Source organism: Heteronotia binoei, chromosome 1, assembly GCF_032191835.1.
Source record: "Heteronotia binoei isolate CCM8104 ecotype False Entrance Well chromosome 1, APGP_CSIRO_Hbin_v1, whole genome shotgun sequence".
NCBI lineage: Eukaryota > Metazoa > Chordata > Lepidosauria > Squamata > Gekkonidae > Heteronotia > Heteronotia binoei.
This window is the reverse complement of record NC_083223.1, coordinates 168,652,785-168,941,142: the sequence shown is the minus strand read 5'-3', so window position 1 is coordinate 168,941,142 and position 288,358 is coordinate 168,652,785. Positions and strand designations below refer to the sequence as shown.

Sequence of the window (288,358 nt, the reverse complement as noted above, 5' to 3'; positions counted from 1 at the left end):
ACAATGATGAGTCAAAGCAAAAGACCAAAGAAATAATTCAGTAGACGTTACGGTAAAGAAACCTAAAATGACAAAAGGGTCCAGATTTTTTAATTTCGAAGTAACAGTTCTATTGATCAGAGCAGTGGGGAGGAACAATCTAATACTACCTACACAGACATGCTCATGACTTCTATTGATGTAGCAAGCTCCCTTCTTATTTTGTTTCTGCTATCATCTGAGAGGTTGCATCCATCTTTAATAAAATAGTTTCAAGCTTTCAAAACCACCCTGATTACTAGTTTGCTGTCATAACCACTCTCCTGCAAGAAAAATGGCATTGACTGTGCTTGAGTTTTTTGTTTTTGTTTATATATAAATTGTTCTTCTGAAACATGAGTAGATAGCAATGGATGTACTGGATGCAGGAAACTGTATGCCCCATCTTAGGATTTATTTGTTGGCATTCTAGGATTACAATGTTAGATATATAAACAAGACAAACATGAATTCCCTCCTATAGTATCTATTTATACATGAATTCCCTCCTATAGTATCTATTTATACTCTCTGGATACTATAAAGCCATGTTTCTATTTTCCCCATTTTGATGGCTGTAAAATAGCTGATGCATCGCATCTGCCCTCTGTGACCTATCATTTACAATAGTCCTCCAAGCAGAACAGCTATCATCTGCAGTGTGCTCTGATCCCTGCTCTGCCTCTACTTTATCACAATCTTGAGCAGAGTAGAGACTTCAGCCAACTCTCTGTATGCATTTCAGACTCTCCCTGGTCACCAAGGTGCTTAAGCACATCTTTAAATCCCATTGGAGTCCAAGAGAGCTTTGCCATGTGTTTAAAGCTAAAAGTGCTTTGTTGACAAGGGATGCTCTGCTAAATGGGATCTGGAATCTGAATCAGAGGCAACCACTTGAGAACTGAAGTCCTGTACTTTGCAATAGCCTGGTTAGTTAAGCATCTCTTGACCAAACCCTGAGAGCCAGGTGCACTTGGAAAGAATAATCTGAAAAATTGACATTAGATGAGGAGTTGTTTGCCCTCACACCCAAAAATGAAGGCAGGAATCAAAGATACATGCGTTAAACTAGATTTTATTAAAAGGCCGAACTACAGCCATTTATTCACATTACTTAACCTGTATTTCTACCCAGCTGGTGCAGGTTAAATCTAAAAGCAGTCCCCTAAAGACTGTTTACAAAAGGGCAAGCCCATCCTTGTTCAAAATGTAGCACAGCTAATGCTACCGTGTTTTGCCTTTTATTGCCTACACAGACAAATGCTCTCCCTACACTGGCAGCAGCTAGAGCTCAAATGATGCAACTCAGCACTAAGGGAGTCCCTCTCCGTGATCAGCCAGTAAGGGGCTGGCTTAAGTGAGCTCCATTCCTAAGTGTTTGTGAGTGTCTGCCAAATTTTCCTACCTGGCATAGATTAACCAACATAGTTCAAGGACACCTCTTGCCAACATAGTTCAAGGACTGGTCATATTTAAATTATCATCAACCCAAAAGCAACAGAATGAAGCAGACAAAAATACCTGCTTATCCCCAAAGTGACCAGCAAATCGCAAACTGCAAATCTTAGGGCAAGAGGTGAAGTAACACAGAAACTCCTAAGTGTGAAATTGCATTTCATATTGGTTCATATTTGTTCTAAAGCCCACATGATTGGCCACACAAGGTGCAGCAGTATCTGCCTTGGTACTTTGGGCTCCATTTTGCAAAGGGGTGTGGTCAAACCATCACCTCCCTTCCATATTTTTACTCCAGCACCTCCAGCACCTCCATAGTCATCTAGGGCCACTCCAGAAAATAGAAAAGGGGGAGCAACCCCCCCCCCAACTCCTCACTTTCATACTCAGAGAAGATATATCAAAAGACCAAAGGGAAGAAGCGGCTTGATTCTGGTTGTGGGTTGTGGAGATCTCCTAGAAATTACAAACTATCTCCAGACAACAGCAATCAGTTCACCTGGATAAAATAGCTGCTTTGAAGGCTGGACTCTGACATTATATTAAGCTGAGGTCTCTCCCCTCCTCAGATCCTGTGCTCCTCAGGATCTACCCCCAAATATCCAGGAATTTCCCAATCCTGGGTTGGCAACCCTTGCCAAAACACTGCCCATTATTTGTGGTTGGAATCTGAAATAAATAGTTGGAATTGTTTGCAAGCTTTCTTGCAAAGGGTATGTGGAAACCTTGTTTTGTGTTTCAACAAATTTTGGCAATTATTTCCTCTGATGTAACCATAGTGACAACATAGGACAAATATTACAGAAGACTTAAATGGAGTCTTAAGACAATGTCTAACACCTCAAATAGAGCAAACTGATTTCCTTACTGGGCTGGCTGTAAATGGCAAATTTCTTGAGTCCCAACAGTTCTATAAGCAAATATTCAATAACTGTTTTTAAATTAATCAGGCTATCAACACAATTTCAGGTCACAGTTAGCTTTGCTCCCAAAAAATTGGCAAAGAAAATAAATTTCTTGAATGCTGAAACTAGAAAAAAAAAGCCAATCTAATTTGACTTCACTGTACAGGACACACACACACCTCAAATATAGGATATTTATTTGATGTTGGTCAGTACCAGCTTCACATTTTCAATGTTGCTTCAGGCATAAGTCACTATGCTGTATGTATGATGGCATGTGATGCTAATGACATCATATCCCTCAATTTTTGCTCTGTAGCAGGCTTGATTTTTATTATCAAGATGAGTTTCTTGAATAAGAGCTAAATCTATTGTATTGGCCAGTAAGATTAGTGACAAATATTGGACAGGAAACAATATTCTCATTGTCTTCACTCATTATGTCCATTACCTTCAACATAGCTTATACTTATCAACAAATCATTTCTACATCTACCTTTGCCTTAGCATGCTGAAATACTAGAAAAAGCTGTTACTCCCCCTGCAGGGTGCCTTCACAGTCCTCACTGAGACCTGAGTTGTTTGCACCTAAAGGGGAAATCCATCCAGTTTGATATTAAAACAGGGTCTTTTAATTAAATCAGGAATTCCTCTAGAGTAGCCAAGAGAACTGTTATAGAGGCTCTTTTTTTTTTTTTAACCTTCAGAGTTCTGCATACTCAGGGCTATAAGCAACAGCCCAAGTTTCCAGACAATAACCAAAGAACTCAGAATCTCCACACAATGCAAATTTCCTTAGTAATTCTATCAAAGGTCTATCAGGCCAACTCCTGGTTTGGAAGCCTCAATTGGTCTGCCACCCAGGTAATTCACTCATCCTACCTAGATCATCCTAGTGTCCCCTGTTGCCTCACCTGGACCCATTCACCTCTTCTTCCTTCTGACCATATTTGGACAGCCACTTACCCCAGTTACACATAATTCTCTGCTTACCAAAAATTCAAATCCACCAATAGGAAGCAGAATCTCTCACTTTTGGTCCAATACCATCACAAATCCTGTTTCTGCACTAAATTTGGCCAATAGCAGGGCTCAAGAATTTGAGTCCAGGTAAATCCAGGTGCATGCAAAAGGTATGTCATGCTCTCCATTTTTGTAGCTGGTTTGTAGCTGGTTTCCTTCCAGAACCTTCTCTCTACACCAAGAACATGAAAACCACCAAACCCTTCAAGACTAGCAGAATATGTTTTCTTCTCTCATATTCTTCTTTGTTTCTAAGATTTAACCCTTCATGCCTTTCTACATGTTCCTTAGCTCCCCCATTCTTGGCTAGTCAGCTCAACTGCCAGCCAGTCAGTCCCAACTGCATCCCTCATCTGGCTAGGAACTTCTTTCTTTTTAGTCCAAAATTTTCTCCCTGTTTCTCCCACTATACCTTCTGGTACCTTTCTGGGCAGCCCCATACTTATCTCTTCTCTGCAGAGCAGTTGACTCTTAACTAGCTACATAATTTGAATTAAAATTAATATGAATTTCATATTTATCTTAAAGTAATACAACCAAATACTAGGACTATACAAATGTGCATGGTGTTATTGTATTGCCACAAACAAATTGCTATGATATTATTGTAGTTGCTTTCCATCTTGATTTCCCCACTTCCCTGCATCTTAGATAGAACAATAAAGTTACTTGCTGGTTGCCCTCTCCCTTTTATCATTATCTTTTCAAGAATTTATAACAAAAAGAATTTAAAATTATTTTCAAGAAGTTATTACGCCAAACTGGGATCCATGTAAAGGATTCCTTGTTGCCACAAAATTCATGTTCAAGGTTTCTATGTGTAGGGGACACACATGACAGGCCTGACACAGGGACTGATTTGGGCAACACAAGTTTGTCTTCTCTGGTAGTATTTCCATCATTATGACAGGTGGGGAAGGGAGAGTGTACCAACTGGAAAGATCAAGGGGTTCGATGTGCTGCTTAACCCCATCTCAAATGATTTTCCTTATATGCCAAAAACTCATTCATTTTCTGGAGGAAAAGTCAAATTCTTTACTTGGTGAGTTTATTGGGGTTGGACAAACCACAGACCAGACCCAATACTAGGCTATTAGGACAGCCAAACCATTTTTCTCAGTGTCATCATATAAGCACTTTTCACCACATACCTGACAGTGGCAATCCCAGTCTCTGGGGAGAGAGTTACATTTTGCCCAACTCTCACTCATCTTCCTCACTGTACCCATTGGAGTCAAGTTGAGTGGCAGTGAGTGATGCAGCTGCACTCAAGCCTCTCTCTTACACTTGACAATAAAAGCCCAAGTTTGTTTGCTTTTATTTTCTTCTAAGCCACTCAATACTAGCGTTTTGCCTGCTCAAAGAGTTTTGCAGGACAATGATTAATGGACAAGGGGGAATCATCATAGTGCTTGTTGATTGATGATGACTTTTCTCCCATTTCACTGTCCTCATCTATTACATGAGACATTTGTAAAAAACAATATGAGGTTGACTTTCTTGGTTTCAAGATTTTAAAGTGCCTAGTGATTTTTTGTACTCTCAAAAAATCTATTATTTAATTTCCCCCATCACAGAGGTTAACAAATTATTCCCACCATACAAAAAACAAAATATGAAGCAAGATAAATGAAAGATGGTAAATAATTTCTTAGTGATTTTAAGTATCCTTGAGTTTCTTCTGTCCTCTTTCCTCCTCTTATCCCAAGAGGCACTATACTGAAAACAAACAGTATCATTTGACCATTTGTGTCTTTAGAGCCAGTGTGGTATACAAGGCCAGCGGTAGGGCCTCAGGCACCCCAGGCCAAGCACCTGGACCAGTTTAATCTATCTATCTATCTATCTTGTACATTTATACAAGATAGATAGATCTTTCCCGTGAAGGGCTCAGGGCGGATGCCAACAAGCTAAAACAATAAAACCAACAATAAAACATCAAAATAGTTAAATCAATTAAACCAATACATTAAGTCAATCATTAAGACAGCATGGATGGTATAAGCACTTGAGGCATAATTATCATGGGCAGTCTAAGTTGCTCCAAGATGTTAACAATATTGGCCCAAATGAAGTGGCAGTCATTTCTGGGAGGCCAGTTGGATGGTGTAGTAGGGTGAGGACGTCCACTTGCCTCAACCATAGACCTGGCAGAACAGCTCCATTCTACAGGCCCTCCAGAATGGTAACAAATCTGGAAGGACCCGAATCTCTGTAGGGAGCTGATTCCACCAGGTCGGGGCCAGGGCCGAAAAGGCCCTGGCCCTGGTTGAGGCAAGCCGGACATCCTTTGAGCCAGGGATGGTCAAAAAATGTTGGCCGGCCGATCACAATGGCCTTCGGGGCTCATATGGGAAGAGACAGTCCTGCAGGTATGCCGGTCCCAGGCCACACAAGGCTTTAAATGTCAACACTAAAACCTGGAAACGGACCCAGTACTCAATAGGTAGCCAGTGCAGACTGCGCAGCATCGGCTGACTGCTTGCCCATAAAGGCAATTGTCAGTCAGTCAATCAATTTATTGCATTAGCACATACTGCCATAGCATCAAACAACCAAATCCAACAACAAAACAGAGGTACAAGAAAAAAAAACAGAATACCTCATGCCTTAATACAATAAGATACATTAAAACCCAATTTTAAATATAATATATAAGATATAAAATTTAAGATATAAAATATAAAATATATATTTAAGATATAAAATTTAAAACATCAGAGAAAAGGGGAAAAAGCTACCCAAAATGAACAATTAACGAGGTACAGTCTTCATTTTCTTTTCCATAATACCAGTCATAAATCTTGCAACTTGGAGGGTAATGTGTCTATCAGACAGCAAGAAGACTAGCTTCTCCTGATTTGACATACCAAAAAAAGAAGACAAAATACGATCCAGAAACCTATTCCGTTCAATGATAAAATCAGGACAGTAAAACAGGGAATGGTAGAGGTCCTCAATGGATGTTAAGTCACAAGTGCAGACTCTTTCCTGAAAAGGAATCTGCCTAAATCTGCCTTCATTGGCCAGTAATGGCAGTAAATCAAAGCGAGCCCTCGTGAAGGCTTTCCGGTGCTTAAAATTCATCAAATTTACAAAATATGGAAGAGGTAACGGAGGCGACAAGGGCAGCTGGCTATAGATCACAGAAGTTTTCAGTTCACCTATAATTCCTCTGTCGGCTTGGAAAGATTGATCTATCAACCTTTGCTTAACCAAGGATTTAGCCATATCAAACCCAAGGGAGCCTAGGGAATCAACTGAAAACCCAAGCTTAGCCACTATTTCTAAAATAAAACTACGCCACGATCTATCCTTCATTTCCCCATATGCCGAAATTAGCAGTTCCGATGCCATATGGAAAATAATTTTCAGCCAGAAGTTAATAGCCCATTTATGGACTAAAATTCTAACATGAGGGAGGGATAGCTCCAGTCTAATCATTGGCGAAGGTGTAGAAGGAGGAACTGCTAGAAGCCTACGTGTAAATTTATTCTGGGAAACTTCTAGTGAGTGGAGATTTCCAGAGGCCCATACTGGAGCTCCGTAGAGCAGCTGTGGTAATAATTTCCTTTGGTAAATTTCGACAGTTGGGCGTATAAGACAACCACCTCTTCCTCTATAGAATCGCAGTAGTCCCACTAAAGCTTTTTCAATATTATGCTTAGCATGATCTATATGAGCAGCCCAAGAACATGACTGGTGGAAGATGACACCTAAGTATTTAAACAAGGGAACCTGTTCGATTGGTTTCTCATCCAACCACCAGTTATAGTATTTAGGTCTACGAGCAAATACCATAATCTTAGTTTTGTCATAATTTACATGCAATAGATTATCCTTGCAGTATTGACTAAAGCTTCTCAGCAGTCGTCTCAGACCAATTTGGGTATGAGAAATTAACAAAGTATCATCTGCTTATAATAGAATAGAAATAAATTTCTCACCAACTTTTACTGGGAAAAAATGGGGACCTGCAAGAAAATCAACTATATTGTTCAGGTATAGGTTAAAAAGAAGTGGGGCCAAAATACACCCTTGGCGAACCCCTTTGGTTGTTTTAACAATTGGGCTAGATAATTGGCCATATGGGCCAAGACGAATCTTCATACTCGTATCAGAATAGAGTCCTATTATTCTTGCAAGGAGCCTTGGGTCAATGTGCAATCTATTTAACTTTGCCCATAAATGGGGTCCCGAGATCGAATCAAACGCTGCTTTAAAATCAACAAATGCCACAAATAGTTTTTTAAAAGGGGGCGTTGTACATTTATTGGCGAGATGGTGGAGTAATAGGCAGTGATCAAGAGTAGAGTGCCCCTGTCTAAAACCTGCTTGGTGTGGTGCTAACAGATCCTTCTCAAAGACCCAGGATTCCAATTTAGATAGAAGATGTCTACCAGCAACATCTAGCAAGCTTATTGGCCTATAGTTTGCAAGGTTGGAACGGTCATCATAAAGGCAATTCAGTAAGCAACCGTGCTGCTGCATTCTGCACCAGCTGGAGTTTCCAGATCAGTTCCAAGGGCAAGCTTGCACAGAGCGACTTACAGTAGTCCAACCTGGAAGTGACTGTTTCATGGATCACTGTAGCAAAGTCCCTAGGAGCCAGATAGGGTGCTAGTTGTTTGGCCTGCCAAAGATGGTAGAAAGCAGATCATGCAACAGCTGGGACCTGGGCCTCCATAGAAAGGGTGGCATCCAGTATCACACCCGGACTCCTCACCTTCTGAGCTGGCACAAGAGGTATACCATCCAGGGTGGGGAGCTGGATGCCCAGTCTTGGCCCCCCGCAACTCATGAACAGAACCTCCATCTTAGTTGGATTAAGCTTCAGTTGGCTCAGTTGTAGCCAACCAGCCACTGCTTCCAATGCCCTGGTCAGATGGTCTGGGGCAGAGTCTGACTGGCCATCCATCATCAGATAGAGCTGGGTGTCATCTGCATACTGGTGACAACCCAGCCCAAAACCTCTGGCAATCTGGGCAAGGGGGCGAAACTATATGTTAAACTTCTTTGGTGAGAGAATAGAATTGGTGAGATCTGCTTGCCAATTGCCACCCTTTGTCCCCGACCATGGAGGAAGGAGGAAAACCACTGTAAGGCTGACCCCTGAACTCCAATGTCGGCAAGGTGGTGGGTCATTAGATCATAATCGACCATGTCAAACGCTGCTGAAAGATCTAGAAGCCCCAGCAGCGCTGACCCGCCTTGATCCAGATGCCTTCTAAGGTCATCTGTGAGGGCAACCAGAGCAGTCTCCGCCCCACATTTTTTCACAACAGTGGCATACCAAGCCTATTTGGCACCTGGGGCAGATAATTTTTTAACATCCCCCCTCCTCTCTCTCTGTCTCTTTTTTAGCTGTCAAGTCAGAGCTGATTTATGGTGACCCTGTAGGGTTTTCAAGGCAAGACACATCTGGAGGTGGTTTGCCATTGCTTGCCTCCCCATCTGCCCTGCTTAGCTTCTGAGATATGACAAGATCAGGCTATCCAGGACAAGGCTATCCAGCTGGGGTTATCCAGGTCAGGGCTAGGGTGAAAGTAATGTGACCAGCTTCCATGGCATGAGTCGGGGCTAGGCTGAGAGTAATGTGACCACCCAGCTTCCATGGTATGAGTTGGGATTCAGACTTGATATTTGTACATTGCTCATCTTGGAGCAAGTAGAAATTGCTCTGCTGGAATAGTCACATTTTAATTTTTCCAGAAGCTCTTTCTCATGTTTCTTCAGCCTTAATTTTTTTCAGGCAGGAAAGGTCACCATGTCTATAATTGGCTTCATCTTTATTCTAAATTGGAGATGTAGGAGGGCTCTATATATGTGTTTGCTGTTGTTGCTGCTGTCGTTATTGGATTACATCCCCTTTTTCCATTATCCAAATTCCTCTAGATTGCATGCTAAAGTTGCACCTACAGCTTTGCCTACAACCGAGAGCACAGATGTGACTGGTTATTGAAAGCTGCCAACATCTACTTGTGAATGCATGAGTCCCTGAGCAAGAGCATTTAGTAGATCCAACAGCTATTTAGGAAGATGGGAAGCTGAATATTTGGCTAGAGTGCATGGTACTGTGATAACTGTGCCTCTGTAGAATCTCCCAAAATAACTCACTCTGTCTTTGTGGGGGGGGGGGGGAGTTTGAATCCCATGGCACTTTTAAGACCAACAAAATTTTATTCAATGTATAAGCTTTCATGTGCAAGCCTACTTCAGATACAGTGAAACAGAATTTCCTCAATCATTACATATAGATAGAGAGAGGGTGGGGGAGTTAGTTGCCAGGAAGGGCTAGCATCTTTAATTGGCCATTCTGGGCAACTAACCCACTATCTGCACATAATGTTTGAGGAAATCTGTTTCAATGTATCTGAAGGAGTATGCATCTACACATACTAAGTCTCTCAGTTCTTCCTTATATCCAGAATTGAACTTTGTTATCTTGGAGGTGCCAATGGACTCAAACTTTGTTCTCACATCTGCTTAACTCTTGTATTTGTATGCTAATTTATTTCCATTCACGGATCTTACAGACTCACAGATCTGACTCTTAGAGAGTAAGTTTGGTGTAGTAGTTAAGAGCACAGACTAAATCTGGGATAATCAGGTTTGATTCCTCACTCCTCCACATGCACCTGCTAAGTGATCTTGGGTCAGTCACAAGCTCTCTCAAGAGCAGTTCTCAAAAGAGCTCTCAGCCCCACCTACCTCACAGGGTGTCTGCTGTGGAGAGGGGAAGAGAAAGGAGATTGTAGCCATTCTGAGACTCAGAGTGAATGGCGGGGTATAAATCCAACTCCTCTTCATCTTCTTCAAACCAACCACCTTAATCCAATCTCAGCTATAATTGTTCAGCTACTTATGCATCTTGACTTTAACTAGCCCTATGGGCTAGTATTTTTCAGCAATGCTAGGAGCTGCTCCAGGTATGTACAATATCTATATCTATAGTCTCATTGCTTGTGGGGGGGGGGGGGGTTGATCTACACAGGATTCAGGTTCAGCATTAGATATATGAGAGTTACAGTTACACTGGCTGATGAACTTGTTGCTAGATTCAGAAGCAACTTTCATTCATAGGGAACAGCCAATGTTGCTAAAATGAGAGTTCCAGCTGTTGACTGGGAGGAAACCAATAGTGGTTATTACCAGAGGCTAGTGAATGAGTAAGTATAATAACATTATCAATACTATCGAGCTGCCTCAATTTTCTTAGTGCCATGGAGAATGATTTGCTGTCAGCTGTCCATTTTTATGTCTCTCAGTGACACATTCTAGTGACAGATTAATTCAACAAAGCTTTCATATGATAGTGTTGTTACCCAAATGGCCTACCTGTATATGACCCCCTTGCAGGTTAAGAGCACACACATACACATCTTGGTAAAATCAAATTACAGACCATTGTGTGTGGATTCCAAGGTCCAGAATTTGGTAGTAGCATTTTTCTATGAAAATTGGGAAGTTCCTGGAAATAAAGCAGGTGGAAAATAGTATCAAAGTCTAAATCTTTATTAAGAAACATAGATTAAGAAAAACAGGAGGAAGTCAATCAGTTGCAAGCTCTCATGGGCACACACATAAACAATCTAATACTTCAGCACACAATGGAGGGGGGGGGGTGGAATGAAAACATACAAGCCTTGTTCTGATGCAGTGAGGGATTCCTGGGGATCCTGGGTGCAAGGAAAGTGAAGAAGGATGAAACAAGGCCAGGTGGGAGGCCAGCTCCAGATCCTGGGAGAAAAAAAGATAAGCTTAAGATAGGGGTGATTGCCAACTAGATCCTTCCATGCATGAAGGCTGTGTTATCATACCTAATCACTGAAACATTGCCTGCATTTTGGATGGCAAAGGGACTAATTAATTTAACTGCTATTCAGGCTGTTTTCCTTTTGTTATGCTGTTGTTGTTACTGTTGTTTACTATCAAGTCATAGCTGACTTAGGGTGATCCTGTAGGTTTTTCAAGGCAAGAGACATTCAGAAGTGGTTTGCCATTGCCTGCCTCCATTGGTGGTCTTCCATCCAAATATTAGTCAGGGCTGACCCTGCTTAGCTTCCGAGATCTGATGTGATCAGGCTAGTCTGGGCCATCCAGGTCAGGGATCTGTTATGTTAGGAATCTTTTAGGTGAAGTATTCAAGCTGATTCCCTATTGTCATGCTGGGGAAGATGCTTTTCTGGAGCCCCATCTGAATTTTACAGAAATATGGGGCTTCCCTTACAGCTAACTATATGGTCTGATAAAGTATGTAGATCCAGATTTCTGTTTCATTTTTGTGTGTGTGTGTGCTGGCAGTTATCTAGGTTTTTAAATATGAAAATATTTTTAAATCCAAGTTCATAAAATTTGCCATGTTAAATGAAAATGACTCAGTCCACATGTCCAGAAAAAATAAGTAGCACAGTCCTCATGTGCCTTATGCTCTCATTTTGTGGAAGACTGATGGCATGAAAAAAATAAAGGAGTCCTGTTGTGTCTTGCAATGCGGTCCAGAAGTTACTGCGTAGCGATGCTACAGAGGTGACCAGAGGAAGTCCACTGGTCGCTCGATTTAGCGTGCGAAACTACCCCGCCAATCAAGATCTGTGGCGGGAAGTTTGACTGGCCAGGATTGGACCTGGCTAGACGGAAGGTTGTTCCGGGGGTTTGTATATATAGCGGGACTCGGCCCGCATTTCTCTCTCTTCTGATGTACCCGCTAATAAAGTATGTTGCCTTCAACACGTCTCGTCTCCTAGTACATTACACTGGCAACGAGGATGGGATCTAGCTAGGTGACTCCCTAAGCGGGAAGTCGCTGACCTGGCTGGAGACGAGGAAGGCACGCAGCCGAGAGAGATGGAAGCGCCCGCCACCGCCATGGCGAACCCGAATGTAACGATGGGCCACCTTGCTGAGTTCGACCCCGCCAACCCCGAGAGGTAGGAGACCTACACGGAGCGGGTCGAATGCTACCTATGTGCAAACATGATTACCGACGACAGCCTCATGAGAGACTTACTCCTGAGCATTTGCGGGGAGGCCACCTTCGAGATCGCCAAAGGTCTCTCGGTCCCCGCGAAAATCACCGAGGAAACATACGGGGAGATCGTCAGACTCCTCACCAGGCATTTCTTGCCCCAGCCCTCAATCATCGCCCGCTGATTTCTCTTCCACAAGAGAGATCAAGGGGCAGGAGAAATGGCAGCCGTTTACCTGGCTGCTCTCCGCCAGATTGCTGGGAACTGCGGATTCGACAAATGGGAGGAAGCCCTGAGAGACCGATTCATCTGGGGCCTCCGAGATGAAAGGCTGCAGCAAAAGCTCTTCACGAAGGAGGAGCCCACCCTTCAACAAGCTTTCAATGAAGCAACCACGTTCGAGAGAACCACCAAAGTGTACAACAACCCACGAGGAGAAGCAGTCCACCAGGAAGAGATGGCGCTGGGCGACCCAGAGGATGAAGAGGCCAACCAGCTCCGCCGCCACCAAGGAATAGGGCCGAGAGCAACCACACGGCAATGAGCAACAGAGAGACTGGCCAACAGCAAGTGTGCCAGCTGTGGAGATCCCCACGAGAGACGGGACTGCCCCTATCGCAACATGGACTGCAGGAACTGCGGAAAGGTGGGTCACATTGCGCCGGCTTGCCGGGCCAAGGCCAATCGCAGATGCCAGACAGCTCACCATGACTCGACCAATGCCCATACGACAACATCAACTAGCCTGCAGGTAATGAACTTGCCCCTTACCGCCCCCGACAAGGTCAAACTGTCGGTCCTTATCAAGGGCGCTCCATGCCAAATGGAGTTGGACTCAGGCTCCTCCATCTCTATAATTTTGGAGGAGACCCTAAGAAAACTGGCCCCTGGCGCCAGCTCAATTTGAGACCGGCTGATATTATACTACGGGACTTCCAAAAAAACCCTATGCACATGTTGGGCTGGGCCACGGTACGGGTAGAGCATAGGAACTTCAGGGGGCCACTGGACATTCTCGTAGTAAAGCGCCAGCTCACCTTATTACTGGGGCTGGCCTGGTTTCGACCGCTAGCTATTCAAATAGTGGGGATGCAGCAGATGCAAACAAATAACTTCGAGAACGTGTGCAGGGAATTCCCCAAAGTGTTTGATGGGTCCCTGGGGAGTTACAAGGGGCCGCCCATCACCCTACCTCTCGATCCCCTCGTTAGACTGATTAGACTGAAGGCCAGACAAGTTCCGTTCGCGCTAAAACCTAAAATAGAAGCGGAGCTGGACTGACTCACAGCCCAGGGAGTGCTAGAACCAGTATCCTATGCTGCCTGGGAAACACCCATAGTCACGCCAGTGAAGCCGAATGGGGAGGTGTGAATATGCGCTGACTACAAGTGCACTATCAATAAAGCACTACAGGACAATCCATACCCCATTCCGGTGGTCAGCCACATCCTGGAGGCCCTAGCTGGCTCCAAGGTTTTTGGAAAACTAGACCTGGCCCAGGCGTACCAGCAACTCCCGGTAGATGCCAAGACAGCAGAGGCTCAAACTATTGTGACCCACAGGGAAGCTTTATGGGTGCGGCAGTTGCAATTTGGGGGTAGTGTAGCTCCGGGGATCTTCCAGAGCATAATGAACTCTCTTCTCAAAGGGATCCCCGGAGTGCAACCATTCTTTGATGACATTCTGATCGCTGCCCCGGACGCAGAGGAGTTCAGCAGCCGCCTGAGAGAGGTGCTCTGCCACTTCCAGACGGCGGGTCTGAAAGTAAAAAAAGGAAAAGTGTTCACTAGGGGTGCCGAGGGTGGAGTTCTTGAGCTTTGCGGTAGACACCATGGGAATCCACCCGACAGAGGACAAGACCAGGGCCATAGTCCATGCCCCGACCCCCACGTGCAAGGCGGAGCTACAAAGTTTCTCGGGATTATTAAATGTTTATCATTCGTTTTTGCCCCTCCACAGGCTGCTCGATAAACATGCCTCGTGGGTCTGGGGAAAGCAGCAGGCCGCCGCTTTTCAGACAGTCAAAGACCTCCTTGTTTCCAACGCAGTGCTTCACCATTTTGATGAAGCCCTACCACTGATTTTGGCTTATGATGGGGTGGGCGCAGTCCTGGGGCACCAACTCCCCAATGGGAGGGAGGTTCCAGTGGCCTATTATTCGAGAACCCTGACCCCCGCAGAGCGCAACTACACTCAGATCGACAAGGAGGCCTTGGCAATTGTGGCAGGCATGCATAAATTCAATGACTACCTGTATGGTAGGCATTTCACGATTGCCATGGACCACAAGCCGCTCCTGGGCCTCCTTGCTCCAGACCGCCAGACCCTGCAAATTTTATCACAGCGTGTCCTGAGGTGGAACCAGTTTCTAAACTCGTAAACTTACACCCTGGTTCACCGCCCGGGCAAAGCTATGGGGCACGCTGACGCCCTCAGCCACCTGCCGCTACCCTCGACGGACCCAGATCCTGCCCCTGCCCACCATGTGATGCTTATGGAGACTCTGCCCGAGTGGCCCCTCCATGCCGCTTAGGTGGCTCGGGCCATGGGGAGGGACCATATACTCGCATGTGTTTTGGACTGGATGGGAAGGGGGTGGCCCACAGGCAAACTGGACACAGAATTCAGGGCATTCGCATCGCACAGAGACGAGCTGTCCACACACAAGGGGTGCATACTCTGGGGTAGCAGGGTAGTGGTCCCCCCCCCCCCACTGCGGAAGCAAAAGTTAGAAGCTTTACACGAAAACACCCAGGGATAGCGTGGATGAAGGCCCGAGGCACGCAGTTACATATGGTGGCCAGGTATGGACGACAAGATAGAGGGGTGGGTGAGAAGGTGCCAACCCTGCCAAGAGTCCCGGCCCGATCCACCTAGTGCCCCCATACACCGCTGGGAGTCCAAGCGGAGGCCGTGGTCCCGGCTTCACTTAGATTTTGCGGGGCCATACCAGGACCAAATATTCTTCATCTTGGTCGATGCATACACCAAGTGGTTAGAGGTGATCCCCATAGCCTCCACCTTCACAGCAGCAGTGGTCCGAGCCCTGCGAAGGGTCTTTTGCACACACGGAATCCCCAATACCCTGGTCACGGACAATGGGACCACTTTCACCTCCCAGGAATTCCGGTAGTTCTTGAATAGATATCTCATTCAGCACATTTGGTCCGCCCCCTTCCATCTGGCCACCAACGGCCAAGCAGAGTGCATGGTGCGCACCACTGAAGAGGCCCTGGGTCGCATCGTACAGGGTGACTGGGACCACCGACTGGCAGCCTTCCTATTTGATAACAGGATCACCCCCAACCCCGTCACCGGGTCAAGCCCTGCCAAATTACTAATGGGGAGGAAATTGATCACGAGGTTAGACAGGCTATATCTCGACAGGGCTACCAACTTCCGCAGTTCCCCCGACTTCAGGGAAGCTGCGCGGGGATTCTTTCCAGGGGATCCGGTCTATGCAAAGAATTTCACAAGCGGCCCAGAGTGGGTTGCCGGCCGGGTGTTTCAGGTGACAGGATCCCACTCATACAAGATCTCGTCTGAGGGGTGTCAGATCCTAAGGAGGCATATTGACCAGCTGCGCCGCCACACCTTGCCAGAAGAACCAACAGCGATTGGGAAAGCGGCGAGCAGGGAAGAGGTAGCCGCAACACCCCCGGAAGCGGCTCTGAGGGTGCCAATCCTGCCGACCACGTGAGCGGAAGAGCAACACAGCGGAGGGTGCGACCCACCAAGAACAGAGTCAGACTGCTCTCTGCCAGTATCAAGTCCCTGAGAGGAAACCCCATCCCCGGCAGCCACTCCAACGCCCCAAATAACCCCAAGGAGGTCAAGCAGGGAGCGCAGGGCGCCAGCTTACTTGAAGGACTATGTGTCTTGAACTGGGGGGGGGGAGGAGTGTTGTGTCTTGCAATGCGGTCCAGAAGTTACTGCGTAGCGACGCTACAGAGGTGACCAGAGGAAGTCCACTGGTCGCTCGATGTAGCGCGCGAAACTACCCCGCCAATCAAGATCTGTGGCGGGAAGTTTGACTGGCCAGGATTGGACCTGGCCAGACGGAAGGTTGTTCCGGGGGTTTGTATATATAGCGGGACCTGGCCCGCATTTCTCTCTTCTGATGTACCTGCTAATAAAGTATGTTGCCTTCAACACGTCTCGTCTCCCAGTACATTACAAATCCAATATTGAAATTTCATTTCAAGTGGGATGTTGCCATGTTAGAAAGAAGGCTCCAATACAAACTTTCTCTTCAATATGTAAGCTTTTTTAGGGGACAGTTTCATGTGCAGATATTTCATATCTATAAAAACATTTTTATTCTGCCCTTTCTACAAGGAGCTCGAGACAATGTACACAATTCTCTCTATCCCATTTTAATCATCAGATCAAGGTTAGGCTGAAAGAGAGTGACTGACTCAACCATGGTCTGCCACATCCTTGTCTGGCACTCTGACCACTGTAGTAAACTGGATCTGATTGTGGTACTCTTCCTACTCATACATATTATGCGGTGGTATTGGCTCATGAGAGCGATATACAGTGATTATTTATTTTTTTGTAAATAAGGACCAATTCCCCACTAGGCTTCTCCTGGCTTCACAGTTCTTTTCCCCCTGATGCTTCCATCCAATTTTGCACAAGCTGTCCCGAAGCTGCAACTTGGCCAGCCTCTTTCCCACAGCAAGCAGAAACCGGTTTTTAGAGGATCTTGCTTTCCATGGGAAAGAGATAGGCCAAGTTGCTGCAGTGCGACAGCTTGTGCAAAATTGGACAGAAGCATCAGGAGGAAAAGAGCTCCAACAACGGAACAAGCCTAGTGGGGAATCGGTCAAGATGTCTGAATATCAAACCTACCTTGCTCACAATAACCGTTTGCACTGTTCCCTGCCCCAGTTGAACCCAACAATAACCAGAACCAAACTTGTTATTTTTTAATCTGTTAAAAACATTTTCACTATTTTGCATACTAATTCACTGCCCACTCCCTTTATGTAGAACTGCTAATCCATTCCATACTGTTGTCTGATGAAGTGTGATTTTAGCACACAAAAGTTCACATTTTGAATAAAACTTGTTGGTCTTAAAGGTGCCATTGGACTCCAGCTTTGCTCTATTGCTTCAGACCAACATGGCTGCCCACCTGGATCTATCTGTTTGCACTTCAGTTGAGCACCCTGTATAATTGCATTGGTGATTGGTGAAAATTTAAACAAATTGGTGATTCTAGTGGTTTTGCATCCATGCAGTGGGTTGCATGACAAAACAATGGGCTAAGCAACTGGAAAGCAATAAGCAACCAATAAAGTTGTTCCACACCTGAGAGTGTACCACCAGCAACATGTCCCCAACAGAAGATGGCATTCTGAAAAAATTGCAGTTTCTCTAAAGGCAGTCCCACACATAGTACATTGCAGTAGTCTAGGCATGAGGTTATAGTAGTACTGAGTTGGTATATTGGCTGAGTCATGATACGGATTGTCTTATCGGCATGATAACAATGTGAAAAGGCCTCCATGTGTCCTGGCAATGCAAAGTAGTTTACTTAGTTTCATCTCACACTCAAACACTAAATCTGGCCAAAAAAAGCCCAAATGTGGATGTTCAAACAAACAAAGCAAATTCATACCAAGTATGTAAGGAAACTACTAAACCCAAATTATGAAAAAGTATTAACTTTCAGCACAAGTTAGTCATTCTGTATTAGTTCATCCATCATTAAAGAATGTGACTTTGGGATTTGGAAAGGTGCAGAGGTTACCACAGGAAGAGGATTAGCAATGAAGACTTTGATTTAAATGGTATTTAACAAATATTTGCATTTTCATTCCCTTCTCTTGTACAGAGCAGCAACTCTACATATCTAGTTAATATACTTATTAAGGTACACAGGTGACTGCCAATTTTAGACAACAAAATAAGTTGATTGCCCCCAGTACCCTCAGTAAAATCAGCATGTTCCTGGATCAAAGTGATTGCATTGTTTTTATTCTGACAGACATTCCTAGTAAACTATAAGATTATGGTGGGGAGTCTCTGCTATTTCCATTTAGATGCCTGACCCAAAGCCAAGATATATACACAGTCTTTCAAAAGTATCTTCTTTTTCCTGAGAGAATACTCCAGTACTTTAGCATTATGCCAATACGGCCTATCCTATATACATATAAATTGCTAAGTGTGTTGGCACTTTCTGGCTCTCCCATTGGCCATGGGGTGAACTTCATAAACCATTGGCCCATCAACCGCAACTCAAGTTCTGTTGCATTCCATTGGTTGAGTCCACTCCTCTCTCACACCTGTCACCTACCAACTCTCTGTAGCATTCAGAAGAGAAAGCAGGCGGTGGGGAGATAGCGAAGAGACAGGGAATGAAGGTGACTAGGCAGCAAGGCCAGGAGCATTTCCTCAAAGGCCATGGTGGCCACCTCTTTCCTGTCACTCCCTCTCTCCCTCCTCCCTGCAGCCTTGCTTAAGGACAGACAAGGATTGGGCCATTGGGAAAGCTGCTAGGTAGTGGGAGTTACTAGGCAACCAAGTTTGATTCTGTCAGTAAAGGGAGAGGCTGCAGTTGAATATAATGCCATAGAGTCCACTCTCCAAAGCAGCTATTTTCTCCAGGGGAAGAGAGGTCTGTTGTCTGGAATTTAGTTGTGATACCAGGAGATCTTCAGGCTCCACCTGGAAGTTGGCTACCCTAGGCCTGGCTGCTTGCTACTGTTCAGTAGCAGCCCCCCTATAACAGCCATTGTGGCATAGGAGTTAACGCTTCAGAGCAGTGTCTGCCAGAACCAGGTTCTTACTGTGGAAGCTGACTGGGTGATTTCAGAGCAGTCACAGACTTTCAGCCTAACCTACCTCACAGGGTTGTTGTGCAGATCAAGAGAGGAAAATGATGTGAACTACTTTGGTCCTCGCTGCAGAGAAAGACTTGTTATCCTAGGTAGAGGCTGCAGGGAGGATGGAGGAGGTGGAAAGTTGAATTCAGATCAATTTCCATACAGAAAATGGCCACCTTGAAGCACATACTCTGTGGTATACCATAATACAACCATGCCAGGCCAAAAAAACAGATCACGCTACAAGCTCACACTGATGCTAAAAGCCACAATGCTGAATATTACAGGGAAAGACTGCAACAATGCACTGCAAACAAAATAAATGCTGAACTTCAGCATCTGTGTGACCATCATCATGCCCCCTGCACCCCAACCCCATAATTATTCTTCCTTAACTTCATTCTGGACCTGTACCAGAGCTTTGAGCCACCACAGACATGGAGACACACACACATGGGTGGGGGGGGGGGAGAGCTGGCATCCATTTCAGTTGCAGGGTGAGTAGGAAGACAGCAATGGTGGGGGGGGTGAGTGAATGCCAAGAGTGGATGAGTGGGTGGAAAGACAGCAAGGGTGGGGTGAGTGAATGTCACGGGTGGGGGAGTAGTGGAGTGTCAGGGATTCAGCAGTAGTTGAGAGGAAGAGGTGGTTTGGGGGTGGGTGATAGAGGAGGTGGGGTGGGAAGACATCAAGGGTGGGGGAGTGAATGCCTTGGCTTGGATGGGAAGACAGCTGGGGTGGGGGGCACTCACCCAGAACTTCTTTCTAGACTCCACTGTATTTTTCCCCACAATGAGCCTTATTCCATATAAACACACACACACACTCAACAAACATGGACAGAGAGAGATCAAATAGTAATAACACCATTTCTGAACTTTTCTAAGTAAAACCTTTACATTTGTTTTCATAGCTAAGACACCTTGTCAGTGGACAGATGTAGACTAATTTGCAACAAACGTACCCCCACTGGGGTCCATAGTCAACATAGTGTTCAAGGAACCATTATAGTTAATGACTTGCTTCTAATTGCACCTAATTTCTCAAGTAACATACTGAAAATAGATCCCAGAGCGACAAAGTATGTGTTTTGGTCATTCATACACTTCTTGGACACTCAAGAAAACTAATGGGCTGCTGTGAGTATAGAAGCACAATATGTGACATGACTATCAATTTTTTTCTTTTAAAAAGGAGAACAATATTAACCACCTCTGTTAAAATCGTGTCTGTGCCTACAATCAAACTTTAAAGTGTTTCCCTTCAAAGAAGAATTTAGTCTTAAAGAAGATAAAATTAAATTGACATTTAATGTTCCTTGATCGCATAAACCATGAGATGACCTGCAGGTGTGCTATGGGCAGGAGACATTCAGGGCTCATCCATCTGTTTGTGAACCTTGAATCTCAGCAAGGCAGGGAGGGCCTAGGTGAACATTGTGCACCTGTACACTGTCTCCCGTCCTTTCTACATGAGAGCTGGAGCTGAGGTCCACAGGGTAGACTGGCAAAATCAAGGCAAGACAATAGCTCTACAGATTGATAGGGACTTAAATAGTTCAGCCAGTAGGCATATATATTCAGGCCCTGCGTCTCTGGAAAAGACTGCTGAAAGTACTGCAGATCTCCAAACCACAGAGAACAGTTTACCTGAAGAAAACGACAGCATCAAAGGGCAGAGTCATTGGTATCACATCTCCACTAAGCTTCCTTTCCTTCCCAAACTCCACCATCCTCAGGCATTGCCTCCAACTCTCTAGGAATTTTTCAGGCTGGAGTTGGCAACCCTACTGCTGGAAATAAAAGTGTAAGAATTGATTATGTTGATGGGTGCTCTGGCTGGGCTGCTTCTTCGCTTCTTGGGACTTAACAAGGCAGCTGAGGTGCCACAACTGGTTCTAGGGTGGTTTGTTCAGAGTTTGAGTCTGGAGAGGAAGGCGGGACTATTTTCCAAGCTGAGAGAGATATCTCAGTTTCTTGAGGATTTTCATAGGCACTGGGGTCGATTCTGGATGTTCCCTAGAATTTCTGTTCGTACTGGCTCCAGGACAGTGTTATTAGAATGGGTTGCAGAACTAGTCATGCATGTCTTTGCAAGTTTCCCCGCAAAACACACTGAGAACATAAGAGAAGCCATGTTGGATCAGGCCTATGGCCCATCCAATCCAACACTCTGTGTCACACAGTGGCCAATATGTGCGTGTGTGTATACACACAAACACACACATATATAAACTGTGGCTAATAGCCACTGTTGGACCTTTGCTCCATATTTTTATCCAATCCCCTCTTAAAGCTGGCTATGCTTGTAGCTGCCACTACCTCCTGTGGCGGTGAATTCCACATGTTAATCACCCTTTGGGTGAAGAAGTACTTCCTTTTATTCATTTTAACCTGACTGATCAGCAATTTCATTGAATGCCCACGAGTTCTTGTATTGTGAGAAAGAGAGAAAACTACTTCTTTCTCTACTTTCTCCATCCCATGTATAATCTTGTAAACCTCTATCATGTCACCCCGCAGTCGACGTTTCTCCAAGCTAAAGAGCCCCAAGCGTTTTAACCTTTCTTCATAGAGAAAGTGTTCCAAACCTTTAATCATTCATGTTGCCCTTTTCTACACTTTTTTCCAATGCTATAATACCCTTTTTGAGGTGCGGTGACCAGAACTGTACACAGTATTCCAAATGAGCCCGCACCATCGATTTATACAGGGGGGCATTATGATACTGGCTGCTTTGTTTACAATTCCCTTCCTAATAATCCCCAGCATGGCGTTGGCCTTTTTTATTGCAATCACACACTGTCTTGACATTTTTTCAGTGGGTTATTTACCATGACCCGAAGATCTCTCTCTTGGTCAGTCTCTGCCAATTCACACCCTATCAATTTGTATTTGTAGCAGGGATTCTTGGCCCCGATGTGCATTACTTTGCACTTGGCCGCACTGAACCTCATCTGCCACGTTGACGCCCACTCACCCCACCTCAACAGAACCCTTTGGAGTGCCTCACAATCCTCTCTGATTCTCACCACCCTGAACAATTTAGTGTCATCTGCAAACTTGGCCACTTCACTGCTTACTCCTGACTCCAGATCATTAATGAACAAGTTAAAGAGCATGAGTTGTATCGAAACGCAACCTGATGCAACCTGCTGTTAAAGAGACGTGTTACTTGTATAAGGTTAGCCGTGTTCAGTTTTAAAGCCATCATTTTATCCGTTGGGTATGTCTCCTCTCCAAACTATGTCCACTTAGAACTGTTGTATCTCCACAATTCTCTAAATAACGGCTGTGTTGCAAAGCACACTTTCCCAAAACAATATGAAGCCTGTTACACCAGTGGCTGACCCCCCTTTTTCCCCCTTAGGAAACATCCGGCATTCCTTGGGTGGGCGGATCCCTAGCCTACCACCGGGGACTGTTGCATCACTCCCCCATAAGGAAACATACGGCATTCATTTTTGTGTGCGCGGGCATGTGTGGGAAAGGCAGCTGTCACTTTGGAATGCGGCTTGATGATGATAGGGCCCCCCCAATCTACTGCTCCCCAACTTCATTATCACCAGTCTTTAGATTCTCCCATTGAGTAGGAGGAACCAGTGACTTGGTGCTTGAGAATTTTATAGTCACAACAATCCTTTGAGATGGGGCTGAGAGTGGGATTAGGCCCAAGATATTTGAACCCAGGGCTCAACAGGGATTTAAGTGTTTTCATTGTTAGTTTTTGGTGGTTTTTAAGATGTTGTTTTATTATGGATGTTTTAATCTGTTAGCCACTTTTGTGGCCCTTATGAAGGCAAAAAGGTGGAGTATAAATTTGGTAAACTAAATAAATAATTCTAACACTTGAACCCCTGGCTTTTTGTTTAGCTTTTCTTTAAGTCCAGTTGATTTTTTAGGAAACATGCTTAACCCTCTCTTTTAAATCATAGGGTCCTGAAGTGTTTACATGGACCTGAATTGTGCCCAGTTTTCTTTTACCAAATGTCCCATTGAAAAATTACTTTAACTACAAATGAAATTATTCAGACAATAACTACCTTTCCACTTCTAAGAAAATACAGTGCAACATGATGGCATTACATTCTTCCCTCTTTTTAAAGGAACATTAAAATAAACTACTGTTTCCTGAAGGTAACTAGTCTAGAATAATTTAGTCTCATGAATCAGAAGAAAACTCACATGATAGCAAGGCTTGTGATATATTATCCATCAGATAAAATCCAGAAGACACCACATACAGCAGCTTGTAGATCATTCCTGCTGGGCTAAATGCCCTGATACACAAATTCATAAAAGCAGTTCAATTTTTTCAGTCCATGTCTGCTTGAAGGGAAATTGTGAAAGTGATTAGAGAGGAGGCATGCATCCACTCCCTGTATTTCTTCCTTGTGGGACTTTTTTTTTAATGAAAAATTCCCTATCTACCATATTCCCCTTTGCCTCTAGCTAAGTGGGGATGAAAACAGCTCTGATATGGTACCCAAAGGCAAAATGGATATTAAATTGTACAATCTTACTGCTAAGCTTTTGCCAGGAGCCTGTCCATCTTCCATGATCAATAAGTACTACCTCATGTGCTCTCTTTGCAAGGCTCAGACAGAATGTCAGATGATGAGATGCCATTCTTTTTCCTGAGGCTTAGTTCTACATTTCAAAAGCAGGCAAAGCAATCCTCCCCAGAGATTCCCTCATTATAAACAAATTGAATATTCCTGTCGCCACCATCTTAAAACTGCAGGGTTTTCTTTACTTTTTATAAGGAAAGGAGAACTGACATGATTTTGAAGAGTAATTTTCACTGGCAAATTTGCATGTATGCAATTTGCAAATAGAGTTTTACTTACTTCATTTCTACCCTTCTTTTCTCCTTAATTGGAAAGCAAAGCAGCTTACATAGTTCATTTCTCCATTTTATCCTAACAACTACCCTGTATTGTAACTTAGGCTGAGACTGTGCGGCTGCCACAAGTCCGCCCAGCTAGCTTCCATGAGGATTCAAAACTGGGTCGCCCAGATCCCATTCCAGCAGTAGGGTTGCCAAGTCCAATTCAAGAAATATCTGGGGACTTTGGGGGTGGAGCCAGGAGACTTTGGGGGTGGACCCAGGAGACATTAGGGGTGGAGCCAAGATCAAGGCTGTGACAAGCATAATTGAACTCCAAAGGGAGTTCTGGCCATCACATTGAAAGGGACGGCACACCTTTTAAATGCCTTCCTTCCATAGGAAATAATGAAGAATAAGGGCACCTTCTTTTGGGGCTCATAGAATTGGACTCCCTGGTCCAATCCTTTTGAAACTTGAGGGGTATTTTGGGGAGAGGCACTAGATGCTACACTGAAAATTTGGTGCCTCTACCCCAAAAAACAGCCCCCCCCAGAGCCCCAGATACCCGCGGATCAATCCTCCATTATTTTCTATGGGAATAAATCTCCCTAGGGAATAATAGAGCTCCCAGCAGACATTTCCCTCCCCTCCCCCCCGCTTTCTGATGACCCTGGGGATTGGCAACCCTAGTCTCAACAGAGGTAAAAAAAGAGGGGGATAAAACAGCTAAGGAAAGATTGGTGTACAACTTATTGGAGGACGGGTGGTATAAAAAATGTTTCCGTCCAACCCACCTCTCTCTGCACACCTCGCTCCCACGGTAGTTGCGTGCATATTCTATGGGAGAGAACTCTGCACAACACCCCCACCTCTTCAGAGGAAGGGCAGGATAAAGATCGGCCCTGTAAACAAGGGCAGGAGTTGTAGTCTTTTCCCGACCTGCTTCCTAGTTACTTTGTTTCGGGGCAACGCCCCCAGGCTCGGTGCAGTGCTTCTTCCAGCCGGTGGAGGCTACTGTGCCTGTTGAGACGGCAAAGCTTCCTCCTCCTGCTCTGCCTTCGCCTCTCTCCACACGTTCTTGGCTTGGCATTAGACAAGCGAGCTTCAAGATCCAGCCGCGAAGCACGCCTGAGAGGAGAAGCTGCAGCAGCGGTGGCTGAGTTGGGGCAGAGCTGGGCGGAGCTGCTGTGCTGCAGTGCACGAGAAGCCGGAACAGGACTTGCTTCCTTCTCGCTGGACAAGCCGAGCCCTCGGTGCCCAGAGGTGGTTGGGCAGATTCCAAGTGAGAGGGCAGCTTGGCTCCTGGAGAGGCCCGTAGGAAGGCAGCCTTCCTTCGCCCCGCCGCCCTGGTCAGACGCCCACCTGGCTGGGCCTGCCACTGGCCGGTGGGGGAGTGGGGAGAACACGGCCGGGCAAGCGGCTACAGGCAAGGACCCACCCACTGCTCTCTGTATGCGCAGCGCCTGCAAAAGCAAAGGGCCGCCACAGAAGAGGCCCACACGCGCGCTTCCCTCCCTCTGGGGACAGCCGGCGCTCCACCACCAGGGTGCAGAAGAGCCCCCAGCCAGCCGGGCTGAGGCGGGAAGAACATAAGAGAAGCCATGTTAGATCAGGCCAATGGCCCATCCAGTCCAACATTCTGTGTCACACAGCGGCCAAATATATATATATATATATATATATATATATACACACACACACACACACACATACACACTGTGGCTAATAGCCACTGATGGACCTCTGCTCCATATTTTTATCTAACCCCCTCTTGAAGGTGGCCATGCTTGTGGCCGCCACCACCTCCTGTGGCAGTGAATTCCACATGTTAATCACCCTTTGGGTGAAGAAGTACTTCCTTTTATCCGTCTTAACCTGTCTGCTCAGCAATTTCATCGAATGCCCACGAGTTCTCGTATTGTGAGAAAGGGAGAAAAGTACTTCTTTCTCTACTTTCTCCATCCCATGCATTATCTTGTAAACCTCTATCATGTCACCCCTCAGTCGACGTTTCTCCAAGCTAAAGAGCCCTAAGCGTTTCAACCTTTCTTCAATGAAGGTGTTCCAGCCCTTTAATCATTCTAGTTGCCCTTTTCTGAACTTTCTCCAATGCTATAATATCCTTTTTGAGGTGCGGCGACCAGAACTGCACACAGTACTCCAAATGAGACCGCACCATCGATTTATACAGGGGCATTTATACAGAAGGGAAGCTGCGTGGCCGCCACCCGAGAGAAAAGGACTCTGAGAAGGAGCGCTCAGCTCCAGCCCACCCCGCCGGCGCGGCGCGAGACCTCGGCAGCCAGAACCCAGCCAGTGGCCTGCTCGCGCTCGACTTGTCTCGGGCAGGTGGGAAGGGGGCTCTAAATCGGGGGTCCTCCGCCCAGGCGGGGGATTTGGGAACCCTATCCAGCAGTCTAACCACTACACCACACTGATAAAACAGAATTGCACTTACCTGTAACGTTCATTTAGTGATTTTTTGTGCAAGCACACACTGGAGACTGCACAAGGACAGGCAAGCCACAGAAACAAATGTTCTAATGCTTTCTAGCTCAGAGAGTGCTCGCCCTCCCAGTCGCAAGCCAGCATTTCCTGCCAAAACTGATGTGTGAAAGGGAGCACTTCTTCCCTCAGATCTTCCATTGTGACTGTTGAATTAACTTCAGTTTCTTTTCAGTTTCATTTCCTTTCTCTCAGTATGAGAAGAAAATTGTTTTCATTGCCATTTGGAGGTTTTGATCTTAAATTGGTCCTATTGTCACATGGCTTCTGCTGCCATTGGTATGCCACTTTTTGCTTCAGAATGGCACAAAAAGTATTCATAAAGCAGTGTGCTGGTTATGGTACAAAGATAGCATAGAATGACAATGAAGTCTGTCTCTTTATGTCTGTGGGAATTTCATAATGTAGCAACATACACTACCTATAAGTAGTTTATACCTAAGTATAAGGAGGGCTTTTTTATAGAAAAAGCCCAGCAGGAACTCATTTGCATATTAGGCCACAGACCCCTGACATCACCACTGTTTCACGCAGAGCAAGTCCTGAATATAAATTTATACCTAAGTATATACTTATAGATTTCAGGTTTTCACGGCTGGTAACATCATTAGGGTTTGTAGAATCTTTCGGGCTCAAGTGCCGTGTTCTACTGGAGAAAGTTTTTCTTCCAGACGTTTTGTTCTCAGCTGCAGAGACCATCCTCAGTGGCATTGCAGCCAGAGCAGGCGCTCTGACCTTCTTGGCTGCTGTGCATTGAGTGGGGCCAGGGCTGCTGGAGAGCTGGAGAGCTGCTATTTCTAGGCTGGAGGGGGTGTGGTGAAAGGGCAATTGGTTTGTGGATGTGCCCATTGTTTGGTGGGGCTTCCTGGAAGGGTAGTGATAAGGAAACTGGCTGTTGAATGTGACCATTGTTCTGTGTTAATTGCTGGGAGGGTTGGAAGGGGTGTGAAGATAAGGAAGATGGTTGTTGACTGTGCTGATTGTTCTGTGGAATATGCTGGTTGTTCTGTGACTTTCAGCAATTTATAGTCTGTAGTCCCTACAGACTACAAACTATAAATTGTCCCTACAGACTACAGGCAAATTATGTTGCATTTTTGTTTCCCAATCCAATGAAAGGTTGCCCTTCTTTTTTGTGGTGAATTAAGTCCATTTATATTCCAAGATATTAATTTGTAATCCATAATGGTTTTTATTCTTGATCTGTTCCCCCAAAGTCCTTATGCTCCCCCAAAAACTTTGTCATTTCCTGAGTATTTGTGATAGTAAATCTCCATCCTTTAAATTCAAAACTTAAACCCTCTGAGAGTTCCCATCTGTATTTCATTTCTTTTTCTCTCAACTATTCTGTCAGCTTTTTATAAAGTCTCCTGTCGTTGATGACTTTCCTTGGCAATTCTTTCATGATTCTTACTCTGCTGTCATCCACCTCCAGTGTGCTCTTAAATTGTTTCTTAAGAATCCTTCCCACCATATCCCTTGTCACAAATCTCACCACCACGTCTCTTGGTAGCTTATTTCTTTTGGCGTACTCCGAATTTACCCTGTAAATGTAGTCATAAAAATGGTCAGTTTCGTCTGGATCTTCTTCTAATTTTAATTATATATGTCCTTAAGTCAATCTCAGTAGATTCAGGCACCCCTCTTAACCGTATCTGGTTCTCCATTAGTTTACAGTCTAATAATAATGCTTTCTCCTGCGTTTTTTGAATAGTGGAATCCACTCTATCCATTCTTGTACCTTGGTCTTTCACCTTTTCCTCCACCTCTTGCACCTTCTGTAACACTGCTTGAGTATCTTTTCTGAGATCTTCGATGTCTTTTTTAATTTCTTCTGTGCTGCACTCAATATCTTTTTTTAATTCTTTTTTTATTTCTATTTTTGTTTCCCTAATTATCTTTGCCAATCTTGCTTCCATAGCATCCATTGCATCTTGCCATTTAGCCATTTTTTCTTCTTCAAGTGACCCAGCCATCGTTCGGATCTGCTTTGCTGCTGGTCTATGCTCTAACATCACTGTTTGCCTATTGCTTAAATAGGCTCAAAATTTGACCTCTCAGATTCAAATTTCAAGTACACAGTCCTATAGATTAGACCATGCCCTTTAATATAAGCCCAAAATCACCATTCTCTTATGCTCCTAGGTCAAGATATTAATTTTTTAAAAAAAAAATTCTTCAAAATGGCCGCCACGGTTTTTCTGTCCTTTTAAAAAGTTTTTTCCTTTTTTCTCCAAAACTGTACCAAAGTTAATTCTAAGCATATAATCCAATAGATTTTACCTTTTAATGACAATATCTCCCGGCTCCACTATTTTTCAATGTCCCGTTTTCTTTTAATTAGTTTTTAAATTTTTGTAATGGCCGCTGGTACTTCTCTATGATTTTAGTCCTAGAGAGGGCTGGGAAGCTTGTTATTTTTCCCTTCTCCTAATGGCTCCTTCCTTCCTTTACCTTCCTTCCTTTCTTGACACGAAGTCTCATTTTCAGTGGTTAAAAGGTCTTGCGTTATTTCGATGATGCCATTTCCTGTGTTATATTCACCAAGTCAGCAGTTCTTCTCGGAGGGGGTTGTCTATTCCCAACCACAGGTATTCCAAACAATATTTGTTTTTCCTCTTTTAATCTTATTTCTCCAATAACACCAGTTCCAATTTTAACCCCTCCTTTATCTTCCTTAATTTAAGATGGTATATCTGGATCCAGACCTTTGTTTTTATTTTAATTTAGTCTTATATTAGTCCTGGAGTGAAAGATATAGATCTTTTACCTTCAATTCCAATATCCTTCTGCGCACTGCTCTTTTAGGTATTAGATGTTGATCAGTCCCAAAGAAGCTTTGTACCTTGGTGGATTTAAGCCAACTTAATGACCTCAGAGATCCTCTGTAGACGATTGAATGCAGTCCTTCTTGGGAGACTCTTCAAAGCCAAAAAGGAACCCCACTGGAGTTCTTCGTCAGCCAAAGAAAATCCCCTCAGAACTTAATATGCATATCTTGGCCCTCTCCCTGCCTGGAAGAGGTAGGCAGCAGGTGTTAAGATCACCTTCTCTGCACAGAACAGAGGTTCTGATCTGCTTGGCTGAAGAGCAGCTCAATCCTCCATTACCAAAACCTGGAAGTCCCCCTAAGGTACATAGTCTCAGGGCTTCCTGCCTCAAGAGAAGGCTTTGTTGGCCTGTGAGACATTTTCCTCCAAGCACCAGTCAGATGTGTAGGAATGGATACAAAATAAACCACAAAGCAAAGCAAAATTCATCATGAATTTTGCCCTGATCATGATTCGGGAACTGAAGTTCATGAAAAATCTACTGTCATGAACTTCCATGATCTTTTAAAGCAGTTTGTGGTGGTTTGTGGATAGAGCAGAAGGGGTCGGGGGGGGGGGGGGAGCAAACTTTAAAGAAACTGCATAAGAAAGCCTGGAACAGTTGAGCAGCAGGGAGCAAGCTGCTCCTCTCTGCTCAAATATGTGGGGAGGGGGTTCTGCAAATGCCAATTAAAGGGGACTATGGTCCATTTCAACAGGGTTCACAGGGCCAGGAACCACAAACTAATTCAGTTCATAAACAAACCTCCCAGTTTAATTCAGTTCAAGAACACCATTGGTTCTAAGGAGTGGATTGGATTTGGAACCACATCCCCAAAAAGATTTTAAATGGCTTTAAAAGTACATCTCTCAAATTGGGAAATGAAAATGTAGGGAAAGACATGTGCTCATATCTTCAGGGTTGCTGTAAAACACAAAAAAGTTTCTACAATCTGTGTGGGACCCCAGGTTTATTAAGCAATGCATTCTGTTAGCACATAGAGCTGCTATTAATAACATGTAAGAGACGAAGCAGAACAAATAGTCCATGTAACATCATCTTGCCTTTGTAATGAATGCAGGATGATTTAAAAAAAACACTCTAAATGAATGGAGAATAACAATGCATTAAATAAAGCTCTTAATCTAAATTCAGTGCTGGGTGACTGCTTTGCTTAACAACATGCTTATTGCAAATTACGCTCTTTTCCTTATTCTAAGTTTATAGTTTACCAAAAAAAATGAGAAAGAAAATATTATTGTTCCGATACATTGGAAGGGCTCCAAAACTGGACAGAGTTTGTTTAGAAACAATCAAATTCATGAATGTACCTGAAATAATGCATGAAAAACATTCATTATTATTTCCTCAGTCTTGAGATAGGTCCACAGTAGCCTAATGTAGCACAATTACCATCATTTGTACAAACAGTTAACAGAGGAGTCAGATGAAATCATCATCAATCTGTTGTTTTCCTCTTCTTCCCCCGTCACAGTTCTGTTTGCTTGTTTTTCCCCCAAGAACTAATTTATTATTTTTGTCTTTGATTTTGTGTGATATAGAAGTACAGTCTCTGTGGTGAATAAATGGTCTTTGTTCTTCTATTTCTTGGTGCTTGTTGGAAAACATCTCCAGTTGTTGACCTCTCAACTGCTTGGTACAGTCACTTTTTTTGAAAGTGGCACTATTACACTGTTGAAAATTGGCATGATTTCTACCATGATGTAATATTCCTGATGCCATGACATAATAATACTAATCGGCTTAAACTAAATAAAATTATGATGGTATAACTCTGCCAACATCATTAAATGAAGAGAGATGTGGATTCATGATCATAATGGAACAAAACTCCTTGCGCAGGTGTGAAAATCCATGAGGTAAACAATTTCAAAAGCACAATATCCACTGATGTAACTAATGCTGCAATACAGAGAGTAATCTCAGTGCGGAACCAGCCCTCAGATTGGTAATCTTATTTTAGAAGAAGTACTAGAAGCATTCAGGGACTCTGGGCTGGACTTGGGGCAAGGTCAGTGCCAACATGAAATTGGCTGAAGTCCCTGCCCCATTCAGGGAATTTGTGGAGCAACTGAGAGAATGCAAACACTGAAAAAATATTGTCTAAAGCATGTCACCTTGTGACTCACTGGGTCTTGTACAAATGGCACAGAAGGACTTTCAAGATACATTCCAGAGAGAGGCAGTTCTGTTACTTTGTTCATAGCCCAAACAGAGTTCCTATGGCAAAACTTTCCATGAGTTAAAGCCCTTTTAAGGGGTTGCCAGCCTCCAGGTAGAGTCTGGAGATATCCTAGAATTATGACTGTTCAGAGATCAGTTTTCCTGAATAAAATCGATGCTTTGGCATTATAAAATCAGTTTTCCTGAATAAAATCGATGCTATGGCATTATATCCCACTGAGGTTCCTTGCCACAACCCACCCTCCCCAGGCTCCACCTCCCAAATCTTCAGGAATTTTGTGACCTGTAGTTGGCAACCCTACCTTTTTATCATATGAATTGTAAGCATTACCTCAATGATCAGAAGAATAAATTCACTAATACATTATAAACAGGAAAATGGTTTGGTGCAGCCCAGGTCTCTGGCTTTGGTCCTTCCTATCTGGGAGAACCAGGTCTGATTCCCCACTCCTCCACTTGCAACTGCTGGAATGGCCTTGGGTCAGCCATAGCTCTCACAGAAGTTGTCCTTGAAAGGGCAGCTGCTGTGAGAGCCCTCTCAGCCCCACCCACCTCACAGGGTGTCTGATGGCGGGGGGCGGTAAAGATTATTGTGACCGCTCTGAGATATGGAGTGGAGGGCAGAATATAAATCCAATATCTTCTTCATCTTCTTCGGTTTTGGGGTTTATTCTCAGGACAGTAGATTGAAAGGACTTCTTTTTAAGACTTGTATGCAAGTCTGCTCATTGTAACTGCTGCACATGTAAACTGGAGATGAGAGACAGTTCAACTGCATTCTGTATTAAGTTAACTTCCATATTATTTTTTTAATTGTGAATGGTAATGATTCTGACTTTGCACACTCTAAGTTTCCATATGCTACAATTCCCAATAACATGTGAAAAGGCTACTATTAGTACTTACAGTCATTGTGACATCACCAGGCCTTGCCCATAAGTCTCAGGGTTCAGGATACTGGGGACCTGTCAAACCTAAGTGTGTGTGGGGGGGTGAGAGTTATTATCATGAGAGTGCAAGAAGCTTAGCAAACCAAGACATGGAGACTACAATGCGGAGCACAAATGAAAAACAGTAAACCAGTCAAACAGTAAACAAACAAAGCAGCGTGGTGATGAACCACTTCCCAGATAGGTATGTGCAAAGGCTTCCTAGAGTGGCAATTCAAGAGTATTACCAACCCCCCGCAAATGAACACAGAATATAAATGCCCAGGTTATAAGCATTCTCAGAAGGCTTTATAGAATGCACTGTCCTAGCACCATCTTAGAGGCTCTGTTGTGTTTGAGGACCAAAGTGAGGACTATGATGTGTGTTCCTGCCTGGCTCATTGGAGCCATAAGGATTGAGCTTGGGGACTCCAGAACAATGGATAGCAGGATTCAAATATCTATTGTCCTGCTCCAATCAGGAGCCCCTGGCTGGTTTGAATGAACCAATGGCGTGCCAGCGCAGGAACCTTGGAGTGTATATAAGCTAGCCTGTTGGCCCAGTTAGGCAGTCTTATAGTGCAGCCCTATACTATGCTGTACTGAAATAAAGAGCTATGATCACTATCACCTCACCTCTTCATTGCATTGAACCCACTATATCATAGGCACCCTCCCACTGCAACCATTTGAGAAAGTCAGCCAAATGGATGTAAAAGGTAAAGATAAGGTAGTCCCCTGTGCAAGCACCAAGTCGTTACTGACCCATGGGGTGATGTCACATCATGATGTTTTCTTGGCAGACTTTTTATGGGGTGGCTTGCCATTGCCTTCCACAGTCATCTACACTTTACCCCCAGCAAGCTGGGTACTCATTTTACCAACCTCAAGAAGTACAAACCATCAAACAAACAGAGTAGAGCTTCCTGATAAATATTGTAGCTGGAACTATCTGGACTTTTAATTAGTTGCCAGTTTGGGACCATCTTGCTTAAAAGGCTCACCTCTGAGCCAGCAGCTGTGCAAATAGACTTTATTTGGACAAACATTTTGTACTTCAAAAGTCTTCTCTTCTAAATAAACGTTACACTGCAGAAGGGACTGGAGGGGCCTCTGTTGTTCTCTGATGTAAGTGGATGGAAATCACATTAAGTCAAATAGGATCGACACCATGGCTAAATTTGCCACACCGTCTACACCCATGTGAAATTAAATCACTGAAGTCTTTATTGTCTCTGCTTAGAGAAATCAGCCAGGACCCAGTAGAGCAGGTCTTTAGAGAACACTGAGAAATGGAAGCTATTAAAACACAAGTGCTAATCTCATTTTAGGTTACTTCCAGACAAAAGGTGCTTTCCTGTTATGGCAACACAGCTTTAACAGTACTGATCATCCCTGTTCCCAGTTTATGGAATGACTCAAGGCTATGCTTCCTATCAAAGACAGTCGGATGCAAAGCGAAATAGCTTTCTCCCCCCTTAAATTGAAACACATTCAAGGACAAGAGAGGGGGAGCCCCCAAAAAATACAAATTTGAGCAAAGAGAGAGGAATTGGCTCAACTATTGCTTCAAGAACATTCAAAATGTTGCAAGGAAAGTATATGTCACAAATTATGGTGATGTAACAGGCACTAACCAATAGTTACCTGCAACCCTAATTGGACCAGGGTAAGAAACTGCCATCTGGACGGCAGGCTTTACTACAGACTCTGAGTGATTCAATTGGGGCAATTGTTCTATAGCAGCATTGCTACTTGGGCAATGTCACCTGTTTCTAACATTACACTAGCACCATGGTATCCCAGGTTCTAATGCAGTGCTGGACTTGGATCTGAGCAAGATAGATTATTGTGCCAGCTCAGCCATGAAGCTGACAGAGGGGTAGGGAAGGGGCTGTGGCTCGATGGTAGAGTACATGCTTTGAACGCAGAAGAGTCCCAGGTTCATTTTCTGGTATTTCCAGTCAAAGAATTGCAGACACTGGGAAAGTGTGAGTCCCTGAAGAGCTGCTGCAGATCAAAATAGACAGTACTGAGCTTCATGAACCAATGGTCTGATGGTATAAGACAGTTTCAGATTTTCAACCTTGTCACATTTAAGGAATTTATTGAAGAGAATGTTTACTTAGCTTAGAATTCAGTTAATATTATCAAATGTTGTTGCTGGTATAAAATATTTCATATAATCTACATTTTGTATTTCTGGTAATGGCAGTATAGATGAATATTGCCACTACTTGTTTTGGTTTTAGACAGAGGTTTCTTTCACAGACCAAGACAGAGGTTTCTTTCACAGTTTCTGGAGGGACACAGGGCTTGGTATCTTATGCAACAGCTGGAATACTTGTTCACAAATAATACAGAAGTTATTATTGCATGTAACCAATTATATTTTAGCAGCTAATAATTCTCACCAGAACCTTCTATCTGGCAACACAATAGACTGCACATAGGACACCTGAGGTCAATGCTTATCTTCTATTACGGAGTATTGAGATAATGTTTTCACTACAGTTCCGTGTGTGAATCTGCAGTACTAGAAATGATAATGCAGTGTCACAAGATGCTGTTCTGCTGAGTCCCACCCTCCCCCCCCCCATTTTTCAGCAGTTGCCAGAACTAGCAATCTGAATCTGAACAGATGCAGAATATTAATATTGAACTTCTGTTTTTGCAGCAACATCCCCAGTTCTTCCTATAGAGTTTATTTTATTCCCATCCACTCTAAATCCATAAAGCATTCTGAAATGCTTGCTTTAATTAAAGGGAGGCCAGGTCTACTTCACAGATAAGACGATAGAGACCTGATCTACAACACACAGAAAAGGCTCCAGAACTGATCTTGGGTTTATATGGTGCTTGCAGTCTGTCTTCAACACTGCTTGTGGCCCTGGGCTGCTTCAGGCTTCCTATCCTTTAAAGGCTCTGCTGCTGGCATCAGAGAAGGCAGAGCCTACCTCAACAGTGGGGAAATCATTGGTGAGCCAGTTGGCAGACTCTTCAACTCCCACAAGGCTTGGTTGTCCTGCAGGAATTCAGAGTCAAGGTGATGAGCCCACCATAGGGCTGCCAATCCCCAGTTGGGAGTAGGGGATCCCCCAGTTTGGAGGCCCTCCCCCAGCTTCAGGGTCATCAGAAAGCAGGGGGAGGGGAGGGAAATGTCTGCTGGGAACTCTATTATTCCCTATGGAGACTTATTCACATAGGAAACAATGCGGAATTGCCCTGCGAGTATCTGGGGCCATGGGCGGGGGGGCTGTTGTTTGAGGTAGAGACACCAAATTTTCAGTATAGCATCCAGTTCCTCTCCCCCCAAATGCCCCCCAATTTTCAAAAAAGATTGGACTATGGGGTTCAATTCTATGAGCCCCAAAAGAAGGTGCCCCTATCCTTCATTATTTCCTATGGAAGGAAGGCATTTAAAAGGTGTGCCGTCCCTTTCAATGTGATGGCCAGAACTCCCTTTGGAGTTCAATTATGCTTGTCACACCCTTGCTCTGGCTCCACCCCCAAAGTCCCCAGATATTTCTTAAATTGGACTTGGCAACCCTAGCCCACAAGCAGGCCCAGCAGCCTGCCTGCCATTTTCCCACTGCAGGGCTGGCTCTGCTGCCTCCAATGCTAGTGGTCAGGACTTTATGGAGCAGGGAGGCCTGGGACACACACTCCAGGGCCTCTAGCTAAATGGAACATAGTCCTGGAACCATCAGAAGGGTTAAAGATCAGTCGCAGGTGCTAAGTAAGTCTTGGTGTGGCCAGTCTCTGGAGTATGGAGGCCTGGTATACCAATAAACAGTAGACCAGAGGTCAGGTCTTTCCATAGAAAACATTGGCCCTTTCAAAAATTTAAATAGCCTAGTTGTCAACTATCAGCCATAAAGTACAGGGCCCCTTTCTAACCTCCTTCCCACTCACCCCACCCCCCATTTTAGTTCCATATGGAGAAGCAGGAAAGGGCGTGAGTGTCCTCTCATTCAATATTAGTATTGTTCTGGTATTTCTGGAACAAATTTCTGATACAATAACAATACTCCCAATTAGGGTTGCCAAGTCCAATTCAAGAAATATCTGGGGACTTTGGGGGTGGAGCCAGGAGACTTTGGGGGTGGAGCCAGGAGACATTGGGGCGGAGCCAGGAACAAGAGTGTGACAAGCATAATTGAACTCCAAGAGAGTTCTGGCCATCACATTTAAAGGGACAGCACACCTTTTTAAATGTCTTCCTTCCATAGGAAATAATGAAGGATAAGGGCACCTTCTTTTGGGGCTCATAGAATTGGACCCCCTGGTCCAATCGTTTTGAAATTTGGGGGATACTTTGGGGAGAGGCACTAGATACTATATTGAAAATTTGGTGCCTCTACCTCAAAAAACAGCTCCCCCAGAGCCCCCGAAACCTCCAGATCAATTCCCCATTATACCCTATGAGAAGACGTTTCCCTCTCCACCCCCCTCCACCCCTCCACCCCCCTTTCTGGGAAATCTGATGCAGGAGACAGAACTCACTCACCTCCGGAGGTGCAAAGGCACATGGTCCTTTGGGGGCGTGGCTGGGCTCCCCTCCCTTCACCGGCCAGCTGACTGGGGGCGGGAAGCAGCCTGAGAAAACGGAAGAGCTCTGGCTGCTGCGATCGGGGCTGGGTGGGAAGGGCTGCCGTTCTCCCCCTCCCCCCCCGCTTTCCCTTTTATGGCCAGCGGGAGGAGGAGGCTCCAAATCGGGGGTCTCCAGGCCTAGCGGGGGATTTGGGACCCCTACTCCCAATATTTAACAATAACAATACACCTGCCTTCCTAATGCAGACTTCTTTTTAACCTGCATACCCCAAAAGCCGATCATAGGGGATGATTAACTTGAAACCACAGTCACCTGGGAAATCTGCAGGCAAACTAATTAACACAGTTCTAGGTTGTTTTTGGTAGGCAGGCAGGATTTCTAAGTTATTCCTCTTCCAAAGTTTTCCTTAGAGAGTTCTTTGGACAGCAGGTTGACAATCTTGCAAGAGTATACATGTTTAACAAATTTAAGAAGTGAATAAAAAATCATAAAAGGAGGCTTTTTAGACTGAAAGAGGATAATATGGGGAAGAAAGGAGAGACTGAAGGAGAATGAGAATCTGCTACTTGATTATGCTTGGAGCAAAACCATCCTAGTAAGCATAACAACTCACTGTTACCTATTTGTATCTTATCACATCCATGTCAGAATTGCTTAATTTATTATATACTTGAATGGCCATATTTGCATGTGCTGTGCACTATCAACTTTGCCTGTTAAACACAGGCTATAGTGTTTCCCCATACATCAGCACCACCAAGAACCAAGAGAATACACTAACACACACATACACATATTCCAACACAGTTTTATAAACCAGGACTAATAAATTATACAGCAAAACAAAGACAGCTTGAGTTTATTTTTGCTGGCTTTTAAGACTGAACAACAAACTTGATTTTGTTATTCATGTCGCAAGACAGCAAGAACAGTGCTATGAGAATACGAATGGGGAATAGAAGATGCTTGTTTTCAACATACAACTGTCAATGCAGAGAAGATCATGTACATGATCACAAAGAAAAACTGTGTTTCATTACACAAACGAAGATATAAAATCCAATGCTGCATTTCTGACACATGCATGCCTGAAATCGCCAGCCATTTTGGATGCCCTTGGGAAACAGGGTCAAGGCAAGTCCAGGGCCCCTGCACAAATGGTTCAGCTACAGGAGGCATATTTTTACCCTGCATATTGAATAGCAACCCCTTGCTTCTGCTCTGAACTGTAATTTTCAATTCAAACTGCCACTCTGAATATTCATTAGATTATATAATACGGAAAGCTCAGTAAGAACAAATATTTTGCTCTGCTCCTTTATGATTTCTATACTTTGTCACTAGTCATATAATTTCAGCCATCTGAAAAGGTCCAGATTCAAAGCAACATATGCTGAGATCCCTATAAAATATTGGGTGGATGAATGGATGCAGAGAGTCACGCATTCAGGGCTGTAAGCCAGGATGGGGCACTGGGAGTGGTGCCCCCTACAGAATCTGCAGCACCCCCACCCAATCTTCCCCAATCTTCTTTTTTAGTGACAGGGAAGATTGGGTAGGGAGTGCTGCACATTCTATAGAGAGCACTGCCCTCAGTGCCTCTCCCGCTGGCTACAGCCCTGCAGACATTGGCAAATCTTGGAAAGGATGCTACTTTTAAGCAGGTACACAGTATTTACACTGCAATCCTAGAGTTCAACCTTTCTAAGCTCAGTGCCTCTTCGTTTAACCTAGACCAACTAAAGAATTAATAAGTGCAGAAGGATATAACTGTTTGGGATTAGACTCTGCAATGCAAACTTTATCTTATCTGTTTCAGACATAGCAGCCCTTTTGACCTGAGAATATTAAAGAATAATAACTTTATGTAGCCCTTCAACACTGTGGGCTATGCTAAACATATGCAACTAGTAACCATTAGGAATGTTTCCCTGTCTTCTGCTTTCATATGGTTGAAGAAATTTTGTAGCAGAAAGTATATAGATACAGCCCCTCAAGTAGAAAAGATGTTGGCCTAGATGCAGAGGAGAACGGAACTAAACTGAACTACAAACCTTCAGTGAAAGGAGTTGTGACCAGGGAGAGGGACCACTAAAAGGATGTTGGCAGGTAAACCTGGACACTGAGCAATAGAAAAGTTTTAAGAGCAGAAGAGTTGAGGTCAAGACACCTTGGAATCTGTTGGGCCTTTATCAAAAATACACTGGATAAGGCAGCTGGGTAAAAGGAAATTAAGAAAAGAGTGAAATACATCCATCTCTCTCACACATACACACATACTAACACACACTCAAATACAAAGAAAGAGAAAACTGTAAGGAGTCATCATTGACTCCTGGAGAGAAAATCCTTTTGCCCCTACCTTACATACAGGGCCGGCTCAACCACTAGGCAAACTAGGTTGTTGCCTAGGGTGCCGAGAGGTGTGGGGTGCCAAATTGGGCTCCCCCCTCCCAGTACCCATGGCAAGCACCTAGTTTGCCTGCCTCCCCGCCGCCGCCCCCTCATTTCCTTTGCAATTCCCCCCATCCCGCTCCTGTCTGCTACTGCCACCTGCCCTTGGCAGCACTGCAAGGCAGCGCTGTGCTCTGTTGTCCTTGTCACCACTGCTGCCCCCTCCTTCTCCTCCTCAGAGTGGCTGCACCTGAGCCTTACCACCTTCGATGTGACTGGCAGGGCATCTACTCCTTTGAGGAGCCTAGGAGGAGACTTCGCTCCCCTTCACTTCCGATTCCTAGAAGGAGGGGGGAGAAGCCTCCTTTTGTGGGCTTTTCAAAGGAGTAGATGGCGCGCCACCAGCCACATTGAAGGCAGTAAGGCCCTGGCACAGAATGCTTTGATTGGGGGGGGGGGGCGGTGACGGAGCACAGCACTGCAAAGCAGCACTGCGAAGGGCAGGCGGTGGCATTCTCTCCCTCCCCGTTTCCATTCAGCGCCGTACTCCTTCCCCACCATCCCCTTGTCTTTGGGGGAAAGCTGACAGGAGATGAAATGTCTCTGGTTCCGGAGGACTCATCTCAAACTATGAGGAGCATATTGCAAAAAACATAAAGACCAACAATAAAAAATTCTTCAAATATATTAGAAGCAGGAAACCAGCCAGGGAGGCAGTGGGGCCTTTGGATGACCATGGGGTAAAAGGATTACTGAAGGAGGATAGGGAAATGGCTGAGAAGCTGAATGCATTTTTTTCCTCCATCTTCACTATGGAAGACGAGAAGTGTTCGCCCACTCCAGAACCACTAATTTTGGAAGGGGTGTTGAAAGACCTGAGTCAGATTGAGGTGACAAAAGAGGAGGTCCTACAACTGATAGACAAATTAAAAACTAATAAGTCACCAGGTCCGGATGGCATACATCCAAAAATTCTAAAAGAACTCAAAGTTGAACTTGTGGATCTTCTGACAAAAATCTGTAATCTTTCATTGATATCTGCCTCCATTCCTGAGGACTGGAAGGTAGCAAATGTCACCCCCATCTTTAAAAAGGGTCCAGGAAGAGATCTGGGAAATTACAGGCCAGTCAGTCTGACTTCAATACCGAGAAAGTTGGTAGAAACCATTATCAAGGACAGAATGAGTAGGCACATTGATGAACACGAGTTATTGAGGAAGACTCAGCATGGGTTCTGTAAGGGAAGATCTTGCCTCACTAACCCGTTACATTTCTTTGAGGGGGTGAACAAACATGTGGACAAAGGAGACCCAAACGATGTTGTTTACCTTGACTTCCAGAAAGCTTTTGATAAAGTTCCTCATCAAAGGCTCCTTAGTAAGCTCGAGAGTCATGGAGTAAAAGGACAGGTCCTATGTGGATCAAAAACTGGCTAATTAATAGGAAGCAGAGAGTGAGTATAAATGGGCAGTCTTCGCAGTGGAGGACAGTAAGCAGTGGGGTGCCACAGGGCTCGGTACTGGGTCCCATGCTCTTTAACTTGTTCATAAATGATTTGTAGTTGGGAGTGAGCAGTGAAGTGGCCAAATTTGCAGATGACACTAAATTGTTCAGGGTGGTGAGAACCAGAGAGGATTGTGTGGCACTCCAAAGGGATCTGTTGAGGCTGGGTGAGTTGGCGTCAATGTGGCAGATGAGGTTCAATGTGGCCAAGTGCAAAGTAATCACATTGGGGCCAAGAATCCCAGCTACAAATACAAGTTTATGTGGTATGAACTGGCAGACACTGACCAAGAGAGAGATCTTGGGGTTGTGGTAGATAACTCACTGAAAATGTCAAGACAGTGTGCGATTGCAATAAAAAAGGCCAACGCCATGCTGGGAATTATTAGGAAGGGAATTGAGAACAAATCAGCCAGTATCATAATGCCCCTGTATAAATCGATGGTGCGGTCTCATTTGGAATACTGTGTGCAATTCTGGTCACCGCACCTCAAAAAGGATATTATAGCATTGGAAAAAGTCCAGAAAAGGGCAACTAGAATGATTAAAGGGCTGGAGCACTTTCCCTATGAAGAAAGGTTGAAACGCTTGGGGCTCTTTAGCTTGGAGAAACGTTGCCTGCGGGGTGACATGATCGAGGTTTACAAGATAATGCATGGGATGGAGAAAGTAGAGAAAGAAGTCCTTTTTTCCTTTTCTCACAATACAAGAACTCGTGGGCATTCGATGAAACTGCTGTGCAGTCAGGTTAAAACGGATAAAAGGAAGTACTTCTTCACCCTAAGGGTGATTAACATGTGGATTTCACTGCCACAGGAGGTGTTGACGGCTACAAGCATAGACAGCTTCAAGAGGGGGTTAGATAAAAATATGGAGCAGAGGTCCATCAGTGGCTATTAGCCACAGTGTGTATATGTGTGTGTGTGTGTATATATAATTTTTTTTGGCCACTGTGTGACACAGAATGTTGGACTGGATGGGCCATTGGCCTGATCCAACATGGCTTCTCTTATGTTCTTATGTCTTTCACTCCTTCTTTGCATTTGCTCCCTCCCCATTTCTGCCCAGCTTCATGCTTCCTTCCCCACCTTCCCCTCATTTTCCCTCCCTCCTTGCATTCTCTCCCTCCCCCACCTTTGACTGTGTGGTTATTGTGGGGGAGGCGCCAGAAGATACCTTTGCCTAGGGCACCAGACAGTATAGAGCTGACCCTGCTTACATAGTTAAAGGAACACAACCTTTAGATGGAAAAGACATAATCAGGTTGTAGACAGTAAGAAAAGTGAAATAAGTTCCAGTGACATCAGTAGGATTTACTTCTTATGACAGTGATTTCCCCGTGTTAATTTTGATTGAGGCTGCTCCTCTCTGCTCAGATGTTTTTGTGGCTTTTGCAGGGAATAGGAGCAGGGGTTTAAAGGGGGTCCCTCATGAACTCCAAATACTTTAAAAGTTCATGGAAGTTTGTGGTGGTAGTCCCAAACTATGAATGATTGGGTTCATTCCCATCCCTACACAGACCCCTAAGGGAATGGGGAAGACCTCTCCAGTAGTCCAGATTCTCTCACCTTAACCCTTTACTTAACTGGAAAGTTAAGCAAGTGTGCTCTTGCTGCAAGTGAAGGAAAGAGTTAAAGCGAGATATTATATACTCCCAGAGAGGTTTCTAGTTTTTACTGAAGTCCTGAGATTTACAGGCATTGTGCCAGAGGTTGCTTCCTTGCTCTTTCATGAGAGCAAAATAAGGCAAGAAGACTGCTTAGTTTCTCAGTCCCCAAACCTACCCAAGCCTGGGAGATTTTATACCCCTGGTCCCCCTCCCCACCTTTCTGCAGCCTAGCACCAGCCACTACTCCAGTCAAATCCACAGCTTCTTGTGGCTTCAGTTCATTAAAAATAAAAGTGTCATGAGACTCCTCATGCATCTCATTTAATGCAACCATTCTTCATTTGAAACGCAAGATTATTGTATTGATTAGGTACTGGAGATTTCAGAAGTGGATTAATGACTTCTGACAAATAGCTGCTATCCTGCTTTTTCTCCTAAAGAGAAATGTTGGGTGTTCTTTTTAAAGTTTTGTATTTTAAAATTCTTTTTTATCAGCCACTTGGAGATCAGGGCTGCCAAATTCCCTGATGCATACAAATAAGGCTCTTGTTCCTAAAATCTGCACATTTGTCTTAAATTGAAGAGATTATTCCAGTGTGCTGTTTTTCCTTTACAAATGAAATGTTAGGTCAGGATGAAAAATGCACACAGAATTCAAGAAAGATCAGCAAGTGGGATCTTAGACTTCCACTAGCTGCTGCTTTGGGATTTTTTTCCTTCCACCTCCATGTGGCTTCTTCATTCTGTTTATCTGATACTCCTCAGTGACTCTTGAGTTTACATGCTTCCATGCACATTGTGATAAACGTGCTCCCTCCTTGCTGCTGTCTCATAACTGGGATGAAAATCTGCCATTTGATATAAATCTTCCAGTGAAACACAAGCAGCCCCTGTAGAGAGATAACCTTTGCTTTTATTTGCATCTGCCTAGTTTGACTTATGACAGAATTATGCCCCCAAAATAACATTTTAATAAGTGTTTACATGCTACCACTCCCCAAAGACTAGGCTGATAAAATTCTTCCTCAGAACTAATTATGCTTCAAGACAAGGTTGTTCTCTGTGGGTAGCACATCAAAGCTGAAACCGTACTGCAGAAGTGGACCTTTAGGCAAAGGCAGGGCTCCTCCATGTGGGCAGCACTGCAGATTTGTGCAGGTGGAAAAGTAGTTAAGATAGTCTGCACTTCAGAACTTGAAGTCTGGCCTATTTTAAAGTATTTGCAACTTTAAAAGCATTGTCTTAGGATCAAATCACACATGATTCAGAATTTCTTATTCCTTTTCTCCACCTTTTAATGCACTCAAAACAGCCCTGCCTGAGTAGAAGAAGGATAGATGGAGACAGGCTGCCTCTCTCTTTTCCCTCCAGTTTTTTTTCCTGGGAAAAAAATCTCCCTCCCCAAGCTTCTTTTTCACTAGTGAGGGGCAAGAGAAGTGATGAGAATACAGCAGAGTGTTCCATAAACAGGCAATTCAAGTCAAAGTCATAAACCTGATCTGTATATTTCAAGATCTTGTACTTTATGGACAATGTGCCAGCCACTGCTGTGTACAGAATCCAAGTTTTGACATGAATTGGCAAGTGTTTGCAATGGCATGTCACAAACTGAATTTCTTTCATTCATTCATTGCAGCACATGCTGGCTTGAACAGGGAAAACCACATGCAGGATTTTTTTTCAGACACTTGACTTCTTTTTTGCATGGATCAGACTTTACCCTCAAGGAAGAAAGGAATAAACTCTGGTTAGTCTGCCAGATATAAGGGGAAAAAAAGAAGATAGTGGATTTATACCCCATCCTACACTCTGAATCTCAGAGTCTCAAAGTGTCTTACAATCTCCTTTACCTTTCCACCCACCCCCAACAGACACCCTGTGAGGTAGGTGGGGCTGAGAGAACTCTCACAGCAGCTGCCCTTTCAAGGACAGCTCTGGGATAGCTATGGCTGACCCAAGGCCATTCCAGCAGCTGCAAGTGGAGAAGTGAGGAATCAAACCCGGTTCTCCCAGATAAGAGTCCGCACACTTAACCACTGCACCAAACTAGCTCTTGAATGCAGAAGCCAAGGTAGGTATGCTTATATATAGTCTTCAAATATATGATATAGATATCATATCATTCCCAACCACAATTCAAAGTGCTGTTTCTTGCCTATAAAGCCCTAAATGGTTTGGTGCCTGGGTACTTCAATAATAGTTCAATAATAACACAGCTGGGAGGCTGAGAGGTCTCTGGAAGGTCTCTGTGTTTCTGACTGAATCGATGTGGACCAAAAATTGTCAAACTGAGCCGAGACTGTTGAATCAAGCCCAACATTATAATTGGGGTGACTTCCTGCTCCTCTTTTTTTGGTCACTCTTCCAAAAGGATTCGAAGTCTATTGGTTTGTCTTGGAAGGGGGCTAACATCACAACTTTAAACAACAAAGAAGAGAAGATGAGATCGGTTGGGGAGATTCTTGCTGTGAACTGTTTTTATGACTTGTATGTTCCTGGGACTATTATGACCACCTTTAATTTAATTATTAAATTTCATCAGAACGCAGCACTTTAGACTTAGCACTTAACACCTAGTGCTTGATAACTAGTACCCATAACTATCTACCTCAGACTTGCTACTATAGCCATGTAGGAACAACTTTACTGCTGCTAAGCTATGTAAGATGTTAGTTTTATCTATGCTAATGAAATGTATTTTTCTTGTAACCATTAATGTAAGTTATTGTTAGTTCTACAGATTGTGATTATTTATTGATTGTGTTAGAATTTATCACTATTGATTGATTAAATTGGAATTTTTAGTGGTTAGTTAATTGATAAGATAGATTATAATTAGGGAAATTTGGCTGTGGAATTTGACTAATTAATTAATTATTGTATATATTAATGGGATCAAATTAGAATTTTTAAGTATAGATTGTAAAGTGGTTTTTACTAGCTAGTGCATTGAATTTGTTGGGAGAGTGAGGAGGGTAGACTGTGATTGTCAGGGGTTGGTGGGGAATGGGTACAGGAGGGAAGTGGGCAGAGATATAGAAGGCCCATGTTTTGGCCCACCAGTAAATGCTAGCAGGGTCATTGCCTGGCCCGATAGCACTACACTGGGGAGACCAAGTTAGGGTCAGGGATATCGGTCATTGAGGGACAAGGAAGGTATGGTGGTAGGCATAGAGTGCGAAGACAAGGAAAGGGCCAGAGATATGGAAATGCTTGGACCCTTTCTCACCTATGTCCCATCCCAAGGCATGTTGGTTGTGGGGCTAGGAAGACCCCATCTCTGACACTGGTGTTGATTAATGCCAGGTCCATCAACAATAAGATCACTACTCTGTGAGATTTTCTCGTGGAGCAGCAGGTGGACGTGGCATGTATGATGGAGACCTGGGTGCAGGAAGGCGACATTGTTGCCTTGAACCAGCTTACCCCGCCTGGGTTCTCTGTCCTCCACCAGTCTCAGACAAATGGGCGGTGGGGGGGAGTTGCTGTGTTTATCCAGGATTCTTTTTCTTTCAGGGCACTTCCTGCCCCAAACATCGCTGGCATTGAGTGTGTCAGCCTAGTATGGGAAGCCGAGGAGAGTTTGGTAATCTGGGTGGAGTACCGACTGTATACTGCACCACCAGAAAGCCTGCCTGCCCTGCTGGATGCTGTGTCCACCTGGGCATTGGACTTCCCCAGGCTATTTTGGGGGGTTTCAACGTTCATGTTGATGACACAGCATCTCAGCAGGCACAGGACCTGGTGTCATCCATTTGTATCAGCTCCCATGCATCAGGCTGGTCACACGCTGGATTTGATCTTTGGGGCAGGTATATTACCAGATCTGGTGATGGTGGAGCCAGTTCCATGGTCAGATCATTATGCCCTGAAAGCCTGGTTAGACCTGAAACTTCCCTCCTGTTTAGGCGGTGAGCGGATTTATGCTCGCCCGTGGAGCCAAATGGACCCAGAGCGGTTTCAGGAGGCTCTGCGGGATCTGATGCCTGATCTGCCGAAGATAACAAAAGGCAGACCTGGCAACCATCGTGATCTGAGCCTCCATGGAAAAGGAGGCATCCAAGGTGACTCCCAAGCTCTTCACCTGTTGGGCTGGCACCAATGTGGCACCATCCAAAGCTAGGAGCTGGGTGCCCATACCCATCCCACCCCAACTCAGATACAGGACCTCCATCTTAGCTAGGTTCAGCTTCAGTCGGCTCTGTTGTAACGAACCAGCCACAGCTCCCAATGCCTCGAACAACTGGTCTGGGGCGGCGACAGGCCGGCCACTGATCAACAGATAGAGCTGGGTGTCATCAGCATACTGGTGGCAACCCAGCCCAAAACCTCGGGCAATCTGGGCAAGGGGGCGCATATAGATGTTAAATAATATTGGCGAGAGAATGGCTCCCTGTGGCACTCCACATATAAGTGGATGCCACAAGGAAGTCTGCTCACCAGGCACCACCCTTCATCCCCATCCCCGGAGAGAGGAGGAAAACCATTATAAGGTCACCCCCCCAAACTCCAGCGATGGTGAGGCAGTAGGTCATAAAGTCTAATCTACCATGTCAAATGCTGCTGACAGATCAAGAAGTATCAGCAGTGCTGCCCTGCCTTGACCCAGGTGCCATCTTAGGTCATCTGTGAGAGCGACTAGGACAGTCCATCCCATGGCCCAGGCGAAAGCCGGACTGGAATGGATCCAAGGCAGATGTCTCATCCAGGAAAACCTGTAACTGCTCCACCACTGCTTTCTCAATTACTTTACCCAGAAACGGTAAATTCGAAACTGGGTGATAGTTGGACAAGTCCTCAGGGTCTAATGATGGTTTTTTCAAAAGCAGACGAACCACTACCTCCTTCAATTTCTCTGGGAAGGTCCCTATTGAAAGGGACAAGTTGACAATATCACCCAGAGAGTCCCTGATACCATCCCAGCAGGCTTTCATCCAGGGGGCAAGTGGTAGGCTTCACTGCAGCCAGGATCCTGTCCACATCCTGCAGCAAGAGCCCGCTGAAGCAGTCCAATATAGGACCAGAAAATGGCCAAGGGCTTCCAGCTCACATACTGTATCAATCGTGGCGGGTAGGTCCTGGCAGAGAGTCAGGATTTTATCTACAAAATATGTCGCAAAAGCCTCAGAGCCAATATCCAATTCTCTACCATTTTGATTACCCAATGGCAAAACTGTTAACGACCAAATTACTCTAAATAGTTGGGCTGGGCGTGACTTTGCAGACTCTATGGAGGTCACACAGAACTCTTTCTTAGCGGACTTCATAGCCCCTTCATAGACCTTCATAAACATTCTATAAGAGGTTCTTGACTCTTTGTCATGAGCACGTTGCCGCCTTCATCCATTCTAGCCACTGCTTCACTCTGAGTGAATGCCAGCACATGATCTTATGCACCTGAATCAATTAAATCCAGGTTGGTAGATGCTCCTTCTCCCTGTGTATAGTTGCAAGTCTATGAAGGGGCTATAGTTGAAGGAGGTGCACAGTGACTCTTCATCACAGCACCTACAAACAAAAATGGTCCCCAGCCCTGGGTGAAAGTTATAAAGCACAAAATATTCCAATATTTTGTGCAAGGCATTTATCTATTTACTTCATTATACCCCGCCAGTGGAGCCCCAAAGCAGCCTATATAATCTCCTATTATCCTCCATTGAATCCTCACAACAGCCCTGTGGGTCAGTTAGCCTAATGGGCCTTAGGTCTAGGGTTGCCAAGTCCAATTAAAGAAAAATCTGGGGACTTTGGGGGCGGAGCCAGGAGACTTTGGGGGTGGGGCCAGGAGACATTGGGGGTGGAGCCAGGAACAAGGATGTGACAAGCATAATTGAACTCCAAGGGAGTTCTGGCCATCACATTTAAAGGGACAGCTCACCTTTTTAAATGCCTTTCTTCCATAGGAAATAATTAAGGATGGGGCACTGTCTTTTGGGGCTCATATAATTGGACCCTCTGGTCCAATCGTTTTGAAACTTGGGGGGTATTTTGGGGAGAGGCACTAGATGCTATACTAAAAATCTGGTGCCTCTACCTCAAAAAATTGCCCCCCCAGAGCCCCCAATACCCACGGATCAATTCCCTATTATTCCCTATGGGAATTGTTCTCCATAGGGAATAATAGAGTGCCTAGTAGACATTTCCCTCCCCCCCCCACGCTTTCTAAAGGGGGGGAAGGGCCTCCATACCAGGGAATCTCCCCTCCCTCTCTCACACACACAAATACTTACCGGGTCTTCTTCCCTCTGCCTGCTGTGAAAACTAAAGCAAAGAAAGGGAGGGGCCGTTCTCCGAAGCGAAGCCCTTCCTGTTTCCTCCTTCCTGCCCAGCGTTAAAGGAGCAGGCATTTTACAAACTGCTCAGGAGCTAACAGCATGAAGCCTACAGGTATGTTCTCCCCCCCTCCACCCCCCCACCCCCCGCTTCCCAATTTTTGGAGAGCGGGAGATGAAGCTGGGAACCCAGAAGTCTCCCGCCAGAGCGGGAGGTTTGGGAAGCCTACTCAGGTCACTGAGCAACCTTCTGTGGCAAAGTGGGGATTCGAACCTGTCTCCCAGATCCCAGTCTGACATTCTAATCTTATCATTCATGATTTAATACAACCATTCTCTGAGAAGAAAAAGATTATACAGTATAACTAATTCAAAACCCATCCTCCTTCTCATTGCTAGAAAGAGCGAGCATGGTGGCACTCAGCACCATTGTTGTTTGCTGGGATAACAGCCAGCCCCTCTGCCCCCCTGCCCCAGCACTGCAAGTTGATCTTTGAAAAGTTAAGCACTAGCAGTGTTTAACCTGCAGCCATCAGACACTATCAACACTCAGTACTCACCTTTCCAAGCTGCTCTCCTCTTTCCCTCCTGGCAGCAGTGGTAGAATTTTCCCATCAGCTTCTCATGAGACCCTAGTTGTAAAACTCTAAACCCAATGTCACTTCCCACATTTGTCTATTAAAATTAATCCACATTATGATCAATGTTCCCTCTAAACTGCAGGGTCTTGTAAGCAAAAATTCTACTTTGTGAGCTACTGGCATTAAAGTTGTGAGCTACTGCATAAATTAGTGTGCTCTGGGGTCATTTTTCATGAGCTAAGACAAAAATGTGTGAGCTGGAGGCTAAAAATCTGTGAGCTAGCTCACACTAACTCAGCTTAGAGGCACTGATTATGATAATTGCATGAAGTTACCAAGTGCAAGGGTACAAAGTAACTTAAATATTTCTCCAGAGCTGCCACGAAGCTTGCTGGGTGACAGGGCCCCCTTCTGAGCCCCACTCAGACTTGGGAACAGACTCCTTAGAGGATAAACAGGCAAACTAGGGTCCATCCTGGAGGAAGATCTTGGTGCTCATGTAATAAACTATCGCATTAGTGTAAGCAAAGACGAGGAAAGCACCATGCATATGAAACATTAAGGTCCTCTGTTATCTGAATGAGTTTGTGGAGTTCCCCTGTTACTCACAGTGATCTCTTTTTCTCTGAAAACTGTTAGGCACTCCAGTTCTCTGTAGTCATCTCAAGGGAGAAGGCACATCTACCAGCCTGGATTTAGTTGATTCAGGTGGGTAAAATAATGTGCAAGGATTTCTCTGCCATCACCTTGCAAAAGCAGGATTTCCACAGTCATATCAATTCCTACTCCTCACCTCCACCATTCCCTATGCAAGCACTAATCAGTAATCTATTTTCTTTTTACATTGAGTGCAAGCTGAGATTTCCCTGACAGGAAAGGAAACCTATCAAGATTTTTAAACAAATAGAAAAAGCATGGTAAGGTTTAACTTTACCCATGGTAGTTGTCTCCCTTTCATGAATGTTAGCTTTTTCCTTTTTGGGGGGTGGGGGGGGGAAATAATTAGGGATACATGCACCAGTGTGAGGCATCCATCTCTCCTAAATGCAGTCCCTTCATAGCAAGGATCCTCTCCCCATAAGTAATTAATTACATGTGAACTAGATATTGCAGTAATGCCCTTCCCTCTGGACTGGCAGTGTTATTGTAGACAAGATCAAATGAGCATTCTTTGAGCATTTTCATCTGTGAGAGATCCATAATTGTGAGAGATCCATAATTGGATTGCTTAGGATGTTGTAGTGGTTAGAATGTCACTCTAGGATCTGGGAGACCCAGGTTCAAGTCCCTATTCTGCCACGAAAGCTTGCTGGGTGACAGGGCCCCCTTCTGAGCCTCACTCAGACTTGGGTACAGACTCCTTAGAGGATAAACAGGCAAACTAGGGTCCATCCTGGAGGAAGATCTTGGGGCTCAGGTAACACTGTCACCACGTTGTACCCAGAACCTGAGGTTGCCATCCTCCAGAGGGGCCTGGTGTTCTCCCAGAATTAATACTGATTTCCAAACTACAGAGACCAATTTCCAAAGGGAAAATGGAAGCTGCAGAAGGCCTTTATGACATTATATTGAGTTCCATCCTGTCCCCAAACTCCACTATCCCCAAGCTGTACCTTCAAATCTCCAGGAATTTCCCATCCTGAAGTTGGCAACCCGAGCAGAACCTGTGGTCTCTGAGGTCTTGGGTAAGGAGCTGTTCCTAAAGCTTCAGCTCCAGAAGAAGCTGCCAACTCCCCTAAGGCAATCACCCGTCTTCTCTCTACAGCTGTGTATCAGTCTTCCAGGTTCTCCTCCCACAAGGAAGAGCAATGGAGACAGTGGGCCTATGAAGAGGGCTCATGGTATTGCATTCTGCTACTGAGCCTGATCCCTGCTCTGGCATATATAGCTCCTTGCTGGATCAAGTCTCAACTCAACCCTAGCTGGATAAAGCCCAAGAAGAGATGAGGCTTCTTTCCTTTTTAGGCAACTCATATGGCTTTTCTGGTTAAACCAGTCTATGGAGGGAGGGGATTTGACCATGTCTGTGTCCTCATTCCCAAACCCCTACAGATCTAGTAAGTTCTAGATCATGTCCTAGACCTTAGTGCTACCCTGAATGGAAGATCCTGGTTTCTAGCTTCTGTATGGATCCTGCTCAGACTCAGCTGCTAAGATACAAGACTAGGTGACCTTGACCCAGTCACTCACTTAGCTCACAGGGTTCTTGTAAGGGTTAAATGGAGAAGGGGAGAACATTGTAAGTCACTTTGGATCTTCGTGTGGCTATAAATTAAGTTTTTTAAGCATCTATGGTGTCCATGCATTCCATTTCCTTGGAAAATCAGCTCCCCATACTGCTATTTGCCATGACAGGGAAAAAAATTGGAAAATGTAGGTACTTGCCTCTTTTCCCACTGTAGCTAACTGAAGATTTGTGGAAGACAGATGTGAGGAACAGGTGCCAATGAACAAGGGTCATAGCTCCAATCCAAGTGAAAAGAGCTGTGGCTTCTTTTTGATGTAAAAGATAGTGCTGAGTGATCAAATGATGCATCTCCCATGCAAATTATTCTGCTGTCCTTTTTGATGTTAATATCTCAGGATAGCAACAAAAACAAACAGGAGTCTTTTGTGATACCTTAAAAACTAGTGAGTTCTTACTCCAACATGAGCTTTCATGGCCTGGACTTTTCTTGGACTACAGCTACCTCTGATGAATTAGACTCTAGCCCATGAAAGTTTACATTAGAGTCCAAATGTGTTAGTCTATAAACTGCAACAAGGCTCCTGATTATCTTATGGCAGTCAATGTGGAACAGAAAGATGAGGCAAAAGTATTTGCAATGTGAATAAGTATTTATACCATCAAAGGAGTTATCTTAACATTAATGAATGACAGAGCCAAGAGCTGCCTTAAGTCTCATAAGTGAAAACACCCCTTGAAACACCCTCTGCTAGATATGCCTAAATATCCAGAAATAGATATACTTATCGGAGACACCTAGTATTGTAGATATTACCAGATATATATATAGATATAAATACCTGATATGTTATCACTGTGGTGCCTGAGATGGCATCACAACAGCATTCCTTCAAGTGCAGACAGATAGCAACTGTTATTATGTTGTTAAATAACACTGCCAAAATCCTCCAGCTCCCTTGGCTAAGAGTCTTCAACTGATCCCTCTATTTATTTGTCATATATTTCATTCCTTTGGAAAGTGTATATGCCACCTCTTCAGAGACCTACTCGATCTGTCTTAGGGACTCTGTGGAAGAGCCTCTGTTCTGCCTGCATAGGGCACCAGATTCATTTCCCAGTTAAAAGGACCTGATGTGAAAGACTCCAGCCTGAGCCCTGAAGAGCTGCTGCCAGTCTGAATAGGCAATACTGACCTTAATGGACCAATGGTCTGATTAAATATAAGGTGGTTTCATGTGTGTTCAAGATAAAAATCATAAAAATATGAAATCATTAAACTGAACAAATCGCTAAAAATCAAACTAATAATACCCCAGAGTAGAAAACATTTAGTACCATGTAATATTCATTGTCTTTGGCTCCCTCCCTTTCCACGTCCTTTTGCCCCATGGATGAGGAGGGCGAAAAGGCAAAATGTCTTTTCAGGGTCATGCACATTAGACTTTTCTTCTCATCTTTGCTTCTCCCTGCATCATAATTTCTCTATACATCATAGCACTTGGTTGGGTCCTCCAACCAAGTCTATAACTGCAATTTGCCTCCTAGCAGAAATGACCTACTGTATGTTATTTCTCAATAATATCACAGCCGGAAAAGCACCCTACTTCACCAGTCAAATACATTTAATTTTTTTAAAATGTAATTTAAAATAAAATTGGGACAGAGTAAAATTCTTGTGGAACATTGCCATCTAATGGTAATTCATACTTATTACATGCTAAATTTTAAATTCCAAAGTAAAACCTTTGCAGCTCAGTCACACAATCAGGTTTTGTTTTTCATTTTTAATACATGTGCTGTATTCTTTCATGTACATTTTTTTCAAGTGGGGACACAAATTAAGAGCAAAAGTTAAAAATCTTTGCCTCAGAAAACAATGTGAACTTCCCACTGATTTTAATGGCAGTACAGATCAATGCTGAGTACTTGTCACAAACAGGGTTGCTACTTTGAAGGAGAGAGAGAAAGCTCTTGATCTTCTGCTTACTGTACGCCACAGAGTTCTGCATGAGGCATGGTTGCCTCCACTCTGGTGCTCCAGCAGCCCATTTCTGTGTCCGTCGCTCATACAGCAAGGCTTCCTTCAGTAGATGGAGAAGATTATCAGATGGCTCAGATGTGCTGGGGCATATTGCCATGCTGCCTCCATTTTGTCTTTGTTACACACACTCCCCATCTTGGTACTGCAGCAACCTGCCTGCCTCCATAATTTTTCTCAGAGCAAATAAGTCTCAAACAGCCCCCAACTAATTTCCCTAGCAATTCAAAGGGAAAGGGCCCACTGATTAGCTGATTGGAGGGGCCTTTAAATGGCATGAGATGTCAGTGGCTGTTCCTGCTGCTCTTCCCACATGATTTGAATGGCAGGGGAGGGAGGGAGACAGCAGTGGGGGCAAGAGTGGCAGGGAGGGAAGGCAAGACAAGGTCTCAGGATGAGGGCAGGGAGACTGTAGGGTGGTTGGCAGCTAGTAATTTGGAGTGGCAGGGGCAGGGAGAGTTGCTGGGAGAGGGGTGAGAAGGGAAGGCTGTGGGGAAGCTGTGGGGAGGGGGGAGGCCATGGGGTGGCAAGCCAACAGCCCATGATGATCCTTCTTCCTCAAGGTCTTTCACATTACCAACTACCTGAGCCTTTTAACTGGAATTGCCAGAGACTGAACTGTGGACCCTTCAGCATAAAAAGCAGACGCTCTACCACTAAGCCTTGCTGACCCTTTCTCCAAATTAAAATCTTGCAGCATTACCTGTATTCATGCATTTTTACTTGTGTAAGATCATGAGATAATTTCACAGCCTTTTTTAAATGTATCTTATGTTGTTTTTTTTCTGCTCACACTTTTAGACTCTGGGGAAGAACAGAAGACACTATTATTGAAATCAAATTAGCTTATATGTTGATATGGAGCAGTTCAGATTGATATGGAACAGTTGAGATTTGGAACAAAGAACTGGAGGAAAAATGGAACCATCAAAACATTATTGCAGGTTTTGACACCTTACCTGGTTTTTCTGGCAATACAGGACCAAAATCAGAGCTGAACTAGGAACTTGGTCTTTATTCATCTTAAAGTTCTGAAAAGAACTTTAGAACAGAATGCATCTTCAGAACAGAATGCATCAACACTACTTGCAGTAAGTGAGTTATAAAAATGAGTTAGCTGGAAATACCCCTGAAAAAAATAGAATACTGGCAAAAAGACAAATATTAGGTTCTGAAATTTCCAATAAAAGCCTATATGCTTTTTCTAAACTCAGTATAAGGCAAAGAAAAACATGCTGAATGAAACTTTAAAATGGCCACTCCTACATGTTCTACAAATCAATTGATGTCATTGCTGCCTGAATTATTCTTAAGGTTAGATTGTTAAGATTAGACCTGCCTCTTCCTAGAAAAGAGGTCTAATTTTTTCATCCCCTTGGAGGACAATTCGTAGCAGAACTAATGTGAGACATGACTAACTATCATCTCTATATATTCAGATGAAAATCAATGTGTGTGCATCACTTCTTTCATGGATGTCTTTGTTCCTTTTAGGTCTCCATCTTCCTGCACATGATTCATAATAGAAGTGCAGCATAAATTCTACAGAACAGAAGCAAAGCAGCTCTTGAGATTCTTATGGGGGGAAATTATAGTGTATATGCTTTTTGATCAGTGATTGTTTTAAAAAGATTACACCTACCACCAGGAAAAGACACACACGCTGCCCGATTATTCTGAAGAAAGCACAGTGAAGGAGACAATCGTGCCTTTTCCTCTCTCTCCCTCCTCCCCCATACTGCAGGTATAATTAAACTTTAGAGAAAAATTAAGAGGACCTAAATTCTCAGTTGGCAATTATTCAGTCACATCTGGCAATCCGCAGAGAAAGAGGATCATTACTATTTGACTTTGAATATAGAATTTTTTTTTCTCCCAGCCAGGTATTCTCCCTCCATGCTGTTTCCATTGTAAATATTCTAAAGAAGCTTATTCATTGGTGTATTGCTGGAAAAGCTTGGCTGTATTGGCAAGGACTGTAAGCAAAATGCCTCATCCCAAACCTATTGAATACAGAAGAAAGGTCTTCAGTTAAGCACCAATGCAAGTCCATCATTTCTATCACAGGCAATTTTCTAAATAGTGTTTGTTTTCCTTCTTCTCTCAAAACACGAAGTATCCTCCGTAATATCTGGTTTTTCTTACCAATTTAACTTCATGTTTGGGATACAACACCTTGGTCATTTCAGTAGAACAATGTATTCAAAACACAGATGTCTTTTATCACCCTGTCTACCTTTTCATTTGTGAGCTAAATTGCTCTGCAAAGGACCAATTCTCATATTTCCTCATTGCACATGAAAGCTCACTCATTTACAAAAAAGGATATATATTATAATAAAAATACGACTCTACAAGGAGTATTTTGCTCCCAGTATGCATCCATAGCCAGCATCATCATCAGCTTTTCTTGACATATACTAAGCCTGTCAAATGGAATGAAGAGAGCTATGGCAGGCTTCCTTCCTGATGTCAGGTTCAGCTACAAGCCCAGCTGGAGCACTCACTTCTGCTGTCATTCACAGCTCCTGCAGATGGGTGATGGGGAAGTCTGTAGCCAGCTTTCGCGCCACAGCCAGGGAGGTGGGGAGCCCAGCCTGTGCATAGAATTATAGAGTTGGAAGGGACTTCCAGGGTCATCTAGTCCAACCCCCTGCACAATGCAGGAAACCCACAAATGCCTACCCCAAATTCACAGGATCTTCATCGCTGTCAGATGGCCTTCTAGGCTCTGTTTAAAAACCTCCAAGGAAGGAAAGCCCACCACCTCTGGAGGACGGAAGGCTGATGAAACCTTACCTCTAATGGTTGTTGTATAGACAAAGATATTCTGTGAGGCATAACCTTTTAAAGCTTTGCAAGACAATAAGTGGCACACATGAAAATTCCTTCTTCCTTTGCAGATATTAAAATAAGCCCTGCTCTCTTTTGCACCTGGTTATCCTGAAGACTGAAAAAGAAAATTGGCATACTTGATTTTTTTTAATTAAATTGATTTCAAGCTACAGTTTGAGGTTAAGTGCTTTGATCCTTGACAAAAACAGCTCCTGACAGAAATGTTTCCATCCACAAATTTTGACTTCTCATGTCCAATTGCTCCACCCCAAATGGTGCTCATGAGAGGGGGATGTGAAGAATATCAGGCTGAGCAAAGGGTGGGGGGAGGAAAGAAGGGTTAGCTTCTTTCTAGTTACTGGTAGACTTGGTACTAGATTAACTTTGCTTAGGTTTGGCCACTAAACTCACTCCAATTTGTATAAAAACAAATAAAACTTTATTTACAAAAGCAAAAAAAAAAAAGTAAGGGGAAAAGGTGTACAGTTCAGCAAGGAATATAGACAAAACAAAAAGCCAAGCTGGCTTAACCACTCATTACTGTTCCTATCAGGTGTATAGTTCTGATGTGTCAGCAGGCACTCCAGATGAACAGAGTCTCCAGCCACATAACCACAAGGTGGAAGTTGAAGATAGTAGTAGTTCTCTGTGCTTCTCTTCTCATGCAAGTTCTTCAACTTGCTAAGCATTCTACATGGGCATTTGTATGTTAGCTATGTGTCAGCCCTTTAACCATCTGACCAGTTAGAAAGCTGTTTGGCCAATTAGGAAGCTGTTACCAGAGTGGATCCCTAGATTACGAGCTGTCAAACACTTTTGATCAGGGGTGTCGAACTTATTTGTTATGAGGGCCAGATCTGACATAAATGAGACCTTGTTGGGCCAGGCCATGTGTGACATAAAATGTAATGCCAGGTAGGGGAGATACTTTATTAGGGACACACACAACAAAAAGAATTAAAGATTTTTTTAAAAAACTTAAAATAAAACGCTTAAAAGATTAGCACTCTTGCAATATTTTGTTTATTTAACAGTTTCTGATAACTGAGACCTCTTGCTCTGAATTATTACATCAAAATCTAGAGACAATGTTGTGCTTTAGCAATCTTGAGTATGGTGTTCAGGGGTTGTTCAGGTGTATCTCTGTAAGTTGCAAACCTACTTTTGATTTATTGTCATTCATTACAGAAATCTCATGGACAATGCTATGAGTCTGAGACTCAGGGGAAAACATGAACTGGCTGGGCATTGCAAGCTTTTGTACATAAATTGCTTCATGTGCTGGTCAGCTAATGGAGACAACAGAGGCTTTGTTCTGTAGCTCTTGTACAATTGTGCAAGTCTGGCAAAGCGATTGGTGATGCAGAAAGAAGCAAGAGAGAGAAAAGGAAGCAGGTGACAGTGAGTTGCTTGCGGGCCTGATAGAAGCCCTCCGAGGGCCTGATCCACCCCTTGGGCCACTCATTTGACACCCCTGCTTTAGATGAGAGTTCACAGCTGCTGTCAGTTAATTGTTTTGACCAGCCTAAGAAACAGTCCTGATAACATACTAAGATGGGAGTAATTACTTTTACAAATAAGAAGGTTAACAGGCAAAGCTCTGTTAAAGAAGACCAATTTTTTGACAGGGAACCCTAAAAGTTGCATGAAAGTTCCACAATGGAAAGGAACATTGGCAAAAATCCCTCCTTTCCTAAGCAGAAATGTTAAGCCAGATCCAACCCAATTTATTTATTGACATTCATCCATCGTCTTTCAAGGAATTCAAAGTATTTATTCAGGATTCCTAAGATCTCTCCCATACACGCAGTGAAAAGATTCAGATCATGGACCTAGGACTGGTGAAACCTAAACATGAATCTTGAATCAGAAAAGAGTGAAGATTTCCCTGGCAAAAGGAGGTACCGAGAAGTTGACAAAAAGCCTAATAACAGAATAAATAATAATGGGTTACATATGTTAAATTAATAAAACTTTAACGCCTTACAAATAATTAATAGTTTTTTAAATCCATTAAAAACCCTTTCTTTTTTGGTGTCTCTACAAAAAATACAGCAGCTTAATTGCATCACGTATGTGGCAAGGACAGCCAAAGGTCCACTTACCTGTACCTACTGTTATAAACTCCTGCCAAATAGAAAGGCTCTCACTGACATACTTTTTGACAAAAGAAATACAATCAGCTGTCAAAGCAAGTTCACCAGCAATATTAAGATGATGATATTGGATTTATATCCCACCCTCCACTCTGAAGAGTCTCAGAGCGGCTCACAATCTCCTTTACCTTCCTCCCCCTGTGAGGTGGGTGGGGCTGGAGAGGGCTCTTACAGCAGCTGCCCTTTCAAGGACAACCTCTGCCAGAGCTATGGCTGACCCAAGGCCATGCTAGCAGGTGCAAGTGGGGAATCAAACCCAGTTCTCCCAGATAAGAGTTCGCACACTTAACTACTACACCAAACTGGCTCTCTTAAGAGTTGATGAAAGGAGGAACCACAATGACCTAGATAGATTTAAAATATCAGGTCTCTGAAGGCATGAAAGATTTGTCTTTGGATGTGCTAACAGTGAGCCTAGAGGGTAATGTCCTCCTTTTGTTTATAAAGTATTTAACAAGACCCATCAGCATGTTCACAAAGGATATCTGGAATGTTTCGTAAGCAGTGAGCAATTGTGCACAGGTTATTTACACACACACTAGGAAGGAGGTTGCCCCTCAGTGAGAGAAGGGGTCTAACTGCTAACAACTGGGCTACCCATTCAGGGCTTGGGCCCAAAGCACTGTAATCAAAGGAATATATCTATGGTAAGATCCAGTATGTACCATAATTATATTAATCAGACTGCTATGGTTTTGGGAAACAGCCACATAGCATACTCACATAACAATTATGATATTGACTGATTGTCAGGAATAGGTCTCTGACAGGTATAGCTGGGGGTGGCACTACTATTTGTGTTGTTGGTTTTGCTTTTATGATTCCCTTTATTAATGAACAACCCACTATTATACAGATGTAATTGTATCCCTATGACCTACTAACCCCATGCCACAAATGTATTAATGTCTATTAACATTCATGGTTTTTCCTAAAAATTTAATGCTTTGTGTGTGTGATGGGATGTTCCAGGCTTGTAGAGGGAAAGAGTGCACAGGGAAACAATTCTAATCTGGGCAATGCTGATATGGACTGACTGAGTTGCGAAGAGCAGATGGAATGTGACCTTGATGAGGAAGAACATTGAGGCCTGAGAAAAGACTTCATATTAATTAATTCAGGTACATTTACATGCCCACATATTAATTCAGGTGTATTTACACACCTAAGGTGCTGCCCAGGGGGGCACCAATCTGGGCCCTCCCCTTCACCCTCACCTTCTTGGCGAGAGAAATAGGTGAGTACAGTGGCATGGCATGTGCGCCTCAGAGCACGCATGCCATCCAGCTGCCATCGCTCAGCCTGGCTGCTGTCACTTCTGGAAGGGACAGCAACTGGGTGGTGCATGTTCTCTGAAGTGCAGGCACCAGACTGCTGCTGTGGCACTCACCCTCACCCTCTCCAGGAGTGAGAGAGGGAGGGTGGCAGGGCAGGGCCTCGCCTTGGGCACCAGACACCCTGAGGCCAGCCCTAGATGGCAGTGGGGGAATTATTATAAGAAGGCCTGGCAGTGGGAGTTTTTAGTTAGACAGCCTCTTTATATCCCTTATTTCTCCCCTGCTCAGCAAGCAGAGAACAGAAGGGGGACACCATCACAATTAAAGACTGACCACTTTTCACATGCTCTTTGGCAATACTAATTTTCTCTGAGATATTTTCACTGGTACAGAACACAGAAGCCCTTGGGTGAAGAGTCATCTAATGTTGTTTTTCCAGGCTACCTTTTAAAACCCAGCTATAGTATTTCATTTGCAAGAGGATGTGTTCCATTCAGATGGAGAAATCATCTCCTATATAGCATAGGAAGTTCTTTATGAAGTTATGGATCTTTATGCAAGTGATTCTTGAGAAAGAGGAAGCTGAAATTGAAGGAGACATCCAGGGCTATCCGTTGAATCACAAGCCGGAAGCAAAGGCTTACTTTCTGCATTATAAAGAACTCTTTGTAATTCTTTGAAAAAGAAGATTGTTTTTAAAAAGAGCATTGTGGGGAATAAACTGTAACAAAAGCACCCAATTTCCTCCTCCTTCTGCACTGTGAACTTACTTATTGCCTTCTTATATTGTGAAAGCAACTTATAAAAAAACCAACACTTTTAGAAACTTCATTGAAAGTACAGGATGGTAGCATCCATTTTAAACAGCAGTGGGTACAAATGGTCAGAAACCAGAGAGTGTGGCTTGTGTCTCCAAAGCCTGTTCAAAAAAGAGTTTTCTTCAATCTGTCAGGGTATATTCTCACCTACCTGAATTTCACCAATCTGTGCTACTCAGCTTCATTGTGGATCCTGATAAATGTAAATAAGACTTTTTTAAAAAAATTATCTTCCTCTTCCTCAGGGCCGGTGCATGGGATTAGGCCAAGCAGGTGGCCGCCTTGGGCGCCACTTGGCCTAGGGTATCCATGAGGCACCCACTCTCCCCACCAGCCTCCCCGCGCCTGTCGCCACCCACCTCCTCCCAATGCCCACCGCCGCCCACCACCTCCCCTCGCCCCCCGCCGCCACTTCCCTGCACCTTCACCTCCTACCAGTGCCCGCCGCTGCCACTTCCCTGTGCCTGCCACCTCTTCCCAGTGCCCGCCGCTGCCACCCGCCACCTTCCCTCACCCCCCACTGCTACTTCCCTGTGCCTGCCGCCTCCTCCCAGTGCCCACTGCTGCCGCCTGCCACCTTCCCTCGCCCCCTGCCGCCCCCGCCTCTCCCTGCCCACCTCTCCACACCCAAAGACACTTCCTGCAGCCAGCAGTTGGCCTGCCCCTGCTTCAAAGGGAGCAAGTTGCTCCCTTTGAAGCAGGGGAGTGTTTGGGCCGCACACGCATCTCGCGGGGCAACAGGTGGGGGGGTGGGGACATGGGCCTACTCTTCCTCCAAGAACCTCAGAATGATGTGCATCATCTCTCCCCCCCAAACACACACACACACTTAACTTCACAACAACTCTATAAAGTAGACTAGGTGGGCTAAGACATGACAACTGGCCTAAAATGACCCTAGGTGCTTTAAGGCAGAGGGAGGACTTGGACATGGGCTGACATCCTAACCACTACAGCCAACTGGAATTTTTAAAAACTGCTTCTGTAGATCACTGTCACCAGCAACCACTCTTGAGACTCCAAACTTGTTGCTGTTTAGGAATAGAAATAATCCATGCATAAACAGATTTTTGACTTCAGGAACAGGAGTCTGCTTGTGGTCTTTATGCACACCCTCTCTTCTGCTCCAAATATCATCCTCTAAGGATTATAAAATGTTACAGTTCTCTGCAGAGTTTAAAATTTGTAAGCAATGTTTTTGAAAAAAATCTCACAAACTTTGAAATGTTTAGAATCCCGAAACACAATTTACTCTAGAGAAGCTGAGCATTGGCATATATGAGATGGCAATGCATGTAAAAGAAAATAATGTATATTTAACCTCCTGTTCATTTCCAGGTCAGATCACTGATAGTCTAAGCTGTATTCATGCAACTTTAATTATTCCTAGAAAGATTATTTTTGCCTTGAGTTCTGATACACATTCTCCTAGCCCCTCCAATTAATTCAGCAATTCCCATTGTTGGACAGCTCCACCAAGCTATCATTATACCAGTCCTGTTGAGGGGGGGTGGAATTGACCACCCCCACTAACCCCCATTTTTCAGGGAATACTAAACTGTGATATTTACATATTAGGGAGCAAATCATCACCATTAAAAATACAAATAGTGAAATAAAGTTAAAACCCACTGGTAGCATCCAAGATAATTCTAACAAAAGCAACCACATTTTACAAATCAGATGAAAAACTATAATAAACAGTAGAGACTCAAGCAGCAACAAGTGTATCTGAAGAGTGTCTTTAATTTGTATAAACTAAAGTGAGACACTGAGCCAGCTACTGTCTACAACAATGGTATAATCCCTCATCCAGTAGAAAACATGCCCTTAAACCAAGGAGTCCCTCACCCTACTCACAGTTGATGTGATCTTTTCATGATGCAACATGAACAGTGACTCCCTCCCTGCTGGCCAGGGGCCTCATTCTGGCTGAATGTGTACACAGTCATCTAGAGCTTTAAATATCAATCCTCAGTAACATCATAACATGTTTCCTATCTAGCACACAGTTCTATGCTGGCCTTCCTTTAAAGAACTCATTTCACCCTTTCAATAATCCTGTGAGGTAGGTTACTGTTAAAGAGAGAGCAACTGCCCAAGGATTACCAGGTACAGTTCATAGCTGACTGAGGACTGGAACCCAGATCTTCAGGTACATCATTCTATTACTGATCAGTACAATGATAGCAAGAGTTGCCCAGCCGGCCACTACTTTATTGGTCTGACCAATAAAATCATTTCCTAACTAGTAACCAGTCCAGGTCTTTGCTTTAAGTACTGCCACCTATGCACACCACCTCCCCTCACCCCCTGCCGCCTCCTCCCAATGCCCGCCACCGCCCACCATCTTCCCTCGCCTCCGCTGCCACTTCCCTGCACCTATGGCCTCCTCCCAGTGCCCGTCGCCACCCTCCACCTTCCCTTGTCCCCTGCCACCCCCACCTCTCCCTGCCCACCTCCCCACACCCAAAGACACTTCCTGCAGCTGGCCCACCCCTGCTTCAAAGTCAGAACAGAATAGTGCCATCAGCTTAATTTCATGTTCTCACACAGACCAATGAGAGACCTTGTCCCCCCCCCCCCAACACAGCTGGAGAGAGAGAGAGCCATGTGTGGCAGAGTGGGCAGCAGCAGGCCCACCTTCTCCTGAGATGGGGTGCTCGTGGGCTTATTGGAGGATGGAGGCAGCAGAGAGGATGGAGCACATGGTCTGGGAATGTGTGGCTGCCTAGTGCCTTCCCTCTGCCAGAGACCTTTTTCTGAGCCAGAGCTCTGGCCAAGCCAGCCAGAATTGCATTCCTATGTGTTCCTACTCAAAAAAAAGCCCTGCATGCTGTGGCATTCCAAGCTCTGCTATATTTTTAGTAGTCATTAATAGTCATTTAATAGCCCAAACCCCAACAAGCAAATATCTCATTTAGCCCTTTGAGGCTAGGACAAGTGGAGATAGAAAAGGACTTGATGGGTTCAAAAATGAACCCAGGATGCATTAGGGCAGAGGCAAGAGCCAAGGGTAAAGCTGGTGCATTGTGGGGGGGGGGGGGGGGTGTGAACTGGAAGGATCTGAAATTGTAAAGACCTGGACTGGTTACTAGTCAGGAAATGATTTCAATAAAATAGTGGCCGGCTGGGCAACTTTTGCTACCATTGTACTGATCAGTATAGAAGTACTGACCAAGTCTTGTATGAAGCAGTAAAGACTAACCTGTGCATTTAGTACTGTGCCCTACACTTTAACTATTTCTGTTTAGAAGTTTGTGGAAACTGCTCCATGCCAAAAGCCAAAATGTTTTTAATGTGATCCATACCAAAAAGCTTTTAAACTGAAGCAGTTCCTGTTGAGTAAAAATAATGGAGTACAACTTTAGACATGATAACACTGAAATATTGTAATATGTGCAGCCTCCCACATTGCCTAAAAAGTATTAGTTTTACTAATGTAAGAAAGCAATTGAACTGCTTCACAGCAATTATGTTAGTCATTCTGCAAATAGCCCCTGAGGTTAAACATCCCATCTAAGCACCTTGCTGACCCACTCAAATACTGGGTACCAGCTAGAATGCACTTTTCCATTTCTCAGGGGTACTTATTCTCCCTCTCTCAAACACAGATCCTTGGAGTATTAGCAGCCATAAATAATTACAAAGTAATTTAATTTCAGCACTCCAAGATAGACTGCCATGAGTCTATATAGGTGGGCCTGAAATAGGTGGGCCTGAAATAGAGGTCCAATTGAAAAATCCCAAAGTTCTTTAAATCACAAATGTATTGCAAGGCACTGGTGCTCTTGCCAAAGCACCGTCATTATAGAGAACACAACTGCAGATAATTGCTGCAGTAGTATAATAGATACAACTGTATTTCAAGTCCCCCTTTCATTATAAATCCATTTGGCTTCTGCTCTAATTGCCAGGCTACCATCAGAATTTATTTGATGTCATTTGTGCCTTGTACTTTTATGTTCCTTTTATTATAATTTAACATTAATTATATTTCCCATTAAGATACTGGAAAATGCTGCCATTTGAACCGTATGTGTTTTGAAAATGAGAAAATGGATTTTGGCGGCCTCACCTGCTTTGATTACATTTTGCTTTATTAGCAGCCTGTACCATGACTCTCTCTCTTTATGGGTTAATTATTGGTGCTCTGAGCTCATGGATACAACCTTCTTTCTCACAAAGACCATTTACAGTTAGCTTTCATTTCCATGAACACCATATTAGGGGTGTAGAAGCTTGTGGAAGTTTTTGGTCTTGTTCTGCCTTGTTCATCTCTTTCTGTATGTTGTTGTTGCCATTATAACTTGAGAAGAAATTTGTTTGCTGACCTGGAACGCAAATCTGTCAGACATTTCTATGTAATGAATTATGTATTTTAAATATTTTAACTTAATTAACTGGTTTTTATGTTTAATTTCTTTAATTGTTAAATTTTAAAGCTTTATCCTTTGTTAAATATGTGAAATGTTGTTAGCCGCCCTGAGCCGCCTAGGCGGGGAGGGCGGGATATAAATGTAAATATAAATATAAATAAATAAATAAAATTTCTGTGTGCAACTTTTTAAAAAGCTCCTTCACCAAATTGTCCCCATTTAACTTGTGACGCCTTTTATTTTTCCTGTCAGCATTTAGCCTTTAAGAAAGGACAGCCCATTAGGAAATGAATAGACACATATATGGCCCTGCACTGCCATTCCTGACTTAAAGTGGCGATCTCTGAACAGAAGCAATGAAAAAAGTTGCTTCCCCATCCAGTCTCAAGGCCACCCTGTTCCCATGTGCTGACACTGGTAGTCCCATGAATGGCTGGATCCAACCAGTGGCCAGCCCATTAACACTGCTATGGGCCAGCCTAATAATATCATCTAGAGGTGAGAGGATTCCTTTCCAACTAGATGTATAGTTATTTAAGCATGGTTAATTTAAACCACCATTGGCAGATATTTAGGAAATGAAGCAGCTTGATAAAATACTACCTCCAGCTCTTTCCAACAAAATATTTGACAATGACCATAAGTAATAAACTAAATCGATAGATCCTAATCTTTAACACTTTGCTTCCTGTTAAGGGATATCTAACTTACTGCCACTGGTTGCCCTACTTATGAATAATACTTTTAGTGGGCTGACCGTGTATTTTAATTGATAGATTGATTCGGGCTGCTATTCATAGGGCTATTCACCCCCTCATTATTAGGGATGGGCATGAACCAAACCACAAAACAAAATTCATCACAAATTTCACCCTGTTCATGGTTCATGAACCAAAGTTTGTGACAGGTCTACCGCCATGTACTTCCACAAACTTTTAAAATTTCTTGCGCAGTCCCTTTAAAATTTAAAGAGACTGCTCTAGAAAGCCCAAAAAACAACCTGCTCCCCACTGCTCAGCTTTTTTTTTTTGGCCTTTCCGCAAACCCCATTTAAAGGGATCACACAATGGAGTTTGCAGAGCCTCAAACCATGAACAGGTTTGGTTTGCAAATGAACGTCCCAGTTTGATTCAGTTCATGGTTCGGTTTGTGATTTGGCCACAAACCGACACAAACGGAATTTTTCTGGTTCATGCCCATCCCTTCGCATGATAGCAGGGCTAAACAAAATCTAGTAAAATAACCCCCAAGGAAATATCTGAGTTCTTTTAAAGAAACAGACCTTCATGTTTACCTTAAAGATCCAAATGAGGCCATTATCTTCCATTATCAAAGGTGACCATCTTCAGACCAGCCTCAGTGTCCCACTGTTCAGTCTTCAGGCTGAGCGACAGCAGCAAGGGCTGTATCTCAGCCCATGGCAGAGAAAGAGGCAGCAGCAGGGAGAGCTGGAGGAGCACTGCTTCTTCACCTCAGTCACCAGGGCATAGCTAGGGGGGCTGCCCAGATCATCTGAGATGCCTTCTTCCCTCAACAAGTGAGGCACTGGCTCTGTCCTAAGGTGCTTGCGGGGGGGAGCAACAAAGGGAAGGTTTCTAGTGTCCTGGCCCCACTGATGGATCTTCTGATGGCACCTGGTTTTTTGGCCACTGAGTGGCACAGAGTGTTGGACTGGATGGGCCATTGGCCTGATCCAATATGGCTTCTCTTATGATCTTATGAGAGGAGGGAGACCTGGCCTCATCCCCCATCAGGTCCCACCAAGCAAACGAAGGCCAGCTCCTGGAAAGTCCCCTGCTACTCCAGTGGCCTCCCATGTGGAGCCACAGCCTCATTGCTCACAGCCTTGCCAGCTTGGAAGGAGCAAGTATGCGACAACACATGACACTTAAATATTATTTCTAATGAATCAATGTGCATATGGAGCAATGGAATGTACAACACGTGGTTCTCATAGTTTTATTTCATAGGCCTTTGAAGCTCTTTCAGAAAAAAATACTTTGTACTATGTCTTGTGTACACAGAAAATATAATGGGGATAAAATCGCTGAGTAAAAGCAGATTATGAGGCATCATTGTAGAACTTTCACCTGAACTGTTACACATGTAAATATCTTTCATGGGATCCATGAAATTGATATTTGAACTGGGTACTTCTCATTTCATAGTTTACTCTCTTGCAGCCCAGCCGCAGGCCCTTAGTTGGCTTTACTTTCATGTTACCTGGTCTCAAAAGGGAGAGCTTTCTAAGAATTGAATCAGATCCTAGTTCACTGAGCCATTGCTTGAAACCCGTGGACCAGTCCTTTGCCTTGTTCTCTCTCTCCCCTACACGATCAGTCACTGCCCTATGCAAACCTTCTCTTCCTACCAACAAACTCTGTACAAAAATAAACTTCTGTATGATGTTCACACCCAGTACCCAGCCCTATTCATATCTTGCTTCCTGCTTTGATTATAATTCTCATTGCTCCTGTACTCTACTGCACTTTTGTCTTCCTTTCATATCATCTGCTACCTGATTTTTGTTTAAAAAAGAAAAACAGAGATAACAGGAATTGAATCTGGGACTTTCTGCATGCAATGCAGATTCTCTCCTCCTGAGCCATGGCCCCATGCCAAACCTTGCTTCATCTGTTTGTATTGTTTTCCTGGAACTTGGCTTGTCGCCCATCTTGTCCTGTCCCATCTCTCTTAGAGGGGAAGATCCACCCATGTTTCCTGTTTCCTTATTTCCCCCCCTTTCACAAAAGGCCTGATCCTGTTACAAGAGTAGCCATGCTCCTCCAGACTCAGGAGGAGGAGGGAGAAGCCCTTGATATCTAATACAGCATTTCTACAATAACACAATCACAGATTGTAAACATAGCACTTTAAAATATACACAATGAACAAAAATGTTTACATTGATTTTAAAGAAGAAACAAAAGACTGTGGATTGTCTTTCAGAAAGCTCTTGAAAATTCATCTTGATGTGCTAAATAAATTTCAGATTAATGCATCCATCTTGAGTACTGACAGCATACAAGAGTTCTTTCTATTCTGTCCAGAAAGCCTTAATGCTACTCACTGTGAAAATCCCATGCCATTGTTCCATTTTACTCTCCTGATTGAGCTCAGTTATCCTATCCACACAGGAAAAAATATTATATGAATGCAAAAGTTAAATCCTCCTTCATCATGTTGGTTTGCACAGCTTTAGAAGAAAAACAGATTGGATTTATACCCTGCTCTTCACTCAGCATCTCAGATTGGCTTAATTTCAGATTAATGCATCCATCTTGAGTACTGACCGCATACAAGAATTCTGTCTATTCTGTCCCCTTCCCACAGCAGGCAAGTAGCCTGTGAGGTAGGTGAGGCTAAGAAAGCTCTGAGAGAACTGCTCTTGAGAGGAACAGCTCTGAGAGAGTTATGACTGACCCAAGGTCATACCAGCAACTGCACGTGAAGGAGTGGGGACTCAAACCCAGTTCTACCAGATTAGAATCTGTGCTCTTAACAACTACACCAAACTGGCTCTTTATACTGTACAGCTGATGTATCTGACCAAAATTACAGATGAGACCTTCCCATATCATCAGGATTTGAACATTAGATCTCTATTTATTTTTGGATAAAACCTTGTTCTGTGATAACCTTGATATTTTATAAAAGCAAGGAAATGGTTCTCAAATGGTCAAGGATTGCAGGTTTCAGCTCAGAGGTCCTGCCTGTCCCATTAAAAGATTTAGGCAGGAAGACAGGAAGCAAGCAATACACTCCCTGCCCCGCCTCTCTACAGGTTATTTCTTCCACCTTTCCCCACTGCAATAACAACAACAAAAAATGGTTTCATCTCAAAACAGATGGAAGTACCGAATGGGTGGAAGAACAACAGAGGAAGCATGGCAGCTGCAGCCTTCCTTTCCACTTCTTAAAGAGATAAGCAAAATCTCCAGGTTAACACCTGGCTGTCCTACCCTGCCACCTTCTTTTGTTCCTTGGAGACACCATGGAGATCTTTCTAGTCTATCTGGAAAGAACAGGTGTTCTAAAAGTTAATAAATGTTAATAAATGTTAATAAATGCTGTATAAACATGTGAAGGATTGTGAAGGGTTAATGCCTCACAGAGAACCTTTAAGTGACAGGCTGCTAAAAGGAATTTCATTGGACAGCATCAATTGAGGAGAAAGAGCTGGGAACTGATTGCTGAAGATTAGCACTGGGAAAAGATTGCTGATTAGCACTGGGAAAACTGGCAAGGAGGGGATGTTTCTTAATGTGTGACTGTTGTAGTATCTTTTGTACATACTGGCCATGGGCTGTTAATAAATAAATCTATCTAAAGACCCCCTTTCAGGCCAGAAAAAGGGATAGATCTTCTAGTTAGAGAAGAGATTCCCTGCCCAGTTGAAAGAATGACAGCTCTAAAGCTGGTGTGCTCACAGCTGGTGTGCTCACAGAAGGAATGTTAGTGTATCCCTACCTTCTGAAATTTGAAGAGTCAGTTAAACTCAAGAAAGTATACTGGAGAGTTTAGGAAACACTGAAACAAAAGCCTCTCATCTCAAAGATTCTAAGACTCCATGAAAAGTTTAAAACTCTCAATTGCTGGAAACATATGAACTGTAGCTTGTGAAAATAGTGTTACCCCAGAGTTCTTATTGATTTACCACAGACATTTTACCCCTGATTTCACTTGACTTTTTCCCCTCTATGTTAAATAAAATATTTTATTTTTGAATGTTACAAAGTCTCTTTTGTGCCATTTCAGAAGCGTAAGAGGGTAATTTTGTCTCTTGCCCACAATAACATGACATGGTGAGACAACCAGAGATCTCAGGAAAGAAGAAAATAGATAAAGGGGCTGCTCAGTCAGAAAGGAAGAGGAAAACAGAGGGAAAATCCTGCATCTGAGGGAGGGAAGATGGTGAGGTCATTATATTCAGTGCTCTATTGGGTATCTTAAAAGGCCCTGCTTAAGAAAAATGCATCCTAGAAATCTGACACTAAACAGTACTGCAGTCTCTGAAAACTGCCACAGAAAAATGTGCTTGTTTTTTCTCGAGTGTATGAAAGGAATGGTAATTAAAATGAAACCGTTCACACTTTCAGGCTTTGCAGTATACATCATACTTCAGTTTTGCTTCCAGCTTTGTTCCTGCTAAACACTCCTTAAATTTTGCATCCATTTTCTGGTTTTGTGTTTCATTGAAAAGACTCTTCCAATCACCTACTACACCTAGAACAAAAACAAAATGGGGAGGGGCAGGGAAAGGGAAAATTTGACTGTGAAGATAGATTGCTAATCAATCAAAGCAATAGCTTAATCACTTTAAAGTAACTGGGCACAAAAAAAGATACAACTTGGTTGAACTGAGAGGTAAGGAAGAATCTGAACATAGCAAGAACAAAGTCTCTTCAATACCAGATCCTAGGTCTCGCTTGGATATTTATTGTGCTGTAATACCACCGAAGTGCAAGTGATAGAGAAAACCTGTCTTTGTGAGCATGTATACATGCATGTAAGCAAGTAGAGAGAGAAAATGTCAGGGCCTAATGGCTTGGTTCAGAGGTATCACCTCACCTAGACAAATGAAGCTGTCTTATATTGAATCAGACCATGGGTCTATAAAGGTTAGTCCTAAGACTGGCAGTGGCTCTCCTGAGTTTCAGATAGAGGTCTTTCACATCATCTATTACCTAGATGCCAAGGATTGAACCTGGGGGTTTCTACATGCAAAGCAGATGTTCTGCCACTGAGCCATGGCCCCTCACCAAAGTAGTTTGGTGCCTTATGGATGAGCCTTGAAGGAGATTCATGCTTACTCTCACAATCCCCTTCCCCCTTCATATACTACAAGAAAATCAGTAGCTCTCTGGTTTCAGCAAATATCAGGTAATCATTACAGCTATCCTTTGTCCCATAAACCAGGATTGTTGGTTTCCATTTTGCAATTTTGATGTGCAATTACAAGCCATCATTTACCTGTTCAGATTTAACAACAAACTACAGTTTGTCAAAAACCTAGGAAGTAACTAATCAGCTTGTGGTGGAGAAAGGGAAGGGGAGAAATGATTATATGTATGAGTCCATGGCTCCTTCCAAACTTGTCAACATAGCACTAAACTAAGGACTGACATTACAAATGTACGAAGCTGTAGCTTTACTTTCCATTGTATAACTTTGTAATTGTGGACCAGTTTACAATTTGGTTACCGACAAAAGCAGCTGTAGAAATTCTGAGGAGGGATATCCTCTATATTGTCTCATCTTTTTTTAAGCATTAAATTACGTACCACTGATGAAAACATAGAACAGTTAATGCGTTGCCTGTGAAATATATTCTGAAGGCTAAATGACAAATATCATGCAAACGCTGCTGCCCACCTGGATCTATCTACATAGCAAATAGACAAAACCCGACAAAAAGCATTTTTAATCTAGATAGGATATGCATAACCATTAGAAAATGGAAGACTGCTCATAATTTGATGCTACAAACCATATGGAGGTAAGACAAGAGTATCACTAACTGCCTTAAAAAAAAAGTGTACCTTTCCGGAAGAGAAGTGGACCAGCTGCGCCATGTGTCTCCTTTGATCTCTCCCTCACCACTTCGAAGGAAGCCCTATCTGCAATAGATTGACTTTGCTCCATGGTAGAAGCAAAACCGAAAAACTCAGCAATCTGTTTCACTCCATTAAACAAGTCCTGAAAGCAATATAGTGACACACTTATTTTATTTAGAACAATTTTATGCTGCCTTTCCACGCTATCAGGGTTCACAATCCAGAGAACACACAAAATATAAAAACATTTGAACAATGAAAAAATAGTTAAAGATATAAAATTCAGTTTAAAACACATGTCAAGGTAGTAAGCAGGGGCTGAATTCAGCAGGAGCTCACAGGAGCACAGCTCCTGAACCTCTAGCCAGGGTCTGCATGTAGTGGGGAGTTCTCTTCCCATTGCACACAGATCTCAAGGCATATGCAAATGAGATATGCTACTGAGCTCCTGCACTTTTTTCCTACAAAATGACCCCTAGTAGCAAGCATAGTTTATTTCCCATTGTAAACTAGACTAGTTGATTGTGTCCCAATACTGGATTCAAAGTAGAGTTGTGCTCAGTGCAGATTTGCCTTCTTTAGCCTAATCTTGTCAGTCACTGAAGACATATCTATTGCCAAACCCCCAGACCGGCCAGGGGATTCCCTGGTCTTCAGGGCTCCAATCCACTGGCCCCCAGCTGACCAGCAGGGGAAACACCACCCCCAAACAGGGATGTCACTCAGAAGTGATGTCATCACAATGATGCTCTGGGTTCTGAGCAAACTCTATGGTTTTGTAGCAAAGAAACCATAGAGTTTTCCCCAAAAACCTAGAGTATCATGTGCAATGTCAGTGACACGATGGCACCACTTCTGAGTGACATCATCACATCCTGCACACAAAGTAGAAGACTCCTGGACCAAGTCCAGAATCCCCACCACCAGCAGTAAGGTAGGATCTGGCAACTCTAATAGGTTCTAACAACATGATTTTGGAGTGCAGGTCCACCCTACAGACTGTCAATCACAGGTACCCTTACAAAGTCCCCACTGGGAATTCAATTCCCAAGTGTGCAAGCTCCATTTGGATTGGGGATGCAGTACTTTGAGAGAAGGGGCTTATGCCTTGCATCTGCACCATTTTCAAGACTGAAAGTAGCCCTGGGGGAGTGCTATTTACCTGGCTGAGGAAACCTTCATATACCCCATCAGGATACAGGGAGCTCTCAGTTGGGCAAATAGTGGCCCTATATCTGATTGGGAAAACAGCATAGTGGGGACTCTGAAGCCTATTCTCACTAAATAATCTGGCATGCCTAATCTGGCATACTTGGAACTGAGTTCCCAGCAGAGGGCTCACAGGTACATTCTGATAGTGTGGACACAAGTAGGCCCAGAAATACATACCGATTATATGGTATGTAATCTATACAACTGTACTGAAGATATGTGAAGAAGCAACATAGATTGAAAAACAGATGAATGAGGACTGAAGGAGTCAGAGAAGCATGTGATGTTCCACTGTTCCCCCTGACCCAAACACTCAGGATAGACCAACTTATTTGGTCTGCAAACTTATTTGGTTCTTGCCATTAATATGAATTTTGAGGGAGTCCTTGTAATGAAATGGCTGTCACAGTTGCAGTAAAACAAAATGAAGGTTATCAGATCTCTATAACTGAGCTCGTTATTCCTGCTTTTTTTTTAAAAAAAAAAATCTAGTTTGTCATACTAATCACAGATTTTTTCCCCCACTGTCACAGCACAGCCAAAAAGCATTTTCTATGATGGCATCCCACCTAAGTCACACGCCTCCCCACCATTTTTCCTGGCAGCTATTCTGTCAAGTTTTAGGAGCCAAACTAAATTATTTTACTTACTCCATATTTTAGGGAACAATTATTTTTATGGTTTTCGTTGGAGTTATTACTATTTTGCAGGCTGTTTTTACTGGCTATATCATGTTTTAATATTTTATTGCCATATGCTCTTCTATTGTTTCTCTGGAAGCCCTCTTGAAAATTATTTCAATGAAGTAATGAGAAAAATGTGTATATTCAATCAATCAAATTAGGTGAGCTCTGACTCAAGTTAAGCTCTGGGTCCTGGCCTACCTACTCCCTTTTACAAAATCCCTGTGAGTGCAGGTCAGCCTTTTTACCATTAGAAAGTAAGATGTCCTTTGGTAGTAACTATCAATAAGCCTACCTCTTTTAAGTCTTCATATGTCAGCAGCAGAACATTTTCATCATCTATGTGTTTGTTCCAGGTGACTGCATGGTCAAAATAAGATCCCCAGGCAACTGCAGATCAAAGACACTGTATCAAAATGACCTTACTGTTACTAGAAGGTGCCACAACCTTAACAGTAGGTTATTTCTAAGAATGTTTGTTGTGTAAAGAGCCCCGTGGCGCAGAGTGTTAAAGCTGCAGTACTGCAGTCCTAAACTCTGCTCATGACCTGAGTTCGATTCCCAGCGGAAGTTGGGTTTTCAGGTAGCCAGCTCAAGGTTGACTCAGCCTTCCATCCTTCTGGTAAAATGAGTACCCAGCTTGCTGGGGGGAAAGTGTAGATGACTGGGGAAGGCAATGGCAAACCACCCCTTAAAAAGTCTGCCATGAAAACGTTGTGAAAGCAATGTCACCCCAGAGTCAGAAACAACTGGTGCTTGCACAGGGGACCTCTCCGTTCCTTTGTTGTGTAGGCACTCTGTTCTTTCATAGCCTACAGGAGCCACAGACACTTAGAAAGAAAGTAAGCAGGTGATTATTCTCAAGGAAAATGGCTAAGTGCAATCCTAGGCAAGGTTACTCCAGTCTAAACCCATCATTTCAAAGGACTCAAACTGGAGTAACCCCGCCCAGGATTGCACTGTAAGAGTCTTGCTAGTTTTCTTCCACTCATGATGTGAGGTCATCTTTTGAAGAGAACATTCTGTACATTCATAGTTCAACTTGGTTGGAGACAGATAACAGATGTTTCAAAGTACTGAAGGTGGTACAATAAAGTCATCATTGCTCATGGTGTGTACTCTCATCCCTCTTTCTCTGGTACATTTTGCAGGGCTTTATATTGGTTTAAAAAATCTGTTTCACCAAATTTAACAATATAATGAAAGGAATATCAGACACAGCAATACCTCTTATATAGCATTTCAAATTAAACTTTTTGAGCTAGGTTTACTAATCAAGACACCATGGCTGAAGACAAACAGATGCCTTCCCTTCCAAATGCACCTCACCTCCATTGCAAGGAAAGTCATAGCTGCTACAGAGCTCAACTCTCTCAACTTTGCAGGAGCAAATCTCAGATCATATTGGTAATGTTATAATTCTGTTATCCTACAAAATTTTTCCTGAGTGTTTAAACTCCCAAATCCATACAGGAGTGATAAAGAGTACCTGTCCCATTCATAAATTCTGAAAAGAACTCCTCCCATGAGTTATAACTTGGAACGCTTGGAGCATTGTTGTGAAAATGGAAAAATGATGCAGCTGTATCTTTAGGATTTCGAAACATCACCAGCACCTGGAATGAGATAAACAGGACAACAATTTTTAACTTGTCTGATCATGAACAAGGCCACCATCTCACAGTCCACTACAGGTGTCTTATAGTATGTCAACCGCAGCTAGAAGTCATTGATTCTTGTGTCACAGAAGATGCAGGTTGAAATGATAGCCATGGTTAAGTCCATGAGACTCCTCAAAAAGCAAAATATTGAGCATTGGAAAATAGGAAGAGCAGATGAGCAGACATTTTACAACAGACTTAGGTATTATCTTGTGGCCACTAAGGCTCTCAGACACCCTGGCTACATTCTTTAGATATCTGTAAAGCATGCGGGTTCAATGACGAGTCGAAGTTGATACAAAGACTACGTTTATTGATAGACCAATACTTTGGTAACAGGTTCTTGAGAGTAATCCTGAGCATACATTGATACAACACTTTTAAGGCCTACTTCAAAGGGATTCCAAGGGATGGGGTTGCGAGGTAGCATTCACACATAAACTATCATAAATGTCTACATTCCCATACTGTTATCAGGACCGTGTCCTTGCTTTCCCCAGATTTCTCTTACTCCCTTACAGGAATGTATGGGAAGGTGCTGATTACTTGGTTTCAGTTCTCACTACTTCTAATTATAAGCCATAAAGCAAGACAGGGGAAGGGAAAGAATAATAAGCTAGCAAGATTGGATCCTCCATGATACTTCCCAGACCAGGTTAGGCAGGACCCTTAAACAATCAATTATCAATGGAATTTCACCATGCTTGACAATATCTATTAGAGATATTTTGTACACTGACCACAAGCATGGTGTAGCAGCCAGAGAGCTGATATTACAACACCAAAAACATAGAGCCATAGAATCTGTAAAGTACTGGGGTTGGCGCAGTAAGAGACCAGAGTCGGAGAGTGATTTCAGCAAGCTTTACTTCAGGAACACACACACAGACAGAACTCTATTCAAACTTCCGCTCTTTTATACAATTCTTGCCCCCTTCTGATTGGTCCTTAACTATCTACATGGATTGGCTATTTACAGGGCCCTAAGGGCCTATCAGGGTACAGTATGAGCCTAGATGTTGATTGGCTACTTATGTTTCAATCCTTCCCCTGATTGGGCACGCTTAGGCCTTCTCTGGAACCCTGGTGTGGAGTACAAGCTTTGGCTTGTTCAGCTTCCCTCCAAAAGTAACAGTTCCCTCCAAAAGTAACAGTTCTCCCATTTAAGCCTAGGACACAACACCCCTCCCCCCATAGTTCCAGCTATCAGGTGACATAGTCCTGGAGATATGCCGGAGGGCGGCGGTCTCGTGTCGAGAGTCGGAGTTCCGAGGGGACTGGGCGTTCCGACTCGGTTGGTGGTTCCGCGGCTGCAGAGCTGGAGACATCTGGGACGGCGGCCCCGGGAGACCTGGGTTCAGCTGCGCGGTCGGGGGTCTCCTCCTGCTGGGCAGAAGTGGGCTCCACGGAACCCTGTTCTGTGTCAGGCTCTCGGGGACTTACGTTGTCCGGATCTGGAGCCTCTGACCTTGGCTCCCCGGCAGGCAGGCGACCTCGGAGTTGGTCGATGTGTCGCCTCAGGAGATGTCCACCTTCCAAGGTCACTGCATAGGAGACCGGTCCGGTGACGTGGTCCACCTTTCCAGGGAGCCAGGCGGGGCCAGTGGTGGCATAGTTCCGTGCCCACACTGTCTCACCGGAGTAGAACCCTCTGGGGGCTTTAAGGTATTCCGGCGCCGGTCGCCTGTCTGGGGCTCGGTCAGGGTGCAGCTTGTCCAGCAGGGTGCAGATGCGGCGGCCCATGAGGAGTTCTGCTGGACTGCGACCTGTGGAGGCGGTAGGTGTGGTCCAGTAGGCCATTAGGAAACACGCCATGTCTTTTGGCCAGTCTGAGGGGCCCAGACGGTTCAAGGCCTCCTTTGCCGTGCGCACCATCCGCTCTGCCTGGCCGTTGGTGGCTGGATGAAACGGGGCAGAGCGAATGTGCCTGATGAGGTTCTTGGCCACGAAGTCCTGGAACACTGCGGACATGAATGCTGTGCCGTTGTCGGTGACGATGGTCTCCGGCAACCCGTGGGTTGCAAAGATGGCCCTCAGAGCCGTGATGGTCGCCTGCGATGATGGCGAGGGCACCTGGACCACCTCCAACCACTTGGAGTATGAATCCACTAGTATGAGTAGAGTCCACCCATGGAAGGGGCCAGCAAAGTCCATATGCAGTCTTGACCAGGGGGTTTTGGTGGATTCCCATGATTGCACTGGGCCACGTGGGGGGTCAGGCCTTGACACCTGGCATGTCGGGCACCTTTTAACCCAAGCCTCAATTTCTGCATCGAGGCCGGGCCACCAGACATAGCTCCGTGCGAGAGCCTTCATGCGGACTATGCCCGGGTGTGCCTCGTGCAGAGCTCTCAGCACTTGGTCTTGCAAGGGTTTGGGGATGACGACTCTGTTGCCCCATAGTAGGCAGCCTTTGTGGGTGGATAGTTCGTCTTTCCGGGCTGCAAACGGAGTAAATTCCGGCCCAGTCGAGCCCTTGGGCCACCCCCTCCCCACCCAGTCCAAGACACAGGAGAGGACTGGATCACGAGCGGAGCGGGCAGCAACGTCGCGGGCGAGCAATGGCCTGTCCGGAAGCATGTCCATCAGTAGGATCTGATGAGCCGGGGCTGGATTGGGATCCACGTCAGGCAAGGGCAAGCGGCTCAGGGCATCAGCATGGCCCATTGCCTTGCCCGGGCGATGCACTAGGGTGTAGGTGTAGCCGGCTAGAAAAATGGACCAACGGAGGACCCGTGGGGACAACACCTGAGGGGTCTGCCAGTCCGATGCAAAGAGGCCCAAGAGGGGTTTGTGGTCCGTATAGAGGGTAAAGGGCCGGCCGTAGATGTAATCATGAAATTTTTTGACACCGGCCACAACTGCCAACCCTTCTTTGTCGATTTGGGCGTAGTTCCGCTCCACTGACGAGAGGGTCTGCGAGTAGTACGCGATAGGGACTTCGGTCCCATCAGGGAGTCGGTGGCCCAGAACTGCCCCCACGCCATAAGGGGATGCGTCGCGTGCAAGGACCAAGGGCAGGGTCTCGTCGAAATGGGCAAGGACGGAGTTGGACATCAGGAGGCCCTTGATATCCTGGAAGGCTTTAGCGTGCTGGCGGCCCCATGCCCAGGGTCGGTTCTTGTCTAGAAGTCGGTGCAGGGGTTCGGCCACCGCTGCCTTGTGGGGGAGAAAAGCATGATAAAAGTTTAGGAGGCCGAGGAAGGCCTGGAGTTCTTGCTTGTTGGTGGGCGCTGGAGCATCTCTGATGGCACGCAGCTTGGCGTCAGAGGGGTGGACCCCCTGGGCATCGATGGAGAACCCCAGGAATTCCACCCGATCCACGCCCATGAGGCACTTCTCCCGTTTGACCTTGAGGCCGGCTGTTTCAAAACGTTGGAGGACTCCTCTAAGGCGGGCGGCGAATTCTTCAGGCGAGGCTGCCGCGATCAGCACATCATCGAAGAATGGAGTGACTCCGGGAAGTCCTTTTAAAAGAGAGTCCATGAGTTCCTGGAACAACCCCGGAGCCACACTCACGCCAAATTGCAACCGCTTTACTCTAAAGGCCCCCCGGTGGGTCACAATTGTTTGGGCGTTGGCCGTGGCCTCATCCACCGGCAGCTGTTGGTAAGCTTGGGCCAAGTCCAACTTGCCAAAAAATTTTGCGCCGGCTAGGGTGGCTAAAACGTGGCTGACGATGGGCACAGGGTATGCGTGGGCCTGAAGAGCCTTGTTGAGGGTGCACTTATAGTCTGCACAAATCTGCACCTCCCCACTGGGCTTGACTGGAGTCACGATGGGAGTTTTCCAGGTTGCGTGGGTGACAGGCTCTAGTATTCCCTGTGCAATCAGTTTATCCAGTTCCTCCTCAATTTTAGGCTTGAGCGCGAATGGAACTCGCCGCGCTTTAAGCCTAATAGGCCGCACTGTGGGGTCGAGGTGTAGTGTAACCGGGGGACCCGTGTAGCAGCCCAAGGTGCCATCGAAAACGGCCGGGAACTCTTCGCAAACCTTGTTAAAGTCCACTCCGACAGTCTTATTGACCCCCCTGATCTCTATTCCCAGGGGCTTGAACCAGTCGAGACCCAAAAGATTTGTAAGGTGGTTCTTGACCACTAGCACTTGTAGCTGGCCCTTGAACCCCTTGTATTGGACTGGGACCGGGCCCACTCCCAAGATAGGCACCTTATTCTTCTGGAAGTCCACTAAGGTAAACCCCAGGTCCCTGAGACGAGGCCTCAGCCTGGTGGGAATTTTAAAAAATGTCTCTGCTGCTATAATAGATGATGCTGACCCAGAGTCCACCTCCATTTGGCAGGGCACCCCCCCAATCCCTACATTGACCCGGATTTTGGAGGGCCTGACTGGCGAGGGTAGGTACTGTACCGGGTATGGGTGGGCGTGGAGAGCGTCGGTCTCGAAGTCTGGCTGGCCTTCAGAGTGCGCAGATCTTTGCGGGACGCGTGCTCAGGATTTGGATCTGCAGGCGCAGGCGATGTGGCCTTCCTTGTTGCAGAGTTGACAGGTGGCATTCCGGAATCGGCAGGTCTTCCGCTCGTGCTGGCCCCCGCAACTTGCACATGCAGGTAGTGTCTTGTGTCTCATGCCCTGTGGGACATGGGTGGTCTTCCTTCCTGCTGAACGATAGCCGGTTTGTAGAGCTTTGTCCTCGTCTGAGTCCTCTGTAGATGGTTCAGGGTTGATCTGGTGTGCCGCAGCCTGTCTTGTCAGCCGTGGCTCTGCTGATCTGCCCTTCTCCCAGCTGGTGGCCACATCGATTGCCTTTGTTAGGTCGCACTCGGAGAGGGACAGGAGTTTCTGTACTAGTTTTTCGTCCCTCAAGCCCCATACAAACTGGTCGAGAAGGGCTTCGTTGAGGTCTGCGAAACTGCATCGGCTTGCCACCCGGCGCAGGCTTGTCAAGAACGCCATCGTGGTTTCGCCTGCCTTCTGTGTCCTTTGTCGGAAGTCCCAGTGCCGGGTGAGCTTGGTTGGCTGGGGCTGGAAATACTTCTCCAGAGCGCTGATGATGTCGTCCACCGACGTCTCTGAGAGCTTCCTGGGTTGGAGAAGAGCCCTGGCTAAGTCCACGGTCTCCGTGCCACACGTACTGATAAGCAGAGCTCTCTGCATGGTAGTCTCTGTAATCTTCCGGAAGGTCAGGTATGACTGGAAGCCTTCGACCCACGAGTCCCACAGCTCGGGGTGATCGATGCTAAAGGGCTGTAGGAGGTTGGCTGGAGCCTCCATTCTTGGCAGCGTGTCTGGGCGGCTTGCGAGCTGGGGTGTGCGCAGAGCGGAGGTGCGGACCCAGATGGCTTGGATTTAGCCACCTTTCCGTGTTCCTGGTTCTGTTGCTGGTTCTTACTGGCATCCCATCCTCGTCGCCAGTGTAAAGTACTGGGGTTGGCACAGTAAGAGACCAGAGTCGGAGAGTGATTTCAGCAAGCTTTACTTCAGGAACACACACACAGACAGAACTCTATTCAAACTTCCCGCTCTTTTATACAATTCTTGCCCCCTTCTGATTGGTCCTTAACTATCTACATGGATTGGCTATTTACAGGGCCCTAAGGGCCTATCAGGGTACAGTATGAGCCTAGATGTTGATTGGCTACTTATGTTTCAATCCTTCCCCTGATTGGGCACGCTTAGGCCTTCTCTGGAACCCTGGTGTGGAGTACAAGCTTTGGCTTGTTCAGCTTCCCTCCAAAAGTAACAGTTCCCTCCAAAAGTAACAGTTCCCCCATTTAAGCCTAGGACACAACAGAATCATAGAATTGGAAGGGACCTCCAGGGTCATCTAATCCAACCCACTGCACAATGCAGGAAATTCACAAATACTTCTCCACCACCGCACACAGGACCCTTGCTCCATGCCCAGAAGATGGCAAAAACCTCCAGAATCCCTGGCCAAAATGGTCTGGATAAAAACTGCTTCCTGACCCCAAAGTGGCGATAAGCATTTCTCTGGACATGAAAGAAAGGGCCACAAGAACTAAGCATTGGTGCAACCATTCCTGTCCTCTTTCCCATAATCTGCCTAAGTTCACAGAATCAGATAGCCATCTAGTCTCTGCTTTAAAACTTCCAAAGAAGGAGAACCTACCACCTCCTGAGGAAGCCTGTTCCACTGAGGAACCACTCTAACTGTAAGTTCTTCCAAATGTTAAACCGAAAACTCTTCTGGTTTACTTTCAACTCATTGGTTCTGGTCCGACATTCTGGGGCAACAGAAAACAATTCCTCACCATCCTCTACATGATAGCCCTTCAAATACTTGAAGATGGTAATCAAATCACCTCTGAGTCATCTCCTCTCCAGGCTAAACATACCCAAATCCTTCAGCCTTTCCTCATAGGATTTGGTTCCAGACCCCTCATAATCTTTGTTGTCCTCCTCTGGACATGTTCCAGCCAGTGTTCCCTCTAATCTGAGTTAGTGTGAGCTGGCTAACAGTTTTTTAGCCTCTGACTCACACATTTTTGTCTTCATTCAAGAAGGTAGGCCCCAAAGCAAACTAATTTACGCAGTAGTCAAACTGCTCGCTCAGAACTTTAATGCCAGTAGCTCACAAAGTAGAATTTTTGCTCACAAGACTCCACAGCTTAGAGGAAATATCCAGTCTGTTTATACTCCTCTTTAATTGTGGTACCCAAAACTGAACACAATATTCTAGATGAGGCCTAACCAGAGCAGAGTAAACCAATACCATCGCTTTGTTTGATCTGGACACTATATTTCTGCTGATACAGCCCAAAATTACATTGGCTTTTTTAGTCACTGCATCACACTGCTGACTTATGTTCAGTCTACAGTCCACTAAGACTCCTAGATCCTTTTCGCACATACTACTGCCAAGACTAGTCTCCCCCACCATATAATTACGCATTGGATTTTTCCTACCTAAATGCGGAACTTTACATTTATCCCTGTTAAAATCCTTTAATTTGTTTTAGCCCAGTTTCAAGATCATCCTGTATCCTGTCTCTGTCTTCTACTGTATTTGCACCCCCTCCCAATCCTCCTGCAAATTTAATAGGCGTTTCCTCTATTCCTGCATCCAAATCATTTATAAAGACTTTCTGGAGAGCAAGATAATCTCTCAGCTTCACCTACTACTCAAAGTTGTTGTGGAGATAAACTGGAGAATAAAAGAACAATGCACATTGCCTTGAGCTCCTTGGAAGAATTACGGGATTTCAAAAAGAGACAGAAGGCTATGCATTGTGGCATGATGTGGTGGTCGAGAATCACTCTGCCACAGAAGCTTGCTGGGTGACTTTGCGCCAGTTACACACGCTAAACCTACATTACCTCATAGGGTTGTTGTGAGGATAAAACTAAGAAAGGGTCAATATTGTAAGCCACTTTGGGGAATAGAAATAAAATAAATAAGCATGCACCTGTATCCTGTGTGTCAAAAAAAGGAATCATTTTGTATTATAATACTTCTCAGAACCTGCCACAGGAAATTGCACTTTGCAGCACTTACTCCTATGAAGAAATTTATGTTTTCCCTCTTAATGTGATTAATCCAATTCACAGCTTAAAGTTCCCCGGCCACCTACCCATTTGAGTTGTGTTCCCATTAACAACCACTGCCAGAAACACAACAAGACACTCCCAAGGCTCCTGTGCACCATCCGTGACACACCCCCCCCCCAAAAAATGAGCAAAAGTAACTTGAATTTCTTGCAGTGCTTTCTGTCTCAGAGGGTTCAAAGAAGAAAATGAGATGTCTCATTTCAGCTATTTCCATACTCCAGACCAGATCACACCCACTTACCCCTGCCCTGATAAATTCTGTAAATGAACGTTTTCAGTCACTTACCTTGGCTTTATTTTTAAAGATGGACTTAGGAAGATGGTTGTAATTGAGGTGTGTGGCCACAATCCTTGGAGATGGAAACTGTTTCATCCTCTTTTAAAAAACAGAACAGTGATATAACTGTACATGCATAGAAAAAATTGTTTTGTGTTCACATACAGAATTCATGTAATAATCCAAAGGCATTGGAATAAATAAGATTCTCTAGAAAAAGCCTGGTGACCCACCAAGCTGAATGTGAGTATCGCAGCTTGCAGGTCCTTAATAACCACCCCGTATCTATAATCCAAGACAGACCACCAAGCCAGAGTGGTTTGTGAGCCTTCACCGGGGTTGGCCAAATACTTTGATTTAGTAGGTCACAAGTCAAGTGGTCTCTCCAGAAACGCCAGTGCTGCCAGTGCTGCTGTCCTTCATTCCATTAACTTCCTGTGTGCATAGGAAGCATCTGACCTGGAGGGGTGGGGGATTCTGCAACATACTGACCTGACACTTTTCAGGATCTCCACATTCAATGAAAGGCAGTTCTGCATTCTCATGCTTAGTTTGCAAAGTTGTGACAATCAGATCATTCACAATTTGAATCAGCCAATTAACACCTAGAACAAAAAAATGATAGGATTTAAATAGCATATGCTTCTTGGGGAAAATAAATTATACCTGGATATGTTGGAACAGAATGCTGCCAAGATACACCAAAGCCTTTCAGTTCAATAGAGTTGCCATCGTCTGTGCAGATAATTTGAGTATTTACTAGAATGTGGACAGGACTGATTAATGTGGATAGAAGTTTAAGTGCACAGATTCCTTCAGTTGTTGGTTGCTGAATTAGATGGTTCAGAGGACTGCTCCACAAATGTCATGCGGATATCTGCAGTGGGCAGCTTCAGATCTAAAGAACTGAGAAAACCTCAGTTCCCACAGAAACTCTATGTACATTTCACAACACTTAAGGAAGTGATGGATCAGATTGTTTATCTTATTAGTCAAGGTGAGCCACAGCAATGATGGCTATCAACACAACCTATTTTAAAACACTGCAAAAAATAGCTTAAATTACAAATAAATATTGCAACTTTCTCACCATATTAGTAGTGGAAGTGAGCAAAGAGGAGTTGGTATGGAGTACAACCATAAACTGTACAGATTATACAGGAAAGAAGTGTTATCACACACACACCAATTTTGTTCTGGAATGGTGGAAATGTTGTTGGGCTAAGAGATGCCAAGGCTAAATCCTTTATGAAAATTCAGGAACCCAGCTCCTTTATTGGAAATCATTAGAAGGTACCCTGGGCATGCTCAGGCATACTGTATAATTTCCTCTCCCCCCCGCCCCCCTTTAAAGAAGAGGGTTGCCGGGTCTGACTCAGGAAATATCTGAAGACTTTGGGGGTGGAGTCAGGAGCAAGGTTGTGACAAGCACAATTGAACTCTGAAGGGAGTTCTGGCCATCACATTTAAAGGGACCATGCTCCTTTAAAATCATTTTGTAGGGTTGCCAATCCCCATGTGGGGACAGAAGATCCCCTTGTTTGGAGCCCCCCCTTCAGGGTTATCAGAAAGTGGGAGGAGGGAAATATCTGCTGGGCACTCCATTATACCCTATGGAAACTGATTCCCATAGGGTATAATGGAGAATTGATCTGTGGTGATTGGGGGGAGGCTGTTTTTTTTTAGTTAGAGGCACCAAATTTTCAGCATAACATTTGGTGCCTCTCCTCAAAACACCCCCCAAGTTTCAAAAGGATTGGACTAGAGGGTCCAATTCTATGAGCCCCAGAAGAAGGTGCCCCTATCCTTCATTATTTCCAAATGAAGGGAAGGCATTTAAAAGGTGTGCGGTCCCTTTAAACATGATTGCAAGAACTGGTTTAATCATGCTTGTCACACCCTTGCTGCTGGCTCCACCACCAAAGTCCCAAGGTATTTCTTGAGTTGGCCCTGGCAACCCTATTTAAATACTTTCCCTTTGTTGGAAATAATAGAGGATGGGGGCACCTTCTTTGGGGGTTTATAAAATTATACCCCCTGGTCCAATCTTTTTTACACTTGGGGGATTTTTTTGAGGAGAGGCATCAGATGCTATGCTAAATTTTTGGTGCCTCTACCTCAAAAAACAGCCCCTCAGAGCCCCAGATACCTGCAGATTGAGTCTCCATTATACCCTATGGGGACTACACTCCATAGGATATAATGGAGTGCTCGATGGACATTTTCCCCCATCCTTTCTGATAACCTGGAAGCGGGGGAAGGCTCTCCAAACCAGGGAATCCCTTGCCCCCAACTCAGGATTGGCAACCCTAGATACTGAAGGGATGGAGCTACAGTATGAAAACCAAGTTCTTATTCGGTCACACTTAAACATGCTTTTGCTTGCCTGCATCTCAGAAATAAATCATGTTAGCTCTGAACCATTAATAGCAATTGATTGAAACTAGATTTCAAAATTATCAACAAATAGCAATATTTCAACTTCAATTTAAATATCTGGCACCTCTATAGGATTTTTTATGCATTTTACATTAGCAGGATCTCTTATCCTAGTATACATTTTTATGTTGATCTTTTATGATCAGGTGGTTACTTGTAATACTGAATAATCTATTGTCACTCCAAGAAAGGCAGTTTTAAAATTATTATTAATAGTATTGTTTGTATAGACAGATTCTAGTCACGAAGAGGCTGAAGATAAGAAATCAGCTGAAGACAAAGATAAGAGTACAAATGCAATAATATTGTTCTGTGCATAAGTCCAAACTGAATTTGAAAGTGTGTTAAAGCTACATCATGCATTTCTATTTATTTGTGCCAACTTGTTTTTTCCCCTGCCAGCTTCACTGTACAAACTTCCTTAACACACTTTTATTTAAACTGTCACATGGGACATTACTACCAAGTAGGGCTGCCAATCCCCAGGTGGGGGGCAGGGGATCCCCCGGTTTGGAGACCCTTCCCCCGCTTCAGGGTCGTCAGAAAGCGGGGGGAGGGGAGGGAAATGTCTGCTGGGAACTCTATTATTCCCTATGGAGATTTATTCCCATAGAAAATCATGGAGAATTGATCCACAAGTATCTGTGGCTCTGGGGGGGCTGTTTTTTGGGGTAAAGGCACCAAATTTTCAGAATAGCATCTAGTGCCTCTCCCCAAAATACCCACCAAGTTTCAAAAAGATTAGACCAGGGGGTCCAATTCTGTGAGCCCCAAAAGAAGGTGCCCCTATCCTTCATTATTTCCTATGGAAGGAATTGAAAAGGTGTGCCGTCCCTTTAAATGTGATGGCCAGAACTCCCTTTGGAGTTCAATTATGCTTGTCACAGCCTTGATCTTGGTTCCACCCCCAAAGTCTCCTGGCTCCACCCCCAAAGTCCCCAGATATATCTTGAATTGGACTTGGCAACCCTACTACCAAGACAGTTTTTCATTGACATACAACACTCCTCAGCCTATTGAGGATACACATTGATAGCATTTTTAAGCAATCATATAACATTTCATTCCCTATTAAAATGATTTACCAGGGATCACTGCTTGATCTTTTCAATACTTTCTCCACTGCTGGGTTAAATTAATGTTAACTAGTAACCATGACTGGAGAGGTGGTCTAGAACAGAGGGAAGCTTTCAGTTAAATCAGAAACAGTATGCCTATTAGTGTTATACCTTTTTAAGCCATTTAAACAGCTGTGATTGACAGTTTAACTACAATAATTTTTCAGCAATCCTATTTAACATCTTTACTTATTTAACTTGGCATTTTGCTATCTCTTTTTTCATCACATCATCGCTGTGGGATTCTAAGAAATAACTTAAGGTTGTATTCACCACATTTGGGATAAGACACCAGCACCAAATCATCTTTTCTGGCTTCAAAATTCTCCAGGGCTTGGAATGTTTCCGTGCTGCATACAGTAGTGGGATAGAAGGTCCCATTGTAGCAAAACAGAAGTTCCTTGAGGTTAAGACCTTTGGATTTTTCCAGGGCCTTTTCTATTTCTTCTGCAAAAGTTTTCTCAGTCATGCTTGCTTCTTCTGTTGTGAGATACTGCAGTTTTGTTAGGAAGCCTTTAAAAGGGCATTTTGAGAGGCGGAGTAATCAATCTTAGCACCAGGCTTTTGTATTTTATTCTTTTTACAACTGAGCCAGACAGATCAACTACCTTATCTCCTCCCTTTTCTTTCTCCTATAGGGAAAACTGAACCACTTCTCTAACCCTAAGAACTGAAAGGAGGATTTATGCTTTGCAAGCAATCCACACTAAAGCCAGATAATGTTGCCATGATGGTTTGAATAGTCAGATACAAAAAAAAGAAAAGAAATCGCTTGGTTGACATAGCGAACAAAATATTATATTCAGGGTTACATAACTTTAAAAGGTGGAAGTTTCTTACTGAGTGATCAATGACTTCATAACAGGCTTTGGTAGCTTAGCTAGTTATATGTTTAATGCACGTTTCCATATCAAGATTATCTTGTTTTACTGCAAACAAAGAAACACATTATCCATGTTTCAACAGGAAAGCCTTACATAACAGTTCAATTGTGAACAATGCAGAATAAGTCCTATCTGATTCGTCCTGCCAGCAACTTTGTGGGAAGCTATTATACTAATAACTACCAGGGGGGGGGGGTTGAGCAGGAATGCACAGGAACGCAGTTCCTGCTGGCTTGGTGCCAGGGGGTGTGGCCTAATATGCAAATGTTACTGATAGGCTTTTCCCACAAAAAAGCACTCTGTGAAACCATGGTGATATCAGGGGGTGTGGCCTAATATGCAAATGAGTTCCCGCTGGGCTTTTTCTATACAAAGAGGTCCTGGCTAAAACCATCCACTCTAAACTAGATTTTCCACCTATGGCTCCATCATTCTGTTTGTTCCACTGCTGTTTCCAGTGACCATTTACATGCTACGAGAAGATTACACGCACGTCCTCTTGTGTCTAGCATTAACTAGTAAAGTGGTACACGGCTTCAAATCGTGGAAGCTTTTTATATACGCTTTTCTCTTGAGATTTGCGTTTGTAGAGACGAAACTAACCCTGAAATGATCACTAGCCCTGGTATTACTTTTCTGGTATCTTTCAGTATCAGGCCTATTAAAGGCTCTGATGATGTTCGTCGCATCACGGTAAAAAGGTGTCAGCCCTTTAGGGTACATCGGCCCCTAAGTGTGTAACCAACACAGACATTTAGCTGACATCTTTACTGCACGCAAGAAGAAGCGAACGGGCAATTGCCCTCCGCGCCCCTAAACGGAGCTGCGCTTGCTCGAACAACTCGCCATGCGTTGCGCACGCGCCGCTCTCGTTCAACTTCCGCCGTGCAGTTCTGAAAATAAGGCGGAAAGAAGAATGTGGGGTTAAGGACTTGTGAGCGTGGCGGTGGGCATGTGATCCCTCAGCTGTAAGGGCCGCTTGGAGCAGGGGAGAGTGGCGAAGGTACGTGGCCGCAGCAGTTGCTGCACGTAAAGGACTAAGCGTCCCCTGACGCCTGAATGCAACAATAGGAACACAAGGCTATGAGTCTCGGCTTCTACGAAGCAGCGCAATGACGTTTCGCTTCTGGGCCGTTTTCGATAAAGCCGAGCCTATGGGGGCGAGGCTGACTGGAAATAAGCAACTAGAATATCAAGGGAGAAAGGAGTGTTGAGCTGTATATTTTTGGCTGGACAGAAGCTCGCTTGTTTGCTACGGAAAATGGGGTTAAGCTCCGCTTTGGAGAACAAGCAGTACCTAAACCGAAGTTATTTCCGTTAAGGAAATTGCAGTAAATGTCAGAATCCCTTGTGATTCAATGCATACTTGTCTAGTCCATGGATATGTGCAGCAAAATAGATACGGGTTCATTGCATACAATTTCCGTCATTTCCCATCAATTCTACTACCACATTATTCTGCAGTCAAGAATATACATGCGTGAATTGACCATATATAACTAGAACTGCCCGGACCTGCCTGGCTCAGGCTAGCTCGATCTAATCGGATCTCGGAAGCTAAACAGGGTGGACCCGGATTGGTACTGGAATGGACCACCCTAGAAGTCCAGGCTTCCTATGTAGAGACAACAATGGCAAATCGCCTCTGAACGTCTCTTGCCTTGAAAATCCCTGACTGTAAATCGGATTTGACTTGATGGCAGATTTACACCCACACAACCACAACTGGTGTAGCATCATCTAACACTTTGTATAATGGCCCTCCCCTCCCTAAAACCCACCATCTCCTGGATCCACCACCAAAGTCTCCAGATATTTCCCAACACAGATCTGGCAACCCTAATTGTGCTGGTGGTAATAAAGTGTCTTCACAGTTACTACTGTAAGGAAAGAATTAGGGCTTCTGAGTGAGTTAAGAAGTAGGGACACTTGGAGCCAAATAACTTTGCTAAGTCAACTGCATGGGAAGCAAGCTTCACTGTCTTCTTGACTCTCCCCCGCCCCAGTATTATCAGCACAACTTTAAAATATGCTGCACCATCCACACAGTCAAAAGACAATACATAGACAGCATTTATTTCCTAGTAATGAGTTCTCTGACAGCACAAAATGAAAGCAAAAAGTATCTTGTGGCACTGTGAAACCTCAACTAGTAAGCTGAATAAGCCTCAACTTTACTGATTTTTTGTTTTGCAGTTGATCCACAAGCACTGGTGGGCATGCTTCTTCCCCACATCTGGCTTTCCTCTGCATTTTCACAGCTGTAGAGTCAGTTTATTTTCTTCCACACATGCCTTCAACAATGAGAATTTTCAAGGGAGGGTGCTGTTGCCATTGGCAATGGTATCACAGTACACACACACACACACACATGTTTTCTTAAATGGCACTGCTAGTGTTTTAACAACAGGCTTAAGCAGGTTCTGTGAAAATCCAGCTTTCGTTTTTAAAGTCTCTATCCTGGAGATATAAGGAAAAAGGCATATCTCAATGAGGGAGGGGACTTTTTAAATGAAATCCAGAAATTCAGAGAACCTGGTAAACATATTGTTCCAATGCTCTAGTAATATACCAATGTCTTAGAACTGTTTCCCCCCCCCCCCTCATCTTCTGGGGGAAAGGGGATTAGTTTGACCATGACCAGTCATCAAGAAGTGGGCTAGCTGGAGATGGGTGGGAGGGGCAGGACAAATAAATCGAATGGAAGAATTACACACAAAGAAATAGCCAAATTAAAATCACCTTCTAGGAAAAAGATTTGGGTAAAAGTAGTCTCAAAAGAACTGTAAATATCCAGTAATGTGAAGTGAAATGAAGTGAAAACTAGAGGCGCAAAAATGCATGCAGAGATTGGTATAAACCCAAGCAGTGTGGGGCCAGAACTAATGAAGAAACCATATGTAGAAAAGCCCTGTTGAAGCATAAGTTTTTGTAGGCTTGAACCCTCTTCATTCATTTCCCTGTGGTTTATATTTCCAGTTAATACCAGAATGAAATAAACCCCCTTCCCATTTCCCCCTTAAAAGATCATCAAACGTATCAAGTCTTGGTTTTCAGGTACATTAAAAAACTGTAAACAGTAGGTTAAAATATGAAAAGTAATAGGTATTGTTTGTGACATTTCTGTGCAGAACTCAAAAAGATATACAAGATAAGCAGGGTGATGGTTCAGAGCTGTAACTGGTGATAAACAATGCTTCTGCCATCTGGATACTTGGCTTAAGCAATTCAATATCTGTAGTGGCTAAGGTGTCAATTTTTTATTAATGCATTCAAACTATTGGTAAGTTAACATAGGGATCTCCATTAGGTATGTAGACAGCAGAAGGGTATATACAGAACAGTGGTATATATTGCATTGCAGGGAAGAGCAGAATTAGCACAGTGAACAACAGATGTGGCTGTACTATAAATGCCTGAATACTTTTTTTGGTAGTAAATGAGTTGCCCATCTACTGGAAGCTGGCTGTGCAATGAATACTCTTCTGGCAAAAAAGATCATCAAAGGAGTTATAATCTTGGAAGTTTTTGGATTTGGTGGAGCCTATATGCTGTATTACAAAATGGATGGAAGTCAAGGTAATTTGATAATCATGAAAAATAGGTTTCTGTCAATATAAGGGGTGATTATTCAGCAAATTTTTCATCAAAAGAACTTTTGATGGTTTCCAATTTGTTTCTTAGAAGACAAGCAAATATAGCTCCTTTGGCAGGACATTATAAAGAAATCTTGGAATTTCAGTATATACATTTTACCCAAATCTTGTGACATTAGAAGTTTACTTAGTTATTTCTGTCTTTTATTGTTCACATGACAGCACGTTCATCCAGCACAAGAGCCTTCCTCCAATTCAGGAGTTTTTTTCTGCTGGTGAAACTCTTTTAGTAGATAAAATCTAATTTTGCTAGAAATGTGTATCCACTGGGCAGAGTAACAGGATACCACCTATAACTTCTGTATCTGTACAGAATGCTATCTCTATTTTTGTGGCTTTCCTTCTTTAATCAACAATACATATAGAAGGTAACCATCGTGTACAGATTCTTGAAAGGCTACTTTCTGATGTCACTCTGATGCTCCTGTCACAGAAATCTTTTGGACCCCTTCTAAACATAGGCAAAAGAACTATTGATTTTGAAATAACTTTTGACTACTGTCAACTTCTGGCTCTAGATTGGGATTAGATTAGGATATAAAGCCAAAAATAGATTAGAATTTAGCACTTTAGAATTTTGGGGATGGGTAGTGGGCACCACTATGAAATGGGTCCCATATACAGCAGACACAGAGTAGGTTCTTTGCTGTGCTGGGCCAATCTCAAGTTGTTGGGAAGTTCCAGGTCAAGCAGACTCCTTCAATGATGAATGGGTGCTTCTGCAGACAAAAAGGTGGCATCTGAGGAATAGCTTCTACTTCAGGGCATAAATGGTTTGTTGAAGCAAATGAACACAAGGAAACCCTTTGGTGGGTGCAGTGGCACCCATGGGCACCACATTGGGGATCACTGTCCTCTGGAATATGGGAGTTGTAGTGTAATACTATATTGGTAGTGCTAGTCATTAATTTTATATGGCACTTGGTTCCATTCTCACCTTAGTCAATGATTCTACCAAAAGAACATGTCGGGATGTTATAGGATATTCCTACACTTGCTGTTATTTGTTTTGGATTTGCAGCTATCACATTCAAGGCTTCTTTCATGTATCAGCTGGCTAAGATAAAGCTTTTTCATGGTCAACCTTGTATATTAAATAATGTTCACTGGGTGTTTTTTTTAAGAGGAAGCCATGTTGGATCAGGCCAATGGCCCATCCAGTCCAACACTCTGTGTCACACAGTGGCCAAAAAACCCAGGCACCATCAGTAGGTCCATCAGTTGGACCAAGACGCTAGAAGCCCTCCCACTGTGCCCCCCCAAGCATCAAGAATACAGAGCATCATTGCCCCAGAGTTCCAACAATATTCTGTGCCTAATAGCCACTGATGGATCTCTGCTCTATTTTCGATGTATCGGAGTAGGAAATTCTTAGAATACACTTTGAGGAACTAATATGGTAGTGCCATAGGGTATTAGTGGGACATTTGGCATAGTAAACAGTAAAAATGAGTAACTGCATCATGCCTTAACCTAGATTTCAAAAATTGAGCCAGACTATGACAAGTACTAATATGTCACCTGGCTAGCAAGTATCTAGCTACTGTATCTCCATCAACTACACACCTCCCCCCAGTTATGCCGTTTCCTGAGTTCATCCTTTCATGTACCCAAGGGCTTGGTTACCTTCTGGGAACACATGGCTAGCCAATCATAGCTTTGTAAATGAAATATTCCCTATATAACAGGTAAGCCTTGCTGTGGAGATATGAATAGCTACCAGAGAAAATGCTGCTTTCTTTTCAAATACAGAAAACTCTCCCCCACCACCCAGACAAATGTGACGCTCTATGGCTCCAACCTTTAAGACCACTCCCTGCAATAATTTTGCTTATTTCACAGCTTTGACTAGTGGGAAAGACTTATGAAGCCTGCTTTGTCTAGGCTGAATATTTGTACTATATTGACAAAGCTTGGTACAATACTTGTGCTATCTATGACTTCATCTCATATCACTGAATATATCAGCTCAGCTCACATATACAGGCAGTCCATACTGTGTGGACATATATGGGGAATACACAGGGCAGTGTACCTTATTTGTTGTTAGTGGAAACTATAATTTACTATTAGATCCATCCCCACAGCCTATGGTATGTACTTTCCCTGCAAACCAACCAGGATTCTAAAATGAGAACAAGAAACCAGTTTTGAATACTTGTTCAAAGGAAAGGCTAGTTCATTTAGCAGTTCAGACATAGTAGGTAAACTATAGGGTGCCATGAAAGTTTAAGTCGCTACTTAGCTGGCCTCATGTGAGCACAGGAGATATACAAATCCAAGGATCAACTAGGAAATGACAAACCACATTTGCAGGCACATCTGAACCAAGTCATTTGGAAACAGTCTAATACAATGAATGAGCGCCAGGGTAGTCAAGAGTGTTGGGCACAAGGGAGACCCTAGTTAAAATCTCTGCATGCCATTAAAGTCACAGAATGATCATAGAGCAAACAGTCTCTCTGAGCCTAACCTACCTCACAGGATTGTTCTGAAGTTAAAAAGGAAAGAGAACCCTTGTGCGCTGCCATAACTTCCACAAAGGAAGTGCAGAATAAAAATGCACTAAATAAATACATGAAATGAGCAGACTTATTTCAGATGCACTGTAGGTATTTATGTGTAATAACAAAATTTGAAATGTATGAAGTGGGTAATTGCTGTAACTAAAATCTGCTGCAGTTCACTGTTAGGCATTGTCTTCAGAAAGTTTCATTTTCTCAGATTTCAGGCAAAAAATGAAAAAGAGATACCCATCGATCCTGGAAGGTATGTTTGACCTTCTTATAGTTGTGTTCTCATTTTTTCCATCCATTTAACTTCAGATTAAAGTATAGTGGAGCTTTTCTCTCCTCAGAATTAGAATAAAAGCATAAGAAATTGTATGTTTGAAAAACTCATTTGCTTTATGTAAGATAACAGCAACCCATTATTTTTCACAGTTTATTACAAATGCAATGAATCGGCTGGTATTTATGGCCTAAGGGAAAGAGATGAAGAGACATGGCTAAGCAGTAAAAACTAGCTGTAAGTAGAAAGAATTTTTAAAGTGTTTTTCTTAAGAGGGCCAATTGCTATTTTCTGATCTTGTTGCTTCTGTGTTTGTTTTTCAGTGGTTTGTGCCGGAACGTCTTTTTCTGCCTGATGATACTTTTCACATCTTTATTGTGAATCCACCTATCATGCTCTGCTTCCCACTTGAGCTGTTTGAAACCTAGCGAAGAAAGATACAAATCACAGAAGTTAGCAAAATAGTATTGTCCTTTGAAAAAAAACTGACACTGAGATCTTGACCTGACCACTGTCTAAGCCAAGTGTTTCAAAAGGCATAAATAAAGCATGCATAACTAGTTTCTTGGTATCCTCCTCCTTCACTAAACAAAACCACATAATATGTTAAGTTATAAAGACTACGAAAGTTGGTTTGTGAATTATTTTGAATAATTTGAAATATTTTCATAACAGGCATTATCAAACTTTATCAAGAAGAGTAATACAGATCTCCTTACAGTATATGCTACAAAACTACTGTGCTTCTAAGGCCAGAATTTATGCAATCCATTCCAATTTGGCCACTGTGTGACACAAAGTGTTGGAATGGATGGGCCATTGGCCTGATCCAACATGGCTTCTCTTATGTTCTTATGTTAATTTTTTTTGTGCACATATTTCTTCTATTACTATGTTAGAATTGTGACCTTACTTCTGCTATTATAAAACAATTAAGTTACTACATGTTGGTCATAAGCCCCTTAGGAATGAGTCCCATTATATCAAGTGGAAAACTCAATCCTATCATCATATATATTCTATGATCTACAAAGTATCCTTTTCTAAAGTTTCCATGTCCAAGTTTAAGAGTTCCAAACACGATTTTATCAATACTGTATTAAAAAAACCCTGAACTCAGAATTCCTGTGACCTTACTAGTGTTTTGTATCTAATAAGATTTCTTGTAAAATACAGTGAGATCTGATCACTCCAGTTTTGGAGAGCAGATTGAAGGGAATGGAGAATAAGTCTGTATATTTTAAAGCAAACTGCAATGACCAAATACCTCAGTTGGAAATACTGTCAGCCAAGATATACAGGCAGGTGTCTGTGCTATTCCACAAATACCAGTGAAAAATATTTCTTGCATAATTTGGTTCATTTTGCAATATACCTTTCCTCCTCTACCCTATACTGGGGGAAGGCATATTTGTTGTTCACAAATACAGGTTTAAATAAAAGTTAAAATTTATTTATGTGGTAATTTGTCCACATTATGTTTTGTACACTTATAGTGAATAACTAAGACAACTTAATTAGCTAGTATTCTCTGATGCCAGCTTCCCAACATTCTACACTGTTTTATTTTGGAATTGATTGTTTATGTAATTTTTGGATATATGAGCAGGCTACAAGAAGAATCTGGGAACCTTCCCCTGGGAAAACATACTTGGATGGCTGATTTTGACACATTTCTCCATGGGAATGCTCTTCTAGAAGCACTTCAAAAGGTCAACAAGATGCTATCTCTGAGTGAGCTTTAATCTCTGTTCTGTTAGACAAAATACCTTCACTTTGTTTACAAAAAGGGGGGGAGCAGTATGTGAGTTGACAGAAAACCTGGTAATCAAATATCATGGATATCTGAGATTATTTCCCATTGTTTCTATCAAGATGTCACAATCACAAAAGTCCACTGAAAAGTCACTTACTTGCATTATCTTTGTTGGCCATTGCATTCATCCCAATACTGTCAAACTTGGACCCAATGTTTTCATCCAGCAAGTAGCCAAACTTCAAAGAAGCAAAAGTCAATTAGTATTTCAAATGCTACCACACAATATGCATTTTATTAGATAACAGAATTTAGTGAAACATACTTCTTCTGCTGCAGCAAGCATCCCAGTATCTTTGAGCTTTCTTTTTCTGTTTTCCTTTGGTCCTTTAGATAAAAATAGAAATCAACAGCATTGGCAATTAGCCCTACATAAAAAGCCAAATATGAAGGTGTTACAGACTGTCAAAGGTTAATGCCTGACCAGGAATCTTTGAGTGATAGACTGTTCAAACAGAATTCTATGGAGAAAGTGTTGGGAACTGACAGTTGAAGTCGCAGTTAAGTGCTGGCTGTGGACTGGAAAGGAGGCAAAAGGGGCGACAGGATCAGAGATGATCCCAAAAAGGGGCATTACTTCTCATTAAAAGAAGTAATGCCTGTCCAGTGAAAGAGGAGATAGCTCTTAAAAGAGGAGTGATCCCTGTTCTGTGAATATAGAACAATTCTGGTAACTTGGTTTATTCCTGCTTTCTAAACTTTAAGAGTCAGTGAAACTCAGAAACCTATGTTTGAGTGTTTAAGCCAGGGCTGTCAAACATGTGGCCTAAGACCAGATCAGGCCCCCAGAGGGCTCCTATCAGGCCTGCAAGCAACTCACTGTCATCTGCTGCCTCCTCTCTCTCTTGCTTTTTTCTGCATCACAGCTTACTTTGCCAGGCTTGCTCAATCGCTCAGAAGCTACAGAGCAAAACCTCTATTTTCTCCATTGGCTAACCAGCACATGAAGCAACTTATGTACAAAAGCTTGCCCAGCCATTTCATTGCCCCCCCCCCCCGGTCTTAAGCTCAAAGCAGTGACCATGAGATTTCTGTAATGAGCACCAATAAATCAAAAATTGGTTTGCAATTTAACATACACACCTGAACAACACCTAAACAGCCTACTCAAGATTGGTACAGCACAGGCATTGTCTCCAGATTCTGATGCAATAATTCGGAACAAGAGGTATCAGTTACCAGAAACTTAAATAAACAAAATATTGGAAGAGTGCTAACCTTGTAACCATTTTTTAAGTTAAAAAAAAAAACCTTTGTGTTTGCCTGTGTTCCTTATAAAGCTTACATATCCACTACCTGGCATTACATTTTATGATGCACATGGCCCAGCCCAACAAGGTCTCATCTATGCCAGATCTGGCCCTAGTAAAAAATTAGTTTGACACCCCTGGTTTAGGCAGAAACTAAAAAGAAAGCCTCTCTCCTCAAAGTTTAAAAGACCTTTTTGAATAGCAGGAACACTTACTTGTTGGCAACAAATTATCTGGAGTGTGATTATTTTTATTATTTTGTATTTTATCAGATTTATATCCCACCCTTCCCTGGTGGGCTCAGGGCGGCTAATAGCAGCAAATTAAACCACATAAAACAACAGATTACACAATAAAATCAAGCAAAGTTACCTCAGGTTTATCAGTTCACCTCATACATCCTACCCCTGATTCCACCTGACTTTTTCTCCTCTAAATAAAATACTTTGTTTTGAACTTTCAAAAGCTCCTTATGTGCCATTTCAGTTTAATATAAGGTGATTGTGTCTCAGTTCCCTGGGTGGGGCCAGCATCCATCCATCCAACTGGGTGGAACAGCCACAGAGAAACAAATAAGACAAAAATAGATATAGGGGCTGCTCACCAAGAAAGAAAAAAGAAGAAATAGCAATAAAAAGAAAAGAAATACCACTAAGAGTGGGAGGGAGAAGGCAGTAACAATGTGCAGTAACTGTGATTATGTCTCTACCAAACCACTAGATAGGGTTGCCAATCCCCAGGTGGGGGCAGGGGATCCCCCGATTTGGAGGCCCTCCCCCTGCTTCAGGGTCGTCAGAAAGCGGGGGGAGGGGAGAGAAATGTCTGCTGGGAACTCTTATTCCCTATGAAGATTTATTCCCATAGAAAATCATGGAGAATTGATCTGCAGGTATCTGGGGCTCCGGGGGGGCTGTTTTTTGGGGTAGAGGCACCAAATTTTCAGTATAGCATCTAGTGCCTCTCCCCAAAATACCCACCAAGTTTCAAAAAGATTGGACCAGGGGGTCCAATTCTATGAGCCCCAAAAGAAGGTGCCCCTATCCTTCATTATTTCCTATGGAAGGAAGGAATTGAAAAGGTGTGCCGTCCCTTTAAATATGATGGCCAGAACTCCCTTGGAGTTCAATTATGCTTGTCACAGCCTTGATCTTGGCTCCACCCCTAATGTCTCCTGGCTCCACCCCCAAAGTCCCCAGATATTTCTTGAATTGGACTTGGCAACCCTACCACTAGATTGTGATATTGCAGCCTCAAGGCCTTTACATTTCTTCTTCTGTGCAGAAGTCACAGTTGTTCTCCTTTGGAACAACACTCCTATGGGATTCTTAATTTAGTTGTAGTCATTCCTGTCTGCTTTTCCCTGCACTGGAAGTGACAATTTTCTTGCATTAGCAAAAATTGAATGGGAGGAGTAACAGTAATTGGTGTGTTTTCCGTGGGTAGGTAGCCTTCACTCAGAAGTCTATTCACTGCAAAGTCAATTCTATCTCAGGATGCCATTAAAATAATGCAAGTCCCTATCTCTAGCTGTCCTGGTTGCTACATACCTCTGTTCTCTCTGAAGTTATTTGTAATTTTGAAGAGGGAGAATATAGAATTGTAGTGATTTGAACTCTCATGATCTTCCTTGGCATTGCATTCCATGTACTTCCCAGGCTCAATATATAGCAGGTTTTTAAAATCTAAATGTTACCTTTCAGTGATCCAGCAAAATCCATCTTTTTTGTCCTTTTGACTTTGTTACTACTAATAGGCTTGACATGGTCTTCATTTTCATCTGTCATCACAAATAAAAATGATTCAAACTTTTATTCAGTATATGTGTAAAACTGAGCACTGATAACAAGAATGCTTGAATATTCCATTTGGAATATTTAACTGAACACTGAAATCTCACTTTTTAAATTCATTTTACCCCACCTTTCTCCCCAAAGAGGCTTATATCATTCTCTTCTCCATCCTATCCTCACTTGCAAGGTAGGTTATTTTCCATCACAGAGTGAGGATTCAAACCTGGGTCTCCCAGAATCTACTCTGATTTATTATTATTATTATTATTATTATTATTATTATTATTATTATTATTATTATTATTATTTAGGCAATTTATATTCCACCTTTTCCCAAAATAGGCCCAGGGTGGATCACAGATACTCTAACTACTAGGCTACATCGGGTCACAGTTCCTGCTTAGAGAGCACATGAACCATCCATTCCCTATCCCAGATGCTTCTGTGTGACTCCGTGGATAATGGAAGTACAATATAATGTCACGATTTTCTAAATTGTGTTTGCAGAACATAAGGATTTTATGACCCGCTCTGACTGCTGTCGGTAACAGCAGATTTTTTTCATTTAGAAGAAGCAACCTATTTCCTCTTAATAATTCCAAGAGAACACCAACTATATTTGAAAGCCATTAATACAAATGAAAAGCAGAGGCAGGAAGCAGATCTAGCATTTGTTTGACCTAGAAATATGTGAATTCTCAGGAGGGAAAGTTACTTGTGCCTTAAAAAATCATACATGCAAAAGGAGCACTGGTCTATATCCTGCCATTCCTATCATCCAAGTTTGAACCCTTCCCCCAGCCTGAACAGTCCTACTCCAAATTAAATGGCTCTTCTGCCAGAGGACAAAGGAGTACATGAAACTTTTGAGAAATTCATTGTAAAATAAACAGGAAAAATCAAATCAATAATTCATTAATATGATTTCTGAAAAGTATTTTTGGAAGGTAATCTATTTCTAATTCATCTGCATGTAATGAGAACAACAGCATCACTGAGCCTGTGCCAAATAAATGATTGCGTAATGCCTGGCAATTACAATTACCCAGTCAAAATCAAGGGCTAACAAATATGATCATGTTTTCTCCATCGGCAAAGCCTGATGACGGATTACAAGTTGTTTGCAAGTAACAGTACCTCTCCTTTAAGACTGTGACCTAGTTAAGAGGAAGGAATGAAGTGTTTTATTATGAGGTCAGTGATTTTCCCCTTCATGGATGCAGAAGCTCGACAGTCATATTCCCTTGAGAGCAAAGCTGAGCATCTTTAGTCTAGCACAGCAACTGCTCTCATCTGAACAGTTCTAGTCAAAGAGCATCATACTACAATACTTATCAGATGGAGCCCTAGGGAGCACCTTTGAAGTGTAGGACTGCAAATAACTGGCTCCCTATGGAATTTAAAATTTCAATAAGATGATCTATTCTAACAATTTATGGGATTTTTACCTAGATTGTTGTAATCATCGGACACATCCATGAAAGTCCCTCCTTCTTCATCAAGGTCTTCTCCAAGGTTTTCATCCATACTACCCAGAGACACTTCCTCATCATCAAGATCATCAAAACCATCCTCAGAATCTTCCCAGTCTGCCTCATCACTTTGGCTTTTCTTACCACTTCTTTTGACATTGCTAGAAATAAAAACACCAACAAGCTTTTATATGAAAGGCCACACATCTACCTCTCTCAAAGTGGTTGAATAAGAAAGTCAAGATTAACAATGATTTTGAATTTCTTGTAAGCAAGAATTTAATCTATAAAGCCACCAGAACAGGCCAAACTAATGCTAATACTGCAAGAAAGACAGTTTTGTTAAACACAAAGGCATTATTTTTCTACAAGCATACTTAAAACTCTTGTGATATTTTGTTTAAAATGGAAAGGTGGGGAAATAGTGGGATTTGGAAATGCAATTTTAAAAATAAAACATCAAGAAAAAATACAAGGATCACTGCAAAAACTAAATATATAAACCAAAACTATAAAATGTCCTGGGCTTAGGAAATAATGCAATGGCTGGGCATTGCAAGCTTCTCCCCCTGCCCCCAGGTCTACTCAGATTGGCAATGGCTCTTCAGTGTAATATCTCCCTTTGGCTGTGGATTCCCGGGGTAGAGAACTCACTAGGCAACAGTTCTAAGGTCCATTCAGCAGAGACATGCTGGCTCAAAGCATCAGCACTTTATTTTCAAGGTCACACAACTCCAGCAAAGAACAACTTCTAACTGGCCATATATACACTGAAAAGTGAAACTGAGCTCCACTTCATTAAAATACATTGCAGCACAGAAAAAGCTGCAAGAAAAACACGGAATGGATTTCCATTTCCCAGAGTAGTCTGTCTGGGAGCAGAGACCTTAATGTAAAGTATGAACATATGAAGCTGCCTTATACTGAATCAGACCCTTGGTCCATCAAAGTCAGTATTGTCTACTCAGACTGGCAGCAGCTGTCCAGGGTCCATTCTGCATTTTCTTTGCAGCTTTGCAAGCCCAGAATTGCTTCCTGCTTCAGCCTGCAAAGACAAGGAAGAAGAAGCTGGGAACTTTGGCAGCCTCAGAGCTTCAAACGGTGAGAACAGGAACAGGGTGGGGGAGAAAAGAGCTCCGTGGGCCTGATGTAAGCCCTGGGCAGGCCAGTTCTGGCTCATGGGCTGGACATTTAACACCCCTGGACTAAAAGGTTCACACAGACAAGTCTGTAGTAGCTGTGTGAATATTTAGGAGTGGCTCTTTGCCCTGATGTGGATGGTCCAAGCTAGTGTGATCTCATCAGAGGTCAGCCTTGGTTAATATTTGGATATTATTAATAATAATAAATTTTATTTATATCCCGCCCTCCCCGCCGAAGCAGGCTCAGGGCGGCTAACAACATATCCATATAATTATACAAAGGTTTAAAATCACATTAATCTTAAAAACATTCCAATTTAAAACAAATACAAATACATTTCAGGTGCTAAGTCTGTTCATAAAAATAATGGTGATAGAAGTCACCTAGCATCAGTTGCTCAGCCGGCAAAGGCCATCCTGAAAAGGGTGGTCTTGCAGGCCCTGCGGAACTGGTCAAAGCTCTGCAGGGCTCGCACTTCTTCCAGGAGCTGGTTCCATAGGTGTGGAGCTGTGATAGAGAAGGCCCGTGTGCGAGTATTTTGTAGTTTTGCCTCCTTTGGTCTGGGGATAGCCAGCTGGTTCTTCCCTGCTGACCTCAGTGCTCTCTGGGGTTCGTATGGGGAAAGACGGTCCCTCAGGTAGGCAGGTCCTCAGCCATATAGGGCTTTAAAGGTAATAACCAGCACTTTGTAACGAACCTGGTAAGTAACTGGCAACCAGTGCAGTCCGTGTAGCCCCGACTGTATGTGCTCCCACTTCAGGAGCCCCAATAACAGCCTAGCCGCCGCGTTCTGCACCAGCTGCAACCTCCGGGTTCGGCACAGAGGCAGCCCCATGTAGAGGCCATTACAGTAATCCAATCTTGAGGTGACTGTTGCATGGATCACTGTTGCTAGGTCCCGGCGTTCCAGGAAGGCAGCCAACTGCCTTGCCCACTTCAGATGAAAAAACGCCGACTTGGCAGTGGCTGCTATCTGGGCCTCCATTGATAATGAAGGCTCCAGTAGAACTCCCAAGCTCTTGACCCGGTGCGCCGCTTTTAGCGGCACACCGTCAAAAACTGGGAGAGGTATTTCTCTCCCTAGGGCGCCGCGGCCCACGCAAAGGACCTCTGTCTTCGTTGGGTTCAGCTTAGATCACCAAGGAAGTACAGGGTTGCTACACAAAGGTAGGCAATGGCAAACTACTTCTGAACATCTCTTGCCTTGAAAACTCAATGGAATTGTCACAGGTTGGCTGTGATGTGACAGCACTTTCCACCATCAACTACTCCTTGCTCACCATTAATCTCCCCATCTCGCTGTGGTCCCCACCAGTTCCTCCTCCTAATGTTAAAGAATTCCTGGCTCTCTGCATGAGGAACAAACACATCCTGCTACAGGGGCCACAGGTAAATGACAGATTGCAAGACTGGTTTATAAGGGTTTCCCTGGATAAATTAAGCGGCATCCTAGAAGATTTCCAGGCATCCCATAACAGGCAGTTCTTCCCATAATATAGATACACTATAGAAACTCAATCACATAAAGTACACTGTGCATATTTTGATGAATAACTTTCAATTAAGAAATTAAATCTTCTAAACCCTCATTATATAAGAACTCTCATACAGGCCAGAATTTCATTCAGTCTTCCTGTTTAATGTAACACAGTTCTCAGAGTGCATGAAATTTGAGGTAGTGGGAACAAGAACATACAATGAGCCTGTTAAATCACTGCACACGGTCATCTTTTCTTTATGGGCCAAGAAGGTGGAAGTGCTATGCCATCAGGCGGATTAGCAGACAAGCAGTTTGGAGGGGGGAAGCAATCAACTGAGATCACTTCTGAAAAAACAGTGATTGCCCATTGTTTCTAAGGATGAAACTAGATGTGCAAGTTTTTAAAGAGTTGGGACTGGGTTTCCCTATTCAGGTCACCTGCAGCCATGCAGAAGCTATGGGGAAATGGCTGTTCTTTAAAAAATAAAAAAAGAACAGCCCATTTGGGCTCAGAATGTCACTGTGGGGGAAGGAAGGGCTCCCTGCCTCCACCCCAAGTCATTTCCCTGCCCTGAAAAAGTCATGGAGGGGGTGTATTTTCTCGTTTTTGCTGTTCTACATGGGGCATTCTGTGCACAATGGTGCAAAAAAGGGCAGGAGGGAAACAGCTCCTCCCAGGACTGTATAAATGCAGAAAAATGGCTTCAGAGGGAGTTCTTCTTTCCCCCATAGTAGTGTTCTGGGCCCTAATGGGCTCTTTACAAAAATCCATTCCCTACAGCTGCTGTGTGGCTGTGGGCCACCCGAACAGCATCTGAAAAACCTGGTCCCAACTCCTCAAAAACCTGCACCTCTAGTTTCCTCATTGAACACACTGAGCTTCCTTCAAGATTAAAAATGTCAAGCTTCTATAGGTATAAAGAAGCTGTTTGTGTACAGTCCACTTGGCACCCTTTGAATGCAGTATCATTTAATCACACAAGTGTAACAACAAGGTGGATATTTCCATCATTTTAAAGCACACTGAAACAAAGTGAGAATTCTAATTCATGCTATGGATTATGGGAATGACACTTGGGAAGGGGTGATCAGATCAATTCACACAGAGTATAGGGTCTTAGATAAATAAATGCAATACATGCTATTGGCCACATCAAGAACTATCACATTATGGGAATGAGTACCGCATAGCATACTTTACATAAAAGCCTGCATACAAAGCTATATTCAGCATAATTTTACAGTTTATTGGATTTATATCCCACCCTCCCTGCCGAAGCAAGCTCAGGGCGGCTCACAACCAGTAAATTCATAACAATTGAACAATTCAAACAATTAAAGCAAATTAAACAGTTAAAAACAGTTAAGAACAATTAAAACAGTCTGGTGCTAATCGTATTTGATGTTTTCTTGCTTCAGATGGTGTTCAGTATATATTAGATGTATATTAGTCACACCATATCAGTCCTTCCATATTAATTAAAGTCCTGCCAGAATAGAGTTGTCCTACACGCCTTGCGAAACTGGGCGAGGTCCCGCAAGACCCTAACTTCTTCCGGCAGTTGATTCCACCAATAGGGGTCAGCGATCGAGAAGGCCCTTTCTCTGGTGGACTTTAATCTAGCCTCTTTCAGCCCAGGGATCTCTAATAGATTTTTCATCCCAGATCTAAGTACCCTCTGGGGAATGTGTGGGGAGAGACAGTCCCTAAGGTAAGCAAGTCCTCAGCCATATAGGGCTTTAAAAGTAATAACCAGCACCTTGTAGCGAATCCGGTATACTATTGGCAGCCAGTGCCGTTTCCGCAGCCCCAGCTGTATGTGCTCCCATTTGGGGAGCCTCAAAAACAGCCTGACTGCCGTGTTCTGCACTAACTGCAGTTTCTGGGTTCCAGACAGGGGCAATCCCATATAGAGGGCATTACAGTAGTCCAAACTCGAGGTAACCGTTGCATGGATCACCATTGCCAAGTCGCCGCGCTCAAGGAAGGGAACCAATTGCATCACCCGCCTGAGATGAAAAAAGGCAGATTTGGCAGTGGCTGCTATCTGGGCCTCCGTTGTCAAGGAAGGCTCCAGCAGCACCAAGATCCTGACCCTGGACACCATTGTCAGCGGAGCCCCATCAAAAGCTGGTAAAGGAATTTCCCTGCCCAGACCGCCGCAACCAAGGCAAAGGATCTCTTTCTTCATCAGATTCAACTTCAGTCGACTCAGCCTGAGCCATCCTGCCACAGCTTGCAACGCCAGGTCCAAATTTTCTGGGACACAGCCAGACCAGCCATCCATCAGTAGATAAGAGCTGGGTGTCATCAGCATATTGATAGCAACCCAGTCCATACCTCTGGGCAATCTGAGCAAGGGGGTGCATGTAGATGTTAAACAACATTGGGGAGAGCACCGCCCCCTGAGGCACACCACAATTAAGTGAGTGTCTCTGGGACAACTGTCTCCCAATCGCCACCCTTTGTCCCCGGCCATAAAGGAAACAGGAAAGTCATTGCAAGGCCAACCCCTGAATCCCTGTGTCGGCAAAATGGTGGGTCAGCAACTGATGGTCGACGATATCGAACGCTGCCGATAGATCTAACAACATCAGTACCGCCAAACTGCCTTGGTCCAGATGCTGCTGGAGGTCATCCACCAGGGCGACCAGTACGGTCTCCGCCCCAGGACCTGGGCAGAAACCGAACTGATGGGGATCTAGGATGGAAGCATCCTCCAGAAAACTCTGTAACTGTAGTGCCACTGCCCTCTCAATAATTTTACCCAAAAAGGGTAGGTTTGAGAACGGCCGGTAGTGTGCCAATTTGGCTGGGTCCAGTGTAGGTTTTTTCAAGAGAGGGTGGACCACTGCCTCTTTCAGAGGTGTTGGAAACAGCCCTTCAGAGAGGGCTCTATTTACAATATCCCGTGTATGATACTGTAGCTCCATCTGGCAAGCTTTAATTAGCCAGGATGGGCAGGGATCCAGATCACACGTCATTGGGCTTACAGTGGAGAGGATTCTGTCAACTTCCTCCAGGCTGAGTGTTGTAAAACAATCCAAAACCAGTCCGAAAGACAGGCATGGAGCCTCGAGTTTACACACTGTTCCAAATGTGGCAGGGAGGTCGTGGTGGAGCGAAGAGATCTTATCTGCAAAAAAAGTCGCAAAAGCTTCACAGCCAATAGCCAATTCCCTAAGATTTGGTCTGCCTTGTAACAGAGTCGTGAGTGACCGAATTGTACTAATCAATTGTGCTGGGCACGACGTTGCAGACGCAATCTTGGCCGCAAATTAACCTTTCTTTGCGGCTTTGACTGCCATCTCATAGGACCTCATAAACTCTGTATAAGATGTTCTAATCACTTCGTCTCAAATCCGCTGCCACTGCCTCTCTAGCCATCTGAGCCTGTGTTTCATCAGCCGCAATTCCGGGCTATACCACGGCGCTAGCTTAGAACGAGGCTGCAGACGGCACTGAAGTGCAATCTCGTCGATGGTGCTAGAGCGCCAGACATTCCAAGACTCAACCAGGTCATCTAGAGAATTGCCAGGGATCCACAGAGCCATCTGGAACCGTGCTGGATCCCTCAGGCTCCATGAGCGAGCTAAAATATGCTCGCCGCCTAAACAGGGTTGGGGTGGGACATCCATACAAGCCTTCAGGACACAGTGATCTGACCATGGCACTGCTTCCGCAGTAATATGGTCCACTAAAACCCCTGCCACAAAGATCAGATCCAGCACGTGTCCTGCCTGGTGAGTGGGCATTGTTACAAATTGGGAGACTCCCAGTGTCGCCATGGATGACACTAGGTCCGCCGCCTGATTGGAGGTCACATCATCAGCATGAACATTGAAGTCACCCAGGATTAAAAGCCTTAAGGTGTAGAAGCAAGTATTTACAATCCACAAGTTCTCTTTCCATACTACCCACCACCAAACAAAACTATAAAATAGTGGGAAGGAGAATTCACTGTATTATTGTGACTAGGCAAGGAGTAGAAACCCTTCTAATTAAGAAAAGAAAAGGAGAAATCAAGCAAGAGTTTGCTGTAGCCACATCAGATATGAGGGATGCACCTTTTAAAGAGGTATAGTCCGTTCCGAAAACCTTTCAGTCCTCAAACTGGGCAGTGGATAGAAAGATACCACAAGGATGTAGAGTTTTACACAAGTAATCAGATTACAAGGAAGTTAATTTAAAATGGCCAAATTTCCAAAAGGAAGGGACTAATATGTTTCCCTGAAACTGTGTTTTCTTAAAGAAGAGTTTTACAACACTGGGACACAATACATAACGAGCAATAAACAGAACATACAATAGTGCTTAATTTTGTACTCTACAGAAAGGTTTTAAAAAATGAAAACACCTTACCCAGCAAAATTAAGGTCTTCATTGCTAATTGTATCAAAATAACTATCTTGTTCAAATGAATCTGAAAGAGACAAGATGTAGGGAGAGGTTTGATTTCATAATATCAAAGCAAATTAAACACTGATTTGGTTAAAAAAACATCCCCTCAATTAATAATGTTGACTGGAGGATTCTGTGGAAATCTGGCAGTTATATTGGTTTCTGTTCTTTCCGTTTTAAATGGTTTTAATGTATTTATATTTTAGTGTACTTAACTTGAGCATTAGGAAGGGCAGATTTTAAATAAATAAAATCATGCCAAGTCACAGGCGGATTTAAAGATTTCATGACATTTTGCAAAGTGCAGTAAGCATTCAGTGAACTCCATCCAGATTTCCTCAGATACACCTCTGAATTGGGACCATTTTATAGAAAGTTATCTTGCCTTTCATCAACTGGCTCAACCTTAGAAGATCTGTCAAAGAACTGTAACCTGTCTTCCAGGGAAGTCAAAGTACACTACACACCCTTGACAGGGTTAAGGGTAAAGGTGCAATAGCCTTACCTAATGCTCTTTCAAACTCATCATCATCCACATCTTCCACACTTTCATCATCTCTCACAGGTTTCTTTTTTTCCTTCTCCATGTCCAGCTTTTTATAAAATCTAAGTATTAAAAATAAAATGCTATGAACATTCAAATAAATCAGAATGAACAAAATATGCCAACTGGTCAAAAACATAGTAGAGTTAATTTCTCTGGGTAAATTTTGTGAGACTTCTAAAATTCACTTCGGCCAACAGATTCCCTTTCTTATGACATCACAGTGCAAAAATAACCACCAGCTCACCCCAACCTAAATGTTTATTTGCTGATAAAGGGGTGAGGGCTGGCTCCAGCCAAATGTAAAAGCATTCACATGGTATTTGGAAGCGGTAAATCAAGGGCCCTCAGAACTTTTTGAGCCTGCAGGTGCCTTCCGCATTTTGACACAGGGTGGTGGGCACAATCAGAAAATAGCTGCCTCAAGATGCAGAGCCAACCACAAAATGTCAGGGAGTGAGGTTCTGTATAACTCTGTAGCTCTTCAACATTTCAAGCAGAAGCTCTGCTTTAACAGTTTTAAAAGGAACAAACAGCTTTAAAATATTTTCTTGTATATACACACAACTTACTGTCAGCCACTCAATCAAGATCCTTGTACTGCAGTGACAGCTGCTCCCAAAGTAACATTTTTTTAAAATCTACTCAGCCAATCAACTCTCCAGCAGCCTGTCAGAATCCCATCTGGGCAGAAGTTCCATCTGGCCACACCCACTTTCTACTTGGCAGGTGGCAAAAAAGGTGTTGAAACCAATGGCACTCATGGGCACCATAGGGAGGGAGGGGGCTGCAGTACATCTATTGATATAAATATCAACTGGGCTCTGAGAAGCAGCAGGATAGAGAACTGCTGGAGGGGTTTTTTTCTTTGCCTTTCCTTGACTTCTGAGATTTAGCTGAGGTTACTGTGTGGAAGGGCAGTGTTTGAGGGTGTGTGGGTGTGTGTAGCTTGTGGGAGAGTGGTTTCTGTAAGTGACAGAGCGGTTCCTCAGTGGAACACGCTTCCTTGAAAGGTGGTGGGCTCTCCTTCTTTGGAGGTTTTTATACAGAGGCTGGATGACAGCAATGCTGATTCTGTGAACTTAGAAAGATCATGAGAAGGCGTAAAGGAAGGGTTGCATCAGTACTTTGTTCTCATGGCCCTTTCTTACATACTCAGGGATATGCTGTTTGCAACTTTGGGGTCAGGCAGCAATTTTCCTCCAGGCCAGTTTGACCAGGGATCCTGGAGTTTGGGGGGGGGGGGGTTGCCATCCTCTGGTCTACCTAAGAATATGCTATGCTAAGGAGGAGAATGTCCCACAGCTTAGCCACATCTCCCATGTTTACTTTATGACATGCCAACTCTTCAGGGTAGCTATGATTCCACAATGCTTATCAGTACAGCATTTGCCAGAAAAACCCTATCATATTAGAAAGCTTGACCAAAGATGAGAAATCCAAATCAACATCTAAAAAAACTGATGCTGGTACATCTTGCTGCAGCTGCTGATACACCAGAGTACTGAATGGCAGCAGACATCAAGGAATAATACTATTTGTACTGACAGCAGAAGCAGACATGAAAAAGAAGGAACAAGGACCAGGAAACTAATTAAATGGATTATCAATATGGGTAGATCCTAAAGGCCCTCCATGGATACTAAAATCTCTCAATAGCATCTGGTAATCGGAACTATTTTTGCTGAATGTGATCATCCCAGCACAACCCCTCCTTTTAGTCATATAAGTCAATGTCAGGAACACTTCAGTGAATGCAAATCATAAAGATAATAAGCATCAAGCAGAAAGAAACCTATACATAAAGAACACGGTTGGTACACAGAAATACAATTAAAAGTTTTCCATTACCTGTGAAAAAAGACTTCATCTACTGGGATTTGGCTTTCATCTTGTGCAAGAAACTCCTTACTGTTTACTAGAAATAGAAGACATCATGAGTGTTTTACCAAATGAACATGCAATAAAAGTCATTCAAATGTTCTGTGCTCTGTTTTGTTATTTTGTTTTGAGCATATACATATCTCTTAGGTGTTTTCATTTTGTAAACTGCCTTATTGTTCAGAGGGAAAGCTGGGATTTTAAAAAATTAATATACACTAACAGTATATGTGATCCTACCAGATTCAACCAGTTAATCAGGGTCTCCAACTAAACTACTGAATCCAGATGGAAGTTTGCCCCCCCTTCTGGCTACTTGATGTGGCCAGAGAACAAGCACTTATTCTGGGACTTGAAAACAATGAAGGGACCTGCTGCCAAATAGGTGCACTTGGCTTCCTCCCCCCTTTTCTAGATTTGATGAAGAAGCTTAAAGATGGCTGTTCCTTTGAGATCATATCTAAAACTCATATATAATTTTCATTTTTGAATAAAATTCCTATGACTTTCTTAAGATTTAACATGTTTTTAAAATAGCTAGAACTTCCTCAATACTGAGAGAACTTATCATGTGCTGGAATATAACGCACTAACAAACTCATTTTCAGCCAAATTATATTATTTCCCAAGTAATTCAGAAACTATATATTCATGCCAAAACAAACATTTAGGGTACACTGATTGGCCACTTTTCAGTTTAAACTGTGCAAAGAAGCACAAGAAAAATTCTATTAGAGACAAAAGAAGTTAACAGTGCTGGTCAAGTCATGAGCGATGCTTCATGTTGTTTTTTTTGGATATCCATTTTCAGTAGCAGCAAACACTATTACAACAATGGTGAACCCCTCTCATGAGAGAAGACTGAAAGCATTGCATGAAAGTAATAGAAAACAACATTTCAAAGGACGCTTTCACATGGATCCTAAAGTGGGTTATCACATAATTCTCTTTTCCCTTTTACGCTCCTAACAACAACCCTGTCAGGCTGAGAGATGTGATGGCCTGTTTAACTGCCAGTGAGCTTCCTTGGCAGAATGTGGATTCAAATGAAAAAGGGGGTACACTAAGTACCAGAGGTCTGAGAATTAATTATAGAGTAATTGTAGAAAGGAATATTGAAGGTGCATATATGATTCAAGAATTACAAAAAGTGTGGGAAATGGTTGTAATTAATTTACAAAAATACCATAATAAACCCACATAACAATAAATAGAAACACAAAAAGTATTTTGCAATGATAAAAATTACAATTATGTATATAGAACTGCAATGCCGTATTCAAAAAAAGTTAGCAAACTGGAAAAACATACTGCAAAATGACATTTCTGTAGGGAACTTACAAGGTAAAAAAAGACAAACAACACAATAGGATGCTGTTTCAATGTATGAATCTTCATCCGTTATGATCAACCTTGTGCAAGTTAATTTAGAAAACAGAAATTCTGAAGCAGATTAATGGCATGCTACAATGTAACTTCAAAGAATGATTATTATGGCTTCAATCTTCATCAAGGTTGTGAAGGATGAGGGGGAGTGGCTTTGACCAATATCCGGTCAAGAGCCTTTGCCTAACGCTCGCCCAGCTGGCTCCAAAGTTATACTCTTTTTACCCCTTTAAACTATATTTTTTGAATCTTTGAGAGATGTCTCCTAAAGGGGTGAAAAAGTGTAAACAGAAGGGAAAAAGCGTTCAGCTTTTAACTGACTTCTTGGAATTGCCATCCACACAAGTTTAAAGAGATACGAGGAACCAGCTGGAGAATGTCCTCTCACATTGAATTTATTGATGCAGGCAATGTCTAAGTTAAGACAAGAAATACGAGAGGACATGACCTCTATGTTACAACCGTTGTGTCAGCATCTGGATGAACTAGAGGATTCTTATAAACAAGTTACCCAAACAGCACAAGCTTTAAAAAGAGCTCAAGAGTGTGAAGGAAGAATATCTGAAATAACAGCAGATGCATGGACAAGGGAACGGGTTTTAATAATGGACTTTCGTAACTGGGAGCTGTGTTTAAAGTTTAGAGGTTTTAAATCTGATGTGGAAGCTGAAATGGACTTATATGTATTTATGGCAAATTGGCTTGCCGAAGCAACTCACCTGGAGGCCGAAGTTCTCCCACTCATTCAAAAAGTATAATGTGTCGGCAAGGTATGTGAAGACAATTTGTCTTATACTAGAGATATTTTGGTGCAATTTAAGGACTATCTAATGAGGCAAAGAGTCTTTGAGGCCAGGGAGAGGGGAGGCTTGGACTATCAGGGGTTAAAGATTCAGGTCTTTCCGGATCTCCCTCCCGAATTTTTAAGAATCAGAAGAGACCTCAAGGATACAACTGCCAAACTGCGGGACTTAAAAATTAAATATAAATGGCTACAAAGGCAAATTATACGTCCAAAAAGGCTCCACTTCATATACAGCATATAATGCAGCCTCGGGTGAATTATTACTCTCCAAGTTAACTCCCTCCTCCCCTGCATCGAGAGTAAACAAGAGAAAGGAATGCTCTCCTCTCGTCTCTTTAAGGACAACTCGTGCTTGTATTGAGTAAGATCATGTAAACTTGGACGAAAGTATGGATTCTATCTAAAAAGAAACTGAAGCAAAAAGAAAATGGAAAAGTTGATGAAATTTATAATTTATATCTAAAGACTTTTCTTTCAGAATTTATGGTTGGGTGGGGTTAGCTGGCACGAGCAATTGGGTAATATCCCTCCACAGATAATTCAGTCCAGGTGGAAGGAGGGAAGTATCTCTTCTAGACCTTAACTCTTGAGATCTCCAGGGACTGAGATATTTTGTTAAAATTTAATCTTATTGATTTTTTTTTTGGGGGGGGGGGGTTGAGAGTAGAAGGAATAATGAAGTTATAGAAGAAAGAAATATTGAATGCTTGTGGTATTAAACTTTAAAAATGTGTTAGGGAAGATAGTATTGTTAAGCTTAATTATTCCTCTACTAAAAATAATAATAATAAAAAATATAAATAGACATACATATATGCATATTAAGAATTATGGAATGGTAACACATGAATTAATCTCCAGAGAGATAGATCAACTTTAGTTTATGTTAACTCAGATGAGATGTTATTAAGTTGTGTTGTTTTTGATTTGTTATTGTTGTACACTTTTCTGTTGGAATAGGTATAACTTATGAGTCTATAATAAAATTTGATTTATTAAAAAAAAAGTTGTGAAGGATCTTGCACAGGTAAATTTGGAAGCCAGAGACTCAAAAAAACAAATTTGTAGTGTGTAGTAGTATGTAGCTTCAAAAACAGTATAGGGCAGCTTTTGTAAGTGTTATCAAACTCAGTTATACCAGGTCCTGGTCCAACATCACTACAGCATACTGCCTGTCATTCTTAGAACCAATAGCCTGCTTCGGCGGGGAGGGCAGGATATAAATCCAATAAAATAAAATAAAATAAATAGTTCTAACCTCTTTGTATTGAAATGGCAGTTTTGCCTGAGCAACTTTAAACAACAATGAATAATCCATTATATAATCTAGTCTGGTAAGAAATTTTCTGGCTTAAATCATTTAGGCAGAAGAAACATAGTCACAGGATATCTTGGGAACATGGATTAGAAAGTTGAGAAGTTCTGACCACCCCAGAAATTGCCCTTGTATATATTTAATACATTAGCATGCTGTTGCTGTTAATCTAGCATCATGACTAAGGCTATTCCTTTTTAAAAAGTTAAGCCTTCCCAGCTCACCAGATTGACATCTCTTGCAAATTTAATGATTACAAAAGGGACCTCCTTTAGCAAAGTTTATTTCAATGCTACTTTATAGTCAAACAAAATAGGAGTCAATTGCACCTTTAAGACCAACTTAGTTTTATTCAGAACGTAAGCTTTCATGTGCCTTAAGCACACTTCATCAGACAAGGAATGATGAAGTGTGCTTAGGGCACATGAAAGCTTACGTTCTGAATAAAACTAAGTTGGTCTTAAAGGTGCAATTGATTCCTATTTTGTTCTACTAATTCAGACCAACACGGCTGCCTACTTGGATCTAGCTTTATAGTCAAATATTTAATAATAGTAATGGTCAGAATGTGAGAACTAGAAAAATTCTAACCTGTTTTCTAACAAAGGCTTGAGAATCATTTTATAACAGATGCAACCCCCTAGTTGTCTGCTCCAATGACAAATAGGCCAGAACATCTTAAGAAGAGAGATACAGAGCAAAGATCCTATCTATCCCCAGAATGTAATGCTTTGTGCCTTAAAAGGATAATTTCCCCCGTTTATTATGAATCAATTGTTACAATAAAAATGTTTTGGCACTGATCCAAATGTGTACAGCAAGAAGGGCTAGCTACTCAACAGATATCTGTTGCTGCAATCCTAAGAACCCCACTGGGGCTTACTTTCAAGTAAGCCTACTTAGGATTGCTCCCTGTATGGAAGTCCTTACATCTCAATGGGAAAACACTGTAAAAATTCTGATGGGGATTAGGATAAAACAGTGTATTTATGATTGGAGTGCAAATGAATAAAATATCTGAACTTACCAACAAGATTTCGTATGTTACTCATGGACTGTTTCTTCTTTGGTTGCATCACCATGCTGCTGGTGTTCTCTGCAGTAGAAAGTCAAGAGTTGATGCAAAATTATCACCATCACTAACTTTCTGTTTCTTCTACACATCACAGACATTCGGAGCGGGCCTATGGTAGTGACAGAGCATATGCAGAAGGTCCCAGTCCAATTCCTGGCACTCCAGTCAAGAGATCTCAAGTAGCAACTCTTGGGAAACACATATTTAGATGGACCAATGGTCGGACTTGACATAAGGTAGCTTCATATTACCAACAAAAATATTCAGGCTTCATACCTTTGCCTTTATGGACTTTGGGATTTCTGTACACAAAACGATCCAAGAATCTCATCAGGGTGAAATCCTGTAGAGGATCACCTGAGTATTCAATGTATTTTCCCTGAAATAAAGTCAAAATTCATGGTGTAAAATAAACATGGATTGAAAAAGTGTAAAAGCCACATATTTTTACAGTCAGTTCATGATATTGAGGGATGGTATCTTGAAGAACTGGTGCAAAAGAATTAGAAGAAAAGACACAAGCTGCAAGGCATCAATTGTCAGCACAGCCCCCTTAACTCTCTTGCCTATTGCATCCACAGTCCACTCATCCACCTGGTTATCATGAGGAGGGACTCCAATGTGCTACCCACCTGGTGAGGAGAACAGACTAAAGAACACAGAGAGAACAATCAGGAAAAGACATGGCTATGTCATTTCTTCTTTAAAAACATGAGATTTAAAGGGCCATATTTGGGTTACAAAATAATGGTGCCACAGACTGCTTCTCAGAAAGGGAGGGGTTAGATGACTTCAGAACAAAGCCACCATTTATTTCCCACACCCTTTTCCCTCTGTCTGGAAAAAGAAAGGACCAAAGCCCTGCTACACACAACTCTCCAAAGCACATGCCAAGGGTCATACTACAACACAAAGTTCTGAAAAAAGAAATTCAACTCACCTCTAGGATAGTTTTTGCAAAAAGGGCCACAGATGGATGAAAGTGTTCTGAAAGCTGGAAAAAATAAGATCCACCCTGTAAGAGTAACTCAGAGCTCACTGTAAATCTATTTTCAGTAATCTCCATATGGAAGGCTGCTAGCATACAGGCCTATCCTTAGCCCACCTTTATGTTTCAGGCTGGGGTATTTTCCACTGAACAAGACCATGACTTTCAACACAATGCTGGAGTAAACCACACACAACCTACCAATTATCCTTCACTGACTTTATAACTTTTCACTGGTGCAAGGAAGTGATACATATGGCCAACCCAACACAATGAGTTAACCTTCAGATACACTCTGCTTACCCAGAGTAAACAATAATGAGTTAACTCAGGAAAAGCTCCACTGGGAGGGGGGCCTAGAACCTTAATGACATTCACAATTTCAAACAATGGAATTTCAGATCTATTTAAAACTTTACTGTAAAAGGCAACATTTCTGAATGGCTTATCTCACCTTGCAAATAAACATATAAACATACATTAAAATGTATACAATAAAATAAGATCATTTGAAAAAAGGTTGATATAATCAGTGGCCATTAAAAGGAAGGTTCTGCAAAGGCTTATATTCCATCTTATTAAAGACAAATCTTAAATCCTGCTGAACTCTTTCTCCATGAAAATATTAACAATTGTACCTTCTTTAGTTCCCAAAGGCTTGTCCTATCTGCTCCACAGTATGAAGGATTTCGATGTAATGGGTCATAGCTATCCAAGTTCTTGCTACCTGCAGAAAAATGAATTTTTATAGGCCATGAAACATAAAAAGATATGCACAGAATAGCTGAGAGATTTCTCCTGCAGTAACAGCACAAGGGTGTATCAAAAACTATATGATGTGCTCAGATTTTATGCAACTGGGTGAACAACATGCAGTCCAGACCAGAGCACAGACTCCCAACTGAGATCTGGCATTCTGATCCCTCCCCTCTCCTGCATACCTGAAAAGCCCGCTCTCATCAAAGACATGGCAAGAGCCTTCCCACCAGGAAGGAATCAGAACACAGACTTGGGCATCCACATTCTGACTTCTTCTGACTCTGGCCCCCTATATGGGCTGCAGGATACTTCGCTCCAATTAGGCTCTGTTATGGCCCATGTAATAGTATGAGTTGTGAACTCCTTTCACACAACCTCTAATTCCCGTGGTTTAAGCAGTAGAAATGAATGCAGGTACGCAGCTGATACTCCACAGAATTATCAGATGTCTAAAGTGAACCAGGGCACAGGAACCTGCTCTCATGCACAGAGTTCAGACCTGGGACTTGTACAGCTCGACTCACTTTCCTTCACACCCAACATCTCTCAACTTCAGTTCTCATTCTGACAGTAAAAGCAGCCTAACTTGATAAAACAAATGTGTGTGTGTGTGTATTGGCACAGTCCCCACATGGCTTGTTCGACTTCATTCATAAATGTACTGGGTTCCTGAAGTCATCTTTGAGTGACAGCCCTCAAATGAAAAGTCTGCCAGTATTAAGACATTCTATTTGGAATCCCCATCATTATAGTGATTCCCAGACCAATCTTGACATTTACAATTATTTTTACCTGCTAGGTTCTGATGATGGACCCAAGATGCTCTTGAACTTGAGTCATGAAGTTTCACAGATTCCTCTGTTCTTTTCTTTTCTTTCTCTTTACCCACATTTACAATTTTTGCCTCTTCCTCTTCAGTTTCTTCAAGGTCATGAAAATGTTCCTCATCATCTGATTCCTAGGAAATAAATTAATAATAAATTAATAATAATAATAAATTTTATTTGTATCCCGCCCTCCCCGCCGAGGCGGCTCAGGGCGGCTAACAACATCTATACATGTACAACAAGGTAATAGATAAGACTTAGTTAACAGTAAAAACATCTAAACATTATAAAAACCCGTTAATAATTAAAAAAATTTAAAATTCACAGTTTGAGTTAAATTAATCTGGCAGCATAATAATATTCTGACGCGGGTGCCTGCCAGTTTAAGTATCTATACTGACGAGAATCTTGAGACACGGTTACTCTAGGTCCTAATTCAGCAGCCGGCATACGCTTGTTTAAAGAGGACCGTTTTGCAGGCCCTGCGGAATTGGTCGAGATTCCGCAGAGCCCGCACCTCCTCTGGGAGCTGATTCCATAAGACCGGGGCCGCAGCTGAAAAGGCCCGCACTCTGGTGTTTTGCAGTTTGACTTCTCTCGGTCCAGGGATAATCATTTTGTTTTTCCCAACTGATCTCAGTGCCCTCTGGGGTTCATATGGGGAGAGACGGTCCCTCAGGTAAGCTGGTCCTCGGCCATATAAGGCTTTAAAGGTAATAACCAACACTTTGTACTGGACTCGGTATACAATTGGTAACCAGTGCAGTTCGCGCAGCACTGGCCGTATGTGCTCCCATTTCGGGAGCCCTAACAGTAGCCTGGCTGCCGCGTTCTGCACCAGCTGCAGTTTCCGGGTCCGGCACAAAGGTAGCCCCAAGTCTCTTCTAGCAACTTTACATTTTCTTACTTGAACAATCAGAGCACATGAACATACAATGAGAATTATAAATCACAGAAAGATAATTTCTCCCTTTCATTGTACCTTCATTTGATCAATGTGAATAGTATAACTGGAAAAGAAAGATGGAAAACCGCTTCAAAAAGAGCAATACCATGAAAGGGTAAAGCCACTTAAATCAGAATTTCATTACCCCTTGTCTAGTATAGTTCAGAATATGCAAAATATACATATAGGATGACTGTTAGGTTTTGTTACAATCTTTTTAATCCAAGGAATGGCTTTTATGTCCTGGAAAAAACTTATAGCGCATTTACAAGGCTGAAAAATGTGATGGTAATAATATGCTAAATATCAGGAAAAACCTAAATACATTATATCAATAGCAACAAAAACCAGGCACTGTACTTTATGGCTCTATAATTTGAGTACAACATTCTACAACAGTTTTATTCATAAGGCATACAACATGTCCACCATCAGTAATTTGGTAACATCTATGTTCATAGAAAAAGGGTGAAATATAAATTATGTGCAATAAAATATGTAAGTCAACCCATACATTCCTAGCCTTTCCTTCTAGAATACTTCCAATGGTGCTACTCAGTGCAGAGCAAGTTACCCATTTCTGCCAGAGTGTCTCTGGAATTCACCCCACCACATCAAAATGACTTTTTATTATGCAATTATTTTAAGATAATAATTTTTAAAAAATCATTACTTAGCTCTTACACAGATGTAAACCATTCATCTCTAGAAAATTATCATTTGTAAGACAAAGCTGAATTAGAAACAGGACTTTTAAAATAAAGCAAAGGGACATACCACATGATCCCGAAGCTGCACCCATAATTCTGGCCTTATTTTCAGAAGTTCAGATATAAGGTACAAGGTGCCACAAGTGAAAGGTGACATTTGGGAACAGGTGACTTGAAGCAGTCGCTTGACAAAAGCTTTCACCCGCCGCAACATGGTATCAGCCTTCAAAGATTTGTAGACAAGGTTGAGGAACATTGACTGTTTGGCACACAGTGCTAATTCTGGGTCCAGTAACTTCCTGTCAAAAATTATAAAATTATCAGTATTAACTTAATATTAATTCATTCAAACAATGTAATTGGATTTAGAGCAGAAGCCATAATCCTTCATATAAACCACACAATGATGGTATAATTTTTCCAAGTGGCTTACACCAACTAAATTGGTATTAAATTGGTAAGTTGATACTAAAATGGGAAGGGTAGCAAATACAATAGAAGACAGAATAAGGATATAGGACAACTTGACAGGATGGAAAACTGGGCTAATTTTAATGGGGATAAATGTAAAGTTCTGCATTTAGGTAGGAAAAATCAATCTGCTGCCTGTGGAACAGATCAGCAACAATGGAAACGATTGCAAGAGCCTACCTGAGGAACCAATGATGACAACAGGGTCCACAGAGGGGTGGGAGTCACTGTCAAAGGAGGCAAGCAGGTTGGGGGAGATTGGGAGCACCTGGTGTTCCCTTTTATCCACTTTTAATTCCATTAGTTGGGAGGCACTTGAACCTGGGGGACTGGGACCATTTGGGTGAGCGGGGAAGGGACAAAGGTATAAAAGGGGAACAAATAGCCTAGGCTGGGGAAGAAGAGCATGGGACTCACTGAGGAAGAGAAGGGACAGCCACACTTAGTGAGTGGAAAAGGCACCCTGAGAGAGTGAGACTGTGGCAGGAGAGGGGAACCTTGGTGGCAGAACCATACTCCTTTTGAGGTCAATGCACAAGCATTCTTCCAAATTATATCCACATCCAGGAGTCCTTTCCACCCTTGGTGGTTGATCCTAGGGAAAATACATGTTTCAAATATAGAAACTTATAATAAAAACTTCCTGTCAGAACAACCAGCAGGGATCTGGAAAAGGAGCACACTAGAGGTGAGGGCTTGATATAAACAAAGTAGATAAAACATGGGGAGACTGGGATATTTTCTCAGCCAGTTACCAAGTGGACTACTGATTCAACTATCCTCATCAAAGGCTCCTTAGAAAGCTTGAGAGTCATGGAGTAAAGGGACAGGTCCTCTTGTGGATCAAAAACTGGCTGAGTAATAGGAAGCAGAGAGTGAGTATAAATGGGCAGTCTTCGCAGTGGAGGACGGTAAGCAGTGGGGTGCCGCAGGGCTCGGTACTGGGTCCCATGCTCTTTAACTTGTTCATAAATGATTTAGAGTTGGGAGTGAGCAGTGAAGTGGCCAAGTTTGCAGATGACACTAAATTGTTCAGGGTTGTGAGAACCAGAGAGGATTGTGAGGAACTCCAAAGAGATCTGTTGAGGCTGGGTGAGTGGGCGTCAATGTGGTAGATGTGGTTCAATGTGGCCAAGTGCAAAGTAATGCACATTGGGGCCAAGAATCCCAGCTACAAATACAAGTTGATGGGGTGTGAACTGGCAGAGACTGACCAAGAAAGAGATCTTGGGGTCGTGGTAGATAACTCACTGAAAATGTCAAGACAGTGTGCGTTTGCAATAAAAAAGGCCAACGCCATGCTGGGAATTATTAGGAAGGGAATTGAAAACAAATCAGCCAGTATCATAAAGCCCCTGTATAAATCGATGGTGCGGTCTCATTTCGAGTACTGTGTGCAGTTCTGGTCGCCGCACCTCAAAAAGGATATTATAGCATTGAAGAAAGTCCAGAGAAGGGCAACTAGAATGATTAAAGGGCTGGAGCACTTTCCCTATGAAGAAAGGTTGAAACGCTTGGGACTCTTTAGCTTGGAGAAACATCGACTGCAGGGTGACATGATAGAGGTTTACAAGATAATGCATGGGATGGAGAAAGTAGAGAAAGAAGTACTTTTCTCCCTTTCTCACAATACAAGAACTCGTGGGCATTCGATGAAATTGCTGAGCAGACAGGTTAAAACGATAAAAGGAAGTACTTCACCCAAAGGGTGATTAACATGTGGAATTCACTGCCACAGGAGGTGGTGGCGGCCACAAGTATAGCCACCTTCAAGAGTGGTGTAGATAAAAATATGGAGCACGGGTCCATCAGTGGCTATTAGCCACAGTGTGTGTGCATATATAAAATTTTTTGCCACTGTGTGACACAGAGTGCTGGACTGGATGGGCCGTTGGCCTGATCCAACATGGCTTCTCTTATGTTCTTATGTTCTTACTATCCAAAAATGGCCGCCCCAAAAATATTCAGGATTTTTTGGGACTGCCAGAGAGCCCCAATTAAAGGCTCTCAGTCCCTTTAAATGCCTTTGGAATGAACGCTCAGTATCAGCTTAGAGGTGTTTGGAATTCATTTGCCACAGAGTCACATGACTTGGAGAAGGCATTTAAAGTGACTGCAATCCCTTTAAATACCTTTTTCTCCTCCATTGGAAACAATGGAGGACAAGGGCACCTTCTTCTGGAGCTCATAAGAGAACTGGACCCCCTGGTCCAATTTTTTTGAAACCTGACCGGGGGGGGGGGGCAGGGAGTTGAGGAGAGGCATCAGCAGCTATGCTGCAAATTTAGTGCCTTCACCTCAAAAAACAGCCTGCCCAAGCCCCAGATACTCCCAGATCAATTCTCCATTATAGACTATAATGGTCCCCATAGGGTATAATGGAGCAGAAAAAATCCTAAATATTTACCAAGTCTGAATACCATACTAGTATTGGGATTTAGGAATCTTGGGAAATACCAAGATTTTTTGAGTTCAAGATAAATACTGTTATGCAGAGGTGGCGCAAGTTCAGTTTCCATTTCACAAAACTTAAATACATACACTATTTCAAAACCTATCAGTTAATAGCCATTATTCCACAAAATTATATTTGATGAATACATCAATATCCATTTAATGCTTACTTATACAGAGCTGTGTAATATCGGTCGGATATTGTCTGGTTTGAATCCATCACTTGGAACAGCAACATCAAGGCCTGGACACTGGTGTTGAAGTTCACAACATGCAAAACTTTAAACAAGGTATTCATCTGTTCCTTAACTTTTTCATCACTCGTCTGAGCATAAGGATAAGCTCTGTTCACCCCTGTTAAGAGAGCACTAAGCATTTTGGACTCAACATCTTTTTTTTTAACGCAAGAGCCAAAAAAGGAGAAATAGAGGGCTATGAGTTTATTAGCCAGCTCACTCTCTTCATGGCTAAGGACCATTTGATTCAAAAAGCAAATTGCATAGTACTGTGCTTTAGGACTAATGTTTGATCTGTAGAGAAGCCTTTCTACTTCACTGCACACTACCCCTTTCATGTTGGGGTGCTTATGAAGCAAAGTCTCTAAAAGATAAGATGCTTTGGTGGCGACTTTGTTTTGAGGATCTCCCAGTTTATTTACCAACTGTACAAGAAAAGCTTTCTCTCCCTCTACCTTGTTACAGAGAAGTTCATGAGCAACAGCAAGTGCACGAGCTTTTGTTGCCACCAAGGGATCATGAGTCAGAGCTTCAAGCACATGCACAAATTCAGCCACCCAGTGCTTCAGATGATGCTCAAAGTACCACAGTATGAGGCGCCTGTCCCTTGAATCCTTGTTGCCACTTGAAAGCTTTTCCAGAGTGCCAAAAGGATGCTGAGAGAAAGTGTGCAGCTTACAATTATCTGGTAAAAGGTGTGTCATGAGAAGCTCCTTAAATGTGTCCAATGCCATCAAACTTTGTCTTCTGCTGCCTTTCTTTTTGATAAGATTCACCAGAGTCTCTATAAAATGAAGGGAGTGGACAGAGGCATCATGAATAAGAAGAGTCATAGCAGCCATTCTGTCAGCAAGAGTACCTGATGACACCACAGTTTTTATCCAAGCAGATGATGATCGCTTCTGCAGATCCTTCTTGCTCTTGTAGAGGTCAGTCTCTTGCTGGTACAGCTTTTCTGCCAAGGCCATATACTTGGAAACAAGAGACTGATCTTGGGGTTCAGCAGTAAATTCATTACTATATTCGAGATCATACCATTTGCCTCCTGGTTTTATCAGCAGCATCTGCCGCTCATGAAACTGGAAAATTTCTTCTTCCTTTTCTTTCTCATCTCTACACGGAGCCAGATGTTTCTTACTGCTCTTGGCATTAACTAACTGTATCTTTCCTTTGCTTTCTTTTACTTGATTTTCTTTTTTTCCTATTGCAGTTACATTTACTTCCTTTTGTTTCTTTTGTAGCTTTCCTTCTGTTTCCACTGTGGTTCCCTCTTCTTCAACTACTAGTAATTTCTCAGAATATCTGCTCACACCCAAGGATTTTATAAATGCCTCCAATTCTCCTTGCTTTAAATCATCAATTGCTCCTTTTTTGCCACCATCTACAAGTTCTTCATTCTCATCCAAAACAGCAAGCATGACATAATCTTGCTGCATAAAACAAAAGAAGGACATCTCATTAATATGTTTATAGATTGCATTTCCAGACATCTCATACCAGATAAAAATGTCAAACCATGCACACAACACACACAATACAGGGGTTAGACTACCTCAACAAAGGAGCCTAGTAACTTTTTGAAAGTCAGAGATAAAGCACAGTAAACTTTTCTGTATTTTATACCAGTAAAAAAATTTGTAAGGCCGTTAATCATCATCACACTGGGATTTCAATAAGCAAAGCAGGCACAAGAGAAGGACAGTCAAGTCACATGCTTGCTTTAAAGAAACAAACGGTACTCAGTGGGCCATCTACTCCTCTGCAGCTCTAACTACTTTCAGGAACATTTATAAAAGAAATGCATAAAACTCAAAAGCCCTTCAATGCAAGGGATATTCTGCATTTGCCAAAAATCCCACTTACTCTCAAAATGCTGTGCTTTGACGAGGCTGCCTTAGAAATCAGAAAAGGTAGCCTATGTGCAACAAGAACAACTAATGATCTTGCGGCAATTTACGGTAAATACTACCAGATTTATTGCAACATAAGCTTCTACAGATTAAAACCACATGGACTCGAAGAAATCAAAAAATGACAGAAATTTCTGCCAGAATAAAAACATTTGTTATTAAGATGCCACAAGCCTCTGTGTACAAAACCAATGAAAGTTGCTTAGAACTAATAGGGATACCCAAAAGTTACACAAACATATGGATCCATGAAGCTGCCTTACAGAATACAGGGCCATTGGAACATCTAGTCCAATATGATCTAGTGGACTCTACATTGTGTCTCAAGTGTGAAGGGTCGTTCCCAACAACCCCACCCTTCCTTAAGATCTTGCAAGATATGCCAAAAACAGGACTTGGGACATTCTGGAAGCACGCTCTGTCAATTAACTAAATCTCCTTCCAAAAAAGTAAGGAAAGGGGACTCACAGAACCTGCATCTCACGCACTACAGAGAATTCCTCACGGCCATACACTAAACCTACTTGCTGTCGCTTGAGTTATCATATCTCTGTAAACAGGACCGTTGTGGGTTTAACAGCAATATAGCATGCAGAAATTCAACACGGACCTCTCCCGCTATGTATTTCCAGTGTTTGGGAAAATCCACCTGTTAAACATCTGCTTGCCAAGCGCCGGGCAAAGGCAGAGTTCTCACCACCACGTGTTTCACACACCTGGGCATCCACACGTGTATTCCCCTCATTCTCGGCAGGCCACCTATGGCTCTCTCCCTCACCTGAGTCCCGCCGAGGCGGAGCACCTCCTGCAACGTAAAACCGCTTCCATCATCCGCTGCTTCGTTGTCATCAAACTCATCACAGTCCCCTGGATTCAGTATTCCCAACTCCGCCATCTTAGACCGTAACTCCACGCATGCGCCCGTCCAACTTCCGCGTTACAGTAATGGTCGCGGTGACCGTATGACGAAGGAAAGGTCCTGCAAGATGCAGAAATGATGGAACAAATGGGGGAGGGGGGAGCGTTCGTGCCCTTCTATCTAAACACGTCACTAGCTCAGGACGAGCAGCGAGAACATAGAATCACGTGGTGTTATTGACGGAAGGTCTGATCTATTCCGCTGCTGAAACTTTCGGCTACTGAAGTGAACTACAAGTGGAAATGCAGCTCGCCCTTTTAGGGCGATCTTTTCTGCGACTTGGCGCGCGAAACTACCGCTTGCTCCGTCTTCATGGTAACAGCGAAGCTGGAAGGGCTCGGCCCTACTGTGTGCCTGCCTTCCGGTTTCAAAGGGGAGGGGACGGGCGGAAAGAAGTTGGGGTCACTGTCCTGTTAGTGTGCCACCTGTGATGCACAAATGGGACCATCACCTCTACACACCTGTTAGTTTACAGCGAATTAGCTCAGCCTCCACAACTCATGAGGGAGGCGATGCATCTGCCCAAATTTTAATCCCATAGTCGAATGCTGTGTAAATGAGGGGGAAATGCCTTTCTGAACAACAGAGTGCAGACCGCCCCGCACAACTATTGCCATTTGGGATGGGGGTCATGACTTCCAGATAACTCTGCTAGGGTTGCGAATCCCGAGGTGGGGGCGGGGAATCCCCTGGTTTGGGGACCCTCCCCCCCCCCCGCTTCAGGGTCATCAGAAAGAGGGGGGAGGGGAGGGAAACGTATGCTGGGCACCGGCTATTCCCTATATAGACCGATTCACATAGGGAATAATGGAGAATTGATCCGTGGGTAACTGTGGCTCTGGGGGAGGGCCTGTTTTTTGAGGTAGCATCTGGGGCCTCTCCTCAAAAGACACACCAAGTTTCAAAAGGATTGGAACCCAGGGGTCCAATTCTGTGACCCCCAAAAGAAAATGTCCCTATCCTTCATTATTTCCAGTGGAGGGAAGGCATTTAACAGATGTGCGGTACCTTTAAATGTAATGGCCAGAACTCCCTTTGTAATTCAGTTATGCTTGTCACATCCTTTCTTATGGCTCTACCCCTGTATCTCCTGGTTCCACTCTCAAAGTCTCCTGGCTCCACCCCCAAAATCCCCAGATATTTATTGAATTGGACTTGGCAACCCTAAAATAGACAGAACTGGTGGAAAGAATAGACATCCTCCTACAATCTCAGATATTCTTGGGGATTCGCAGCCGTCTACTCACACCCTCCCTCCACACCAAAAAAAAGTCCTAAACTCCGTTTCAAATTTGGACTTTTGAAAAGTGGCCTAGGCACCTGTGGAGAGATACACATCTGATCCTATGGTTGGCTTACTCGGAATCAAACCTGATTTGCTGCACATTTGCATAGGATTGTATTCCAAAACTTTCTGTGCAGCTTTGAGTTAAGTTATGCTATGACTGTTGCTACTGCACAGGGATGCAGCCTATTGATATAACATATGAGTAACACGGAGTAACATATTTGTAATAGTAGACTGGGATAATGATTGTAATGTAATTAATAGTAGAGCGTAATGGAATTTAGAATGAGTTTCTGTGATCTGGGGATAGAGGAGATATATACTGCACAGCAAATCACCCCACCTCAAAGAAAAGGATGCTCACTCAAGAGGAGATGAATGGAGTGTGACAAGTGTCTCAGTTAATTACTCTCAGCATTCCACAATTAAGAAGGCTAGATCTGCCCATCTATCTCTGCTATTGATATATTTATTTTCTTCACTATGTTTCCCCCAGAATGAAACCGAAACAAGTGGTGACTATATAAGCTTATTATTACAGTTTGATCCTTGCATCTGTTAAACGCTGTTAATTATGCTTATGCTAATATGCTGTTTACCTTCTTCCTAAATGTATGTTCTGAGAAAGTGTGTGCACATGAAAACTTACACCTTGAATAAAACTTTGTTGTTCTTAAAGGTGCCACTAGGGACCTTTGTTCTGCTGCATCAGACCAACACAGCTACCTACCTGAATCTACAGAGTAACATATGTTTTATAGCAACCACTGTTTCTTTGTGGCAAAATACAAACCCTCTAAGTTTACCCACCTATCAGATATGGCCAGAAATATAGGGGAATAGAGTTAACAGGATTTTGGTGCTTCCATGTTGTCTACTATGATATATGACCTTACTCAGATGACCCACTAGCTTAAACGTATCATGAATATTATGTTTTTACACAGGTGATTCAGCCACATGGAGATGTCAGTGCTTTAGCTCAGAAAATAAAGTAGAGGAAAACAGCGCAGTGACTCCAATGCTGAAACATCTCATAATGAAAATAAAGTCAACTGGCCCTATTACAGTTGCTGAATACATGCGAGAAGTCCTAACCAATCCTTTGAAGGTAGAAATGGTGATACCATTATACTTGTATTATACACATTGGCTTGCAGAGTTGCAGTAGAGGAATATAACTTCTCTGCCCCCCTCCGCTGAAACCATGCTTCTGAGGCAGTGGCCCTGAAGAGGGGGAGTCTGCAACAGGAGGTGGAGAATCAACAAAAATTACTCTCCCTTCCTTTGCAAACAGAAAAACTGTTCTGGAAGGTATTGCTGCTGTGCCAACTCAGAATAGCACCATAGGATAAAAGGTATTGTTGTTTGGAATTAGAAGCTCTGGCTTCTTCTATACCGCAGTTTCAAATATTTTTAATTGTAACAAGCCTATTTAACTTGTTCTGATCCTAAGTTGGAACCTGCTTTTCTGACAACATTTTAAATGAATTTCTGTGTGTTCTCTTTGGAGCAAACTACACATTACACAGCAAATGTATAATAGTCTGCGGATGGATTTTTTTCAGGAGACTGCCTGTGTGAGTGGAAAGGGAGCAGTCACTCACACACATGCACTGCCATTGTGCTCAAATTAATAGCCTTTTTAAAAATCCAGAGACTGTTGCATGCATCTAACATTTAATGCTAAAACTGGCTTTTTAAAGCTCTATTGGACCAATGCATTTGAAGGACCATTTTGTTTCTTCCTCTTTCTTCCTGAACATGAGGCAGGTTTAATTCATCTGTCTTAGTTGGTAAATTTTGGATTTGATTTTATTGAGTTGAGAATATAAAATTATACAACATGATCAGTTACTATTCACTTACTGTAGAAGTAAAGATGTGCAGCCAAAGAATATGGGCCTTTTGGGCCTTGCTGCTATTGTCAACTCTTAGGCACACAACTCCTAGATCCCCAAATGTTTCTTGTTTGACCACTCCCTTCTACCAAAACAAAACCAGACTTCCTGATCATTATTCTCTATGCAGTTTTTTTCCCTAGAATCTTTTTTCTGGTTCTTGGCCCATAAACAGCTTCTACCCAACTTTCTATCAAGGTCACTACATGCCCCTGATCTGGAACCATTTCACCTCTTGGTTCCTCTTATCACGCAACTTCCTATCTATGGTTAAATTATCTTATTTTCAGCTCATTGACAAAATCTGCTTTTAGAGATTCAAAATAATATTTGAGAGGAGACATATTGTTAATATTTGTTTTACATTGGAGATAGGTCGTTATAGGTACCTTTGTTATTGCAGTGACCTAACTGGCGAATTATGCAGCCCTGTGGTGCAGAGTGATAAAGCTGCAGTACTGCAGTCCCAAGCTCTCTGCTCACAACCTGTGTCTGATCCCAGTGAAAGCTGGGTTCAGGTAGCCAGCTCAAGGTTGACTCAGCTTTCCATCCTTCAGAGGTCGGAAAAATGAGTACCCAGCTTGCTGGGAGTGAAGCGTAGATGACTGGGGAAGGCAATGGCAAACCCCCCCCCCCCTTTAAAAAGTCTGCCATGAAAACGTCACGATGTGACGTCATCCCAGAGTCGGAAATGACTGGTGCTTGCACAGGGGACTACATAAGAACATAAGAGAAGCCATGTTAGATCAGGCCAATGGCCCATCCAGACCAACACTCTGTGTCACACAGTGGCCAAAAAAGATTATATATATATATATATACACACACACACACATACATATACACACTGTGGCTAATAGCCACTGATGGACCTCTGCTCCATATTTTTATCTATTTTTTATTTTATCTTGTGGTTGCCACCACCTCCTGTGGCAGTGAATTCCACATGTTAATCACCCGTTGGGTGAAGAAGTACTTCCTTTTATCTGTTTTAGCCTGTCTGCTCAACAATTTCATCGAATGCCCACAAGTCCTTGTACTGTCAGAAAGGGAGAAAAGTACTTCTTTCTCTTCTTTCTCCATCCCATGCATTATCTTGTAAACCTCTATCATGTCACCCTGCAGTCGACGTTTCTCCAAGCTAAAGAGCCCCAAGCATTTCAACCTTTCTTTATAGGGAAAGTGTTCCAGCCCTTTAATCATTCTAGTTGCCCTTTTCTGGACTTTCTCCAATGCTATAATATCCTTTTTGAGGTGCGGCGACCAGAACTGCACACAGTGCTCCAAATGAGACCACACCATCGATTTATACAGCGGCATTATGATACGGGCTGATTTGTTTTCAATTCCTTTACCTTTACTACCTTTACCTTTTTAGCTGGCGAACTGATAGTCAAGAATTAGTAAATTAAGTGGAAATGAAAGAGTAACATATCACAAGCAGGACATATGCTGATAAATTCTCTTTTCCCATAGGGATATTATATGCACCATGACATGCTTGGAGAAAAAGGAGATTTTGTTACTTCACCTGAAATAAGTCAGATGTTTGGGGAGGTAATTTAAGTACAGTTGTTTCTTAATCTATGACTATTAGGTCATGTACATTCTGATATTTTATGGCAGTCCTGATTTTATAGAATTACTATTTAAGTCTCAATGCAGAGTTTATGCACCACTCATTATAAGTACAGAGCAAATTCATAGTTATGTTTTTTTAAGTATTAAAAAGAGACTTTCACATTTTGTTTACAAACAGCAATATAATAATTTATAGTTCTGTTCCTGACTAATATCATATCACCACTAGTGAAGGGCAAGCAGGCTAAACAGTTCCCAAACAAATGTGATATAATTTATTATAAACATCTGAAACGTAAGATATAGAGCACAATTTGAGGAAAGCAAGTCCCTGTATCTAATTTTTATAGGAAGTTTATTAAATAAAGTGAAAACCAAAAAAAAAAAATTCTAGTTACCCTTACAGAACTGGGTATTTCTTCCATGCAGTTCTTGATATGAGGAGGGGTTCTGCTTGGCACCAAAACACAGAATTGTAGCCATTCTACTTGGATTGTATGTTTAAAATTTTCCATAATGTATGTGTTTCTTCTTTTTTCTGATAGCTACTTTCTGGTAACGATAGACATCTTTCCATTTACAGTTAATAGGTGTTTGGTTTGTTAGTGAATGGATGGCCTCTGGCAAACCCAAAAAATTTCAGCTGGTGGAGCTGGGCCCAGGTAAAGGCAGTCTTACTCATGATATTTTGCGGGTAAGTACAAACAGACTGTAAGACATCAAGTACTGTCCATGACCGTGTGGTTTGAAATATGATTTGTATTGGGTTTTTTTTTAAAGTGAAGCTGAGATTCCCAGTACTCTGTATATGCCATCAGCAAAAAACAGTGTGATGCAGCACAACTGTACTCTAGTGGACTTTTAGATGTAAGCAGTCTTTCTATACACCTCAGATTTTCAGTAGTTCATAGGTTCCCAAGCATTTTCCATGTTTTGCTGATTTGCTGGCAGGATATTTGCTTATTTGCAGATGTATACTCGTACTGCTCTGGTGAAATGTCATGATTTTGGTCATGCCACCAAAGCAGCTGATGTGTCAATTGAAATAAATATTTGTAATCGGTCACTGGTCACCTTTGAAAAATAAACAGAGCACCCATGCAATGAAGAAGCTATTGTTAGAATCTTATTTTCTAAGTACAACATAAAAGTATTCTGTAAAATCACAATACATACTTTGCCTCTAAAAGAATTGTTCTTCTGTACTTACAGGTCTTTAATCACCTGGACTCTTTACTTAGTAAATGTGACATTTCTATTCACCTGGTGGAAGTCAGTCCCAAGTTAAGTGAGATTCAAGCATTAACACTGACAGAAAAAAAAGCAGAATTAATGAATAGTTCCCCTGCTTACATGCAAGGTGTAGCTAAGACTGGACTTCCAATTTTCTGGTACCAAGACTTAAGTGATGTACCAGCAGGTAAGATTTTACTGGTTTGGTGGTTATTTAATTAAGTATTCCGCCATCAGCAGCTCCTTTCTTTTACATCCTTTTAGGATTAAAAATTTCAACCATAATGTATGAATTGGATTTGTTTCTGCTTTAGGCTGTTTGAATGAGTTTGTAGAGTATAAAACTTTCATTTGTGTTCTAAATGCAATCTTTGAATTGTTTCTCATTTTGTTTTAAAATTGTAGTAACAAAATCCCAAATGTGTAGCACTTCCAAGTTCCAACATTTATCTATACAAGAGATTTCTACACACAGATAAGCCATATTAGCGCTGTAGAAAAATGGAGGGGGTTATACAATTAGGGGACTGCAATAAACAGGAGGAATCAGCAAAGGAAAACTATTTTGTTTCTTGTGCACAGCAGACAACTCAATTTGGACAATCTGCATTTAAATCAGAGCAAGGGAAAACAACTTTATTTATGTGGAAACCTGACTGAAACTATTTTTCCCCTAGGGAACAGTTTTTATTTAGCACATGAATTCCTTGATGCTCTGCCTATACACAAGTTTCAGGTATGATCAGAAGCCAACTATGTAACATTGTTTAAGGGGTATGCATTAGAAGATAATTAAATACAGATAACTTTAGGGGATTGTATAGTATGCAGCTCATATTTTATTCTGATACATTTCTGTAAGTTATTTAACCCAAGCGAAATTACAACTGATATGCAATATTGGTAGCAGAATTTTTTTAAAGATACCATTTTGATACAATATTTAGTACCTAATTTTAGAAGCTCTGGGATCTGCCACTCTTTATGGATAGTATCAAATAAAAGCTAGTAATGCAGCTAGTAATAACGCACTCAGATAATCACCTAGAAGAACACAATTTGCTTATCTGACATTTTACATTTACTGTTACGTTTTTATATTTATTGATTTTGTGTGTACAGCATCATTTCTTGTAATTTGAATAATTTTGGGAAAACTTGCATAAAGAAGATTGGGCTCTTAGCTTATACCTGTTTGCTTTAAATGTGGGCCAAATTTTTCAACACGGAATGTGAATTAAGAATCTAGCTAAATTCCCATTGATCCTTTATTGCTAGTCAAGACACTTAAAAGGCTGCCTAACAAGTATGCACAGCAATACCAGCATATGCAAAACAAAAACTGTTTTCACAAACTTGCTGTTGAAAAGATTCACTGAATAATACATGGTGTGTTTTAAGATTGCATGATTAGGATATATAGTTTTGTCCAGTGTACTGTTTCGTCCCCACAGAGCAGCATTTCAGGGAATATTGTGGGTTGCATCAGATTGGGGGTGGGGGGAGGGTGTCACACTGTATGGGTGGAAATCCTTCCATCTATAGAAATGCTCCACATGACCCAAGCCCAAACTTATAGATTTATTTGAATGCATTCTGATACATTATTTTATTTTAAACTAACAGAAAACAGAAAAGGGGTGGCGTGAGTTGCTGGTTGATATTGATCCAGAAGCTCCTGACAAGCTGCGTTTTGTCCTTGCACCATCTGCTACTGCTGCTTCAGAAGTATTCATACATGTAAGTTTATGATTATAAAACTGCATATTCAGGCCAACCCAATCCTATTAAACCATGTTGATGGTGCCATTAAATGCTCACAGTTTTTCAAAATGTACTTAAAACTTGTTGCCACCATTTCAAACATAGTACACTGTGTAGTCTTTGGTAAAATGTTTCTAGAGTCAGTTTATACGCTTATAATTAAAAATTTATTAAGACAGATTGGAACATTGGACTTACCGTGAAGGCCCTTTTACTTGAAGTAGAGGATGGCACTCTGACACATTTGGGCACTCTTCCCATAATTCCTGGAGGCAGAAAGCAGATTGCTATTTACCATCTCCAGTATGGAGTTGTGCCCACCACTTTCAAGTTTGGACACTTTTGCAAATCTCAGAAACTAGAATCGCTGATCTTTAACTCAGAAAAAAAACTGTATTCTGCTAACAAACATGGTGCCCACTGAAGCTGGACCATACACAAAGAATAACAGAAGATAAAACAAACTTGAGAAGAAATACTGAAAATGAACAAAAAAGTCACCATCAAGGTTGGCTCCCATCTTCCCAGTAAACAATTCATAAACATTTCATACAAAGGATAGCTTCCCAGAGTCAAGAGTGTTCTCCTCTACTTCAAAACACTCTGAGACATTTGAGATTTTACCAAGCAGTGCATCCAACTGGGAGGGAGAAGCACTAACGAACCTTGCTTTATTAGCTCTTGCATTTATGTGCTAATTTGCTACCATTCATTGATCTTACCCACCAGCTGATCTTATTTCAGCTCTACTTATGCACCTTGGCCCTTTCTAACAGCTGCTCCCCACCCTCTCTTTTCCTGTAGGTAGGAGTTGAGATTTTATTCCATTTTTTGTATCTGAAGAAGTATGCTTGCACACAAAAGCTTATAAGAACATAAGAGAAGCCATGTTAGATCAGGCCAATGGCCTGATCTTTGAATAAAACTTTGTTGGTCATAAAGATGTCACTGAACTCAAATGTTTCATATTTTTTTAATGCTGGCCCAGCCTAGGGAACTGAAGGAAAAAGATGAGAATCACCTTCTTATATTCTGTTTTTGAAATGGCACACAAGATGCTGCTTACAGTTCAAAATGGTTTAACTTGGAGAATAGTCAGGTGAAATGAAGTATAGGATGTATGAGATGAACAGATAATAAAACTCTTATTCATGCAAACACCAGATAATTTCTTGCCAACAAGTGTTTCTGCTAGTCGACAAGGTCTTTAAAAATTTGAGGAGAGGGTTTTTCTTTTCAGCTTCTGCTTAAACACTCAAGCATAGATTTCTAATTTCACCAACACGTAACTTTTAGAAGGCATACAACCAAGTTCCCCAAATCCTCTTTTACACAAACCAAGGATCATTTCTCTTTTCTAGAACAGCATAAAAGGGTTACAATCTAGTGCTCCTTATCCTGGGAGGGTGATACATTTCCTGAAATCTGCCTGATATGAAGGAAAAAGGAGGGGGGAAGGAAGGGAGCCCAATCTAAGATGGAAGAACAGTTGCTGCCCTCAACCATAGGCCTGGTGGAACAACTTTGTCTCCCAGGCCCTGCAGAACTGTATCAAATCTCATAGGGCCTGAATCTTGCCTGGCAGAGTTCTACCGGTTCAGAACCAGGACCAAAAAAGCCCTGGTTCTGATTGAGGACAGCCAGACACTCATTGAGCCAGGGATCACCAGTAGATTGTTATCACTGAAGTGTAATGCTCTTTGGTAGGTTTACCAAGAGAGGCTATCTTGAAGATATTCTGGTCCCAGACCACTTAGAGCTTTAAAGGTTAATACCAACAACCTTGAGACTGATCTAGTATTCCACCTGGAGCCAGTGCTGGTGGAGCACTGGTTGGATATGGGCTCTGAAAGAGTTCCTGTAAGAATTTATGGGCAAGGGGGCACATAAAGTTGTTAAATGACATTGGGGAGAGGATTTTATCTCCCTGTATCTTCTATCTGTATGCAGAACATATAAGGAATGTTGGGTTAGATTTAGATGAAGGTGGAGTGAAAATTGTTGGAAGGAACATTTATTTATTTATTTAAATAAATGATTTATTAACAATTAATAATTTGAGGTATGCAGATGACACAACATTACTGGCAGAAAATAGTGAAGACTTTAAACAACTACTGTGAAAGGTTAAAGCAGAAAGTGCCAAAGCAGGATTACAGCTGAAGAGCAAGAAGACAAAAGTAATGACTACTGAGGAATTATACAACTTTTAAGGCTGACAATGAAGAAATAGAAATTATTCAAGATTGTCTATCCTTTGGCTCCATCATCAACGAAAAGGGAGACTGCAACCAAGAAATCAGAAGACTGGGGTTTATAAAATTTACAGAGGTTTATAAAAACTATGCCTGGGATAGAGGAATTTTTCTCCCTCTCCCAAAATACTAGAACTCAAGAGCATCCAATGAGACAGTAGGTTCAGGACAGACAAAAAGAAATATTTACACAGAGAGTCATTAAAACGTAGAATTCACTGCAAGAGAATGAAATGATGGCCACAGGAATAAACAGATAGATTTGTGGAGAATAAATTAGTAGCTACTAGACATGGTGACATGTCCACATTCAGAGGCACTAAACCTCTGAATCCAAGAGCCAAGAGGCAACATCAAGGGAAGGCTTTGACCTCTATGCCGTTACTGGCTATTCAGAGGAACTGGATGGCCACTGTGTGAGACAAAATGCTAGACTAGATGGACCATTGTTCTGATATAGCAGGGCTCTTCTTATTGCAACTGGGAAGGGCAGCCATGAACGACCTAGAAAAGATTTTTAAATGTAAGGATGTATCTCTGAGAACCAATATCAGGTTAATTCACGCCATCACTATACTAGGGATGAGTGTGAAACATGGACAATGAAGAAAGTTGGCAGGAAAAATGTTAATTTGAAATGTGGAGTTGGAGGAGAGTCTTATGGATACTGTGAACTATCAAAAGGACAAATCAGTGGGTTCTAGCTCAAATCAAGCTAGAACTCTCCCCAGAAACTAAAATGCCTAAACTGAGGCTGTTGTCCTTTGGTTACATTAGAAGACATGAGTCACTGGAAAAGACAATACTACTAGGAAAAGCTGAAGGCAGCAGGAAAGGAAGATCCAACAGATGAATTGACTCTGTAAAGGAAACCACTGTAAAGGTCTCTGTTTGCAAAACCTGAGCAAGGAGTGTGTGTCCTCATCTAAAAGTTACCTCTCTTTCTTGAGTCTCTTGAGAAAATTGTTGAAGACCTCATTCTGTCATTTCTGGGAAGAACAGGATGGTGTGGGGGTGGCCCATGGAGTGCTTTCTGGTAGTCCTGGAAGGGCTGGTTAGGCTAAAACAAGTTGCAGAGCCTGCCAGTTGGGGTAGACGCGGGGGGGGGGGGGGGGGGCGGGAATCAGGAAGAGGGAGAGTGGGCTGGCAACTGATGCCTTTTCTATTGGATTAGAGAGCCTGCTGCTCTTTAATCTCCCACTAAAAAGGTAAAGGTAGTCTGTGCAAGCACCAGTCATTTCTGACTCTAGGCTGCTCCATCCAAGCCTGTAAGCTTGGCATTCTCCTCTCCCCCCAATTCCGCAGAAGTGCAGGAAGTTTCCACCTGCTCCCTGCCACCAGAGACATCTGCTCTTGTCTCCAGCTCCAGCCAATTCCCCTTGCCATTTGCAGGTTTGGCTTTTCATGCCAAAAATCACATGGCAGTGATAAGGACATCAAGTTGCACTTTTCTTTTTTTTGCCTCTACACAAAATAAGTTAATTATTTAATAATCTGCCCATGTGGGCTATATTATGTAGATATGTCAGTGAAGGCTGTAAGCAGTCACATATTAGAGCACCAAAACAGGATCAGGTCTGCCAATATGGATTCACCTATGGAGCATTTTCTGAGTATGGGATGTAAAGCAGAACAAGAAGTCTTGTGTAATGTACACCTACTAACCCCTCACCCTCAGCTCCAATCCTCTTAGTCGGTAGACCTGAAAGCCTCTGAGTCTGTATGGAGCAGGCCACCCACTGCAATCTCCTCATGGTTTGGACCTAGAAGAGCTCTGCTGGGATTTTCCAGCAGTTAGGGCCAGCTGTAGAATAACCCAAAGTCATGGGTCCACCAGCAACAACGGCGGCCCATGCCACTGCATCTGCATCTGCCATTGGCCAGTCTCCAATGCCTGAAGCCTCAGGTGGTAGAGGCGTCTCAACTTTCTCCACTCTGAGAATCCTTTGGGTGGTGAATGACGGCATATAAATCCAAGCTCTTCTCCTCTTCTTCCTACCAGCAATGGGACCTTCCTTCAAAGCCTTTCTGTCTTCCAAACCAACAAGGCAAGAAACTCCCAAGAGTGCAACTCTGGGCTCATACCCAGCAGTTATCTGCCAGGCTTTTCATACGCAGCCAGGGGCCAGCTATGGAATAACCTGAAGCTTCAGGTCTACCAGCACTGACAGCAGCTTGTGTCACTTTAGAGGTATCTGCCATTGGCTAGTCTCCAGTGCCTGGAACTAGCCCTCACAGAGATCAATAGAGGCCCAGGCCACTTCCATTTTTGAGGGGCCCCCAATAAATTAAAAAAATGAAGTATGAAGATGATACAGAACTAGTAGTATTATATTTTAAATGTTTACATTTAATATAATAAGAAAAAGAACATTGTAACACTTTGTAATAAGCATTCCCAGTTTTATTTAGTATGTGATTTTCTAGTTTTGTTGCAAATTCACAAATTAAATTGGAAAAATCTAGTTTACTTGCAATGTAATAGTTTATGTTAAGCATAGCAGGGCCATTCAAACGATGTTCCATATTTGAACAGTAGTAATTCTTGACCTGTTTTAGTACAATGATGGACCATTCACCCGAAGCTACTGATATAGGTAAACTCAGAAAAATTCTCAACACAACAGTGGCATTAAGAAACACAATAGAAAGTCCATGTTGGAGTATTTCTTGAAGTAATTCATTTGGCTTACACAATTCTGTTTAAAGTTTACGGAATGTATTTGCTTGAGGAAAATCATCTCATCAAACAGATCCAGTGATATTTCTTTTGCATACTTCCTTTGGAATTTTTCTGCTAATGAACATAGATCTTCAATACTGAAGTCATTAAATTTCCAGAGAAACTCAAACAAGCTATAGATTATGTTGACTCAAATCACCTTCTAAGACCTGACATTATTGAGTCAACAATAACGAAGAAGGCATTGATTCTATAATGTCGTTCAACACCAGAATCATTACAAAGTCTGTGGCTTAAGGTAAACTGAGATGATATACCAATATTCTGACCCTGTGCTACTAGTTTGACCATTCAAGATCACATTCCAGTGTTACCAAACCTGCTGAATGTCAGCCATGAAGCTTTCTGTTACCCCTCTCAACATCAACCATTGCATTATGTGCTTCAATCACCAGATTAGTCTGGTGGATTGTTGTAAGTAACTTAACCCATAGGGATGTCATTAGAACGAATTCAATTTTTGACATATATTTCTGTTCAATTTGAGCCTGTTCAGTGAGACTGAGATATTCCAGTTCACTTAAAGCCTTTCTTACTTCACCAATACTATGTGCAATTGATCTTACTCCATCAATCCTTGCAGACTATCCATTTCTTAACATCCCACGATGCTTTAAGACTTCTTGCCTTTGTGTTTCTCCAAGGTACTTGACTGCCTCTTTACATAATTCAGCACAGTCATCTCCTACAAGGTTTAATGTGTGGTTTCCACAGCTAGAGAAAATATATCTGGGGTTATGCTCAAGGAGAACTGATTGTACACCATTATATTTACCAGCCATGTTCAATCCATTATCGTAGCCTTGGCTGATGCAGTATTGGAAACGTAACCCCAACTATTCTAGAATTGTTAGAATGACAGCAGCAATTTCCCTTCCAGTCTTTTTTGTGAAATTCTCAAGACACAAATACCTATCTTTGGTTGAGAATTCTGAGCTGTTATTAAAAATCTTTATATATTGGATGATGACAGTGGTTTGTTAGAACTATCTGGCACAGCATCAACAATTATTGAAAAATATTTGGTATTTGGATCTCATTAAGAATAGATTTTTGTATAAATCATCCACAATGGTTAATGAATTGATTCTGGATGTCTGTTGAGATATAATGTACTTGCATGTGCTTCTGATTCTTTTGTGACTTTCAAACATGTTCAAAGAGAAGTACATCATATTTACTAAGCAGTTCAGTTATGCCTAGAAAGTTCCATTGCTGTGGTCACATATGCGGTTACTAGAACCAAATAATGCCAGACCCTGCTCAGAAAGAAAAAGATCTCATCCAGGATCTCAAGAATTTTCTTCCACAAATTGACATCTGCCGTGAGATCAGCCAAGTGTAAATTCTGTAGTGACTTATCAGCAGGTGAAACTTGCTAGCTTATAGAATTATAGAGTTGGAAGGAGCCACGCAGGCCATCTAGTCCAACACCCTGCTCAATGCATCCCTGAGAAGTGTTCATCTCACCACTGCTTAAAGACTGCCAGAGAGGGGGAGCTCACCACCTCCCTTGGTAGCTGATTTCACTGCTGAACAACTCTTACTGTAAAAAAAGTTTTTCCTAATATCCAGCTGGTACCTTCCCACCCTTATCTCCTCCAGACCAGGCAGCTAGTGCAGAAATGGAGCCAGACTTGGAGCTCTGCTCACGTCATGCTGCTGTGCAGGGGTGGAAAGGGAGAGCTGAGCCTACATGCTACTTCTCCCTCTGCTGTTCTTGCTTCTGCCACAGCCATGCCTCCATGGCCACTCTGGTAGTGACAGACAACTCTATGGAAACCAGAGTGCTTCCCAGACCAGACAGTTTTGCCATCTGGGCAGGCGCATGCAAAGCAGCAGTTGCCGTTTTATCTCCCAGTGGCCGGTTGGCCTCATTATTCTGGGAGGGGAGGACCCTAGGCTCTGGCAGAAAAAATCCCACTGAAAATGGGAGGGTGGGAAGGCCAGTATTTGTGTCTGTAAGTATAACCAAATTAAGAGTTAACATCAAAAAGGTAAGTTTGAGGGTCCCAGAGAATGTGCAGCCCAGGTCAAATTGCCCTGTTCCCCCCTTCCCCGGCCCTGCCTGGAACTTCACAAAGGAGAGGCTTATCTTAACTGTTTTTTTTCTGAAGCTTTTCAACTAAAACCATTATTAGAAATAGGCGAGGAAAAGACTCAGAAGTGGGTTAACTTTGAGAATGAAACTAATAATAATATTGGTAGATTAGGCATTTTTTCTAAAGTTACGAATAAAGACTTAAAATTAACAATAGGCCCTAGAAGAGCATCTATGTCAAGTCTGAATATAACTCTGGCTCAACCAGAGAGCATGCTGGGTAGAACCAAAGTAGAACCAAATGCTGCTAGTGCCTCTCTACTGTTCCCCCTCCCTTTTCTTAGAAGCTCTCCCTGCTTTGAAATGATGTGTGAAAAGTCTTATCTGAACCTTCTCAGCTCAGGCCCGTGGGAGTCGTAGGAGCCTAATAAAACATCAAGGCCACTACGCCTAATCAACATGAGAATGTACTAGTAACATCTATGTGTGAATGTCCCCTGCACAATTTCCCTGCCCATAGGAATGCTCTTGAAGTGCTCTTTATATGCAATGTATTTACTGTATGGTTTTAGTCTCTTCAAACCCTGGCTCAGGCCACAAGCATCCAGTATCAATAAACTAGCTTCTTTGTATCTACATCGACTCGTTATTGAATCTGCAGACTTGACAATCATTAGAAGTTTGGAAGAAATGGCAACCCTATTGGTTAGGAAAAGTTTCTAGATGCACACCCCTCGAAACTGTTAACGAGGAAGTGAAAGAAATTAATTGGTGGGAAATGTTAAATCTTAAAGGTTATCACAGAGTGGGGGATATGTTTAGAAGTGGAAATCTTAAACCCTTACAGGAAGTAACAGAAGAGATACGTAAACAATATTGGTTAAAAATGGCTGGGCTATATAAGGCAGTAAAAACGATTAGCAAAAATGAAGAACTCTGGATAGATGCACCAATGGAAATAACATACAAAGAAATGGCAAAGCAGAAAAAGAGTTTGGTAGGGAAAATATATAGAAAGATAATAAATAACAGAATACTTACAAAGGAGATGGCGCCATGAAGGTCAGATATCAGAGAGGATGGCGGATAAAATTATGAAAGGAATAGAAGAAATCAAAGTCACCAAATTTAAAGAACTTGAATATAAATTCCTTACAAAATGGTATAAGACACCAGCACAGCTAGCTAACATGATTCCAGGGTTAAGCCCGTTATGCTGGCTCTGTAAACTCTCTAAAGGTTGTTATGCACACATGTGGTGGGAATGTTCGGAAGTAAAGACCTTTTGAAAGGAAATTATCGAAATTATCAGAAAAGTATGCAATATAACACTAACTATAGATTTTAATCTAATGTTGTTAAGTACAATAGGAGGCCCGATAATGGATAGGAGCATTCAAAATTTAGTTAAGGCTATGATACTGGCAGGAAAGGCGGCTATAGCTTTGAGTTGGAAAGACAAAAGTAAATGGACAGCAGAAATCTGGCACAACTATTTGTTTGAATTTATACAATCAGACATCGTGGCATCAATCAACAAAGAGACAACATGGGATGGGAAATCTAATGAAATTAAGACCAGATGGAAGACCTACCTAGACTGGATATTGAAAGAAGGAAGAAAAGACATTCAGTGGAAGATTAAGACTTTGTGCCCATGGCTGGGGTGAAAAGACTAAGAGTAAAGGGAGGGAGGAAGGGAGAGATCGAAATGTATATAGCTACAAATATTTGTTGTAACAGACTAAATGGAATAATAAAAAAAGAAATACTTGAAAAAAACTTTTTTTTTTCTTGGATGGAGCCCTTCTTCAAGAGCAGCAGAATTATCAAAATTGGAGAGTCAGCCTCGCTCTAAGCCAATACAGTCTAAACAACTTTAGCCCTGCCTAGAACAAAAGGAGGTGTGACTTAACCAGTTTGGATGACTTCCCCCACTGAAGGAGAATTCTGATTTCCTTTTACCCTTTCCTTCCTACCCATCCTTGCTGCAAAGGAGATTTGTATTATACTCTGGAATTCTTTGCTTTTAAAACAACTGTGCTGTTTCTGTACATTTCACTGCCACTGAAATATATGCCTTGTTTTTATACGTTTTCTTGTGGGTTTTTTTCAATACGGCATTCTTTTGCTTTATGACATACGTTATCCAGGGAATTACTGAGACCAAAACGAGGTAAAGCTTGGTTATGTTACTGCATTCCCCCCACCCCCGAGACTGAAAAGACCTACTCACTTTCCTCAATCTACTCACTGCCTCAAGGTAACATGAGTGTCCAAATGTCTCATAGTGTTCCCCCCTCTTCAAGTGAAAAACTCTCTCCCATGTCTAAAGTAAAACAAATCACTTACCTGTGGTTCAATTTCCATTTCACAGTGGGGCATTTCACAAGGTTGTTTTATTGTTTAAGGGTTTAGTTGTAAAGAGGGTGAATGTCCACATACCTTTTCTGAAGACTGCAAGGCATTAATTTCGATTTGAGGGCTTCTCCCAAAAAATCCTGAGAACTGCAATTGTTATATGATTTACCATGCAATCTTGTGCTGAGTTAAGCTTGTTTGGTTCAGTTGGCTTAAATTGGTGCAAGTGAACAGGGTTACACAGTTACATTCTCAACACCCTCAAATGTACAGTTCTCAGCATTTCTCGAGGGTAGTGCAGACACACTGAAATTGTTTCTAAATCACTCTGTGTACATTTGCCATCCCCTACAGTTTGAACTATGTGCATTAACTAACTTCTGTATTCTAAATTAGGAGAGGGAATCCAGGGATCACGTGGAGGTGTGTCCTGATGCTGGTGCCATTATTCAGAAGCTGGCCCAAAATGTAGAAAAGAATGGGGGAGCAGCGCTGATTGTAGATTATGGTCATAATGGAACAAAAACTGATACTTTCAGGGTAGGTTAATTTTTTCAGACTGTTCTGCAGGACACACATGCATGTTTAAAATAGCAAAAGCTAACAGCTGATTATTTCTTCACTCCATGGAATAACTATTAAAGGAAGCAGCCCCTGAGTGAAAAATGAAATACAAGTAGAAATATATGTTGCGTTATATTGGCATTAATTTTCTTCAGCTACAGAGAAATGTGGCACTTCTTTTTAAAAAGTGAATGGTAGAAGTAGAAGGTTAGCGTCAACTGGCATAAGGCAATGTGTAAGCAGGACTCTCACTTTTGGCAAAACTTACATTTTACAAATGTGAACAGCCCTTCATTTATGCTATATTCAATCTAAAACCCAAAAGACCGTACCACCCAGCTGAACCATAAAAAGCTTTCTTCTTCCACTTCTGATTTTTTTTTTCAGGGATTCTGTGGCCATAAGCTACATGATGTGTTGACAGCTCCAGGAACAGCAGACCTCACTGCAGATGTTGATTTCAGTTACCTGCAAAGAATGGCACAAGAAAAAGTGGCTACTTTGGGTCCCATAAAGCAACAGGACTTCTTGAAAAACATGGGAATTGATGTACGATTGCAGGTAGAACTACTGTTTCCCAGAGGCATAAAAGCTAGTTTTACCAAATTCAGTTATTATAATTATGCATTTAGGATATCTATAATTCACCTATAGTGGAACTCCCAACAGATTTTTAATGCTATAATTGGCTGCCCATATTCATTAGATAGACCCAACAGCTGATACGATCTACTTCTGAAAAAAACACACTTCACCAGATTTACAAATAGGGAAGGAGACAGAAGAATGAGAATTCTGGGATGGGAAAATAACTGGAAGATACAGATTATCAGCTCAGATGAACAATGCCATAATATAGAAGAGCATTAATCCATTTTTCCATTTAGGTGCTGTTACACAATGTAAAAGATGCAGTTACTCACCGTCAGCTGCTTCAAAGTTATGAAATGCTCATGGAGCTGGATAAAATGGGAGGACGATTCAACTTTTTTGCTCTTCTGCCTCATTACAGACTTGTAGCTTCTGACAAGCTAAAGAAGCCACATCATTCAACATCACTTTCTATACCTGTTGCTGGTTTTAGTGAACTTTTATGGAAATGAGCCCTAACTCTGAACATTTTTTGTATGACAAAGATTCACACTTTATCATTCAGCTAAGCATTATGGAAACAACTGTATTGCTATTTCAGATGTAATATACAAGAATTAGCATAAAAGGTTATGCTATAAATATCCAAACTTCACTTGTATCATGTAAACTGCAGTACAGGTTGCATTATGGTTCCAGTAACATTAAGACAGTAAATTTGGGAAGGAGACAGAATAATAATATATTCTGGGATAGAAAAATACATTTTTTACTAACCTTGTATTTTAAAAGTCCTTTAATATATAACTGAGTTTGTTGGGCTCCAAGCAAAGATCTGCAGGTTACTGTATTATCATGTATTTTTTTCTAAACAGACTGGGACTTTTCAGTGTAGAACAAAAAAGGACAATTAAGGGGAGACATGGTGGAGGTTTATAAAATTACACATGGGGCAGAGAGTGAATAGAGACCATTTTTTCTCCTCCCTAAATACTAGAACTAGGGAGCACCTAATAAAATTGATGCACAAGAGACAAAAGGAAATACTTCTTTACTTGATGAGTAATTAAAATATGGAACTTACTGCCAGAGCAGGGTGAGCACATGGGAGTAGGCCTAGGGAGCCACCTGGCCTACAGGGGCACCACCAGGTACCCCCCTCTCCCCACTGCTCTTGGCTTGTAAGGGAAGGCGGGCTTGGAGGAGAGCATGCCCTGCCACTCTTGGCTTCCCAGATCTGCACCTCTGTCAGCATCTGTATGAGACAGGATGCTGGACTAGATGGACCACTGGTCTGATCCAGAATGGCTTTGCTGATGTCACACCTTATGATAACAAGTAGGATTTAAGTGGGAATGCATAAGTACATGCCTCTCCACCACCACCAGAGTAAACAGCAGCTCTGGGGGCAAGCTGCATAAGGAAAAGGGCGAGGAGTAGGATTAAACTACTCAGGGTTTGGCACCTCTAAAAATCTTTGGAGATCCAGTCCCAGCTCTTCTAGTTTGTGCCCTCAGGGGGAAAAGGGTATTTTCATCTGGTCTCTCTGCTGCAAGTTTCTAGTATTAGCAGCTGATTTTATAAAGTTACATTAATGTATGTGGTACTTTACAGGGTAGCATCCAACAACTACTTTACAGCCATACAGATTTTACATTTTTGTAGTTATATTTGCACAAGGGATCCCTGTACACAGTTATCACAACAATGGCTGAAGAGCTGAGGAGAATATATAAATGGGGAAAAGACAAATGATAGGGAAATAAAATTTATTTTTGAGCTTAGAGGATATTTACAAACAATGGGACATATAAAAATATAAAAAGTACTTGACAGTGTCTTTTTGAGGCTGTAAGTTTTACATGAATATCTTCTAGCATCGATACAACACTGCTTCTTCGATGAATGCAACTTAACTCAAAAAACAAAGATGAATACTAATGCAACACTGGGTACAAATTCACCTGGAGCAACTGATTAATGACAACTTTGTCAGTGACTTAAAAGCTTTGATTTAATAGCAGTTAGAATGCAAGCTATGCAGCCTTATTTTATGGTTTTTAAGATGTGTCTAATTGCTGTTAGAGTTATTCCAGTTATTTCACATATTCATCCACAACAGTCCTACTCTAGTGGTCCCCAGCATTGCTTTTCAGAGGTCTGAAATTCATTTTTGAAGTATATATTTTACTCTTGATTTACTGCTCTTTTAACATGGTGACTTAGTACTGAAAGTGATCTTAAGTATAACTGGAAGCAATCTGGTATGCATTCTGTTGTTACAGAAATTTTTTAGGATAACATTAAGAGAAAACAATGAAAACACCCACTTTCTTTTTTAGTGCAGCAAATCTCACTCTGGAAATCCAGTACTAAAGTGCAGGCTTAACAATGCTCAAACAGCCATTTTCAATGTTCAGACCCATCCAGTGAATATAGAATAGCTCTGACTATGTATTAAAAAACAATGGCCGTTTTCCCACTGACCTTACCCCGGAGCGATGTCCCTCTTCACCGCGCAGCGTCTGCGCGGATTTCCCACCAATTGCTGCGCATAACCAGGAAGAGCCGCAGCTTTTGCATTGCAGATGTAAACTGGTTTTTAGCGGTTTACATCTGCGACGCAAAAGCCGCAGCACTTCCTGGTTCTGCGCAGCAGTTGGTGGGAAATCCGCGCAGACGCTGCGCGGTGAAGAGGGACATCGCTCCGGGGTAAGGTCAGTGGGAAAACGGCCAAACTTTCAATCTGATTAGGAGTAGTTTCAGACAGCAGCTTTCAATAATTGTATTCAACCCATGACATTGATTCTTAAGCCTTACTTATCATCCCCATCTTTGCAGTAGAGATTTCTTTTCAATGAGAACACACAACTGTGAATTCGAGTAGTAGATTAAAGTAAAAATGTGCATTTTTTCATTAGGAAATAGTAAAATCAAAGATTTTCTGGTTTAAAATCTGAATGTCTCTCTGTTAAGCTTGATATCTACTGGCCAACCAGAAGGATAAACACTGGGAAATTACGATTCCACAATTTTTAAATCAGTAGGTTAGGGGAAAGCCTCTTCCATCTTGACTCATCTCTTGTGCTTTTCCAAGTAGCTGCAATATTCTAGAAGGGTTTTTTTTCCTGGTAGAGTTCCTTGAAATAAACTTCAGATTCAAGAATTCAAGGTACACACTGAATTCTTACAATCTAGCCACACAAGGAGAAGAGTAGCCCTGTTTCTCTACCTTGAGGAGTCTCAAAGCAAGTTACAATCATATACCCTTCCTCTCTCCACAACATACAGTAGAAGTATGGGAAGTAGATGGGGCTAAGAGAGTTCTGAAAGAACTGTAACTTCTACAAGGTCACCCAGCAGGCTTCATCTGGAGGAGTGGAATCAAAACCAGTTCTCCGGATTAGAGTCCACCACTCTTAACCACTACACCTCACTGGCTCTCATGGAGGATAACAGTCAAATAAGTAAAACCTAATGATTGCAATACCATAAGCAGATCTGAAAAAGCACCTAGGCCCAATTTACAAATTATCACTGTGGCAAACTTTACAAATTATCACTGTGGCTGTCATAAATTTGTTCTCCAAAGGTCAGCTCCCATGGTACAGATGTATTATCTAAAAATATCAATCATGTGGGTCACTCTATTCACAAATAGCATTTTTACAAATAATGTGAGATTGAAACTGACCACAAGGACCATGGTTTTATGACACCACAGAAGTAATATGCAAACTGACCCCAACGCATATATGGAAACCATACAAGGCATGGCATGTTTACAGTCAACTAAACTAAAATCACTAAGGATTGTAGACATAGACTTCACTTTGTCTGCAAAAGCAGGGGTACCTGGAATTAGGCCAATGTTTCTTATGGGCCATATAAATATGAAATATACACTGATACAAGTGCAGGAAACACAGTGACAATGAATTACATGAACAGTACTATAATACAGAACTATCCTCCAGACCACACAACCCTGATCATACCATGTCTGAAGCAGAAAGCAGTTCATTACATAGATTTTAAGAATGATAGGGCTTGGGGTGAATTTACATATGCAATCATTTGGTGGAAAATGTGCCCAATCCAATAGGTGAAAGCCGCAATGATCAGTCACCATAGACCAAACTTTTTTCTCTATAGTCACAGTTTCCAGGTTCAGCTGCAAGTCATCAATGGACACGCATATATGAAACCAGCCAATATTCAAATAGGCCATCTCAGATAGTTTTGATACAACTGTGACTATGCAATTCCAAATTATGCTGCAATCTTTAGTACAATCCCACATAGCTAAAATTAAGAGTTCATAAATCACCCCTGTAACTGAAATCTGAACATCAGAGAAATGCTATCACTAAAACTGAAAAAAAATATCAATGTGGCAAATTGCTATGCCACAAACAAAGGATGACGTGTTTCAAATTAATCTACTGTACAAGATCTCTCTGAAGCTAGCCCCATGTCAGACCTCTAGCTTACTTAAATTCACGTCTTTCTTGTGGCTCTAGTCTTTTGGAGGATGGTAACAAAAAGCATATCTGTACTGAGATCCTACAGAGTATCTCACAGCACATCTACTGCTGAGATCCTACACAGAATCTACAGTTAAAAGAACAAATAAAAATGAGACGGAGAAGTGGCCAAAATGCTTTCCTTTGGCATGGAATAGAAAAATCACTTCCCGGTGACCAGATTTTAGATGCAATAAACTGACTAACTATTAAAGGTCACAACACAGAAAATCCAAATGCATGAATAGGTGTAAGTTGGCCACTCAACTAAAACTCCTCTTGCAGTTTGCTGCAGGCCCAAAAGCAGCTTCACTGTTCTGGACAAACAAGTCACAGTAAGTATTAAAGAAAGCTCAAGATGTATCCTCATGTTCTCTGGCACATGCCGAGAGTACACAGCTTCTTTAAAATTACTGGTCATTTCCATGGAAAGACAGGTTTTATAATCACAGCCAGCCAATTAACTATACTGGATACTAATCTATCAATATCAAAGTTAGGGGGAGAGGAGAAACATGAAGCCAAATTTTTCTTTACACATATGAAATTTCAATACTCAGTTTAAAGTATCTTATACTTAAATGTTAATTCTGTACAATCTTGCAAAATTATCTTGCAAGCTGATACATTCAGGAACAAAAAAGCTGAATACAATCGTATGAGTTGGCCTAGACAGAACCATCTCTGCATCTGGACCCAGCATATACAGCAGGGGTGACCAACGGTAGCTCTCCAGATGTTTTTTTTGCCTACAACTCCCATCAGCCCCAGCCATTGGCCATGCTGGCTGGGGCTGGTGGGAGTTGTAGGTTTAAAACATCTGGAGAGCTACCGTTGGCCACCCCTAAATACAGCAACCTTCCCACACCTGGTATTCAGCCTATCTTGTGAGCCCTTCTCTGCATCAATTTAAGAATGATTCATAGCACATAACTATCTCTGTCCATTGTATTCCTACAATTTTGTTCCTGAAGAAAAATACTGTCTCTTCAACTTCTCAAGAGTCAACCAGGTAGAAACTGGGACTACATTCTCATAAAATAAATGGTTTAGCTTAATAAAGGGCACTGCTGAAATAGACCATTTCTTACTTGAACAAGAGAGATTTCTGAGGCTGTGCTTTTAGGTCTACTTAGTTCCTGTCCTTTTTACATGTTTACACACAAAAGCAGCATACTGCTAGGTAAGATGTTTACTCACAAACAAGATTGCTTAAATGGAAGGAAGGAAAACTTCAGTCCAGCTGCTTTCCCTGTCTGTGGATCTTCTAGAAGAAAGGCAGTTTTATCAAAGGCAAGTTGCTTCTCCAAAAAACAAAACAACAAAGCAGGTTGTGTGAGAAACCACTGTGCTGCCTCATTCCATAAGTCTCAAATTTAAACACAGCAAAAGAGAAAAGAAAATGCCACTTTAACAAAATGGAAAGCAACATTTAAATGACTGCTTTTGGCTCCATGAGTCCAGATACTATACTATGACCTCTAAATTAACTGGATTAATTGAAAAGTAAAAAAAGAAAATAGTATCCCTAATTGTATGGTTTAAAAAACTAAGAACATACTTGAAAGGATTTAGATCACAACAACAGACCTAGTCAATTGCCAAGATCCAAAATAAACACGAACAATGAGAGGTTCTCTTTCACAAAGGTACCCAAAATCTTTATAACTTCCCACAAACCTTTTCTGAATGTAATACTAAACTACAAAAGGTCATAAGCATGTACTTTGTGCTACTTGGCTAAGAGACAAGTGTGGCAAGTGTATACGAAGAAAAACTACACACCCAGCTGGAACTTCAATTGATTGCGTCTGAGGCAGCAACTCTCACTGAAGAGGAAAAGTGCAATTTCATACTGAACAGCAACTTTCGTCTAGCAGTAGGAACTGCTGTACTATAAACAGCAAGTCCCCTCTTACTACTGTATGTAAAACAGAATCTTTGGAACATCCCATCAGGTAGATGAAGGTCCAGATCCCCGATACATCCAAGTCACACTAATATCTGCCACACAGAATGACCTGCCATCTGTTGTGAATTACTCTCCTAATACAACCAAAAGGGCTAAGTAATTTGTCAATATTCATTAGGAATGTAAAATACTTTTACTCCATTGTATTTTCATAAGAAAGAGACTTATCATATCACACTGGAGAGCCTAAGAATTACATCTTGAACTATCTGTATATCGTCTGTCCTCTTCATCTTTATTGCTTTGCAAAGTCATACCTTCTAAATAAATACTTTTTCTATGGTCCTTAAAATCAAGTTCTATAGTTATCTAGTCATGGTATATTCAGATTCTTTTTTATTTGATAGCTTCCTAAAAGATGCATCTAAATACCAAAAATAGAATTCTATGGCTTAACAAGTATTGACTAGAAAACCATTACAAATTGTTTTGTTATTGCGTAAACTACAAAACTGGAAAATTTGCACACTGCATCAAGTCTCTGTGCACTTCATCTTTCAGGAACATCACTGTGATGTACAGGTAAGGCAATGTTACATTAAATTCTTCATGGCTTTTAACCCAGTGCTAATCACATTCATAGTCCGACACCAGAGATGGAGAAAGACTTTCCAGATCATTTAATCCATCCACAAATTGATGCTGGATCCTCTGAGCAGCAATGCTTGCTCCAGCAAAATATCACTACACATTTTACTTAAGTGCCTTTCTCCAGAGAACTATGGGTCTTCCTCCATATCATCTGGATTGGGGGCCATAATGAAATGTTTTGGGTATACAAGATTGTGTTCATAAGCATGTTCTTCCCAGCGAGCATCATCACTCTCATGGGTAATATAGCGCTCTCCAATGCGAGTTTCAAATTCTCGAAGGTCAAGCCAAGTTTGATAATCCTGAAGGGAGGAAAAAAGATTAGACACTGATATGAAAAACAAAATAGTGGGGGGGGGGGGAAGAGAGCACATTTATTGAAGAAGGGAACAGCCTCTAATCACAGTAAGTTTCTTAACAGCACTAATTCCTTAAGATCAATAAAATTCTTCACCCACCCCCTAACTGCCTCTGCAGAATCCAAATCTACCACAATATAATCTAATGTGACTTTTGCAGGTCAGACTTTGCTAAGGAACTTTCTTCCTACAGTGTCTTCTACAGGCATAGACACATTTCCAGAACAGAAGACATCAGCAAGGCAGAGCACCAGCATTAACAGCAGAACTGAATCAGAGGCCAAACTCTAACCATTACACTCCAGCAGGTATCACCGAGCACCTTCTTGCCCCACCAGCAAGCAAGACAAAGCCTCTAGAAAGAAATTAGCCTTTGAGATACAAGACAGACCAGGCCTCAAAGAACAGACCACTACCAAAGCTGCAATACCCTGGGCATCCCTGTTGATCCAACTCCCAGAGCATCAGCTGAAAAGCGGGGAGCACTCCTGCAAATTTTTATATGTTGCTCCCAAAAGTGTAGAAACATTTGCTGTTCCTAGTCAGCACAATGCTGATTCAGGAAATGTAACTGATCCTCTGAATTCACTTATTTAATCTTCAGCGATGTCATCATGTAGCCAAATCTGCCTAACCCTTCTCTAACTGTGATTGATTCTCTCCAGCAGGTGCCCTAGCCAGCAGTTTTAAATCATCCTCCCTTACTCAAGCTGAACTCTAAAACCAGGTGTGTGTGGGGGAAAGAGTCTCGGATTTTTTTTTCCAGGGAAGGATCAAAGTGGGCATCCCTCCCTCCAATTTGCCAGTAAAGTGCCTTTTCCCCACCAACTCAAGTTTTTCCTCAACAAATGTGGATTGGCAACATGTGTTTGCTGATATCACATCTGGCTCTAACCTGTCATCAATACTGAGGTTTGGATGCATGGTACAGAAGCCACTGCTAGTACGTATGTAATGTGCATCAAAGGTCTAGCTATAAAACAGCTAGATACAAGTCATGCAGCTCTTTAGAGGCCAACATGATATTCAAGGTATAAGCCTTTGAGCATCAAAGCTCCCTTCATCATATGTCTGATAAAGGGACCTCTGACTCTCAAAAGCTTAAACCCTCCACATTTTGTTGGTCTCTAAGGCACTACTTGACTCCTCACTCGCTGCTCGGATGCAGACCAACACAGCTACCCTCTGAAACGAGCTCTAAAATGTTATGAAAGGGCCAGGGTCAGAATTGCTGGCTAGTGGAGAAGATCTGAACTCAAGATGAAAGCAAAAATCTAGAGCAGCAAGGAAATGGTGAATAGATAGATACTTAAGATTTGCTGTCAATGCTCGCCCCAGAAAACTTATCTAATACAGCACCTCAAACAATCCATGAGCCCAAACTGAAGCCCTGACATTATTCCCAGAAAGCCATAGGCAGAAACGATAAATATTCTACAGCATTAGGCATTTATGCTCAAATAAAAATAGTAACACTGCACCAAAAAACATATTTTGTAAAGCCTTGGATGTTCATTCAAATTATTATTTATGTAATTGGATAGGGTAAAATGCAAATATCAGGTATACCTGTAACCAAGGATGACTAAGAGATTTGTCAACACTATAACGTTTTCTCATCTTTACTTGAAGCAAATTGTTTATTAAATCGATAGCTGGAGGAGGAAGCAAGTGAAAAAATAATCAGCATAAACATTTGATTTTTTTGGCGGTGCCCCTCAATAATAGTTCTGAAGGGAAAATTGCGTAAATTAAAGCAAGAGACTTAAACAAAACATAAAAAAGACAAAAGGAAACCTTTAAAGGAGGAGTGCAGCAGGAAAAGGACGAGATAGGATTCATACCTCGCCCTTTACTACCCGAAGGAGTCTCAGAACGGTTACAATCTCCTTTCCCTTCCCCTCCCCGGAATAGATGGCCTGTGAGGTAGGTGGAACTCAGAGAGCTCCAACAGAAACTGCTTTTGAGCAGAACAGCTCTGTGAGAACTTGTGACTGACTCAAGGTCACATCAGCACTCCTGCATGTGGAGGAGTGGGGAATCATACCCAGTTCTCCCAAACAGAAGTCCATGCACTTAACCACTACACAAAACTGGCATCTCTCTCTTAAATCAAGAACCAAAGTTCTATTTTTTAACTGGATTTAATAGCAACCTAATTAAAATTCTTTAATTTTAATTGGGAATACATCCTATTGAATTTAGCAAAGCTTCCTTCTAGTGATCACACATTGGATATTTTCAAAACACTGTAATTTAACACCTACAATTAAAAGTGTTTCCTTTATGTTCTTTTACATACAGTGGAAAGATATGATGCTAAAGGAAATAATGACTGCCAGTGTAGTGTAGAGTTGAATTATCTCACCACAGTCCAGGAAATCCAGGGTCAACTCCCCACTCTGCCTTGGAAGCTTGCTGGAGAAGTAACGTACTTTAAACCTGACCTACCTCACAGGATTGCTGTGAGGATAAAATGGTGAAGAGGACAACAATGTAAACTGCTTTGGGTCCCCACTGGGTAGAAAGCCAGAGTATAAATGAAGTAAATAAATAATGACCTACAAATTATCTGAATTTAGTGCTTGGCTCTTCAAAAACGTCTTTATATACAGGGCCCTCTGTGACACTGTTTTTCCCCCAGTCATTCAGTTACTACTGTTCATAATTCCATATTTCATAAATGCTGTGAGCTATCATCTTAGGGAACAAGTATGAGTATACATAAATTATTATAAACCAACATATTGCATCCAAAAAAATTTCTGATTGCATTTACCTTCACTAGATATTTCCTTCCAGGGATTTGGTGGATACATAAAAGCTGCATTTTGGATCTGATCATTTATGTCTTCATCTTCATTAAATGGGAATGTACCACTAAGGCTCACATAGATGATAACCCCCACTGACCACATATCCAGAGATCTATTGTAGCCCTTACTCCTAAGCACCTCAGGGGCAAGATAAGCTGGGGTTCCCACCACAGACCGCCTGAAAGACTTCTCACCAATGATGCGTGCAAAACCAAAATCACATAGCTTCACCTGTAAAGCAAATATACACCTTGATTAAATTATCACACACTACAAACAGGTCTGTCTATAAAAGGTACAAATCTGTGATGGCCAACATTATCTAACATTCAGGTTTGGAGTTGTGGTTTTTGTGCTATTTACTTGTAAACAATTTATTCAGACACTACACATTTACTTAAAATAGAATGATCTCATGAGATATGGCTAAAGTATAAAAACGATGCTCAGTTATAAAATATTAAAACCAGTCAGTTTCTTCCATTCATGAAAAATATGAAAATCTTGTACTTCTGCCAAGTACATATTTACGTACTACCCACCTGAGGAAATGGCTCCGCTGATGCTAACAGAACATTTTCAGGTTTTAAATCACAGTGCACTATGTTTTTGAAGTGTAAATTCCTCAAAGCAACAAGTATCTAATAGGAAGGGGGGAAAAGTAATATTTTCAAAAATCCCATAAGTACCAAAAAAGTAAAACAGACAAAAGATGCTGTATTTTACAGTGCATTCCAAAATTTGGCAAGAAACCTATTAGTATGGATCCAGCCAGCTAATTTGTCCAATCTCATCAAAGCCTCTATACCACATGACTTTTGTTGATATAGGTCTCTTGGTCCACAGCAAAACCTTTCAACAGTGGACCACTGCCTCTCTTTTCCCCTCACTGTTTTGACTGTTTTTCCCTTTTTCCCACAGCAGATAATCTAGCTGGATCCAACGCATGCACTTTCCCTCACAGTTTGGGACTCTTTGCAGAGCCTTGCCTTTTTAAAAATGTAATAAAAATCCAACATTTTACATATTATAAAAACAACAAACTAAAAAAAAGAACACTACAAATCAGATAGACAAAAATAATACAATTAATGCTGAAAACCTAATAAAATATATATTCAAAAGATATTCTACCTTCTGAAGAGGTATAGATATATGCTTCTATTCTGAATGGTGAAAACTATGTTTATAGTTTTTATAGTCTAAAACAGTACATCATAATTTAATGTCGGCAGATTGTTTAAAATAGAAGGAATTGGAATCCCCAGGTGTCACCCGGATCTTTCAATCCAATTAAAAGTAAACTGAGTTCTTAACTGCAGTTTCAAATAAGGAGAGAGATTTATGGGATACAATTCTGACTTGGTTTCGTTTACCTGAAGCCCTGAAATATTACCAAATTGTTGCAAAAATACTTGGAGAGTTTTGAGGGAAGTTTCAGGATGAGTAAGCTATAGGGTCATATTGTTGGCATAAAGATGTTGATACGGTAGTAACCCCATGTATGTCTAGATGAGTTCTAATAAGAACCTTGCCTTCTTTTAACAGACATTAGAGTTTGGGGGGAAGCATAGCTAGCCCAACTTCACAAGCCACTCTTCAACCAATTTCCTCTAAAAGATTCCTGCTTAAGTTGTGATAATGTAACTCTGAATATCGTTACCAACAGTTGAAGTCAGTATTGCAAGAAAGAAAGTACAGGGAGTACATTTGTATCTCTATTCAGATATCCTCACACATCATTATAAATTCCCAAGAAATTAAGAAAAACTGTTCATTCCTGAATCATAGAAACAGAGTTGGAAGATACCTCCACGGTCATCTAGTCCAACCCCCTGCACAATGCAGGAAACTCACAAATACCTCCCCCTAAATTCACAGGATCTTCATTGCTGTCAGATGGCCATCTAGCCTCTGTTTAAAAACCTCCAAGGAAGGAGAGCCCACCACCTCCCAAGGAAGACTGTTCCACTGAGGAATCGCTCTAATGGTCTGGAAGTTCTTCCTAATGTTGAGCCGGAAACTCTTTTGATTTAATTTCAACCCATTGGTTCTGGTCCTACCTTCTAGGGCAACAGAAAACAATTCCACACCATCCTCTATATGACAGCCCTTCAAGTACTTGATGGTGATCGTATCACCTCTCAGCCACATCCTCTCCAGGCTAAATATCCCCAGCTCCTTCATCCTTTCTTCATAGGACTTGGTCTCCAGACCCCTCACCATCTTTGTCGCCCTCTTCTGGACCCGTTCCAGCTTGTCTATATCCTTCTTAAAATGTGGTGTCCAAAACTGAACACAATACTCCAGGTGAGGTCTTACCACAGCAGAGTAAAGCGATACCATCACTTCACGTGATCTGGACACTATACTTCTGTTGATACAGCCCAAAATTGCATCTGCCTTTTTAGCCACTGCTGCATCACACTGTTGACTCATGTTCAGCGTATAATCCGCTAAGACCCCTAGATCCTTTTTGCACATACTACTGCTAAGACAAGTCTCCCCCATCCTATTGGATTTTTCCTACCTAAATGCAGAACTTTACATTTATCCCTGTTAAAATTCATTTTATTGGTTTTAGTCCAGTTTTCCAGTCTGTCAAGGTCATCCTGTATCCTGTGTCTGTCTTCTACTGTATTTCCAAGCCCTCCCAATTTAGTATCATCTGCAAATTTAATAAGCATGCCCTCTATTCCTTCATCCAAATCATTTATAAAGATGTTGAACAATACAGGCCCCAGGAGAGATCCTCTCCAATCATTCACAAGCACTCTTTGGGTGCGATCTGTCAACCAGATACAGATCCACCTAACAGGATCCAAACCCCATTTTACCAACTTGTCAACAAGGATAGTATGTGGAACCTTATTAAAAGCCTTACTGAAATCAAGATAAACAATGTCTACAGCATTCCCCTGATCCAGCAAGGTAGTCACTTTTTCAAAAAGAGAGAGCAGGTTAGTCTGATATGACTTGTTCTTGAGAAACCAATGCTGGCTCTTTACTACTTATCACAGCCATCCTTTCTAAATGTTCCAGGACTGACTGACTGATGATTTGTTCTAAAACTTTTCCAGGTATAGATGTCAAGCTGATGGATCGGCAGTTACCCAGATCCTCATTGTTCCCCTTCTTGAAGATGGGGACAACATTCACCCGCCTCCAATCTTCCGGCACCTCTCCTGTTCTCCACGAATTCTCAAAAATAATAGCCAGAGGCTCAGAAATTACATCTGCAAGCTCTTTTAGAACCCTTGGATGCAGTTCATCTGGCCCTGAGGACTTCGTTTCATTTAAAAAAAACTAGTGCAGAACATACTGGTTTTGATTCAAGGACTCTAAAAAAAATGTATTTTTAAACACACAGTTTCTTCCAGCAGCATCAGTCTGTGTGACAGCACTTCATTGTGGAGGTCAGTTTCAAACAGTTAGCTAAAACAATACAAGCTGTTGCAGCTGGATTATGATCTCTCAGTACAGAGAGTCTCTGGATTTGCTGTACCCACTATAAAAATGTTCCCTTTAAACAGTTTTCTAGCTAAGACTGCAGCCTATGCAAGGGAAACATTCAGAACATAAGAGTAACATTCTATCTAGGCGGACCATTCTCAGCCAAGGTACTACCAAAAGCTTTTGAGGAAAACAATTATACAACTAAGCTTCTGGACAATGCACGAGGCTGTCCTGAATAGCAGATATACAAAATAATGAATTCACTGGCACTCCAGCATAAGGAACAAAAACACATCTGTTAGATTCTTTGTTACCCACCGTATAGATCACATGGAGATGGCTTCTGCTTACAGTTTCAGTTTTACAGGTGATCTCCTACCTCCTTACTGATGTTAATAAGATTAGGAATAACCTTGTATAACTCATTCTGGTCTCCCATTGTGCAAATAGTCTAATATAAAAGCAGTCATGAAGGATATTTTAAGATCTGTGACTATTTTGTTCATGTAATCCCTGTATTTATGTGTTTGTATATTTTCTCTTTTCCTCACTACTGCACAGCGGGTGTATCAACAACTCTGAATTATATTCAAATAAATACACTAGTATTACATGCAGGGGGGTGTATCAACAACTCTGAATTATATTCAAACAAATACACTAGTATTACATGCAGATACAGCAGTATCTCAAATCATTTCAACAGCTTTTGAAAAGAAACATCGCTCAAATAATTTCAACAGCTTTTGAAAAGAAACCATTTTGTTAAAGTTAAAGCAGTGAATGAAAAATTTCATTTTATGCATAATTTCAGAAAGTTACTCTTTCATAAAAGCATAATCCAGCAGAGGACAAAAATTTACAAAAAAATACCCACCTGCGTGACCATGAATTTGGTGATTCTTTCTGGAAGGCGGCTTTTCTCACTAGAGAGAATCATCTCTAACATATCACCATGCAATTTTTCCATCACAACAAAAACTCTCTCTGAAGTTTCAAACATACATTCCAGGTTTACAATCCCAGGGTGGTGCAAATTCTAGAGAAGTATAAAATATTAACATGAAAAACATGATACCACTGTATACTATGTACTATGAGACAGAAGAGAAAATATCTACTATAGACAACCCTTTTTACAGACAAGACTCTACCTACCGGGTGCACTTTCCAAGTGCAAAAAAATGATTTTGTAAATAAAATATAAAATGGAGGAAGAAGACACTAAAAAAAGACTGAGGACAAAGGAATATGCTCCATGAGGGACATAATGTTGAGAGCAGCTAAATGTAAGTTCAAGGAGGAAAAAGGAAGGAGGCAATACAAATCAGCTTAGAAGAACCTTGAGGAGGGGGAATTTTTAGAAGTGGAATTGGATTTCTAATGGTCCCCTCATTCCTCATGGACTCCTAGCCTGACAACTAATTGTAAATTGTAAAGCAATAAAACCAGCCCACCCACAGACAACGTAGGGGGTTCTACAAACTTGGAGGATTTCCCAAGTATGCAGACGAATAGAACTTTGGAAACAGAGACAGCAGCTGAGTACTGTTTAAAGGGAAAATGGGGGGGGGGGTCGTCTGCTCAACCTCTGAGAGAATCCTAGAAGGAGAAATTCAGGGATGGGATTTCAAAATTGTTTGCACTCCCCATGAATCCATGCAGGAACCCACCTTGCCACAATACAAGTCCATTGGATATTTAATAATGGATTCAAATAATCGCTTTTGTACCTGCAAGATGGCCACTTCATTGCGCAGCTGACTTTCCTGTTTTGTAGGGAACCTCATTTTATCGATAACTTTAATTGCTACATCCCTTCCAGACTTCCTATGTTTTCCTATAAATACATAAACCAAAAAATTTGTCTAAAAAATCTACCAAAAAGAATAAAGTGGAAATAAACCTTGTTTTGTAGAGAGTTAAAAATAAACGATAATGCACTTTTTGTTATAAAACTGAAACTAGGACAATTCTTTCTCCCTATGTCAACACATATGCACAGTAATGGATTGGGATCATGCCCATCCATCCTATGTTCCTGTCTAACCTGAGTGTGTTAGACAATATGTTTGGATATGAGCCAACACATGCAGCAGAGCCCCACAAGGTTAGGCGCCATCTTCATGATTTGTAGAGCACAAAACCAGAGTGTACAGATCTCACGGAGTTGACTTACACAGGTTTTAAGCGCCAGCACCAACCAGGCTCATCAATGCCAGGTGAGCATGGGGTAGCTGTATCCAAAAGGTGGAAAAGCCTGATTCACATCTACACAGGGCTAAAATCTGCATCATACCCAAATACTTTTATTTTTTTCTGATTAATGTATATATTGTTTTGCTGTCAGTTCTGAAGAAAAATGTATTCACTAAATCTTACTGTAACACTGAAAACCCTGCACATATGGGGGAAAGGGATGCAAGGAGAATGGTGTATGAAAACCTCCTGTTCCTATCCACGAGTGGTCAAAAGGAACAGAATCTTATCAGTACAGATTGGCATAATGCTAATGGACTCCACTGCAATAAAAGGAACATTGTTTCTGCTCAAAATATATTATTTCTTTGTTATCTATGCATAAAAGCACAATTTAAAAAAACACTGTATTTAAAAAAGCACATTGTATTACAGATTTATTATGCTCATAGTCCCTTGAGAGGGAAATCACTACTATTCCCATGCTATTAGACAACTGGGTTGGGAGAAGGCATTCTGCCCACTATTACACAGTGAATTAATAAAACAGTCAAGATAACAAATTGAGCACCCTACCTTTTAGATGCCAACATATTCAATGAAAATAGATTGAAGAGTAAATGTACAAGAACCCTGATATTGGAACATGTATTAATAAAAGGGAAAATAAATCTACAAATAGAGGAAACACATACATGAAAGAAAAGGTTGACTTGTCTATTTGAGAGGTGTGCAAAATATAAATAAAGCTTCAAGGGACACACAGAATGCTAAAGAGAGGCTACAAGGATACCATACTAATGCTATTTTAGAGGCCTAGACCTCACCTGGAATTCCTTATTCAATATTGGTGGTCCTGTACTAAGTCAGGGTACAATAACTGCTCTGGAAGATTGTTGCATGGAGCAAGTAGAAGACAGTACTTGCCTCAAAGATTTAAGGATAAGTAAAAGAAGGAACTATTTTGCCCTATTTTCACAAGCTAAAATAAAAGGCAACCTAATAGCAACACCACTTAAACATGCAGAAATAGCAGGAAAGCCAAATGAATGGGAATGAACATGACAAAAGATTGCACAAGACAGAAAGTGCTTGTCTTCTGGAGGAGAAAAAGGAATCTCATGGAACTGGATTGTCCAGCTGAGCTGCAAATACACACCATGTTCCTGCTGGGTCAGCAAAAAATGGTAAGAAATCCACTTATAACTTGATGTCTTATCCTAGTGGCTGCAGAAACAAATTTTAAAATGAAATGACAAGACAGAAACAAGGGGAAAAGTGTTAAAATATCAGGTTTGTTGTGCCATGTGTTTCTGATCTTATCATCACAGATGGGCAAGTCTCAGCCTATTCATTTCAGAAGAATAATAATGCAGAGTCACTTACCAGCCTTATAGCTGAAACTGAATGTTTTTCAAAACTTACCTCCATACACAACACCAAACTGACCGGAACCCAGCACCTCATCAGCAAAGATCTGGTACACAGAACTAATATCCTAGTTAATTGGGGGGGGGGGGGGGGGGAGAGAAGCAGGGGGAAAGTAAGCATTAGGGTAAATCACTTGAGAGGACAATTCAAATGGGCAATACAAAGCTAGAAAGGAAAGCTATAAAACCTGCTCTTCATCTAAGCCAGGGATGGAGAACCTTTTTTCTGCCAAGGGCCATTTGGATATTTATAACATCATTCGTGGGCCATACAAAATTATCAACTTAAAAAACACGGCTCGACCGAGGTAGAATGAATCAGGCCAGTAAAATTAATTTAAATAATTGTTTTTCTACTTGAAGTCATGTGGGGAGAGCCTAATTTGATGCGCACACACACCCCGGCCCGCCGCCCTAGGCAAATGCCTAGGTCCAGGGCTTTTTTTGTAGAAAAAGCCCAGCAGAAACTCATGAGCATATTAGACCATGTCCCCTAATATTAGCATATTAGGTCACACACTCATTAGCATATTAGGTCACACCATCTGGGATAATCAAGTGCAAAATGAACTGGTAGTAGCTGGCACCCACACCTCACCCCTGCCACCCCCTCTCCCTTCCTTCATGCAGAAACTGCAGCTGCTCTCAGCAGACCTTTAAATTCACCCATATACCCCAGCAGCAGCCCTTCACAATGCCCACCACTCAGGCTCCAAAGAGAGAGAGCGAGGGAGGAAAATAAAGAAATGGGAGGAAGAAAGGGAAATGAAATGGAGGGAAGAAAGGAGAAGAAAGGAAAATAAAGAAATGGAGAAAGAAAAGGAAAGAAAGGGAAATAAAAAATGGGGGGAAGAAAGAGAAATAAACAGAAATAAAGAAATGGGGGGAAGAAATGGAAAGAGAAATAAAGAAATGGGGGAAATAGAGGGCAATAAAGAAACGTGGGGAAGAAATTGAAAGAAAGAGAAATAAAGAAATGAGGGGAAAACCTACCTGAACTGTGACAGTGACTTTTCCTGGCCCTGCAGTGATCCTGGCTGGCCAGCTAGCTACATGGGTCAGCTCAGCCCAGCAATGCCTGAGAACCAGACCAAGTGATCTCAAGGACCATAAACGACCCTTGGGCCGGACGTTCCCCACCCCTGATCTAAGCTATAGGTTGAGTCATGCAAAACAAAATTTGCAAGGCCACAACAAAGACATTGTATTAAGTATGCACTGGGAGTTCTGTGCTGCCAGACAAACACATATTCTGATCAATAGCATAACATATGTGGAGAAAGGGTTTCAGTCTTCACCACTACCACCATGATCAGAGGAATTTCCCTGTGAGAGGTAAAGACACAAATCCTTCTGAAGTCTTGCAGGAACACTCTTTTTCACAGGATTTCCTGCATGAATCAGCAAAAGACCAAGGAGGACACATCTGATATCTCTCTGCAAGGCTGCAAAGAAACCCATGGTGGAAAAGAAAGGATGCAGGATCCTTTTAATGTCCTCCTCTTCAACTATGAAAGCCACAAAGACTTCCCCAAAAAGGACACTAGAGGGCGACCAGGGTCCAACCCAGCAACACCAGCTTCAGACAACATTGTAAGAAGTCTTAAGAGAACTGCAGGTCCTCTTAACTGTGAAAACAATTACACTTTTACAATGTTTTATTTAACAACCACAATAAACTGCTTAACCCTTCTGCATAAGAGACAAACTCATTATTATTATGTTGCTGGAATACAGTGTCTGTGTGAGTCAAAGAGGTGAGGGGGAGTACAAATCACTCTCTCAGCCCAGACTGCCATTCAAAGGTCCACACAGTAACTTCAGCAAGTCACTTGGCAACATACATTTATTGTACACTACCCTTTGCTAGACAGACACTGAGGATTGCAACAAATGGAGGATTAATACACAGCCCTGCTTGTCACAATGTATAATATGAGGGCCTTGTGGTCACCAAAAAGAATTTGTATTGTATGAATTGATCTTAATGTTAGAGGAAAAGATTGTGACCAGTGTTATTTTAACATGAGTCCTGTCCATTTCTTCTTATGATACCTGTTAAACATGCTGCTGCTATTTAACATTTAGAGATCCTAAAACTGAAATAGGAACACAGCAGAACTTGACAGCCTCTGCTTGATCTCCACTGGAATCTGCACTTTAAAATCTTGTCTCCAGCAGAATGCTAATGGAGTAAAAGCCAGGATTCACATGGTGAGGCCTATCTCTATGTGACCAATAGCCTAAAAAAATGCCTTTAAGAATGGAAGCTCTTCCTTTATATTTTACATGCTAACTCAGAAGCACTATCCAGATGCAAACCAGGTAAGTTGCCAAGCATATACACAACTTACAGCTGCATTCATTTATGGCTCACTTGTAAGTATGCCTTATGATGCCCATAATTGCAGCATCTTACAATAAGAGCAGGAGGAGGGATGGGCCCCAGACTCTGCACCACACAGAACATGCATGAATAAGGCCTGGGCCAGGAGTGGACAAACTTGCTCAACGTAAGAGCCAAATAGAATAAACCTCAGATGTTTGTTAGGCACAAGAAAGGAAGGAAGGCAAACAGATGGGGAGGGAGGAGGGAAGAAGAGGTGGAAAGAAAGCAACTTTGAAATGCATTCTCCAAGCTGCCGGCTGGCTTGGCTTGGAGAAGTGATTCAAAGAGAGAAATGCCTTCTCCAAGCCAGCCAATGGGGCAGTGGGGGCTTTGAGAGCCACACGATATGTCTGAAAAAGCCACATGTGGCTCCCAAGCTGCAGTTTGGCCCCCCTGGCCTGGTCCATGGTCTAGTATGCTTCCATAAGGCCCAGTATAACAGATCTAGGAATCCTACGTGCAGACTCAGGAATACACCCATAGTCCACAGAGGGTACTGAGCTGGCAGAACCAGCCTGCCTCTGCTATTAAAATTACATTTAAATTAATTCTGTAATGTGACAGAGAGAAAGAGACAGAGAGAGACAGAGACAAAAAGACAGAGAGAGAGAGAGAGCGACAGAGAGACAGAGACAAAGAGAGAGACAGAGACAAAAAGACAGACAGACAGACAGAGAGCGACAGAAAGAGAGAGAGAGCCAGAGAGAGAGAGAATCTTTATGAGAACATTTAGAGGCTTTCTATGAAGTTAGGGAACTTTACCATATATAGAACTTCTTCAGAGAAAGAAAGCCCATCACATAAAATAACCTATGCTGCCTATTGGTAACAGGGAGTATTCCTTTAGCTTTAATAGCTGTATCAAGGGGAAACTGCTATGTCCATATACACTTTTCTATTTTGTGACTCACCACATTTTCTTGGATCTGGCAGTTTGAAACAGAAATGCTGACAGACAGTTCTTCTGTAATGAGGAAAATACATGTTTTAAATATGGAAGTACTATTATGTACTAGCAGCCTAGCAGCTGTTCAGACTGATGTTCTAGTCTGCATGCAAGATTCATCCCAGGCTCCTATGAGCACCACTAATCCACCGCCTTCAAAGATTTCCATTGCATGTCCATTGCATGTAATACTACCACATTCCTCCCATACCTACATTGTGTGGGTACTTTTCTTCAGATGTATCATATTAGCCAACCTCCTGCTTCCCCAATGAGAAAAACAGCAGCTCCTACTATTTGTTTCAGCCCAGGAAAACAGCATAGGGGAAAGGATTAAGCTCCCTCTCCCCAAGCACCATGGTCTTAATCCAAATTGGGCCCATAAAGAACTAAGAATTAAATACTAAGCATAGAACTTCTAGAACATATCTGCCAAAGGACTGGTATGAACACAAAGGGGACATGTGGACTTAGTAATGTGTGATCAGGCCTTAAAGCTTTATTTGAGGTGGGAGTCACTAGTGATAACCCTGGAATTTGTTTAATGTGTCAGCTGAGTCCTGCAACATGATAGAAAATAGTTCTGGTACATGCAGAGTGTGTTTTCCTCACCATATGTTGTCCACATCCTCACATATCATACCACATCCCACACACCATACCACAATGAAAGATGTCAACAGCATCACTATCATACAGACTTGAACTGGAGCACTTATCACACAAAGCACTGTCCCTATCCCCTTTGCCAGCATTATGCGCAGAAAGCTCAGTCCTACTCTAAAAACCCACTCCTGGTTTTCCCTTTCTCATAAGATTGCTCTCCCAACCATTCTCTCCCCTCCCTTCTCCCCCCGCCCCAATTTTCCATTCTGGACCCTCATAACCAGCAACCTTGCTGAGGTACTTCTAAAAAAAAAAGGCTTTGAAGACAAGCTATGGAGACAGAAATGTTAGCATATAAGCTTGTTTAAACAGAACACCGGGACAGATAAGACTGCTTCCTGGACCAGCATTCTACACGATTGGTGTGGGTAGTGGTTAGAATGTTGGATTAGAGTTTGGGAGACCCAGATTAAAATCTTCAGTCTGCCATGAGGGCTTGCTCGTTCACCCTGGGCCAGTCACATGCTCTCAACCTAACCTATTTCAAGGGTGGTTGTGAAGATAAAATGGGGGAGAGCATATATGAGGGGGGAAATGACAACATAGCCAGACAAACACAATGCAATGTTTTCTTGAACCAGGGCTTCAAGCAACAGGGAGAGGGAAGTGCTTTTCTGCTTCCTTACTGTGAACTTTCCCTTGTCCTGCAGCAGTACAAATGCTAGCCTGAGGTGTGACTGGCATCAAAGCTTGACGAATAGCTTTCTCCCAGCTCTGTGCAACATCTAGTCCAACTCCAGTAGCAGCCAGAACTGGATTGTTATGGTTGCTTCCATTGTTCTCGCCAACAAAGTACACCATAGTGTCTGTGATTATCTCAAAGCAGTGTGGGTTGCTGCCCTGAACTGCATTGGTGAAATCCCGAGGCTGAATCACCTGGAGAATTTCAGAAAGTGGGATCTCCTAAAGGAAACACAAAGTGTTAAGGTTTGTTTGTTTTTAAATGTATACCCCAATAAATTGTGTATTCAGAAGTTTATAACGACAGAAAAATGCACTCAACTATTATTCCAGTTAGTGTGTTCGTAACTATTTCAATGGAAGGAACTAACAACAAAGCTGAATGAAACCCAACTGCTGCTTTCCTCCTAAGTAATGGGGCTATAATCACCTTTCATTTCTCAAGTTATCTCATGATAGTAGCCATTTCTTTGCTCTCCGCCTACTCCTGGCAGCCTGATGACCAGATCTTTCACTCAGAAATCAGCATGCTATAAGCAGTGTTCCCTCTAAGCTACAGAGTCTTGTGAGCAAAAATTATACTTTGTGAGCTACTGGCATTAAAGTTGTGAGCTACTGCATAAATTAGTGTGCTCTGGGGTCATCCTTCCTGAGCTAAGACAAAAATGTGTGAGCTGGAGGCTAAAAATCAGTGAGCTAGCTCGCACTAACTCAGCTTAGAGGGAACACTGGCTATAACTAAAGTGGGAAGCAATCCTTCCCCTACCAAGCAAGGGTAGGCAGCAATCTTTGTTTTTCATGGCACTTCTAGTACTCCGGCATTTTGTTTTGATTTTTTAACCCTCACAATGATTCTGCAAGCTATATCCAATACCAAGACCTGTCACTTTCCTCTTAGGGCCTTATATTATCATATTCCCCCCACCCACTTTATCCCAATATGTCTACCACAGACCTACCAGACATGTGTTGCGAGTTCTGTTCTTGGAACTGAATTCCCAGGTGTGGCAGAGCCTAATCTGGATTGAGACTGTGACACACAGGGAGAAAGTATTTAAAGTCTTCCCAATGTGAAACAACTGAGGGAGCCACTATTTGCCCCACTGAAGAAACTTGCTTGGAGCCCATGAGTACAGGTACAGCCTACCAGTACATGTAACTTTTCCCAATGGAGCTAAAGGGGGCTTCCCAGGACCATTTCAAGCCAGGAATACACAACAAAGAGGAGGCTCAAGACCCCTCCCACCATGCATTGCAGTCCTAATCCATTGCAGTTGTTGTTCAGTCGCACAGTCATCCGACTCTTTGCAACCCCATGGACAAAGTCACGCCAGGCCCCCACCCCCATCTTCTACCATCTTCTGAAGTCTGCTCAAAGACTTGGGCCCCAGTACACCTAGGAATTTCAGTCTGAGCGCGAAGTCCTAGTGCATTTCTGAGAGACAAGAGCCAGGATGGACACAGGACCAGAGGTGGGGGCACAAGGACAATGTGTCATGTAGTTGGGACCTCTCTCCTTGCATTTCCTCTCTCCAGACAATGAAAGTTTACAATCACAACCATAAAATAAAAAAATAAAAAGTCTTTTAAGACCAGGAAAAAGAGTACAGCAGTAGAGACAATAATGCACTTTGGCCCATATTTGCACCATCACATACCTTGTAATATTTTGTTCCAGATTCATTTTGAAATAGCGTAAGACATTTGCTGTCCAGCCTCCAATAATGCCTTTTTCTCTGGAAGAAATATAGGAGGATGTGTCAGACACATCAGAACTGTCAGGACCCTTTACTCAAGTCAGTTCCTCAGATTTCACTGGCATTTATGTCTCTCAATGCTTAGGATAGCAACTTTAACCAAAGCATTTAAAACTATGGCGTGAATGATGAGAAGTGGATTCTAAGTACCCTTTAACATATGAAGACAGTTCAGCTTTCTGATCTCAGGCTGCAGCAGGTATCAGCACTGCTCCTCCAGCATTTCAGAATAACCCTGATGTGATACAGGAGTATTTATTTATGAGATAAGCCAAGACTCCAACCAACACATCAGCTCTCTACCCACCATACACTACAGAGGAACCCAAGAGAGCAGGAAGAGGACAACAAATGTGGTAAAGACAGGTTGCTTACCTGTAACTGTGGATCTTCGAGTGGTCATCTGTGCATTCACACTCATGGGATAGTGCGCCTGCGCCGATCCCCGAATCGGTATCTGAAAAAGCCCGGGATTTTTCCGCGCTCGGCGCCAATGAGCATGCGCAAGCGACCCACTGCGCATGCCCACCAGCGCCCGCGCGGCAATCCCGCCAGTTCCTCCCTGACCGCTGAAAGCCCCTTTACTGAAGAGAGACCGTCAGCAGCGGGGAAGGAGGGCGGGTAGTGTGAATGCACAGATGACCACTCGAAGATCCACAGTTACAGGTAAGCAACCTGTCTATCTTCTTCGTGGTCTCTGTGCCTCACACTCATGGGAGATTAGCAAGCAAAGCATACCTGGAGGCGGGAAGACGGTCAGCCTGAAGAAACAGCTTGCAACACCGCAGCTCCCAACCGAGTCCTCTGCTGAGCATGCACGTCCAGCGCGTAGTGCTTCATGAAGGCATGCGGAGAAGACCAGGTAGCCGCCTTGCAGACATCGGAAAGGGACACACCCTTCAGGAATGCCACCGACGTGGCCATCGCCCTTGTGGAGTGTCCACGAACAGGTCCAGGTAGAGGCTTCTTAGCCAACAAATAACAAAGTCTGATCGTCTCAGTGAGCCATTTGGACAGTCTCTGAGAAGAAATTTTGGACCCTAACTTTGGGGCAGAGTAGGAAACAAAAAGTTGATTGTCCTTACGAAAACCCCGTGAACGGTTTAGATAAAACAGGAGGGCACGCTTAACATCTAACGCGTGCAGTCTGCGTTCCTCATCCGAGGAAGGGCTAGGGTAAAAGGTGGGCAACCAAACCTCTAAGTTAAGGTGAAACTGGGAAACCACTTTCGGGAGAAAAGTAATGTCCGGGGCCAGAGAGACCCCAGCCTCTCTAAAGGCAAGGTATGGGTAGTCACACCGCATCGCTGTGAGCTCCCCTGCACGACGTGCCGAAGTGATGGCAACTAAAAATGCAGTCTTCCAAGACAAAAGTTGCAGGGAACATGTCGCCATAGGCTCAAAGGGGCGACGAGTCAACTTGTCCAGGACCAAAGTCAAGTCCCACAGCTGTGGAGGGGATCTAGACGGGGGATGAAGGCGGAACAATCCCTTCATAAATCTCTTGGACTGCGGGTGAGCAAAGACAGAGTAACCCTCAACTGAATCATGAAAAGCAGAAATAGCTGCTAAATAGACCTTAATGGATGAGAATACCAGCCCCTCATCCACCAAGGACAAAAGAAAGTCAAAAACTGTGGGCAGCCCAACAGTGTCAGGTGACATTGGAGAGTCAACCACAAAGTCACTGAACTTTTTCCACTTCCTCTCGTAAGAGGCACGGGTGGAAGGTTTCCTGCTACTCTGGAGCACTTGCTGAACCCTGGTGGAGAAGTCTAGTGGTCGATGAACCACGCTGTCAGCTTCAGGTGCGGCACGTTGTGATGGAGCACGTGCCCTCCCTGGGCCGACAACAGGTCCGGTTCTGCCGGGAACTGGTAAAAGGTCCCCCTCGACTGCTGGAGCAGAATCAAGAACCAGCCCTGACGGGGCCACCACGGGGTCACCAGAATGCAACGTGGCTTCTCCTGCACTAACTTGTGGACCACCCTCGTTAGCAAAGGTAAGGGCGGGAACATGTACAGGAACCAGCCCTCCCACCGAAGTAGAAGTCCGTCTCCCAAGGAAGCCGGATCCGCACCTCCCCTGGCACAGAACAATGGGCACTTCTTGTTCTGCGCTGTGGCGAAAGCATCCAGCTGTGGGTAGCCCCAGAGTTGGAACACCGGCTCTAGGAACCTCCATTGCAGTTCCCATTCGTGTGGGGAGGCTCCACCCCTGCTGAGAGAGTCCGCCTGTATGTTGAGGACCCCCGGCAGATGTGTAGCTTTTACAAAAATGTCCCACTGGAGACACTCCTCCCAGAGATCCATCGCCAACGAGCATAGCCTGCGAGACACTGTCCCCCCCCTGTCTGTTTATATAGCACAGGGCAGTGGTATTGTCCGTAAGCAATGCCACAGTCTGTCCCACCAGCAGTGGACGGAACGATCGAAGGGCAAAGTGAACTGCTAGCAGTTCTAGGTAGTTTATATGGCACCGGCTCAGTTTCGGTGGCCACTTGCCTCCCACACACAGCTCCTCCAGGTGGGCTCCCCACCCCCACATGGAGGCATCGGTAGCGATGGTTACTGTAGGGGTCGGCAGATGAAAAGGGGCCCCTTGACGGATGTTGCTCTCTGTTCCCCACCATTGCAGGGAGCGGAGAGTCCCGGGTGGAATGGTGAACCTCTTTCGAGGTGAGTCTCTGAGAGGCCGAAAGTGGCGCAAGAACCAAATCTGTAGGCCTCTCATGTGCAGTCTTGCGAAACGTAGCACGCTTGTCGTCGCGGCCATCAACCCCAGCATCCGCTGGAGCTGCTGAGCCGTGCCCCACCGCCGCCTTTGAAGTAGCTGCACCAGATTGATGATGTCCTTCGCTCTCTGCGAAGGGAGGAACGCTCGATGTTGTTGAGTGTCCAACAGAGCCCCTATGAATTGAACTGTCTTTGAGGGAGTGAGATGGGATTTCTCCAGGTTGACTTGCAGCCCCAGGGTGCCAAGAAGACGCAGAGTGGTAGCGATGTGGGTTGTTAGACTCTCCCTCGACTTCGCCACAAGAAGCCAGTCGTCGATGTATGGGAAGACAACGACTCCCTGCAGACGAAGATGGGCAGCCACCACACTCATCAGCTTCGTGAACACCCGAGGAGCAGTAGACAGTCCAAACGGCAGGGCCCTGAATTGGAAGTGACGAGCACCCACTGCAAACCGTAGGAAACGCCTGAACTCGGGATGGATGCTGACATGAAAATAAGCATCCTTGAGGTCCAGGGTCGCCATCCAGTCTCCCTGATTGATGAGGGGCAGGATCGTTTGCAGCGTAGCCATTCTGAACTTCTGGTACAGAATAAATTTGTTCAGACTCCGAAGGTCCATGATAGGCCTTAGGCCCCCGTCCCTTTTGGGAACCAGAAAGTACCGGGAGTAGAAGCCTCCCGTCCTGGCCTCCGGTGGAACTACCTCTATGGCTTGTTTCTGTAGGAGGTTGTTCACCTCCGCCAGCAGAGGTGGGGAAGGGGGAGTGGTGACTACCACGGACTGGTTTGGGGTCTGAACAAACTCTATTTTGTAGCCCTCTTCTATGATGGACAGAGCCCACCTGTCTGTGGAGATCAACTCCCAGGCAGGCAGGAAAGGGCGTAGGCGGATGGATGAATTCCCAACGGGGACGACGACGCGTGCTTGGAAGAAGTCAAACCCCCTGCTTCTGGGAGCGAACCCCCTTCGACTTGCTGGGCGGTTGTGATCCATAACGGTTCCTGCCGTTACCCGAGTAGGGTGATCGCTCGGACTGGGCAGGGCGAGGACGCCATTGCTCAGGAGAGAACTTCTGATAAGGCTTCTTGGTCCAGGGTTTGGACCATTGCTTGGATTTGGAAGCCTTAGGAGCAGATTGGACACCCAAGTTCTTAGAGGTTTTAACACTCTTGTCGAACTCTTGCAGCGCCGAGTCAGTTGTGGTGCTGAAGAGCCCGTCACCCTCGAACGGCAGATCTTCGATGAAGGTCTTAGTGTCCTGGTGGAGCGTGGTAGACCTGAGCCAGGAGTGCCGTCGGATACAGACTGCAGACGTAATCTGTTTGGCCGAGGCTTCAACCATATGTTTTGCTGCGGCCAGTTGTTGTCTGGCCACAGCGAGACCTTCTTTTTGTAGCCTGGTTGCAGCAGCCCTCTTTTCCTCAGTTAACGAGGAAAGGAAGGGGGAAAGTTGTTCCCACACGGCATACTGATATCTAGCCATGCAGGCGGCATAGTTAGACACCTTTATGCCGAGTGCCCCCGCGGAGTAGACCTTGCGGCCCATTCCATCAATCTTCCTCCCTTCTTTGTCCGGTGGGGAGGAGTGGACCTTCCTTGCCTTCGAAGAGGAGGAGACGACCACCGAGTTCGGGCGCGGATGGGTGAACAAGAACTCAGCCCCAGTCTCTTGGACCCTATACATATGGTCCAGCCGTTTCGATGAGACCGGCGTCGAGGAGGGTCGCGCCCAAGGCTCTTTGACCACCTGGAGGATCACCTTGGTCACTGGCAGGGCAACCGCAGTGGATGTGTTCCTTTGCATTATATCGAACACATTGTCGTCCACTACTGGCTCCGGTTGCGTCACAGGCAGCTTGAGGGTGGCGGCAATCCGCTTCACAAGGTCCCCATAGGACTTCAGATCCTCCGACGGTGAGATCGGAAGATCCTCGGCCGTCTGGGAACCCGGTGAAGGCTCCAATCCCTGGACCTCACTCTCCGACTCCGACGACGAGGAGTCCTTGTGTGTGGAGTGCTCCGAGAGCATCGGGGTCGATTCTCGCGGTGGAAGGATCGGTGGTCTTCGATCCACATCTACCGGAACCAACTGTCGATCCGGGGGAACCGACGCCGACGCAGAGGCCTTCCGAGACCGATGGGATACCCTCGACACCGATGAAAATTGGGATGCTTGCTCCCAATCGTGGTAGTCGTCCGGGTACCAACGACAGGTCTCGTACCGGGAGTAGGGAGGCTGCCACCTGCGTTGCTCCCACGGTGGTATCGGGAAGCGTTGAGGAGGATAGAATGTGTCTCGCCTGACTCGAGGCTTGAATGGTGGGTCGATCACCGGTGCCGACGCATCAACCTCCGAGGTCGATTCGCTTTCGGAGCGACGACGGGAGCCCGAAGATGAAGACCGTTGGGTTAAGTCGATTTCCGGCTCTTGTTCCGACGCCGACAGGCGCTGCTGGTCAGCTGGGCTACGGCGCGGAGGCGTCCGAGGTTTTTTCGGAGGTTTTGCCGACGTCGATGTCGACGCACCGCCCGATGGGGAAGGAGTGCGGGGTCGCTTTCGCTTCTCCTTCGACTTCGCCTTTTTCGGAGGTCGGGTCCCCGAATCCTCCTGGCGCTTTTTAGCGGGCGTATCCACCGCGCCCTCAAGGGAGCGTTTCGTGGAGCCACGCTCTTCCGGCGAGTCCAAAGTCCGTATCGGAGCCGCATCGGCCGATGCGAGCTCCAGGGCCGGGGTTTCGGACGACTTCGGTGCCGATACCTCCATCGGTCGATGGGGTGTAAGCGCCGATTCGATCAGTGCCGCAGATAATCGAGCCGCCCGGTTCTTCCTCGTCTGCTTCGAAAAGCGGAGACAATGCGGACACGAGTCTACTCCGTGGGCCTCTCCCAGGCACAGTAGACACAGGGAATGACCGTCTGGAGGGGCGATCTTCTTCCCACACGCACGACAGCGTTTGAAAAACCCCCAGCGACTTTCCATAGAAAGTAGCCGCAAAAAAACTCCCCAGAACAATCTGAGAGAGAAAAAGAGGAGTGGGGGAAAAGCGCGGGCGAAGCGCCCCGAAGGGCCGTCAGGCGGGCGAACACAAAACGCTTTTTTTTTTTTTTCTAACTAACTAACTAACAACTATGAACTACAACTAACTACTAAACAACAACGGTAAACGGGCTAGAACGAGAAGAAAAGGCGAAGCCAAAAAACTTCTCACCGACCGGGGAAACGGAAAGGTAAACCTCTCAGCGCAGCGGTCAGAAAGGAACTGGCGGGATTGCCGCGCGGGCGCTGGTGGGCATGCGCAGTGGGTCGCTTGCGCATGCTCATTGGCGCCGAGCGCGGAAAAATCCCGGGCTTTTTCAGATACCGATTCGGGGATCGGCGCAGGCGCACTATCCCATGAGTGTGAGGCACAGAGACCACGAAGAAGATTATCACACTTGTACTTCAGAGCCTCCAACAGAAATTGCTCAAGATAGTTGCCTTGGATAGAGGTGAAAGACTCTGCTACAACCTGGGTAAGTCAGCACTGGAAAGAAAAACATCCTCCCCATTCCACAGCCCTTAAAGCCATAACTACTATCATTAACAGGGGAAAGGGAAGGCCACAAGAGGACACAGAGTGGGAGACCAGGCCATCTGACCACATGCTGATTACAACTGTCCACAGCCCCATCAAGATGCAACAGGCATGTTGCAGATTTATTTTAAAGCACACCTGTGATTAATGTAATCTTGACTCCTGCACACAAATAGCACTTCTGTTAATCACTATGAAAAACAGGGCTTAGCAACTATATTGCTTTCTTGGGGGGGGTCAAAGTGGAGTTCTTAATTTAATTGCACAGTGGTTTATAAACTTTGTCACAATACAAATATTATGTGGATAAGTAAAGAGCTTACAATTACTAACCAGGTTGTCTCTACTAGTGTAATGGACCATCCAGCCTTCCTTCACCATTGTACTGCTCTTCCTCTTTGTGTGCTTGATTGACTGTACAACCCTCATTAATGGAATATTATTGCTTGTTGACGGACTGTTGAAAAAACAAAGCATTGCCTGGCTCTAATTACCAAAATTTAAAAATAATCAATTTGATGTATTTCTAGAATATTTTCCTTGTCCAAACCCCACCTCAACTCTTCTAAATATAATTATTAGTAGTATCGTATCAACTCAGGCTTCCTTTCTTCATGCCCTACTGTATTTCAAATTCTGACTCCGTTTAGGAAGCAGACTGTAGTTCCGTTTCACTTAAAGGCATGGACTGCTGCAGTTAAATCTAGATTATTTTTGTTAGATCAAGATTCTTTGTCAGATTTACTACAGTGGTCACAGAAGGAATTCCACATGTCATCTTAGAGCATTTTAATACATACAAAGTTGAAAAGCACTGGAGTAGCTGTTCTTTGGATATCACTAGCATTTTGAATTGTTAAGGAAGTACGATCAAGATAGCATCAACCAGGATGCCAAAAAAATATGTTCTGCACTTCACTGGGGCTTTTCAACCTCTATTACCTGTCCATCAACAGCATTTTAACTTTCTTGCAGTCCCAATATATCATCAGCTTTTCTTTTTAGCCCAAGTGAATGCACTACTGTTGGCAGAAACAGCAGGCCATTGTGTTAGAATCCCTCTAGCCCAGAGACTCTGTTCATGCGGAAGAGCAGATATTGAATTCTTAACTCATTTTTTCTTTAGTTGTGGTTTATATTCCACTAAAAAGAGTTGCTTTATAACACTTCTTATTTTCAAGTTTCCTCTCTGCTTGCATGATTTTCACCTTTTATTTCTCTTGGATGGTAGTGATATGGGAGTCAAATTCTCTGTAGTTAAATGAATTCTTTCTGCACTTAAAATTAGGAGTTTATATGTATCATCTATACCTGGGGATTGATTTTTTTAAAAAAATTAATAATTTGGGACTTACTGATTTGCCCATATGCTTTGGCAGATAGGAACTCAAATTTCTGAATAGGAACAATTATTAGTTAGGCCAAACATGAAACGAACACTCAGTTGGCATTATTGTATTTTAATTACCACCTATCACCATCAGGCAGGCATCTGACCACTCCAATGGGTTACAGCAGGCTCAGCTGTGCACTCTTAGGTGTCTTAAAATGTAATGAAATAACCTGGGCACACCTTTCAGCTCCTGCACAGCAAATATCAACAATTCAGCATGTAAGCAGACGGTTGTACCCAAGCATCCTGTGAGGTTGTAATATTTCCTGAGAGCACCTCTCTGATCATGCGCAGCATCTACTTTCTTCAGACAATTCATACTGGAACATGATTCCCATTTTCAAGCAACTTCTAGAGGTACTTGTGTGCTCTGGTCAGCTGTTTCCCTCATCATTTCAGAGCTCCAAGTCCTTCTGGTGATGAAAAAGTTCCAGTGCGCAACAGTGATGCAGACATTGAAAACATAGCTGGCTGAGTTAAAACAGCTTAGAGAACTATTTAGCACTAAATAAGTATGTACTTGATGTCAACAAACTGCATGAAATAACATATTTAGCATCTGACATTTATTAATCCAGACCCTACAGATACTAAACGGAAAAAAAGAATGCCATGCAATATCTTGAACACTGGTACACCTTTGTTCAGTTCAGCATCTTCCTATAGATGGAAAGTAGGAAGCACAGATGGACGATACACATTTTACCTTGGGTGGAATATATTTGTTATTATATATGGAGTGGATATTTAAAGTTATGTTTCTATTAAACAAACTGCTTTATAATCATCCCTAATTAAATAATCTATTTTTTTCTCATTTTCCATTATGAACCTGAAATACAAATTTCCCAAGGCCACCTGAGACCAGGGTTGAGCATGGATCCAAGTCTATTACTTATACCAGTCCTCTCTTTTTTAATATTACAACCCCTCAAGACAGATAAAATAGAAACCCAAATAATTTATCCTTGTGTACAAACTAAGAAATAAAAACAACTGTTAGAAGTCATATTCATTAAGCCAAAGTAGATTCTTTTATCCCAACATACAATTTACAGATATACAAGGAGAGCTCAATGGATTCCTTATATAACTTCATTTAATTAATTGATCTGTGTTAGGATTGGAATTTTGGCCTAAGGTCAGATGAATAAAGAACTACTGTATATCTAGGTCAGCACAGCATTTTCCATCAACTTTTCTATGTAACAAATCATTTTTAATAATGTAACTGAATTTTCATGATGACTCTCACAAGACTGCAGTTCTAACAGGTATAACATAAATATTGGTAGTTTCTATCTCAAACTTTTCCATCACTAGTTTCTGCCTTTATTAAAACTGTTCATTGAGCACTATTCTTTTTACTCAAGGCAATGAAAGCATGCCTCGCAAAACCACGCAAACAAAACTTCACAGAACTACAAGCACCAAGTCCTCAGTGTAACATTTCGAATTCACAAACCTAATGGTTTTCACAGGTTCTTCATCTTTGTCCCCATCTAGATCTGCTGGATCCATAAAAAACATTTTGTCTTCAGGAGGAGATGGTTCTTCTGCATCATCCAAGCTTCTACCACCATCACTGTTCATTTCACTGCTGTCAACCTCCATTGGCATGTCACTATCTTGACCTGGACTAGCTGGTTCTTGTCGTTCCACCCCCCCAGAGAGAGAGAGAGAGGGAGGGAGGGAGGGAGAGAATGAATGAGAATGGTTCCATTTTAGGTCAGTGGAATATGATACAATTTGAATAAAAATCTTATCAGGAATAATATCATATTACTGGCAAAAACCTTTTGCAGCCTTGAGTTCATATATACCAGAATTAGAAAAATCAGCCAAACACAGCCACAAGAGGAGAACTGGCAGAAACATTATTTGGGTTGAGTTCTCTTTTTTGCCAAGACCACCTCATGCTCTGTAGGTACTTCCTGACAAAGGGCAGTTCCCCATCAATGGAAAGTTGGCATAAGAATAGTTCTTCCACCTCCTGTGCCAGCTGATTCCTATAGGCCGATGGAAAAATACCACGATCAAGTTTTTCCAGGAAATGGTGGGGACAGGATGGGAATCTGAGAACAGAACTCCCATTATACCTGGTCCATTACTAATGCAAATTTAATTTCCTGCAGTGTCAAAGACAGCATGTAGCCCAAGATTGGCAGTCACAAAAACTGAGGAAAATATCTCTCTTAACTTTTTAAATCAGCATAGACAGTCACTGGTACAAAGTTCAGAAAAGGAATTTGACCGACAGCCATTATATCCAAACACCTCCTTCAGATCACTTTAGAAATAGTCTTTTAAAATAAAATCAAGAGGAAAGACTAACTTTTTAAAAGGCTATTTTTGGTTCATACTATCAACTAAGGACTGCAATCCTCCCATACAAATTATTAAACTAGCCTTGGGGCAAGGAAGACAATTTTTTAACACAGCAAAAGGACCTGACTTACAAACGACGACTACCACATAACTCAATCACTTTCTGCTATTGGTTATTTGTGTGTCAGGATACGAGCATAGGCATCCTAGTTTCATAGTTTTCTTTTGGGGGGGTGAGGATGTTTAGGGGAGGGACTGTGAATCAGTGGTAGAGTATCTGCTTGGCATGCAGAAGGCCCCAGGTTCAACTCCCAGCATCTCCAGTTAAAGGTTTTGGCAGTAGGTGAAGTGAAAGACCTCTGCTTGGGACCCTGGAAAGCTGCTGCCAGTCTGAGTAGACAATACTGACTTCGATGAACCAAGAGTCTGATTCAGTGTAAGGCATCTTCATGTGTTCATGTGTGTGTACTACCATATTTATTATATTTAAGAACAAATAAAGTAGCCAAGACAACTTCATATTCTCTTTTCCAATCTTAATGTCTAGTTGAACTGAAATGATTTGTTGTCAGAATCAGTTTGTGACATTTTGCATTCTGAAAATTTAATAAGGAATTTAGTTCTTCAGCTTATTTGAATCAGGAATCATTGAATGAAATTATTTCATAGAAAGATAATGATGACCAGTGATTTTTTTTATTTTTTTACAACTTTTCATCAAAATAAAAGTTTAGCTTTTGAAACGACTGGCCCAAAGTAGTATAAAATATCTTTCCATAAATGAATGCACTTTCTAGCTCTTCATTTTCCAATGAAAGTAGCCTATCAACTGCTGGACATGTCAAGATACTTGTCTGTTTTACTTCAGCAAAGATTTGTTTATTTAAATTATTTACAGTTCACCTTTCTCACTGGGTCTCAAGGCAGATTAATACAAAGTGGGTGAACACAATCAACAGACCTTTCTAGCTCTCAGCACATTCATTACAAAAATTCTGTACCACCAACCAACAGACCTTGAATGAGCCAGACACTTATACAATTATTTCATATTTGTATGCTCAGAAATTACTAGAACAAAGGTCTGCAGTTTTGATGCGTTTTTTTCTGAAGGCACTTTACTACTTTAAAACATGATTGCTCTTACCTCCATTGAAAACAACTTCCCCAAGACAATCTTTTGGTACTTTAGAGGCACAGCGTTTGTGACAATTAAATCTGCAATCTAAAGTGAGAAAAGTGCTTATTTAAACCATTTTAATCTATCTTTCTTTCATCAGGGATGCAAAGCAGATTACAATGGGAATTTGAAAACAATAAATGCAAAAACAATTTAAAGACAGACAAATAGCAAGTCATCAAGCTGACCTCAACAATATGATCCTATCTTCAGTTAAAGGACAGCTCAAATAACTGAATAATACAGCTTGCAACAGTCTATGTCCCCTATCATCATCAGGGACACCATTACACATTGTAGATATCACTTCTGAAAAAGCCTGCACACAGGCATAGGATATAAGCCTGCACTAAGGGGTAAGGAGTAAATTATGCTTGGATGAATGTAATAGCCACATGCATACATACTACAAGAACTGGTCCCACAACTATGCAGGTCCTAAGTCAGGGGTCTCTAACATGGTGCCCATGGGTGCCCCGATGCCAGCACTTTTCATGGCGCCCACCAAGTGTTTTTAGAAAATGGGAAGGGCCAGGTCAGGCTTTGCCCAGCAGGACTTCTGACTGTGGAGATTCAATAAAACATTGTTTTGGCAGTAGCTGCCACCACAGCACAAGGACTTTCCCCATGTGACCCAAAGGTCAGCTGTGTGTCTGCAAGGAAATTACTTTTACATAATATGTTCAGTTTAAAAAGCATCTTGTTAAGCAGAGCATCTTCCAGAAACTTTAATTACTATTAAAGTTCTGCATAACATCACTATCTTATGTTTTGTGGTTGTGACATCCAAACAACAATTAAATTTTGTGTTCCAAGTGCAGCCCCATATAAGTATGCTACAATAGTATAGGTTTGAGGACACTGTTGCATAGATCAACTTGACCCAATTGTTTCAGTCTATGAAGGGAGCCAATTTATGTACAAGACAAAGCTGAAACCCTCTTGCCACTGCCCCCACCTTTTCTTCAAACAAGTGAGTAGTTTATTTTATTGGGCTTTGACTGGTCGGTCATGTGTAGCCCAATACTGAGTTACAGTCCAGCCTATGAGAGGGGCTGCTAACATCATTCTAAATCTCAGAGACTAGCTTGACTCTCAGAGACTGCTGGAGGAAAATGAGAACATTCAGGAAATTTACATCCATATACTATGAACATTCCTGAGGCATGGCAGCAGCTATAATATGCTGTATTACGCCCCCACAACACAGCTTTGAGGTCTTGTGCTGTGTGCCTGATTCTGCTAAAGGAGTTTTGTGGCTACACTGTTGCTGCTATTCCCTAAGCAATCCCAGAAGCTGCAGTCCAAAAGTCCATGTTTATCTGAACAGAAACAACGCCAGTGTGTGAGGATTTGTAAAGACAGTAAAAATGGGACAGAATTCAATTTGCAGTAACAACTGGGAAAAGAACAAGAGAAAATGAGAAGGTAGGCCCCTACCTGGCTAAAGTGTATCCAATGATTTCACTTCTGCCTTTATGATCTCCTCTCATAAAAGCATTGAAATGTTTTAAATTAACAAATAAGTAAAATAGGGACAAGAATTAAATAGAATTAGCCTACAATTCTCAGCAAGACTGTTCACTAATTTAGTTGATTTATCATTTGGTTTTTAATTGCTTGATTAACATATCTGACCAAAACCTCATTAGAGGTGCCTTCCAGAAAAAATAATTTACAACTTATCAAAAGCAATCTAGAAAATATACCCTTATAGTTTCTTTCACACCTTATTAAAATAACATAAAACAGCTTCGAATAAATGTGCCCTTCCCTCAGCCCCATCTACTTGAAAGTGTTCTCAACTGATTAATCAACTAAAACTGTATTTGATCAATTGACTAAAGAGTTTAAAGCCTGAACTAGTACTTATTGAAATAATTATAATTTTAACGTTTGGTTTTAAAGAGAGAGTATTTAACATTAAATAATTATTTCCATTAATTTTTTTTTTTTTGCAGCAGCAGCAGCAATGTTAATCTCCTACCTTTACACTGCATTCCTTGGCGGAAAAGGCCCTTGAGCAACCGTTTGCAGTACTGGCATATGGTAGGTCGAGTGTAAGAATGAACAGCAAAGGTATGAGGAACCTTCACCCTGCAGAGCACCATCTTTTCCATCCATATTGGACGTCCACTCCAGGAGGGAATTCTCTTACTGGGTTCTGAGTGACAACGCTGAAAAGAAAGTCAGAAATACAGGGTTTCAGCTTGTGAATATACATAAACATTAATGTAAAGTACCAATTCCTATATGTAATGCACTTTTCTTCCCAAAATCTGAGAATTTTTAGGTGTAGCCCATCCTGTCCTGCACGGCTAATACTGAAAACAATTTCACAACAGACTTGCAAATCTAATAGCCTTCTACATGGTTATCCCTTTTCAGGTTTCTTTCAAAATACTACTGAAGACAACATCTTTATAAATAAATGAATGTTTTCACACTGGGACGCCTTAACCCAGCTAGGGTTATTCATGATAACTGTGTGTAACAAATCAGCAGATTACTGCACAATTTTTTTTGTTGTTTTCTAATGAGCCAGGGCTCCAAGTTGCTTAATTTCTGAAAATGCCTGAAAGTCACATATTTTAATCTGGAAGACCATTTAAAAAAAAAAAGTATTGGCTTTTAATGGCAATTTAGAAACTGAACAAATTAACAGTCTACCTGCACAATAGAAAACAAGACACTGAACTTCTTTCTACTTGTCACATTCAGGCTAACACCGAAGCATGTTTATTTTAAGTGTCACATTTTTAAAATTAGATCAATACTCATGAGCCTAGTAAATGATACAAACAGGAACAAATGAGTTCTGCTACTACAACTAATTCCCCTTTTCAATCAAATTGCTGGCTTTGACCTATCAAACCCTAACAGGTCTGGGACTAAGACATCTGAAGGTTCAAATGCCTCCATACTAATTCTCCTGGTTTTTTTTTCTATGAGAAATAGTTTTTATTAAACAAACAAACAAACAAGCAAATAGTAAAAAAGAAACAAATACATCCAAGACAACAATAAGCCAAGGAATATAAGAAAAACAAATCAGGAACACTATAAAACACAATAAAACACAAAGAAACACAATGAACACAATAGAAAATGCACAACCATACAATTGAGAAGAAAAACCACTACAACTACAAACTCATTCACACTAAGGGATGGAGAGGATCAATAAACTTCTGTTACTCCAAATCAACACCTTTACTTTTTACCCACTTGTATATGGGATCCCATTCCTCCTGACATTTTTGCACATTGCCATCTCTTAATCTTATGGACATTAAGTCAGATTCTGCGGCATCTAACAGTTTGGTAATGAATTCCTCTCTGTTGGGGATTTTATTGGTCTTCCAATACTTGGCATAAAGTATTCTGGCAACAGTAACTATGTATAGTAATAGTTTTAGTTTTGTCATAGGAAGGTTTTGTCTGCAGATATTCAAGAGGTATAGTTCTGGTACATGACTAATTTTTATTTACAAGATTTTTTGTGCCCAGATATTGACTTGGGCCCAGTATTTTCTGGCATCTTCACATTGCCACAAAATATGAAACAAAGATCCTTTAATTTCTCGACACTTCCAACATTTGTTTGAATATGTAGGATATATTCTAGCCAATCTATCTGGTGTGAGGTACCATCTGTATACCATTTTGTACAGGTTTTCTTTAAAGTCTGCTGGTTTTATTAATTTGAAGTTCTGTTTCCATAGTTTTTCCCACTCAACCAAGTCTATGTTAAAACCAAAGTCTTTCAACCAACGGATCCATGATTCTTTTACAGTCTCATCTTGCATCTTGATTTGGAGCAGCCAATCATAAACTTTGGAGATAATCTTCTGCTTGGCCTCTAAAATAAGGTCCAATTCAATTGGTTTATTCGAAAATCCTTTTTCTTTATCCTTTTGGAATCTTGATTTAAGCTGACATTGTACCCACCAACTCAGCTTAGAAAATTCTTCCTCGATTCTCCTGTTTTAAGATCTTCATAGACCCATCACATTATCCCCGAAGTCAGAAATAAGACGGACTATGCAGGAGTCAGCCTTTTTTTGGAAGCACCTCATTTAATGTAGTTTAAAAAAAATATAAAGTATAAATACCTTAAAGAAATAAAAAAGGAAAAAAGCTTTCCTAATAAGCCCTGTCCTTGACCCTGACTACTAAGTGGCTAAGTGAGTAGTTGTGGGAGGGAGGAGGGAAGAGATGCTCTAGCACTTAGAGGGAAGCTCTATATTATAAAGCTTTTTTCAAAAGGCCTGCATGTCCCCCTGTGATGTGTTCAGCACAACGCCACTTTCACGTGATGTCATTGTGCTGGGCACACTGCAGTGCGCTGGTGCTCTACAGGGGCAGGGCTCCCCCACCAGCCAGTTCCATGGCAGCAAGTTGGAGGCTCCAAAATTGGGGGAACCCCACCCCCAGCAGTAGGCTGGGAACCCTAGCACATGATCAAATGCACTCATGTGATCATTACTTCAAAGGTTTAAACTACTTAAATGGTTATAAATACAGTATTTACTCAAATGCAAGACTAGTTTTTTCCCCAGGTACACCATAAAAAAAAAGTGGGGGGAGGATTCCACCATAATTGCATACAAGTTATAGTTATATTCAGTAACACGTTTTGTTTGTGTGTACCACTTTTAAGGTATAGTCTTATGTTCAGGGTCATCTTCCTTTTGAGTTAATATGGTATTGTTTTCATTTTGCTATTTTTATATACTCAATTTTTTAAAAACAGAAAAGTAGGCTAAAATGAATATGTCACAGTCATCTATGCAGTTCAACTGTAAACTATTTTTCCTCTTCAAAGTGGCATTATATACCTCCTCTGTAGCTGAAGCTGTATATTCAGTTTGTGCTGATCTTGGGACTGAAAGTCCTGCTCCTGGTAAAGATACATTAGATAAACGCCTCTTTCTCACTCCGCTGCAGTTGTTTGGAATCTTGAAGGCGCATCGCTTGTGGTAGTTTAATCCACAACCTAATGAAATAGGTATGATAGAATGGTGGGTGGGCAGAGGAGGAAGAGAGATAAAATGGCTTATTTATTAATATTATTAAAATGTAGTGTCATGTTTCAGAAACTACAGATCAGTTAAAAATATAGGAAAGCTAACCGTGTCAGTTTAAATTGTAAACATCTCTTATAATACTGCACTAGTGGTGTAATTAACCTTGGCAGTTTGTGGAATTTTTTGGCCTCAATACTTGCTTTTTTGACCCTGCTTCACCCTGGCTACGGCCAGAAAACAGGGCCTATTATGCAATTCACATTGCTGCTGATCTTCCTCAGTTCTCTTCCCGTAACAGGCTATCTAAACAATGTACTCCTGGCTCCAATAAAACCACAGAAGTTCAGCATAAGCCAATGGGCAAGAAGCCTTGGGTAAATAATACCTGGACAGCAGTCGGTTGACAGGAGTGTTAGAGAAGCAGCTGCAACCAAATTAGCAAAGGCTATACACAGAAAGAGATTCCCATTTGAATTTTACCCATTAGCTCTAAAAAGCTGAGGCGAGAAAAGAAAACCTTTTTACCAATACTTCAGCCCTAACCATTTGCACCTTTAAGAACATAACAGAAGCCATGTTGGATCAGGCCAATGGCCCATCCAGTCCAACACTCTGTGTCACACAGTGGCCAAAAAAAAAAGAAAGGAAAAAGAAAAAAAAATATATATATATATACACACACACACACTGTAGCTAATAGCCACTGATGGACCTCTGCTCCATATTTTTATCCAATCCCCTCTTGAAGGTAGCTATGCTTGTAGTTGCCACCACCTCCTGTGGCAGTGAATTCCACATGTTAATCACCCTTTGGGTGAAGAAGTACTTCCTTTTATCCGTTTTAACCTGACTGCTCAGCAATTTCATCGAATGCCCACGAGTTCTTGTATTGTGAGAAAGGGAGAAAAGAACCTCTTTCTCTACTTTCTCCATCCCATGCATTATCTTGTAAACCTATATCATGTCACCCCGCAGGCAACGTTTCTCCAAGCTAAAGAGTCCCAAGCGTTTCAACCTTTCTTCATAGGGAAAGTGCTCCAACCCTTTAATCATTCTAGTTGCCCTTTTCTGGACTTTTTCCAATGCTATAATATCCTTTTTGAGGTGCGGCGACCAGAACTGCACACAGTACTACAAAGGAGACCGCGCCATCGATTTATACAGCAGTGTTATGATACTGGCTGATTTGTTATCAATTCCCTTCCTATTAATTCCCAGCATGGCGTTGGCCTTCTTTATTGCAATCGCACACTGTCTTGACATTTTCAGTGAGTTAGCTGGTATAACTGCGTTGCTTCTGATATCACAAAGGCATTGCTCTTGGAATACACCAAACCTTGGGAACAGTTTTAGGATTAAATCTAAGTATCTCTGTAAAACCGAACATATTTTCTTGACACAGGGGAACAACTGTCTGAAAAACAACTGCCAGCTTTATAAATTTTCTCTGAAACAAAAAAACGCCTCTAATTTCTGGAATACAATAATGTGTCTTATTCTAGGAGCTTTATCACTTCTTTAAAAATGTAATAAAAGTACACAGGAAAAGACATTAGAAACATGCACTACTCTGGAGGCTTCTAATAGAAAATGTCTCATTTTAAAAGCTCAGTTATGGGCAATCTTACCTTCACATTTCAACCCTTGTCGTACCAAGCCCCAGAGCATCTCTCCACAATAATCACAAAAAGTAGGGGCCTTGTAAGAATGGACATAAAGCATGTGAGGACGAATCTGGAAATCTTCAACAGTAGCCAAGGCTTTTTAAAAAAAGAGCAAATTATAAGAGAGAAGTAAGTCCTACTTGTTAAGCAAAGATAATAAAAACACCAACTGAAACCATTTTTAAAAGCAGTAGCTTCTGCCAACAGATTGCCCTGGATAGAAACTTTTAACAACTCTTCTCAAATTCTATAAATGACATGCACTATTAAAAAAACGTCATCTACACCAAGAATTTTAAATAGCTGTTTCTGAAAGATATTGAAGATTTCTAAACACTATATAGCTCAGAGATCTGACAAACTTCTAATACAACAGCACATATATAAATTAAAAAGGTAAAGATAGTCCCCTGTGACGCTGCTTTCACAACATTTTCACAGCAGAGTTATTACAGGTGGATAAATATGGTACTTCTCAAGCCAAAGTCTCCAGGATTAGTCCAGGCTCCAAGATCAAATCTATGTCCTGTTTTGGCCATGCACAGAAATTGGCTGACCACTGTGTAAGACAGGATGCTGGACTAGATGGACCACTGGTCTGATCCAGCAGGGCTTAAATCCATAGGCTCAGAGTCTGGAACAGTGATAATCTCAGTGTTCATTGGTACTACCAGTTTTGAGGCTGGAAAAGCACACATCAGTTCTATGCAATGTCTCAGCTTCTACTTGGGCTTTGACGATTTTGTGCTTCTCTTCTGGTTTTGGCCAGTCTCTCTGGATTAAACTTAAGGGACAGACAAAATTTAACAAGAAAGCAGAACTCTTTCACCTCAAGATATGCATAGTCTGAGTGGGATGTCTCTGAAGAAGAAGAAAAAAAACCTGAACTCTAGAAGTTTCCAAATGCCAGTTCTGCATATCTACCTAATTCCAAATATTCTTTTTTGAAGATCCATATAGTGACGCATAAAATTCAGCTGATTCAAAGTACTGTACTGCTCAAAGTACAGTATTATTTTAATTAACACTGGGTATCACACCAGACCCACATAGTTAAGGTTAAGGTGGCCTCACTACAAACACAATATCCTTACCAGACAGAACCACCTCAACAAGGTCACCTTCATGTATCTCTTCAGCTGATGTAATTCGCTGTAAAATATTTTCTGAGTTCAAGTCATGGCGAAACAGGAGGATTTTGTCATACATGCCAAAAAAACCACACTCTGGGAACTGAAACCAAAAAAACATATGCCATTACTTGCTTATCTTATAAATTCATTTCTTTCAATACTATGGAAAATATAAATGCAGGTATTCCTTACAGCACATACCACTGATACGTTCAAGGTTGATGCCAGGCTTCCTGGCACCCTAAGCTAGGAGGGTGGGGGCCACTCCCTCCCTCCTGGGTGATTTAAATCACCCAGGAGGGCCCCAGGAGCAGCTGCTGCCCTCCCCACGCCAGTGAGAGGTCCTGCTGATCAGCAGGATTTTTCACTGGCGTGGGAAACAATGGCAGAAGTAGCTGGGCTGGCCTTCCCCTCTGTTTAAAGAGCCCATTAACTAGCTGGCCAGTGGGATCTTTAAATCATGTAGAAAGGTGTGTGGCTGCTCCTGCCACTCTTTCCCTGCGATTTGAATCACCAATGGGGGCAGCATTCAAGCTGCAGAGATGCTTGAAGGCCACCCCCTCCTGCGATTCAAATTGCAGGAGAAGAGCAGCAGGAGCAACCACATGCCTTCCCATGCGATTTAAAGAACCCACCAACCAGCTGGTCAGCGTGGTCTTTAAATTGTGCAGGGAGGCTGCAGCCACTTCTGCCAGCCCTCCCACATGATTTGAATCGCTGGCAGGAGCGGCTCTCAAGCCCCTATCCCCATCAGCAATCCAAATCGTGCGGAAGAAGCGGCAAAGCAGCTGCACACCTCCCTGCATGATTTAATGACCCCACCAACCAGCTGGTTGCCAGGGTCTTTAAATGGAGGGGGAGGCCAACCCAACTGCTTCTGCCAGTGCTTCCTATGTCAGTGAAAGGTCCCACTTATCAGCTTATCATCAGGACCTTTCACTGGTGCAAGGAGGGCACTGGCTGTTCTTGGGACCCTCCTGGGTGATTTAAATCACCTAAGAGGGAGGGGATGGCCTCCATCCTCCCAGGGGGCTCCCAATTTGGTGCTCCCTTACGCCACCACACTAGGCAACTGTGGCAATCGCTTAATGGCCACGCCAACCCTGGATATATTAATACAGTTGCTATCAGTTTTATTATCAGCGTAATAAAGGTGGTCCTTTGTTAAACGCCACTTATTTGGTACATGTATTTACTTTTGGACAGGCTACTGAAAGTTCAAAGCAAATTCCCAGAAACTGATATTAGAAGAGCCAAAAACTATTAGAAAATGCCACATATGGCTCTTGAGCTGCAGAATGAGCACTACTGCATTAGTGTCTGAATTGTGTTAATTACAACACATAACCTTAAAAAATGGACCTGACAGCAATCCTCTAAAGCTACACATACATTACCAAAATGCAAAGCTTTCTGCTCTGTTTTCTCACTTGCTTTGATGCAGCTGTAATGCTGCTGATAAATTAATTTTTTGTTTGCCTTGCACAAATGTTGGCAAAAGCAATTTGTCCATTTAAATTCAATATTTTTTTCTGTCTGCTCGACTTTTAAACATAATTTGTTCTCTCAGACTTAGTCACATACAGCAGTATGGTATACATGCAATAAAGGTATTATGTAAAATAAATAATTGAAGCTAGAAAATAAAAGACATAATAATTGAAGATAGAAAATAGAAAATATGATCATACACCTTGTGAGTTCAAACAGAATAAACAGTGAATAGATCAAAATCAATAAGACCATATTTATGTTGTCACATTAGGACCTTAGTTCTATATACACACACACTGTTAATCAAAAGCCAAGGAGAATGCCAAGCTGGGGTCTCTATAGACATTACATTTTCATATTCTTATATGGAAGCAGTCAGAAACCAACTAAGGAAACAGACTATCAGAACGACAAAAGGGTAAACTCACATATTCTTGACAATTTCATGGCCAGTTCTATAAATCAGTATTTCATGAATGGCTGCATCATAAGTGTCAAGAAAACATTAAGGAATAAGAATTCATGCCCCACTTTGTTCCACATTTTAAGGTAATTATTCTCCCCCTAGGACATTGTTACATATAGGAAATGTCTATCACCTCATTTCCTTATTATCCGTTGCTTCATCATAGCTTTGGTATCTCAGTTCTAGTATTACAGGTCTCATCAAAAAATTGGAGGGAGAAGAGGAGAGAATGATCTGTCAAATTGTATGAGTTAGCCCAGGGCTATCAAACATGCAGCCTGAAGGATATATCTGTCCCCTGCAGGGTTCCTATCCGTCCCCAGGGGCAACTGCCTCCCTCTTACTTACTTCCCTGGGGCTACTGCCACCATCACATTGCAGCTAGCTTTTGCATGGGAAAATATTGTTAGCTATTTCTTCAACATGTTAAAAAAAAAAGTGAAGAATCCCCATCTACTAGACCAGGGGTGGCCAACGATAGCTCTCCAGATGTTTTTTGCCTACAATTCCCATCAGCCCCAGTCAGCATGGCCAATGGCTGGGGCTGATGGGAGTTGTAGGCAAAAAACATCTGGAGAGCTACCATTGGCCACCCCTGTACTAGACATTTAAAGCAAAATATTACTGGAATTTAACCACTTGACTTCTGAACTTGGTTCTTAATTTCTTGGTTGCTTTGTATTTTTGTGTTTGGATGGGTCTTTTAAATAATAAAAAAAGTTATAACAATTTATCTAGGGTGACCTCATCTGCACTTTCTTTAGCCTTAACAAGTATGCATATCTTGGCTTACGAAATGCTTTACTCTAGCCAGGGCTTACCACAGCTGTTTGCTACAAACTAGAAAAAAAAAGCAGAGTTTGGAAACTAACCTATTTTACAAAGAGTTAAAGACATTCAGCAAGTGATGAGTAATAAAGCAACAACATTTGTAATATTCTGATCTCAAAATTCTGACTTCACAAACAAGACACCATTAAAAAGGCCCGTTCCTCCCATGCATACCATTAGTTGCATTCAGGACACATTCCATTCTTCAAGTTAGATGTTCTCAACTCTAGAAAGCTCATGGAGGTATATTCTTACTCCCAATTTAAGCCACAAACACCAAATCTGGTTTCCTAGTAAATTCATTTGCATTCAATATACTGTATTAAAATGTTTCACTTTTGCACTACTAGGAGCATCAAAAATTTACACACACACACCTCATTGCCATACGTAAAAATGCTTTGCTATTTACAGGTCCTCTTGTTGACATTTTCATTCTGCCTCCTTTTGGTCCATAACCAGCTCACTTGTCCTGCCCTTTTGGAGAAATCTTATCTGCTCTCATCCAAAGGCTTGTTCACCAGAAAAGTTAGGTGAGACTCAGTTAGAAGGTACGTGCATGTGAGACAGAGGAGGTCATACTGGTTAGAAGAAAGGCATAAGCAGACATGTTTGCATAAACTTTAGTCATGCAACATAAAGGCCAGTTATCCGAGTAACATGCTTCCTCTTCACATGAGGAGGCATGTGATGAGGAAACTGAAAGGAAAGGTAAATACAGTCAAAACCCTTGGGGAAGCTTGAAGGCTGTTTAAAACTATAATCCTAGAAGCTCAGATAAAATATATACCACAAGTGAGGAAAGGCACAAACAGGTATAAGAGAAGGCCTGCATGTTTAACAAACAAAGTAATGGAAGCTGTAAAAGGTAAGAAGGACTCCTTTAAGCGGTGGAAAGCTAGTCCAAGTGAGATTAATAAAAGGGACACGGGCTGTGGCAAATCAAATGCAAGACTGTGATCAGGAAGGCAAAAAGGGACTATGAGGAGCATATTGCAAAAAACATAAAGACCAACAATAAAAATTTCTTCAAATATATTAGAAGCAGGAAACCAGCCAGGGAGGCAGTGGGGCCCTTGGATGACCAAGGGGTCAAAGGATTACTGAAGGAGGATAAGGAAATGGCTGAGAAGCTGAATGCATTTTTTGCCTCCGTCTTCACTGTGGAAGATGAGAAGTGTTTGCCATTACCAGAACCACTAATTTTGGAAGGGGTGTTGAAAGACCTGAGTCAGATTGAGGTGACAAGAGAGGACGTCCTACAACTGATAGACGGAATTAAAAACTAATAAGTCATCAGGTCCAGATGGCATACATCCAAGAGTTCTGAAAGAACTCAAAGTTGAACTTGTGGATCTTCTAACAAAAATATGTAATCTTTCATTGAAATCTTCCTCCGTTCCTGAGGACTGGAAGGTAGCATATGTCACCCCCATCTTTAAAAAGGGTTCCAGAGGAGATCCGGGAAATTACAGGCAGGTCAGTCTGACTTCAATACCGGGAAAGTTGGTAGAAACCATTATCAAGGACAGAATGAGTAGGCACACTGATGAACACAAGTTATTGAGAAAGACTCAGCATGGATTCTGTAAGGGAAGATCTTGCCTCACTAACCTGTTACAGTTCTTTGAGGGGGTGAACAAGCATGTGGACAAAGGGGACCCAATAGATATTGTTTACCTTGATTTCCAGAAAGCTTTTGATAAAGTTCCTCATCAAAGGCTCCTTAGTAAGCTCGAGAGTCATGGAGTAAAAGGACAGGTCCTCTTGTGGATCAAAAACTGGCTAATTAATAGGAAGCAGAGAGTGAGTATAAATGGGCAGTTTTCGCCGTGGAAGACGGTAAGCAGTGGGGTGCCACAGGGCTCAGTACTGGGTCCCATGCTCTTTAACTTGTTCATAAATGATTTGGAGTTGGGAGTAAGCAGTGAAGTGGCCAAGTTCACAGATGATACTAAATTGTTCAGGGTGGTGAGAACCAGAGAGGATTGTGAGGAACTCCAAAGGGATCTGTTGAGGCTGGGTGAGTGGGCATCAACGTGGCAGATGAGGTTCAATGTGGCCAAGTGCAAAGTAATGCACATTGGGGCCAAGAATCCCAGCTACAAATATGAGTTGATGGGGTGTGAACTGGCAGAGACTGACCAAGAGAGAGATCTTGGGGTCATGGTAGATAACTCACTGAAAATGTCAAGACAGTGTGCGATTGCAATAAAAAAGGCCATCGCCATGCCAGGAACTAAAAGCCTGGGCAGTACCAGGAGCACCAGTTAAAACAGGGCTGTCAAAATCCTGGCCCGCAGGCCACACCCAGCCCTCCCATGACTTCAATCAGGCCCACAGCAATTTTCTTTCCCCTCCTCCCCCTTCTGTCCTCACCCTTTCAAGCTCCAATGCTGCTGACAACAATCCCAGCTCCTTCTGCCTTGTCTTTGCCTGCTTCAGCTAGAAGCTTTTCTGGGCTTGCAAAGCTGGAAAGAAGATGTGGAATGGATTTTCCATTAAGGTCTCTGAACCCAGATAGACTAGGCTTAATGGAAAATTCATTCTGTGTTTTCCTTGCAACTTTGTCTGTGCTGCTATGTATTTCAATGATGTGGAACTAAAGAAGTTTCACTTTTGCAGCATTTATGGCCAGTTAAAGTTCCTTGAAAATAAAGGGTTGATGCTTTGTGCCAGCTTGTCTCTGCTGAATGAACCTGAGAATCGGTGCCTAGTGAGTACTCTATCCTGGGAACCCACAACCAAAGGGAGAGCCAGTTTGGTATAGTGGTTAAGTGCACACTTATGTGGGAGAACCAGGTTTGATGCCCCAATTCTCCACATGTACCTGATGTGACCTTGAGTCAATAACAAGTTCTCACAGAACTATTCCTCCCAAGAGTAGTTTTTGTGAGAGTCTCTCAGCTCCACCTACCTTACAGAGTGTCTGTTGTGAGGAAAGAAAGGGAAAGGAGATTCTAAGACCCATTCACTTTGTCAAAAAGGTTGATAAAACCGAGTATGGTGGTTGAAGTACATATTTATTCAGAAAACTGATATGCAGGGCTGACCTTAGGGCCCGCCGCCCCCCCCCCATCTCCCTCCTGCCCCTTTGGAGCAGGGAGGGAGGGGAAGGGGGCCAGGAGAAGCAGCGACAAAGGGGAAAGAAGACAGCAGTGATTTGGTGCAGGGAGAGAGGGGAAGAAGGCTGGAACAAGTGGGGGCAAATGAGGAAGAAGACAGCAGCGTTTGGGGCAAGGAGGGAGGGGAAGGAGGCCAGGAGAAGCGGCAGCAAAGGGAAAAAGCAATTTGGGGAGGGAGGGGAAGGAATTTTTTTAAACAAAAAGGTGGGGTCACCTAATTTGGCGCCCTGCAAGGGATGGCACCCTAAGCAAGCGCCTAGTTTGCCTAGTGGACGAGCCAGCCCTCTTTATATGCCACTTCTCCAGAGGCCTGTTCAAGGAGGCTCGTAAAGTAAAAATACAATAAAATCATTAAAAAAACAATATAATAATAATAAAACAAGCCAGGTGCATTAAAACAACATAAAACACATTACATAGCCTAAACTGTCTTAATAAAACAGTCCTCAGACTAGAAGCAGACCATAAAAGCAACTTAAAAAAAAAGATGAAACCCCTCAGTTAAAAGCCTGAGGATAAAAAGAAATGCCTGTCCTGGCACGTAAAAGATACGAAAGTAGGTGTCAGGCTGGGGAGAAGGAGACGACTGGATTTATACCTGCACTTGGGAGTCTCAGAGCAGCTTACAATCTCCTTTCCCTTCCTCCACCTACAACAGACAGGGGTTGAAAAAGCTCTTTCAAGAAATGCTCTTTGGAGAACTGTGGCTGGCCCAGGTTCACCCAGCAGCTGTAGTTTGAGGAGTGAGGAATCAAACCCTGTTCTCTCTGATTAGAGTCCACGCCCTTAACCATTACACCAACAGGAAGGCATTCCAAAGCTAAGGCAAGGTGCCCCTGTTCCTCACTGAAAAAGCCCTGTTCCTCACTGATACCACCTCTGAAGGCAGGGGCACAGAGAGCAATGTTTGGGAAGAGGATCTTGACTACTGGCATAGACAGTACTGCGAGAAACACTATTTCAAGCGTATTACCTTCTAGTTGAGTGTTAAAACTTATGTCAACAATTCCTGCTAGGGCAAGCAGAGCCACTGGTCCATCAAGTCCAGCATGCTGTTTCACACAGCAGCTGACCAGTTGTCCCAGAGGACCAAACAAACAGAGCTCAGAGACCAAAGCCCTCACCTGCCACTGCCTCCCAGCACTGGTATTCAGAAGTTTGCTGCCTCTGTCTCTGGAGGCTCCCTTAGTCACTGAGGCTAACAATAAAGAAGTGGCAAAGAAGAAAGCAGAGGACACAGTTAGCTGTTGTGATTACAACATCAGTCTTTGGAACATACCACACACTGTAACACTTTGTGTTTCTTCTCATCACTTCTATTATACTTCCGTATTTCCCAAATCCCCCCAAAAAAATATGTAATAGTTGGTGTCCTCTTTGACTTCAAAAGACTGATGAAAACAGGTAACAGTTCTGCAGATCTAAATATTTTGGGCTATCTCTTATGCACCTAACAAGTAGCATGTGTTAGCACCTAATCCAACATGGTTTTCATCAATTCAAGAGGTTTTCATGCTAATGGAATACACCTGGTGCATGACCATTAAGCTGCAAAGAGTGGTGGGATACATAGTGGTTAACATGTGCCTTTTGGGCCATAAAGAACAGCATGGTATAACTAGGTCTGCACCTTCAGTAGAACTGTAGATTAATCAAGTCCTACAGACAGCTCAATCCTATGCCTGCACAGAAGCTGATGAGGCAGATAGGTATGATACCCTACACTCTCAACAGATGAAAGAAATTTCAAAAAAACCCAACTTCAAGGAGTGACCACAGCAACTATACTATAACAACACAGCCCATTTCCACCAATCATACAGTAGCATGTCTACAAGTTCCCAGAGCCAGCCAAATAGGGAAGCTGTCGACCAACATATCAACAGCAGCATGCCTCCGTAACATTATCCTGCTCTTATTCATACACCCAACATAACAGGAGAAGGAACAAAGGAAACACATGTGGAGGACCGTGGCATGCCCAGCACACACCATGAAACTACTATACTTCTGGGAGCTCTGCAGATAGGATTCAAATATTCTCATGTTAACACAAAGAATTTAACAAGCAAGTATATGGAGAAGCACAGCCCTTCCAATCATATCCAAAGGTACCTCCACTTGGCAGAGACAGTTCCCATGGAAAGCCTACTACCTCTCCCATTCCAGAGTTCAGGTCCTAGGGAGGGGATAATGCCCCAAGAAACAACTGTTTGCAAGACTCAGAAACTAGAGGTGTTTTTACATTCAGTTTGATCCAGAGTTTTAGAGTCTTCAAATCACCTGCCACCGTTCCACTTTAATTATTTTCCTTTTACATTTGTGGACTTACTCTGCTCATTTTGCATAGCCAAACTTTTATATTGCCTGCTGAAAGCGTTTCAATTGGGGGTGGGGTCTCTGATCAGAGGGCAGCCAGAATACCAGTGCTTAGTTAAATGTATATTATTGCTTGGAAATCGTGTCAACACTGCAAAAACAATACAAATTTAACTTATAAGATGAGGCAAGCAATGATATTTCAAGTGCTGTCAGTTCTCATGCAAATTACTGCACCTTGTGACTTTTGGAGGAGTCTTTTAAAACGCATGAAAACTTTTACAATACAAGTTTGAAACGCCTGTAGACAAATGATTGGATCAAAACTAGTTTCAAGAAAAACGTTGCTGCAGCAGCACCAGAACTCATCTCACCGAAACAAATGTAAATGCTTCGGACAGCAACGATGCAAAACAGTTGTGAGAACGTTAGGTAATATAAAAGTTGAGTTTCCAATGCGGTGATAGAGAGTCACAAACTGTCAGTGTAAAAACACTCTAGGACAGGAACAAGAACAGTATGCAGTAAGGAAGTAGATACAATCATCTCAACACAGTAGATGAAACAAATAAAGAAGGCAGAAATGCAAAGATCAATTACAAGTATTACTGAGAGCTATTCACTGGTACTAGTGATAGTTGGGGTAGTAATTAACAACCAATTTTAATGACCCAGAACTCAATTGGAAGAGACAAATTCAAATTTCATTTGGTGCAAAAATACAATACTATTTTCCTAACTGTGTACTCCGGAAGACTCTCTGCCAATGCACTTCCACGCTCACTTTAAGCAAGACAGCAATGGGTAGTGTCAAGCATCGATATTTCTCAATAAACAGTCTTTTGTTGTTGAATCAAAAGTTGCTTTATTGTAGGAACTCAGAAGCTTTACCAAGGACACAATCCTTGGAAGTAATGATGTATACAGGGTTACATAGTTACTATATAGGATAACTTCAAAGGGTATCATGCAGATGCAACTTCAGTCACGGGTTCAAAGGTTACTACATAGTATATCTTTTATTACTAAGGAATTTAGGCTATTAAAAACATCTCCCTTTCTCACACTTCTCTGGGACCAGATATGAACTGTCTGTGTGAAGCTGGGGGAGAGGCACATCACAGCTTTACCAGCCAGGCTACAGGGTAAACATCCTTGGGCTAGATGAATTTATTACTTGCCCAAATGCTGTAAAGGAGAGGGGAGAGGTAGAGACTGGTGACTTGCTCTTTGTCTAAGGAACCATTATGACACACAGAAATATGCATGCTTGACACACTGCCCCCCCTAAAGCTTTCTCCGGGTTTTGGAAGGATGTTTTGCATAGAATTTTTTAATCAGCTCTGGCGCGCTCACAGTTGAGCTATCGACCCACTCGTCGTGGGCTACAGAGAAATGTTTCCATCTAATCAGAAAATACAATACACCCCGCTTCAGCTTAGCATCTAGGATTTCTTTTACTTCATGGTGATTCTGATCCCCAACTGGAATAGGTTCTGGAAGCTGGGGTCGGGGATGCCAAGACATGGCTTCAGGATCCCTCCGAAGTAAACTGCAATGAAAGATGGAGTGTATCTTACTAAACAGTTTAGGTAATTCAAGTTCTACAGTCACTTTATTGATTACGCGTTTAATACAGAATGGTCCCAAAAACTTGTATGCCAGTTTTTTAGATGGTTGTGGTAAAGGCAAGTTCTTGGTTGACAGAAACACTGTGTCCCCCACTTTAAAGTTCCAAGTGGGTGAATGGTGTTTATCATAATGTTTTTTGTAAGTTTCTTTTGCTGTTTCCAGGTTCTTTTGGATGTTATTCCAAGCCTTCCCCAACTTTCCCCACCATTGTTCAAAAGTAGATGGTACATCTGGTATCACTCCCCCTGGCCACTGTGGGAACAGCTTTCCTTCATACTCATTCACCATCAAAAATGGGGAACTATGTATGCTGTTATTATATCCATATTCAGCAAACGGAAGGTCAGCCCAGTTTGACTGCTGATAGTTCACAAAGCACCTCAAATAGTGCTCCAGTAGAGTGTTCACCCTCTCCGTCTGTCCATCCGTCTGCGGGTGATATGCGGAGCTTAGTTCCTACTCAATCCCAGTCAGTTTACAAAACTCCCGCCAGAGGTTGGCAACGAACTGAACGCCCCAGTCATTAATTAGCTTGTCCGGGAATGAGTGTAGTTTCACCACATGTTGAAAAAATAACTGTGCCAATTTTTTAGCTGTGGATATTTGTGAGCACAGAATGAAATGGGCTTGTTTAGAAAATGTGTCCACTACTACAAAAATTATGGTCCTTCCCTGAGAAGGGGGAAGTTCTACAATGAAATCCAATGAGACGACTGACCACAGCCTGGTGGCTGTCTCTAAGGGTTGTAACAACCCAGGGGGTTCCCCCCCCCCCTTCTTTTAGCCATTAAGCATATTGAACATGAAGCAACATAGTCGGAAATATCTTTCTTCATAGACGGCCATCAAAATTGTCTGTTTACTAAGTGTAGGGGGTTTTTTTTACTGTCTTTTTTTTTTACATTTAAACATTTTATTGAGGCATAAAAGTAGCTTACAATCCATAACGCAAGAAGTTTACCGTGAAGGTTAACAGAAATAACATCGTAAGCTTAATAGACAGAATACAGAGCAAAAACAACATTTAAAAACAAAATACAAACTGAAGGTAATAATAATTATAGTTATTATAACACAGTATTTAAAAATAAAATAAGATCAGGGAAAGGAAAAAGGAAGATATAATACACTTTAAATAACTTGAAATTAACTTGTTAAAAAATTTTTATAGCAAAAGGAAATCCTTATACATTTTATTTTTAGAATAAGAGTTAGCATAAAATGGGTCGGTGTCAAGCTTTTCTAAAGTGCCCAGAGAGTTTACTGTCATGACAAAACTGGAGCACTTCCTTCCAGAGACTCTCTGGCATGTAGAGTTTACCATCCTTGTACCAGAACCTCCCTTCACCTTTCTTTACCCCTTCGGGCATGGCCTCTCCTTTTTTCACCTCAGCAATCAGTCTCTCTTCCCCCCCCCCCCATTTTTCATCCAGTTTCTCACGCTTTGCTTTTGAGCACATGGTCACAGCTCCCCTCAATCGGCTGGGGGATATGAGGGAATTGATCACCTCCTCTCTTTGACTATTATGCTGAGAGAGTCTCGATAAGGCATCTGCTAAAATGTTCTTAGATCCAGGGATGTTTTTAACTTGAAATCAAATTTGGCAAAGAATCCCGCCCACCTAATTTGTTTCTCAGTTAGCTTCCTGTGTCCCGTTACAGCTTCCAGGTTTTTATGATCTGTCCATATTTCAAAGGAGACTCTCGCTCCTTCTAGCTAAGACCTCCATGTTTTTAAAGCAAAAGTCACTGTAAAAGCCTCTTTATCCCATACTGACCACTTCCTCTGCTCTTGAGAAAACGTTTTGGAGATGTATGCACATGGTTTGAGGGACCCCTCCTCATCGGGTTGCATGAGAATTGCCCCCACAACGACGTTGCTGGCGTCACATTGGGCCAAGAAGTGTTTTAATTCATTGGGGTGAATCAAAATAGGTTCGCTGGTAAACAATCTTTTCAGTTTATTGAATGCTTCTTGACATTTCGCTGTCCAATCTAATCTGGCTCCTGGCTGCTTGGCTTCTGAACCCTTCCCTTTCGTTTTGAGAAGGTCCGTTAAGGGGAGCATGGTGTGGGAGAACCCCTGTATGAAATTACGGTAAAGGTTTGTGAATCCGATGAAGGATTGGAGCTGTCTATGTGTCCTCGGGGGTTCCCAATCTAATACAGCTTGTATTTTGACGGGGTCCACTGCCAATCCCTTCCCAGACACTCTGTAACCCAAGTAATCCAACTGCGTCTGGTGGAATTCACTCTTGGACAGTTTGGCATACAACTGATGCTCGTAAAGGGTCTTTAGGACTTCTCTGACTAGTTTCACATGAGATGGTAGAAGAAGAAGATGAAGATAAAGATATTGGATTTATATCCCGCCCTCCACTCCGAAGAGTCTCAGAGCAGCTCACAATCTCCTTTACCTTCCTCCCCCACAACAGACACCCTGTGAGGTGGGTGGGGCTGGAGAGGGCTTTCACAGCAGCTGCCCTTTCAAGGACAACCTCTGCCAGAGCTATGGCTGACCCAAGGCCATGCTAGCAGGTGCAAGTGGAGGAGTGGGGAATCAAACCCGGTTCTCCCAGATAAGAGTCCTCACACTTAACCACTGGTAGGTCACTGGAATAAATAATTATCATCCAGGTACACCACTACCCCTTTGTACAAGTATTTTCGCAATACGTCATTGATAAAGTTCATGAAAACTCCGGAGGCACCTTGTAATCCAAATGGCATGACTAAGTATTCAAACTGTCCCATCGGTGTGTTAAACGCCGTCTTCCATTCATCCCCCTCCTTTATGCGTACCCAGAAGTAGGTATCTCGCAAGTCCAACTTGGTGAAAATCTTTCCCTCTGACACCGTGCTTAGTAAATCCTTTATTAATGATATGGGGTACGAATTTGAGGTCAAAATCGCATTGATCCCCCTAAAATCCATGCAAAGCCTGAGCCCCCCGTCCTTCTTTCTAAAGAGCATGAGAGCGGCATGGGGTGCCGTGGCCGGCCTTATGAACCCCTGCTTTAAGTTTTTGTCCAGAAACGTGCGCAGTTCTGCTTTCTCAGCCCACCCCATAGAATACAACTTGGCTCTTGGGAGGCTTTGCCCCAGAATCAACTCTATCGCACAATCAGTGTCTCAATGTGGTGGAAGCTCGTTGGCTTCCTCTTCACTAAACACTTGTTTCAAATCTCTATACTCCTTAGGGATCGATCTCACCTCGTCTATGGTGAGACACAACTCGTTTAACGAGGGCGGCTCCAGGCCCCACTTCTCATTCCAGTGGTGGTGCTCACACCTCCCATCTCTGAAGTCTATGATCTGATATCCCCACTTTATATAGGGCTCGTGCTTGGCTAGCCATCCCACTCCCAGGACAATGTCAAAAGATGAAGAAAAATTTCCGTATCCCAGTGGTCTTCTATTCCCATTGGCACCTCTTGGGTTTGCTCCATGCATGGTTCCCCTCTCATGATTGTCCCATCCATCTGTTCAAACTATATGAGGTGAGGTAGTGGACCCGTAGTGAGTCCAAGAGCTGCAGTTTGGGCGTGATTATGTCTCTAGTGCACCCTGAATCTAGTAGGGCCCGGGCCTGTATAAACGTTTTAAATTAGGGTTCAGTAAAGTCAATGGGATGCAAAACAAAGCCACAGTTATTCTCACCCTCAACCGTGCCGTTAGCTCCACGACCTGCTGCTCGGCACCTCTCAGTGCAGGTTCTCCCCGTTTCCCACCGGCTCATCTTCTCAGACGTCTTCCCCCAATTCGTCCACCATGATAATCTCTTCCTCTTGAGGAGCTGCTGACGCTGAGCTGCCTTTTGCCGGTTCCTTCGCTCGTCCTTCTGCTTTTATTAACTTGGGTGCACTGGTCTTCGGAGTAAAGGGGGGGCCTTGAGGCCACTCAGGTCAATTAGCGGCTAGATGGTTTGGGTCACCGCACCGAAAGCAACGTCTGAGGGTAGTCTGTTTAGTGGTTCCCCCCACCTGGCTTGCTTTCCGTCCCTCTGCTTTTGCCCCCAGCCGAGACTCACGTCCCCCCTTACCCCGTTGCTGCTGTTGGCACTGGAGAGCCACTCGTTTCATGTTAGTTTCTACTTCACCAGCCAGCTGCACCCACCCTACCAATGTGGTAGGGCAAGCCTGTTGGAAGGCTCGATCCAGCACGCTCGTGTTCAGGCCCCTCTGGAATTGCTCTATCTTCATTTGCTCGTTCCACCCACGCACCTTGGCCGCATTTGCGCGGAATTCAGCCGCACACTCTCTTACGGCCTTGGACCCTTGTTGTAGGTCTCATAGGGTGGTGAGAGCTCGGGTCTCCTGTAGCAGATCTTCATAATGGGTCAGCAAGGCTCGTAGAAACGCCGTCACGGTGTCTAGTTCGGGGCTCCTGGTTTCGTACAGGCTCACATACCACCTTTTAACTGCCCACTTCAGCTCCAATCCTAAGTAATCCATTCTGCTGAATTCATCAGGGAAGGTGTTTCCCCAATAGAACATAAAGCTATTGGCTTGTATAGAGAAGTATTCCACCTCTTCGGGGTCCCCGTCAAAGGTGGCATCTAGCTCGCGGCCCCTTCCATAGTTGTGCAGCGGTTGAGGTAACCAGGATTGTTGCAGCAAAGGAGGGGGAGGCAGGGGTGGCTGCCCTTCTCTTGGCCCCTGTAGTTGCAGCGCCTGATCTAACTGCCTCCTCACCTCTTGGGCCATGAATGTAGAATTGGCTTGCGTTTCGTCTCTCAACCCTTTGGCCATCTCTGCCATCTCCAATCTCATCATTTGGAAGAAATCCCCAGGGTCTGGGTTTTGATCCCTCCTCTCCTGGATCTGGGTCAGGACATGGATCCTCTCTCTTTTCCCGACCATTCCCACCGCTCACCTCCGAGGTGCCTTGGTCACTGTCATCTCCCATTCTTGAGCGTAGGGAGGGCAACACCAGGATCGCCTCTCTCCAAGCGGGTGCTTCATCCATCAAGTTGGTGGATCTTCTGGGCCCCCACACTTTGGGGGTGATGAACAGTTGCTGTATGTGCTGCAGGGACCCTCGCCCTGCTACTCTCCGGGCATTGAGTATGTGCCGTGGAGGTGGCTTAGGGTCAGTACCAGGTCTTTGTTCCACACCAATCGGTTGTCCTGGGTTGTCGGGGGCTTCTCTGTTATCTAGCGCTCTCTCCACCATAGGGTTAGAAAGTTTCTAGTTCGATTACATCCCAAGTGTGATTACTTCCAAAATGTCAAGCATCGATATTTCTCAATAAACAGTCTTTTGTTGTTGAATCAAAAGTTGCTTTATTATAGGAACTCAGAAGCTTTATCAAGGACACAATCCTTGGAAGTAATGATGTATACAGGGTTACAGTTACTATATAGGATAACTTCAAAGGGTATCATGCAGATGCAGCTTGAGTCACAGGTTCAAAGGTTACCACACAGTATCTTTTTTATTACTAAGGAATTTAGGCTATTAAAAACATCTCCCTTTCTCACACTTCTCTGGGACCAGATAAGAACTGTCTGTGTGATTCTGGGAGAGAGGCACATCATAGCTTTACCAGCCAGACTGCAGCGTAAACATCCTTGGGCTAGATGGATTTATTACTTGCCCAAATGTTGTAAAGGAGAGGGGGGTGGTACAGACTGGTGACCTGCTCTTTGTCTAAGGAACCATTATGGTACACAGAAATATGCATGCTTGACAGGTAGGTTGTATCTGGACTGTTAACTTTTGCTAACTGATTTCCTCCTCTCCACTTTATTTCCTCCATTTTATAATACTTTTTAAATGAATTTTTGAAAGTCTGTACATTAAGCTCAATGATTTCCAGATTTATTGGGGCTGTTAGAATGCACCTTTCAACCATACTTTGGGACTATTTTTTTTTCAAATGCTTAAAAGCGTATAACAATGTGGGTCATTACAGGAAGAAAAGTGGTTCAATTAAAACTCACAAAACATGATATTTTTACAAGTTGTTTGTAATGTTACCCTGAAGCAATTTCTTACATTCACTTTAACCTGCAGAATACTATACAAACAATAAGTTATATATCCAAAGCCAAGGCAGATTCCACACATGCCATTGTAATGCTTTTGAACTTCTCTTCTGATTTTAGTGTGCAAGTGTGATAGACAGATGTACAATTTCAAGAGGTTACATATATTTAAATCCATCAATAGCCTCTCCAGGAAGGTGGATGTACAGTGGCATTTCAACCTCCTTGCTATTTTTGAGTCACCTGTTAGTCCTCCTTCAATAATTCCCCCCACAGACTCATACACATGTAGGAATAGTTTTGAAAAAAATAATAACACCTCCCCCCTCCACCCTCACTAGAAAGGAATATCTCTTTGGTCACCTCTAACAATCTTTATCACTTCATTAATACTAAACCTTCTCTCATATTGTTATGACATGGATGCGGAATCATTTGAGGACAACTGATAGGCGTGGAAAGAGTTATGCACCACCCATCCTCCAAAGCAAGAGCCTATCACTGCACTTGCAGTCACATTAGGCTCAGTTTCATAGATCTTTGTAAATTTGGTTTTTAAAATAATGTTTTTGACAGACACTGTATCTACCAAAATAACTCAAAATCTCAGAAATTTTGTATCCTGTCCTACATTTGAGCAGTCCTGTCATGGCCTGAGAATGAATCTCAGACTCACATGGGTTTTGTGCTGCTATTCATGTGTATGCACTGCAAACACAAAGCATCAGCACAAGAACAATGATAGACAGTGAGACACAGCATCTGGATATACTCATACATGCTTGAAAGAGACTGAAAAGTGACTCCAAGTTAACGACACACTCATCCCCCTGACGCAGCAAGGGAAGTGAAGACTACTAAGATGGCAGACTCCAGGCCAGTGGCGTAGGGAGGGGGGGCGGGGGGAGCGGGTCGCCTCAGGTCTGGGGGGCCCCTGCATTGCCAAGGGGGGTCCCGAACAATGGCCGAGGAGGGCGCAGAAGGACAGCTTCCCTTGGCCTGGCCGGCCACCGAGCTCCTCCTGCCGGCTCTGCTAGCGCGGGGTGGGCGCCAGCGCCACTCTCACCTCCCTCGCCGCCGGCGAAACCTGCTCCGGCCAGGAAGAGGCGGCAGAGGCTGATGCGCGCTCACTCTGCAGGCTGCACTACTCGCTCCAGCGCCGAGGGGAGACGCCGCGCATACCACTCTGCGCAGAGTCTTCGCCACCAGCTCCCTTGCAGGCGCCCCCGGCCCGGACGGCAACTCGCCTGCCCAGAGACCCGCCTGCGCTCTTCGCCGAACTCCGGGCGGAAGGCACCAGGACCGGCTCGGAGAGGAGGGCGGAGCGCAGGCGGCGCTGGCTCAGGTGGGCTTCTTGGGGAGCCGCAGCTCGGTGCCTCTCCCAAGCGCCCAGCCGAGGCGCCCTCCTTCCCTCCGCCTTGGAGACCTGCCCCCAAAGGCCGGCTGCCCATCACTGAAGCCGCTAGCTTAAACCGCCAGAACATCAGAGGAACCTGGCCGGATGGGATTTGAGCCCAGCCGCCAGGCGGAGAAGGCCTCCGCGCAACCCAGAAGCGAGGCATGGCAGCAACAGCATTTCCTCTTGTTTTGGATGCTGAGAGGTATTATGCATCTCAGCGCGATTTTCGTTTGACCACCTTGTGGCAGCGGGTTCCACTGGCTCGCTATATAACAAACTGACTTCGGTCAGATCTGAATCCCTAGCTTCAAAGAAATGGGGGGAGGGACGCTCTGGAAAATCTGATTAGGTTTTTTGGGGGGGGGGAGAGATTAACTGCAACTAGGTTTTCTTTAATGAATAACGGGTATAGACTTTACAAACATAGCTTGTCAAAGGTTACACGGCTCATAGTGGCAAAAAGCTAAATGTTTAGTGGTGTGGTTAAAAAAAAAAGTTCACAAAGTAGGACAAAGGATTTCCACCTCAAACTGCTTAGCTCATGGGTCGGTAACATTTTTTGTAATGGAAGGGCCAAACAATATCAATATTCAAATCAAGAGACCAACAGACCTTCAGTTTCTTTAAGTGTCAGTCTGGTCTGTACACCAGCAGCCCAGAAAAAAAATCCGTTTAAGCATCACAAAAAATCCATAATTTTCTTAAACAAGAATCTTCCCATTGCCTTGTCTCACTGGGACGTATTTTGCTTTACCCTGGCATCCACCGACTTTCCCTCAAATTCAGAATGTACACACGCTGTATGTGAAATGCAAGCACAAATGTTATTTGCCTCTTTAAAAATTACATCATTGCAGAGGTCCAATCCCTTCCTGGTTATTTGCATTAAGACTGAAGGCAGATACTATTATTTACATATCCACTTTCCACAACTGACATGGCCTGAGGTGACGTCCGCCCTCGGCCCCCCGGGCAGCCTCTGCGCCTGTGGCGTCAGTCCCACCAAACGTCATGTGTGTCATCACGCTTTACCTGGGCGCGCACAACCCTCAAAGCTGGGGATACACGGGAGATGCGTCGTAGCCTGCTGGTCGGATGTGCCTTACAAGGTTCCAGCAGCTGTTTCCAGCAGGGCTCCCTCGCAAGTGGTGGCCATCTTGTGGAAGTGACATCACCGGAAGTGACATCATATCCTGTTTCTGGCGGCGTGCACACACATAGGGGGGCCCACATAAATCTTGGGCCCCAGGCCCCCAAAGCCCTAGCTACGCCCCTGCTCCAGGCAAGTAAAGTTCTTGTGTTCAAGCGCACTGCAAAACATCAGCTATCATTGGAGAAGTGCCAGATCAGATCAGATGTTACTTATTTCCACTCAATGTTACTTTTGCTCAGGAGCTAGGTCAAAGTGCTCCCTACTGGAGAAGAGAACTGCTACCTCATGAATGACAAAGGCCTTAGTGATTTGCTGCCTACTGCCCAAACCAAGCCAGTATTAGGACACATTCAAAGTGGCGGGGAGGGGGAGGGGGGGAGAAAAGTAAAAAGGTGAATGATTACAAACAACAGAATGCCTCTTAGTCAGAACAGGGTTTTTTTTAAAAAAACCCTAACCTTGGTTCTAACTGGCAGGAACAGTCTGGAATCTTTGCATGTCCTAAACAAAGCCACAAAGACATATGCCACTCGGTAGTGAGCAGGTATGTATTACAAAGATACCTGTCAATTCTGTTGAATAACATTAACAACTCTATGACTTTAAGTAACAATACCATTATGATCAGCCATCAGAATTTTGGCTTTGAGCAATTAAAATAAAATACTGTGGGGGAGGGGATTCACACTATCCACTCATGACATGTTAGGTAGGAGCTGTTCTTGCTTCCATCTGACCTACGTCATATCAACTCAAGCCACTTATCATCTTGGCAATACAATATGAAAAGGCTGCATAAAAATAGGCAAGTCTTCTCAGCTCACCAGTAAAGTTACTTTTCTGCTCTCTATAATAGTGGACCAAAATCAACACTGTGTATATAAACAATAAAGAATTTATAAACCTGAAGAGTCTTTTCTTATTTTACAAAGATACCTTATACACAGAACAGAAAATTTTTCAAAGGGGATGGATTCCACAACACAATTTTCTAACCAATTTTATCACTACTGCTCCATACAATTTTTATAGAGAAGTTCATTGTTGAAACTTTCTTTTAGAGCATAAGTTCATAGTCTTTCTTATTGTTGAAGCAAATCCAAGTCCCCTAGAATAATGGCTCCAAAGGCTGCAGTCATCTTACGTGCCTTTCAACATTATGGGTCACGTTTCGCAGAGATGCTTGATCACAGAGCCATTCTGCAAATTCAATCTTTTGACGTCAAAACTAGCTATCAGGCATCTCTGCGAAACGTGACCCATAACGTCAACAGGCATGTAAGGAGAAGACTGGCTCCTTTGGAGCCATTATTCTAGGGGACTTGGATTTGCTTCAACAATAAGAAAATGAACTTATGCTCTAAAACAGGGGTGGAGAGCCTTTTTTCTGCCAAGAGCCATATGGATATTTATAACATCATTCGTGGGTCATAAAAAATTATCAACTTAAACAGTGCTCTGCTGAGGAAGAATGATTCAGACCAACAAAATTAATGCAAATAATTGTTTTATTATTTGAAGTCATGTGGGGAGAGCCTAATCTGGCACACACGCACACACACACCCGGCCTGCCGCCCTAAGCAAATGCATAGGTCCAGCAGGAACTCAGTAGCATATTAGACCACATCCCCTAATATTAGCATATTAGGTCACACACTCATTAGCATATTAGGCCACACCATCTGGGATAATCAAGTGCAAATTGAACTGTGACAGTAACTTTTCCAAGCCCTGCAGCAATTCTGGCCAACCAGCCAGACCCCAGGGAGGCTGCCGCACAGTACATCTGGGCCCTGTGATCCCTGCCTGGCCCTGGCGAGGCTGCTGCACAGCACGGCTGGGCCCCATGATCCTCACTGGCCAGCCAGGTCCCAGGGAGGCCGCCACATGGCTTGGTTCGGTCCAGCAATCCCCGAGGGCCACACCCCTGCTCTAAAAGGAAGTTTCAGCAAGGAACTTCTCTATAAAAATTGTATGGAGCAAAGGTGATAAAACTGTTTAGAAATTTGTGTTGTGGAATCCACCCCCCTTTGAAAAATTTTCTGTACTGTGTATAAGGTATCTTTGGAAAATAAGAAAAGATTCTTCAGGTTTATAAATTCTTTATTGTTCATATACACAGTGGTGTTGAGTTTGGTCTGTAATATACTGTGCTGCCACTTTGTTTGTTACTCTATAATAGTGGGCTTCAGTTTTCCTGAAGTGCTTCAACCTCATCAAAGCTACATTACACTGCATACATAAAAAGTTCCTCTGTACCATCCAGTACTGGTCACAGGAGCCAGACAATGAATTTCCTCCCACCTTCTGACAAAGGCTTTGCTCACAAAGTTTGTAAATTTGTGACTGAGGCACACCAGATTTCAGGTGGGAACTCACAACTAAATGCTCTTTTTTTAAAAAAAAATCCTCTGCACAAGAATATCGGTATGCTGGGGAAAAAGATAGGACAGAACTCTAAAGCAGCCCATTGGACTTACCATGAAGGGTCCTCTGAGGGAAAGGGAAATGAAATGGAGGGAAGAAATGCGGGGGGGGGAGAAAGGAAAATGAAGCGGGAGGAAGAAAGGGGGAATAAAGGGAAATAAAGAAATGGGGAGAAAAAAGGGAAACAAAGAAATGAGGGGAAGAAACAGAAAGAAAGGAAAATAAAGAATTAGGGGGAAACTTACCTGAACTGTGACAGTAACTTTTCCAGGCCCTGCAGCAATCCTGGCTGGCCAGCCAGGCCACAGGGAGGCCGCCGCACAGCGTGGCTGGGCCCCGCAATTCCTGCCAGCCAGCCGAGGAGGCTGCTGCACAGCACAGCTGGGCCTCGCAATCCTCACCAGCCAGGGAGGCCGCCATATGGCTCAGCTCGGCCCAGCAATCCTTGAGGGCCAGACCAAGTGATCTTGAGGGTTGTAAATGGCCCTTGGGCTGGATATTCCCCACTCCTACTTTAAGTTAAGGATCTTCCTGAGTGATCTAAGCCTGGGGTATTGAACTCATTTGTGAGGAGGGCCAAATCTGACACAAATAGGACTTTGTGCGGCCAGGCCATGTGTGTCATAAAATATGAGGCAGCAGAGATATAAACTTTATAAAGGACACAGACAAACACAAAGATGTTATTTTAAACTTAAAATACAAACATGCTTAAAACTCATTAGGGTTTGTAGAATCTTTCGGGCTCAAGTGCCGTGTTCTACTGGAGAAAGTTTGCCTTCCAGACGTTTCGTTCTCAGCTGCGGAGAACATCCTCAGTGGAGTTGCAGCTGGAGCAGGCGCTCTGACCTTCTTGGCTGCTGTGCATTGAGTGGGGCCAGGGCTGCTGGAGAGCTGCTATTTCTAGGCTGGAGGGGGTGTGATGAAAGGGCAATTGGTTTGTGAATGTGCCCATTGTTTGGTGGGGCTTCCTGGAAGGGTAGTGAAAACCCCTAACCCTAACATCATTAACCCTAATGATGTTACCAGCCGTGAAAACCTGAAATCTTTGATGCTTAAAACTTTTGCAATATTTTGTTGAAAACGGAAACGTGGGGGAATAGTGGGATTTGGCAATACAATTTTTAAAATAAAGTATCAAGAAAAAGCACAAGGAGCTCAGCAGAAACTAAAAATATAAAATGCTCTGAGCCTGGGAAAACAACAAAATGGCATTGCAAGCTTCTCTCCCCATACCCCAGGTCTACTCAGATTGGCAATGGCTCTCCAGTGTAATATCCCCCTTTAGCTGTGGGCTCTCAGGTTAGAGTACTCACTAGGTCAGGTCCATTCAGCAGAGACAACATTCAGCAGAGACAACAGTAATAGCAACTAAAATGCACAGATAAATCAATGGAAAGAAAATATGATGGTAAAGCACTTTGACAAGCAATTAATAATGCATTATGAGTTATTAAATTGTGCAAACTATTATAGTAGGATTATTTGTCCTGATAAAACTATTACCTTTAGGGATTTATAGCTTTTTTTAAAAAAAAAAACCCTTTTCTTTCAGGATGGCTGTATATGAAAAAATAAGAAATCATCCATACAGCTTTCCAACAGAACTTAAACTTGGAGGGGAGGAACTGTAAGCAAAATTCATTTGCATATCTAGATAATCACTAAGGATTTGTATGATCCTATTGAAACACACACACACAAACAGTGTTTCCAAGAACAAGCTACACTGAACACTATATCCAAACACCTACTTATACCTCATCTTAAGCAAATTTTCTCCACTGGCTTCCCATGACTTTACATTTGCTTGAAAGTGATGTATCTGAAAAGCTGATTTGTAGATCACATGACATAGTTCTTAGAAGCAATTTTTAATAAGTTCAACAATTCCTTCTGAATACAGGAAATCACCTTTGAATGCCCTTTTTAAATAGTAAACTCTGCCAAAGTCTTGACTGATGAAGCATTAATGGGAGTCACAATACAACTGAGATTAGATCTTTGGTGTCCATATGATCTAGCATTTCAGAAGGCATCATATTATTTAATTGAAAAACAGTATGTGTCTCCATTTCATTTTTTCACTCCATCAGTCAGGCAACAGTTCATACAAATTACACCAGTTCCAATATTAATAGCACTACTCCCAGAGCAATGTTTCACTTTTAAGAAATGAACTTTAACTTCTATAGATGTGGCACTGGTGCTTTAGACTTTTTTCAAGTGGCAGACAGATAGAACTATGGGCAAGAAGCAGAACCGATATTAAATAGCATTTGTTCAATTATCTGTCTGGCAACTGCTGCTAAGAAGTTACTCTTGGTTTTTAGAATCATTGGTATGCATCCTAAGTGTAACTGGTACATATGAAAGAAGTAGGACAAAGAACTACCGCTTATGTAAGAGGCCATTATAACATTCCTTCCACCAACAGATAGCTCACTCAGAAGTCTAACCTTGAGGGGGCTGTCCCAGTGCAGAGTACTTAGGATTCATCATCTCTAAAGCTTTGGAGGACCCAAATTTAGCTAAATCATTCCAACTCAGTCTCCCCCACCCCAAACAAACAAGGAACTACAGCACTTTCTGTACTTTATAACAAAACAAATATGAAGTTTATCAGGGAAGGTAGTGGAAAAATATAGGAGCAGGAGAGATGAAATTGAAGTAGAAAAGCATGCACAGAATTAGTTTCCAATCCAGCATCTAACCCTGAAACTAAATTATCACCATATTCACAAAATGAAGGGCACAGTTTAATTTATACATCTCCTAGATATTTAAATGAAATAGCCTAACAAGTTATTGTCTATTTATTTGGTCCCAAAAGTATTATTTCCAAGAGAATATAGTCTTAAAACTGGTATTTCAGTTCTAGACCAGCCTATAAACACTAATATAATCCACTAGTGGATCAGCAAGAGTTCAGTCACAACACCTAAAACAATGAGTGGTATGCTTACATTTCATGAAAAAAGTTGTGTTTATTCTTACTGAAAGAGCAATTCTTACACTAAAATTTCTAGAAAATTCATCTAAACATTAGTGGGGAAGTAAAATGGCTCCATTCATTTTCTATACATCTATAACTTCTTATTCTTAGAAGCAAAGAGGTATACAATGCTTTCCCCCACCTATTTTTATTATAAAATTAGCTTTGCTTCCTGTTCATGGTTTTAATCAAAATTTCATTTGACCTGTAGCCATCAATTATATTTTTAAACGGAAAGCCAAACTATTGGCTATTATGAAAGAAACCTTCATGAACCAAGATGAAGAAGAGATATGACAAATCTGAAACATATTCTTTACAGATGGCATAAGAGGCAACGATCAAAAGACAGACAACAACAGAAGGCAGTTTCAAAGACACAACTAAAAGGATGGGGAAATTGCACTCAGACATAAGCAGAAACAGCTCACATAGAAGGAACTTCGATGCGGTGAGACAGATCAAAAAGAGTGATGTGTTTGTAGTGAGGAAGAGAAAGAACTTTTAAAATAACTGGAGAACATTGCTTTAAATGGAAATCTGAACAGATGTTGTCATGCTAGACCTAAAGAATAAAGAAACTATAAAAAAGAAAAAGAAAGAATTCTTGTTTTCCTGACTTCTTTTGGTTAAGGAGCTCTCAATAAGGACAGTAAATAATTCACTATCACTCTCAAAACATGAAATACTAATACTTCAGACTTGTTTTCACAAGCTCAGTACAGTATGCTTAGTCATCTAAAGGTTAGTGATGTCTCTCTGAAGTAGTCTTACTGGGCTGCTCATGATTTGAAGAAAATAAAACAGTAACATATAAAATAGGATTCACAAGAAATGTCCAAACTCTACCTGAAGAAAGAACTGCTACAGTGATACAAGAAATTAAAAGCTTCTATAAGCCTGAAGTATCCATCAACTGTAGAGACTGCCTGTTGTGTCTCTATGATTCTTTGTTCTGGCTCAACTTCCCTGGAATCAGTCTCAGCTGCAAATTTCTTCCATTACTGAGACTGGAGAATTCAAGTATTGCCAATACAAAGGCAGGGAGTCACTTTACTTATATCATTTAGGAAAGACAAAACTGTTAAGTCATAAAACTGAAGACAGGATTTCTGTCACAGTATAACAGCACAAAACAGCATTGGCTCCTTTCTGCAAAACATGACCACACTTCATCCTTGGATTTCTTTCACCAGATCTATGGGAAACCAATAGCAATTAGACACTGCAGCTATGCTGTGCACCTTAATAGTGGTTAAAAGACACTTCAGCAGGGAGAGACTAAAATGCAAACAAAAAGCAGTGCTCCCAAATGTACAACTGAGAACCTAAAAATGCCTTGGATCCAGCAGATCTCTCCTTCCTCCCCGTGACCCAAAATGGTTGCCTCCTTGAAATGCTTCTCCTGGAAAAAGAGCTCTTCAAGAATCACTTTGGGCTGCAAACAGTAGCAGGGGGGATACAGTCATGGTCTGCAAGTAGAAGTCTGTGTAGAAATGCTCAGCAGATCCAAACCAATGTGCCAGGGATGGGACATCTGTGTTTACAAGTAATACAAGATCACAGAAATGTTGAAAAATGTTTGTAAGATCACCTTCCCAGGATAACAATCAAAAATCTGAAACCAGTGCCTTTCAATCTTGCAGTTCTGTTTTCATACACTCATAGAATAATGGAAGGGAAACTAAGACGTGCTTTAACATGCAACATTATGCTGTAATCACTTACATTATGGTGAAACAAACCCTTGTTGGCACAGGGTTAACTGGTCTGGGGAAAATATATAATTTTAATACAGATAAGGTGAATGAGATCTTATAAGCAGGCCCAACTGTTACATGGCTTGGGAATAAGTACAGGGGTGTCTTCCTGGGTATCACAACTATTCGAGGAAGTCAATTAAGGATACAGCAAGAGCCAAAACGTTGCTGTTAACAATGCAAAGGATGAAACTGAATCATGAGGGAGAGATTGGAAAGAAACCAAAAGTATGCCAAATAAGACAAGTGCTGGCAGTTCAAAGAAATGAGAGCACATAAGATTTGGTGGAAGAGGAGAAAATGGAGAACAGAACTTCAAGAGATGTCAGAAACAGAAAATGATGAGCCAATAAAGGAACCACTGTTGAATAAATCAGTTATGATAACAGAAAATACAGCTGGAGGGAATTAAATGGCAAGAAAGACAATGAACATAAAACAAAGTAGAACATTTTGAAAAAGAAACAAAGAATGCTTTTTTAATTTAAGTTCATAACAATAATTAATTCAGGACTGAGAGTGTATAATTGGATTGGTGAATGGCCTAACATGCAAGTAAAATATTAACGTGCATTTTTTAAAAAGTTTTCCATCCTGAAACACAAGATTACTGTCAGAGAACTCTCATAACATTAGGGGGGATTTTAATATAATTATTGACAACAACTTAGATAGATTACAACACAATCTAAAGACCAGTAAAATGGCAGATCTTTAACAGCAAAAACAATTTATACATATATGGAGGCAATCTCATCACACAACCAAAGATTTCACGTATTATTCAGCAAGGCATCAGGTATACACACGCATTTACTGTATCTTAATTTCACCTTCATTGCAGAATAGGGTAATAGCCACAGATATTGGGCCATCATACTATTCAGATCACTCTTAGATAAGCTGTGTGGGCACAAAAAAACAGAATTTCAAAGTAAAAAATCAAACTTAATCCTTATTAGTAAATGCTGCCCTGAAGGAAGAATTGGAGAAAAACAAAGAATTATTTTAGAGAAAAGAGACAATGTTCCCTCTAAGCTGCAGAGCCTTGTGAGCAAAAATTCTACTTTGTGAGCTACTGGCATTAAAGCTCTTTGTGATATATATTGAAATATTTCAGCTACATCAGAATATATCACTTTTGAACAACACTACAAGAAGCTTTATATCTTCACAAAACCATACCATCTTTAGTGCAATCTTTCTTCTCTAATCATAAATTTACAAGCATATTACAAAAAGACCTTTATTAGTCTTGCCAATCACAGAACAGGAAATAATAGAAATTATAAAAGCTTTTAAAATAAACAAAAACCCTATATGGGTTTTCCTCAGAGTTTTACAAACTATTTTCTTCAATTCTGGAAGGCTCTCTGGCTGCAGCTTACAACTATGTTATGGAAACAGGTGCTCAACCACACACATGGCAACAAGCTACAATTACAGTTATACCAAAACAGGGGAAAAGATCTAACATTTCCAGCCTCATATAGGCTGGTTTCTTTGCTAAATCAATACCTAAAAATATTCACATCTATACTAGCTCATTGAATAACAGAATTTTGTTATACTTTCATTGAGATCAAGCGGGGTTTATACCAAATAGAGATCTAGCTGATAATACTTTTTAAATATTGCATATTCTAAATTATTGTAATAAATGTAAAATACAATCTGTGTTACTTTTCTTATAAGTGGTGTTTTAAACAATTTATTGGTAGCATATGGTTACAAAGCTTATCTATTTCTTAATTTTTTCTTTTTTTTTCACATTAACCCATATGACATTTCCATCCCCCCTCCCTCCAATGTTGACTTCCCCGAGGTTATAAGTTCAAATCCATACTAAAGGCACTTCTGATTGCTCAAAGTTCCGTATATATATTCTTACAACTAAAAAAATGTCCAATATTTCTTTACTTTCCAAGTTTTCTCCATATATCCTTTAAATTTTCTCCACTCCCTTTTGAATATCTCTAAATCATAGTCTCTTAGTGTTCTGGTTAATTTGTCCATTTCACACCACGATAAAACTTTCATGGTCCATTCCCATTTCTCTGGTATTTTTTCTTGCTTCCAAAGCTGCGCGTACAAAGTCCTAGCAGCTGATAACAGGTACCAAATTAAAGTCCTGTCTTCTTTTGGGTATTTTTCTAATTGTAATCCAAGTAAAAACGTCTCTGCAATTTTCTTAAAATCATAGCCCAAAATTTTGGTGATTTCTTGTTGTATCATCTTCCAGAATTCTTTCGCTCTTTCACATGTCCACCACATATGGAAGAAAGAACCTTCATGTTTTTTACATTTCCAACATCTATCCGACATTTTCTTACTTATCTTAGCCAATTTTTTCGGAGTCATATACCACCTATACATCATTTTAAAACAGTTCTCCTTAATGCTTTGACAAGTTGATATCTTCATTGAGTTCTTCCAGAGGTGCTCCCATGTTTCCATTTGTATTTCTCTATTCACATTAATTGCCCATTTGACCATTTGAGACTTTACTACTTCTTCTTCTGTAGACCATTTCAATAATAACTTATATACTTTTGATATCAATTTTTCATTGTCACCTAACAGGACTCTTTCCAGTTCTGTTTGTTCTCGTCTAATCCCCTCTGATTTTATGTCATTTTCCATCAAACTTTTAATTTGTTGCATTTGAAACCAATCATAATTGTTATTTAGCTCTTCTGAGGTTTTTAATTCAATTTTGTCTCCTTGAATCTTAAGCAGTTGGTTATATGACATTTCTCTTTTTTCTTCAGAATCAGCTGTTATTTTTATTACTTCTGCTGGCACTATCCATAATGGTTTTCTCTCGTCCCCGTATTTCTTGTATTTTATCCAAGTATTTAGTAATGTATTTCTGACATAGTGGTGAGAGAAAAAACCATCCATTTTATTCTTCCCATAGTACATGTATGCATGCCAGCCGAATCTATTTCCGTGAGCTCACTTTTCTTATAAGTGGAAAAAGCCTTTCACTCTATAGAATTCACTTACCTTAGATCTGTATTGCAAACAATGGGTTTTAGGTCATGATTTATGAAAACCATAGATTCTTTATATGCATCACCAAAGGCTAGATTAAAAATAAATATTTTCTATTCTGAATCATCTACATTAGGAAGAGGAACACATCAAGGGTTCCCTTTCGCTTTTTGCACTAGCCACAGAGTCTCTTGCCTCTTTAATCAGGAATAACACTTTAATCTCTGGTGCTACAGTAAAAAATAGGGAACTCAAAATTTCATTTTTAGAGATGACAAGCTACTGTATATAACAAATCCAATTAAATCTCTTATAGAGATACAACAAACTTTGGACTACTTTAGCTAATTATTTGGACTTAAACCATACTAAATCCAAACTGCTCTCTCTTTTCTTATCAGAATCTGAAGCCAAAGAAGCATAAGATAATACCCCTGTTGGGTCACATTGACATTGACCTACCTGGGAGACAAAATTCTATTGAACCTGTCAAATCTACTTAAAATGAATCATAATAATATGCACAAAGAGCTAATGATAACTTTAAATAAATGGAACAAATTAAACTTGTCTTGGTTAGAGCAGTCTAACCTCACAAAGTCTTTTATTCTACCAATTTTTTTTTTTAATTCAAAAGGATTCCAATTTGAATACTTAATTCAGATCTTAAAATGATGGCATAAAACACTGATTAACTTCCTTGGAGCAGGGGGAAAATCCAGAACAAGTTTTACAATACTACATGAATAACAACAACAAAGGAGGTTTCAACTTTCCTGATCTTTTAATGTTTTACCGGGCAATACATTTATCACACATAGTAAAAATATTGCAAACCCCAGATCCCACAGCCTGAATTAAAATATGTAATGCAATAAATTTTTCCAAAACGTTTAGATGAAATAATATGGAATGGTCCAAGAAAATACCCCAGGAGATATTACAAAATGATTTTATATACCCATCTATCTGAATATGGAATACTAAACACCACCATCTAGTGCCTCAACTACCAAGATATTCAACATTTATTAATCAAAATTAGTCTCCACAAGGCCAAAACTCTGCTATATTTAAAAACTGGTCTAAACATCAAATGTTTCAAATAATTGTCTCTTTAAGACATGGTATACTTCAGAAATGAAAAGTATACATTAGGTTAGTCAGTTCTTTGGGGGGGGGGTTACTTTCTGCTTAATCATATGTTTGGCATGCTTAAAATCATGCGAAACCCTGTGAAGAAAAGCCCCCTACTTTTCGTACATATGGACATCATGATCACCAGTATGGTTGCCAGGGTGCCTGGAGTTTTGACTCTCACACATCTGCTCTAAGAAGTGGACTTTGCCCACGGTTTCTAAGGCTTATGTGGATACTATAAGCCTCAGCTTTGCAGCAGCATTCTACATCTCTGAAGGGTGTTAGCCAGAACTACAGACATGCTCCAGCTGCTCCTTGTGTGCCCAGTCTTGGCCACTGCAGTGGAAGAAGCCAGACCACCATGTTTCCAGCCTGCTTCCATGAACCAAAGGCTTAACACCACCAGATTCCATCTTGCTTTCCTGATCCAAGCATACCCTGCCAGGCTGGACTCATTCCTTCTTAGTGGGAAAGTCACACGTACACACCCTGAGCCTGCAAGCAACCCATTTGCCCCATGAATGGATTAATAGCTCAACTGTTAGTCCTGATTGTCTGGAAATACCCTAGACAATGGATCCTGCCAGGAAGAAGATAAGGAAGAGGAAAACCATCTCCTGTCTCAACCAAGTCTTTTGTCTAACCCGGGTGATACCTAGGCCAGTATTTGATTCCCTATTGTCACCTTCCCAGATAATCCCATTTAACCTTAAGTATCCAGCCATTCCCATTTCTCACCCCAGTCTAATACCTTGGAGCCGCCCCAGGCAGCATTGCAGCTTGGAAATTTCCAGGTTCACCGGACTAAGGTGAAGTTCATTGGCCCAAACTGGCATCCAATTAGGTGTCAGCAAGGGACTCACCATTGGCTCTGAGAATGTCCAGCCCTCATGGTCACCACAGAGCCTCCCCCTGCTCCTCCCCAAGACCTCCCAGCCCCTAAGGGTCTGAGGGAGCCTATTTAACCTCTGACCCAACTCCACTCATGTGTGCATCTAACAGTATCCCAGTTCCGCTGTCTAGATCCATCCCCAATTCTGGCCACAGTTTTGGGTCCATTTCCCCTGTCCTCTTAAGTCGCCATTGGAACCTTCCTGGAAGACTACGATGGTAAATATCGCCCTGTCTGTTTATCCATATATGTTCCCCTATCGATCTATCTATATTTCCTAGACCTGTGTGAATGTGTGATTGTTTTGTGTTTTGTCTTGTGTGAAAGAACTATTATTCCAAATAAATTACAATTGATTTTATTAAATTAGAGTCCTTTTATTGAGCATTTACTATCTGGATGGTTGAGCCTGGTATACATTTGGTAAAAAGATTCCTATTAAGCCGGGTGTCCACCTAACTAATTCCCCAACCTCGTTTTGAGGGCATTTGGCTTAACAACCCCCTAACAGAATTTGAAAATACACTACAAGAGGGGTGGTCAAACTGGCTTGGGAGCCACATGTGGCTCTTGAAGCCCCTTCTGCCCCACTGGTCAGTGGCTTGGAGAATGCATTTAAAGTTAGTTGCTTTCTTTCCACCTCCCCTCCCCCTCCCTCTACCATCTATTTTCCTTCCTTCCCTCCCGCAAACATCTGGAATTCATGTCTTATGGCTCTCAAACATCTAAAGTTTATTCTGTGTGGCTCTTATGTTAAACAAGTTTGGCCACCTGGAAAATCAAAACCACTAATGGAAATCAAAACCACTAATGTCTTCAACAATAGCTGTCAGACTTCAATCATTTACAGTCATGATAAGATGGTACCTAATATCACTAAAAGTCTCTCATATATCGTCAAAATAATACTCCAAAATTTTGGAAAACTTGTAGACAAACTGGAACATATGCCTACTGTTGGTGGTTGTGTGAAGTAATACAACAATTTTGGAAAGAAATCTTGCCACATTAAAAAAACAACAAGATGTGAAGTCCCTTTTCATCCTGAAACATTCCTCTTAAATTACTGGCCACCAAGTTCAAGTAGTAGCTAGAACAGCAATAGCTTCCAGGTAGAAGAATCAAAAGACTCCATCCTTGTCGTTATGGTTCAGTAAACCGTAAGTTCAATATATTATGGGAGAATATTACAGACCACGTTAATAAAGCAATGCAATTTCCTAAAAATTCAATTTGATGAAAAATGGTATCTAGTACTAGACTATTTGGCAAATCAAAAATTAATATCAGACGAATGGTCTCAATTGCAGGAATAGTTATAATTTGTTGGATGTATAGTCATTGTAAGAGTTATATTAGAGTTTAAGATACAGAATATTTATCATTACTATGTATACATTCTTTCTTTATACATGAAAACACATTGATGTGAATGAATAGTTACTGATCATTGTATAGGTACATTTCTTTGTAATAACCGTAGTTTATCACTCTACTGGATATGGTTTTTGTGAGCGTAATTGTTATTTCAATAAAGAAAGTTTGAAAACCTAAAAAAAAAAGAACTCTGTTGTCTATTTCAAAATATAGTTTACTATAGAGTTTATAAGTGTATGGGTGTATGTGAGAGAGCCAGTCCGTGCCTACTTGGGAGGGCGACCACTTTAAATTTCTCCCCAGTCACCTTCCCTCAGTCCCTTAGTCACACTCACAGAAATCCTGTCAGACTCCCAAAATAATAGGCACCAGATGGCTTTAAAATTCAAAAACTACAAAAATATTTATTAGATAACAAAAGACAAGGGAGAGGGATAAAATAATATTGATTAAAACCAATCAATAATAAAGAAACAGTTGGCAGGCAGAATTATCAAATATCACTTCACAGTGATATTGGCAGAATTATCAAATATCACTTCACAGAGATTGGGCAGGCTTAGGTAAAATATAACAATAACTTTGGCAGAAGATCTTTAACATAACAAACAGGCAGGCTTCAGAATCCTACTAGATTCTACTTCAGGCAGGCTGTGCCTTCTGGGTGCTTAGAATGCTATACAGCTCAGTTGTTTAGCCCTGGCTTTGGCTACTTAAAATTATAAAAACAACAAACTGACAATCACTGCTTCCACACACACACAGAACTCCTGACTGGTGTCAGTATATTCTCTCTCACAGACCCTCTCACACTAGCTCCCAGACCCTCTCACACTAGCTCCCACCTCGTGCATTTCAGCCCTAACTAGTTTCCTGGTCTGAGTCTTGGGTAACCCTGCTGACCACCAGAATCCAGTTCCTCCTTTAGTGCGTCTTTTGTACAAGGAGACTGCCTGATGTGCTGGCAAATCTCCCTCAGAGTTTCCTCTACACAGAAGGTGCCTGGTGTTTGGCCCCCTTCTGCCTTCAAACTCTCTCCTTGAGACAGAGACTACCCACAGCTCTGTCTCCCACAAGAAGCTCAGCCTCACTGGCTGTTCTCAGCCTCCTTGTCCAGTTGCCTTTACAACTGACCGGCCTAAGCCCACAGTCTTCCCTTCAGACTCCTTCTCTGAAGACCTAACACAAAGACTCCGCAGTTAAGACTCAAATCCTGAGGTGTTTTACTGCTAAGCGAACCTCATGTTACTTTTTCATTGCTAGGGCAACATTCCAGCCAATAGCTGCAAGCCTGTTCCCCAGCTTCATACATATAGATGTGAACATCACAAGCAGCCCTAGATTTCCATAAAGTACCAGACAAAGGAAAAAAATCTGGATCACCTGTGGAATTACATAGGTAAGAGGGGCATTAGCATCATGGAATTCCAATATAACGGTTATTGATTTCTGTTTAACAAAGTAATGCTTTCATGTTAAGACAACTATAGTAACTACATGCTTAACATTCGATTTTAGAGCTTTATGCTTAGTCATGTCCAAAGATCTAGTCAAAGATCTGTCTGTGCTCTTGGAGCAAAACTGCCACCTGTGCACCAGTTGCAGGAGTACTTTATAACCATAAAAATTTATGCCTGCAGAAGACATATGCTCATTCTACAGCTGTTGCCAGCATAGTCAAGGCCTTCGTTCACACAAAGCTATACTAAAGCCAACTGGAGAGAACAAGACCCAGTCTGAAGTCTTAGTTATTTTACAGTACAACTGGCTCCCCTTGTAATGTGCTTCTGAACTTCAGCTGAAAGCTGATTGAAACTGAAGTTGCCAAGGACAGGAAGACTAAGAGCATGAACCAAGAAAAAATAATAGACAAATGTGAAGTCAGGATGAAAACAAAAAGTAGACCAATTAAGTATGTTCTCTCACAAAGAAATATATAAAAAATAGATGCAAAAGGGCAAGTATGGACTAGTATAGCATCTGAACTCCATGGTTCTTCCAACCACAAAATGTAGTACATCGTTTACATTTGTCAATAAACTACAAAACAAAAGAAATTATTACTTGTCAGAAGTGCAATATGCCAGAAAAAAATAAATGGTGATGAATGACTTGACAGGTAAAATAAACCAACATTTGAAACTTCTTTTGTAAGGTGATTACCAATGGGACAAAAAAATCCCAACTTCAAATATAGGCTAATGGGGTCTGAAAAGTGAAAAGATCTTGAGGGTCACAGTTGATAGCTCAATGAAGGTGTAAACCCAGTGTGCTGCAGCAGTGAGAAAGACTAAGTCTGTTAAGGATTATTAAGAAAGGGAATGAAAATAGAACAGCTGATATTATAATACTCCTGAATATATCTAAGGTGCAGCTTCATCTGGAATACTGTATACAGTTCTGGTCACTGTATCTCAAAAAGAACATTGCAGAGCTGGAAAAAGTACAGGAAAGGGCGGCACCTTCCCTATGTGGAAAGGCTGAAGAGTCCAGGACTTTTCAGTTTAGAAAAGAGGAAAATCGGGGGTAGAGGAGGAGATATTAAAGATTTATAAAATTATGGATGTGGTAGACAGAGATGACAAAGAGAATTTTTTCTCCCTCTCCCAAAATACTAAGAACATAACAGATGCCATGTTGGATCAAACCAATGGACCAACCAGTCCAACACTCTGTGTTACACAGTGGCAAAAACCTAGGTGCCATTAGGAGGTCCACCATCCAGGCCAGAACTCCAGAAACCCTACCACTGTTGCCCCCCAAGCACCAAGAATACGGGGCATCACTGCCCCAAACACAATGCTCCATCTATATCTTGTGGCTAACGGCCATAGACCTCTGCTCCATATGTTTATCCAATCCACTCTTGAAGCTCTCTATGCTTGTAGCCGCCACTTCCTGTGGCAGTGAATTCCACATGGTAGTTACTCTTTGAGTGAAGAAGTACTTCGTTTTATCTGTTCTAAGCCTACTGCTCATTAATTTCATTATCCGTGAGTTCTTGCACTGTGAGAAAAGGAGAAAGTACTTCTTTCTCTTACCTTCCTATCCCATGCATAATTTTGTAAACTTATATGACCACTTGATCGTTGTTGATCCAAGCTAACCTCTTCAAACGTTCTTCATGGGGAATATTTATTTTAGTTGCCCTTTTCTGCATCTTTTCCAATGCTATAATATCCTTTTGAGATATGAACAGAACAGAACACAGATTTATTCAAGGTAGGAGCTTTCGCATGAAAGCACACTTCTCCAGATACAAAGAAATGTACTGCTTCAGACCAACATGGCTACCCTACTCACCTGGACAGAACTGTACACAGTATTCCAAATGGGGCCCCAACATAGATTTATACAGAGGAATTATGATACTGGCTGAGTTGTTTTCAATCCCCTTCCTAAGAATCCCCAGTGTAGCATTTTACTTTTTTATTGCAGCTGCACACTGAGTCAACATCTTTGGCTCCAATGTATATTACTTTGCGCTTGCCCACACTGAACTTCATTTGCCATGTTGACACCCACTCACCAAGCTTCAATAGATCCCTCTGGAGTGCCTCACAATCCACCCAGTTCTCATTGTCCTGAACAACTTAAAACTCAAGGACATCCAATGAAGTTATTGGGCAGTAGATTCAGGGCAGACAGAAGGAAATACTTTTTTTTTACACAGAAAGTAATTAAAATGTGGAATGCACTGCCAGCAGATGCAGTGATGGCCAAAGAAATAGACAGCTTTAAAAGAGAATTAGATCCATGTTAGATATGTCTATCAGTGACTACTGGCCATGGGGGCTGAGGCAAACCCTCCTTGCTCAGAGGCAGTTAACCTCTGAATCCTGGTGCCACTGCCAGGAGGCAACATCAGAGGAAGGTCTCAGCCTCTGTGCCCTGTTCTTGGCCATCCAGGGGATCTAACAAAGCTCCTCTTACATTCTTATGAAACCTCGCAAAATATCCCAAATGAAATATAAGAATACCAAGTTCTAACAGGTCAACATACACAAACAATTTAGAAAACCACTGCATTACTAACAAATTGAACCATCAGTGCACTGTTTCAATTTACTTCCCCAGTACTACACCATTCTTTTTGGTAAAAGAGCTGGATCTGACAAAGTACACATAAAGCAAAAATGTTTATTTAGCCAAGATCATTCTCCAGGTATTCAAATCCTACTAGCAAATGCTCAAATGCAATATAAAAGGCAATACTTAGCACACATGTGAATCAGATCCTTTTCACTAGTCCCTGTGAAGATTTAAATGATCTAAAGCACCAAGAATCCCACAAAGAATTTTAATTTTCCATTACTCTGGAATGTCCATTAGGGATGCACAAAAAAAAATTCGGAATTGCACGGATTCGGAAATATACGGGGGGGGGGATTCGGAATCCCATATATTTCTGAATTCCGTAGTCAGAATAGCCACATATACGGTAGATGCGCGGCTATTTCCGAATATACGGCCCCATTATTCCCTATGGGGCATTGAAATCAATGGCAAATAGGGTGTATTTGAAGCCACCTGGAGAGGAGGGCGTTTGAGGGAGAGCCCCCAAATTTGCAGGGGACCTGCAGGGGACTCTCCCCTACAAACCCCCCAAGTCCCAAAAAGATTGGGCCAGGGGATCCCATTCCAGGGGCACCCAAAGAGGGTGCCCCTATTCCACCATTATACCCTATGGGCCATTGAAATCAATGGCAACATAGGGCATAATTAGAGGCTACTGGGGGGCAGGGGGTTTGAGGGAGAGCCCCAAAAACTGCAGGGAACCCACAGGGGACTCTCCCCTACAAAACCCCCAAGTCCCAAAAAGATTGGGCCAGGGGTCCCTGTCTTTGGGCTCCCCAAAAGGCCCAATGCTGGGGAAAGCCCAATTAGCCACTTCCTCCACTATAATTGCTGTGGGAAAAATGGCTCTGGCCAGAGGGGGGTTTGTGGGAGAGGCCCCAAAACTGCAGGGCAGCTTCAGGGGACTCCCCAGCATGAAACCCCTCTGGCCCAAAAAGACTGCACCCATCTGTGGGCACCCCAAAAGGAACACTGCTCCCAATGGTGAGAAAAAACCAATTAGAGCCACTTCCTCACTGTAATTGTCGTGGGAAAAGTGGCTCTGGGGAGCAGGAGGTTTTGAGGAGAGCCCCCCAAACTGCTGTGCAGCTTCAGGGCACTGTCCCACACAAAACCCACAAGGCCAAAAAAAAATTGGACCAGGGGGTCCAATTCCTGGGGCACCCAAAGCCAAACCTAACTTCACACCAGAGAATCTCTATAGGACCCAAATGCACTACATCCCTCTATCTACTCTATGAACCCTGCAGTGCAGGCCTGGAACCAATATAAACCCAGTTGCCAACATCACCGCTACACAAAACACAATCTGCTCAAGGTCTGCAGCAAACCCAGATGCCAGCTCTCCAGCCCTGCCCCAAACAACACGGGGAGAACTGGCCAAACACAACAAGCCTGCTGGTTCTGGGTCTCTCACCCAGGTGCCAGCTTCCCTGCCACAGAACACACATCTACAGATGCCAGCTCTCCAGCCCTGCCCCAAACAACATGGGGAGAGCTAGCCAAGCACAACAAGCAGCAACAAATCAAACACAGAATCCTTTTAAAACAGTAAAAAACTTAACTTTTAACAATACAGGAACTTTACCAACCCCTCCCCCCCCAAAAAAAACCCTTCACCCTAACCCCGAGAAATCCAAGCCACCCAAATCAGGAAAAGTAAAAGCACACTGCATTTTTAAAAGTCCTCTCACTAATGTAAGATATGGGCAAATTGGCAAAATCCCCCCCACCCCAGCAGAACCCCCTAACCCCAAATAAGCTAGTACCCACCACCCAAATCTGGACAAGTAAAGGGACTCTGAGTCTTAAAAAGTCCTTTTACCAACTAAAATAAAAACAAGAACCCCAAGACTGTCTTACCTTTTAGATGTGTTCTCTTACACCAAGCAAGTCTGGTAAGGCTGAGGCCAAGGGCCAGCACAGAACAATCTCTCTCACACAGAGACAAAAGAACAACATTGTTGCTGATGGCTGGAGGATCAGCTACACAAAAGCCCTTCAAAGCATGCATTTGTAATGCATTTTGCAAATACATGCTTTGGATTGGCTGCTGGGGCTCCTCTTCCCCCTCCCTCCCTCCCTGATCCCAGGGAGGCTATGGGAGAGGCAGGAAAATGCTACCAAAGGCAGGAAAGGAGGCTAGCAGCTCCCCTGAGGCTGCAGAAGCCACTTTCCTGCCTTTTGCATTGACATCTGTATACTTCCGAATATTTATACAGAAGTATACGGGGAGCTATACTCGGCTCCCGCATAATGGGCCCCAATTGGAATCAGGGGTGATTCCGTGGTTGATTCGGTTCGGCTGAACCAAATGCACACCTCTAATGTCCACGTTTGATGAACAAAGCCCACATAGCACTCAGAAGCAGTGCATCATGAATTGCAGTTCCCTAAAACTTGTGCAGAAAGTTAGCATGACGAGCCATCAAAGTGCCTGGGTGAGGAAGGTCTACTTTAAATATCTACTTGGCTACAGAGTTCCCTGTGTAGCCTTTGGCAAGTTACCATGTTTCTTTGTTCAGATGACATTCCCCTAGGAATTTCATCAGAAAGTGATGAGGAGGAAGTAATTCATTTCTTACCTACACCCACACCATGGAGCAGAAGGCATCAATTCAACACAACAATTCCCCACAAAGAAAAGTGCTGGCAGAAAGGGTAGGCAGCAACCACTTTAGGTCTCCCCACAAGTAAATCCCAGGGCAGGGGGTAGGGAGAATTTTAGCCTACCTGCCTTCCAAAGTTGCCATGACATTAACTCATATTCTAGGATTCTTGGGGAAAAGATGTAAAGGTAGTCCTCTGTGCAAGCACCAACTCATTACAGACCCATGCAGTGATGTCACATCACATTTTCTTGGCAGACGTTTTGTATGGGCTGGTTTGCCATTGCCTTCCCCAGTCATCTACACTTTATCCCCAGCAAGCTGGGCACTCATTTTACCAACCTCGGAAGGATGAAAGGCTGAGTCAACCTTGAGCCAGCTACCTGAAGATTGAACTCAGGTCATCAGAGCTTGGACTGAAGTACTGCAGCTTACCACTCTGCACCACGGGGCTCCTTTCTTGGAAGATGAGTAGGAGAGAAATCTAACTAAAGTTTTATACATAACTACTGCACAGTACTGATCACAGGTTCACAGATACTCTAAAAACTAATTACTGCTTGGGTCTTCAGTTCCTGCTCACAACCTCAAAATCTCCTTTGAAGTTTAAATGTTGCTGCTAGACTCAACTACAGATGTTACATCATTCTGCCGGGATGGGGGCAAGTTTTCATTCCTTCCCACCAACTATAATACCATGATCAGTATTATAGGAGTTACTAGACCCAGCATTTCTTCTGGAGGAGCAAAGTAATGCAGCTACAAAAAACATTTTCTTCCAACTCAGTCTAAGTCACAAGTTGGACCCCCTAACTTGAAAGATGTGATCTGGCCACCTGGACCCACACTATGACAACATGAAAGTTAGATTACTGTAATGCACTCTACATAGGTCTTCTCAGAGCAGGGGTGGAAACAAGTCAAAGGGTCAAAATTACTGATTTTACAGACCAAAATCTCCAAAATTCTGGCCAAAAACTGACAAAATACTTACAAAAACTGAACAATTTAATTTCAGCCTATTGATTTTAAAAAAGTTTTAAAAGACTAGAACTTCATTAAAATTGGTCTGGCCTCCAACATCCCCATAGCCAGCTCACATCTTTTTATTGAAAAAAATATTTTATGAAGATAGGACGTTTTCATTATTATACAAAATTTAATGCAAAAAAATCCCTTTTAAAAATAATCACAAAATGCATATAATAAAACAGCAAAACAGACTAAAATCATATATAAAATAATCATTATGAGAACAAGACAAACTTACTGTATAATAAGACTTGTCTCTGGTTTTACTTTATCTTTGGTTTTCAGCTGAAATAAGTAGTTTTTAGTGAACTCTTTCTCAACAATTTTCTGCACTGCATCTGTAAGCAATTTTTTTTTCTTCTTCTTCCATTACTTTCACTACTTAGGGTTGCCAAACCCCCTTGTTGGGATCGAGGTTCCTGCTGATTTTGGGGGCTTCAATTCACTGCCAGCCAGTTGGCCAGCAGGGGAAGCCTCACCCCCAAACAGCCCACTTCCACATCAATGTCATCAGCATGATGACATTACCCAATAACGATATCATCATGCTGGGCATATTGCATATCAGTACTCAGGCATTTTGGCTGAAACTCTATGGTTACTGTGGTGAACCAGGCCTGTGTCAGCCAGCGGGCCCCAGCTCTGCCTACCCCGCTGAGATTCTGACATGAAGCAACTGTTCCACTCCACTGCCTTGGAGTATTTAGCGGAAGGACGGTGACTCAGTGGTAGAGCATCTGCTTGGGAAGCAGAAGGTCCCAGGTTCAATCCCCAGCATCTCCAAAAAAAGGGTCCAGGCAAATAGGTGTGAAAAACCTCAGCTTGAGCCCCTGGAGAGCCGCTGCCAGTCTGAGAAGACAATACTGACTTTGATGGACCAAGTGTCTGATTCAGTATAAGGCAGCTTCATATGTTCATATGTTCATTGCTGCCACCACTGTCCCCGTCTTGGACTCTGGTTAAGCAGGACAGCCTCCTAACCTCCCTCCGACGCCACCAGGAACCAACCCTGGGGCTTCCCATGGATCCTTGGGGCTCCCCTAGAGAGTTGGCAACTGGCCATTTTACCACTTTCTCCTCCATAGGAATCCACTGGCCCACTCCTAGCATTTCTGAACAGTTGAGGGAACTATGTGGTACAGAGGGACTTCACTCCTTCAACAATCAAAGGATTTATTTAAAACTCACTACTATATGCAGGCATACCAGAAATTAACAGAAGAAATAAAATAACGTGAACAAAAATGCTTAATCTCTCTCCCTTCTCTAAACTCATGTCCTATCTAGATGAAATAAGGTACCTGCCCTGCATACCATTACTCTGAGGTAAGCTGGTCAAATATATCCCCCAAAATGGCCACCATCTCTGGCCCAGGAGCAGGGCTACACCTGCCTCTGTCTGTGGTAAGCTCCAACCAACAACCGACTGGCTTCCCACCCAAAAACTCAATAATATAAACAGCAGTTCCCACCCAGGAACTGCCTCTCCTTCCTGCAGCATTCTGGGGCAGATCTTCTCTAACTTTGATGGATATCCTGTCCTCTCTAGGGAGTTGCCTTCAAATTACTGGTTGAATATAGGAGAGAAGCGGGGAATGAGGAGGAGATTAGCCAAGGTCTACCTAAAGTTTGATAATCTCCTTCCATCCAACCCACAGACAGTTAAATCCACACACACAAAATGGCATATCTCCAGTTACCATGGAGTTTTTAGCCAAAATGTTAGAGTGTTGACATGCTACATGCCTGGCATGTGAAGCCCAGTAAGACCTGGCAACCCTATCTCTACTCCTACTAGCATGAGCTGTGCCATATTGAATCCCACCATATCCTTTTTCTCAGCAACCTCCTGTACGTTTGTTGCATCACTTAGTAACATTAGAGCAATCATCCTCTTCTCATTCTGTTCTTGTCTCAGCTTTTTCAGTTTTGCTTCCTTCTCTTATATACTATCCTTTTAACTATTTTCTTAAACCTTTCTAACTTATCTGCCTTTTCCCTTCCTTTCTTTCGTTTTTCTTTTTGCTTCTCCTCTTTAATAGCATGCTGTTCATCACATTATTGCTTGTAATGAACATGCCATCTGTAAAAGCTCCTGTGTGATATTAAAACGGTATACCTTGTTTTCATATACACAATATGAGGTTTCTTTGACCATTAGGTGAGCATTCAAAGTTCTCCTGACATGCTGGCCCTTTCAAATGATCAAAACGCATCCAGATTTTGAAAACACAAAAAAATCTGTCCTCACTGGAAGTAATGTTTTTCCCAAAATGCAATAACAAAAATAAAGAACCACAAATTATGTTCACAAAAGCAATACTGACTTTACTGACCAATTTTTTAAAAAACTGACAAATGACCAAGATGAAAAAAATGACTTTTACTATTTTAATGACCATATTCCACCCCTGTGAAGTCAATTCCAATATTCCACTTGGTACAGAATGCCACTGTTGGTTATTATTGGGAGCCAGGTAGATGTATAGTGCTCCCATTCTGCAGTCACTCCACTGGCTGCCCATCAGTTACCAAATTCAATTCAAGGTACTGGCTATCCCATACAATGACCTTCATTTTCTTGGACCCTCATATGTGCAACAACTTCACACGGCTAAGGAGGCCTTCTGCAGGCACTACCCTGCAAATAACAAAATCAACAACTTTCCATACATGTGTGTTCTCTGAGGTGGCCCCACTCTGTGGAATGGCATGCTTGAGGTCAGGAATTCTCCCACACTTCTAGCATTTCACAAACTGTGAAACAGAAATGTTCAGGAGGGCTGTCTTAATGCAGGTAAAACAGCTGCACTGTAACAAAATTATTCAGAAAGATCTTTTGGAAAGAGAAAGGGGCTGTAGACTATACTAATGCATACCATCTATTGCTGTAAGTATGATATCTAAACCAATGTATCTAAACCAAACTAGTTGTTCTTTCAATTTGTTAATTATACTGTTTTGACATAGATTCTGACTTGGTACTATTTTGCATGCTTAGTGACTGCCCACCAGCTATACATAACTCTACTCACTGTACTTTGCTGGTCTTAAAGGTGCTACTGGACTCCTATACTCCTACTAAGTAATTTTTATGCTCCAACTTGTTCTATGCTCCTACTAAGTAATTTTTGCAATGTGTCATGTTAAGTGTTTATGTTTTGTTCCAGGTTAGTGTCACAGCTTCATTTCAGATTTCTGCAATCCAGATCCTGTCCCATCCTGTTGGTTGCATTTGACTTACACAAACTATCTTGAGTCTCAGTGAGAAAGGAAGATTACGAATAACAATATTATATGTGTCTGTACAGTATATTTTAAAAGGCATAGCATATTTTAAATAAATAGCTCAATAAAATACATAAATGAATGTAATATTCTGAGCTCTCAGTTGTACTGTACCTTTTGATAAACTACAGAACACACTAGGTCTTTGACAATGGAGAGGGAGAGATCTTGAGCCTCAATGGTGACAGTCTCTCGAGTAAGACCAATCTGCAGCAAGAAGGAGACCCCATGCACTGAACCCCTGGAGTTAGTGAGACTCTGTGCGCTGAAGCTGCCATTGGACAGCCGACCTGAAAGTCCCGATTGTGGACTTGAAGATAATGAAGGGGTGGGTGCAGCAGCATGGGATGCAGATGGGGAAAACTTCTGTAAGGATGGAGGAGAAGATTCGTTCGATGACATCTGACTTGATTTAAATTTGTCAAGAAGTGCTTAATAGTAAAGAAAAAAAGGCTTTTTTCTTTGCCCTGCAATGTTACAAGAGTATTTTCACACTTCCCTTTTATGGTTCAAGAAAAAAAAATCCTCTTGTCTAAGTTATCTTCATTTTCCCTTTCATTCTGTGCATGATGATAATATTACTTTGGTCAGAAGTTATTTTAATGAAAGGTCCTTTCTGCAGAGCTTCAAATCAGCTGATCAAAAATACTTTGCCTTTAGCACCAAATCCAGATGTTGGGAGAGGCTTACATCATTATGAAATTGTTCTCTTCGGAAACAGACACTGCTTTTTCACACAGGCTCTTCATTCCAGTGCTTTTGAGAACACTTAGGTTTAGTTTGGGGACGGGGGGGAGAATCCTTCCCATTAAAATTACTGCGCTCAATGATTCAGCACCATACACAGACTTATAACTTGCGTTGATATCCCTGTCAGTTTGTTTTTTAAACGTGAATGCTGTCCTGTGCCACAAGTATTGTCTTGGAGGAATTTATTCTTTTTTTAGAAGTTCTTGGTTTAATTCACAGAGATGAGAAAATAAGATTACTATCAATGGTCTCCAAGTTCTCATTTTTAGATGATGATCATCTGACGAAAGGAAGAAACATTTCTACAAATACAGCTTCAACAAACATGAGCAGTGGATTCACAAGTGTAGTCTGCAGCATTTTGAAGTGCTATGTATTGCCTAGTGGAAGAAAAAAAGCTAGTTATTCCACATATACTTGGAATGTTACATAATGCCATAATCATACACGTTAAAAACAGAAATACTAGATTCACAAATACTTGTAACACAATCCATATGTTGACAGGTTATTAGATTTAGATATATTACCCATGCCATATATCCTACCAAGAACATGATGCTTTTTCTTTGAACCCATAACCAGGCTACCTCCATTGAAGTATGGCTCACAGTAACAGTAGCATTTAAAAAATTATATCAGAAACACTCATCATATTCCTGTTTTAGAAAGTGAAATGACACTTTAAAATCATATTTAATGTGCAGGACAATAATACAAAGTAATAATTTATTTGAAATACATAACAGAGCAGGTTAAGTAAGCAGATGTGTAAGAGTCACACTGAAACAACCCAGTTTACTACTAAATATATCTCCAAAGTAGGCAAGTACTAACAGTTTTGATTGCCCTTTGTAAAAATTTATCCTTCCACAATACATTCACCTAGAAAAATCAAACTGACAATATCACCAATAATCATTTTTAGCAAGGAATATATTTTATAATACTGTCCCCTAACTATTTTTTCTAAGAGCACATATGCATACGAGCACTATGCTTCCAGTCTCAATATTCTGTACTAACAGGAAGTGCAGAAAACCCCAGAAAAAGAGGTAGCATTTAGTTCCTCCACCCACACGCCTCAGCACAATTGCTACCACATACACATGAATTTCCCTTTTGTGCAGGACAAATAGGAAAAATATCTGGATAGACCTTACATGGCACCCCTGTATGTGTGTGCAAACTAAACTGTACTGACAATAGAAGTCTGTCTTTGTTTAGAGTTCTATAATCAGTTTTAAAAGTCCTCATTGCTCAGCTTCTTCTACCACACCACCCTAACCATCCACTGCTGAAATTCTAACAAACCAGTAATATGGCTCCAATCACAATAACTACTTACTGTTAATTCATAAAAATGACCGCTTTACACTACTCTAGTGTTCATATGCCATTAAAATGCAGAACTGCCACATGGCTTTCACTCCACTTAAGAACTGTATTTGTCATTTCACAATTATTTTAATTTTCAGTACTTAACTGACAATTTTTATTATGCTCAAAAATAGTAAAAAAAAAAGTTTGGTTGCCTAAAACATTTCAGCCCCTGTGCTGAATGCTATTTCTGCAAGCCAAATGCAAATAATTAGCAGCAATATTTTTAATAACTGAAAATGCAAAGAGTTTGAGACTTAGTTTAAAGAAAGAAGCAAATCTGCATTTCACGATATGGCCAACAAGCTGACATGGTGGAAGCCTTGTCTGATGCCTACATTTCAGAAAGTACACACTGATTCCAGTCTTATGAGATGAGATACATACTGCAACATGGCTTGAGAAGAGCCAGAAATATTCAACAGCAAATTGTGGAGACAGCAAGAATGCCTTCCTCCATCCATAATGCAATAACAAATCATTTAATATTTCACTTACAGTTCTGCATAACTTTTCTCTTCCTAATATATTTTTGCTATACCCATTCACAGGGGGAAAAAATGCTTGTAGAACACAAAAGGGGAAGCAAGCAAATATTACTCCACAAGATATCTAGAACAGTATGCTCCCAAGAACAGTACTGGTGTTCCAAACAGGCATAAAACAGGCCAAAACTGCAGATATGTCAAGTTCTGGTTCATCAGGTAGTTACTATCTATTCATTATGCTAAAACAAGAATCCCTTTTATGAATCAATTGGCAAAGTTATATACCGTAACTTTTAACATGAATGGAACCCCACACCCCAGCTGTGGCACAAAATCGGTTTTCATTATAATTTTGAAAAATAAAAAAGAGGGTTTTTTCAGAGAATTCTTTGTTATTGAGAATTTATTCTCAAGAAGTTTGTGTATAATTAAATAATGTTTAATAGGGAATAATCACTGTGTACAACATTATAAGAACACCCTATACTTGTACAGAACAAATGTAAGGTTTTGGAAAATAAACTGGATTTTATTTATTGCAATGAGTGTTGTTCTTTTGCACGCCTCCCCCCCCAAAAAGATGGCAAATTTAGATTCTGACCAAGCCTTTCATGTACTAATGTTAAATTACTACTTTTCATGGCCTCTAAAATATGGTGTATCCCTCAATAAAAATATAACTACAGAAAATAGCTGCTAGAGAATGTGCATTTGTGTTGATGCCAGGAAAATACAAATGATCCCCAAAGGTAAGAGACCATGATAAAAGCTCAAATACCAATGAAATATGTACTGCCTACACAACTATTATTTAGAAATACAGTATCTTAAACACTGTAGGGAATGTAAATGTAGCAGTATCTACACAATGGTCTCATAACTCTGAACACTTAAGTAAAATGGAAAGGGTAATTTGATCCTAACAAGAAGAGAGTAAAATTATTTTATTAGAAACATTCTGAACTGATTGAAAAGCAGTGTGTCAGAAGGCAAGGAGAAGACTGTAGTAATCTAAGTGAGAGAGGACCAAAGCATAGATAGCTTTTTCCAATAACCATAAAGGAGTGTGAGAAGCATTTCATTAGATTGTTAGCTGGAGCCATGCTTATATAGCTGCCATTTCTTCTCACAGGCAAGGCTGCAGAGTGTTGCCAGTTGAGATCTGAATGAACAAAGAAAGGTGATACAGATTGCAACAGAACTATTTATTCCAAAACATCCCCTCAGTTTCAACACTGGTTCTTCCATGTCAGAAGTTTGCTGATTTTTGCCTAATAAATTAGGAAAAGGAACTCCAAGCAGAACAGCCAAACCAAAGAAAGTGAATCTAAGCTTAAAGATGAAAAGAAAGAATCTGGCCAAGAAAAGCTTCTGGAAATCAGGTCAAAAATCCATGCCTCTGTCTTCCCAATACTAACACTTGCTTACACAATGAACATTTCAGCAAAGTTCTAAAAGTTTGTCGAAATTCTATTTTCAAAGCTTGTAAATGCTCAAGAAAGAACCTCTCTGATCAAAATTAACATTCAGTACAGAAACGGCTCCATTCCACTTTCTAAACTGCAAAAATATTCAAACTGACTCACAGAGTAAAGTGACTCACAGACTACAGTCTCTTTACATCCATCCCTAGCACAAGGCCTGCCGCTCAGGGAGGGATAACTTGCAAGCATCTTTTTTCCTAACAATTTCTAAGAACTTATTCAAAATAAATCACTGAAAATTAAGCAGCTAGAGTATACAGAAGAAATGATCAAGCATTTATGTCTTCGGTACTATTAGAATTTTTTATTGGTTTCACTACCTTGCCTGTAAAATACTATCCCCTGAACCTGCAGTTTTGTGAAGGCTCATAGAAGAACCCCAAATAGAGTCTTTCAAAGTTTATTTCCCCATTAGTTTCCTAAAGCATAGCCCAAAGCTGTGTCCAGACAACGTCTTACCCACATATTGCTGGATTTATGCTACAGCACAACACTGGCAATAGAGGAAAGATTCCTTCCAACATAGAAACTATGTACTATACAGCTCATTATCCTATATATTTTTACTGGTGTGACTCACTGAGTTCAGTAGGACTTACTACTCATTAAGCCTGTCTAGCACTGCATCCTTAATTTTTGGAGCAATCTGAAATTCAGTGAGGAAAGATACTGAATCCTGTCTAACACACAGGAGGCCTAACCAGCATAAATGCCAACTCAGTTGATAGTCAGGGCCAGCCCTAGACTGTCTGGCACTCCAGGCAAGGCTAACTTCTGGCGCACACACCCTTTGCACTGATAATGTCACTGAGTTACATGGGAGCGACCAATTCACTGCTCTAAGCAACTGCCTAGTTTGCCTAGTGGCAAGGCTGATCCTGTTGACAATAAAACACTGAATATGTTTGGGCTTCAAGAAGGGCCGGAGACTATCTGGTATCCTAGGCAAGGCAAACCCTAATTTGGCACCCCACAGAAGGCCAGTGCCCTAGGCAATTGCCTAGTTTATCTAGTGGCAGGGCCAGCCCTGGCTTCAAGCCAAACATCATGGAGATCTTTTGCATCACTGACTGGCTAATCCAGTGGTACTCACTCTGCAGACCGCCGAAAGCCACAGGCGCAACTGCCATCAAACCAAAGACACACACGACTACTGCATGCCATGTGCACCAACCCATCTAACAAACATCAATTATAATGATTAAACATATGCCTATAACCTTTTTAATTACCAGAATACCGCTGAGCAAGCTAGCTGTGAGGAAAGGGGAGTAAAACTGCTATCATCGCACTGTGGCCAGCTTGCATTTTTCCTGGCTGGAAGTCATGGCAGAGGTTATAGTCTCTGTGGCCAGTTGCTCTCCTCCCAAACCCTTTCAGATGTTAGGATGAGAGCACAGAGGCTGTGGAGAAGGGTAGGGGACTGCTGGAGACTACAGTCTCTTTACATCCATCCCTAGCACAAAGCCTGCAGCTCAGGGAAGAATACATCTTACCAAGAGCCAGTTTGGTGTAGTGGTTTGGTGTAGTGGTGTGCGGACTTAGGAGAATCAGGTTTCATTCTCCCCTCCTCCACTTGCAGCTGCTGGAATGGCCTTGGGTCAGTCATAGCTTTCGCAAGAGTTGTCCTTGAAAGGACAGCTTTTGTGAGAGCTCTCTCAGCCCCACCTATCTCACAGGCTGTCTGTTACGGGGGAAGAAGGAGATTGTAAGCCGCTCTGAGACTGATTCAGAGAGAAGAGCAGGGTATAAATCTACAGTCTTCTTCTATTTTTGTAGGGAAAACCCACAACAGGAACTCATTTGCATACCAGACAACACCCCTGATGTCACCATTGTTTCACCCAGGGCTCTTGTAGAAAAAGCCCAGCAGGAACCTATTTGCATATTAGGCCTCAACCCCTGGCACTAAGCCAGCCTGAACTGCGTTCCTGCTCAAAAAAAGCCCTGCATCTTACCCATCTTCCAATCTCTGTGGTGGTGAGAACTACCTGCTAGCCCACAAGACCTAGCAGACAATGGCCTTGCTGACCTTCCTGGAATTTGAAGCAAGTGCCATGTAGGGGACAATGCCCCCAAAAGCCGCAAGTAGCATGACAAAAAATCTCATGTGTCTCTTGAGCCACCAAGTATAAGTGACCTAATCCTTTTAGCTAGAAACTGAACCCAGAGCCTTCAGTATCCAAAACAAAAACTCTGCCACTGATTCTTCTAATTTTGGCTACAGCACCGTTTGCAGCAATCAGCATGGGGAACAGCATAATCCTCAAGTGTTTTGTGGGCATCAGGTACAATGAAAAGCCTTCTATATGAATTAAGTCACTTCATTCTTCATTTACCTCTCAACTATTCCCTGTTTATACATTACCCACAGACAGCCACATGCCTAAACACCATCACTTCAGCACTATCCTCCATTCAGTATAATTTACATTGAAGGTTAAGGGTGCAACTCACACTCCACTGCAAAGAAATTTCCTCTAAAGTTAACAATAAACACTTGTCTACTGCTTTGTTAAGAGCATACGAAAGCTTACATTTTGAATAAAACTTAGTTGGTCTTAAAGGTGCACTTGTCTACTGCTTTGTTCAATAAACAACTTTATTATAAGTTTAAGCAGAATACGAATCACATCAAAGCACAAAACACTACACTCAAGGATGAACTGATTTGGGCCTTTTATTATTATTTACTTGTAATCCAACGGGTTGCCAGGCTGAGAACTTGTTAAGGCGGCTTTACCAGCCAAAACCTTCGCAGCACTTTGAAAACGTTGCAGGTCTTCGGGCGAAAGCTAGTCCCATCCCTGTCTTCTCGCACTGGAGTAAGGGTGGGTGGTCAGAAAGAGGTGGAGAAGGCGATTTGGCTCTTTCCCTTCCTTATGAATCTGGCCGAGGACGGAATTTGTTTCAGAAGGGAAAGGGGTTCGTCGGCCCCCAAAAGGTATATCAACCTTCACCTAGACACAACTTCTCACATTGTTGGGGGTGGGGGGCGAGATGATGCGGCCGGAGCGAACAGCCAGCCGTCGAGATTTGGGCGCTCTCGGCCTCCCCTTTCGATCACATCTAGATGGGGGGCCGCTGCTCTCATGGCGCGAGAAGAGAGATGCACTGAGAAGCCGCTTCTGCCTCCAGATTCGGCGCCCCCTCCCCGCTCCCGAACCCCAGAAAGGGCGGCGTTGCGGGACTAAAGGAACTTTCCAAGCTGTCCCGCTCTGCTTTCCCCACTCCCCCCTTTCTCTCGCTCCTGCTTTACCTCCGCGTCACAATGCCGAACCACTCACTTGCGCTTCTACCAGGACTAGTGGCTTCACACGCATCTCATTATCGCCGCTCCCACTTAGAGCACACACGGAGCGCCTTAGCCACCCGAGACGGGACAGAAGGGTCGAGGGGCATGCTGGGAAGTGAAGTTTTCCTTCCCCCGCTGTCCCCCGGAGACGAACAACGAGAAGAACTACAACAACCACGGTGCTGCAGCGGTAGTGAGCCAGCGGGTTTGAGGCGGCGCAGGCGTAATCCTCTGGCAGTTTCCGTTATTTCTAGTGCCTGTGGCGGTTGATGTTCTAAACCGCTAGTGCGAGGGAGCGGGGGAGTCGCTGTAGGAGCAAGAAAAAGGAGGAGTGGGCGGGGAAACGCAATGGAGCTGGAGGTGGCAACGGGGGTTTACGAAACACCACGGGGGGGGGGGGGACTAGTAGGACGAAATAGCATTACCCCAGCAATGCGCTTGAAAGTGCGAGACACAATGTCCCGTGTAGTATTCGTCGCCCGATGTTTCTAGTCTGGCAAAGCCCGGTCGCTGGCAAATCATGTTATTTTGACACGATGTGTGTGCAGTTTCCGGGGAGGGGAGGCAATGTGGAAGCTAAAAAGTGGACCTCCCATTAGTTAATGTCTCAAATTCCTACAGCATTTGATCATCATCTTCCCGTCCCGTTTTATGATATACCAAACGAGCCGGAGGAATTAACTCTCCATAACGCTGTTGGTCTTCATGTTCTTCATGTTCTGCATAAAAATATGGAGCAGAGGTCCATCAGTGGCTATTAGCCACAGTGTGTATGTGTGTGTGTGTGTGTATATGTGGCCGCTGTGTGACACAGAATGTTGGACTGGATGGGCCATTGGCCTGATCTAACATGGCTTCTCTTATGTTCTTATGTTCTTATGCAGACGGGGGAAGAGGTTTGTATAAGTTTATAGACAACCACTTTAAAACAAATATCTTATTTAGCCACCATATCTTTGAAAAACCTCTATTAAAACTCAGTCTCTCAATACGCTCCATTGTGATAATGCTGAGTACTCCCACCTAGAGTGAGGAGAAATGGGAAATATTGCTAGGTAGCCGTTGCAAGATTTCTGAACTCACCATGTCGCTGTGACATTGGTCAGTCAAGACCCTCTCTTCAGTATAGATTCTTAATTCATGGCCATATGTGGGAGGCAGTGAGGTAATAATCAGCCCTGAATGGTAGGGCATACTTCTTAATGACCCATCAAATGGCCTAAGCTATCAACACCCACTTGCTTTAAGCGGTGGAAACGAAGTCCAAGTGAGGTTAATAAAAGGGAACAGAGGCTGTGGCAAATCAAATGCAAGACTGTGATCAGTTTGGTGTAGTGGTTAAGTGCGTGGACTCTTATCTGGGAGAACCAGGTTTGATTCCCCACTCCTCCACTTGCACCTGCTGGAATGGCCTTGGGTTAGCCATAGCTATCACAGAGGTTGTCCTTGAAAGGGCAGCTGCTGTGAGAGCCCTCTCAGCCCCACCCATCTCACAGGGTGTCTGTTGTGATGGGAGAAGATAAAGGAGATTGTAAACCGCTCTGAGTCTCTGATTAAGAGAGAAAGGCAGGATATAAATCTGCAGTTCTTCTAATTTGTCTATCAGTTGTAGATTCATTGTGGCCAAGTGTAAAGTAATGCACATTGGGGTCAAAAATCCCAGCTATAAATACAAATTGATGGGGTGTGAACTGGCAGAGACTGACCAAGAGAGAGATTTTGGAATTGTGGTAGATAACTCACTGAAAATGTCAAGACAGTGTGCAATTGCAATAAAAAAAAGGCCAACGCCATGCTGGGAATTATTAGGAAAGGAACTGAAAACAAATCAGCCAGTATCATAATGCCCCTGTATAAATCGATGGTGCGTTCTCATTTGGAATACTGTGTACAATTCTGGTTACTGTGCCTCAGAAAGGATATTATAGCATTGGAAAAAGTGCAGAAAAGGGCAACTAGAATGATTAAAGGTTTGGAACACTTTCGCTATGAAGAAAGGTTAAAACACTTGGGGCTCTTTAGCTTGGAGAAACGTCGATTGCGGGGTGACGTGATAGGTGGGGGTTTTTTTGCTTGATGTTTTTGGCCACTGTGTGACACAGAGTGTTGGACTGGTTGGGCCATTGGCCTGATCCAACCTGGCTTCTCTTATGTTCTTATAGTACTCCCTCTTTCTCTCCATCCATTTAGCACTGCAGTCTAGAAACAGTCCAGTTTTATATCAACATCTTCCATTGTTTGGTTTTGAAGAATTCTTAATTTGTTATGTTACAGGTTTTCAGTAAGCACATGGTAGATATCAAAAGCTAGTTTAATACTAAACTATTCCACCTTTCACCTGGATCAAATTGAGTATTTTGTGTGAAACGTCCAGCTGTGGTTTCAAATGTGAAATGTCAGAACACTGATTTCAAATTGTAGTCCGGGCCCAAAACTGGGTTCTGTGAACTCTTATGGTTTTAACACAAAGCCACAAGGTAGGAAGAGGGTAAGTGGCACTGGTGGGGTGAGTGGCATATTTGGTTCTGTAAAATGGCCCTGAAATGCACCATGTTCAACAGTGGTCTGTATTTATAAATGCTAAATGATAGGTAGCGGTAGGAACAACACTATACCCCACTCTGTCTCTTTGGCATCAAATGGCAGGAAACCCAGTGTCTACTGGTGCTGTGGTGGCCCTTATAAAGAGCTACATGCCAATCAGTTGACTAGTAACAGCTGATCCTTTAAAAGATAACCCATATGATAATCAACTCTTTCATGGCTCAGCCCTAGGGGCAAAAAAAGGAAGTTGCAGGTAAGCAATTCCTAGGAGGCTGTTATTTTTCAGTCATGGGTTAGGTCATGCCCCTCAAGGGCTTCTGAGTAGAGGGAGACCGCTAGGCATACCCCAGGCCTAACCTCTAGCTCCTAGCCTAGAAAGAATTACAACTTGGGACAAGAGGTGGTAAAATACGGTAGTGTCCTCCTGCCGCTCTCTGAAAATAAGAGAAGGTGCTTCTAGTAAATTGGACCCCTGGTGCAGAATGGCTATGACCTGGAACCTGATGCTAAGCATTAAAAAATAAAACAGTGATTCAATAATTGATGTCAGATTCCTGCATTATATTTTGGGCAAGTGAGCCCTCAAATGTACAGTAAGTTAAGAAGGTTACCTCTAAAGACACCAGGGCCAAGGGCCACATCCCACTGGGGAGGGACTACTTCCTCATATTAGAGATGAGACACTGCAGTCGTGACGCTTGTACTTTAATGGGTTGGTTGGTACTATCACTCTGTGGCCTTGCTAGCTTAAGACTCCTCTACTTGTTTATACCTCATTGCTAGGGCTGCTTTCCCTGCCTGTATCCATTTCTCCCTAGTCCTTGAGTCTCACTATCACATCCTTCCTGCAAGGTTAAGCCAGGGGACAACCCATCTATCAGGGTCAGCCATACAAAGCCCCTCATGGGTGCTCTTGAGGCCAGGAATGCCAACTTCTGAGACTTCAGGCAACACGGTACTTTTCTGTCTACAGTCCTTCGTCAGCTACCCATTCTGCTTTCACCTGGGGCCTTTTATCCCTCTTTACCTGGCCACTCCTTGTTCCTAGTTTCCTGCTCTTGAACAAGCCCCTCTTGAAAAAGGTGGGCCTTCCTTCTGACTTCTCCTCCCTTGCTGTTGTCATCCCATCTGACTTTCTTCTCAGCTCTTCTGCCAGTCAGCTGCTGCCCTCCTTCATCCCTTTTCCTCCTCAGGAAGGGAGCCCAAGACAGTGAGGGTGCTCTTTGTAAAAGTTTGAGAGCCACTACTATGTAACATTCTATCCAAATATTTATCATGCCACTGAGTATTTGTAAACAAAGGAAAGGTGGCATTGCCAACAATTTATTTTGATTCTCTTCTAAATGGCAAACTGCAGAGCAGGTAAATACTTTTATATAAGTGAAATGCAAACCATGCTAATCTGTCATACTAGATGATACACTCTGCCACAACTAATGATACATTATGAAACTCCATGCTCATGTTAAAGAAAGAAGCTATTGTTTAATGATGAAAAGAAGACTGAGAAAGGAGGGCATGGGATCTGCCTTACATATTTAAATACCTTTTCCTGCAATTTGTGTGCACATATTTCACTTTATATGCTGTCAGGCATCCTCAGGGGGTGGTTGTGTGTGTGTGTGCTTTTGGGGGGGGGGGGGGCGTGAAAAGAAGAAATGCACCTTTAAATAGTAGATTAGTCAGCCTACAGCTATAGACCTGGATACAAATAGTTGCTGATGCTCAAGGGCTTGAAGAAGCCCTGTGGATTTTTTGTTGTTGTTTCTCTTGAATAGCTAGCCCCCAGTGTTCTCTCTAAACTGCATAATGTGAGCTGGCTCACACATTTTTGTCTTGGCTTAGGAAGAGCAAACTAATTTATGCAGTAGCCAAATCACTCACTGACAACTTTAATGGCAGTAGCTCAGAAAGAATTTTGGTTTACAAGACTCCACAGCTTAGAGGAAGTATTGCTAGCCCCCAACTCGTACCACAGACTGCTTTTGCAATGGCTGTTTGGGAAAAATATATGAAGTATCAGTGGAATCAAAGAAGTAGTTTGATAGCTTCTGGATCTTGGCCATATCTGGAGCCATACTAAAATAAAATCACACATTTTCTGAGGCCATTTTGGTTTTGGTTAACAGGGAATGAACAATATTAAAAATGGGCTTTTCATTTAAAGATATTATTTTATTATTATGTGTTGTCTTAATACCGTCAATGTCTCTAAAAGTCACCTTTATTGGGCTTTTGATAATACACAAATGTTAATTTAGTCAAGTAAAAGGCTAATAATTGGATAATTAGTAAAAGGCTAATATAATAATTTAATATAATATGAACTTAAAGGCTAATATAATAATTTAATTGGTTGAGAACCTTTATGCAGCCACATTCCCATGGCCATATCCTACTAAGAATTTAAATTGAATGGCAAACAAATTACTGACTGCTTTTGAAATATTATCTTAATAATTAGCCCAGAAGAATCAGTATGCTACTGTTCTCATCACAGTAAACATGGGTATCCAAAAGATTCTATGAAGAAAACGTGTGGGTTTTTTATATTCAAAAATGGCTAGAAGGCAACAGTCGCTGTCTTTTCTAATTTTTCCTTTGTATGGTGACAGTTATACAGCAACTGTGCAACCAGCTTATTTGCTTAGGACTGAGCATCTGTTGAAATCAATGTTTATTTTAAATGAAATTTGTAGAGGTGTATTGCTTTGTACATTGAAAAGTTAGTACTGCCTGGGATTATTTTACTGATGAAAATTTAATAAGTGCTCTTTTTCCTGCCGAAGTACTTTTCCTAGATAGTTCAGAGCAATCTTTTTTTTTTACCCAGAAAGAAGCTCCCACACACTAACATTTTGAACATCATTATGAATGCTTGTATAAACAGTTTTGAAGATGGAGCTGAATTCAGTATTTAAGTAAAGCAAGCTCCTTGTTTATAGGGAATGTTTTCTATCCCATCTGAAATGTATATCACTTTATGAACAATAGCAGATGGATACTGGGTATTACCACTACCATATTTGGACAGCAATTAAGCTTCTTTGCAAAGCTTAGCTATGTAGCATCCAATAGTTTCTACCTTAATTTGTTGCCCTAAACCATAGTAGCTGCTTTTTCATAGATTAGAATTGAGGTTGGATTAGGCAAAATCATTATTAATTGGTTGTAAAATAAAACTAGCAGCAGTTTTAACAGCTTTTGTTTAGACCTTTTCTGATTCTACATTTCAAGTGCAGATGAAATATTTTGCTTGTACTAGTACATCTCATTGCAGTTTCTTATTCAGTCATCTATAAATAGTAGCACATTAAATAGTGTGAATGCAGACCTCATGTATGTGATTATGTGGCACAATATTACTCACATCCTAAGCATTAGGACACTGATTATCAAGACTGACTGTGTAAGTAACCTAATTTACATTTCAATCATTTAAAAATATGATTCATCAAAGTGCAGAACAATCAGAAAAATGGAACAAGATTATACACCATGAGAAATACAGCTGACTAGCATAAATAATTAGCAGTTATTTGAGTCACCACTTCTATAATATAAAGAATACTGCATCCATTCCCCAAAAGACCAACCTAGAAATGAATTTGTCTAGTGAAAGTTAACTTAATATACTTCAAAAGTGGTTCTGTTATTGGAAAAAAATACATTTTACCCTACAAGACGGAAAGCACTCCAAAAAGAAGTGTAAATATTCAGTCATAGGGTTCAGAGAAGCACAAAAGGCAGACCACAATTTGTTACCCACAAAATGGTACATAACCCATCAACTATGCAGATTGGCAAATTCCAAATTGTGCTATCCATGCATAGAGTGGAGGCATGTTTGGTTAATTGACAATATAAGTGGCTTGGAAAATTGCATTTTCTATAATTCTGGTGATACATAATAAATATTCCCTGTGAAGTTCATGCTATTTGACTTCATATTCTTTGGGTTCACAGTTTATGGATTAATTATGGTCATATTTTAGAGGGGGACACAATCTTAGGAGACATAAGGATGATTCTGGCAACTTTAAAATGTTGGAGAGCTTTTCTCCGTGCTAAGTGCTATATGTAGTGATCCAATGTGAACTGATGTGTGGGGAACGCCTCCTCAAAGAAGGTGTAATCAGAAACAGTATTATATGCTGGCATTGCTGTAGAGGCTGTTGTCATACCCACCGCTGAAGAATTCATTTCTCCAAGACTGAAGCTTTCAGATATGCTACCTGGAAATGATAAAGATATCTAATGGAGATCTGAAGTTATTACAGGCATGGAATCATTTGGAGCACTTGCACTTTAATCTACCTGTGGAAACGGGTGAATAGTTTTTAAAGCGTTTGAAGTCGGAAATTGACACACATACTGAGAATTTTGAATTTTTCTTACTGAGAGCTTTGAACTTTTGTATGATTGTATGGTGTTTTGTTATATATAATGTTTTTGGAAATTCAGTCATAAATGGTGTTACTGTCAAGCATGTGGTTTCAATGACGAGAAGTTTGGTACAAAACTACATTTATTGATAGACCGATACTTTCTGTGTAACAGATTCTTGAGAGTGATGCTAAAGATACATTGATACAATACTTTTAAGGCATACTTCAAAGGGATTCCAAAAGGTGGGGGCAAGGGATATGCTCTCACACATAAACTATCATAAATGTCTACATTCTCATAGCGTTATCAGGACTCCGTCCTTGCTTTCCCCAGATGTGCCACACTCCCTAACGAATGTATGGGAAGGTGCTGCTAACTCTTTTTCAAGTTAGTTGAGAAGGGGGAGGGGGAAAGAATAACAGAGTTCATAGACCTTGGTCCTCCATGATATTTCACAGGCCAGCTTTATGGAGGACCCTAAAACAATCAATCACCAGTGGAATTCTACCATGCTTGACAGTTACTGATATATGAATGCTGATTTTGAAATAGTTGTTCATTATTATTCCACAGGTTTTTTGGGGGGTGTTTGAAAGTGCTTTCTTCTGTGGTACTCTAGGATTATCTAACTTTAAAATGTCAGCTTCTTTATTTTTAAAAAATATGTTTCTATCTCTCATTGCAATATAATATCTAAATACTCATAGTGCTAGGGAAAAGACCACCCAATTATAAAATGTTTTTTGGAGAATGATTCATGATTTTAATCAGGAGTACCAGAAATATTAGGATGATTTGTTTCCTCTGCTGGTAAATAGCATAACTTCATTGAATTGAAATGCACTTCATCCAAAGCTTAACCGCTTTGGTGATACCAATAGTTGAAGCAAACCTTTCTAACCATGCCTGAAAATGTACAGTAACGCAACACTGTGTAGTAACATTGCCCTGCGGCTTGGCAAGAAGTTCAGTAACTTGATGAGGATGGAGCATTGCACAAGCTATCAATTCTCTAAAATGCTACAACCATAGAGATGTCTAAAATCATTGCTTTAAACATAATATTGGCTAAGTTAGAACAGATTTTTTAAAAGGTCAATTTCCAAGACAGTTTTGGTAAATTACTTTCTTGCTAAGGCACCTTAAACTCCCTGCAGTGAATAATGCAGTCCCCGAAATGGCTCTCAGTCTACTTCTCCTCCATCAAAATGGCTTCCCTTCATCAGATTCCACTGCAGCAAAAATCCTAATATACTTGGCCTAACCCTCCCAGTGCCAGTGTAACTCTCCCCACTCAGGAGGCTGCCAGTCCTCTGCCTTTACTTAAATTCAGTTATGACGCCATCTGTCCAAGTAAAAATGAAATATTCTCATGACACATTTAAAGTGTAATTAATCTGAGATAATACTTTGGAAATGTGACTTTGTTGCAGTGTTCTATAGTAATACAGTCATTGCTTGGAAAGCTGGAGCCAGCATAAGGGAATGCTCATCTCCATTTCTTCACATTTCTTTTTCTGTAGAACTCTGTTTCTGTTAAAAGTCATTCCAGCCTTGCCAGGAAGCAGGCCATTCTTTGTAGCATCCATAAGCCCAAGTGTTCACTTGTCTGATCTAACCAGCGGGTTCTCTTCGCACAGACAGCCTGGCAATTTTCAATGCTGCAACATCACCGCTTCAGTGGAACTGAATACAGAAATTGACTTTGTTATTTCCAATAAGAAAAATACCCCTCCTCATTTTAAATGTTGACTACAGTAACTTTCTCCCCAAACTTCTCTGTGAGTCATGACCTCGCCAAACAAGGACCTTTCTACATAAGGCTGATGATGCTGTTTCCTCTTAATGCTTTATTAATACTAGTCATATCCATCCCCACATAATGTACTGACAGGAAACTAGCATAGTCCAGAGGCGGACAGACACTGAGTGTACTATTTGTGCATGTGTCTGTGTTGGTTTTCTTTCTTCCTTAATTGTAGGAGACCTGTGTAATGTACCAGTCGCGGAGATGAGCGTAGGGCAACGTAGTTTATTACATGGTACAAAACAAGATGGAAGAGAGCGAACACGCGGGCCGGGCCCCGCATATATACAGCACCGGAACTATTCTTCCTGCTGGCCAGTCCAATGTAGGCCAGCCATATTTCCCGCCACTAGCTGTGATTGGCGGGTGGCAGCGCCCCGCGCGGAGGCACCTGGATGTTCACAGTTGCCTCCGCTGCTTGGCGGACTAACGCTATTTTGCTGTTGCGTTATTATGAAATGGTTGCGTTCTGCAAACGCCATACATTACAACCTGCACTGGCAAGGGTGAGAACATGGGCAAGGGAGGGGACACTATGTGTTTCTGTGAAGAGACAAAGTGCTTTTAACACTTTAAGAGCATTCAAAATGGTTTATGTAGGATGGATTTGAGACATCAGAGTAGTATCATTAACTCTAGCCATTATATGCATATGATAATTAGGGTTTCATTACCATTGCAAAACAAAACAAAAGTCCGGTGGCACCTGAAAGACTAACAGCATTTATTCCAGTATGAGCTTGGAAAATCACCATGGTAGGTACACTTGTGGGGGGAAGAATTGTATTTTACTAGCAACTTGGGTTAGATGTTGGTGTGTTGGTAAATAGCAATTCCTTCACAAAAGGAGACCTTGCTGGGGTATCTGGTTGATTCAACACTGTTCTAACAGTCCCAGAGATAAACCACAGCATCTAGAAAAGCAATGTCTCTTTGAGAAGGCACCATCATAGTGTATCTGTTGGACATGTTCAAGAGGGTTCAGCAATTTAGAACTGACTGTGACATTTGAAACAATGAGAACATCTCAGAGAGGTCTGAGAGAGAGAGCAGAGCAGAGGAGCTCTAAGATAAGATGAGACAGCTGAGTTGTGGTAGCTGGGGAACTGCTGTTTGTTTGGTTGAGTGGGCTGAAGCTGAAGGTGATTGAAAGTGATTGGTGCTGATTGCTTAGGAGTCGCTGTGCTCCCCAACCTCTTTGCATTATAAGCTGCGCCTTGCCAAAGGAACCCAGATCCCTAATTTCCTTGTTCTCCCAATAAGGTAAGTTGACCCTCTAGAAGGGGAGCCACTTAAACAAACAGGATTTAAAGAGGACTATTAAAAAAAAAAAAAAAAGCTATCATGAAGGTAGAATTCCAGCAGGGGGTGGGGGCTTTCCAGTGTTTTGCACTGAGTGTCACATGTAAGACTATCTGTCCACAGGACAGAAGTCTTGAGTGTGTGCTCGATGCAAGGAGCTCCTGGTCCTCAGGGAACGAGTTCATACCCTTGAGGCCGAGGTGACTGCCCTGGAGAAGCAGAGACGGTCAGTTAGGCACTCGGGGAAGACTCTCAGGGGCGTATTAGATGAGCCCTGCTCTGAACGTGGCAGAGGGAACAGGGCACCGAGCTGAGGATAAGGGGAATGCGCCCTCAGAAGGGACCTCTTCTTCAGTTGGTGAGCAGGAATCCTTTCGCACCAAGGAACCATCCCTGAGTGGGGAGAAAGGGAGGGTCTTGGTAGTCGGTGATTCGATCCTTAGGCAAGTAGACAGCTGGGTGGCAAAACCGTATGGTGACTTGCCTGTCTGGTGCGAAGGTAGCGGACATTACGCGTGTAGTAGATAGGCTGATAGACAGTGCTGGGGAGGAACCAGTGGTCGTGGTGCATGTTGGCACCAACGATGTGGGGAAATGCAGTCGGGAGGTCCTGGAGGAAAAATTTAGGCTGCTAGGTGGGAGACTTAAGGCCAGGACCTCCAAGGTAGTCTTCTCAGAAGTGCTACCTGTTCCACGTGCAGGACAAGAGAGACAGGCACAAATGAGAAGTCTCAATGTGTGGATGAGACGATGGTGTAAGGAGGAAGGGTTTAAATTTGTTAGGCACTGGGATGCTTCCTGGAACAAGCGGGAGCTGTACAAAAGAGACGGTCTCCATTTGTCCCAAGATGGAACCAGGTTGCTGGTGCTTAAAATCAAAAAGGTGGCAGAGCAGTTTTTAAACTAAATCTTGGGGGAAAGCCGACAGGAGATGAAATGTCTCTGGTTCGGGAAGACTCATCTCAAAGAGATGACGTGTTAGCCGATACTTTTCTACCAGGTAATGGACCAGAGTTGTCCACTGAGATGGTGACAAACAGAATGGACTTCCTGCCAGAGTCTCGAGGCAGCAGGAGGAAGGTGGCGGGCCTAGCTTGCCTGGGAAATTATAGATGTTTGTACACAAATGCTAGAAGTGTCCAAAGTAAAATTGGTGAGTCGGAATGTTTAGTGTTGGGAGAAAACATAGACATTGTGGGAATTTCAGAAACTTGGTGGAATGAGGAGAATCAGTGGGACACGGTGATGCCTGGATATAAGCTGTATCGGAAGGATGGGAAGGGTTGGAGGTGGGGTGGCTCTGTATGTCAGAGAGGGCATACAGTCCAGTAAGACTGAGGTCAGAGAATTAGATTCCCTTCTAGAAATGCTTTGGGTTGAAACAGAGGGCCCAAAAGGGAATTTAACTATGGGAATTCGTTATCGTCCACCAAATCAAAAGATAGAGGACGATTATAATATAATGGAAGGCTTAAAGATAGCGGCTAAACGTAAAAACTGTGTCGTAATAGGTGATTTTAACTACCTGCAGATTGATTGGGTCAATGTGTGTTCTGGTCGAGAGAAAGACATTGAGTTTCTTGATGCTCTCAATGACTGTGCTATTGAGCAGATGGTCTCAGAACCTACCAGGGGTGGGGCAATCCTGGATTTGGTCCTAAGTAATGCCCAAGACTTGGTGAGAGATGTAAAAGTGATCGCACCGCTTGGGAGCAGTGACCAGAACGTTATTGATTTCACCATTTGTATAAATAGAGAGTTGCCCCAAAAGACCGGCACAACCACGTTTAACTTTAAAAGGGGTAAATTCTCTGAGATGAGGAGGCATGTGAAGAGGAAACTGAAAGGAAAGGTAAATATGGTCAAAACCCTTGGGGAAGCTTGGAGGCTGTTTAAAACTACAGTCCTAGAAGCTCAGAAAAAATATATACCACAAGTTAAGAAAGGCACAAACAGGTATAAGAAAGGCCTGCATGGTAAACAAACAAAGTAATGGAAGCTGTAAAAGGTAAGAAGGACTCCTTTAAGCGGTGAAAAACCAGTCCAAGTGAGATTAATAAAAGGGAACACAGGCTGTGGCAAATCAAATGCAAGTCGGTGATCAGGCAGGCAAAAAGGGACTATGAGGAGCACATTGCAAAAAACATAAAGACCAACAATAAAAATTTCTTCAAATATATTAGAAGCAAGAAACCAGCCAGGGAGGCAGTGGGGCCCTTGGATGATCAAGGGGTAAAAGGATTACTGAAGGAGGATAGGGAAATGGCTGAGAAGCTGAATGCATTTTTTGCCTCCGTCTTCACTGTGGAAAATGAGAAGTGTTTGCCCGCTCCAGAACCATTAATTTTGGAAGGGGTGTTGAAAGACCTGAGTCAGATTGAGGTGACAAGAGAGGATGTCCTACAACTGATAGATGAATTAAAAACTAATAAGTCATCAGGTCCGGATGGCATACATCCAAGAGTTCTGAAAGAACTCAAAGTTGAACTTGTGGATCTTCTAACAAAAATCTGTAATCTTTCATTGATATCTGCCTCCGTTCCTGAGGACTGGAAGGTAGCAAATGTCACCCCCATCTTTAAAAAGGGTTCCAGAGGAGATCCTGGAAATTACAGGCCAGTCAGTCTGACTGCAATATCGGGAAAGTTGGTAGAAACCATTATCAAGGACAGAATGAGTAGGCACATTGATGAACACGGGTTATTGAGGAAGACTCAGCATGGGTTCTGTAAGGGAAGATCTTGCCTCACTAACCTGTTACATTTCTTTGAGGGGGTGAACAAACGTGGACAAAGGAGACCCAATAGATGTTGTTTACCTTGACTTCCAGAAAGCTTTTGATAAAGTTCCTCATCAAAGGCTCCTTAGAAAGCTCGAGTGTCGTGGAGTAAAAGAACAGGTCCTCTTGTGGATCAAAAACTGGCTGATTAATAGGAAGCAGAGAGTGAGTATAAATGAGCAGTCTTCGCAGTGGAGGACGGTAAGTAGTGGGGTGCCGCAGGGCTCAGTACTGGGTCCCATGCTCTTTAACTTGCTCATAAATGATTTGGATTTGGGAGTGAGCAGTGAAGTGGCCAAGTTTGCAGATGACACTAAATTGTTCGGGGTGGTGAGAACCAGAGAGGATTGTGAGGCACTACAAAGGGATCTGTTGAGGCTGGGTTAGTGGGCGTCAACGTGGCAGATGCAGTTCAATGTGGCCAAGTGCAAAGTAATGCACATTGGGGCCAAGAATCCCAGCTACAAATACAAGTTGATGGGGGGTGAAGTGGCAGAGACAGACCAAGAGAGAGATCTTGGGGTTGTGGTAGATAACTCACTGAAAATGTCAAGACAGTGTGCGATTACAATAAAAAAGGCCAACGCCATGCTGGGAATTATTAGGAAGAGCATTGAAAACAAATCAGCCAGTATCATAATGCCCCTGTATAAATCGATGGTGCGGTCTCATTTTGAATACTGTGTACAATTCTGGTCACCGCACCTCAAAAAGGATATTACAGCATTAGGAAAAGTCCAGAAAAGGGCAACTAGAATGATTAAAGGGTTGGAACACTTTCCCTATGAAGAAAGGTTGAAACGCTTGGGGCTCTTTAGCTTGGAGAAATGTCGCCTGCGGGGCGACATGGGATGGAGAAAGTAGAGAAAGAAGTACTCTTCTCCCTTTGTCACAATACAAGAACTCGTGGGCATTCGATGAAATTCCTGAGCAGTCAGGTTAAAACGGATAAAAGGAAGTACTTCTTCACCCAAAGGGTGATTAACATGTGGAATTTACTGCCACGGGAGGTGGTGGCGGCTACAAGCTTAGCCAGCTTCAAGAGGGGATTGGATAAAAATATGGAGCAGAGGTCCATCAGTGGCTATTAGCCACAGTGTGTGTGTTTGTATATATATATAAAAAAATTTTGGCCACTGTGTGACAGAGTGTTGGACTGGATGGGCCATTGGCCTGATCCAACATGGCTTCTCTTATGTTCTTAACATTTGCTTGACATCTGGAACCTCTTAATACACAAATGTTTAAAAACTAAAAATCTATAAGCCCCAGAGAGCACTGAGGTCAGTAGGCAAAAACAGACTGAATATCCCTGGGCCAAAAGAAGTTAAACTTCAAAGCACCCGCACTTGGGCCTTTTCAGCCGCTGCCCCACAACTCTGGAACCAGCTCCCAGAGGAGGTGCGGGCCCTGCGGAGCTTAGACCAGTTCCGCAGGGCCTGCAAGACCGCCCTCTTCAAACAGGCGTTTACCAATGACTGAGCTAATGTTTACTGCTAAATTAATAATGTTTACCGCCAATGTTAGTTTTAGGAATGTTTTGATTATTGATTGACTGGTTTTAATGTGAACTTAATGTTTTATTATTGTACTGTTTCACTTTTAAATGTTGTTAGCTGCCCTGAGCCTGCCCCGGAGGGGGAGGGCGGGATATAAATAAATTTTTTTACATTACATTACATAAAACTGAAAGCCCTGGGTAACTGGTCAATTCAAGCTTCATTAAAGTTGATCATATATTTTGAGAAAACATATATATTTTTAATTCCTATCGTTTAAACCTGTCTTGAATTTCATAGAGGAGGGTGGACTGCAAACATAAATTAATTCTAATCTTCACCTGTGATATGGTTCTTTTCAGTTATATCTGGTGATAAAAAAATTACGTTTTCCTGACCGCAGATCCAAATACTGGGCCACACTGGTTCCCATGAACATAGCACAGAACTAGATCAAGATGGGTAGCTGTGTTGGTCTGTCCATAGCAGTAGAAAAGAGCAAACGTCCAGGGTATGAGATTTCATCACTGCTTACTTCTTCAGATACCTGAAGAAAGTAGCAATGACTCATGAAAGCCCATACCCTGCCACAAATTTTAGTAGTCTTTAAGACTCTACTGGACTCTTGCTCTTTTCTAATAGTACAGAACTGTGCACTTTCCAACCTCTTGGTAAGTGTCCTGATTAGTTATGTGAGGATCCATGGCTCTGAAGCAGAAGATGGTGTTTTGCATATGCACACACCCCAGTGTCTGATATGACTAGTTTCAAATAGTCTCAAGGAGCAGATCTGGGACAGATCTTTGCCTGAGACTTAGGTTATTTTTAATTCAAAGTATATACTAATCTAGATAAACCAATTATCTGACTCAGTGTGGAACCATTTCATATAGAAAGGGGTCTGTAATGCTTAAGCCTATTGATCTGTTTTGAATAAATAATAATAATAATAATAATAATAATAATAATAATAATAATAATAATAATAATAATAATAATAATAATAATAAATTTTATTTATATCCCGCCCTCCCCGCCTAGGCAGGCTCAGGGCGGCTAACAACAGTTCAATAAAATTATACAATATAAGGTAAATTAAAACAACAATTAAATTATACAGTAGTTTAAAAACAACAATCTAAAACCAGTTCCAGTTGAATAAGCTATGCCAACTAGTATTTCCTGTTTTGTTGACATAGTATTTTATATAGAATATACATTGGGTCTCACCTGTTACATGCATGGACTCCACTGAACGTGGCCCTTTTCAGACATCATATTAAACACATTTATGATCTGCATATAAAGTATACATGGTTTTTTTTAAGTTTCAATATTTTTATTAAAGTAAGAAGGATCATACAACTATAAGGTGAGTATAGTTTTAGTAAAGAGCAGTATATAGCCGAAACATACCAAACTTATCATTGGTGTACCACAGCTAACGCTGAGATATGATCCAGGTCAGTCTGTAAAATGTAACAATACAAAAAATAGCATAACAACAACAACAAAGGGAAAAAGGAAATGGTATGCTCATAACGAACTGGTTATAGTGGATCTTGGAATATCCAAGAGGAAAGGATACATCAAAAGGAGACTTATAACAACAAGAGATCTTTGTACATCAAACTTTTGGTAAGAGTTGATATAAAACGGATCACTATCTAGTTTTTCCAAAATAGGTAGCCATATTGCAACATAATTGGTGTAAGCTTGGAGGGGATCGTTTTGATCCAAGGCTGCCTGAATTTTGTCCATTGCAATATGTTCCCAAATCTTAAGAAACCAGGAGTCAAGTGACAGGCTCCGCGGCCAACCTCTCTCTCTGGCGTCCAACCACCGCCATCGCCCTGGCACTCCACCCATGGCTCAGCTCATCCCACACTCCAGCCTGCAGTCGTACCAGCCCTCTGCTTCGGCGCCAGGCCCAACTCACCGGAATCGTAAGCGCCATTTCTTATGTATTTTCGGGAGGCTAGTAATCTGCAAAGTTCTTGAAATTCGTGCCGCACCTCCCCCCAACAGCATATTATCAAGCCCACCTTTGAATACTGCTAACGCAGGGCTGGGCTAGTCGTAGGCTTTTTCATTTCAGGAGCCCTAGCACTGGGGCTCCTGTCTCATCGCCAGCTTGTTATGTCTTATGAGCAAGTATGTGAACTTGGCTAGTAGTTATTGTAAGACTTATCCTCCATTAATCTGTCTAATCCCATTTTAATGCTGTTTATTCCTACGGCCATCACTACATCCTTTGGCAGCAAATGCCACATTTTAATCACTCTTTGTAAAGTAGTATTTCCTTTTGTCTGTCCTGAACCTACTGCCCATCAGCTTCATTGGATGCCCTCAAGTTTTAGTATTTTGAGAGATGGAGAAAAATTTCTCTTTGTCAACTCTCTCCACCCCATGCATAATTCTGTCAACCTCTGTCATGTCCCTCCTTAGTTGTCTTTTTTCTAAAATCAAAAAGTCCCAGATTCCTCAGTCTTTCCTCATAGGGAAGGGGCTCCAACCTTCCTAATCATCTTGATTGCCCTCCTCTGTTTTTTCCAGCTTTGTTGCATTTGCCTTTGGTAATGTTGCATTTGCCTGTGGTAAAATAAATTATCATTTCCTGATAAGACATTGGAGTGGTTTGAGGTTTCCTGTGGATCTCTTGAAAAAGAAAGATTCTCTTTGTCTGGTTTCAGTTCATTGGAAGAAAGGAGAAGTTCATAAATTATGGCTTTCTACCCATACCATACCATACCAAACCTTTAATGGCATAATAGATTCAGATAAAAATACACAGAATATAAAAATTTAAACATTGGAGATAAAATCAAAATAAAACCGAGCTTACAGATACATTCAAACATGGTCAGAATTAAATTTAAGGATGTCAGCCAGAAATTTTGCCACAGCCTCACTAACCACCCCCTCAGTATCACTCAATAAATAATAACAGGGTGGCAGAATAGACAAATCTGGAGAAAAAGAAAGCTTGCCAAATAAATCTTTACGGAGGTTATGGTAAAAAGAACAATCAAGCAATATATGCTGGATTGAGTCAGGGGTATTCGCTCCACAGGAGCAAAGTCTGTCGGCTAAAGGGACTCGCTGATATCTCCCTTGTAAAACTTTGGAGGGAAACGCGTTTAGTCTGGCCAACATAAATGCCCTGCGATGACTTGGAGTGGTTAGGTCTGATAGATAATTGGGCATTTTGCCACAAAAAGCATAAAGACCTAAGGAAGCTGGAGAGCAAGTATAAGGGAGAGTTGGCCATAATTTCGTTTCCTCCAATTCCCACAGTCTCAGTTTAATACATCTGAAGATATATGACTCTTCAGAGGCAGAAAAATCATCTACCTCTAACCCCAATTGATTGAGTTTAGACAGAAGCAGTGCTGTCCAGGACGAAATATATGGGTCTCTTTTCATACAATCAAGGAGGCTGTTGGGATCTGTTCTAAAATGAATTTTGAGCCAGAATTTAAACACTGCAATCCAGGCTTTTGTCTCCACCAAAGACTGACCCACTTCAGAGCAGAGAGCAAAGTAGGACACACATTTTGGCAAACCAAGAATTTGTCTAAAGAATGAGGCTTGAATGCCCTCCACTTTCCTGGTAAAAGCTGAGATCCATATAGGGATACCATAGAGGATTTGGGCAAGCGTTTTGGCTTTGAATACTTTAATAGCTGCTGGAACTAATTGGTTGCCCCTTGCAAAGAAAAACTGTTTAATTTGAGCAGCTGAACACTTAGCCAAGTTGATGGTGTTGTTACGATGTGAAACCCAGCTTAACTTGTGGTTAAAAGTGATCCCCAAGTATTTAAAAATTTTTGTTTGCTCGATTGTTGAATTGCCAATATGTCCATTGCCTTGCTATGAGCCAGATTTTCAGATTCAGATACAGCACAATCTGTCCAAAGCTAAACTATGTCCTATTGATTTTCAGTGGAAGGCTCTTATGATGTAGTTTAAATCTCCCACTGAAATCATTAGAATGGAAAGATATTTAACTTTGCCAGGATCCTACCCTCTAGGTATTGAAATCTTATTTATTGTCGACCTTGGGTATGATACTTATTCAGAACTTTTCCTGAAAGCCGTGTAGATGCCTTCTTTGTAATATGACATATGCTGTGTGTATAATGATGTCTCTTTCTTCATATTGACCTTCAGCTGCCAATAAGAATTATTTTGTAATTAAGATAGGTTTAACTATTTAAATTTTAAAATGGAAGATAAACAGTAATTACATAAAGTGCTTTTAGAAAAAGTTGTTTTTTTCAGTATCCATCAGATGGCACTGTAGCATTACCTTACCAACAATGGAGCAAAACAGTTTTCCCCATGCATATAATCTTTATTCAAAATTGGAACATTTCCCTTACAGTAGAAATTTATTTCATTTTCATGTATCTACTAACAAGAAAGGTTACTGTTCCCAACATATCTTGCAGCAAATCACAAGCCTTTCTTGAAAGGCCTCATTCTGTTCTTAGGAGTAAAGAATGACCCTTTAGATGTCACATACCACCTCTCCATTAAGGTTGCTAACTCTGGCCTAGAATATTCCTGGAGATTTGGGGGTTTTGGGGAGGGAGTTCAGTGGGAATGTAATGCTAAAGAGTCTGCCCACAAAAGCCTCTGTTTCTTCCAGGTTAACTGATCCTGTAGTTTGGAGGTCAGTTGTTATTCCAAGGGAATGCCAGGCTCCACCTGCAGATTAGCAACCATAGGCCCAGCTCAGTTTGCCTAAATTTTGGCCCTAACACAGAGTTTGCCCTTAAGGCTTAGTACTAGATATATGTTTGAGATTAAGAGCATGTATATGTGCGTGTAAAGTGCTGTAAAGTTGCAGCCACCATATGGCAAACTTGTAGGAGTTTCAAGGCAAGGGATATTCAGAGGTGGGTTACCATTGCCTTGCTCTGCATACTGACCTTGGCATTCCTTGTTGGTCTTCTATCTAAATACTAACTACATCCAATCCTGCTCAGTTTCCAAGATCTGATGACATTGGGTTAGGCTGAACCAAGAGCCAGAGCCGGATTAACAATTAGGCCAAGTAGGCCCTGGCCTATGGGCCCCCATAACTTTTCCTCCAGTTTTCCCCCCTGCTTGCAGCCCTCCCAGCTTGTATGAGCAGCCAGAAACTGAGCTGCTCTTTGCCCAACTTGCCTGGTTTGGCTACTGCTGGCATTGTTGCTAAATTTACCTCTCTCTGCCTCTCCCCTGCAGCTTAGTAAATGGGTTTTTTAAGAAGGTGCCTGCAGGCTGCAGCAGGGGCCAAGAGTGGTGGGGCGGGCACTGAGACTCTGAGATAATTTGTGAGGGGGCCCCCAAGATGTCAACTGCCTAGGGGTTTCCACAAGGTTTAATCTGGTACTGCCAAGAACATGTATGTAAGTATACAGAAATTTGGATGTGGAGTATGGAATACTATAACTTCCAATTATACCAGGCAGTTTAAACTGAGAAAGAGTCGGTGGAATGAATAATCTATCTCAAGCTATGACTTTCTTAGGACAGTATTGGTACAGCATCTTACATTCACATGGTACATACACCATCTCTCTCTTTCCCTAAAGTTTAAAATATTTCTATTCCAACTTTCTCCTTGTGAAGGAGTCTTCAACACCATATCCCACGCCACCTCTATAAGTTCAGGCAGGGAGACAATTGCACAGTTGGGTGGAAAGTATTTGAACAAGATATCATGAAAGTTTAGTAGTAAGATTGCCATTCTAAGGCCTCCTCCTCCTCCTCCTCCAGCTATTGGAGATACAAATTTAAAACTCAGAATAAGCAGTTTAACGAATGGCGAAAATTCGGCTGGCCAAAATATGATCAACATGATCAATAATGCATAGTCAATTTGAGCTTCTGTCAGGAAAAGAAGTAGCTAAAAAACAACAATATGCCAGCATGTAGAAATAAAGAGTTTTTTTAAATACTCAAAGAAGGAAGGGAAAATATTAAGAAATTTAATATCTTTTGAAAAATTAATGTTGGATACAGAAAAACTCTCACGTCTGCTCATCTCTTGCCTTGAAAACCCCAGAAGGTAGAACTTCATGGGATCATCATGGGTTGGCTGTGACCTGACAGCCAGTCCCCAGATGGGGGTGGAGGGATCCCCCACTTTTGTGAACTCTGGCCCACCACTGGACAGCGAGGGAAACCCCTTCCCCAAACAGACATCCCTGTGTTATGTCAGTGATGCACTGAAATAACTTCCAGAAGTTATGTAATTGCGGCGGCAGCATCAGGAATAATGCTCTGGTTTTTGGGCAAAACTCTATGGTTTGTAGCCATTTTTACCATAGAGTTTTGCCTAAAAAGTATTGCCCTTACATCAACAATGTGATGATGTCACTTCATCAGCACATCACTGACATCCCAGCCAACCCCTGGAATGCCTCCCAAATTCCCCTGCTGGTAGGAGGAAGGCACCTGGCAACCCTATTTTACCTTGACCTTAGAGAAAAGAAGCTGCTATCTAGTTATTTACTATCTCTGATTAGAAAGCAAGTGAAACTATTCATGGGGAAATGGTTGAAAGATGTAGAGCATGAAGTCACTGTATTTATATAGAATCTTCTGTTTTAAAAAAAAGAGTCTATCTTTTATATTACCATCCATGAAAACATTATGAAAATGGCCAATCTATGGAATTTATTTTGCAGTAAACTAGTAAAAATTTATTAAAACTGGATGAAGATTGTTGCCATTGTGGGACCAAGAATGCTACTTTTTACTATGTACTGACTGGCAAATGGCAATACAAGTAATTTGATATAAAACAAAAGGGGGGGTTGCACATCAGAAAAATATGTTTCTTATCAATATAGTGAGGGTTCCAAGTGGAATAGTAAGGATTAACAATATAGTAAGGATTCTAGTTGTTGGCTGTGAATCCTGACCAGTCTGCAGTTCTTCCTGGTTGCTGGCTTCTGCTGGCTCAGAGCTGGCTATACGTGGCTTCGGAGCCCTCGGTGAGCCATGGCTGACCCATGACAGATCTTCTAATCCACTGTTAACACTGGTATTAATCCAAATTTTAAAATTCCCCTCAATGAGGGAAAATCATTTCAAGAGGCTGTTTTCAATGTGCATAGTTCTTTGATAATTATCTCTCTTGATTAAACAGCACCTTGGTGTGAAGTATCAATCAAGGAAGTTACATGATTTATTGTGGGATTAAAATTAGGAAAAGCTTCTCACTCTGATCTGATTCCCAATGAGATAGTCAAGGCTGGTACACAATGGTGGGTCACAGTCTTTGCCATAATTTTCACTCAGATGAATTCCAGTGGGCAAATGCCTGATCCATGGAGACATTCAATTATTGTCCCAATATTTTAAAAGGGGTCTAGACTGGACCCATCCTGCTATTGACCAGTTAGCCTCCTTTCTTCTGCTGCTTATCTACTTATGACACTTTTAGATTGGATGGAATTAGAAGCCACATTGGGGCTTCAACAGACAGACTTTAGCCGGGGTTCTTCAACATATGACCATTGTCTAATTCTCTACCATTTGGCTGAGAAATATTAATCTTTAAAGGGGGGCTGATAATATGCAAGCTTTATTGACTTAAAGGGGGGCTTTGATTCTATAAATCATCTTGGATTGTGGAATAAACTTAATCAAACTACTATGGACAAAAGGCTCCTAGGACTTATCCAGCAACTGTATTCAGGCTCAGCTGCCCAGGTATGCCATGGGTATGAAGGGCACTTAATATATTTAACTTGGAAAAGAGGATATGACAGGGATGTTTGCTGGTTCCTTCTTTATTCAATTTATATCTAAATGATTTTGCAGCAGTCTTTGATGACTGCTGTCACCCACTGAAACTGGCTAAGACTTGTCTCCCTGTCCTGCTTCATGCAGATGATGCCATCAGTGGCTATTAGCCACAGTGTGTGTGAGTGTGTGTGTATATATATAATTTTTTTTGCCACTGTGTGACACAGAGTGTTGGACTGGATGAGCCATTGGCCTGATCCAACGTGGCTTCTCTTATGTTCTTATTATTTTGTCTTGAACCAAGGTTGGTCTGCAAAGGGTCTTGCAATCTTTCTCCAGTTACTGTTCCCAAGAAAGCTTGGTGATTAAATTATCTGAAAACTAAGATCTTAGTTTTTACCAGGACCTAGAAATGGAATCTGTTTCCATGGTCAATCAATGGGTCCAATACCGAGTGCCTTCTCCTATTTAGGGATCCTATTCTAGGCAGATTGATCTTGGATCTCCCAACTTAGAACAGCATTTAACAAAGCAAAACTATGTGTAAATGCTATAAATAGGGTTTTCCATAATGGGTGGGGGGGAGAGTATATTCCCAGAGCTGTGCAAACCTAACTTGAAAGTGGTCTCTTTTAATTCTTTATGGCTCAGCTATTTAGATCAAAGCTATCTCTGATAATATTGGTCAACCTCTGGTCCAGTTTTTAAGAAAAAAAACTGAATGCCTCCTGTTGTGTATCAAATATTGTATGGCAGGCAGAATTTGCACAAATAACTCTGGAAACAGGAGCATGGCTCTATGCCTTCAAACTGAGACTAAACTTGTTGTGTTCTGAAGATGGCTTGCTAGCCTCTCTGAAATGGGATACCTGCAAATTGATTTGGATGAAAGCTCTGGATGAGAAATCAATCATGGTAGGAATGTCAGCTAATCATATATCTGATATGAACAAATCCAAAACATTTTCTGTGATAAAAAAGCATGTTCTAGATACTGATTACAGTAGTTTTTTCTTAAGAGCCTGCCGAGTTTGCTCACCCCTGTATGTTGGTATTTCCTGCCCCCCCCCCAAATCTTTACCACCCCATATGTACTATTCTACTATTCCACAATACTGCAGAGCTTTCTTATTTACACAGTTGAATATTATACCCTCAGTGGTTCTACAGGAGGGATTTTTGAATAGGCCTTATTCCGATAGAATTTGCCTTTGTGACCTCAATAGGATTGACACATCTTTTCATGTTTTCTTGAATGCAGTTTTTTTGAGAATCTAAGGATCATAATATTAAGCCTCAAATTGATCAATCATTCCTTTACACCTTGAAAACTCTGTCTCCTTTGCTTAGTGATAAGGATCCTAATATCACTCTGGCAATAGCAAAATTTGTTTCAGTGCTTTTTGCCCTTGAGTCCAAAAAAAGGAGGAACAAGAATCTTCTGCCACTCAAGATTTGTTAATCAACAAGCTCCTAAGGCAGGGGTGGCCAACAGTAGCTCTCCAGATGTTTTTTGCCTACAACTCCCATCAGTCCCAGCCATTGGCCATGCTGGCTGAGGCTGATGGGAGTTGTAGGCAAAAAACATCTGGAGAGCTACCGTTGGGCACCCCTGTTCTAAGGGAATAAAGCAAAGCAAAGGAAGATCAGTAGGTAATATGGAAGGCCTCTGCTGGAGACCCTTGGAAAGATGCATCCAGCTAGAGTAGCTAGTACTGACCTTGACAGACCATAGTCTGATTCAATATAAAGCAGCTTCATGTGTATAAATGGAGATTTGTTTTAATGCAATGGAAAGACATATTGGGCTTCCCAGGGCACAGAACAAACTGTGAGGGCCTGAAATAAACAGCAATGTTTCTTGGATTTGATTTATTGTCAAATCGATTTATTGGAATCGATGATGTTATGAAACTGCTTCTGTTCTACCCCTAGCCATAATAAATCAATAATGTCCCAATGACATCAAGTAATAATGGATGGGCTTTGCAGTTTATGGTCTCCAACAAGACAAAATGTCAGCGCTCTGCTTTCTGTTACTTTCCCTGTAACCCAAATGTAAGATATACTGGTATGTAAGTTCCTTGGATTGCCAGCCCACTTCTCTTAATGGTGAGAAATTCCAGGGATTGCACAATAAGTAAGATAGATTCAGGTGGGCAGCTGTGTTGGTTTGGAGTAGCAGAACAAAGTTTAAGTCCAGTGGCACCTTTAAGACTGACAAAGGGAGGGCGGGCGTCGCTGATTCATGGCGGACACGTTTTAAATTAGCTCCGATCTTTTTCCCTCCATACCTACGTTAAAGACACTATGAATAGCTTCAGTCATCCCGAAAAATGAGGAGAGGTGCAAGAAAGAATTTCGGATCAGCTAAGAAGGCAGCTAAATCGGTAGAAAGTTTTTTTTCCTCTACTTATAACAAAAAATCCCCGAGTGATAACGGCCCTTCACAGAGTGATAAAATGGCACCTGTTACTAACACCCCCCGTTCTGATTCCAATGAGGAGAATGACAGAGCTCCTATTACAAAAAAAGACCTATCTGCTTTTAAGGACGAGCGTTGTATGTTCTTCACGAACTCGATGACCAACTTATTGCAACCAGTTAATGTCACACTTGATTCCCTTGCGATAGACTTGAAAGAAACCTCTAAAGTGGCTGAAAATGCCACAGAGATTATATATGCAGTGCAAGATGAAATAAAGGCCCTTCAAAGCTTTGAGATAAGGGCGACAGAGAGAATTATGGTGTTAGAAAATTGTTGGCATGAGCGAAATCTGAAAGTAAGGGGGGTCGAGGAGGGCGCGGAATATAATGAAACAATAACAAAACTAATGAATGAATGGCTTGAAAAGACTGTAGATCTTCAGGGTTTTTCACCTAATGCCATTAGTAAAGCATAGAATAGGGTCAAAAGCCCTTATTGGGAGAAACAAACCCAGAGATATCCTCTTGCAATTTGACTCAATGGAGCTTCGGGATGCAGTTCTGCGGGAAGCGCGAAAATATGACTTTAAATTTAAAGGGAAAAAAGTTTTATTCCTTACTGATTTATCACCTGAGACACTAAAGAAGAGGCGTCTACTTAAAGTTGTATCTTCAAAACTCTTTGAAAAGAGAATTAGATTTCAGTGGAGTCCAGTGTCAGACATCATGGTCTTCAAAAATGGCACGCTTTTCCAGGCTTCAGACGGTATCTCAGGCAAAGTGCTACTGACAGCTCTCAATGTGCCGATTACCCAGGAAGAAGAAGAAATGCTGATGTCTAACACTCAACAGGAAAATTAGCCTAGTTAAAATGTTTTCATGACGTTGTGCTAAACAAGGATCTTTAGATTGTAACAAATACTTTATTAATCTGCTTTCATTCCATTATAGAGACCTGCTACAAATAAGGATTCGGGATGGATAAGAGAAGTTCCTCTATTGCCACTGAATCTACAGGGGTGTTTATGCTGATGTGAACTTCATAAGATTTTCTTTGGTTTTAGGGTTTAAATTGAACCTGACTGATGTCAATTTTTTCCTATGATCTAAGTCAGTATACTATAAACTATTGCCTAAAATGAACTATGTATATACATCTAAGATAAGCAACTTTAGATCCAATCATTAATTATAAGTACTTAGTCTAGTTTAGTGCCTAGAACAAAATTGATTATGGTTCTAGAGTTTATTAAATTGTATTCTCGTTTAAATTAGCAAAGTTAAGTCAAATATGTTAGAAAAGTTCTTAAAGAACAGATTTGTATGTTATGAAACACAAAATGCAGTAAAGATGTTTAGTTCAGTAGTTTTATAGAGATGGGGGGATAGTAGTTTTTTAGAGATAGGGGAGAGGAGAGTGAGAAGAAGGGGAGTGGGGAAATAGATGGAGGAGAGGTAGAGGAGGGGTAGGAGGGGAAGGGGAGAAGGAGGGGGAAGAAAGGGAGGGGGAAAGAAAAAAACCCAAAAAAAATAGAGGGGAGGAAATAAAATAGAATTAATAATATTGATATATGTATATACATATATGTGTGTATATATATTATTATTAATTCAAAGTTAATTTATGATAGTAGGTGTTTGTTTTGTAGGTAATACTTTGTGGAATAATTTAATGAGCCTGCTCTTAATGATAATTGTTGCAAGGAAAACAATATTAATTTTTGTATTTATCAGATTGATATTGAATCATTATAGTTTAGGATTTAGATTGTGATGTTTAGATATATTTCTAACCTATAATTAGGCAGAGTTTAATTTTGTATACAATGTTGTACTGCATATTAAGGTAAAAAAAATGTTTATAAATTTACAGAAGGCTTCTTGTTAATGAATGAGTATTAGACCTATTATTGTTAAAGATAATATGTATTAATTGTGAGACAAGTGTTATTTGGTAGATATCTTTTGAATTTCTAATGCTAAATTCTGTTTATAGATTCTTATTGACTAATCACCTGAAGGTTATACCATTTGTAAGGGCATATTGATATAAAACCTAAATATTGATTTTGTTTGAGAAATAGATTCAGTTTTGACAATCAAATATTTTTCCTAATTAGGTCTTGTTTCTAGTTTAGGATCTTTAAGTTTAAAGAAAAGGGGGGGGGGAAACAATAACAGTAATGATAATATGGGAAAGGTTTGACATTAAATAAAGATGGAATATAATTCAGATCAAAGAAAGAATTTAATACAACAATCTTTATACTGCTAAGAGTTATTCATAGTAAAATACAACTTGAAGATGGAGGGAAGAGTGGTTATTGTAACTGAGCTAAATTTAATAAAACAGCCCTCACATTAATTCTTGTATTTGTAATAGTTTGTTAGTTAGTTATAGTTCCTTAAGGAAAGTATTTTAATTAATCTCTCCTAAGCCTCTTATTCTTTTGAGGAGTGGAACTGTGTCCCACTAGTTGAGGATTGTTATATAGTTAGTAGTTTACGAAGAAGTTATCTTGTTAGTTAAGTTTTATTTGTAAGCTATCCTGCTAAGTTGCACACAAATAATTAGGCATAAAATTAGTATTAAAAATGTCTAATCTTATTAAAATAATTTCGTGGAATTGCAGAGGGTTAGGGAATCCCATAAAGGTTAGAAGAATCTCTAACCAAATGTACAAGAACAAAATAAACATTCTATGTTTGCAAGAAACACATCTTAAAAAAACATATCATCCTCTTCTAAAAACAAAGTGGTTTTCTCAGAATTTCCAAGCCCCAGGCACTTCCAAGGCGAGGGGTATGGCCATTCTAATTTCAAAATGTACTCCTTTCCAATGTCAAAAATCTCTAGTTGATCCACAAGTTAGATTTCTTTTCATCCATGGAGATTTGGAAGGTATCCCAATAACAATAGCGACATTATACGCCCCAAATAATAATCAAGTAGAATTCATAGAAAGCATCCTGATAAAACTAAATTAATTTAAGCAAGGTGAAATTGTGTTAGGGGGAGATTTCAACATTATAGTAGATCCTAATATAGATAAGACGTATAAACATAAGACCTTAATGATAAATAAAAACCATGTGTCAAAATTACAATCTTTATTTTCTAAATTTGGCCTCCAAGATGTCTGGAGACTGCGAAACCCTGGGGTAAGACAATACACTTTTTTTTCAGCGGTGCACGATATATAGTCACATATTGATTATCTGCTCATGTCTAATAATATAGTACAACAAACAATCGAGGCTGATATAGGTTCTCAATCTATTTCTGACCATTATACTGTTTCAGCCACTATAGAACTAAATAACTTAGAAGACAATAGTCATATATGGTCGGTAAATACTTTATTGCTACAAGAACAGAGTTTTTGTGACATGATTGCAAACAGATAGATGAATATTTTCTCCACAATGCCTCTTGTGGTGTAAATCAGGATATTGTTTGGGATGCATTTAAAGCGGTTACTAGGGGCAACCTCCTATCTCTGTCAGCACACTACAAGAAAGAAAAACAACAAGCGATAAGGGAATTGCAAAACAATATTAAAACTCTAGAACTAAGGCACATGAGATTTGGCGGTAAAAAAACACTACAAAAATTAAATTTTGAACGTAAAAAATTAGATATTCTTGAAACTACCCAAATACAGAAGCAACTTCTTTAGTTAAAGCAGAAGTATGTAACTAAATCTCCTAAATATTTAAAATTGTTAAAACATAGGGTTATGCAAAAAAAAAAAATCATCATTAATCCATGCCATTAGATCACCACAGGGTTTTATTCATTTAAAAACTAAAGAATTATTACACAATTTTAGAACATTTAAAAAATTTATATACATCAAGTAATCCACAAAAAGCTAACGTTGAAGCATTTCTTACAAAAAAACGAATTCAAAAATAAAATTTCAGATGAACATCTAAAGCTATTAGAAGAGCCGATTAGTAGTACTGAACTGCAAGAAATCATTAAGAACATGAAAAACAACAAAGCTCCAGAAAACGATCGTTTGGTAATAGAATTCAATAAAAAAATTTTCCCCAATTTATTAAATCCTCTACTGGAAACATGCAATTCAGTCTTAGTGAAAGGCTCAATTCCTAAATCATGGAAAGAAGCCAGAGTTATAATCCTTCCAAAACCAGACAAAGATAAATTGAATGTAGGATCATATAGACCAATTTCTATTTTAAATCATGATTTTAAAATATTTTTGTCAATTTTAGTGGCTAGATTAAATAAGATTATACCAAATTATATACATAAAGATCAAGCAGGATTTATACCAGAAAAATCAATTACGGATAATATAAGAAAGTCTCTCAATATTATAAATTACTGTAGAAATAAAAAAATAGAGGCAATCATTCTCTCTTTAGACGCTGAAAAAGCCTTTGATAAGGTAGAAATTCCTTTTCTTAAGGCAATAATCACATGGGATTTGGTCCAAATTTTATGAGATCAATAGAAGCAATTTATAAAGAACCTAAAGCCCATCTCTCAATAAATAACTGTAATTCCCAAACTTGGACATTGACAAGAGGAACCAGACAAGGGTGTCCACTATCACCAATTTTATTTGCGTTATCACTTGAACCACTAGCACAGGCTATACGATCTGATTCTCAAATTACTGGTGTAACAATTGGCCCTTCAAAAGTGTCCTATAAATTGAGTTTATTTGCAGATGATGCTATAATATACTTCACAAATCCTATGGCATCCCTGTCTAAATTAATGGTCTTAGTTAAAGAGTTTGGAAAGGTGGCAGGCTTCACTATAAACTTTAGTAAATCTGAAATTTACCCTATTTGGTTGCCACCAAAATCGGAAGCTGAGTTAAAAAATAAATTTCCTTTTAAATGGGTAAAAACAGCTTTTAGGCATCTAGGGATAATGATCTCTCTAAATTTACAGAATTTGTTTAAGGCAAACTTTGAGCCTCTGATAAATTCATTAATGGCCAATTTTAAAGACTGGGGGAAGTTATCACTAAATTTATTAGAAAATTTTTTAAAAAATTAAAGTTTTTATTTTGCTGAAGTTTATATTTTTATTTCAAAACCTTCCTGTGCAAATCAAATCAGAGACCTTTAATAAATGGAAATCTTTAATTTTAAATTATATCTGGGCAGGAAAGAAACATAGAATAGCTTACTCTGTGCTAACTAAACCTTTAAATCACAGAGGCCTGGCTCTGCCAGACCTGGAAAAATACTATTTGGCTGCTCAGTTAAAATATATTATTCTATATTCTTCACCTGTAAGAGAAAAAAGACTGGATACAAATAAAGCAAATGTATATTGAGCCGGATTTACTTCATGAAACAATTTGGATTTTTCCTAAATCTCATAATCCTAATATTTGTTTCAATCCTTTCTTAACACTTACCTTGAATGTGTGGGATAAGTACAAAACTAAGTTAGCTCCTTCTCCTATAACTGTCTTTTTAGTTCAGGATTCGTTTCCTGCTGCTAAAGATAAGGCTAACTTTCAAAACTGGAGACAGCAAGGAGTTTTTAGACTTAAGCACTTAATTATTAATAACCTAATGAGAACAAACAAAAATCTAGAAAGAAAATATCAATTAGTTGCAAACTGGTTGCAATACAGCCAAGTCTATCACCTATTGCTTAATCCTAATATCATAGCTCAAATCTATAGACCGTTAAATGCCTTTGAAGAAATACTATCAGAATCAAAACCTAAAATTAAAGGAAAAACAGCTATTATCTATAAAACACTTAACCAGGATAATTTAAACATAGAAAATGCCCAACAAAAAGCCTAGAGTAAGGATTGTGCCAAACAAATAATGTCAGAAAATTAGTCTTATATTTGGTCATAAAAACTGTATCATACTCCTTTATTGAACCTAAGACTACAAAATTTTAAATTATTTTCAAGATGGTACTTGACACCAGTACAATTATTTTATGCAAAGAGATCAAACAATGCAAATTGCTGGAGAGGTTGTAACAACTTAGCTTCTTTCATCCATTGCTGGTGGAGTTATCCTTTAATTCAGAATTTTTGGAAACTTATTATATGTACAATTGAACAAATTATAAACAACAAAATTCCATTCTCTCCTGAATCGATTCTGTTAAATCTTTGGAAAAAGGAAAAAGGGCCAAAATATAAAACAGAAATCACATCTTTGCTCTTATTGGTTGCAAAAACTTTAATTGCAAAACTGTGGAAATAAAATTCTATGCCAACTAAAAGACAATAGTTCTTAAAAATATGGGATATTATGACCATGGATAAAATTGCAAATAATTGGCAACAATCAGAAACCAAAGAAGCTGAAAACAAAAATAATTTTGTAGAAAAATGGTTCCCTTTCTTCGATTATACTCAAAAATACCAAAGTGACTTATCCAAATTACCAGAAAAATATGTGAATTTTGTATATTATTAAGATTCTTTTTATGATGTAAACATAGCATGATAGCGATAATTATATTTAATGTTTTGGTTGTTTATGTTGGATGTATTATATATATTTTATAATAAAAATTTTAAATGGTAAAAAAAAGAAAAGAAATAAGGATGGAAGAAAGTCCTTGCTTTCTGATGTTATAATATGCATGTGCTTGAGAAGCCATTATGAATGTATTTAATATAGTTGCTAACAATGCTTTGGGTCACTTGGATCCTGAGGACTGGGGGAGCCTCTTCTGCAGTAGAATAAATGGCTGTTTCTTTCTGGGGGGAAAAGGACCAACAAAGTTTTATTCAAGGTATAAGCTTTCATGTGCAAGCACACTTCTTAAGATACAGTGAAGAAATGTGCTTGCACACAAAAGCTTATACCTTGATAAAGTCCCCCACGGCCTCAGTTGTGCATGCAGCGTGATAACATCACCCAGAAGTGACATTATCACACCAGCAATGCCGCACACCAGCCGCTTTAGGCATTTATGGAGAAACACTATGGTTTCCCCAGACGCTCTAGCATTTTGGGAGGGGAAAACTCTATGGTACCTATTGTACTCCCAAATTGCTAGAGCACCTGGGAAAACCATAGAGTTTTCCCGGAAATGTCTAGAGCGGTTGGCGCATGTCATCGCCAGCACAATGACATCACGTCTGGGTGACATCATCACACCAGCAATGTCAGGGGAGGTTCCCCCCATCGGCCCAATGTGGGCCGGTGGGTTGGGAACCTCCAGGGTAGGAGAACCCCTGCCAGCCCAGGGGCTTGGCAGCCCTAAATAAAACTTTGTTGGTCTTAAAGGTGCCACTGGGTTCAAACTTTGTTCTACTACAAGGAAGAGTTTTCTTTAAAGAGGGACTATTAGACTTTTAGTATTTTTGAATTACCAACTTTATTTACAAATATACAGATACAGTTGAGAGAAATGCAGTCTTTCAGCAAGTAAAGCATACCAATGGCAGGGAACCTGGTCTATGTAGCACATAGAATACCAAACTGTGACAAAAATACTAATCCTCTAGAAGCAATACAACATTTATAAGGTAGAATAAGCAATAACACATAATGCATACACATAAGAATATTAAATAATGCAAGTCCTTCAGCAAGTAGCATAGCTAATAATCCTTAGGGAGCTTTGACTCTTGAAAGCTTATACATTGAAACTCTTCTTGGCCTCTAAAGTGCTCCTGGACTCAAATCTAACTAATCCTACAGAAGCTTCACATAGAGTAGTTTGCAATTCCTAGTATTCCCCCCACCCTGCTGCTTCCCCAATTTCAGTTTACTGCAGTAGAAACTCTCTTTTCTGTCTCATACTTCATACATTTAAACTGCAAATGCAGTTTGCTAAGCATTGTGTCTGATGTAATCCAGCAGGTAAACTACCATTTAAAAGAATTATCTGACATTATGAAACCCTTTTGTCATGTCCTGATGTTAACATGATCAAGCTGTCCAAATTCAAAACAGGATGTTGAATTCATTGCAAGAAGGACTACTGTTACTTTCTTTATAGTTGCTATAATTTTCCCATTTAAAGTGGAATTATCTGCTGGAAGGGAAACATCCAGTTCACATGCATGTTAATAGAGTGTACAACTAGGACATAATGAGATTATATGGAGCTTGTTTACAGGAATTCTAGATGTGCAGCAATTTTTTTTAAGGCACTTCCTCATAAAACCATTTAGTTCATAGGTTTGGTTTTAATTTTGAGTTTTGTTTTGTTTTTGCATCTTACCAACTGAGATAAGACTATTTCTCAAATTATGTCTCTCTTGGTCACACTGTCTCCCATATCCATTAGAGGGGCATGCATGTATTATGTACATTTATCAGCAGGTTCAGTATATTTCTTTATATCCTCCTAAGAATAAGCTCACAGTAAACCTGCCAACAGATTTCTATCACTAGCCACAAAGGGACAAGCCAGGCTATTGGGGAGGGGAGAGAGAACAAAGTTTTTATGATATGATGGAACTTTCCCTCTACATCTGCCTTCCATGGGTAGTGAGTGATTCTATCATTCAGGGCCGACATGAGGGAGTAGGCAAGGTAGGCGGCCGCCTAGGATGCCACCTTACCGCAGGGGCGGGCACTCCTCCCCAGCCCTGCTGGCACCGATCCTGATACTCAGCATGGTATTTTCTTCACTCCAATTGCTCGGAGAGAAGAAAAAAGGATGCAGCCCCTGCCCAGCTCCCTCTGAAGCAGGAGAGGGCTGGGCAAGGGGCGAGCTGAGCAAGAACACTCAGCCCACCCCTTGCCCAGCCCTCTCCCACTTCAGAGGGAGCCAGCTGGTCAGCAGCCACCCATGTCCTTCTTCCTTCCACTGCTCAGCGTGTTCCCTCTCCCTAGGAGAGGCTGAGCAGGGGGCAGGCTAAGCATTCTTTCTTGGCTCTGAGTGATCAGAGCCAAGAAAGAACACTTGTGCAAAGTGCGCCGTCACAATTGTGCCTCACATGCTTTGTGTCTCACGCGGTTTACATGTGTGATTAGAGTCCCGGGCAGGGGGTTCTGCCTGGGGCAGCAGAACCCGTAGCACTGGGGCTGCTATCACTGGGAATATAGAGAGTGGAGTCTGTGACAGGCATTTTGACCACATGGTGACTTGCAAACATCACACATCGTCTAGATAGGTTGAAAGATAGTGCTGGGGAGGAATTAGCGGTCATGGTGCACACAGTGTCTGAGCCAAGATGGGGAGCTGGAGTGCTTGGTGTTCAATTAAGATATAGTAGGTATCTCAGAAAATGGTGGAATGGGGAATATCTATATGATACAATTGGACATCGGATTTATATTCCGCCCTCCACTCAGAGTGGCTCACAATCTCCTTTATCTTCCTCCCCCACAACAAACACCCTGTGAGGTGGGTGGGGCTGAGAGGACTCTTACAGCAGCTTCTGTTTTAAGGACAACCTCTGCCAGAATTATGGCTGATCCAAGGCAATTCCAGCAGGTGCAGGTGGAGGAGTGGGGAATCAAAACCAGTTCTCCCAGATAAGAGTCTGTGCACTTAACCACTACACCAAACTGGCTCCCAGTTGTTCCTGGGTACAAGCTCTAGAGGCAGTCTAGGGGGTAGGTGTAAATGGGTTGTTGATGTTGTGTTGAACATATGAAGTTGCCTTATACTGAATCAGACCTTGATCCATCAAAGTTAGTATTGTCCACTCAGACTGGCAGTGTTGTACATCAAAGCGGATGTAGAATCTAATAAGTTAGCAATCATCAGTTCTCCCAGATAAGAGTCGGTGCACTTAACCACTACACCAAACTGGCTCCCAATTGTTCCTGGGTACAAGTTCTAGAGGCAGTCTGGGGGGTAGGTGTAATTGGGTTGTTGATGTTGTGTTGTACATCAAAGAAGATGTAGAATCTAATAAGTTAGCAATCATCAGGGGCATTAACTTCCCAACAGAAGCAGTATGGTCGGAAATACTGAACCCCAAGGGTTACTTAAAAGTGAGGCTGTATCGGCCACCTGATTTAAATCTTTTTTTTTAATTTTCAAAAGCTTTTTATTGAGCTTAATAAATGCATTTACAAAGCAATCAATGACTGTATCTCCAATAATTCTTTGCAAATAAGCAAAAACAGCAGAGAGAAAATATACATGAAATACAAACAAAACACAAAAATACATAATTGGCAGCTAAATTAAAGAATAACTACTTTGTCGATATCTTAATTACATCAAATTGATAATGTCATAGTATCTACCAGGTATACATGTACGCATTTGATCTACAGGACCAAAAGAAAATTTAAGAAATGGAAGCCACTTGTTCATCAGAGTTTCGTTACCCTCTGAATCGTTTGTATTGCGTAAACTATCTGCTATCTTGTCCATAGTACAGACCTCCCAGATTTTGGCATACCAGGCTTTAATCAGAGGAATATTGGGAGATTTCCAAAACTGTGCCAACACCATTTTAGCAGCAGTTAGTAAAAAGGATATCAGGGATTTATTGAGAGAAGTAATAGGAATACCTTTCCAACAGTCAAGCAAGATGAGTTCTGATCTTAAGGGTAAACTATAGCCCGTGATATCCTGGATTTTTGCCACTATTACCACCCCAAACGACTGCACCACCAGGCATGACCACCAGCAGTGTATAAATGTGCTCTCCTTTCCACAATTTTTCCAACATTTGGAGGATTGATTTGTCACAGTATGACTTAATCTCTGAGGTGTTAAATACCACCAAAACAAAAATTTTGAGTATATTTAACAATTTTGAAACGAATGAAGGAGAAGACCAGATTTGTTGCCAAACATCCTCCTGAAAATTAATTGAGCTATTCCTTTGCCAAATTTCTTGATAGGATAACAAATCAACGGCATCAATGTCAAGCAAACCCTTATAAATAAATGAAATCAGTCCCTTCCACTTTAAAGAAGGAGAATATAGCAAATTTTCAAAGAAAGTAAGAGGTCAATTGAAATTATATTTCATTGAAAGTGAAGTCACCAAGTTGTTAGTTTGCAAATATTCAAACCACGGGATTTTAGTCCCACCAATTTTTCCCTCCAAAGATTTTTTGTCAAGCATTTTTCCTTTGGACAAAATGTCCACAAACCTGTATAGGTTGTATTGTTTCCAAATTGGAAAAGACTTGTAAAAAAAATCCGGTTGAAACAAAGAAACATCTAAAAAATGAGATAGTGGAGACATTGGAAGTGCTAAAGAGAGGTGACGTTTGTCCCAAATCTGAAAAATAGCTTTAAGAAAAAGGTTGGAGGAGATATTTGGAGGTCTGTTCTTCGGAGATTCCCATAGTGTAGAGTGAAATGATTTGTTATTTAAATAGGTATCTTCTAGGGCCTTCCAATCTGAATTTGAGTCAGCATCAAAGTATCTGATAAGGCCACCTAAAATGGCAGCTTCATAAAATGTATGCATAACCGGAAGAGCCAAACCACTTGAGGATTTAGAACGAATGAGAGTTGCATACCCTATCCTAGATAAACCCTTGTTCCAAATATAACTTAAGAACGAACGACGCCAACCCACAAATGTCCTCAGGAATAGGATAGGGATGGCTCGAAATAAGTATTTGTAGCTAGGATTCTTGTCCCCAATGTGCATTACTTTGCACTTGGCCACATTGAACCTCATCTGCCATGTTGACACCCACTCACCCAGCCTCAATAGATCCCTTTGGAGTGCCTCACAATCCTCTCTGGTTCTCACCACCCTGAACAATTTAGTGTCATCTGCAAATTTAGCCACTTCACACAGGGGTTACATATACAGTTTAGTAGATCAACTATCTCACATTTGAGTTCCTTAAGCAGGGCAGATTCTACATATGTAGACAACCATGACCTGGTAGACATTTCCCAGCATACATTACTTGGACTTTCAAAAGGCTTTTGACAAGATATAATAAATAAATATAATAAAATAAATAAAAATACCTTACCAAAGACTTCTGAGTAAACTTAGCAGTCTTGGAATAAGAGGATAGGTTCTCTTATGGATTAAAAACTGGTTAAATGACAGGAAGCAAAGAGCAGGAATCAATTAACAGTTCTTATAATGGAGGGAGCAGTGGGGTCCCACAAGGATCAGTATTGGGGCTGGTACTACTTAATTTATTCATAAATTATCTGGAATTAGAGGTGAGTAGTGTAGTGGCCAAGCTTGCAGATGACCCCAAATTTTTCAAGATGGTGAAATCCAGTGCTGACTGTGAAGAGCTTCAAGAAGCTCCACAAACTTGGTGAGTGGGCAACAATGTGGCAAATGAAATTCTGTATTGGTAAGTGTAAGGTTATGCACATTGGGACAAAAAAATCCCAGCTTCAGGTATAGGCTAATGAGGTCTGAACTTGCTGAGAATGAGGGGAAAAGATCTTGAGGTCATAGTGGATAGCTCAATGAAACCATCAACCCAGTGTGCTGCAGCAGTGAAAAAGGCAAACTGTACATTTGGAAATGGATTAGTAAGAAAGGGACTGAGAATAAAATGGCCAATATTGTAATGCCTCATAAAAATCTATGGTGAGGCCTCATTTGGAATACTCTGTACAGTTCTGGTCCCCATATCTCAAAAAGGACACTGCAGAGCTGGAAAAAGTATAGAGAGGGGCAATGAAGATGATTAGGGAGTTGGAGAACCTTCTGTATGAGCAAAGGCTGAAGAGTCTAGGACTACATGTAGAATGGCAAATGTGATTCCAGTTTTTAAAAAGGAAGCCAGGAAATTACAGGCCAGTCAGCCTAACATCTGTCCCAAGCAAATTAGTTGAAACTGTAAATATGACCCCTGACCTAAGAATGTCAGCGCAGGGTTCATCTAGGCTTCAACAATGAATGGACTCTTTTCTTTTTTGAAAATAAGTTTCATTTATTGAATACACAATGTTACTCATGCAGAAGGTCTTTGAGAGTGATAACGTATGGGGAATAAGCACTAGCATTTATGGGGGTACATCAAAGCCTGGGGGGCTTTAAATCATTCTCATAATAAAGTTACATTCTGCTTTCAGAGGTGTTTGATTCACACGCCTGTTATCTCCCTCTAACCGGGCCATATCCACTCCCCCTCCGGCCGATGTCCTTGCGGCGCCTGGGAAGCGGCGGCGGTGTCTTTTGCACTCCCAAGCCATTTATTGCTTTTGGCGCCCAATTCCCTCCCACCTTTCTCTTCCCCCTCAGGCATACCCAAAATTCTACTGGGGATCACTGAGGTTAGTCCTAAGCAAACAAATACTATAGGCAATATGGTTAGTATCAATAAGGTTATAGAACAAAAGCTGACAATGACATTCCTACTTTTTCTCTGTGGCAAATTGCCTTTGCTGCAGGTTTTGAAGTGTGCATTTCTCCTCACACCATGTAGGGATGCCAGGGTCCAGGTGGGACATGGAGATCCCCCAGAGTTATAGTTTATTTCCAGACTACAGAGATCAGTTCCCCAGGAGAAAACTAATGCTTTGGAGGGTGGACTCTATAACACTGGACTCCACTGAGGTACCTGTCCTCCCCAGGCTCCAGTCCCAAATCTCCAAGAGCTTCCCAGCACAGAGCTCTCAACTCTACACCATCACCCCTCACTTTCCCCAGGCTTTCCTCCAAAATTTCCTCCAGGAATTTCCCAACCCAGTCAGCCACCCTAATCCCCCAAAAAACATTTCAAAAGTTTCTGCCAACTGTTAGCACCTCAGAATGTAATTCTAATGTCATTCTAATCCTGAGCCTGCTTCGGCGGGGAGGGTGGGATATAAATCTGAGAAATAAATAAATAAAATACATTATCAATAGAAAGAATGTACTTTGATTATGTATTCCAAAGGAGCTTTAAAAAAAAACCTCACAAAGTGCACATTTCTTTCCATTTGCTAGTGAAAAACACAAACTCTCTAGCAGTGCTGCAACACTATCTGGAGGGAGACAAGAGGAAATGAGGGAGGGGAAAGACCATCATGCTGAGGCAGCTGCCCAAGGTTGACGGATTAGTCATATGCAGGCCTCCTGATGCTGCTGACACAGTGCCAAGGACAAAATTCTCTTCCCTGAGGAAATGTTGAGGGAAGCTGGATTGATCAGCTATGTGAATAAACATAGCTCTCCATTTTACGCAGGCAAGACAGACAGGAAATATGTGGAGAAGCAAGCTAAGCCTAATTAAGACTGAAGCAAAGGTAAAGGGCTGCTGAGTTAATCACACACTGCCACATCAGACGCTTCTCAGTGGGAAGGCTGCACACGCCTTCAGCTCTGCCTCTTTCCCTCCTCCATCAGCAGAGCTCCTGAAACTGCTTCTCATGTACACAGAGATCCTTTTCAGCAAGAGAACTGGGAGCCAGTTGCATCCACATCAGTAGAAGAAAGCCTACTGAAGAGGCATGCCTGGGGGAGACAGAAGTCGTATGGCTACAACATCCTTATGCCTGGCCTGGGCACTTTTAGTAACTCTAGCCTCTGTTCCTCAGATAGTAGCAAGCAGCAGAGCAGACTGGACTCAGGAAAAGGTGGGTCAGTTCAGCTGTATTTTTCTGAATGCATTGGGTGTTTTTTTTTTTCCTCATTTGGGCGGGGGAGGGTAAACATGAGAAGGGAATGATAGGGAGGAAGGAAATTGATGTGGGCAGAAGTTGTGAGCCTGGCAATCATGAGTTTGGGAGATTAAGGTTTTAAAATAGCCTTTCATGGACATTGCTTTTTCCGTATTACCAAAGCATTGATATGAATGCACATCAAGCAATGTGTGGGAGATCTATGAACTGTTCTATTCTTACATGTTTTATTATCTCTGTTGGTATGCTTCTATCATCCATTTTTCTATATGTGGGTTGCCCAGAGATGAATTCTTCTGTGCTGTGCCTCTGTTATATGTTTTATATCTCTGTTTGCTTTTCTGTTATGCCCTTATTATGTGTTTTCCAGAAGCGGATTGCAAATCTTCAAGATACAGAAAACAGTAAGGGTGATGAACAAATAAATGCTACCTACTCAGCCTGGTTATTCTGGCTCCCACCAGAGCACTCAGACACTATAAAAAGAAAATGCACTTTAGATTCAGGCTGATGATGCACCAAAATAACACAAAATTGAGCTACAAATGCAGATGTAATAGCCCAGCCCCAGCATGTGTGTACTCAGAAGCCCCACTGTATTCAGTAGAGTTTACTCCTAGGTAAGTATGGGAGTAAACATGGGTTGCATGGTTAGTTTGTAATTTATGATCCATGATGAAAGGACTATGTGGCAACACAGAGAATCAACAAATGGGCCACACATTGTATCAGCCACACAAATGTAGACCTCAGAGCACCTTAGACAGACACAAGTATTTAGTCCAGTAGCCATCCATGAAGAACAATAAGCAGCACTGCTAGACAGCATAATAAGTTGTTTGCACAGGCGACAGTATTTTCATTTAGCAACATATCTGGCATTACAACAGATAGGGTGTCTGTAGAAAGAGGAACTATATGTTGCAAGGACCTCCAAGGCAAGGTAGTGTAACTACAGAGGCTAGTGGGTTGAAACATCTACATAGATATTCTGTGCTATTCTGCTTCTATCCAGCATTGTTTGGATGGTTCTAGGAATCTGCATGGCTGTAAGGTATTTTGGATCATGACCTGTTCTTTATATTAATTTGTTCAAAATGTATATGCTTCCACTCTGGCCCAGATACATTCTCAGTGTATATTTATGACATTACATACAACCCAGTACTTTCTTCAGTATCCTGAGAATCTTTGAACATAAACTGAAAGTTTTCCTAATGATCAAGGAATAAAGGGGCTATAAATGAATTTTCCAACTATTAATGTTGGTTCACTGAGCATAATTTCTAGTTCACTGCCATGGTTCTCCATGGTTGCCCTCAAAGCATTTATCTACTCACAAAGTATAGGTTTTCCTATCATTTTGGATATTTTTATGCCGAATAGGTACAACCCAAATAATTTTGAATAAGTAGGGGGGAAATACAGTTTTAATACCACAAGACTTATTTGTAAATGGAATAGAGTACTGGAGTGGCACAGAATAATATCCAGTGGAGTTAGGGTAGTCAACCTCAAGGGATCTCCCACTATTTCAGCTAATCTCCAGATGACTAAGATAATTTCTCCTGGAGAAAATGGCTGCTTTGGAGGGTGGAATCTTTAGTATTATGCCCAGCTGAGGTCCCTCCCCTCCTCAAACTCTGGACTTCCCAGGCTCCAACCCCAAAATCTCAAGGTGGAATTCACTGCCACAGGAGGTGGTAAGAGCTACAAGCATAGCCAGCTTCAAGAGAGGGTTAGATAAAAATATGGAGCAGAGGTCCGTGACTATTAGCCACAGTGTGTGTGTGTGTGTGTGTGTGTGTGTGTGTGTGTGTGTATAAAAATTTTGGCCACTGTGTGACACAGAGTGCTGGAATGGATGGGCCATTGGCCTGATCCAACATGGCTTCTCTTATGTTCTTAAGGTAGTTCCAACCCAGATCTGACAGCACTAAGTGCAGCCCATATATGCTATTCCAAATATGTTAGGACAAGCACTGCTTGTCACCTTCCCAGTTCCATTTTTCATAGGTTTTCATTAACACTGTTTCTGAAATTTTGTTCATTCTGATGTCCATCATTATTATTTCTATCCTGTTCCATCAGGAAAGATGACCCTCAAAGGGCTAATTTAAACAAAGCAGTACTTGGAAGCTACTTGTTGCAAAAGATGATTTTATTTTGGCAAATAAATTTGAAAATCAAAGTTACCTCCTTTGTAACACCCCTGTCCCCTCAAGTTAAGCATGTTCTATGATTGCATTGATTATTTGTTTGTTAGCCATTTGAAACAAGCAGTATTTCATGTAGTTTTGTATCTGCACTGTGACAGCATTCAACATGTTGCTAAGCATACTAGATAGAAATGTTGCTGCCTGGTGACAATACAAGAATACACAAAGTATTTTGATCCATTTTAGAACACTGGATTGAAACAAACACACTTTGTTTTGGGAGTCAGATAGGCAAACTGGGCAGGGCTGGAATACTAGAGACACAAAGAATATCACTTTCCCCCCCTCCCCCATCCACTCAAACCTGGCTTGGGACAACTGAGAAAAGCCATTATTTTTATTTTTCTCAGCTAGATGGGTTGAGCAGCCTGTAGATGGAAAAGAGAGAATAAGGACAGCTGTAGGAAAGTTGCAAATACGCTCCACCAATCAAGATCTGTGGCGGAAAGTTTAACTGGCCAGGGTTGGACCTGGCCAGGCTGAGGGTTGTTCTGGGGTATGTATATAGAAGAAGAAGATATTGGATTTATATCCCGCCCTCCACTCCGAAGAGTCTCAGAGCAGCTCACAATCTCCTTTACCTTCCTCCCCCACAACAGACACCCTGTGAGGTGGGTGGGGCTGGAGAGGGCTCTCACAGCAGCTGCCCTTTCAAGGACAACCTCTGCCAGAGCTATGGCTGACCCAAGGCCATTCCAGCAGGTGCAAGTGGAGGAGTGGGGAATCAAACCTGGTTCTCCCAGATAAGAGTCCATACACTTAACCACTACACCAAACTGGCTCTCCCGGTCCGCATTTCCCTCTCTTGTACTTGCTAATAAAGCATGTTGCCTTCAACATGTCTCATCACTCAGTACATTACAGTGGCAACGAAGGTGGGATCCTAGCCAGGTAACTCCCCAAGTGGGATTTCGCTGACTTGGCCGGAGACGAGGAAGGCACGCAGTCTAGGGAGACTGAAGCGCCCACCGCCATGGTTAACCCTAGCGGGACGACGGGCCACCTTGCTGAGTTCGACCCCGCCAACCCCGATAGGTGGGAGACCTACACGGAGCGGGTCTACTGCTACCTACGAGCGAACATGATTACAGACGACAGCTGTAAGAGAGACGTGCTCCTGAGTGTCTGCAGGGAGGCCACATTCGAGATCGCAAAGGGTCTCTCGGCCCCCGCAAAGATCACAGAGAAAATGTACAAAGAGATAGACTCCTGACCGGGCACTTCTTGCCCCAGCCATCCATCATTGCCCACTGATTCCTCTTCCACAAGAGGGATCAAGGGGCGGGAGAGACGGCCGCCGTCTACCTGGCCGCCCTCTGCCAACTTGCGAGGAACTGCAGCTTCAACAAGCTGGATGAAGCCCTGAGGGATCGATTTGTCTGGGGCCTCCAAGACGAAAGACTGCAGCAAAAGCTCTTCGCAAAGGAGGAGCTCACCCTCCAACTCACCTTCAACGACGCCACCGCGTTCGAGAGAGCAACCAAAGCTTTCCACAACCCAGGAGCAGAAGCCATCCACCAGGAGGAGATGGTGCTGGGCAACCCAGAGAAGGAGGAGGCACACCAGCTCCGTCGCCAACCAGGAATGGGGCCAAGAGTGCCCACTCGGCCATGAGCGACCGAGAGACCAGCCAACACCAAGTGCGCCAGCTGTGGGGATCCACAGGAGTGACAGGACTGCCCCTATCGCAACGTGGACTGCAGGAACTGTGGAAGAGTGGGCCACATAGCGCGGGCTTTCTGGGCCAAGGCCACCTGCAGACGCCAGTCCACCAACCACGACTCGACCAATGCCTAGTCGATCACATTGACTAGCCTGCAGGTAATGAACTTGCCCCTCACCAGCCCCGATAAGGTCAGGGTGTCGGTCCTAATCAAGGGCGCTCCATGCCTAATGGAGCTGGACTTGGGCTCCTCCATCTCCATAATTTCGGAGGAGTCTCTAAGAAAACTTTGCCCACATGGCTGGCCCCGGCTGCGACCGGCTGATTTCATACTGCGGGACTTCCAAAAAAAAACCCTGTACAGATTTTGGTTTGGGCCACTGTAAGGGTAGAGTTTAAGAACTTTAAGGGCACACTGGACATACTCATGGTCAAACGCCAGCTCACCACATTACTAGGGCTGGCCTGGTTTCGACCGCTGGGTATTCAAATAGTGCGGGTGCAACAGATGTGAAAGCAAAATTTCGAGCACGTGTGCCGGGAATTCCTGGAAGTGTTTGATGGGTTCCTGAGGTGCTACAAGGGGCCTCCCATCACCTTACCCCTCAATCCCCACGTGAGACAGATAAAGCTGAAGTCCAGGCGAGTTCCATTCGCTCTTAAACCAAAAATAGAAGCGGAGCTGGACCATCTCACGGCCCAGGGAGTATTAGAACCAGAATCCTATGCTGCATGGGAAACACCCATAGTCACTCCTGTGAAGCCTAATGGGGAAGTGCGCATATGCACTGACTATAAGTGCACAATAAATAAGGCACTCCAGGACAATCCATACCCCGTTCCGGTGGTCAGCCACGTACTGGCAGCCCTAGCTGGCTCTAAGGTTTTTGGGAAACTGGACCTGGCCCAGGCGTACCAGCAACTCCCGGTGGATGCCGAGACAGCAGAGGCTTAGACCATTGTGACTCACAGGGGAGCTTTTCGGGTGCGGCGGTTGCAATTTGGGGTTAGCGTGGCTCCTGGGAACTTTCAGAGCATAATGGACTCTCTTCTTAAAGGGATCCCTGGAGTGCAACCATTTTTTGATAACATTTTGATCGCTGCCCTGGACGCTGAGGAGTTCAGCAGCCGTCTGCGAGAGGTACTCCACCACTTCCAGACTGCAGGATTTAAAGTGAAGCGGGAGAAGTGTTCCCTCGGGGTGTCGAAGGTAGAGCTCTTGGGGTTTGCTGTAGACGTCATGGGAATCCACCCTACAGCCAACAAGACCAGGGCAATAGTCCACGCCCCGGCCCCCACATGCAAGGCAGAGTTACAAAGTTTCTTGGGTTTATTAAATTTTTATCATTCATTTTTGCCTCACAAAGCGGCCATCGCAGAACCCCTTCATAGGCTCCTCAATAAAAACGCCCTGTGGGTCTGGGAAGAGAAGCAGGCCGCTGCTTTTCAGACAGTCAAGGACCTCCTAGTTTCCAATGATGTGCTCCACCATTTTGACGAATCCCTACCAATGATTCTAGCTTGAGATGCTTCCCCATACAGGGTGGGCGCCGTTCTGGGCACCAACTCCTGGATGGGAGGGAGGTTCCCATGGCTTATTATTAGAGGATCCTGACCCCCGCAGAATGCAGCTATGCCCAGATAGACAAGGAGGCCTTGGCAATAGTGGCGGGGGTGCATAAATTCAACCACTACCTGTACGGTAGGCATTCATGATTGCCACGGACCACAAGCCACTACTGGGCCTCCTCACCCCAGACCACCAGACATCTCAAATTCTGTCACAGTGCGTCCTGCGGTGGAACCAGTTCCTTAACTCGTACACATATGCCCTGGTCCACCGCCCGGGCAAGGCTATGCGACATGCTGACGCCCTCAGCTGCCTGCCGCTGCTCTCTATGGACCCGGTTCCCACCCCTGCCCACCATGTGATGCTTATAGAGACTTTACCAGAGAGGCCCCTCCACGCCGCTGAGGTAGCGAGAGCCACAGGTAGAGACCGCATCCTCGCACAAGTTTTAGACTGGGTGGGAAGGGGGTGGCCCGCGGGCAAACTGGATGCAGAATTCAGGGAATTTGCATTATGCAGAGAAGAACTGTCCATGCACAAAGGGGTGCATTCTCTGGGGTAGCAGGGTGGTGGTTCCCCTCCCCCCACATTGCGGAAGCAAGTGCTGGAAGCCCTACATGAAACACACCCGGGGATAGTGCGTATGAAGGCCCTGGCACATAGCTATGTATGGTGGCCGGGATGGACGAGGAGATAGAAGGGTGGGTTCGAAGGTGCCAACCCTGCCAAGAGTCCTCGCCTGATCCACCCAGTGCCCCTGTCCACCGCTGGGAGTCCAACAGGAGGCCATGGTCCCGGTTACACCTAGACTTTGCGGGGCCATACCAGGGCCAAATATTCTTTATTCTAGTCGATGCATACACCAGTTGGTTGGAAGTGATTCCTGTAGCTTCAACCTCAACCGTGGCGGCCGTCAGAGCCTTGCGAAGGGTCTTTTGCACTCATGGGATTCCCGAGACCCTTGTTATGGACAATAGTACCGCTTTCACCTCCTGGGAATTCCTGGAGTTCTTGAAGAGGTACCTCATCCAGCACATTTGGTCCGCCCCCTTCCATCCAGCCACCAACGGCCAAGCAGAGCGCATGGTGCACACCACTAAAGAGGCCCTGGGTCGCATTGTACAGGGAGATTGGGACCACCGCCTGGCAGCCTTCCTATTTGATAACAGAATCACCCCCAACCCCATCACCGGGTTAAGCCCTGCCGAGTTGCTAATGGAGAGGAAGTTGATCACTAGGCTAAACAGGTTGCATCCTGACCGGGCTACATACCTCCGCAGTTCCCCCGAAATCACGGAAGCTGCTAGAACTTTGCAAGTGGGCTGGAGTGGGTAGCCGCCCAGGTGCTGCGGGTCACCGGGCCCTGCTCCTACGAGGTCTCGTCGGAGGGGGGCCAGATCCTAAGGAGGCACATTGACCAGCTGCGCCATCGCACCTTGCCGGCAGAACTGACAGCTATCAGGGGAGCGGAGGAGAACTAACAGCAACACCCCCGGGAGCGACCCGCCTATGTGGCCACACCGACTATGCGGGCGGAAGAGCACCACAGTGGAGGGAGTGACCCCCCCCCAGAGAGGAGATTCCAGCACAGCAACAAGCAGTGGACAGCCCTCCTTCAGCGTCACCCCACTCCGAGGAACCAGCCACCCCGCCAGCCACAGTGGCCGCTCCAACGCCCCAAATAACCCTAAAGAGGTTGACCAGGGAACGCAGGGTGCCAGCCTACTTGAAAGATTTTGTGTCTTGAACTAAGGGGGGAGGAGTGTTGTGTTTTGCATTTCAGTCCTGAAGTTACAACACAGAGAACGCTACAGAGGTGACCAGTGGAAGTCCACTGGTCCCTGGCCGTAGCTTGCAAATACGCTGCACCAGTCATGATCTGTGGTGGGAAGTTTAACTGGCCAGGATTGGACCTGGCCAAGCTGAGGGTTGTTCTGGGGTATGTATATAATCGGGACCCGGCCCGCGTTTTCCTCTCTTGTGATGTACTCACCAATAAAGCATGTTGCCTTCAACACATCTCGTCACTCAGTACATTACAAGTTTGTAATTAGTTTTCAGTAATTTGTAATTAGTTTTCAGCTGCCCTGAGCCTGCTTCGGCGGGGAGGGCGGGATATAAATCTGAGAACTAAATAAATAAATGTTGAAATATTAGTATTGTAATGCTTTAAGTATTTGTTTTATAGTTATTAAGCTTTTGAACTACTTTTCGTTATTAATTTCACACCTTCTTGTTTTCTCTTTGCTCCTCACTGTGATACTCTAGGGGTTCTGACCCACCTGGAGGTTGGCAACCCTACCAGGGCCCCTTCCAAAGTTGCTTTGCCATGCACAGGAGAAGATCTGTTTTCCTCCGAGGACTGGAAGGGAGCTTGTATCGGGCAATTTTGAGTAAAAAAATGGCTGACAAGAAAGCACCTCCTTCCTATCTGTACCAACCGTGTGCTCTTTTTTTGTGCATATTAAAACAAATACTAGTATCTATAAATATTTTCACCATTTCACAGCTTCCTGATTTCCATGCTAAATATTCTTTTCTTTTCTTGTAAATCATTTTGTCAGAGAACGCTGCTGACTAATATGCATTTTGGATATTATTGCCAGTTAGAAAAGTCACATTATTTATTTATTTATTTATTTTTCTTCAAACCATCTCTGCTTAATATCTTTCCATCAAAGCCTCAGTGGTTCTAGGGCCACAATGAGTCAGTTGCAACTTGTTGGCATACAATTATTATTACAATTGTTAGAGAATAGGCCAAAAGAAAGTAAGTCTGTCTCCCCACCCCCCTCACGAGGGAAGAAGTGATACAGACTTGCTGGAGAAAATATAACTGCTTGAAGCCAACTTGCTATGTTTTGAGAAAGGTTTGGGTCCCAGGAATTGGCCTCATACTCAACATGAAGTGGGATAAAAGGCCTGGGAATGTCCTGAGAAAATTAATTTTGTGATTTTTAAAAATTACCTTCAGAGAGGCGTTGGAGGGCAAAACATAGATCCCCCCCCGGTGGAAAATGGTTTGGGGGGGGGGGGGTAGCCATGTTGGGTTCTTGTAGAAGAGTGAAAGAACAACAAGATTTGTGGGGTATAAGCTCTAGAGTTCCAAAGGGAGATTTGACTCTCAGGAATTATTCTCTTTAAATTATGTTGCTCTCTAAGGTGCTACTGAAAGTGAGTCTAGCTCTTCTACTGGTGGAAAGTCATTGGAAGTGTTTATTCACTGTGGGTTTGTGAACAAGGCTGGGAAGGAACAATTTTTTCTAACTGAGGCCTGGCAACTTGGCCAGCTGGATCAATTCCCCATTTGGGCAAAAGGGTGGGGATCCTACAGAGGACTCTTTATCATGATATGTACAAGGAATATAAAGATAACAAGGAACCAAAATAAGTGATCAAAAAGTATTAGAAGGAGCTTTTATGTCTGCCAACTTGTGGCAAATCCTTTAGGTGCAGCAAGTGCCATACACTGGATTGTGCTTCTTTGCCCTGAGCTTCCAGTTCACAGCTCCTGTTGCACAGAGGTGTAGATAAGAAGATAGAAGATATTGGATTTATATCCCGCCCTCCACTCCGAAGAGTCTCAGAGCGGCTCACAATCTCCTTTACCTTCCTCCCCCACAACAGACACCCTGTGAGGTGGGTGGGGCTGGAGAGGGCTCTCACAGCAGCTGCCCTTTCAAGGACAACCTCTGCCAGAGCTATGGCTGACCCAAGGCCATTCCAGCAGGTGCAAGTGGAGGAGTGGGGAATCAAACCCGGTTCTCCCAGATAAGAGTCCACACACTTAACCACTACACCAAACTGGCTCAGGTGTATAGGAACTACTTCCTTATAGTGTAATTTCATGTGGCTTTGGTATAAGTGAGAGCAACAGAATAGGCTGGTCAGTGCTCACCATCAGGCCTGGCGCTGGCCTTTCCAGCTCCCCAGGCTGAAAGCAGGCCCCCACAGGGGGTAGGAGGACCGCGCGGAGTCCTCCCACCCCCTGCTTCAAAGGGAGCCAACTGACTCCATTTGAAGTAGGGGGTGGAAGGGCCATGGGGAATGTCTTCGGCTGGGCGGCAGGGGCAGGCTGTGCGCGCTCCATGTGGCCCTCCTACCCCCAACTGGCTCCCTTTGAAACAGGGGGCAGGAGGGCCACGGGGAGTGTCTTCGGCTGGGCGGAGGTGGCGGCAGCCCCCGAAGAGCCGGCACCCTAGACAGCTGCTGAATGTTGCCTAGTGGACACACCGGCTCTGTTCACCATAGGGGCCTCCCTCATCCAGGCTTGGATGTCCTTCCTAGTGCAGTAGTGATTAACTTGGAAAGATCCACATGATCTGTGACACCCAGAAGTTTTGATATTTACAAGCATACTGCAGCCATGTCAATTCACATTAAAGGGTAGCTGCTGGGTGAGTGGCCCACATTGAGTTTGATTGAGTGCAGCACTGTAGCCTAATTTTGCACACTTGCTTGAAAAGAATATCCCAAGCACAATACACTCTATGTCCCTTTTATTTCTCTCTGTATTGTTAGATGTGAAGTGTCAAATCTAAATTTCTTATGGTTGCTCATAATCTTGCCTCTGATTTTTCCACAGTATTTCCACCATCCAACCATTTTAAACGCAACTATTATTCAAGAAGTCGCTGCAAACACAGATGTGGATCAAATGTGGCAGTATGACCTGCTCCCAATACTGATTGAGAGATATCCAGAATCACCAGGGAGCTGGGCTGTGCGTCAGGTGAGACTGGACAGTCCATCATGAAAATGTCGTCTATCAATGCAGAATTATCAGAGATAAACCTTCCCACAGACTAGGCTGGGTGTAACTATCATGCAGGGAACTTTCCTCCAACTTATGGAGCAGTTCCCCAACTTAAGCAGCTCTTCCTACAATGGAGGATGGCTTCATAGGCTGGAGGAGTAGGGTTGCTGGATCCAACTCAGGAAATATCTGGGGACTTTGGGGATGGAACCAGGAGACTTTGGCAGTGGAGCCAGGAGCAAGGTCATGACAAGCACAATTGAACCTCATCACATTTAAAGGGACTGTGTTCCTTTAAATACCTTCCCTCAATTGGAAATAATGGAGGATGAGGGCACCTTCTTTTGGGGATTTTTGAAACTTGGGAGGGAGGGGTTGAAGAGAGACACCAGATGCTATGCTGAAAATTTTGTGCCTCTACCTCAAAAAACAGGGGACCCCTCCCCAGAGCCCCAGATACCCACAAATTGATTCTCCATTATATTCTATGGGGACCAGTCTCCATAGGGTATAATGGAGTGCCCAGCAGGCATTCTCACACACCCCTGCTTTCCGATAACCCTGAAGTGGGGTTGAAATGAAGGGTTGTGCAAGAGTCATGGGGCCCTATTGGCTATTGTCTGTGGTGCCATTATTGATGATGATGATGATGATGATGATGATGATGATGATGATGATGATGATGATGATGATGATATTACTGTGTTTCTCCATTTTACCACTATTTTATAAATATTGTGTATTTCTACAAAAAAGCAAAGCAAAACAAAACTGTGTGTGGTCTTAAATGTCAGCGTATTTCTTGCAGGGACAGTTAATGTGCTTCTTCCTCCCCTCATTGTCCTACAGGTTTAGAAAACTTTATTTGAATCCCCCTCTTCAATAGCGTAACTAGGGTTGTCAAACTGCAGGAGGTGCCTGGAGAGCTCATGGAATTACAACTGGTTTCCATACTACAGAGATCAGTTCCCCTGAAGAAAATGGCTGCTTTGGAGAGTAAAGTCTATGGCATTATACCTCACTGAGGCTCCTCCCCTTGAGACAGCAACCTGTCTAGATGCTCATGAAACTCTGTAAAGCCCCACATATGCCAAGAGTTTTCTGTAAATAAACTACCACAACCAACACAGTAATCATATAATTAATTTGAAATATTGGCTGGAAGAAGAATTGTATTTTCCAGCTAAAAAAATATAGAACTCTCATGTTTGGAAAAAGGTTAAATCCGGGGGGGGGGGTGCTGTAGCAGGAACTCATTTGCCTATTAGGCCACATCCGCTGATATAGTCAACCCTCCTGGAGCTTATCTGAGTTCAATCCCCAACGGAAGCTGGGTTTTCAGGTAGCCGGCTCGAGGTTGACTCAGCCTTCCATCGTTCCAAGGTCGGTAAATTGAGTACCCAGCTTGCTGGGGGGAAAGTGTAGATGACTGAGGAAGGCAATGGCAAACCACCCTGTAAAAAATCTGCAGTGAAAACATTGTGAAAGCAACATCACTCCAGAGTTGGAAACGACAGGTGCTTGCACAAGGGACCTTTCCTTTCCTTCCTGGAGATTACAGTAGCTCCTGTACTAAGCAGGACCGGATCTACATGTTTTTTAAGGGGGGGGGAATTAAAAAATGACACCCCCTTATGGGCCATTCTATCTTATGGTCCCATAGAATACAATGGACTCCTTACCCAATTTGCCCCCCCCCCCCCGTCGGCGCCCGGGGCAAGCACCCCCCTCTGCCCCCCCTAGATCTGGCCCTGGTACTAAGAGCCCTGTAAGTGCTTGGAGGATTGGCTGCATCAGGGGTGTATGGCCTAATATGCAAATGAATTCCTGCTACAAAAAAAACCCCTGGTTAAATCCCTGCAGCACAAGAACACCTTGGCCTAGACTGCACACAAGCAACAGTGGGGTATTTATTATACTAAAACGTGATAGTCTGGAAGTGCTATAAAATAATGATGATTCTAGAATCTTCTAGCAAGGAGCCTGATGATCTGCCATTGATGAAGCAGAAAAAGGAAAGTTTATTTCAAAAAGATCGTCTCTCTCATACCTAATTATTTTGTTTCCTAGGAGAATTTCTGGCAGATAGCCTAAGCAAAGAGAAAGTTAGTGACATATCAAGCATAGAAATCATTGGACATGTATGGACAAGAATATATTCTGTTATGAGAGGACAATATCCAAAAGTAAAATTTCTTTGAAAACTTATTACACTCTTCCTGGTCCATTTCAGCTGGGAGACCCAAATGTCTGCTGCAGGGGAAATTGTCCCCAATCACCTGAGGATAGAGTCAGACTGTGCTTTCACATGGTGGCTGCTTGCAAGTGGATTTTGCTATTCCTACACAGTAAAAATCCAGTTGCAAAGCATGTTATTTAGTGTGTGTGAACACACCCAGAGTGTCTATAATCAATCTCTATACCACTCCCAAACAAGGGATCAATAACTTTAAGCTCTTGGTTCTCTTGATTTTATATTTGCTCACAGGGATGGAATTCTAGCAGGCTCCTTTGCGTATTAGGACACACCCTCTTGATGTAGCTATTCCTCCAAGAGCTTACAAAAAAGAGCCTTGTAAGTTCTTGGAGGATTGGCTACATCAGGAGGTGTGGCCTAATATGCAAAGGAGCTCCTGCTAGAATTTCAGCCCTGTTTGCTCCTTACATTTTGTTCCTGCTAGTATGCTCAGAGAGGTCATCCCAGATCTTTCCAGGCCTAGATGCTTATTAGCTTTAGATATGGTACTATATCGGACACCTTCTCTTGAACTTGAACATAATGAGATTTCATTGAAGCTCCTTTTGAGTAAATATACAGAGAGCCAAGGAGTCATACAATAGTCTTGTCTTCATTCCAAGTGATTTTCTCATATTTAATCATGCCTTGATCTTTGTGTGTTTCATTCTCACAGGCATCAAGTCTTATTTTGTTATTCACTTATTTAATTTCATGGAAGAACACAGTTTATATCTTTCTGAATGAGTAATTGTTTTTTAGTCATATTGCTTAATTTGTTCAGCATGTTTCTAATGGGCAGGTATCAACATGTTATACAAGATCCTGAATGTCTCACTAGACTTTGGTTCCAATAACATTAAATATGCCTCAGAGATCATTTCTGAAGCA

The 288,358-nt window shown here is 42.3% G+C and overlaps 6 protein-coding genes across 12 annotated transcripts in view; 3 read left to right on the top strand and 3 right to left on the bottom strand.

Annotated features, from left to right (window-relative positions):
* Positions 1 to 69,793: 69,793 nt before the first annotated feature.
* Positions 69,794 to 87,348, bottom strand: LOC132587073 (sulfotransferase 6B1-like). Its single transcript, XM_060259279.1, has 7 exons — positions 86,845 to 87,348; positions 83,507 to 83,619; positions 83,024 to 83,113; positions 75,036 to 75,162; positions 73,842 to 73,936; positions 71,637 to 71,793; positions 69,794 to 70,320 (listed from the first exon to the last, which is right to left on the bottom strand). The coding sequence occupies exons 1-7, from the start codon at positions 87,038 to 87,040 to the stop codon at positions 70,190 to 70,192; spliced, it is 909 nt and encodes a 302-aa protein (XP_060115262.1). The 5' UTR covers positions 87,041 to 87,348; the 3' UTR covers positions 69,794 to 70,189.
* Positions 87,349 to 88,317: 969 nt separating this feature from the next.
* Positions 88,318 to 94,464, top strand: CEBPZOS (CEBPZ opposite strand). Its single transcript, XM_060244103.1, has 5 exons — positions 88,318 to 88,458; positions 90,892 to 91,034; positions 93,836 to 93,880; positions 94,054 to 94,138; positions 94,225 to 94,464. Exons 2-4 carry the CDS (start codon positions 90,929 to 90,931, stop codon positions 94,134 to 94,136), a joined length of 234 nt encoding a protein of 77 aa, XP_060100086.1. The 5' UTR covers positions 88,318 to 88,458; positions 90,892 to 90,928; the 3' UTR covers positions 94,137 to 94,138; positions 94,225 to 94,464.
* Positions 93,995 to 124,855, bottom strand: CEBPZ (CCAAT enhancer binding protein zeta). Its single transcript, XM_060244072.1, has 16 exons — positions 124,340 to 124,855; positions 121,586 to 123,081; positions 118,558 to 118,789; positions 116,800 to 116,965; positions 115,887 to 115,975; positions 115,201 to 115,254; positions 114,537 to 114,639; positions 114,213 to 114,281; positions 109,650 to 109,716; positions 107,760 to 107,860; positions 107,216 to 107,276; positions 100,206 to 100,390; positions 98,661 to 98,744; positions 95,983 to 96,044; positions 95,815 to 95,896; positions 93,995 to 94,325 (listed from the first exon to the last, which is right to left on the bottom strand). Exons 1-16 carry the CDS (start codon positions 124,454 to 124,456, stop codon positions 94,186 to 94,188), a joined length of 3,108 nt encoding a protein of 1,035 aa, XP_060100055.1. The 5' UTR covers positions 124,457 to 124,855; the 3' UTR covers positions 93,995 to 94,185.
* Positions 124,596 to 143,841, top strand: NDUFAF7 (NADH:ubiquinone oxidoreductase complex assembly factor 7). Of its 2 annotated transcripts, none has more exons than XM_060244083.1 (10): positions 124,596 to 124,795; positions 126,716 to 126,879; positions 129,146 to 129,226; positions 129,834 to 129,944; positions 130,463 to 130,670; positions 131,161 to 131,219; positions 132,110 to 132,223; positions 142,044 to 142,187; positions 142,599 to 142,772; positions 143,099 to 143,841. In XM_060244083.1, exons 1-10 carry the CDS (start codon positions 124,723 to 124,725, stop codon positions 143,312 to 143,314), a joined length of 1,344 nt encoding a protein of 447 aa, XP_060100066.1. In that variant the 5' UTR covers positions 124,596 to 124,722; the 3' UTR covers positions 143,315 to 143,841. The 2 variants fall into 2 exon arrangements, with proteins under 2 accessions (XP_060100066.1, XP_060100076.1); XM_060244093.1 differs by having other exon boundaries at positions 124,708 to 124,795; positions 142,047 to 142,187.
* Positions 143,842 to 149,619: 5,778 nt separating this feature from the next.
* Positions 149,620 to 236,256, bottom strand: PRKD3 (protein kinase D3). Of its 5 annotated transcripts, none has more exons than XM_060244033.1 (19): positions 235,998 to 236,256; positions 228,751 to 229,766; positions 185,594 to 185,732; positions 184,464 to 184,595; positions 182,647 to 182,804; positions 179,793 to 179,982; positions 177,773 to 177,850; positions 175,763 to 175,946; positions 173,238 to 173,361; positions 166,492 to 166,569; positions 164,779 to 165,055; positions 163,452 to 163,504; positions 160,147 to 160,219; positions 158,256 to 158,362; positions 157,400 to 157,561; positions 153,609 to 153,707; positions 153,030 to 153,297; positions 151,820 to 151,905; positions 149,620 to 150,193 (listed from the first exon to the last, which is right to left on the bottom strand). In XM_060244033.1, the coding sequence occupies exons 2-19, from the start codon at positions 229,036 to 229,038 to the stop codon at positions 150,020 to 150,022; spliced, it is 2,670 nt and encodes an 889-aa protein (XP_060100016.1). In that variant the 5' UTR covers positions 229,039 to 229,766; positions 235,998 to 236,256; the 3' UTR covers positions 149,620 to 150,019. The 5 variants fall into 5 exon arrangements, with proteins under 5 accessions (XP_060100016.1, XP_060100007.1, XP_060100025.1 ...); XM_060244024.1 differs by having other exon boundaries at positions 236,026 to 236,167; XM_060244042.1 differs by lacking the exon at positions 235,998 to 236,256 and adding an exon at positions 235,699 to 235,717.
* A 38,178-nt stretch (positions 236,257 to 274,434) lies between these two features.
* Positions 274,435 to 288,358, top strand: part of QPCT (glutaminyl-peptide cyclotransferase) — a 440,295-nt gene continuing 426,371 nt past the window's right edge. The window contains exons 1-2 of one of the 2 annotated variants that reach the window (XM_060243986.1): positions 274,435 to 274,978; positions 285,061 to 285,207. In XM_060243986.1, coding sequence (XP_060099969.1) covers positions 274,853 to 274,978; positions 285,061 to 285,207 — 273 coding nt within the window. In that variant the 5' untranslated portion in view covers positions 274,435 to 274,852. The remainder of the gene's footprint in view (positions 274,979 to 285,060; positions 285,208 to 288,358) is intronic. The other variant, XM_060243998.1, reaches the window with a different exon arrangement.

What these genes read in the sequence shown, in the direction of transcription:
- LOC132587073 (XM_060259279.1), bottom strand. Translation starts at nt 87,040, where the DNA reads ATGACTGAGAAAACTTTTGCAGAAGAAATAGAAAAGGCCCTGGAAAAA. An exon ending in GAGATCCTGAAAAGTGTCAG is followed by an intron (nt 83,114 to 83,506) that starts GTCAGTATGTTG and finishes GTTTTTTAAAAG; the next exon opens with AGGATGAAACAGTTTCCATC. An exon ending in TCCACTTCTCTTCCGGAAAG is followed by an intron (nt 70,321 to 71,636) that starts GTACACTTTTTT and finishes TTTTTGTTCTAG; the next exon opens with GTGTAGTAGGTGATTGGAAG.
- CEBPZOS (XM_060244103.1), top strand. Translation starts at nt 90,929, where the DNA reads ATGAATACTCTTCTGGCAAAAAAGATCATCAAAGGAGTTATAATCTTG. An exon ending in CAAAATGGATGGAAGTCAAG is followed by an intron (nt 91,035 to 93,835) that starts GTAATTTGATAA and finishes TCATTTTCTCAG; the next exon opens with ATTTCAGGCAAAAAATGAAA. An exon ending in ATACCCATCGATCCTGGAAG is followed by an intron (nt 93,881 to 94,053) that starts GTATGTTTGACC and finishes TATTTTTCACAG; the next exon opens with TTTATTACAAATGCAATGAA.
- CEBPZ (XM_060244072.1), bottom strand. Translation starts at nt 124,456, where the DNA reads ATGGCGGAGTTGGGAATACTGAATCCAGGGGACTGTGATGAGTTTGAT. An exon ending in CCATCATCAGAACCTAGCAG is followed by an intron (nt 115,976 to 116,799) that starts GTAAAAATAATT and finishes ATTTTTCTGCAG; the next exon opens with GTAGCAAGAACTTGGATAGC. An exon ending in TGCTTGCTGCAGCAGAAGAA is followed by an intron (nt 95,897 to 95,982) that starts GTATGTTTCACT and finishes GCTTCTTTGAAG; the next exon opens with TTTGGCTACTTGCTGGATGA.
- NDUFAF7 (XM_060244083.1), top strand. Translation starts at nt 124,723, where the DNA reads ATGCAGCTCGCCCTTTTAGGGCGATCTTTTCTGCGACTTGGCGCGCGA. An exon ending in CTTAAGTGATGTACCAGCAG is followed by an intron (nt 130,671 to 131,160) that starts GTAAGATTTTAC and finishes TTTTTCCCCTAG; the next exon opens with GGAACAGTTTTTATTTAGCA. An exon ending in TGCCTATACACAAGTTTCAG is followed by an intron (nt 131,220 to 132,109) that starts GTATGATCAGAA and finishes TTAAACTAACAG; the next exon opens with AAAACAGAAAAGGGGTGGCG.
- PRKD3 (XM_060244033.1), bottom strand. Translation starts at nt 229,038, where the DNA reads ATGTCATCGAACGAATCTTCTCCTCCATCCTTACAGAAGTTTTCCCCA. An exon ending in ATGAAGTGGCCATCTTGCAG is followed by an intron (nt 157,562 to 158,255) that starts GTACAAAAGCGA and finishes ATACTTCTCTAG; the next exon opens with AATTTGCACCACCCTGGGAT. An exon ending in GAAGGAAATATCTAGTGAAG is followed by an intron (nt 151,906 to 153,029) that starts GTAAATGCAATC and finishes TTCCTCCTCCAG; the next exon opens with CTATCGATTTAATAAACAAT.